This window comes from Pezoporus wallicus, unplaced genomic scaffold, assembly GCF_028554395.1.
Source record: "Pezoporus wallicus isolate ANWC-B61680 ecotype Strahan unplaced genomic scaffold, APGP_CSIRO_Pwel_v1 contig_7985, whole genome shotgun sequence".
NCBI classification, from domain to species: Eukaryota; Metazoa; Chordata; class Aves; order Psittaciformes; family Psittacidae; genus Pezoporus; species Pezoporus wallicus.
Window position 1 is genome coordinate 534825 of NW_026636538.1, and position 288358 is coordinate 823182.

General features: G+C 40.8%; 2 protein-coding genes across 3 annotated transcripts; both read left to right on the forward strand.

Annotated features, from left to right (window-relative positions):
* The first annotated feature begins 4629 nt into the window (after positions 1-4629).
* Positions 4630-65549, forward strand: SDC2 (syndecan 2). The gene is made up of 5 exons (XM_057400509.1): positions 4630-4982; positions 53836-53947; positions 60975-61108; positions 61867-62002; positions 63268-65549. Exons 1-5 carry the CDS (start codon positions 4923-4925, stop codon positions 63429-63431), a joined length of 606 nt encoding a protein of 201 aa, XP_057256492.1. The 5' UTR covers positions 4630-4922; the 3' UTR covers positions 63432-65549.
* A 480-nt stretch (positions 65550-66029) lies between these two features.
* Positions 66030-231669, forward strand: CPQ (carboxypeptidase Q). Of its 2 annotated transcripts, none has more exons than XM_057400512.1 (8): positions 66030-67658; positions 95219-95682; positions 114275-114482; positions 135524-135731; positions 175111-175222; positions 189995-190086; positions 199800-200001; positions 231168-231669. In XM_057400512.1, the coding sequence occupies exons 2-8, from the start codon at positions 95256-95258 to the stop codon at positions 231326-231328; spliced, it is 1410 nt and encodes a 469-aa protein (XP_057256495.1). In that variant the 5' UTR covers positions 66030-67658; positions 95219-95255; the 3' UTR covers positions 231329-231669. The 2 variants fall into 2 exon arrangements, with proteins under 2 accessions (XP_057256495.1, XP_057256494.1); XM_057400511.1 differs by lacking the exon at positions 66030-67658 and adding an exon at positions 91333-91416.
* Positions 231670-288358: the final 56689 nt, after the last annotated feature.

The following is a 288358-nucleotide window of genomic DNA, read 5'->3' on the forward strand; positions in this document are numbered from 1 at the left end:
CCCAACACTATAAACCACCTTATAAAGCACATACAGTCCAAAAGAGTGAAGCTGGCCATGTCACAGCAGACACAACAAGCACTGGCTGCTTTATGGTGCCCTTAGCTCCTGCCATGCTGTTTTAGCAATCAGGGAGCACTCAGTTCTGTGCAGACATAGTTTGTATTTCATATCAACCAAGATAAACAGATAGATTGATTAGAAAATAAATACCCTGCGTAAGTGTATGCTTCAGAAGCTGCACAGCAGGAGAGTTCTTTGAATCAAAGAAACAAAGATGTCCCAGGGTACTTTGGGGATGCTTAGAATAGGTACCCTTGGAACAAGAGCCTGTTGAGGAAGGATGCATGTTCATATAATTGCACTTCTAAAAACTGATGCAGAAAAGAACCATTCACTGACGTGTTACCAAAATTGCTGCAACCTCTCGTGTGGTTCAATAGTTCTACAAGCACCAGCCTACCACATTCCTAAATTCACATTATAATACAGAAATGAACACGACTGCACTGGAAATAATTAGTGAGACATTTTTGTAGAAAAGATGGGTAGTTCTATTATTCTTAAATTAGAAGCATAAAATTTGGGAGTTGGGGGATGTAGTAATAAATCTCATTCTGAAGTCTCTTACTGACATATTTTAGCAAATTTGTTTCAGATCATTTCCAACATGAGTTCAACCAGATTTAATATCAGCTGCTCTCTTCCTTTTCACAGATTCTGATCCTCTGTGAATAAGTTATTTGGGAAAATTTGCCACCTCTTATGACCTTTGAACATGATGCCAAGGCTATCCCATCATGGGAACAAATACAGCTACCAATCATTTATACAACAAACTTCAGCTCCAGCCAACGCCACCTCATCACCCACTTGGCTGCAGCACTAGGCTCAGAGTTTTGCTGTGTTGGCTGATGCTGTGGGCCAAGTGTTCTCAATCATGCCTTGTGCTATTGGCCAAATCTTAATGGAGAAATGGCATGATCAGAAGCTCTTCTCCCCATGTGGATCTCTTTCCTTAGCCCTGCTGGGTGCGCGAGTCACCTGGAGGGCTTGGCTATGCAGAAATGAATGCTTGGGAAGCACTCAGGAGGTTCAACTTATCTTTAACAGTGCCTTGGCAGCCACTGGCTTGAAATCTTTTTTCTAAGGTTTCCAAACTTGCTTTTTGCACAGCTTTTGTCTCTTTCTAACCATGACTCTTCCCTAAAATTCTGGTAACTCCATGGCTCATCCCACTAAAAGGGTCCTGCAAAACCCTGCCTGTGCTCTGTGGTACTCCTAACTTTAGAAATGTTTGCATTTGTGTGAAGTCATTCAGTGCTTTGACTGCATAGTACAAATGAGCCAGAGCTGGGAACACAGGCTCCAAACCCAGAAGGTTTGTTTTCCCTCAGGAGAGACCCACAGCTGAATTTTCAAATTTAGTGGCCATTTGGGTTATGGTTGGGTATTTTCGGTAGCTGAAAACCACATTGTACATGCTACACGTGAGCTCCTCTCACATCCTTCCAGCATACAACACAGTTTGTAAAAAAATGTCCTTTGGTAAAGTTTGTCCCTTAATCCCACCTTAATCCCACTGCAGCCTTGTGTGATTCAGCATCAGGGTTGTGGTCAGGTGGCCAGTGGCTGCTGGAGAGCTGGGGGTCTAGGGATGGCACAAAGGATGAGCAGTGATCGCTGCCGGACAGTCTGCATCAGAAATGCCCTGGCCTGCAACTTTCTCTTGGCAGCTCTGTCTCATTGCCTGGCTCTGATTACCCTCACATTGCAGTTCTTATTACATAATTCCTCTGAGTTAAAAACGTTTGGTTTCATGCTAGGCTTTCCACTTGCTTCTGTCACTATAAAATCAGGGTGACAAGAGGAGCAGGTACCAGAGCACTTGGCTGTGATGAGGCAAAACAGCTATCCTCCATGGGACCACGCATGGAAATGCCCCTACCTCAGTATGTTGCTCCTAGCCGGAGGGCTCAGGAGTGTGGGGAGGCAACAAGTAGGTCCCAAGACAATGTTTTGTTATTTCTGCAACCTGCAAGGGTTATTTCTTTTCTTTCCTCCTCATGCTCATTTCTAACCTTGCAAATAATTCATCTGGCTTCTGGTCTTCAGTTCTGCTCCTTCTAGAATTACAGCATATGCTTAACTTTGTGGTTGGCATCAGAAATCTCCTCCCCACCCCAGGTTTAAGAATGTGTGTAGGCATTTGGAGTTTTTCCAGGTCTTAGCCCTGCGTGCTCCATTGGCACTGCCCATATGGACACTTGTGGTCCATGAGAGGCCCCTTAGCTGCTGTTATCTTTGCCTGAGGAAGGCCTTCCCCTCCCTGATTGAAGATGATACTGGTCTTTGATAGATTCTACTGAGTACATAAATCATAGGATCACAGAATCACAGAACAGTTTGTATTGGAAGGGACCTTAAAGCTCATCCAGTTCCAACCTCCTGCCATGGGAAGGGACATCTTCCACTAGACCAGGTTTGCTCCAAGCCCCATCCAACCTGCCTTTGAGCACTGCCAGGGATGGGGCAGCCACAGCTTCTCTGGGCAACTTGTTCCAGTGTCCCCTCACACTAAAAATCCCCGATAATCATGGATTATAACATGAAAGAAAGGGTGAGCTTGCTTTATTTGTTAAAGACATGCCTGAAAGGTCTGAATGCTAAAAACACATGCTACTGTAGTAAATCACCTGCCCTTGCTATCTGGCAACCCTTAAGATGCTTCCGATACTCAGCTTCTCTGTCTTCACATTTGCTCTTTTATGTTATTTGCTTCTAATGTGGCATTCTGCTTTCCTGCTGTGAAGTATCCTGCCAGCACATGGAATGCTATTTCTGATTTCTGCTTTGACTTGGGGCGAGTTGCAACCTCTTTATCTCTCCCATCCCTGCAGATGGGGGTGCCTGTAAGACCCCGTGCCAATGTGAGGTCCTACAGATTCGGCCCAACTGGAGTCTTCCTCCCTTTTGTTCACTGCACTTCACTCACCCACATCAAACAGTGCTGAAATTGTTGCTTAGCTGGATAGCAGTCCTGCTGCCTACCAAGGAAGAGGATACACAGAATTGGGTCCTAAGTGTTTGCAAGATACTTTGAAGGAGAAGGATTACATTAAACAGTCTGTTTAATATAAGGAATATATTAAACAATCTGTGCGTGACTCTGGCGAGGAGCAGACCACTGAAAATCTGATAAGATTTCAGTGGGGAATGCAGCCTAAAAAATCAATGACACGGCATGTCCGGAAAGTGGATCTAGAAATAGCAAGTGTGGTAACTGTTGAGAGGTATCATGTTCCTGGGACTGGGTTGTGTGCAGCAAGAGCACTCCAGGCATGGCCACCTACCCTTCTGGGACAAGGGTTCTGCCTCTTCCCAGCAGACTGCACAGGCATCTCCAGGGATGCCTGTTTGCCTGTGAGAGGTTGGGAAAGTGATGAGTGGGGTGAGAGATTGCTTGTGCCAAATTAAATTCATTTTATTTTCTTACATGGTGTTCTAGTTTTGATAGGAAGGCAACCAGAGTGGGAACTAAAGGCAGTTGGGATCTCAACACCACCCATTAGCAACAGTACTCCACAAAGTGCAGGCAAGCAAGGTAAAGGGTGTGGAAAAACATCTGCCCAGGATAAACACCTGCCCAGACAATCTCCTTGGGCTCTTTTTGTCCTCTCCAGGGTAGGGGTCCTCTAAGAGGGAAAGGTTTTGCTAAAACAAGAGACCACTGAAGACCTTGTGACCATTTGATGCAGCTATAAAACGCTGCCTGTAGCCTTCTGAATTAAATCACAAGTGGTAGTTTGCAAGTGAGACTGATATATTTTGCTTTCCTGGTTATTGCTTCTTTCCCGTGTCCAATGACTGATGTAATATATGGACACACTCAGCGGTGGAAACATGCTGGCATAGGCAAATGGATCAGGCTGAGGCTCCTACCTCAATACCACCATTTTCCCCAGTTGAGAAATTCCACGGACTAGTCATAGCAAGACTTCTTGTTTTGGCTTCTGAAGCACACATTCTTGGTGTTGTCAATTCCTGAAATATTTATTTTGAACACACAGCTCCTGGATCCCTGTAACTGGGTGCAAATTGTAGCTGTCTCTTAAACCATCCCCTCCCCCCTAAAAGTGTCTGGGCTTCTTGTCGAGGGAGAAAAGTTAAAACCAAAAAGAATCTTGGGGCAGAAAGCCAAGTGGGGATCCACAATGGGCTGGCATTTTGGGATATCCCCCCTCCCCGTGATTTTTAACCCCTCCGTCCTGTTTTTTTCCGACACCAGAGCCTGCCGCCGGGGCTGATCGGGAGGGTGGCGCGGAGTAGCGATGCGAAATTCAACCCTGAAAACACGCGGCAGCCGCCAATATTTCACTCGAAAAGAGGGAGCTTTTCCACGGCCCCGCTTTTATACCGGGCCAGCCCTCGCTCGGTCGGCCCGCGGCGCTGCTCATGTTTTCCACTGGGGGGGGAGGACGAGAGAGGGGAGACCGGAGCGAAGGAGGAGGAGGGGTTGGGGGGGAAAGTTGCTTGAATTTGCGAGGGGCGAGAGCCGGCGGCAGCGGCGCGCCGCCTCCTTCCACTGGCTGGGGGAGCTGCCAATCTGTGTTGTAATCCTGCAGGAATTTCTGCGGGGTTTAACTGGGAGCCGCGCCGCCGCCGCCGCGCACTCGGGGCGGAGGGAAGGCACCAGAGCCGGCAGCGAGCAGCCTGCAAGCCGGGCGCCCTAGCGCCGTGCAACATCGGGCCCGCCGGGCAGCGCCGAAGCGGAGCGCGGAGTGGAACTGCAGGAGAGCGGTGGGCAAGAGGGCGCCAGCGGCCCTGCCCTGCGCCCCCCGGGCGCTGCTGTGCGCCGCCGCCCCCCGGTTTCTCCTTTGTGCCCGGCCCCAGGCGGCCGCCGCTTCGGCTCCGCGGGAATAATGCGGGGCGTGTGGCTAGCGCTCACCGTCAGCTTCGTGGCCTGCGCCTCCGGGCAGCCGGTGAGTGCCGGGGCGAAGGGGAGGAGGCGGCCCCGCGGGGCGCGGAGGGACGGGACAGGGACGAGGGCAGCCGCTTCGGCTCCGTCTCCGAGCGCGGGGCGCGCAGCCCCGGCTCTGCCTGCGGCATCGCGGACCTCCGGGCAGGGGGCTGATCCAGGGGGCATCTGTTGATAGCTGAGCGCTCTGCAAGCAGCAGACCCCCCTCCTCCAAAAGAAGAGATCCCCCGGACTGAAGCGGAGCGGAGCGCCCTGTCGCCCTCCAGCGAGCCTCAGCCCAAGTTTGCCGCAACGACCCGTCCTCCTGCCGGTCCCGGAGCCCCCCCGGTGATTCTTTCCCAGCCGCCCCGGAGCGAGGGGGATGAAGGGAGGGGGACTCAGAGGCCGTGGGGCAGCCAAGGGGCGACGGCGGCTCTGTGGGGTCGGGTCCCGAAGCCCTCGGGGAGCTGCGTCCCGCGGGGGCTCCGTGCCCAGCCCGGCGCTGGGAGCAGCAGCCTGAGGGCAGCGCGCCTTCCCCCTGCTCTGCGGGCGGCGGGGCGGGAGCGTCTCCTTGCAAAGTCAACTCTTCCCGCACGGCTTCTAATATGAGGGGGGGGGGAAAGCAGTAACGACCCTTGGTTGCGAGGCTCAAGACTCCCCAAAACCTTCGGGTGCGCAGCGCTGCTGCGCCTCTAGTTGCACAGGGGCGCAGCGCTGCGCGCCGCCCAGCTAGCCGCCTGTCTCGGCCGTCCGCCCCGCCAGCCCTTCCCCTGCGGGCTTGCTGCGAGATGCTCGGGATAATGCTGCTGTTTACACTTTTTCCGAGCCACAAGTGTATTTGCTAAGCGAGGCCCTGCGCTTAATGGAATTAACTCGGTTGCCGGGATTTGTGCCTCTGGAAGAGCCAACTCTCGGCTAAGCGCTCCCACACTTCCGCGGCAGGGAGCCGGTGACAGCCGGGCAGAGGGGTTTAGCTTTTTCCATCGGCGAAACTCAGATTGTCCTGAGGGAAAGGAGGCATGCGGATGACACTGTTGCAGTGCTTGGGCAAATATTAGGAAATAATAAATTGAGGTTTCACTATGAAATTAAAAAAACATGACAATTTAATCCAATTAAAATGAGCCGCTCCAGTGAACTAAATAATGTCACTAGCTTGGGCTAACTTTTGAAGTTGTCTAGTTGTATAAATTAGCCCAGTCACAGCCTTCATGAAATCTGGCTCATCATTAGGGATTTCTAAGGATACAATTGCAAAATGCATTTCTTAAGAACTAATTAAAAAAGGGCTGTGTAGAACAGCGAGTCCCTTTTCCGCGAAGTGTAACAGCGCTGCAGAAACACTCTTGGCTAATGAGGGACAATATACTTTAATTTTATAGAAATGTAGTTATTACGAAGCTCTCTAATGGTGCAGGAACTATTAAACTGCTACAGTAATTAGTAAAGTATTAAGTTTGATGGGGTTTTGCCTTAGGATGCACACGCTGCGGCGGCGTGAGACGGGTTGTCAGGAGGTTCGGGGGGCAGGGGGAGAGGGAGGTGGGGGGGGGGGGGGGGGCAGCTTGGCGGTGGTGCAGCGCCCTCCCTTCTGCCAGAAAGTTGTGGAGAGATTGGAAAAGCGAAGGGAGGTTGTTGTTTTTTTCTTTTTCTTCCCCTATCCTCCCCGCTTTTTTTCTCCTCTCACTATGTCTGGCAGCTGCTACATGGTCCCTTAAAGTAGGATTCTGTAGACTGATCTCTGGGAAAAGATACATACCAATTGAGTCGTCTCTGCAGAAGGTTGTCCTGGTTGTAAGATGAATTTTATTTGGATGCTTAAAAAGCCCTGCTAGCTCTCCGGAGCACTCTCAAGTGGTTTAGCTTTAAATTTCTTCCCCTTTGATTCTGCTATTTATTGTTGTTATTATCTAGGCAAAGCTGCAATGTAGAAATCTCATTTCTGATCAAGTAAATTATCCAGGAGCTTTTTAAGCAAGGGAGGGTAGGGCAGCAGGAGATTTTGTTTCCTAAAGCAGTGAGTTCCCTGTGTTTACTTCATGTAACCAACAAACCTCTTTACTGGGGTGGGCCATGTAGATGTCAGAGCTGTGTCAAAAATTACTGGACATGAGAACACCCCTGAACCTGGGAGTGGTTTGTCCATGCTGGATGCGTGCTCTGTGTGTTGCAAGGTGGGGGGGAGCACACAGATGCTCTCTGCTGTGCTATACCAGCTGCCCTGGGGGAGCCAGTGCTTGGGGACATGGCTGGGATAAAGAGGGTGAGTCCAACCTGCTCATGCCAACCTGCACATGATGGCAAGCATTGCCCACATCAAAGCTGGTGGATATCAGGGTGGTTTGCTGCCATCAACACACTGTGCAGTGAGACATCAGAGTGGGGTCCAGTAACCCTGTTGGGCCTGAAAGGACGTGAGGAAATCACCCAGGCTTGTCTGACTGTCAAAAAGTGTGCTTTTTAGCTACATTGAAAGTTTCCTGGTTTGCTTTTAGGAGAGGGAAAGAGAGTGATATGAAACCGCTGGAAAGAAAAGGCAAACTCTGTAAATGAGAGGCTTGATGTGCCTTTTAAAAGGTTGGGTCCAGTCCTGGAGGTGGTGGGAGTCAGCAGTTGCTGATTTTAGCACTAGAGAGCAGCGCCAAGTATCCAGCTGTACTTGTCAGCTCCCATTCGGAAGAGGCTGATAAACCTTTCTGTTTCATCCTGGTTTGCAGCAGTGAAATGAATGGTTTTCCAGAGCTTGTATGATGGTCTGATCCTTTCCGCAAGCCCAAGCGCATGTTGGGAAACTTTGCTGGCTGGCAGGTTGTGCTGCATACTGCAGTGCTGGAATGCTGCTCTCCTAACAGAAGGTTAATAGTGGCTCTCCTCGTGAGAGTTCTGGAGTCTGGAGACTTTGCTTCATGTCAGCAATACATGGTGGGGTGTTGTGTTTTAGGCTTTCAGTAGAATAGAGCACTGAGGCATCAACATCAACTGGGTGGTCTTTCTGTTTCTTCTGAAAGCGTCTGAGTGCTGATTTGTTGGCATAAATGTAGTTATTGAAGGATGATCCAAGGGCAATATTTGATATATTTTTCAAAAGTATTTAGTATTTTAGAAGCACAATGCTGTAATTTTCCTGTATTTGTTTTTAATGGTTATTTTGCTTTTCAAATTTGGAAAATTGATCATGTGTTGGAGAGGAGGAATGTTGGCTTCTTTGAAAAGGCAGCTAGACTTTGGAGATAGTTATTAAAGGAGAACAGAGAAGGTCTGAAGAGATAGGTGGCATTTCAGATTGATATGCCATGCATGTCTCTCCTAAGCATGTTAAAGTCTGCATTGCCAAGGAAGTTCCCAAGAAAGGTTGGAAGCTTTTTTCGTCTTGATTAATTTCCACCCTTCCCCAGCTCATGTGAGCTTTTTCTTCTCACTGTAGAATTAATAAATATCCATCCTTTGCTTTTTGTGGCTTGGCAGCACCTGGAATCAGGAAGCAGCATCTGCCATGACTGCTTCCTTTGCTCTGGCTGAACATCTGGATGCTCCAATCCAACAGCTGCCTGCACTGCTGTGCACTGGAAATTCGGGGGAGATGTGGGTTTTGCCACCAGTCTTGGGAATTACAATTCTGGTGCTGCAGTGAAGCCACTCTTTAGCTGGATGTTCTCAGGAGCCACTTTCTGGCAGTAGGCTTCCCTCCCAGGTTAGCTTATCTTATCTTTTACAAATTAAACAGCAGATGAGTCTTGACCCAAGATCAAACACTGAAACATTTTCTCTTTTTAATATCTTAGCCTAGAGGTCTGCCTTGGAACTGACTTAATATTCAGGCCTAAAGTGCAGAGATGTTTTCTCTGCATTTCTTTCCAGATCCTTATCAAGGAAGTAGATGAGAGCATCATCTTCAGGAACAAGTCAGGGCAAATGTCTCAGGGTTTGAAGTAAGGTACTGGGATTGTGGTTCTTGGGCAGATGATACCTCTGAGGCTATTGCTGCAGCTAATGGAATAAGGATGGTAGACTTTGGAGAATGAGACATAAGGCTTGGGTTTGCTTGAAGGTTTGATGGATCTAAGTCTCTATGGTCATAACCTTGAATGTAATTTCAGGATGACCATATTGAGGCTTAATTTCTTGACTAGCAGAGGTCAAAGCCTAATTTCTTGGCCAGCAAAGGTGTGAGTTCTGAAAAGTCCTGTGTCAAAGACTGAGCCATGATCAAATGCCTCCATGGAGGATGGTGAAGAGCTACCTGCTATCCTTGGTGAGGAATGTAACGTTTTGGCCGGGAGTCCTGAGTTTGGAGAAGAGCTCATTTCTCCCTGCAGCAGCTGAGCTCCCTGCAGAGCATCCGGTCATTTTCAGAGCTTTCCATTTGCCCTGCTTTTCATGGCCAATTGTCTCTGTAAAACAGAGGCATATGGATGGCATTTATTAATTACATTATCTCACCAAATTGACTTTTGCCATTGACCAGTTTAAACATTTTCTTTATGGTAGAGAATTACAGGCTTTAGTAAAGCCCAGCAGCTGAACAAAGGGCTCTTATCTTCTTATAGAGAAGTACTCTTTTGTCTTCTGAATAGATTTGACTGACTATGATTTTTAACAGAAATGTTGTGTTTGAGACTGGCAAGCTTATTTGAGGCCCATCTAAGACCCTGCTTGAATGCAAGTCATAAAGATGCCCTCTGTGCTGCTGCATTTGTGAGAGTGTGTGCAAGTCATGAGCAAGCAATTTGGTCCATATTCAAGTTGCTTTGCTCTCCATATTGTAGCAAGCATGAGAGAATTGCTATAGGCTGTTCTGCAAACAGCTTGTTTGGATATCATAGAGTCATAGAATAGTTTGGATTGTAAGGGACCTCAAAGCTCATCTAGTTCCAATCCCCTGCCATGGGCAGGGACACCTTCCACTAGACCAGGTTCCTCCAAGTCCTGTCCTGCCTGGCCTTGTACACTGCCAGGGATGGGGCAGCTACAGCTTCTCTGGGCAACCTGTGACAGTGTCTCACCATTCTCACAGTGAAGCATTTATTCCTTATATCCAGTCTAAATCTACCCCTTTAGACTCATTCCAAAAGGTCTATGTACTTAAGTTGGGGCCCCAGAGCTGGATGCAGTACATCAGGTGGGGTCCCATGAGACTGGAGCTGAGGGAGAGAATCAACTTTCTGGGCTGCACATGCACATTGCTGGCTTATGTTGAGCTTCTTGTCAACCAGGACCCCCAAGTCTTTCTCCTCAGGGCTGCTCTTCCATTCTCTGCCCAACCTGTAGTTGTGCTTGGAATTGCCCTGAACCAGGTGTAGGACTTTGCACTTGGCTTGGTTGAACTTCATGAGTTTTGCACTGACCCGCTTCTCCAGCATGTATACATTCGTCTGGAGGGCATCCCTTCCCTCCAGCATGTCAACCACATCACGCAGCTCGGTGTCATCAGCAAAGCTGCTGAGGACACACTTAATCCTAATTGTCTGTGTAGCTGACAAAGATATTAAACAGTGCTGCTCCCAGTACCGACCTCTGAATGCCACCACATCAAGCCATTGACCACAACTCTTTGAGTGTGACCATCCAGTCAATTCCTTACCTGCCAAGTGGTCCATCCATCAGATCCATGTCTCTCCAGTTTAGAGATCTAAACCATCTCTGTTGGTTGGCTCTTCAATCACTTGGAGAGAGAAGTTATCATTAATGCATTTCAGGAACCTCCTGGATTACTTGTGCCCTGCTGTGTTGTCCTTCTAACAGATATCAGGGTGGGTGAAGTCCCCCATGAGGACCAGGGATTGTGAATGAGGCTGCTCCTATTTGCCTATAGGGGGTCTTATCTGCCTGGTCTTCCTAGTTGGGTGGCCTGTAAACAGACCCCAATGGTAATGTTACCTGTCCCAGGCCTCCCTTTAATCCTGACCTATAAACTCTCTGTTGGCTCCTCATCCATCCCCAGGCAGAGCTCCATGTGCTCCATAGGGCCATTGACATCAAGGGCCACACCTCCTCTTCATCTCCCCTGCCTGTCCTCCTTTAAGAGGCTGTATCCTTCCTTTCTAACATTCCAGTCATAGAAGGTATCCCACCACCTCTCCACGATGCCAATCAGATTGTAGCCCTGCGTGTGTGCACGTCTCTAACTCCTCTTGTTTATTCCCCTTGCACCATGTGTTTGCATAGAGGCATTTAAGTTGGGCTTCAAGGAAGACAACTTCGTGGTTAGAGTAGCTGGAGTTCTTTTGTGCTGTTCTTCAGATGCTCTCCTGCTGACCTGTGATCCCTCTCCAGGCTTTGGGCATCTTCTGCTGGCATCTCCTCCTGCACCAAACTGGTAGAAATGGGATTGATTGAAGTTCCCTTCCTCTGGCAACTTTAGTTTAAAGCCCTCTTCACTAGCTTAGTTATCTTCAGTTCATGCTTACAAGACAACAACAAAATGCTATCTGCAATCTTTTTAGGACTAGTAATTTATTCATAGGTTACATGGCACTATTCAGTGATTTCGGAACAAGATTTCTCTTGCTTACATTGAAGTATAATTTGCAATCTCTTGAGTAAAGATTGCATTAGTGTTTGACCCTGTAATAACGACAGTTCTCTGTATGTATGTTGTTTTCTTGATTAGCTCAGCCCCGAGGGATGCTTTCAAAAGCGTACTAGATATTTAGGCAGAAATACAAAATATATGTAATCCTCAAAAGTATTGGAAAACTGATTGCAGTAGGAAAAAACATAGTGGTTAACAACCATTTGCAACAAGTACTTTTGCGCTGAACAAATTATTTTTGTTGACGTCTCAAGTAGAGGGTTCATTTAAAGTGAAATAATGACTAACAGGGTGGCATGAGTCTGCAGATCTTGGCCTTGTCTGTAGATTGGCTATTAGTGTGTCACGTAAGCTGTGCTTAACTAAAGCCTGAGCTGGATGCTCCATCTAAAATCACTATTTTTAGTTTATATATAAACAACTTCTTCAGAAATCTCCCTTCTAAGCTAAATTGTTGTGTTCCAAAGGTGAATTGATTTGGGAAAGTTCAAATAAAAACCTATTTGGCTGTGTTTGAGTTGTGAGCATGAAGATAAATACATACTTTGTACTTCTATTAATGGTAAGGAGACAGAGGGACTTTCAGAAGGTCAAACAGCTTGTGTTATACACAGGAACTGAATCAAAATGTGCAGAAACCAGCACTCTGCTCAACAACCAGAATGTATTGTCTGTAATTAGATATTATGTTGTCAGACATACTTTGCTCCTGCTTGATTAACCATAATAAAGCATAATTTTCTCTAGAGGTGCTTCCACACTAATGGAGGTCACTTGTCACCTTTCAGATCAGTGTGAAGTGGCCAATCCTTATGTTTTGAAGTGTATTTCAGACGTCTGACTGTAATGGTCTTGCAGATCTGTAGGAAACAGTGCTGCTAATGTAGCTTGGGAGATGAAGTACTTCTCAGGGAGCAGTTGGGTGCATGACTGATATAGCCTAAGAATGTTTTGAGAGAGAATTAAAAATGTAATCTATTTGCTGCCACATGAATGACCTTACTAGGTCTTCCATCTCCTACCTTCCCCAGGATCCTCTCTGGTATGTCTGCTCCTGTCCCTCCATTAGTTGTACAAGTAGAAGCAACCTTTCCTCTTTCTCTGGGCTGAGCTGCATTAATTCCAGCTGTGGTGACTCTGCAGTACCTTCAGGAACAGCTGGCTGGACACAGCAGCTGGAGAGCACAGCTGTGACCAGCCAAGTCCCATGGGCTTGATCTCTTTCTGGCTTTAAGAGCTGAATCTTGTTTGGTTTTTGCACTGGGGTCTTCAGGGGAAGGCTAATAATCGGTTTGAATACATGATGTTATCATGCAGGCTGCAGGAGAGATGTCCAGGAGACAGATTCTTCCTTTGCTGACTCGTTTATCTGTGTTCATACTGGATATGGAGATCCTAGAATTGATGTATCACTTAAACTGGCTACCAGGTGAAAGCCTTCACAAAGCCTTTCCTTTTGAATCCTTTTCCAGTGTTGTGCAGTTCCACATTCAAATATGCAGGCATGGAGGTGTGACATTGATGGTGTTCTTATTATTTAAAATGGAAACCTGCAAGGGAAGCAAAGCAGAAAGGTGAAGCTAGTCCAAAATAATGGAAATGGGACATCTGAAGATTGAGCTTCTGTTGAATATAAATTTATGGCATGTCATAAAGAAAAATAGGCATGGGTTAGTCCTACAAATAATAATAATGTATAAATCCTGCAGCAAGGATGTGCATAAAATAGTGTTGCTGAGAAGCAATATTCTGAGTTTTCCATGGAAGGGGGCTTGCAGAACTTCCAGGTCCTGTCCTAGCCATGGGACTGCATCTCCTTCCAGTCGAGAGCTCAGGGGCGCTTGGTACTTGCCACTGTTGGCAATGCAAGCCAGTGAATGGAAGTGGTTGTGCAGCAAGGAGAAGCATGAACAGGATGTGTGAAATTTGGTTAGGTGTTTAACTAGCTTGTGTTAAGTCTCATTGTGAGAAGGTGAAAAGTTCTCAAGAACTGCTGTGGCAGCATACAATGTTAGAAGATTAATGCTTTAGGATCATTAATGGCTTAAGCATCTGTAGCATATGGAACTCACAAATTTCTCCTGGTAGAACAAGAAAGATAACTAGTTCTGAAGGTAGATAGCAAAAGTTACTAATGTGACATATGTATCTTCTAAATTCTTGTCTTGGGTGGAGTTGCTTATCATTTTCCAGCCACGTGCTCCCTGATTATTTCTCATATGCGAAGGCTGATTTTTTTTAAATGTGACATCTAAAACGTCATGAAAATAAACTTCTTGGAGGGTGTTTGAAATTATATGTTCACAGAGACTGTCTTCTGCAGAGGATTGAGCACCGAGCTCTGCAACTGTTCTAGCTTGGAATGTATTTGAAACTGGGTTTGTGTGTGTGTATCTTATATAGATCTTCATTCTATAGAGATCTCTATTTCACATATATTTTTTAACATATTTTATATTCTTGTGTGTGTGTGTGTCTTTTACAAAAGGCAGTGTGTCTTTTAAGTGTCAGGAAAAGAAATGCCCCACAGAACATAAAAAGGACTTCCAGTTAACAAAAGTGTCTTAATATAATTCTCTTGGGCTAAATTAGGGTGGGAGGAGCAGCTTCTCTAACCTTACTTACCAGGAAAAAAAGCTTTAAATGAGGGTGGTCTTTACAAATGTTTTTCTTCTCGTTTCTTCACTTGTGGTTTAATATAAGTATGATTTGATCCTCTGTAGCTCCCACAGGTGCTTTTGATTTGATTCTCCACCACAGCCTTTCCTCTGTCCTCAAAGCTCCGGCAGGGCTCAGGCATAGCTGGCACTGTATAATGTGAATGAGTTGGAAACATTTTGCTCTAAAGAGAAAAACTGGGAATAGTGGGGAGCATACTGGTTTTCTCCAGTTGTGCTGTGTTTAGCCCAAGCAGCTCTGCCCTGTTGAAGAGCAGCGCTATGCTCTGAGAAGGAGGGAGGGAGTTTGCCTCTGGTGAGACTCAGTTTTTCTGCTGGGTGAGGAGACAGACGTGTGCCCATGCCAGTATTCTGGGGCTCACTGGATGGAGGGAACTTTTGAGTTCCTGATGATGCAAGAACATTGGGTCTAAAATGGTCTGAGACAGTACTCTTAATAGTGTTGCTGTGCTGAAAATGCCACTTCTCATCTGTTTTGTAACTGTAGGGCATTAGAAAGAGGAAATGACCTTTCTTTCCTTTTGTTCCTGTTCTTACTGTGATTCACAACCTGAAAAGCTTATTCTACCCTAGGCTGTTTTAGAGTTCTGTGCTTTCACTAATGCTGCTTTCTTGACTGTATCTCTCCCACTTAACCAAGAGCTGGTGACTTAGCATCTTGATGTAGGTCTCTTCTTACAGATACCTGTAATTGGTCTTCTGCCTGATGGCATAAATTGTCATATACCAAAAGCCAGATAAACTTAATTGTGATGAAGGCTTCCTGATACTTTTTTTTGAGAGCCACAAAACTTGTCTGTGGGTTAAAGAAACCTTCTGGGCTTGTGAATGTTTAGTGATGCTACTGAGGTCAGATGCCAATCATTTTTTTTGTTGTTGGATTTGGTTTTGATGCTTTTTGTTTGATTGTTTGTTTTTCCTTTCATAGCCTTCTCTCTATTTGCACTGGAAAAAATGGGCAGCTTTTGGTTATGACAAAAAAAATCTTAGTTTAGGAAAAAACTGTGGTGCTTCTATAGTATACCTGTAGGAGACTGATACATGACCATGTTACTTCTTGCTGTTTCACATAACATCCAAGTATCTTACTCTATTAAATGTATAAAGGCTGAGGAGAAATATCCTGGCAGATGCTGTCAGTCTCCAAAAAGGTAGGTGTCATGAAGATTGTGGCTATACAGACAGTCAGAGCTGACACAGTTCCCGTGTCGTACTATAGCTCACATGGCATTTCTGTATCTGTGATCAGAGATGAAGGGGTCCTAAGGGAGGATTAGCAAGAGTATTTTGGGGATTTCTCTGTGGCTTTCTAGAGATGCACAGAAAAAGCTAATCTCTCTCTCTCATTATTTAATTCAGCTAACCTAATTAGAAAGCCTCCTTAGCGCAGTCTCTGGCAGCTAGCTGCAAGAGCAGCAATTAGTAGTGTCACCTAATGGGAGAGCAAAACAAGGAGCGGTAGGAAACTGGAGGTGGATGTTTCTGTGTATCTTAACAGCCCTCCCAAGGGCCAGGCTTGCTGGGGTAAACTCAGCTGTGAATTTTAACAGCTTAAAAGAACAAAAAGGAAAAGTGAGTTTTGAAAGACTTAAAATTCTGAATGCTTTGATTTTCTTACTGCCAGTCTTGTTATGTTGTTAAGCTCCACAAAAAGGTGTACCTGACCCCAGAGTTACTGTTTTGGCTATATACCCCCCTCTTACTCCTTGAAGTAGTTTTGGGGGTTGGATGTTGTAGTTTATTTATGGATTAATTTATTAATGAAATTTTACACAAGCATGATTGGTTGGGGACTGGTGGGCTGTACTGCCCATACCTCAGGGTGTGAACAGTAAATCTGAACCGGGAAGAGGTAAGTAATTGACTACTTTATATATCTGGGGACAGTTCTTTGGCCTTTGTCCTGGAATGCACATATTCCTTTGTGTACTGGAATATGCTTTATTTGGGGATAGCCCTGAAGCCAATTAAAAGCAGGAGCTGGCATGGAGGGGAGAACCAGCCATGGGTTGACTGTGGTGAAGCAGGGTGGGAGGTGACAGAGCCACAGTGCTGCTCCTTGGCCACATCGTTCAGGGCTGTACATAGGCACCAGAGGGCAGAGACAGATCTGCATTTGAATCACCAACTTGGCACTTCACAGCTTCACATCGTTTATTACTGTGATGCTAATGTCATTTAGCCATACATGTATATTCTGGGAGCATTTAGTTAAGTGTGTGTGTGGGACAAGTAATTTCCCAATCCGTGCGGAGTTATGTGGTCATCATGTGTGAAATGTGTGACTTGTGGTTACACAGGATGGGTTTTGGAAGTGCTGTTAACTGAGTGGCATATGTCAGTGACTGGAAAATGTAAGCTATTTATAGTTATCCACAGGTGGAGAGCGAAGCAGCAATGCACAGCACCAGTAATAATTATCAGCAGTGCAGAAGTTCATCTCTTAAGCCACTGGGTCTAATGCACTCAAAAGTATTTGATCTGAAGTCTGGCACAGCCTTCAGATGGAGCTGTTCAAAGGCGTCCTGACCTAATTTTGCTGCGGAAGTGTGCAAGCCTTTCTCATTCCCCTAATTTCTTGCAGAAGGTTTCAATGATAAAGTCTTCATCCCCTACACGTGCATATATTTTACCACAGAGCATTTGAATAAAAGCAGCCATTGCAAGCCAGGTGGTAAATATAGCATACAGCTTAACAGAAAAGACCTTCAATTAAGCAGAGGCGGGCCCTTCTCCTATGCTATGCAGTTGTCAATTAGCTTTCCTTAAGCCTTTTTTTTTATTTGCTGGGTCTTTTCGTGACTAATTGCAAAGCCTGAAGCACAGTGCTGGCTCTGCATGTACAAGTAAAGACTTTGTGTTACACTGAATTCCTGTTTCAGTGAACACCTCTAAAACATGTAGCAGTTTATAAATAAAAGTTTGCTTTCTTTTCCAAGGAAATAAATCATTAAATTATAAAACATCGTCCATGGAGCTATGTCAGTTTATCAGTTATTGCATAAAGTGTAAGCATTTTGACTTTCCTTTGGATAAATCAAAGCAGATGTAACAACATTTTGCCTTGATAGGCTTTTGTATTCAAAAGAAAATGGGGCGTGGGGAAAGTCTATTTTTCAATGGTGGTATGATAGAGTGTACTGCAGGGATGGGTAGTGCTCTGTGTTATTGTCCATGTAGGTGCAGGCTGTTTCTATTAGAAGATAAAAACAAACAAAATGACCTGAACTGAGGTCTTCTAAATTCTAACCTGTCACTTGTATGTTTTCTCATGCCATTATTACTGCAGTGATGGTTTAAGACTGCCAGTTTCCTACCAGAAATGTCACTTTTTGACCTGTGCTACTGGTATTTTTGAGCAATACGGCACAGTACATGGTAACTGTAGTGCACTTTGTAATTGTAATTTGTACCTTAAGTTCTTTATTTGCTCTTTTTCTTTGCAATCTCCTGTGCTTCCAACCTCATTAGACTCATTTTTTCCCTCCCTGCTGCTTTTGTGCTGTCAGGCAAGCCAGGTAACTGTTAGCATTGGCACTGCTCTTCAGTCTCATGTTGCAGGTACTCGATCCAAGAGCAGAAGAAAAGGTGGATGAAAAACTGGGTCTGCTTTGGTGCTTTGCCCGCCCTCAGGAATCCTTCTGCTCACTCAGCTTACCGCAGTGAGAAAGAGGGAGTGGGGAGGAGGCGGCTGGAGTGACCAAAGTACTGGCAAAGCTGTTGGTGGGAAAGGGCTTCTGGGCTGCTGACATGTCTTGGTCAGACCATAACTCAAGGGAAAACCCGGAGGTGACTGGTCTGGGCTGGAAAAGAGTCACTGTGTCAGGGATACTAGCTCCATCTTTGACTCATCACCTGTGTCTGACAGCACTGGTGCATGTGAAACAAGTGTTAAAGCAGATGTGGATGACTTAAGCACTGCATCCCCCAACCCCTTTGCTTTGGGGAAAGTGAGTGTGTGGAGCCACTTTGCAGCTTGACATTTCTCTCTGCTCATCAGGCTTCCTTGGAAGCCTTTGCATTTTCCTTGTGGACTGGGGAAGGATGGGAATGGTAGGTGCAAGGTGCTGATGAAGCTGGTGCTCCTGCTCTGGCCTACGGCATCACTTCAAAACTTATTTTTGTCCAAGTCACCACCTGCCTGTTGAAGTGATCAGTAACTGTGTTTACTCAAGTGGAGGGGGAGCCGGCTGAAGTTAGGACTAGTTGGAGAAATATCAGGTTACTGAGGGCACTATAATCAAGGTGACAGCTGCTTTCCTTATGCTATCCTGAAACAAAATACCTCAAACCGCTTGACAGAGCCTCGCCAAATATGTTAACCTCAGTGCTTTTTACTGTTTCCACAAGTTGGTGGAATACTTAGCGCTGTTGGCTAATGAAGTATTGGAGTGCTAATCTCTTTCCGTGGATACCAGGGGGGAAAATGGTGAGTTTTACCCCAAAGTGTAAACCTATGTGTGCACTATTGAACACTTTCAAGGCAGGCGATGCAGGGAGGGAAGTGTTTTCTCCCTGGGGTGCTCATGTACCCTCTGTAGGTGCCGAGCATGGTGCAGGGGGAAGAGGAAGGGTGGGCTTCATCATGCCTGGGGGGATTATCTGCAGCTCAGGAGCTGCTGTCTGAATGCTTGTTTTGCCATACCCTGCATGGTGAGCAACCTGTTAATACAACCCTGTCTTCCTCCCACCCCTTCGAAGGTATTTACACTTGCCCTTAAGTAACCATTTCTTCCTTTGGCTACTTAAGCTGGCAGGCTTTTAGATACTCAGGAGTGAAAAATGGGAGGTGCTACTTGAAATAGCCTTGATGTGCTGCTCAGGAGAAGCCTGTTTGAGGAGCAAGCTATGAGAGTCCTCTCTGAGCAATATTTATACCTCCCTTCTAATAACACCATTTGATTTGATTTGATTTGATTTGGTTTGATTCAAAAGCTCCTGTGCTGGTCGTAGCCACAGGAAAAAAAAACCACAAAAATACCTTGCTGTGTTTTGGGTGCGGTTTGTTTCCAGTGATGAAGGACAAGCATGTGTGGCGAAGAGGCTGATGTGAAAAGAATAAGATAAATGAAGACCATGAGAAATAACTAGTCCTGGGCTTTACTGTGGGACTGTGACTAAAATGTTAGGAGTTGTCATCTGGTACAAAGCCTTTTGTTAATAGGCTCCTCTGCAGATAAAACTAGTTTTGGTCTTAGTCTTTGATTTGCTAGAAGCTTTTTCCCACAACAGTCAGAGGGCTGCAAGCCGTGTTTTCCTTCAAGGCAGAGGGACCTCTTCCCATGCCTCTGTGGAAAGGTCTGCTGCAACAGTCGGCATCAGGAAAAGGGAGGTTGGTCTGAGAAGCCTGAATCTGTAAAGACAGCAGGGATGTGAGACTTAATACTTGTGGGGAGGAAAGGCAAGGGTAGTCTTCTGATAGCTGAGCCTCACTGTGTGGGAAGTGTAGCTTTAGCTGTTACGTGCTGATTGCCACATCCCCTTTCTGGTTAGGAAAGGCAAGAACAAGGAGTGAAAGGACTCTGAGAAAATAATCTGGGTTAAACTTGATTCACACGGGTCTGATGAAATGCACCAGGAGTTCTGCTGAGTGTATTTTAAGAGTTTGCTGTAAAAGCCTGAGGCCGGTGGAACTGCTGCTGGAGGAAAGACAGGCAGTCTTCGGCTGCAGAGTTTGTGGGAGGCTCCTTTTCTGCCGTGAGCTCCCTCCGTGTAGCTCTCCTGTTCCACCAGCTGCCAGTGTGACCGGAAACCTCCCTTTCCCTGGCCATAGATCCTTCTCCAGCTGATGGAAAAGCGTGTCTGTATCACTTCATTTATGGTCAATGACGTGAAATGTCTCCAGAGTTGAGAGTACACTCTGAGTAGCGCTGATACTCCTGAAAGGGCAAAGAAACAGGGTGAGAGTTAAGATATTGGTAGAGCACGAACTGCGTATTTCCTGGCTTGCAGCTGCTTGATTATTTCAAGGCACCTACTTTATCCTTTTATCTTTTCTCAGTCTCACCTAACTTGGGCAAAGCCTGTGCTGTGCGGGGACTGTGTTGGAAGATGTGCATTTTGAAGTGGAGAAACTGCTTAGTAGTGAGGAAGTATTGAAGATCTGAGAAGCAGCTTTTGTACCTCATGGTTTTTACGCTCAAAAGCTCTGGAGCATTAGGTATGCCAATAACAAATCTTGTGTGAGCAGAAGATTAAGTGATGTAGGCCACAACAGCCAGGATTGCATCCAGGCTTCCACAGGGGAGCTAGTTAACCTGGATCCTTGCAGGGGGGTGGCCAGGGTGTGTCGTGTCCCCACTCATGCAGCAGAGGCCCTGCACACCTCTGTTTTCAAAATGATTGTGGTATTTTTCGTTAAAATGCAAGTAGAGGCTGCAGCTGTGAGGCTGACCTCTTGCATGAGGTAACAGTTTCTTCCAAGGGAGAAGGAGCAAACACCAAGGAAATTAAAGGGAAAGTTGTTCCAATAAGAATTTTGAGGGGCTATTTTGTTTTCTTTTTGCATGATTATTTTTAATCCTCCCCTGCTGGCAGCATAAGAGGCATCAGAAGAAAGCAGTGTGTTCATTAGGTGTGGTGCAGGACTTGTGAAGCCTGACCACAATGAATAGGCTTCACTGGATGGTCATTGAGCACATGCTCTGGAAATAACTCCTTAATTTTCTCTTGGGGTTTGGGAGATGAAGGGGCACTTTCTTTCAGGCCTCTTACTTATTTAAAATAACACGCTGGTGTGCCAAACAGAGCAGGATTTATTTTTTTGTAATGCTGGGAGAAGCAGCCCACGATTAAGAAATTCTGGTGGTTTGTGACACTTGGTTTGTTTTCTTGTATTTTTGATGCGTGTGTTTGTACGCTGAGGTGTTCATAAAAGCAGAAGAAAATGTATTTTGGGGAAAGCTGTGAATGGATGACATTTTTCTGCAAGGACAGTGTGTCTCTTCTGGCAGCATCATGGTCAAACAAGCAAATATGTATTTTGGTAAGGAGCCCAATTTTGAAAACATCTAGGGAGCTGCCCTGTAGTACCCTACTTACTGTGTTTGTAATTCCAGGCAGTCTTGGAAATGCTGTGGATGTCAAATCCAAGTGATATTGGTTATTGTTGATTGGTTGGGGTTGTTTGGTTTCTGGTGGTTTTGTTTTTGGTTGTTGGAGTTTTGGTTTTTTTTTTCATATTTAATGGATTTAAAATTACTTTTTAATTGTATGACAGTAGTCTAAATTACATTATAATTCCAGCATAATTAGCACAAGTTAGGATGAAGTAGTCTGTAGCCTGGAACACCAGCAGAGGTATCTCAGCACTTTCTGTGAAGAAAAAAAGTAGCTGAGTACCAACTTCTCTTTATTTTTTACCTCTCAGCTGAAACTGTTGCTGACACAGCTTATTTGGGCATTTGTATTTCTGATGTGGAGGGATCTGCCCTCAGCTAATGAAAAATGTCAAACTTTGCTGAGAATTTGGTAGAGGGGATGTAGTAAAGGTGTGCTGCTGCTGCTGCTGATCTCTTGTGGGTACAGAAGGCATCAAGAAAGTCAGATGTAGAGACGTGGGTAAAGAAGAGGGAAGAGCCACTGTGTGACTTTACATGCTGAAAATCATCCTGTGACTGCTCACAATCAACAAATGCCATTCCAGAAAATTGTGCATGCTTTGGAAGTGGCTGCAGCAATGGACATGAGAGTGGCAGCTTTCCCTGAAAAGGGGGAAAAACACTCAAGAAAACTCACTTGCTACAACTTTTGGTTGTTCTACTTTTGGTTTTGTTGGGTTTTAGTTTCCTTTTGTTTTGGAGGATGTGACTACAGTCAGTTCCTCCCTGTCCTCTCCCCAAGAGCCAAGTGAAGAAGCGCTGATGGAGAGTGAGCAGGCACCCAGGACAATCACTGCTGGCAGAGCTACCAGGAGGTGAAGGAGTTGCCTTATCTCACCAGTCCCTGAGCTGCTCACCTCCTCCAAACTGGTGCTTTGAGGGAATTAATAGTGTTACAAGTAATGTTGTAAGAAATGAGGGCAAAGGTAATGCTGGATTTATTTGTGGGACTCCAGAAAGATGATCCAGGGAAGTGAAGGTGCTCTTGTGTAGCTCTTGTAAAAGCAGAGGACTGCTTTCACTAGGAGAAGTGGGACAGAATAGCAGGCTGGAGCTGACTATTCTGATGGAAAAAAACCCAGATATCCCTCGTGGTATATTGCGTCTGAACTGATGTGCAAATGCACAAACCAATATGGCTCTTGCGTCAGTACTTCAGCATCACGTAAGACATTTCTAGCTCCTACTGCAACACCAGCAAATTAGTTACTGCTTTGTAACACTCATGCTAGAAGTAAAGTACCTATATTTTATCAGTTTTATCTTTGGAAACCTTTATGATTCAGCACTTAGAGCGTATGAATTAACCAAGTTAAAGATTATGCTTCACAGTACATATGGGTATAACATTCTTATAGGGTGAAAATTAGCTAGTATTTTAGATGAGCTATTAAACCTTATTTAGCTGTTACCTAATAAATATTTATTAGCTGCTAAATATCAGTCATTCACGCCTGATGAATGAGGTTCTCCAGGAGGCAGCTTCAGCTGGGAAGGCATCTCCCTCCTGCCTTCTCTGCACAGTTCTACATTAAGCGACGTTTTTCCCACCTGCTGCTTTTTGCCTGCGGTTGGAATGTCCCTTTTCAGTGCTTGTCAACGAGTCTGGATGGAGATGTGAGTATCTTGCACTTCCCAGAACTCAGAAAGGGGCCAGTTCTCCAGTACAAATCCTCTTAGAGATGTGAATCCTTTTGCTTGCAGGGAGGATCATCTACTCAAGTGATGCTGTGATTTCGTTTTGGGAATTTAGGTGGATATTATGCATGTCACACAGCTGAGTTTCTGAACACGTTTTTCATTTTAAAATTTGCTTTTAAATGTCAATATAGTCATCTCTGAAGCTTAAGCATCCAGAATTGACAGGTATTTTTTTTTAGGACTAGACAGCCTTTGTGAAGAGGCAAGTAGGAAGGCAGTTTTAAAATAAAGCGCTAGGTTATTTGGGATTGCTGGTTCAGCTTTAGTATCAGGGGATGATGAGTCTGGGTGCGCTATGGATGCCATTTTCCAGGACAAAGTGAGCCATGCAAATGCATGTGGAGTTCAAGGCGGGGGGGGGGGGGGGGGGGGGGGCGGCAAGATTTTCTACAGGACAGGAAAACAGCAATTAATCTGTATGCATTATGGTTGGTTGGTGGCAAGGGCAATCTCCATTTATATATGAAAGCATTGCAGTTACAAGGTGCCGGGGGGGGGGGGGAGAGGGGGTTGAAGGAGGGAAAGGGAGAGGGAAAGCAAGACAAGGAGGAGCTAAAAAGAATTGTTTACAATAGAATTGGTTTGTTTGTTAAGAAACAAAAGAACACATCCACCCCAAAGTCAAACTGATTTTGCCATGATCAGCAACAGCCTAACTGTCTAGCCTCTAACAACATCTTGGGATATGCTGCTGGGTCTTTTAAAAAGAAATGATTGGTAAGAGGTATTTTGCTGATGCATTAAGTGGCAGTTTGCTGCAGAATTGCCTTGGGGAATCAAAACAAGTTAGGGACTTTACTTTTTCAAATGTAAAGTTCCTGTCGCTTAGCCGTTCAGGGATTTCAGCACCAGCATGATCTGCCCGGTTACGGAGCCAGAATTAGTTATATGCTTTACCATCTAAAAAAGTCAACACTTCTAGCAATCCTGTGTAAGGAGCGCTAGGTACTGTGTTTCATTTTCGCTCAGTGTGTTCTGTGTGAGGTTTTATTTGTTTTTTTTTAAGAGTCCATAGCATATGAAACTTTGAGGATTAAAAGTAACTTTCAAGGATGTAATTACAATGTAGTTCTCGCTACATTATACTTGTTTTGTAAACTGTCCCTGTGCAGCCCAATTTATCCTTTGAGTGAAGTCTTGCGTACCACCAGAGTTAGCATTTAAACCAAACCACCAGCTTAAAATTGGCTGCCCATTACCCTAGTTCCATTAAATTAGAAACTCTGGCAACAAAGTGAAAAGGTTCTTGTTTTATAGCATAAGCCGCTTTCCCACCCTCAGGCAGCAAACTTAAGTCTCTTGCTCTGAAGAAAATAGAGTTCAGTCCTCCAGCTGCACATGGCCGTCTCGGCACCATGAAAATAGAAACTGATGCTATCCCAAACACATAATTCATCCTGTAGCTAGCAGGCGTTCAGGCAATAGAGCAAATGGCCATGGCTCCTTCGAGCGTGCGGTGGGTGAACAGCAGCACTGGGGCTCCAGTGCCTGCCCTTGTGTGCCCATTCCCAGCGCAGCCTCTTCCATCCTGTGCCCGGTGGGAAAGTTGCCCCGAGGACAACACTAGCAGCTTGGCAGGCTCAATGGGGTGTGCAGGGTCCCCTCTGCTTTTGGCGAAGTAAGGGCTGACTTTGCAGCCATGTAAGTTATGCAGAAGCTTAACCAAAGGTTAATGGTTGAATGCAAAGGAAAGAGTTGTAGAAATGAACAGACCTCAACCTGCTGGTATCCTTTGGATGTAAAAAAAATTTTCAAGGACATGATTACGTTCTGAATTTGTGTAGGAAAAAGCAGTTTTGTAACTGTATTACTGCTGTGTGGCATCTTTTTCTTCCTTCCCTCTTTCCCACAAACCAGTATTTGTTTCATTCCGTCCATCACCTCGGTGTCACTAGTTACTGCCATCAAAACCAGGGAGTTGGGATCAGGATGGTGTTCGCTGTTGAATGTTTGAGAAGCACAGCATAAAGTAGCTCATGTTAAGAGCATCCTCTTTCTTGACTGCTGCTGAGCAAAATTTTCTGCAGCATTTCTTAATTTCCATTAAGAAATTTGGGATACTCTTGGTTTTACTCTTGGTTGTACTTGAGCAAATGCCATTGACATGAGTGAAGGTTATGTTGTAGTATTTGGAGATCTTACTCCAAAAAAACCCCAGCAAACTGTAGCTTTACAGATGCTGAAGGATGGAATAATCTCAGGGAGAAAGGGGAATGCAGAAAGATGATGTTGTTTTTCTTACTACTTTTGATTTTTAGAGCAATGAGCTCTAAAAGAGCTCATGAGCTCAATGAGCAATGAGCTCACTGAGCAATGAAAATAAATATGGTATGTCAGAGAAAGGTAAATGTTTAGGTGGCTTCTCAGAAAAGTGAGGAAATGCTTTGAATTCTGTCCTGTACAGATGCAGAGCGACAACCACACAAAACTCTTCATTCATTATGATGCCTTTCAAAAGAGATTTTTTTTAAATAGGTTTCACCAAAATGATTCTTAAATAAGAAAAGTAGTTCCTTTCTTGCTCACAACTCTCTTCACCCCTCTTGCTAGGGGCCATGGCTTGGCTGTGCGGCCTCAGTAGCTGAAGCCAAACTAAATCGGGAGGTTTGAGGATTTCAGTCATCAAGGGAGAGAGGATGAGCTGGCAGCGATTCCTTGTTGCAGGAGTCTACATCTGTTACTGCACCTGCTTTGTTGGAGGATGGTATTTATTTTGCTGGGATTTAGGGCAGCCCCAGTCATTATGTTACTTATGACTAGATGATGCTGAAGAAAGTGTTTGGTTGTGTAACACTAAACAGTGGTTGATCCATCACCTCCCTTGGCTGTCTTCAGCTTTTGGTGATTGTCAACTGTTAAATAAGACTGTGCAACTGTGATAGGATTTCTGCTGTGACAGGTATAAGCTGGGCTCCAGCTGTGCCTCATGGGTTAGATATGTGCAGTAGATGCTATCTGGGGAGGCTGGTGATGAAGTTCAGGTTAGATGGATCCCACACATTGTTCTTCGTTACTCTTGCATCTCTCTCATTTTCTAGGACCTCTCAATTGTTAATGGTGCCATATGGAAATATCGTAGGGGTTTAAAGTACAAGCACATACTTGAATGGTGTCCTGAAGTATTTTAGAGTAGTAAATAAGCAAATTAAACAAAAAACAAAGAAAACTTGTATTTTCAGAGCAGTCCTTTACAACATGAATTAAACAAAAGAAGCAGCAAATGAGATGCAATTCTTGACTCAAGCATATGCTCTCAGTTAAGCACACTGAGCAAGCTAAAATGGAGTCCCTGATGGTGCCCATAAAGTGAAGCATGAATGGGAGCATCTGATGGAGGCCCAAGCTCAGAGTTGCAGATCATGGGCAAACAGTAATTCAAAAGTGGTTGCAGGGCACTGGGCCAAAATTGTCCGTGTGTTCCTTGGTGGGTTTGATGGCTCCACAAAAATGTTCCATGATGTGGTTTCATGGGTTTGGTCTGATGCAAGACGGGCCAGACCATGCTCTTTTCTGCTGGAGATGTCTTTATTTATTTATTACTTTACAAAATAACATAGTCAGTTTTAGTGCTCTGGGAGGAGAGAATGGTACAAAATTCAGTATAAGCCCTGAATGGCAGGAACACTTAGACGTCTAACACTGCACAGGTTGCTTTATTCAGTACTGTATCTCAGTGAAAAGATTGTGAGGGAAGCAAAACCCATCAAGTTTTGCTTTGGGAGGAACAGGCTGAGCAGGAGGAGCTGATGAACCCAGAGAAGAGGTAGCTGGCTGCCTTGCAAGTTTGTCCTAGGAACTGTTGCTTCTTTTAAAAAATAAAAATTGAATCAAATATAGACCAAAGGCAGTTTACATACTATGTTTGGCAATTACAGTTGGGAATGCAGCTGAGAGCAGGGATGCAGATCACTGCATACAAGCATGGAATTGTCTTATTGGAAAAGATGAATAACTCCAGAAGAGAGTCCTGTACAAGTGGCTAGCTTGTTTTTGTCAGCCTTTCAGAGAGGAAATTGAAATGACAGAAGTCTGTGAGACTTGACAAGTTTCCACCATGTTAACTGGAAGAAAGGATGTTTCTTCTGTGCCTCACGTGAAGGAAACCAGTGGTTGTCATTGCCTGTGTAATTCTGTTACCTGTAGTTGCTAAGTGTGACTGAAGCACAACACATGTACCCTACATTAAGTAATACTTTCCATCCCAAGTTCTTGTTGCAGACTTGTTTGTGAAGCAGTCTTGTTTTTCTTACTTGATAATCAGCAATTGCCTGCTGACCTCCACCCCAAACTCAGACTACTAAACTGTGCATGGATAAACCTATGGCATCTTGCCTGGCTGAAGCTGCAAGCCAAGCCTGGCTGAAGCCAAAGCTGTTGGATGGCACCACCTTGCTCTTGCTTGAGGATGCTCTGCACGCTACAAGCAGTGGACGTTTGCAAGGGTTGGAATCGCACAGCAGCTCCTGGGAATCTGGAGGTGTAGGCTTTGGTCTAGTGCTGAGCTGGCCAACTGATATCAGGTGTAGGTACTGGTCTAGCAGTGTGCGTACTATTACGCACACGAACCTCAGCGTCATTGCGGAGTTGGGTCCTCCAGAGTTGATGCCACATGTGGCATATGGGCTGAGGCCTTAATTCTTCTCTCATGTATTCACCATCCCTGGAAGTAATTTGTATTACTGATTCTGTTTTGTTTTCACCCAGAGAAGCTTTGGTGTCATGTCTCATACAAATCAGGTACAGATGAGGTGTAGTTTATTGGGGTGGAGTACTTTGCTTGAAACTGTGCTCACTCCTGAGTTCCTCCAAAGCTGGTTGCTCTGTCCCTGGACTGCAGAGCTGGCAGGATTTGTAGGCACCTACTCTGCAGTGAGTGCAGTATGGTCGTACCTTTGAAGGCCATAGTCAGTTCTGTTCTGTTCTGGAGGATTTGGCACAGCTCTGCTATTAGGCCTGGCAGATGAATGTGATTAAAAATAGATCTGGCTGCTAACTGTTTGAATTCCCAGGTGGCTGAATTTCCATGTAATAGGACTTTCATCATAATTTATCTGCTTGGGGTGTATTAGCGATGAAAAGCCGCCTTTCTGCAATCACAGTTTTATTCATCATGTTTTGTTTCTGCAGTTGCTCAACCATTATGTCACTCATCACTACTAGGTGGCTTTTGCCACTGTAAAATTTGAGATACTCTGTTGAAAAGAACCTATACAAGGAAATTACACCTTTATTACACCCTTGTATATCCTTTCCTTTCTTGCTCCATTGTTCTTATACCACTTCAGCCTTAGAGTTCAGGTGATGAGACCTCCTCTGCTCTCAGTGAGACCTTCTTTGCATTTGAAGAGCAGTCAGCAGGCAGCGATCTGCACCTTGATACACATGACATGGCAAACCCAGGCCCAGGTGTGCATGGTGCTCGCTGTGGTACCTGCTTCTCCTGTGGGCATGCCTGGTCGTGGTGATGGAGAGCTGTTGTCCTCCGAAGGCTGCCTTACCAGCAGCAAATGGAGGGCACTGGCTCGGAAAGTAGAAGTGTGTGAGCTACATGGCAAAGTTGCTTTTCTTTTCAGTAGCTCTGTTTTGACTGTAGATCCAGCAGCTGTACTTTGTGCGTGATTCTTGGAGAAGCGGGTTTCCAAATTGTATTGGTGAACTGGTGACTTGACTGGTGCCAGCAGTCGTTATGACCTGTATTTGTCCCTCAAGGTGTGTGACGTCTGCTTGTGTAATACTGATAATAGTAAAATACGAAGAGGAAATTTCTCCCTCTCCCGTTTTCCAAATGAAGCTTCATCTCTGGGCCCCTCTTCACTCAGTTACACCAAGGGAGTACACCTCAAAAAAGGAGGCTTGAAAGCACAGTATCATCTGCAGTGTGGGATTTGTGGTAGCATGTCACCTCACCATGTTTCACTGGCCTTTCAAAGAACCTGACAAGGGAAGTATGATTTATAGTTTATGAAATGTTTATATGGAAACAACAGTCTTTTATCACTGACATTTTTTTCACTCTCTTCCCATAATTCACCTTCAGCTGCTCAATTTTAGACAGTGTATGCATTATGTAGTTATTTTTTCCTGTTTTTATATCCTTTACATATATTCTGTGGGAAGTTTTTATGAAATAGACTTTTTTTTTACATCGTTATCTTCCTGTGCCATTTTCTTCAGTGTTGTATGATACTGAACAAGCATTCTTCCTGTTTCTTGAAGCCTCTTGCCTTTGTTAGTGTATAATGTTTCTGCAATTCATTAAACTTTATAAGAGTTTCTTCGTAGTGAATGAAAAGAATTGCAGGTATTTCAGGAATCTATGAATAGCTATTTCATAATAAAAGGCTAATAAGAGGGGAACATTTTTTCCTGTTAATCTGAGTTTCAAGAGAGGTGAGTACTAAGAGCTCAGTGTTAACGGCCTCCTTGCTATAACTTGATACTTTGGCTGTGTAAAAGAAATCTGTAGTCTTCGATGAGATTGCAGAGAGATAAAAATACAGATCAGTGCTGTGTCACAGTATTTCTTGCCACAGCACTGAGCAAGATCTCTTTATCTAAACCAGACGTGACAGCAGTGTTGCCTTCAGCATAGCCAAGAGCAAAGGTAGAAGGAGGGGGACTGGATAACAAGTCCTGTTAGAGTACCTGTGAAAAGTAAATAACTAAATTACTTGCAAATCCTATAGAATGCTGCAAGTCCATGTCTGGAAAGGAGCATTAAATAATTCTGATTTGGAAAGACATCTCGGGGTGACCACATTGCCTTTTAGAAAAGTAATTCTGCTAGATTTGCTTTGCTTCATACACTGAATTGTGGTAGCTGCTGTGAGAGCCCTTCAACCTTAATGCCTTCCTTTTAGGAAGTGGTATTGGTAATGGGAAGTTGTACAGATTAGGTTATATCAGTGCCTGGTTTCTATCAGACAGCTTGGCAGGAATTGCTGCATTCCCTGATAATAAATTCGGTCCTCTAATGGTGTATCTTTCTAAATGCAATCTCATTTGAGATGCTGTTATACAACTTGTCTTCCATGGCTCTACTTGAGAATATTGCCTTTAAATCTTGGAGGCTTATTGTGTTTCAGTTTACTTATGTTTAATTTTTAAGCAGGGATTCTCTTGAGCTAGGTACTCAGTTTTACTTAAGGCACATAATAAGTATCAGATGTGGATGATTGTTTAATGGCCATGGATTTTCACAGTGTAATTAAGGTTAATGTTTTCCTAAACTTATTTGGTTTTGCATCTTTTCAATTAGCGCCTAATATAGAAGATAGGTTTGTACACTACCTCTGCTCTATTTTTTTTTTTTTTTTTTAACTTATCTAATGTGATTTAATTATTTCTGAGGGGAAAAAACCTCTCTGGTTTGGCTTCAGTGTTTCAGCAGCCTACAGCCTTAGAGGAATACGCTAAAGCCTGAATTAGCTAAACTTTTCTTTTTCTTCTCCCATCAGTAATGATCAGGAACAGGTTTCCATACTTTAAGGATGTTTCTTTCAATGGCAGTTATATTACCTGCACTGTGGGTTCAACCCACACAAGGTGGGTTTCATTACAGATGCTGAATAAGGTACATCTGTCAGTCAGTATAAATGCTGTTGTCAGAAGCCGCTTTAGGATTTTGCTGTTGGGCAAAGTTGCCTCCAAATAAGTAAGTCTAAATTTATGCGCAGTGCTTATGCTATATCAATTTTGAAAATAATGCTCATTCTTTCCTAAAGTAAAAGGCATTTGATTTAACGCTGCTGGTTCAAATTCTGCTCATTCTTTCCTAAAGTAAAAGACATTTGATTTAATGCTGCTGGTTCAAATTCTGCTCATTCTTTCCTAAAGTAAAAGACATTTGATTTAATGCTGCTGCTTCAAATGCACAGACAAATTTTGCCTGCAGTAGAAACATTCAGATGATGTCTCGCTTCACACAGGAAAACTTTTAGGCTCAGATAATGGAGTTCATTGGGCAAGTCTGAACTTGGTACATGTTTTCTGCCTTAAAAGGACAACATACACAGAGCATGGAGCTTCGAGTTACCTGTGGCTGTTGGTAGTGCAGCAGCTATGCTCCATGTGAAAAAGCAGGACCTTCAGAAGTGTATGCAAGTTTTCTAAACCAGGTAAAGATTAAAAATCAAAATCCCTGCCCCACCCTGCCCGTGCTGTGGTCCTCAAGCTGTTGTGAGGAGCTTGTGTATTGTGTTCTGTTCCTCACAAGGCGTGCTTGTACCTAAAATAAATTAAAAGCCCCTGTGGGAATGCCTGTTCTGTAGGAAGCTGTCAAGGCTTTCTAGCTGTATATGCAGTAAAGCTCACATGTTACTTGCACAAAAGTTAATTACTCCTATGTTTAACTTGTTCACAGACCTTTAGCCTATAAAGGAATTAAAATCTGGGACTTATCTTTCCCTGGTGGTGGCTGGATTTTGTGAGTGATTTTTTTGTGTGTGTGTCTTATTTATAGAGCTTTATAATTTTTTTTTTCCCCAGAAATTGGCCTTTTATATCCTTTAGAATTATTGCAATAAGGATAAATGCCTATTTTTAATATAAGTGTGTGCAGTATGGAGTATAGTCATGAATGTATTTTTTTTTTGACTGCCTATACAAATTGCATTCTACATACCATGCCACAGTGTATTAGTAGGCAGTCTGATTTATGGTTGTAGAAAAATACCATTGCTAGTGTTTTTGAGAGCCTGGGAAGGAAGGAAATAGCCTTTCTGGTTAGCTTTCAGTGGAGTGCTCTGAAATGCTTGGCCTTCAGTCAAGAGAACAAAAGCCCTCTTGTTGGTTTATGAGGTTTTAGGGTGTGCCTACACCCTAAAAATGTTGTAGCAGCATTTATTTTGGAAGCCTTATTTGGAGCTTTCATCAACACCTTGATGAGGAGGGCAGAGCTACTATCAACTCCCCTGCCTGGCCAATTTCTGGCTTAATCCAGCCCAGAGGGAATCATCAGTAATAATGCATCAACCCTTGCAAATCCTGCCTGGACCTGTCTTTCCGGCCTTGAAGAAAGAATGAGATGTTCACCAAGGTTTTCTGCCAATCTTTCTATAAGTATGGCTGGTGATCTATACAATGAGAAACCTTGGAAGTAGAAGATCTACAGGTGTTTCAACACAGACAACTTGTAGTGCTTCACTTTGCTGTTTTCAGCTGCCTGTATAAGATAAGATCCAGTTCAGGATTGCAGTCTGCAAGTCCTTTTTAGTGTCCTTTGAAGACTTGCATTGGTTTTGCAAACGGACTGTGTGGCTGACAGCTCCTGAAAAGCTGTGTGTAAATCCCTGCAAATCACTTTGTAGCTGTGTGCACTGAAATGATAGTAAAGCTTGCCCCAAATCAGACTACTTTCTCCACCTCTTAATCTCTAGATGCAACTAATACAACATCTTCTAACCCCATGCCTGTGTCTACAGGCATTAGACTGAAAACGATTTTCTGTGTACTTGTGGAGCTCGGGGCTGGTGAAAATGCGGATCTCGCTGCAGAACCAGGATAACACAAACTTGGTGAGAAGGATGCCCTCCTCTTTCCCACCATGTTCTCACTAGCTTTTCCCTTTTATGGCAAAGGGAGGAGGATTGTTCAGCCTGCGCTCCCACAGCCAACATGTATGTACTGGGGGTGGCAGGGGATGAGGGGAATTTAGTAACCTGTAGGAGAGCTTAGCAGAGTACCGCACAGCTTAGACATGTTCCTTCACTGCTGCAGGAGCATCTATTGTTGGTTCTCAGGATCTTTCCCACAGCAGCAAAGGGAACCAGTTTAAGCAGCTCTAAGTTGTGGTGAGGAAGGCAGAGACTGGGACTTTCGGTTTTCTGGTTATTAGAAAAAATGTCTAATAGATTTGTGTTACAAAGATGTTAGTGTTCTTCCCACTTCTATAAGCAACAGGTTATTTAAATTGGCTTTGAAGGTTTGGAAGCTTTCTGTGTCTGTCCTTGGCATTTTTAGCTAAAAAAAAGGCAATCTGAGAGAAAAAAATGCTCGAGTGTAGTTCTTGTACCCTTTGTAATTGTCTTGCACACGTGGTATACAGAAGTCTCTGTTGATGTCTGTTGTGTGGGGAGCATTGCAGGTTTGGCCTAGACCTCGTCATCTGAGGAGTTTCTAGGTGGTACAAGTGGACTCTAAAAGATCTGTTGGGTAATGCCCTGGAGCATTCTCCAAAGCTTGTCCTGCTGTGCTGGAGCTGCTCTCACTGGAGCGTGATAAACCAGGCTTCACTCATGATATATTCAATACCTGTGGATAGGGAGCATGTATTAAGGTTACAAAGCTGAGCATTCCAGAAGTGCTTCCAACACTTGCACAACCTTCATTCAGGGTCCTTTGTCTTACATGCCACAGACCAGTCCAGATTCAGAGACAGCCTCCTCCTTCTGCCTGCAACACCTGCCCTCCCAGCTTAGACAGAAGAGAAATTATCTTAACTTTCTGTGCCATTTGAGATACCTTCTGGCACTGGGAGGTCTGCACAGTCCTGGAAGGTGTGACAGGACCTGCAGGAGGCACATGCCCATCTAGAGCAGGAGCTGGGGACAAGTCAGGGTGCCTGAGGGATCCCGAGCAGTGCTATGTGCTTGTGTTCAGGAAGCTCAACAGGGCTCCCCTGGCTGCAGTGACAAGATTTCCACTGATTAAAATGAGATTCCAGACTCTGAGCTCACGGCAAATTGTTGCCTAAAAGTAGATGCCTTTGGAGCTGAATCCCTTGCTTTAAGCCTGGCCCTCCTGGGGCTCTCCAGGAATGGGTTTTAAATTCTTCATGCCTGTTTGCGCTTTTTCTCTTTTCCTTTTCCCCTATCGCTGGCAAACAGCAATAGTACTTCAGTTCAGGGCCAGGAAGCACGCCGATATCCTGTAATTGCATCTTAGACATTAGCTGGGAAGTTGCTTTTGTATAATTGTCTTGTTTTGTTCTCAGTTTGTTTGTTCCCACAGCCTCCTATTACATTAGGACAGTATGTCCCTCTTGGAAGGTTTTCTACACCACTGTAAGGTAATTTCATCTTGCTGACCAGAACACCCTTGTCTGTAAGTGCATTATATGCAGTATCCTTAGGGGGTTTTCATAATGTGTGGGTATTTATCAATAGCCTGTCTCAAAAGAAAAGGAGGTGACTCAGGAATAGAACTGGAGTGCTGCTTTATGCTGGGGGAATAGGTCCTTATTGTCTGTAGGTAGAGTAGGTGTATAATTACCAGAAATTTCAAGCACTTTTTAACACAAGCGCATCTCACATTTACAGGTTGGCCTTAGGTCAAGTTTTCTGCTGTTCTGTAATTGATAGGTATACAGTGCTCTTTTACATGGAAAAGAACTGAATTTTGAACTGGTTTGTCTGGTTTCTGTCGCATTGCACGATAAATATGGGATGTTTAATTTTAAGCCTTAATAGATTACACTTCATTCTTATTGTGCATGAGAAAATAAAGTACAGTACACAGTCTGCTGGTTTTATAAACCATTATATCCTTCCGAGATAGCGCAAGTCTGAATAGTTGTGTATCTTGTGGACTTTGGTTACTGTATCGCAATGCAGCTACTCCTTTGTTTCCCATTCCTCAAAGTGGCACGTGGAAAGTCTTATTTCTAAAGCATTATGCTCAGCTCAGCATTATGCTTTCTACTGTACACACTGGTTGGCATTGAGAAAGGGTCTGATATATGTTACCATTCGTTTAATGACTGTACAGGGTAGAATTAACAATTGGAGGAGAGTCGCAGTGCTCCAAGCGTGCAACAATATAACCTTCATGCAGTCATCAAGTGACTATAAGCAGCATAAGAAGAGGTAAAAAGTTTACCTGGAAGAATTTTTTTTTTGGCACCATGTTAATTAGCAAGCAGAATTGATTTTCTATACAACTAGGTCTGTACATTTAGTTGCGTGACAGTGATGTCTGGGTGCTTGTATACTTCAGAGCTGAAATAACTGCTGATGTACATGACCAAAGAAATACATCTTCTTCTTACTGAAAGAACTCTACAGTTAGGAATTATGCTGTGGTTACTTTTTTTTCTTTCTTTATAAAGCATCCAGAGAAATGAGTACCCACTGTCTCAGTCCAGGCACGAGTCACTTATTTGGTTGGGTTATACTGTGACATTACAGATAAACAGAGATCTCTTACTGGAACTGTCAGCTGCAAAAGTTTGGGTCTGCAGCCTGAAGTCATGGGGCTTGGGGTTTATTTGAATGCATGTCATGGCAGCACTGAGATACTGAGTTTTCTTTCCGAGTCTCATAAATGTGCTGTTGTCACAGTAATTGTTCCCTTGGAAAATGTAGAAGATCTGCTGGCTTTGCAGTGTGCCTCTCTACTGTTTTATGCCAAAACTCATTCAGACCTACTGGAACCTGACGTTATAGGTACCATTTCAGTCAGAGTTTGACTCCCTTGCTTAACATGTGTTGGAAGGACTGTTCAGCTGTTAACTGAGGAGTCTGAATTCAGACCTAAAATCAAGACTGTGAACAGCCTTCTGGGGAAGTATACCTCTCTCCATTCACCTGTAGAAGGACCTTTTGGTCCTAAATTTAGCTACTCTGGATTGAACTAAAGTTAAGTGCCTGAAATACACAGTGACTTTCTGTCTCCCCATCTCCTAGTCTCATCTGAGAGTGCCACTGTATTAAAGCCCTGAAAAGGATAATCTAGTATGAGGCCAGTGGGTTCAAAATTACAAGTGAAGTCTGTTTGCAGTGATTATGCTGATTGCACTTAGACAGAGAGAAAGGAATGTGCATATGACTCTTTGGGGACTCACTTTGATCCTTTCCTCCCTATGCCAGGCAGAGGGACAGGAAGAGTAAGAGTAGGTGCAGATAATGTTGGAAAAATACTTTAGGTTTCATGCAAGGCTGGTGTGATCTTTTAGACTGTGGCAATTTTCATCAGGCTAGCTGAAACCTCCAGCCTATGAAGGAGGCGCCATCAAGGTTGGATAGCTGCAGCCAGCAGCAGAGCTGAGCACTGGCTCTGCAAGGAGCAATGTCTTTCTGCTGGGCTCCTTGTCTTGACCAGCTGTCATGTTGGGCACTTGCTACAAACTCAGAACTTATTGATGCATAAATACATGGGGCAGGAGCTGCCTTCAAACTAGTTGTCAGCTGAGAGGTGTGAAATCAGCAAGTGATATCCCTGTTACGGAGAACTGATTTAACTTTTGCCATGTCTGAATTGAATGATGTGACTTGTGCATTTGTGGGACAACCTGTCTGTCCGCTTCAGATAAAGTAAGGGGCTCTGCCACATGAAATTCTGGCTTTGTGGAGGTGATGAAGGGGTAAGTAGGTGATGGATGTTAGTTGTGTGCTTTATAAACCATGTCAGAGAGAAATGTGCAACAGCCTATGCAACAACAGAGTAAAGGAACACGAAAAGGTTCAGCATTAATCCACTCTGGAAGCCATCTCTTGTGTTAAGTGCCTGTTGACATCCAGCTGGGGAAGCAGGGTAATCCGGGTGTGACCTCATCACAAGGTGCACCAATCCTCTGGGAGCTACCTGTCTAGCTCTGGCATTGCTCTGAATCCCATGCCTTGGTCAGAGTGCCCACATCTCTTTCTTGGCCTTCTCCTGCTTAAACAGAAGCACCTTTCGTTTTCTTGAACAGGGATGTCAGCTGCTGGTGTGCATAGCTTTTGCTGGCAGGGTCTCTGTAGCTCTGAGAGCAAGGGACACTTAGATCTTAACCAAAACATGTCAACAAAGATTACACTGTTAAAAGAAGTAAGCCTTTGAATCCACAACACGATAGTTGTAATCCCACAGTCATTATAACATCAAGCAACAAGTCTGAAAAAGATGTCGCGCTCGACGCTGTTGCTCAGGATGTCTGCAAACTGAAGCAACCAAGCTCCATGGGTGGCACAGGACCACAGCTGCATCCTGTGCTCACTTCTGATGTGCTAAGGTTTCAGAAAGTGGAAAGATGACAGGTCTGGTGGGATACTTTGCTTTTGCAATCCCTCAGGGTATTTATTAAATAATGCATTAAGAGGGGAAGTAACATGGCAAATAGCTGCCATAACTGGAGGCTTTGTAGTAGCTTCTGTGCTTTGCTTTGAAAATACAAGCCTGAGACTTGACATGTGCCAGGATCACCATGAACGCAGACTGAATCTGTGTTTAATCCCTCTTTAGCGTTGGGGTATAAACAAGGAGTGTGTGCCCTGGAAATTCTTACAGCTGCTTGCAGAGAAACAGTGATGGAAGCCCAGCCCTGAGATTGATTGATTACTCACAGATTATAGAGCAGCAATTGCAGACAGTTTTACTGTTTAAACACTGCTTGGTATTAAACCACTTTTATAGCAGACTGGAAAGGCAGATGTCCATTTAATCTGTTTGGCTCCTTCAGCGCTGCATAATGTCACGAATGACAACCTTCTTCAGCAAAATGGAAAACTTCAGCTGTGTGATCCATTGGAATAGGCTTGGAAGTGAGAGAGAAGCTTGTTCCTTTTAGTGACTCCTTTGGTGAATGTGAGAATTAACTTTCAGATCATGTGGCTAATTAAAACTTGATAGGATATGATATATCCTGGGATATATAGGACATTATATATCCTTATTATAAAACAATAATAGGATATGATATATCCTGGGATATATAGGACATTATACATCCTTATTATAAAACAATAATAGGATATTAAGTTGATTTCCTAAGGTAGTATAAAGGGGAGCAGTGGTTTGAAGTATCCTAACCTAGCCCTTTATTTGAATCTCATGTGTTGGTTTAAAAAAAAACGAAGTATATGTAGTTAGGCTTTGTGGTCACATTGGAAGTGTCACTTTTATGCTTTGTTTCAGCAAGCACTGGGGGACTGCAGCTGGCTGTTACAAAGCCAAGCTTTCCATTTTGTGTTACCTCTGAATTGTGGCTGTATTGAGCCCAGAGAGGGGAACAGCACAACCCCCCTCCACGCTCACAGGATGATGGCTATAAAAACCGGGCCACGTTGGGTGGTCAGTGCTGGCTGGACTTGCTGCAAAGGTGGCACAAAGCAAGCTGGGACAAGTTCATGTCCAGCAGGCACGTGCCCAGGGGCAGCTTGCGGGAAAGCTTTCCTCAGTTTCTGATGACAAACCAAGGTTTTCCACTCTGAATGCAAATGGTGCACCACTTCAAACCAGCCCTGCCAGCAAAGAATGAAGGAAACGTCACAGGCAGGCTGTGGTCTACCAGGAGGGTTGCCTTTGGCTCCTGGCACCATTTGCTGCCTGCCTGAAGCCAGTGGCTGCTGAGCTGGTGCCTGTAAAGAGCGACAGTGTTCCTTGGGTTCTGTGGCTCCTGGTGGGGCATGGGACAGACCCTTCCCTCTCGTCCCTGCGTCATGTCCTGCTGTAGAAAGACGGAGTGACTGCCAAAGCAGATTTCAGTAATATAGACTTGCAGAGCGTAGCCTGGTCTTTCTTTTTGAAGTTGTGAACAGGCTCCTGAAGGACACAGTGTTTGAACAGACAGTGAAGAGGAGTCCTGGCTTTCTGGCAGGCTTTGTGGTGGGTGGGGCTGTTGGCAGAGCCTTCTGACTCTGCCCTCACCCTGGTACTTGAAAACTGAGGTGTTACCCCACAACTCTCTGCTGTGTTTTGGGGGTTTATGTCACTTCTTTCAGTGTCCTTCATAACCATTCGTTCTTCCCCCCTTCAAAATGATTTTAAAAGAATGAAACGGAGGCTTGTTAAACCTTTCAGTTGCATACAGTGCTGTATCTGTGCCATAAACCAGTAGTAATCTGCTTTCTCAGCCCATCAGAGGCTTCCCTGGGGTACTGCAACATGGGCCTATGTGTGTGCACACGTAATTAATGGAAGAAAGACAGCCCCTGCCACAAGCTGAGCCAGGGCTCCTGGTCTTCATAAGGGACCATGCTCTCTCAGGCTGTGAAGCGAGCGGTTCCAGCACGGCAAACTCTTGGGGTGCCAGTTCATCTTGATAAGCCAGTTTTTCTGCAAGTGAAGTGCAGCTATCTATTTCACTGGATGAGTATCTTCAGTTTTTGTGGGATGTGTCAAGTTATGGACTTATTTTTTTGAAGAAATGAACTGAACTGATGACTCTGCTTTATCAAAATGCCTGTAGTTGTTGCATTCTTCTGCCTAATGGTCTTTGTTTATTGTGTTGTGAAGTCAAATGAACTTCTCAGTGACTTTTAAGAAGAGGCGTCAGCTACTGACATGAATTGAGTTTTCAGTAGAAAAGATCTTCACCTTTTCAGTTCTCAATTGCTTCCTGGTCATGGTCTGCCTTCATTCAATTATTGAAAGTGGCATTTGAACATGTCTTTCTGATCTCTCCTATGTGGTCAAAGCGAGAAAACTGATGCTGCTTGCCATGGTGTAACATGCTGCAGTTGCCTCCTTAGAGCTGTCTTCCTTAGAATGCCATAAAAAGCTGCCTCCATTTGTATTATTTACAGAATTGTATTTATTAACAAGTTCTTGACCGAATTTGCTCATGTATATGTAAATCATGTATATGGTCATGTAAGTCGGAAAACCTGATTTACACACTTCGTGCTCTGCCCTGTGAAGAGAGGTTTATTCTCAACCAAAATGTCTAATTTGAGAATAACTAAAGTATAACGTTATTGTGTGACAGAAAATTCCTCTGCAATTTCTACTAATGCCACATTAGAGGCACATTCTTCTATCTATCTGTACAGATGCATTTGTTAAAATGTTGCTTTGCATTGCATTGCTGCCACTTGAAACACAGTCCTTGATTGCTCTATTTTCTTAGACATACATATGCAAGTGTACTAGTAATGTCCCAAAACATTTAATTCTGTGTTTTCTTGCTGTGACAATCTGAATGTCTTGCTCTATGGTCTCCCTAAGCAGAGCCTTTTCACCTCCCCTCTTTGTCCTCAGATTATTTTTTTTCAGGAGGTGAGGTCAGGTCTATTAAGAAGCCAATATCAGTAACAGGCTGATGAAACTCCTTTTTGCTTTTTCTGAGTGCCAAGTGACCCTTTTACTGGAGCAAACAGAAATGGAAGCTAATTGCTTGCAGAGAAAAACCTGTGGTTTGAACTAAACATTTGTTATTAATATGGGGATAGCCTTGTAAAGTGCGATTGCTTCGAACATATCTGCAATGGAAACTAAGAGAATTTTTCCATTTGATGGCTATATATGGAGCAGATTATGTGCTGCATTTTTGAAGCAGAACTGTCAGAAATAAGGTGCAGATAATTGGCATATATTCCCGCTTTATCTGAGAATAACTTAGGGTTAACAGGTTACCTATCCATTGTGTCTACTATTTTTGCCAGCACTTAACCGCATTAAGTAGCCTAAAGATGCCAGCACTGAATTAGTTGCTTTGGTAATGCATTGCTTAAAAGGTGTTTTTGTGATACCTGCTAACTTTACTGAACTTAGGAAACAGCTATTCTTCCCATTTACTCCACAAGGTACAGGTTTAACAAGGAAATAGGGAAGTTGATCCAACATACAGAAATAACATATCACTAGCAGAGATTTTGTAAACTCAATTTATATCAGTTTAAATCTCTTTCTTTTACTCTTCTTCCTGGACAGCTTCCTCTGTATGTCTTGGCTCTCAGGTGAGAGCCTGTTTGTTTGTCAAGTGTCGTACAGAAGTTGGTATCAAATCTAAATCTCTCTGTGCCTGTGAGGGCTGTCAGTTGAGTACATTTTATAGTGTGGCCTTGGATAAAAACAGGGTAGGTCTTAGCAATTCACGGGCCACACAAGCTTTCAAGATAATGAAACTTCAAAGTCAAAGGACAAGCAAGAGCTGCTTCTCCAAACAGGATCACTGTATACATATTTTTGGTAAGTAGGAGAGTAAAAGAAGCATGGATGTGGCTGCTCAACTGTGGCTATTCATAAGTTACAATTCAAGGAAGACTGCTGTGCTAGCACTGGCCTTCTCAGTTGATGCCTCCAAGCATAAGCCTACAGAAGACCATGAGATTGCTTTTGATGTTTGCTGATATGTGTCACATTGAGGTTTGCTTTTTCTACCATGCCACAGAAATATGGTCCTCAAGATGGGGACTTTTATCTGATAAGGGCTATAAGAATAAAGCAGAGTGTTTGGGGTTTGAGTTTAAAGCGTGAGAAATTTGCCTTTTTCTCTCCCCTTCCTTGCCTCCCAAGACAGGTGATATGTTTTCTTCTTCAGTAGGTAAACACACTTGCTAGCTTTTCTCTATGATATACATAAAGATAGCATAGAGACATGTGTATATATCTCTCTATGATATACATACTATAAAAGTGACAACAAGGCAAAAGAAAGTGTGCAAATTAAATAGCATGGTCTCAAAAATATGTGGATTTGGGCTGTTTTGTCTGCTGTGCATTCATATTTCCCCCTCTCAGGAGGTGGCTTAGGTGTGTAGCCAGATTCTGGGCAGCAGGGCAGTGGTCTGTAGAATATTAGAAGCATATCAGAGAAGTGGAGAAAATAAGGAAATAAAAAGGGAACTTGACAGACCCCTTTCCAGTTTCTTAGTACCTCCCTGCTTTGTGCTGTATTGTAAGCAGTGCTTTAGCAATAATACTGACAAAGCCTAACAAAGAGACGTGCTTGCTGGCAGAAAGTTGCTTAAAATAACTTACTGAGGATAAAGAGGCTGCCCAGGTCAATAATGCTGTGAAATCCTCAATGTGTAGCAGCTCCAGGATGTTTTGTAGGCGTATGGATTTTTAAAAGCTTTAGACCGTTGGTAAGGCTGTAAAGATTGCAGAGTGCTGCTAACCTTGTATTGATGGTGCTGGGACAGTTTTATGAAGATTTGGAGTTTGGCTATAGAAGTACTGAAGTCTTTGTTCCCTTCAGCAGAACTCTGATTTAAATTATGAATGTTAGAAAGAAAGTATTGTTCTTTATTAACAGATATTTAATGCTATTTAGAGTCTTTGTTGTATTTTATTCTTCAGTCAGATCTATCACTGTTAAAAATGCTGTCAAGCAACTTACTTGGCTTGCTTTCCTTTAAATCAAGGGAAGCTAATTTATGAACTACAGTGTAATTCATCCCTACCTTTTTTATGAATGTAATTCTTTTGGTTCCAGTTTTGTGTAGCATTATTTTTAAAACATCAGCTGAAGGTAATCAATGTGAAGCTTATTTCAGCCAGTTTTCGTTAATGGTAGCCACTCATGATAAGTGAGAGATAATGTTAGCAGTTCACTAATCCTTCAGTTAAAAGAGCAGCTTTCTTGACCATGCCTTAAACTGAAGAATTGTAACATGCCATTCGAAAGTGGTCCCTTATGTAATTTCAGTTGAAACTTTTATTTTGAGGAATTCCTATACATTCATCTTCAGAGTTGTTTGATCCATGTTCTGCCACATCCACATGCACAGTTATAGGGAAGGAGTAGCCCAGGGGAAAGGATCAGGAGCTGGGATTGTGGTGGGAAAGGGAACCTCTGCAGGACATCTGATATCAGTCTTTCCACTGCCCAAGGACTATTATTTTAGTGTACTTTATACTATGTAGTTTCAGCTTGATGTTTTCTGTGTATGTTTGTGGGGTTTTTTAAGAGCAAACAGATGGTTCTTCTGAATATGAATACATGTGATGGTGTGCAGAAGAGTCTTACGGCAGGTATGGAGGCTCACAGCAGACTGCCTCACTGATGCTCTGTCTTGTTTTCTCTTGCTGTGCTGTTGATATGGGATCAACCAGCTGCAAAACCATCCGGGGAAAAATTCCTAACAATATAGTCCAAATTCTCTTTTAGTGGTTCTGCTCAGTATGTCCATTTAAGTTCCAAATGTAACACTGGACTGTATTTGTCTTCAGAAGAAATTGTCCCCCTTGCTTCCCTTGCCCAGTCCAGTGCTGCACTACAAGCCCCAGGGAGCCACCAGGAGAGTCAAAAGCAGAGAGAGGGCAGGAGGGAAAATCTTTCCTTTTTGCCTTGGCCCCACCTGGCTAGGAAGTTGGCTGGGCTCCCCCAGCCCAACCTGTCTGTAATCTTTGGCTGGGGAGTCAGGCAGCCTTCTGCTGGTGATGCACCAGTTCATTCTCCCTGGTGAAGGAGGGGAGTCATGCCTGAAGGGCAGCCTACCAGACAGACATGGCTTCTGAAGCCATGCAGCCCGTACAAGCTGCTGTATCCCTGATTTCACTCAACTGCTGTTATAGTAGAAGTTATTAGAGTGATGGTTTATCCTGTCTGAAGTAAACTCATTTCTTATCTTTTTATGCATCAAAGAGCATATGAACACCAAGCCTTTGTAGCAAAAATTCAGTTAAGTAAGATGGGATCAGACTGCAGAATCCAACAACTTAATCTTGTAGACCAGTGAAGTGAGTAGGAGTTGGCACCTGGAAACAGCAATAAAGTCATCTTTGTTGTCTTACCATTTGGGGATCTGGAATATGAAGAGGTATCTCAGAAGGATGTACCTGGTCTCTCAGTGCTTTCTGTGTTTACTGTCTCTGTCTGAGAAGACTATACCAGTGGAAAGAATGATACCATTTATCTTTTTGGCCATGGAGATTATGGCCTCTGACCTAATTTAACCAAGTTTTGATGATTTGGGGCTTTTTGTTTGTTTCTTGTTTTTTTTTAAGGTATTTGTTCAAAGGGTGATTCTTTCCTCTCATGTTGAGTGCACAGCCTGCATATTGTGTTGTAATGAAACTAGAGTCCTGGTACAAAGGTGTGTTTCATTTAATCATGCTTAAATCTTATTTGAGTTCTACTTTCCTTAAATAAGAATCTAGCAAACCTGGGATATGAATGTGTTACCATCAACAGTCATCTCAGTTCTAGAGGATCTAGGATTCCTCTTCATTTAGAGCAATTTATGACCATCTTCTGAAATAGGTTGCACGTGTTTGTCGGGAGGGAGGGAAGTTACTTCACGTAATTGCTATGATGGCACACAATTTTAGAAATATCAGATTTTAGATCCACCAGTGGCTGGTTTTCCACCTGTGGGGAGCTTCGGTAGGATGTCACCAAAATCCTGCTGGATGCAGGTGGCAAGCAGAAGTGTCCATTGGGAGATCTGTAGACCTTGATGAATGAATCCCTACTGAATAATAGATTATGCATTCAAAAATTGGAAATCTCACTCCTTAAGCTGTGAAGCTGATTCCTGCTCGTCTTTGATAAACATCAGTTGCCCTACACAACCTTTGTTAGTAATATTTAGTTGATGCATAATGTAACTTTAATAATATAGTTGTTTTATTTGTAATTTCCCTCCTTATGGAAAATGAATGTAATTGATTGAGCAAGTTTATTGCCAGTTCTTGCTACTAATGGCAAAATATCTTAATTTCAATGATTTCACATTAGTTGATTCTGGGTTCCTCACATGGGGTTATTTTGTTGAAATCCATGGGCTGGAAAGGAATCAATATGGGGCTTTTGAAACTGGTGGAGGTTTGCAGTGCTCCCACTACGACTGATTACAGCTGCTTTTGTAGGGCTTTAAAAAGAACAATCTGTATTAAAAATATCATTCTTTGGTATGAGCTTGAACAGCTCCAAATAGGTTTCCATGGGGGCTGCCCTGCAATTTGACCACTTCAAGGGATTGCAATAATCACCAGTGGGCCAGGGCAGCAAGGCAGAGGAAAGGCTATTAGGTGGGGAGTTATTGGCATGCATGCCAAAGAGGTTACCCTGGCAGCTTTAATCATTCATCCATATTCTCAAGAGGAAGGAGGAAAATATAAGTGTTAGTTCTTCTGATTGATTAGCAAAAAAGGATCGGTAAGCATGAAAGGAGAGGGGAAAAGCAAGTGCACGTTAGATTTAAAATCACTGACTAGGGCAGGTACATGTAGTTATGACCTCTAAACCAAAAGCTACCTGCTTCCTCCATTGCTGTCACACTTGTGACTGCTGATTCAAAGACAGGCTAACCTCTTCATTTAGTATTTTCAAAGGAGTGTATTTAGCTTCTTGGTCACGCTGTGCCTTAAATTTAACCTGTCTGCACATGGACTGATGTGTCCTTAAAAAAAAATGATTAGCATTTTGAGCTGTGACAATGATTTGCATGGTGGTTTTGATCCTATTTTTGGCAAAACTGATGGGTACTTTTTTGGAAAACATGCAGAAAATTGCTATGCTAATTGAGAGAAATCAATCCGTGATGCACATTGCTGGCTACTGGCTTCCAATGCTGTTTCGCCTGCACACTGTCCTTTAATATTTCAGTCTGGAGTAGTTCTTTGGAAGCTGATTCAGCTGCAGACCTTCTAAAATAGTTTCCCTGTTGTATAGTGCCTACGTCAAAGGCAGAGTTGAGGAATAAACTGTTCTTTGCACAGATTGATAGCTTGGTGTGAGGGCTGAAAGGGCTTTGAATCTTTTAATTTTGGGATTCCCAGAGAAACTCTGGTATTAAACTTCTGCTTTTATGTGGGAAACAAGAACTGCTGTGTACTGCACCTTGACTGTTTAGCAGTCCTGAGATTTTCAAGGTAAAAGAGACAACTAAACTGCAGCGTTCAGTTCTAGGTTTCATGTACAAGAAAAGACCTGTTGGTAGAGTGTCAGGGAACGTGATATGATATTAAATCAAGGGGGTTCATGTAAACGGCATGTACTATTTGCTTGGGTTGGTGTATCAGATTTGCCCTCCTCCTCTATCAGTCCGAAGTAACTGTTTTTATGTTGTAGTAAGTTTATGTGGTCACTGAGGTAGGAAGGTCCCTTGGTCCTAACCTGTAGCCTCTGTGTAGGTGATTTGACCGTTTGGTCCTCTCTCAAGCATGGGCTTTCAGCATGAACTGCTGTAGAACCACAGGAAACTTCCATTGATGGAGAAACAAAATAAAATACTGCAGTTTCCTATCCTGTGATCCAGGTAGCTTTCACTTGCTGAGTTGTGGGATGAGGCTGTGGAGCATCTTCTGAGGAGACTCTGTCTACGTGGAGAACTGCTCTTCTTTGGGATGTAGCAGTGGCAGAGATCCACAGAGTTGTAAAGGTTTGTTGTTCCAGAAAATTGCACATACCTGAATGAAGATGTAGGCATCTTCTGCAGGGTAGACGATGAAGGCATCTTGTGAAGGGGCAGACCCAACTATGGTCTCACTCAGCTAGCAGTCCTTTAATACTACTTCACATGAGCTTGAGCCTAATTAGGTAGCCTGGGGAGGGCTGTTGTGTAACTGATGAGGATCTCTTTTTGTTCACTTACTAAATATCTATTGTAGCTGGAGAGCATGGAGCAAGTTGTTTGATCTGTCCTTCATCACAAATCATACTGTTGATACTCGTGTAAGGATAGAAAGCTCTGCCTGATCTTGCCAATGTGCTACCTCTCCTCTCTTCTGCACCTTCATACATACCTGTCCTACCCTGGGCAACACAGTTTCTGGATAAGGCATTATATTAACAGACTAAAGTTTAGTCTCTGTATGCATCTGGTAGATAAATGATGCACAATGGGAAATCGGACTCTGTGAAAAGAAGTGGAAAGGTAAAAGCTTTTTCATAGAGTCATAGAATAGTTAGGGTTGGAGAGGACCTTAAGATCATCAAGTTCCAGCCCTCTGCCATGGGCAGGGACACCTCACACTAAACCATGTCACCCAAGGCTCTGTCCAACCTGGCCTTGGACACTGCCAGGGGTGGAGCATTCACAGCTTCCTTGGGCAACCCATTCCAGTGCCTCACCACCCTAACAGGAAAGAATTTCCTCCTTATATACAATCTAAACTTCCCCTGTTTAAGTTTTAACCCGTTACCCCTTGTCCTGTCACTACAGTCCCTAGTGAAGAGTCCCTCTCCAGCATCCTTACAGGCCCCCTTCAGATACTGGAAGGCTGCTATGAGGCCTCCACGCAGCCTTCTCTTCTCCAGAGAAGGAGATTCCTTTTCCACTGAAATTTTCCTCAAACAGGTCAGAACTTAAGAGAGTGTTTATCTTTCTCCTCAAGGCAGGACAAGCTTCAGCTCCAAAGCTGTGAGCAGGCCAAAGATCCACTGTACAGATCTGTGACCCTTTATAATAGGAAGAAAAACATTTTCAATTAAACTTGAACAAGTTCTCCTGTTGCAGTTTTAAGTTCTATTATCACATAAGGTACCATACTGCATGTAATTACACATAAGGGAATATTACTAAATGCACAAATGACTGTTAGAAACTCGTGTGCCTGTTTTCTATGACTTTGTGAAGAGTATGAACACAAATCTATCAACTGCAGCACTGTGATTTCTTTGATGCATGGCTGCAAGTGAACAGTAACTGATGTAGTGGTGGCTTGTTGGTGTCTCCTTACCCCAGGGACTTTTTGCCTTGGAGTATTTTCCTGTGAGCACCATGTATGCAGTGTATTTTCTTTAGTGCAAGCTCTGACATAGACAGCTGAAATGCCTGACACGGGCAAGAGTTGTTTTATTAATGCCGTTCTTGTCAAACACGTCTCTGTTTTGGTAATTAGTCTGGCATAACAGACTGTGCGCATCTTAAAAGCCAGCATATTTTGACTCTTGGCTCTGACGTGAGGCAATCTCTGTAAATCAGCTCTTTTGGTAGACTCCTTTATTGTTGAACACAAGCAGTAGTAGAAGCAGTTTGCAGTACTTGTGTTTATTTTGGGCTCTCTGCCTTTCCTCAGCAGCCACGAGCGGTCAAACCCTTTCTTTGTCTGTCATTAGAGATTGGAGGCCTAAAGCTATAGTTTTGTGTGGCATCAGGAAGTTCTACATAAGGTACAAGGAGCGTGAATAATCTTTCTGGCATGTGCTCCAGCCATGGTAGCTGCTCTGCGCTGTACCAGACAGGGTCTCAGCCTGCTGCAGTGCTGCCAGCACCAGCGCCATCCCTATGGACAAACACCCAACTTACGACACTAGTAGGTACACCTGTGCAAAGTCAATTTATGAAGTGCAACAAATATCCTTTAAGATTCTAATAAGACCTTTGGAAATGAGCTCTCCAGAATGAGTCACTGCAATCAAAGCTTGTTATTTAACTGGCCAAAGCCAGCAGTGAGGGAGACAGTGGCTTTTTCAAATCCAGTCCAGGCAGTTGCCATCACAAGGCTGATTTTCACATTGGGTACGTGGATGAGCAGGAGAACTAGGCACGGAAAGGCAGCAGCCTTGGAGAGTGCTTGGAGGGTTTTGAGCAGTTCCAAGGTAAAACTGGGAAATGGTAACCATGTCAGAATGATTCAGAGGAAATGAGCAATGCAGATGTTGGCTTCTGTACGAAACCTTTGCTCTCAAACTTGGAAAATTCAATCTGGGGCCTGTTGTTATGGGAAGAATATTTTTTGCTGAGATCAGTTACACAGACTGCGGTGTAGGGCAGCCAGTACTCACTCCACTCACATCACCATTGTGCAGGCAGTACAGTTTCTCCAGGAAGAAAATGGGGAACCCTTTGTGTGTTGTGTTTAAATTACATCACTAATTATTAGTGGCTTGTTTCTCAAAAATTCCTGCAACTGCCCACCACCATGCCTCCCCCTGCCATCTGCTAAAGGCCCCACCACACTTGGCACAGTGCACCGAGGTGGGGTTTGCTCGGAAGAGTTTGGCCTTTGAGTCCTTAAAAGCAGCCACCACTTTGAATAGAAATAATGGGGACTACATCTCTTCTTTTCTTCGGTGCCCAGCTGTAGGGCATATCAGTGAAAGGAAAGAAAGATATCTGTATTAAGACAATTAGTGGTAAACATGCCTTGTAACATAAAATCCTCGTTCAAAATTACATGTTTGTAACAGGGTACATGTGGGCAGCATAGGAGCGTGCAGGCTGAAGGAGGTTGATGAGCACTGTCAGAGCTAGGTAAAGCTCATCTCTGAGAATCAATAACACCATGAGAAATGGAAGATGAATGCTCTTCCGGTCAGCATGTTTCTTTGTGAAAACCTAGTGCTTTGAGATGGAAAACTGATTCTCAGGTTTTGCACTGTAGAATTTCCTGGACAAGGTTAATGAACTCATAATGGGACAGTCCCAGTTGATGAAACAGCTTTTCTGCTGTGATCAGGGAAAGCAAAGAAATGGCAGACAATGATAGGAAGACACCTGCCTGCTTCAAGGTTGGCAATGCTGAGGCCTGTTAGGACTAACTACTGTTGGATGGCAGATCATAGTTCCTTTAGCAGGAAGCCTAGAGGGAAATACAGCTTCTCCTTCACACAAGTGCCTTTTTTTCAGTCTTCAATGGGAGTCTCTGCAATAGCCCTCGGGCTTTAAATGAATGCATTCAGGTAATTAGCTTTCAGAAAAAAAGTAGTGTATATGAAGAATACATCACTTCAGTGAACTCAGACTCACCAGCTGAGCATTCTTTTATACAAGCATGTATAGAGCAGCACTATATTATATAGTTATTATATGTTAATAGATGAGGAAAATCTGTTTCCTTTCTCCTTCTTACATACAAGATCTCTACCTAATCAACAGCTGTAATGCTTAAAAATTTTCAGAGCCTTCTGGCTTAGGTATCTGTGATATAACATCACTTTTAAAATACTAGTCTCTGTTTCTGCGCATACTGAGTGGGTTGCATCTGAAGGACTTCCATCTGGGGGAAAGAGGGAAGCAATGTACCATTAATAACGAGGCTGCAAACCTCAAATTCTCTGTCCCATACATATACCTAAAAAGGCAGAGAAGAGAAATTTGCATGCATCTGTAAGTAATAAAATACTTTCTTCCATACAGCAGTTACTCATTGCTCTTCCATCTGAGTTTCCAACAACCACAACAGCCGTGGTAGGCATTACTTCTTCACTGCTCCTCGCACCAGCTTTCTTGGCTTCATCTATATGGCATAAAAGTCTTTAGCGTCTTACTCCTAAATTATCCCCACACACTGAAAGGAATGACTGTATTGGCAGCACTGGAAAAGGGAATGGCTATGACAGAGCACTTTGTACTTTTTTGATGAGATGAAGAGTCAGTAAAGGCTTTTTTGTTTTGTTTACTCTCATTTAGTGTCAGGATGAGGCGTTTGGGATTTTTTTTATAATGTCCTGGATGATCTAAATTTATTAAATTAAAAATCATTTGGAATGTAAGCTTCATTAAAAAAAAAAAAGAGTTTGAGACTTCAAATTCAACATATTATTGATATGGGAATATCTTTTATCTAGTACTTGATGAGTACTAATCTACACTGAACCCATAAGGTTTCGATTTATGCCAGTGTAGTCAATAACCAGACAGGAATCAGTGATCATTGGCATGTAGCATGTGAAGTATTTAGGTCACAGGATTTTGCAGCATTATATTCTTGGAATAAAATGTAAGTGGGATAACGATGATGGACAAGAATGCAATCTCTGTCAAGAGGTAATGAGCAGTTTTTGTGGCTTCAGGGTCAGATTAAAGGACTGATAACAGAGACATTCTTTCCTGGTGTTCCTGCCGTTTTAATAGATCTGAAAATAAGGCTGTTACAGAAAAGTGTCATAAGGGCTCTCATTTCAATTGATAGCCATATCAAATGGCCTCTGAAATATTTGGCCTTCATGATAAGAAAAAATAAATGTATAGAATTGTAATTTGCAAACGTTTTTACTTTTCCTCCTGAGCATACTGAAGTGCTGGTACAGACCTTTCTCTGTCCAAGAGTACTGACAACAGACTTGTTTTTCCACCCTGGAAGTACTCCATAGGCCCCCGTGGATTCCCAGATGACAAGCAAGAAAACATTTCTAGAGCAAATGTTAAATCAAATTAATTTTTACATAGCATAAAATTGCAAAACATGGCTTCAGTGCTTGATACAGAAGGACCATGAATGAAGCATTCTTTTATTTTTATTAACAATCTAAGCTTAATCTTCACAGAATTATTTTGTGTTAACTGTTGGGCTTTTGATCTTATTCTAAACCTTAAGACAACTTTCATTCCAAGTGGCCTAAGGCAGTTTACATGCTTTTGAGCAGCTGGGAAAAGAAGTGCAGGCTGTGGGCGTAGGAGGAGGTGCCCCTACCCCATGTCACCTAGCCAGCTTGCAAAGAGGGTCTTTTTGGGGATAGTGCAATGCATTTATCTAGGCAATGCTTGCAGATTTTTAAGCTAGAGTATGCTTCTTTGTGCCTTTTGTTTGAGAGGGTGCTCGTTTCCTGCCCAAGTTTCACTAGATGAGAATCATTTGCACTAGAAATGGGCTGAAGAAAGGGGCTCTGGCCAGAGAAGCTGCAGAACATCTTCCTCAGATGAAGTGTGGTGTTTGATCTGAATTCGGTTGGAGTTCACTGTACTGTATATTACTCCCTATAGTAAATATTGTACTGATTCTGTAAGACTGGGGGGAATAGTTTTCTCATTCTGATGGAGAAAGAGAAGACCACCCACAATACTACATATTAAATAGTGTTTCATAAATAAAATATAGTGGATGCTCAAATACAAAAAAATACAACTGCTGCTGAAAACTACACTGACTTTCCTTCCGTTTCTCTGTTTTCAGCTGGTTTAAATCTTGAAAATATCTCAGCATAGCTAGAAATGAAAGCTTTTTGGCAGCTGAAAAGCCATAATTCATTGAAAGAAAGGGAGTGAATATGATGGTGGGGAGCCTGGCTGACCAGGCACTTGCAGCTTGGGCTGGGCTGGGCTAGCTGCTCAGCTGTCTTACAAAAACTGAATCTTTAGAAGAACTGTCAGCAATCATTTCCGTCTTCTCTAAGTCCTGTGAGGCTGGAAACAGCAAGAAAACAGGGGTTTTGCAGGAGGATGTTTTGGATTTTTTTTTGTTTTTTGAATTCCACTAAGTTTGCTTCTGATATAGACAGAAGTAGGAAATGGCCTAAGGAATAAATAGATTTGTAAGTTCATATCTTTATTGCACACTAAAAATTCTGGGCACAGAAGTGTGATGCTTCTGTTTTCATGCAGACTAGTTTTCAGTTACTAACATTTGCAAACTCAGGCAGTTTCTCATCTGTTGCCAAATGCTATTGGCTATTTCCATTGTTAGGAAATTTCTCCAGGTAGGTCTTCAATTTTTTTCCCAGCTTGGTGTTGGTTATCATTTACTGCTTTTGAATAGTGTATGCCTTTTCTGTACTCATGGTCAGCCACCTGTGTTTTCCTTTAAATATGTTTTGTTTTTTCCTGACTGGTATTGGAGAGTGGGCTATTTTGTACCACAATTGTAGCCGAAAGTAAAATGGGGTGAAGTGTCTTGGTCCATTGTGGCAGCCTCGTCAACAGCAGGATATTTGTCCCGTGACAGGGAGTTGTTTTCCTACACGGAAACAGTCTCAGCTGTTTCTTAATTACAATACCACCTATACAACTACCGAGGTACTTCAGGCCTTCCTTTGGAAACATATTTTAAAGGAATTAAGTAATTTGATGGTGACCAGACAGTGTCTTGAATTTCTGCTTTGGACTGCAGCCAGTTCTAGGCAGACCGTGTGAACTAGCAGCAGCAGATGAGAGTAGACCTTTTGTAAACCCGTTTTAAAAACGGGGCTTTTCTTCTCCCACACATCCCACAGGTAAAAGCTGCCATAGCAGGAGTAGACTTTGACCAAGTGTCATGTTGTTTTTCTTTTTCCTCTGTAGAAGAAAAACAGGGTAACACTGTTTTAGTTCAGAGCTTTTCAGTGAAGTTTTATAGGCACCCCCAGTGAAAAGGTCTTTTACGCTGAAATAATCTAATCAGGATGGCCTTTCTGCTTTCCATGTAGAATCATTTTTTCACTGTAGATCAAACTGAAAGCAGTTTTCTGCCATGAAAAAGGTTAGAACAGGAAACTGTTGCCAAACAGCTCCTAAAAAAAAATAAGTAACAGATGTCTTTGACAATATTTTTTAGATCTTTGGGGGAAAAAAATTACCTTGGAAAGTCTAATAGGAGTCCTTGCATTGAGGAGTTACCCCTTTCACAGTCTGGTACCCTTTCAGGAAAGCTACAGTGAATGCTGGGCAGAATAAACCAGGCAATGAATACCATACAGTAAAGAGGAAGATGGAAATGCTTGGTACTCAGAGCAGCAGGTTTGGGTGCTTATCTGAGATACAGAAAAGATGCACTTTGTACCATTTTCGTATTTGGCTTTTTGATTTAAAACTCCATTTGCAACTGTCGTACTTTTCTCAAAAGTTGTGGCAAATGGGTCTTCACAGAAATGGTCATAAAAGTAATAGTAGTAATAGCAGACGGTACCTTCCTAGTCATCAAAGATACATGGCTCCCATAAGGAAGTTCATGTTCTATCAAGTGCAAGCCGCTGTGGAAGAAAGGAATGCCTAGTCTTTCAAAGCCTCAATTGTCAGTCTAAAAGGATGACTGATACCTTGTTCTATTATCAGCTCATTTTAGCAGACTTTCTCTTTAGTGGGGAAATACTTGGGGACATAAATGTGGTGAAATTCACAAAATCCCAACTTTTTAGCCTCTTGAAGCTACAGCTAAATTTTAGGAGAGATGCATTGAGGTCGATATACCTGTGATATGAGTCTTGATACGTGCTCTTGTTGCTTCCCATTTGAGATCAAATGACAGTCTGCATGTGACAGCCTATATATGTCATATTTGAGATCCTGACAGAGGGCCTCACTTCCAGGATTTGCTTCTTTCTTGTTACAGAAGCTCTGCAGAATATATTGCAAATCCTGTTTATTCATTCATGCATTTAATGAAATGAAGTGTGATTTGAAGGGGGCTTGCTTCTTAAAGATTGGGTGGTTTCCTAGTCTTCGTTGTGCAGCCTTGGAAATTTTTTTATGCTGCAAGTTTTATGAATTTCTTTAACACCTTAGATGAATGTGTTGCATAAACTGAAATTATAAACTGTTCAGTGTGCCATCATCAGCTTCTGAAACAGGAGTAAAGATTAAGAGACTGCTGCATTGGAGAACTGTTATCTTTTTAACCATTCTCTCTTATCTGTTTTCCAGAGAACAGATTTGACCTCTGATAAAGACCTGTACCTTGACAACAGCTCTGTTGAAGAAGCATCAGGCGTCTATCCAATTGATGATGATGATTACTCTTCTGGGTCAGGTTCAGGTGAGACAACATGTCACAATTTGATTTTTAAAGGTGTAAGAGGTAATGCAATTGAAGAAAAGCTCTGTAGTTTTCCTTTATGAGCTGGAGTTAATACTTTCAGTGAGTGTCATGAGCGCTTGGCTCTTTATTTACAGAGCACTGAACATCCTTGCAGGCTCGGTTTTAAAAACTTAACTTTCTGCTCTTTTCACTTACGCCTTAGTTGCATCATTTCGCTGTGTTGTTTCCTCTGCTGTCTCTGCTTTCTCTCTGTTTTCTGTGTAGATCTCTCTGGAGTTTAGAAATATGGATTAGAGAAGGCTTAGTACTCCCATGACATAATGCTAATTTAGCAGTCTGTAGGAAAACACAGCAGCAGCAATCTTATTTTCTCTTGTATGCATTCAGGTTCCTGTAAACATAGTGTCCATGCCTTTTTGTTGTTCTTTTAAATTTAGAAGTATAGATGCTGCCAAAGACATGAGTTTTCTCTGAGGTAATTACATTCATAAAGTGAATTAAGTAATTCTTAAACATAACATACTGAGTTCTCAAACACTCATTAGAGGCATGTAACTAGCTCATCATTCTTCAAAAAACTGTCAGTGAAACCTCATTAATCATTTCTCTCAGAAGGTCTCTTTGTGGACTGCCTTCTAGACTGGCTGGGAGGCTCCAGCCGTTAAAAGTGAAGTGTGGGATTTTACGATATTTTTGGAAGAGGAATTTCCTTTTGCTTTGAGTATTTGCTAAGCTGTTGCAGGAATCCCATCTCTTTTCCAAGCGTGTGTTACTTCTTTCTTTGTTACGATACTTTTTGTAATCTGTCTCTTGATGGTTACACAGACTTCTGGATTTTTAAAGGATGAATCCTTCTTGAAGAACCTTGTGTCATACTTTTTATGTATGTTTTGTCTTTGTTACACAGCTGAGATTTTTCAGATGGCTTTTTGCCTTTTCTTTCTTTTGGTGATTCAAGGATATGTCAAAGTGAAGTCTGCAGATTGTGCTGCCAGGCAAATCCAGGCCCAAGGTCATTGGCACCTGGGTGATACCCTGTATCCTGGGAGTCCTTTGTGGTGGCAATTTGATGTTCCACTATGATCAAAGGCTTAATTGGACCTCCTTGCTATAGACTTCTTTGAGGGGAAATGTAATATTTCATTTGAAAATGAAAAAATACATTAAATTAAAAGTCCAGTGTTTCCATCCAGTTTCCAGGACTGTCTGAGGAAAAATCTGACCTCCAGTAAAATTCCACTTTTTCAGTAAGCTTCCCATTCTGTTTTCAGATGCCGGTGACTTCGTAAGATTCATGAAAGGAGATAGGTTAATAAATAGTGGTATGGAGAATGGTCTGGTTTTTTGGCTTTTTTTTTTTTTTTTTTATCCCTCTATGAAGTTTGGCTGTTTCTAATATGAATGATTCAAAATGCAGCCCTGCTTTTTAAGTGGAAAGTACTATACAAGAACTGGGTTGAGATTTTATTAACTCCTCTCAGTGGTAAAAGTGGGGCCAGAAGGACAGAATCTGCCTCTAGACTCACCAACAGTAACGCCAACAGGGAGCATTCTTGCTGCCTCTGGCGATCTTTGTTTCTTTCCTACAAGAAAACAGGAAAAGTCTCATTGTAGACTGAGACTAGCTGGATGCCTCTCCAAAGAGCTCATGTTACAGTACTAAAATCTAGTACTTTAAAGCAAAGTTAAAATAATCTTCTGGCCAACCTGTGGGCCCAGTTGTATTCACTTAACAAACAAATCTCAAGAAGGAGGCAGATTAGCATCCACTCCACTCTACCCATTCTATACTTACTGCTATCTATTTTATGAAGTAGAAAGTGTCCTGCAGATGTACCAATGATCAGTTTTCCTTATATTATGTTGAATGTTTGTCCCTTTACTTGATACTCAGTGATGTAGTGTTCCTCTAGCAGGAAGAACCTTCCCACTCAAGAATGGTTTTCTTGCCATGTAATTGCACTCCAGACAAACAGATCCAACATAACAACATGCTGACTCCTTTCTTTGGTATGAAAATTGTTAGATGCCACCAGGCCAATGGAGATAGACAGGAATTGTCAGCACTACCATTAAGGCCCTTGCAGGTCTGCAGCAGCATTAACAATGGATAAATGTCTCTGTAGACATTTCAAAATACAAATTGGCTGAGGGCTTTTTGTAAAGGAGAAAAAAAAATGTTGATGGTATTCTGCATTTTTTCTTTCCTTTCCTTTCATAGCTTCTTTAGTCTTCATGTACATTCAGCTACCGTTGTGCTTTTGCCAAAGTGTTCAGTCCAAATTCATCCTCTTGGTTAACAGTTTTGGAGGTAGCCATGTCTGTTTCCTCATTGCTCTGTATCAAGAACAGAAAGTTGTGAATTCATTAGTCCACTGTTTCCTTCTTCCAGCCTCCACCTCTGAGAAGATGCCTCAGTCTGTCATCACTGTGTTTAATGTTGGTGGTTTTATGCAGCATAATAATAGAAGAGTAAAAATAGTTTTCCTGCCTATACAACTTGAAATGCTTTTATAACTACTTTTTTCTCTGGCATAAAAAGTCTTAACTGAACCTTGGTCATGCAGATACCTGGAAGTAGCTGCTAACCAGCATGACTACCCTTATGTTAAGGAAAGGTACCACTTCTGTCAGATTTATCTACAAGCTCTTTGGAAAACTATCAGTTTGGTTCTTTTATCTTCTCTGAAGTTATTTGTGGTAGACAAGTCTCTGCAATATATTAATTGTATTATCATGCAGAGTTTTTCCTCCCTCTTATCTTTCCCAAATTAATATTTCTCAGTTAATAGCAGCTTGAGCTGAGAACGTTAGCTCAGGGTGAACTAGGTCAAGTCTGAGATTGTGTCTCGGGACTGTTCTTGGAGAAAAATTATGGTGGTGGGGTTGGAGCTTCTCCAAGAAACACAAGAGCAGGTCTGCTTTGGCTCTTGACCTAACAGGAAGGCAAAATTATGCTGCAAGGCCGGAAGGCAGTTTGAGTCCAGCGGTAGTGTGTGTGGTGTGCGGCTGGGTGATGGGTGGTGGGGTGGCTGGGGAAGAAGGGGGATGCTGGTTCTTGGGGGAGGCACTGGTGCTCTCCCAGGTCCTGAACAGGAGGCAACACGGGCCATGGCCACAGCCACTGCTGTCCTGGCAGACACTCCAGGTGAAGCAACACAGCCTCTGGTGTGCTTCCCCTCCCGTGGTGGAGGCAACACAGCAAGTATTCATTTTCCATTTCCTAAGGTCCCATTCGTGAATGCCTTTCAGACTGGCTTGGAGCAAGAGCTTCTTCTCTCCGTATGTCACACCAGCCCCAAGAATGCTCCATGTCATTGACTGCTTGGTTCTCCAGGTCTTTCAACATAAAATCCTACTGTGATACTGTTTGAAAGTGTGGGGGGTTTTGTGCTGGACAGAATCTTATACTTCAGTACAGTTAGGACTCTAACTTTTGTTCTTTCTTCAAGTTTTGTTGGGCTTCCTTTGCCCTCCTTAAGTGAGAATGATCAGAGATACAACATCCTTGCACTGTCCCCGTCAATTCAGCTGAAGATCTCTGACAGGGCACTAGTGTTATGTTTCCAGTATCATCTCTGGTTGCCTAACACTATGTTGATTAAGCGTTGTATTGGGGATTTTTCACATGAATGGGGGTGAGATAAGCCAGCTAAAAATGTGTCTTTCTGCTATGTGTGACGTTGATGATAGAGATAGAAGGTGTGAAAGGTATGATGGGTATGTGTATGCCCAGCTTATGACAAGTTTGCTTGTACTACCACCGTAGTACTCCCAGAGTGTGATGTGCAACAGCAAAAGTGATACGAAAAGATAGAGTGAAATTATTGGATTTGTTTGATAGGAAGAGTTAAACGCTGATTGCTTTGCAAGTAGGAGTGCTAAGTACCGTGGGCTTTTTGTAGGGTACAATAATTTAAGCTGGCACAGTCTTGATTTCTTGACAAGTTTCCTCAAGCACCAAGAGTGTGAAAGAGTATTTGTGTTCCTGTCATCTAAGAGGCAGCTACTAGACACATTGCTGAGGGCTATATTAGATATTTCCAATACTACAGCAAAATCTAGAGCTATTTTGACCACTTTGAAGACAGCAGCTAAGCATCCTGAAGAAGTTGTGGTGCATAGAAGATGGTGTGTGATAATGAAGAGGTTTCAACTCTTTACTACAGAGATGGCTATGGGTTTAATTATCACAGGGGTTTTGTGGTGCCCTCACTATCAGGGCAGTATCTATTTGTCAAGGAACTCAAGGCAGTTTATACCCAGCACTGTCACCCAAGCTGGCCAAATCCAGAAATTATCTAAAGAGACAGTGATATTTTCAAGAGGAAAAAGTAAGCTCGCTCTTATACTCCAGCCATATCACAGTATTCCTTTTAACACCCTAGCTGGAAGTTATTCTCATGTACACACCAGACACTCTGTAGTTTTTTTCTTTCCTATCCTTTTTGGATTCAGGAAGGGGGTTGGTTCTCTCTTTTTTGGTTTTTGGGTGTTTTTGTTTGGTTTTTTTTTTTCCTTTTAAGGATCATGATACTATGTAAAGTGCTATTGTGATGTTCTGGAGAGCTTTAGAGAGGGTTTTTTCCATCCCTTAGTTGTATTTATGGTCAATTCTGAGAAAACTACTGTCAGTTCAGCAAAGGAAATGCCTTCCCTTTGTTTAGTCCTACTCCATGCCAAGCAGACACCTGTCTAGATAAAGCTAATTAGAAAGCAGGAACCATGGGGATGTGTTTGAGAAAGTACCTAAGTCAGGCCTAAATGATAGGTGTCCCAATATTTTGGGGAATGTCAGGATTTCCTTAGGCCATACAGAAGAGGAGTTGGGTACCTTCACTGCAAATCTAGTGACTAGTCCAGGAGTTAGATTAGTTATCCATTTGTTGAAACCAGAGATCTGCATCCCCCGTAGCTAGAGAGGTTCGGACCTGTAATGCTCACAGTTTTATCTGGCAGACATGACTATTGCCTGAAGCAAAGGTGGCCTTTTAAGGATTTGGAGAAGCAGTTGTGATTAAAAGGGACTTCTTATTTCAGAAGAAGAAGAAAATAAAGTTCTGTACTCTCAGAGTGTGTTTTATCATCAGATCTCTAATCTGCTCATCAATTTTAATTTCCTTGACTCTGAAAATTGTGTGTAATTTGGAGGAACTTCGGAAGGTGAAGCAGCCTGAGCTGTACATTGGGCCCTTATTTCTCAAAGAAAACTCTTGAGGCAAAGCCATAAAAATTTTCCTGTTGGATGCCTTTCCTCACCTCTGTTTCGAAGAAGGATGCTGGTTTTTTGATCTTTGAGTAGCATTTCAGGAAAATATCTGATTCATGTTGTGAGGTCTTATTCTAGATGTTGCATTGTAATTTTGGTATCTCTGATCTGAGAGTTTTTCCAGTATTATTCTGTGCTAGTAGCTTTAATGTAGTACTTTTTTAAATGATTCTAAATTTTCTTTCCTACAGTACAGAAGTAGTTTTAATTATTGTCTTGTTAATGCCCTTCCCTTCAATGCCAAATGTATATATAATTCTTGATCATGAGTTCAAAACATCGTTATTGTGCTTGTATTTTCAGCCTTTCAGTCCCTTTTCTCTACAAAAATAAGATAAAAATTGAGTTTGGAATGAGTGAGTCATACTATTCTGTTGTAAGAGGATACGTTTTTATTTGCAAGGAATTTTCTTATGCACATTTGCTGGATTTATTACCCAATTGTTACTTGCGTGACTGGTGTCTGTAATGAGCAGAACACATTGAGATTCCTAAGGAGTGATCCAAGAACAGGCTGATTGTTTTCTTCTTTCAGGCCTTGCAATAATTTAGCTTCTTGTCTGTGTCTTCTTCCTTCCAGTATCACTAAAGTATATTTATTAGACATGTCCATTATCTTATTCTAAAGAAATCTTCATACTTCAGCAGGGCTTTGAATGTGGAGGAAATTAAATTTAAGGTCATCTTTAGGGAGTTTTCTGTCCTTTCACTCTTTATTTCAAAAGAAAAAGTCTTCTGAATTATAGAGTTTAAAAACATATGAATTTCTGATGACTGAAACATAAAGTAATCTTTCTGTACATACAAACTACTTGGGTTTTATGTTTGAGGGTTTAACAGATCTGCTGAAGAAAAAAGATTTTGTTGTTGAAGCACTGTGTTACAAACTGTTCAGTTCATATGGTTTAAGTCAAGTCAGGATAACAAAGTTTATTAATTGATTGATTTATGTAATTAGCTGGCAATCCTTGAACTACACTTATGGGCTTAATATCAGCAATACAAGCCACTTAAAAAGATGGTAACATGCAACTACAAATCTCCAACCTCCTTCTGTAACTGACCTGAGCATGTGCCACACGCACACAAAGATTTGTTCACACACACAAACACACCCTTGCAGGCCATGGGGTGTGCAAGCTCCCTTCATCGGGGTGTGCAGGACCCTCTGCCCCCACAACCCTGCTGTGGAGATGCAGGTGCCCCCAGCCCCATGTGATCGCAGGGCCCCACCGCCTCTTGGGGGTGACAGGAGGTGACACTGCATCCCCACAGTACAGCTTCCAGGCGTGCCTCCATGATGGCTAGAGCTAGAGGTGCTGCTGGGGACATCCAGGGGCTAGGGAGTGGCACTGTCGAGCCCCAGAAGAGCCCATGGTACCAAGGGGCCACGTCAGACAGGGTCACGCAGCCCTAGTAGCCGCTGCTTCCACTCCAGGGTTTCTCCCTGTTAACAAGTATTTATGCTTTTTTTCATAGTTCTTTTCAGGCTGGTTCCTACTATTGTAATTTCCTGGTTACTGCTTAATCTGGCTGACGGCCTCCATCCTCTTTCATGGGATCACTTGAGAAAAATATCTCCCTGGCAGTTTGGAGCACACTGTTCTTTCATCCTTATCTTAGCAGGCATTATCATCTAGGCCATTTGCCCAGGGTGAGCTGTGCAAGCACCCCTACCTTAGTGTCATAGTTAAAAATGTGATTAGTCTGGGAGGATTTCACCAGTCAATGCAGTGTCACCTTTTTTGTCTCCAGGTGCTGACGAAGATGAGGATACTACAGTGATAACAACATCCAGAACGCTTCCAAAATTACCGGCAACTAGTGATGCATCTAGGGCTGAGACCACCACAGTGAAAATGCAGACCAAGGTGCCTGCACAAACAAAGGTGCGTGGCTGGAGAGCAATGGTTAAAATGGTTCTGCTGTACACCTCTGATGGCTTCATGTTAACTTTGATTTATATGGATTAAAAAGCACACACACTTTTCTTAATGCTATTGCAGCCTGTTAAACGAATACAGAGCTGCTCAGTTTCATTTCTACTAGAAAGTCTGTATTTCACATGAAAGAAAAGAGAGACATGAAAAAGAATAACTTAGATACACACAACAGCTTTTCATGATACCTTTGAGTCTCAGCTGTACCTTTTTTACATCTCTGATATTGTTATTCAAAAAAATCTACATGAAACTTCCCTCCTCAAAGGAGACTGTTATGTGGTTTGGCTATAGTTTGAACACTTGCCAGGTTCCATTTAGCGTTTCAGTATTTCCTTCTAACACCTCAGGTAATATTGTCTGTTACCCTCAAAGGTGTCCTGAATATGGCATCTGATGTGTTAATTTCAGAATTCATTCAGAGGCCATTACTCTGATAAACACAGAAATATTTAAATACACTTTTGGGGGTTTTAAACTTGTGTGAGATGTTTTTCATTTCAACATCATGACAACAAATAGATCCATTTATGATGTCTAGCACAGCTTTCTGTGGTCAGAGAGCTTCCCATGTGTTGTGTTTATCGATATTGTGGAGAATGTGCATGGAGCCACAGCTTCGTGGCTGTCCATGACAGTCAGTGACTGTGCAGACTTGTGGTGCTCCCTGTCTGTAAGCAGTGCTCTGTTTGCCTTTTGTGCCACAGTCACCTGAAGAAATCGATAAAGAGGAAAGGACTGAGGTGGATGCCAAGAAAAAGAGTGATCAGCCAGGGGATGACACTGATGTGTACACTGAGAAGCATTCAGAAAACCTCTTCCAGAGAACAGAAGTTCTGGCAGGTGAGGCCACATTTGTCAAGGTCCAGCCCACCAGAAATACCCCACAAAACAGAAGGGATCCATATCACATAATGCAAACTCAACATTTGTGTTTTCCTGGTAGATCCTTAAATGCATTCATAGCAGGTAGCCAGAGGTTAATTTGATGATAATGAGATGGGCATCTTCTGGAGTTGCTTAATGGCAAAGTATGTTGCTAATTGATTTGATGCCCACAAGCTGAATACTGCCAGCTGAGTGTCTGGAACTTGCACAGCTCAGAGAGGGAGTTGGTATTTGGATTGATGCTTGCAGTGCAAAAATGTATTTCTCACCCACACTCCCAAGAGCACATTGCTGTCTGGTCCATCTGGGGCAGATAGACACTGCCCAAGAGGAGCTCATGGCAAGGGGTGGGTAGATAGGTGAATGAAGAGGGACAGATGAGTGCCCCCTGAGGATACAGAAGATCTATTTCCATGCGTAACACAGGGAGGCACAGGCTAACCACCAATGTTTTCACCACATGTGAAGGGTTTTTGGCATAAGAGCAGTGTCTACAGATACACTTTTCCCCACTTGTCCTCAGAGGAGGTGTTGGGAGCCATGAAAGTCACACAGGTTTGGACCACGTCTTCCCATGAGCATCAAAATGTGAAATAGCCTTAATATCCACATCAGTGGAAGCATGCGGGTTTGCTCTTGAAATTTAGTTGGAGTTGGTACTTTCTACACACTTGCAAATGCATAATGAATGTAATGCCTCTGTTCCTACAGCTCCATGAAATGTTCTCTCCTACTGCTCATCAATAGGAAATTAATTTCAGCCTTAAGTCAGAGTGAAAACTGATCTGGAAAAGGGAAAACCCGTTTCTTAGCCAGTGTAACAAAATAGTTTTTTTAAGGCTGAAAATATTAACTGTTGAAAAATGAATTTGAAAGAGACTTGAAAATTATTATTATAAATTAATAGAACTTTTGCTCTGGCAGTATTGGTGGCTCTCTTAATTGAGCTTTTAGGAAATTTTTAATAACCTTGTTAGAACTGTGGGTTGTTGCATTACTGACCTGTAGGCGGAATATCCTTTTAAATGGCTGCGTCCATGAACATTAACAGGCTTTCTGAGAATATATTTCAGGATACTAATAATCAAGACGGTTGCATAATGGGAGCCCTTTTCTGCAATTTGAAAATAATAGCACCCTTATTGTGTAAGATGAAAAAGAAACGTGGTGCTAAACTTGTTTTCCCAGCATATAGTGAATGTATTTTTCTTTGATTACAGCTGTTATTGCTGGTGGAGTTATCGGTTTTCTTTTCGCAATCTTCCTTATCCTGCTGCTGGTGTATCGCATGAGAAAGAAGGATGAAGGCAGTTACGACCTTGGCGAACGTAAACCATCCTGTGCTGCCTATCAAAAGGCACCTACTAAGGAGTTTTATGCATAAAATTCCTATTTAGTGTCTCTATTTATGAGATCACTGAACTTTTTTAAATAAAGCTTTTGCATAGAATAATGAAGATCCCTTTTTTTTTCTTTTTTCATTTTTTTTTTTTTTTTTTTTGGTCATTAAAGAGCCATTCCGGCACCTTTACAACAAGATCCCATTGTATTTAAAACTTTTCATGTATTCCTTTACAAATGTAAAATTAAAACTTAACATTTGCAGTGTTCTGTGAATAACAGTGGCAAAGCATTATTTTATAAAACCATTGATGTTCACTGAATCATTTTTAAAACTTTATGCATAAATATAAAATAATGAAAATTATTGTTTTATCCTATGGTTCAATGAAAGTTGTTTAATTTTTGTCAGCATGTGTCAGATTGACCTTACAAGTTAGTTTTTGTTTCATTAATTTATCTGTTTCCAAAAAAGGCCTTTTTGTAGTTGTCATGGTGCAATTTGTCTTCGGATAATTCAGATAACAGTAACTTTTAGTGTAAATGTAATTTTTCAGCTATGTAAACCTTAACCTCCACTTTGTATAAATTTAAGTGTCAGATTATCAATTTTACACTTTGCATTGTTTCTCAGCGTACCTGTAGCTTCAGTGAGATTTGTAACAGCAAATTAATGTGTAAAATTGGATTATTACAAACTGTATAGTCGTATTCTTACTAAACAAATCTCCTGTAAGGAAGATTTGGAGTAAGCTACTGACACACCTAAGCAAACCCAAAGACTCTAACAGTATTTTGAGAAGTTGCTGCAGATTTCTATGGCCACTGTATTTGTTAATTATTTGCAATTTGAAGGTACAAGTAGGGGTTTAAATTTTTGTTCTTTAAAAATGCATTTAAGTTGTAAACGTCTTTTAAAGCCTTTGAAGTGCCTATGATTATATGTGACTCGTCGCAGACTGGTGTTAATGAGTATATAACAGTAAAAGAAAATGTTGGTATTTTATAAGCACAGACAATTCTAATGGTAACTTTTGTAGTCTTACATGGATAGACATAATTGTAATTTGGGAACATAAACACTACTGAATAAATCATGTGGCCTAATACTGAGAATTCCATTGTGATATACTTTTGTACGCTTTTCATTTTATGTCTACTTGCTTATGTTTTAATGTCACAGAGTACACTTAGTAGATCTTAAAAATCCAGACCAAAAGAAAAAGGCTGTTGATCCAGGCTGATCTTTGGACTAGATTTATTGCTGAAGTGACAGAGAAAAACAGGAATGTTTAAGTCTTGCATCTGGTGCATGAGTCATTTGACCTTTGCATTATATTTAATGACAGTACTGACACAGACCTGTTTGTCCTGCAAATGTTGTTTTCCATACTCTAAAATTCAAAGGAGTACCTGGGTTCATTCATTGTGTATATTGGGTTTTGATTTGTTGTTAAGGATTGTTTTATTCCCTGGCCTTTGGATAATTCTGGTTTATTCTGCTCAGACTCCAGCAGAAGAGTTGAGACAAGTGGAATATCTTCATAAGAGAAGAAAGAAATTTTCCGAGTAGAAGAGAAAAGGTTCTGTTGCTTAGACTTCAGATAGGTGTTGGATAGAGGGACACATGGAGAAGATGATAGTCTGCCTCCTTATATTATGCTTTCTAACAGACAAATGGCTTCGTCTTCTGCTCTGTTAACCTCCTCACTTCTTATTTTTGAGATTTCCAAAATACAGATGATCAGGATGTCCAGCTGAAGTGCTTCTCAGAAATGGCAATGTAATGTAAATAAGTTCTGGTAGCTCTTTACGAAAGAGTTGCATAACTTGTATTTGTTGCTGTCCCAAGTTCAGTGGTCATTTAGGAACAAATGAATGCTATCCTGTGCTAAAATATTTAATATATTGCTTTTAAAATTACTTATACTTACTGGCAAGTTTTTCGAAGCCATACAAGTTCATCAAGTAAAAACAGGGTAAGAATTTAACAGGTATTTCTTATTGTGCAATATTTAGTGAAATTCAATTAGTAAAATAACTGCTTGAAATAACTGTGCCAAGAAAAGAGAATTTCTGGCAAATGCTGTGCCACTGCTGTAAAATAAAGCATTTGTTAAAGTGCCAAAATAAAGTCTACCATGCCTAAACTAATACTTTATTTGTATAGTCTGACATCCAGTTTTTTGAAGCCCACTTTGCTTGAGGTAGTAGATCTGAATTTTCTTTAAGGGTGTGATGAATATTGCTGTAAGTATAGCTATGAATATTAAGCACCAGATAAATTGTCTTCTCCTTCTTCATAAGCAAATTGATATTAAGAAGCTGTTTTCATTTTATTTATGTATGTTAGATTCCGCCTCTATTCCTAATGTGCAGAACACTTTATGCAGCATAGACCACTGTTGTAATTATGCAGGCTACCAAATATTATGCTTGTCTGATTCCTCCTGCCCCTGCTAACAAGCAGAAGCAATGATAAAGTTTCAGCTGTATTTCACCAGTTGCCTTTTTTTCCACTGCGTATACATTATCCACTCTGTTATGTGCAGATGTTTAATGCTTCAGCTATGTACAAGGACTTAAAGTATCGCAGTCCTCCCACCCTTCCTAACAAAACCCTGAAACTTCTTCAACATGCAGTAGGTGTGATAGTAGCATTTATCATCCTGTGATCTCTTTCCCTGTTTTCAGTGCCAAACCATAGTATTAGGGGAAAATTCTAACAGAGCTATCATCTCCATTGTAAACATCATTTCAGTTTTCATCAGTCTGAAAACCAGGCTGATGCAGACACCCAACTTCTAGCAACACTGCTCAGAAGAGATCAACAGCTGAATGTGCTTCTCTCATGCTGAGGCTTCCTAGCACAAGTTGGTCTTCAGTTCTGCTTCCCTTTTGTTCTCCCCTTCCTGGATGCGTTTCTAGCAATACTCTGGCTACTCATAGATGTTGCTGGGTAGCTGGAAGTCTTGGTGCCAGGCTGTGGATGCTACGCCACCTGCCCGCAGCTAGCAGTGGCATCTGTAGCTCTGGGATGGCTTTTCATAGAGACCCTTGGCTCTTCCCTGCTGGAACTGCTCTAGCAGCTCTGAAATTCCTCAGCAACCTGATATGGTGTCTCCTTGTGACCGATAGGCTGTAGTGTTTATCAGAATGCCATTTTGCTTTGATTTACCCTGGGTTATAAACGGTCACTTCCTCTTAGATTCTGTGCAAATGAAGCCCAATGCAAGTAACATAAAGTTTACATTAAGTCTCTTGTCTTTGCTTTATTCATGGAAAAGTAACTTCAGAAGTTGAGTTACTGGTTTCTCTGATTGGCAGCTTTACACAAGTGCATTGTAGCTCGTGTTTACAAGCTGCAGAGCTAGCTTTCCTTCACTTCGAGCATTGCGCTTCATTGAAATAGAATACATTAAACCCCAAAATGTCCTTTTGCACCACCTAACAAAGAGAAGAGCATATTTGTAACTTTGGCTAGTTGTTGCTCTTTTTTCTCTTTGAAGGTGTGTATTGAAATGATGGTGAAGTGCAGTCTGACATGATATATAACGATTTTTAAGCAACATACAGAATACTGGAAACTTTTGCAAGGAAAGAAGTATCCAGATAAACATTGAAGAAAAACTACTAGTGTGAAAGAGATTATCATAGCATGCTTATTATTTGCTCAAATAAGCAAAGAAGAAGGAAAAAGGAATGTGGGGGGTGAGAGAAGATCTCTAAGGAAACTATTATTCTTACAGATGGAAATAATATAGCAGTTTATTCTAAATTTGCAATCAGTTATATTTATTTAGGCTTGTTTAATCACACTGGCATAATTTCCTTTAAAGAATTTGCAATAGTGTCTTCCATTTTTAATGAACTTTAATATTAATTTTGTTACATTTAATCTTTTGCCCTTGTATCAGAGCTCTGAACCTTGGTGTGAAAACTCTGTGCTGTGAACTTTTAGAACATTCCCTTTCCAAAAAATTTCTTCAGGAAGCGTGACCTCGTTGTACTGTTTGTCTGAGAAAAGATACAGCAAGTATCCCCCTCCCTGGCATGACTTCTGGTCCTGTGATTGTTCGTGGCTGGAGGAGAAGAGCGGTTTTGCTAAGGAACTAGTTCAGGAGAGGGGGATGCTGATTTGTGTGTTTCATTTCCTCCTGACTCTTCAGCTGACCGGGCGCTGGGTTCAGCTGTGTGTGTGGGACAGGGGAGCTATAACCCAACCCTGACAGTGGAAAAGATGCTCTGCCGAGATTTCTTCCCCTGTAAAGTAAGTTGTATATTTTTTGCTTTGAAAACAAACAAATGATAGAACTTAAGCTCAGTAGAACTAGAAATGGAAATGTGGGCTCCTGCCCTGACCCCTATGATCCAATTTCACATGTGCATCGGACATGCAAAGTAGCTGCTCATGTGGGTGGAATACTGAAAATTGTTCTGTGTGTTTGCAGCATCTGAGCTCAGTTTCTAGTGGGAATTGGGAGGATGGAGGGGACATGGCTCATTAGTTCTCTAGAACTAACTACAGACATTAATTTGGGGTAAATGTAAAGAAGGCATGAAGAGAACTGTCCTGACATCCCACATTTTCCACTGTAAGTTACAAGGCATTCTGTTTTTTTGAGTTGTTGCTGTTGCCCTGAATTTGCTCTCAACAGAGAGAATCCATAGGCAGGTGAGTGGGAAGATGTTGGTGTCATACCCTGAGGGACACTCTTAGTTGCACACAGCTTCCCAGCACATTGGACATCGGTGCTACCTGTTGCAGATGTTGGCAGTGGCAGCTCTGACCCCCCATGCCTGCTGCTGCCCACAGGAGGTGCTGGGAGGGTGGCAGGAGGCAACAATCAGGATGCTGCATAGCACTTGCAAGGGTCTGGTTTGTGTTTGGTTCATGGGAGGTGGAAAGACATGGATGCAACGTGCAACCAGGGATTTGCTGCTGAGATGTACTGTTGTGCTTTGAAGCAGCTTTCCATTTCTTTTCCATGTTTAGGAGATGTCAAACTACCCTAACTCCTTCAGTATCAGATATGTTTATGGAACAGCCTGCACAGCTCTTGAGTTTTTTAATTCACATTACAGTGTAAAACAATGTGCTGTAGTTGGGTGGTGACTGAGGGCCGCTGTCCCTCATGGCTGAAGGTCAGGTCCAAAGAATTCCTCCAGCCTGGCAGTTCAGCCCTGGCCCGGAGTGACAGGAAATAGGAATGCCTGTGAAAAACTTCCAGAAAAATATTGCAAAACCTGTAATAGTTTGTTGAAAATAAACAGAACCCAAGTTCTCAGTAGGGGGTGACTAATTCATTTAGATTTTTTCTGGGGCATTATTGAATTCTTTTTCCCATGGATCTTTTGTTGATTTGTTGAATGTAGAGGAAGCTTCTGATTTTTTTCTATTTTTAATTCAAGCACTGACATATAAGGAACAATAATTCCACCAGACAAGCTACTTGAAACTTATCTAGTGGTGGGAAACTAAGTTCAGTGGAGGGAAAAGTTCTGTGTCCTAGTTACCCACCCACCTGGTATGGCCATATGTATTCCTAGAGTCTAAACAAAGTTCGGTGCCCATTTTCCCAAGCTCCTGTGGTGGGACAGGAGCTTTCTCTAAACACTGCAGCTCCCCAGAGGATACAACAAGTAATGGGAAGACTTACTTTTTGATGTTTTTGTGTCATAACCCATAATCCTAATACTCATCTCCTTCCTAGTCCCCTTCTAAATATAACGACGGGAGAAGTCACAACCATCACACTAAACAGTACTGAAAGAATGTAAAACAGTCCGAAGTTCAGTTTTCATCATTCATCCCTACATTTTTTGTTACCATAGAGCTAACAGAAGAGTCTCTTGTGAAAGGAAGTGGAGCATGTGCTTCCTCCTGAACCAGCCCACAGTGCCAGCTGAGTTAATGCTGACTTGGGGAAAAACCTCTTCTTAGGAAGGAGCAGCTTCTGGGGCCAAGTCTCAGATTGCTGAGATGGCAGCTTAACTCCTGCTTAGACCAAAAAGTTTGAATGAAGGACCCTGCCTTGACCTGGTGTCTCACTGCTGGGTCAGGGGCCATGCCACCTTCATGCTGGTGAGGCAAGGATTCAGGAACAGTTCTAGTAAACTTGCATTATCTGAGGGCCATCCCATAGGAACATCTTTCATGAGAATCACAGTCGGCTTAACTTACTGATTGCAGTCACAGCAGCAGCAGGAAACTTTTCTTTAAATCGTCAGCTTTCACCTCCTTTTGCATGTGCTCAGACATATTCCTAAAGAAAATTGGTTTTCATTGGCTGGTAAGCAAGATGACTTCTTAACTTGTAATTTAATTTAATATTTACAGTAAATATTGTACTTCTTTTTGCTCTGCAGGAGCAGACACTATTTACATATTTATGCCATTACAAAGCTAAACTTCCATATTCTATTTCTTCCATTCTGTTATGTTAAAGATAGTAAATAAATATTCATTTACCAGCTGATTCAGTTTATGGCTTTTATTTGCTTCAACTTGCTTTTCAATGGAAATTGAGATTTCATTAAGAATGCATAAAATTAGCATTTCTTATAAAGTAAAATATATTAAGCACATCAGAAGAAAGATTAGCAAAAAACAATTTGACTTTAAAGCATATGTAATTATTAGAAATATCTTACTTATTAGGGAACAGCAGTTTACTAGTTACTGAATTGAACTGAGTAATTCCAATCACAGTGTCTATTAAGACTTCAAAATCTGTAGGTCTCAATCTTCCTTCCTTTTTCCGATAGCATGGAAAAGAACAAGCTTTCCTGCTTTTTCAGCTTCTAAGTGGTTTTATAAAAAAAAAAAAAATCCTGAAAATAATAATAAAAAAGAGAATTTTATATCTACAGAAGAGCTGTCAAAGAGTCAGAAGTTTTCTTTTATCATCTCAAAAACTGGTTACAGGTGCTCAGCCACGTGACTTTTCCCAATCTATGGTTTGATTTTTGTAACAGCTCTGGCAGTAGAAATCATCAATTTTTCTCTGCCAGTCTGTGCTTTTTATAACACACATTCAGCCACTAAAAGGTAAGTGGAATTTTACTTCAGCCTTCCCCGATGGGACTTTAAATGAAGATTCTGAAACTCCACAGACTTGTTCAGCTCTGGCTCTTCTAGACTCTAAGAAATACTGTACCCATCCTCAACTAAGCAATATATTCTTTTACACAAGCTCTTACTATATTAGTTTTTCACTTTCCACCATGTGTGTCAAAGCTTTCAAACTGTGATCAGACAGACTGCAAATTTGAGTAAGAGTATGCCATCTTCTAAATATATACCATAGAGGATTCAAAGAGGACTCCAAAGCTTTAGTTAGTTTTGATAATAACAAGCTTACTCTTGCAGAATCACTTTAAGTGGTTCATGCTATATTATTTCTGCTCGAGCAGCCTGTTCAGATTCTTGTAGTTAAACGTAGAATGAGATGCTGATGAAGCTGGGTCTCAAGGCATGCATCCACACACTGAGTAGAGAGTTGCGTCTGTTTGCATTCAAAACCCCTCACACAATAAAACACCTCTCACTTTTGTGCCTGTTCATTTGATAACAAGTTATTTTGGCACTCAGATTCTGTCCATCTATCTAATATCTGCCACTTCAAGAACATTGCGCTTCCTGGTACAATGGCTGGCTGAAACATCATTAGCCAGAGAAGTCACACTCCTGCTTGGCCTCCCATCTGCCTTTGTTAGATGGATATTTTATTGGCTCATCCCGTATGAAGGCAGTCTCTTCCAAGTTCAACACAATTCAACCCATCCTAAGCTGTGACCAGGAGTAACTGTGCTTCCATGCAGGGTGGAGGGCTTGCACTAGGTGTCCTTTGAATTTGAAACTCATTGTAGATGTGTTATGAAACAAGGGCTGCTTTGGTACACAGCAGGGTATAGGACTCTCTTTAAGTCCATATATCCAGAAATAAAAGTTGTATTTTATCTGTGTTTTTAAAAGTGTCTATTGACTTAAACTTGCTTGGGACAAACACACGTTGAATAAGTTAAACTGGACTTTATCTTCACAAAAATATTGAGAAGAATGAAGGTACCTAGCTATAGTGGAGAGGGTTGATGATATTAATTAATTATAATTGAATTCCTTCATCATAAACAAAGTTATATAGAGCAGTATTTAATGCATTTTTAATGCAAATATATGATAATTGATGTTAGGCATCCAAAGGTCTTTTGCTTTGTAAACACAGGAGTGGATTGCTATGTGAAGACTGGAGATCCACAGGAATGCACAGAGTTACTTGTACCTCTGTTTTTACATCAGGTGCCCATGCTGTGCTATCTACAGCACACATCACATAGTTTACAAGGAGATTCCACTGGGAGCACTTTCCATCCATGCTTAATAAAAGTCTCTCTGTTGGATTGTAAGTAAACTTGTGGTAATCAGCAGAAGAAATTACACCGCCAGGCTATCTCTTGCTAGCGAGTTTTGCTGCCAAAACTTTTGTGGGGTCATGAGTTGCTGACATTTTTATGTCTTTGGAGCATGTGTGCTCATTACAGCTTTTTTGAGGTGCTGCATGTCCTTGCTGCAAGAAGCTGTAATGGCAGAGGGGCTGCTGCGCACTGGGTAAGGACCCCGGGCTTGCAGCTGCCAACATTGCTGTGTTCTTCGAGCACGTATACAGTGGTATTTTGCTAGTAGCTATGTGCTGGCTTGTGCTGTTTAGAGAAGAGATTTCACTTGGGCAGGAGAGGCTGAATTTTGTTGGCCTACATCAACATAGTATGAGAATGCACAGAAACTCAGGGCAAATAATGCTGACTTCTGACAGTAAACCTCAATAGCACTGGACAGCTTAGATTTGTCCCATGCAAGTATGCCCTACCAACCCATTGCTGGCAGATGTTCTGCTCTTAGCTGCTGCTGCTTTTGATAACTGAAAAAAACCAACTTCGACACAGAAGTGGAAAAGCTAGCAGAACTGTGTAGAAGAATACACGCCATGATATGCTTACTGTTTTTCTTTCACAGTGTCCCTACATTTTCCCTCATTCTATGTGCTATTAGAACATATTTATTTCCTGCCAGGCTGTTTAAATGGAAAGACAAACACATCAGGGTCAAGATTGGAATACTTCTTCCTAGAAAGAACTGAAAAAACAGCACTTCTTGGAAACTTAGGAATATTTATTCTCAGCTCCTTTAACTGAAAAAGAAGTGGAAATAAAAGCTGAAGGTTGCATTGATTAGCATTCCGTATTTACCTGCCTACAGCGCAAAGCAACAAAGAAAAACTTTAAATGAAGAAAATACCTTCTAGTGCTACTGAAATACAATGTGGACCTAGAGGAGACTTTTGTGAGATTAAGTAAAAAAAAAAAAAAAAAAAAAAATAGCTTGGTAAAGTAAATAAATGTCATAAAATGGAAATTATGAGCATGCTTCTAAAAAAGGGTAGCTGGTGTACTGGTAATTCTTTCAGGCTGTTACAGTGTGCTCTCACTTCAAACACCTTTTGTGTTTGGACCTGTGCTGGCAGCTTTTCAAAGGAATCTCATACTTTCTTTCCTCCCCCTCCCCGTTTTGCATAATAATTAGTATGTGAATATGCTTGTGATTTCTTCTTATTACTTTAATACCGTCACATTTTAGAGACTTCAATAAAATTCTGAGCTCCACCAAAACAGTCCTTGCTCCAAAAACCATGCAGACTAAAAGGACTGGAAAAACAAAGCACAGGGAAATAGCATCTCCGTGCAGGGAGAAGCATGGTGCCAAGCAACTCTCCTATCAGAGGAGATCCAGGATCCATTCAGGCAGTATCCTGTGCCTAACAGCACACTCTACTAGTTGCTTCATATATGGTATTATAGAGGGTGAAAAAAAAAAAAAAATCCTGCAGTAAGAAGTGTCATCTGTCCTCACATTAGATTTATTTCCCCTTTCCAGAAGTCAGATATCAGCTTATTCCCCAAAGCACCAAGTTACAATCAGATAATTATGATTATTTTTGACATTCATATATATCCGATCCCTTACTTGAGTATTAAGTTCTAGACTCTGACACTGTTCCTACCAGTGTAATCACGGCAATCTTGTAAAGATACATCCATATGAAGACCTTCAATCAACTGAATAGTCTTAATGAGTTCAGAAGTATGTGAGATGGATCACACATATGATTTCTGGATGAGGGGAGGGGCTAGAATTTTGCTCACCATAGTAGCTTTTAAAGTCTGGGAAACAGCACAGTTCTCCTCAGCTCCAGCCTCTCCCTGATTTACAATTAAAATTCCAAGGATGGAAGAACAGCAATCCAGAAGTCTGAAACCTGCAAATTAAAGGAGAAAAAACCTATGCATTTAGAGAATAATGCAAAATATAAGAAAATAATGTAAGAGATGGGTGTGATGGAAATACCCTTCCCAAGGCTAAGTGAGTATTGATAAGTTTCAAACCTGTGAACAGATCTGTGTACGTTGCTGGCTAATGAGGCTTGAGGGGTGGAGCTCTAGGTTTTACTTGTTCTTATTTATTGCTTCTCAGCCAGGACAACGTAAAACATGAGTAGTGTGTTATTTTCCATCTGACCTGGGATTAGTGATAGCCATGCCAAGATTTCTCCATCCTTCTGGCTACTTGATGATGGGGGAAAAAGATGGCTTATTATCACTCATCCTTACTCCTTGGCTGTGGAAGGATTAATAAAGGAACATAATTCAGGGGAAAATGAGAAACCAGTTTTTGAAAGTGATTTAATTGCAAAGGGAGCAAATGAAGAAAGAAGGAACCACTCTCAGGAATCAGCCCAAATCCTAAATTCAAATAATGCATGTACAGTTTTACATGACACTGTTTTCATGTCCCATACTCTCTCTCTAGTTGGAAGCAAAAAGAAAAGCTGTTAAGTTCAAGAGGTTGTGGGTGCAATAGCCAGTCATTGAGAATGGAAAATTTTCTTGCATGACTTACAGCAACACATATATAATTATTTAATCATTGTGTGTAATCTCTTTCCAGAGTACAGTCCTAGACACAGCTTATAAGACATGGTATGTGAAGGATATACAGAATGTACAGGAAAGAGACAGGTAAACAGGCAGATCTCTGACAGCAATTTCCTTGTGTAACATTTTTATTCAAACAGTTATTTTGTTACCCTCAATGTAAGAGGGCTCTCAAGGACAGCCTCAGTTTGAGAACACCATACTGCTGCATCCCACCAGCATGCTTCCTGATCTGTGTAACAGAGGGCACAGCTCCAGCTGCAAAAATGTACCATAGAGATTGTGCACTGAAAAATACAAGTACAAAAATACAACTGGGCCACCTCAAACAAATGGGTGGAGCAGTCAGGTTGGCAGGGACAGCCATTACATCATAGTAACATGCATTTCAACTCCCTTCTCAAGGTACATGCCTAATAAAGGACATCTTTTCACTTAGGCATAAAGTTCATGAATATAGGAGTACTGTGCTACATATTAGAGCAAAATTCTTCACTGTCTTCCTTCTACAGCATCTTTTTGGAAATGCATCAAGGGCTTTGATTCTAACGATGCTTACCTGCAAGCACCTGGGTACTCCCATTGACGTAAATAAAACAAATCAAGAGGTTAAATTCAAGTGTTTGAAGATTAAGACCCATGTTCATATTTTAAGATTTTATCTACAGAAGAAATAGCACTCATTTACATAAGTGTTTGTAAAAGTCGCACCTTTATTTAAATAAGCATAATGTTACTTGTGCAGGAAGCCGCCACCTGAGGAGCAGAGGTCCTATGTCAGTTCCCAGCAGTGTGAAGGCAGCAATGGCTCTCAGACAACTGGAAACCATCACTGGCTGATATTGTATTGCCATGGTCTGAATTCCCCAGTGAAAAGGCCACTGCGACCATGCAGGGAGCCAGAATACCTCATCCTGCTTCACCTGTTTCATAGAAGCACAGAATGATTTGGGTTGGAAGAGAGCTTAAAGGTCATCTAATTCCAACCGCCCTTCCATGACAAGGAACCCCTTCCACTAAACCAGGCTCCTCAAAGCCCCATCCAGCCTGGCCTTGCCGTTTGCTGTAGGTCCTTGCACCATTAACACGTCCACTCTACAAAAGCTCAATCCAGCGCAGCAAGCAGCCCCACACCGAGGAGGTTTCTCTCCGGGATGGGCTGGTGATGGTGCATGAACAGTTTTTTGGCCTCCTCCCCGGGAAGCAGGGTCGGGTGGGAGCGTCCTTGCCGAGCCTGCCTGACCTCAAAGGAGCCTACGAGGCGCCACACATGGCCTCAAAGGAGCCCGACCCGCCAGCAAGTGGGGCTCGCCCGGCCCCGTCTGCAATGGAGAACCGGCCAGACCCGGGATGGTTGCAGGCCTCCAGACGGGTTCCACTCGGCTTCAGGCGGCCTCGGGGCGACCCGCCCCTTCCAGCCCCTCGGCGGCTCCTCCTTTCTTCGGCCCCAGACAGCCGGCCGGGCTGAGGAGGGGGCTGTGCTGCCGCCGCCGCCGCCGGGTCCGCGCAGGGAAGGTGCGTGTTTGCTCTTTCCCCTCTTCATCCGTCTCTCCTCCTCCTCCTCCTCCTCTTCACAGCGGGCCGGCAGCGCGGAGCACTCCCCCGGGCTGCCCGCGCTTCTCCCCGGACTGGAGGCACGGAGAGCACGCAGGCCCCCATCTCCAGCGCCCCGGCGGGGCTCAACTCCTGCTCCTCTTGCCGATGCCCTGCTTTGAAGCCCTGTCAGGATGTGCTGGAGTCCCGTACAGTCCTCACCTCCCCCCCCCCCCTCCGGAACGGGGCCTTCAGCCGCTGAGCCGCAGCCTCGGGTGCTGCCGGCCTAGCTCTGCCTGGGGCCGACGGGCTGGAACCCTCCTGGGCCCACCTCACGCCGACCTCCCGCCCTTCTCTGAGGCGGACAGCTTGGTCGCCTTTCGGGAACACGGAGGCTCAATCGCATGACAAGAAACGCCTGCTTATCGTCATATTCCTTTTAATTTTAAATCAAATAGCGACATGAAGTTGTAGTTGGCAGTCGCATTTGTGAGTAGGGGACACACGGTCGGTGTTAGGTGAGGCATGGTGGTCAGCCGTGGTCAGCCGTGGGAGTTGACAGCAGTCACTGACTGGTAACTGTGCTGCTGCAAACGGATAAACCCGTAAATAGCAGATGGGTGCATTAGATACTTAATTCCAGTTTACAGCACACTTCATTATGAAGAGGTCCCAGAATGTAAAGCGGTTTAGCGCTTCTGGGTAAGAAATTGTAGTAACTGGTGCCCATTAGATTTATTTTGACAGAACTTTATTCTTCAAAGACTACCTTTTTCAAATTGATGCAAAAGGGAAAAGAGTGTAAGAAGAGAGGCATTTTTGTATATATTCAATTTTTATATCTTTGTATATGCATATACATATTTTATAGATGTATTAAAATATATACGAGAGAGAGAAAAGTGAGATGTAAAAAAAAAACCCAAAAGTGACATGTAAAAAAAAGTAAGCTTTGCAAGCTGAATGAGATTTTGCTAAGGAAGCATTCGATATGGAGGAGTGTTTTGTATCTGGCGGTGATGTCTTACAAGGCTCAAGTCTGCTCAAAACTGAAGAGAAAATTTGAAATACAAGCAGTGTACTTCTGTTTGCTTGTTGATAACTTTCATTCTTCAAACTGCAGAATCTGTGGGACCTGTATGAGCATCCAAAGCGCCTGCTCAGAGAGGGCCATACACATTCAACACCTGAAGTCCAGGTTTCTTGTTTTGTAAGCCTTAGTTTTCAAAATTCTGCCTGTGTTTTTCACTCTCTTAAAAATTAGATTAATTTTAACTATTTTTACACACTCTTTTGTAGTAAAAGACTGCAAGAGTGTTGTAATCTGTCAATGAAAGGGGAACATGTGGGTGTTTCTTCTTATGAAGCAATACTTGGTGTTACTGTACAACAAATTCCTAATGGGGGAATGGAAGAATTGCTTACATCAACATCTATCTAGAATGTATCTCTCTATTTTAGCTTGGGAAATTAATAAGATTGAAGCTAGAGTGACCAAAGTTGGCGTTGAGTTTGCTCTGGTTATTTTTCTGTGAGGATGAAAGCTTTTATTAAAAGTCATTCTCATGCTTACCTACTATCACTTCTTAAAATCACCTTCCAGTCTCGCCTGGTGCTCTCTCTGTTATATTGTATTTTTTTTAATAAAACCTCAAACACTTCTTTCCCCAGAGAAACCTTTCAAAGCCTGCTATATCCATGAGAGTTCTTGTGTCTCTTGTTTCCTTGTAAGTTTTGCCTCATTTCTTTAGACATATCCACTCTGTTTTGGATAGCATCTCTCAGTTGTGCCTTGCCATCAGTTTTCTTTTTACCCAAACTTCAAGCTTTCAGATGAAGTCTGTGCAGATAAGCTTGGATCAGGGCCACCACAGCTTTAGGGATTCATACAAAGCCTTTGTCTTGGTGTTTAAAATATATATAATTCTTTTGAACAGCAGAACAATAAGACACCAAATCAGATAAAAGCAGATTGCAAATCTGGGCTGGGGAAGAACAACCTGGCATTGACCCTTGTTAGGAGACATCTGTCAGTAAAAGCTCATATAAATTCTTATTTGTTTTATAGCATGTTTTTCCAAATGCCTGCATGTCTTTAATACCAAATCAGGAAAGGAAGCAACTTACAGAGTCTCTTATTGTTGATACAATTGCACAAACTCATAATGCACATGGGATTCTTTTATCGATTCCTGTTATAGTGTATAAAACTTTCTTGCTTTAAGATTGAAAACTTTGTCTTTTCATTTCATCCTTCCTTCCCAGTTGTGGGAGGATGAAGATGAAGGATGGCAGTACATGTAAGAGATAGCAGCTGCAGGGTGAAATATTTTGCTTAGAAAAGTACTTTGTGCGTAGAAATGTACAAAATGATTACGATCTTGAAGCTTTATAGTTCTTTCTGTTCTGTCTCAACAGGAAATATTATCTGTCAAAAACTGCATTGCAGTAATCTTTCATGTTTTTGTTACAAATGTCTGCAATAATCTCAAAAGTAGTGAAATAAATGTTCTTTCTTCAGTTGACCCTCAGTCACTTATATTTTCACTGCGATGGCAATAGTGAATTTTTAGCTGTGATTTGAAATCCCCTAAATGCCAATTGCTTGATTAATTCGGTATTTCTGAGTGAATCTGTGGAGTATGCTCTGCTCTTTTTCATTTTGGTTTTACAGTAGAAGAAAAAATTGTATGTCAGTTTTAGAAAAATGTTAACCTTGTTAGCCTGTAGTCTTAAAAAAAAACGATAATTTGGGTGCCTTGATCTTGCAAGAGGCTTGTTTTCTGTTTGTGAGACAGAGAGAATCGATCAGTGATAGTGGTAGGGGGAGTGACATGTATTATCTATCTATCTATCTATCTATCTATCTATCTATCTATCTATCTATCTATCTATCTAATCTTTTTTAAATGGAGAACATTCAGTCATCCAGTATCCAAATATCCAATAAAAAATGATATCCAGTATCATTAGGATTTTTTTTCTTGTCTTGCTATTAATAATAGCAATATTTTCTCAGTCTTTTAAATCTAATTAAGATAGATCTGTTTGATGAATTTTCTCTGCAGTGGGTTAGAGACAAATGCAAAAATCCCTTTGGTGCTGTTGCTGCCAAGAGGGATTTGATAGAAGTGTCTAATGAACAGATGTTCAGATTAAAATGCATCTCTAAGAAGTTATTTATGTATGTTGGCAAAATGTTTCTTTGTACTACCCACTGCAATCAGAGGTATGGCAAGAGACCTGTGGTCTTAAAATCCAATTTTTAAAGTAACTAATGCTGTTTCAGAAGAGAAAAAATCCAGTCAAATTTATCTCAATTCTATAAAATGAATTTTAAATCAGTTATCTTTATGTTTATAGTGAGAGGAGGTTAATCTAAGGTTAATCCCTTCCAATCCAAACCATTCTATGATTCTGTGTTTCTTACAGGAAATATAAAAAAATCGGATTTATTTTAAACTTGAGTGAATATCCTGTATTCAGTACAACAGTGACAACCTCTACCAGCTCAGGATTTGCCAAAACCTGTTTTGTGACTCCACAGATGTAGCATCCATGCAACTGAGAATTGTCATCACCCTTGTGCCACCTGTTTTAGTACTGATGTGAGAAAACAGTGCTGGTTTTAAGTATACCTGTGTCGGTTTATTTTTTCCCTTCTTTTTCTCCAGTTGCTGGTTATGGTGTCTGATCTTCTACTTAAATGTTATGATAGTATATTTCCTGCTAGAACACTGTGTATAAAAGGGAATGAGATCACTCTTCCACCCTCCCCCAGTTTTTCTAGCTTTCTTCTGCTACGTGTATTTTGATGTCCTGTGCCTTTTAATTTTTTTTCAGAGGAGGCACTTGACTGTGAATTTACATAAGCCCCACAAAAGGGGCTCATGCAATATTATGCATGTGCAATATTATGCATGTGCAATATTATGCATGTGCCAATAGACATTTGAGAAAGAAATCTGCTTTTTTTTGAGGTCTTAAAATGACATCTGAGCCAATAGACTCCATTGGGAAAGCATCCACTTTTTTATCTGTATCTTTTGAAGACCAAAGCATAAATCTGATATATCTATAATGGCTTCCCCTTCTACTTTCCACAGGTTTTGAGATTAGCATTTCTGATCTTGTTGATTTTTACTGTACTGAATCACAGGGCTCTCTCTGGTCATGTTCTCCCATGCAAAACACAAGTGCTCTTCTTGGCAGACTGTGAAAACACTTCTTGGGAGTTTTAGTTTAATGAAATTCTTTATTGCTTTGGAAGCAGAAAGAATTGGAAGTTAGTAATTTCTTTAAGATTGATCATATACTGCAGTAGGCTATTAATATTTTCTGTTATGACAACTAGATAAGGCAGAAAAGTACATTACTAGTCTCGGGTAATGTATTCAGTGCTGCCAAGAAAATACACAGAGCAGACAATTTCTACCTCAGTGATGCACTGTGAGATACCCTAGAAGGAAAACAAAGTCAACTTGATCTTAATTACTTGTTCAATTTGGTTGTCTTGAAATAGTTGTTGGCAAAAAATCTCTAGAGGGTTTTCAGAAGCAAAATATCTCAGGAATAGGCTTGGAAAATTCTGTGCTGGCTCTGAGTCACTGCCCTTGTCTAATATACCTGCAGCTGCTGCAGAGGTTTCTACCCCAGCCCCTGCCTGTCCCTTGGTCAGTGATTCTCTACTACCCAGATAGCAGAGCTGTCTGCTCATCAGGCTGCAGGGATTGCTGCAGTCCAGTCATCCTTTCCCATTTTGCCTTTGTCAGTAACCTACTGGTAGTCATGCTTGGGATTAATTTCTGCAAACAAAGGATAAATATTTTTCACTCACTGGATTAGTTCCAAGAACCAGCTGGCTGTCTGACCAGTTGGGTAAGTTTCTGGTGCAAGTGAATGGCAATTTGGAGGGTAGAGCCACTGTAGCTGAGATCTAGGTGGACTTAAGCAGTGACTGATCCAAATCTTCTGTTGCCCAGTCCATAGGCTAATAAAATACACCTACATTGATTTTAAAATACGTTAGTGCTGCAGCTGTGGTCTGTGATACATGCTTCATTTTGAACTTAACATCTTATGGCTGAAGAGAAAATTTGCAAAAAAGGGTGGTAATGAACAGGAATATCTCTGTGGTTGCCCTTCAAAGAGAATGAGAACAGATGTTCTTATTTCCAGCAACCAAGATGGAAACTTGTTTCCTTTGCTGCCCAAGTCAGCAGGTACATCTTGCTTTACAGTGCTCACTGCTGTATACTACAGTCATGATTATTAAAAAGACCCGGCTTAGCAAAGCCATCATTATATCCATTATGGATGGATCATACTGGACTTACTGGTCTGATTTTTGACTGTTCTAGCATGTCTGGTGATGAGAGAGGAGAAAGTGGTTCAATTGGAAGAAACTTGGAGAGAATAGCTGATGCTAAATGTCAAAACATCTCTCAAAAGTTTGCTGTGCTCATAGCAGGTGACAGCGCTGTCTCCATCCTCACATCTAATTTTGACTGGAACAATAAATTTTTTGTTTCATTGGAAAAACAGATGGTCAGAATAGTATGATAATATTTCCCTGTTTAGATCTGGTAGCAGGTGAGCTGCAAACTCATTTGCAAGACTTTTTTTCCTAGAGGAAAAGGAATTTCCCCATGCCAAGTGGTGTTTCTGCTAGTAGTCCTCTCATTGCTCAAAGTAGGTCTGATGTTTTGTTCCAGAATATTGGCTTTGAATAAAGATAATCCTTTTGACACAAGAGTGTAAGTTAATTTGTGTTTGTAACCAAACAAGACTTTGTGCTTTCTCCAGTATGGGAATTTTGGCATGGCTAGAAATGATTTTTTTTTTTTTCCCCTCACTTCACACTCTTGCACCCAATGTTATCTGTGAAACAAATTTGTGAAAATTCCTTTATGGTTTAAGCTTTTAGGCTGGCAGAAGTCAATGCATGTTGTAAGCTTTATTTGAGGAGCTATCATTATCAATAATATGTTTCTTTGATCCGTATTATACGCAAGTTTTATTTGCAATAGAACAGAAAAAAACCTTGTACAAAGTGAATTCTGTTTTGCTGACCCTGACTTTAAGTCAGGAGACGAACCTAGTAGTTAAAAACTGCATGATATATGTGTCTATAATGCATATTTGATGTTTGTATGCTTGGGATTGGTTGTTTTTTTTTTCTTTTTTCTTTTAATCAGTGCCATTTTCTTGTGATTATGGTGCAGCCCCCTCGGCTATCTCATCATTGTGTTACACACCACACTCTCCTAAGTCCCACTGTACAGGTCTCAGGGGTTTACCAGAGTCAGAACAGTTATGTTTTGGGGGAGTGTTGGTCACATTTTCTATTTTGTTTTTCCTCTCATTTCACATGTTTCTTTATCTTATTTGGTTTCTCCTCATTGTTATAATTCTGGAGGATATGGCACTTCTCTGTTGCTACTGTTCTCAATGCATTGGTGTTGAAATGTATTCAGATGAGAAAATTGCAGTTGTTCAGCCTGGAGAAGAGAAGGCCCCAAGAAGACTTTATTGAGGCCTTTCAGTACTTAAAGAGGGCTTATCAGAAAGATGGAAAGGGGCTTTTTACAAGGGCCTGTCACGGTAGGGCAAGAGGTAATGATTTTAAACTAAAAGAAGGGAGATTTAGACTAGGTATAAGGAAGAAATTTTTTACAAAAAGGGTGATGAAACTCTGGAACAGATTGCCCAGAGAGATGGTAGATGCCCCATCCTTGGAAACATTCAAGGTCAGGTTGTACGGGGCTCTGAGCAACCTGATCTAGTTGAAGATGTCCCTGCTCACTGCAGGAGGGTTGGATTAGACAACCTTTAAAGGTCCCTTCCAACCCAAACTGGTTTGTGATTTTTTGATGACTCTTCTGAAAAATCAGAACACACAGCCCAGCTGAGCAGCATGCAGACAGGAATGAAAGCATGGGAAAGTTCCTTTCAAGAAGGTCTTATAAAAATACCTGTTGGGAGCTTATCAGTATGTGAACTGCATATAAAAAAACTAGATGCACATTGGATAAATGCAACCTCCCAAAATTACCAGAATGAAACATGCAGTCTAACATCTGTTCCTACAGACAAGTGGCATGGGAAGGATTTGAAAGTCAGATAATACTAGCTTTTTTCTGGAAAACATTTTCAGCTTTGGTGAGGTGACAGCTGGACGGGTGGCTGCAAGCATTGCTGCAACTGCGGGTGGTGGTCTGTACAAGCTCAGCTGTTCTTCTGAAAGCAGGTAACTTTGCTGCAGAAAAAGCCTTAATCTAGGAATTAAATGGGATAGTAAGCTTAAGAAAAGTAGGCTTTTTGCTGACCTTGCCTGCTGTCTAGGTGTTTAAGTACTTTGTACTCAACAAGTAGGGCTTGTTGGTAAGCATGGAGTAAGGAGTGTAGGATTAGCGTTGCCATCCGATCTGTTCCAGTGGATAACTGGGAAATCATCATTGAGGAGCAGGACTGATATGTAATTCATTGCCCAGTGCACTGATTATGTCCCAGCCTGGCTTCCAAATGATTTGAAAAAAGAGCTTTCTGAGGAGTGACCTTAATATGGAAATCATGGAAGTGTGGGCACATGTGGTAAGACCATCATCTTTGATGTCCATCCAGGATTGGCACTTCATTGAGAAGTCACAGATGACTTTTTGGCTGCTTCTGAATGAAGGGACAGTTGTAACTTTATGTGAACTCTACCTCGTCAATTGGCCCTGCTTGCAGGCTGATGTATATGATGAAGTTGAAGCCAAGTTTAAGTGATCCTTCAATACCAGTTTAATTTTAACTTGGAATTGCATTTAATTAATGAAGGGACTGACATTTGCAACATCTGGATTCACTGAAGTAGGCAGAGGCTTCATTTTTTTTCCTCATACTAGTGACACCGGAGCCCCAAATATCAAATAGTCTCTACTCGTGCTGCAGATAAAGCCCTCTGAATTTTATGCAGCTATGACAGTGCAAATGTGTGGTTTTGAAAATTACCATTTATAGCTAAATCAAAGTAAAGTGCTCTAAGTGGGTCGTTTCTGCAAGCTTTTGTCTGCTTAATGATTGGTCTTGGACTAGAAACACTTAAAAGGTGTCATTCCCAAAGCTGTGCTTTCAGAGGGCTATTTAAGAGGTAGGCTAAAAGCCAGAGGTGTCCCAATAACCCTGCTCCCTGACCAGTTTGATAACACTATATCTAAATAGCAATTTTAAAGAGTGTTTAAATAGCTTTACCTTTTATTGTGTTCCAGGCATAACTCCTTTAGCAAACCCAGAAGGAGCTTGTGGTTGTCACTTGCAATAGCAAAAGGACAGGGGTCTAGAAATGGAGCTGTGGGCTCTCAGGGCTCTGCTTGGCTGAAGTCACAGTGTGCTTCCTGAGCTCAGGTGCAGTCACTCGCAGGGTTTGGTGTGTGCTCGGCAGCAGCAGCAAGCTGCTTTTCTCAAAGACGGTCAATGTAAAAACTTGGGATCTAGGTGCTGGCACCTGTGTGTCAGCTTTGCCTCATACAACCTCAACTGTGCTGAAGTGTTTAATAACTAGGACAAAAATTCTGACTGGTTTGTTTCCTCCTGTACTTTCTTGGCATAATTTAATCTCTGAGTATTACTGCTCACGTGCAGTGTCAGAATCATGTCAGTTTCAAAGTCAGGGAGGGAGATGTCTTGACACAGTATTTGCAGAGAGATGATTGTTTGCATTCTGTCTTCAACAGTGTTGCAGATGATGTAAAATGTATGCCAGAATATGATATATGTGTATACCTAGTCAGCTTATGTTTGCCAAAGTCAGTCTTCCCTTAACATGACACTCAAGTACCCTATCAGCTTTTGTATTGTCACATTGGAGACCCTGCTAAGCATCTGTATCAACCAAATGGTACAATGGATAGTTTGTCAGCTGGAACAAAGAACCTGTAAGGATTTTACAGGATAGATCTCTATTTGTTTTTCTAATACCATGAGATTCAAACCATAATTGTGTTGAGAAAGAGTTTCATAGTTTGTTAACTAGTTTCTTCCCACAAATATTTTTTTTTGCCATTTTGGAAGGCTGTCTCCAGTGTAGCTGCTGAGTATGTTTTGGCAGTGGTACTTTTTTCATTTGTTCTGGAGCTGCTGTTGGTATCGGAGCACGTTTGTTCTGTGGTATCTCTGCAGGTACAGTTGTGTGAGAATAAGGCATTAATTTTTTCTTTGACAAGTACATTATCTAATATCTGTTTACTCCCCTCCCTTCTCTTTCCCTTCTCTCCTCTTCATTTTCTAAAGACTTTCCCTAATGAAAAACATAATCTTCCCAATTTTCTGGAAACTGTTGCTTTCAGGTCACTTAAAAAATGCTGATCAAGGCCAATGGCTAATATTTCTAAACCTGAAAACTGCACTGTGGGCATATTCTATGCTTAGCTTTATTGATAAATCAGTGTGTAAGCATCTCACTAAATAGAAAATGTAGCTTGTAACACCATTAGTCCAATGCTACTAGACCCAATTAAACATTTTAATTTGAGTACAAGAATGGGATTTGAACATATAAATTGATAATACAGCTACTTTTCCTGATGATAATTCTGTGTACTGAGAAATCAACATAGTCCTTTAAAAGGTGTTTTGCACTCTTGATTCCACTTTTTTTTTCTTCAGAGAGCAGAATTTTCTTCAGAGAGTAGAATTTTCTTACCAGACTTACTGATGTCAGCATTTGTCACTGTGCTCTCTATATAACTGGTGTGTTTACTCTTTAGTATGTTCTTGAGGCTTTTTTTGGTTGTTGTTTTGGGTTTTTTCCCACTTTGATTTACAGTTGACTTTTTGTAATATGACCGTTTGCTTCACTGCAGCAAACATTTGACCACTCCTTTTCGTAGTGTCAGAAGAAAGGAGTTGAGTGGTCATGCTAATTGAAATGTCTTTCATGTGGCAACTGAATCACATGGAGATGTCACATCTGGGTCCCTCCTCTTCCACTTGTTTGTCCGTTGTCTCTCTGTAGTTATAAGGCTCTAAAGGCATGTTCCTCTCTGTGCATCTGTGCAGTGGGCAGTACTGTGGACCCTGATCTTAACTGGGACTGTTAAATGCCATTTCACAAATACAGGTTGGGTGGAGAAGAGATTCAGAGCAGCCCTGCAGAGAAGGACTTGGGGTTGTTGGTCGACGAGAAACTGAACATGAGCCGGCAGTGTGCGCTCCAGCCCAGAAAGCCAACTGTATCCTGGGCTGCATCAAAAGGAGCATGACCAGCAGGTCGAAGGAGGTGATCCTGCCCCTCTATTCTGCTCTTCTGAGACCTCACTTGGAGTACTGTGTGCAATTCTGGTGTCCTCAATATAAAAAGGACATGGAGCTGTTGGAACAAGTCCAGAGGAGGGCCACAAGGATGATCAGGGAGCTGGAGCACCTCCTATATGAAGATAGGCTGAGAAAGTTGGGGCTGTTCAGCCTGGAGAAGAGAAGGCTGCGTGGAGACCTCATAGCAGCCTTCCAGTATCTGAAGGGGGCCTATAGGGATGCTGGGGAGGGACTCTTCATTAGTGACTGTAGTGATAGGGCAAGGGGTAATGGGTTAAAACTTAAACAGAGGAAGTTTAGATTGGATATAAGGAAGAAATTCTTTACTGCGAGGCTGGTGAGGCACTGGAATGGGTTGCCCAGTGAAGTTCTGAATGCTCCATGCCTGGCAGCGTTCAAGGCCAGGTTGGACAGAGCCTTAGGTGACATGGTTTAGTGTGAGGTGTCCCTGCCCATGGCAGGGGGGTTGGAACTAGATGATCTTAAGGTCCTTTCCAACCCTAACTATTCTATGATTCTGTGATTTGAAATATATAAAAATAATGCCTGATTATTTTGTCCTGCAATAGCAAAATTACTTGATAATATTTTGTCTCTTAAATGGCAGGTGAAAACTAACTAAAAGTTAATACAGAATCAGAACCACATTATGCATGGTAGTTGTAGTGCCCCATGATGTGTGCAGCACTGGGAAATAGCTTTGAAGAAGAAATGATGTTGGAGCTTTCTTCAACATCAGAAAGAGGTCTGGTTTTGGTAATTTATTTCTCAAAATTGGCTGAAACCCAGTTTCCTATCAATGTCTTTAAGGAAAGTGTATTAATTTTGTTTACAGTATGTCTCTTGCCTTGGTTCTTTACATTTAAACTTTTTAAGCTTGCTTTTATTTCTATGTTGCAGTGTAGTCTTCGGTGGGATGACGGCCCCAACTGTACATTGCCACTGAACTGTATCAATTTGGTTTTGATGTTGATATATTGGAATGCAGTATGATATTTGAGTACCAGTATTATGCTCCAGTGAATATGATGAAATCGTAAATGACATACTTCATACCTCATGGAAATTAATATCCTTTCCCACCCTTAATATAAGTAATGTGCATCACAAAGATCATTTTTCTGTCAATCATAATAAGAAATTCTTGATGCTGTGCCTTCTTCATATAGTTGTATTTACAAATTAATCCTTTATTGCTCTGGGAAAGCTCAGTGGGCATATCCTACGGTAAGGAAGCAAAAGACTAGAATATCGATTTTCTTAACAAGTGTAGCAATATGTTCACCAGATTTCTCAGCTTCACAAAACCACTTGAATATTATTGCTATAGCACTATGAGAAACATACCTTTTCTTGTGACTGTATGGGAAGACTATGAGAAAAACCTAACAATTAAAAAGGATGTTCAGAAAAGTTAGTTTAGTCAGGAAATTTTATTAATATTTTTATATACCTCATCATATTCAGTAATGCTGGATAATTACTGACTTAATTTGGAATTGTGGTGCTATTTATAGTCTTTAAAATGAGATTGTAGGTGTAAAATAGTTGGATAGTTTTGAAAACATCAATCTTGCCTTTTTTGTTTTTTTTTTATTTAATGTGTTTAATAATGTGCATAACTATTCTCTGGATTTGACTTAAAGTGAAAATTTATTCCATATACAAAACAAAAAAAAGCTCTGTGGGCATGTGATCATAGAGGAATTTTATTCTTGTCATTTGTAGAAATTCTAGGAATTTAATGTAAGGCTTTATAATTCTAGAGTTGTATATAATGTATATAGGTGAGGTTATCATCTGGCTTAGTTTTTGTTAAGGCCGTAGAGGTAATTTCATCAGAAAACTTGGCCTATTGCTCTCCATTACATAATTAGTAATGAAAGTTCCTTATTTTGGTGATTCATTTTGGCAAATGTCCTGAATCTTAGTAGTGTATAGTCACCTTTGAAACCGAGATTTAATTGTTGGAAAGAGACACTCAAAGTATTTGTATTTTCAGGCCAAAATCTGGGGCAACATAAAGTATACATGTGTTCTTTAGGACTGAACAGCCTGTTGCTGGAATGCTGCTTGGAGGAGCACCAAGAAGTGACTGTGAGTGCTACATACTTAGTGAATTGATTCCTTTTGGCTTTCATAGAGGTGGCAGACCAACTTGTGACAGTAACAGCGCTGCACTGATTATTGTTAATGAAACTTGGTTTGCTCCTGTTACAATGCCCATCCATCAACTTCAGCAGCTTTTTCCATCTAGAGATATGGGTTGATCATTTGGTTATAGCTCGTACTTCCTGCTTTAGTTTCATCCTTTGCCTGGATGCAGTTTGCTAGTTTTTCGATAAAAGCTCAGAAAGAAAATATTTAGCATCAGAATTGTGGGAATAATTTATCTAAATACAGGATATAAGATTCTTTGTTGAAGGTGTTTTCAAAAAGAAACTTAGTTTAGAATTTTACATGATAGATGTGTAAGTATGGGATCTTGCTGGCAATTCTTGTGTTTGGTGCCCCTTATTTTGTGGCCTCTTGTTTCTCTCTTGAGTACTTCATTCTTTTCCATAGGCTAATTCATCTCCTCAGGTAAGAAAATAGAGGAAATATACATGAGGTTGTAAGAAAAGATTTCTGTGGTTATACTACCTCAATGAAAAGGGAGTGCCTTTCTCCTGTAAGAAAGGCTGAGAGAAAAATACGCGTTTCTGAACAGTTTGTGTCTCAATTATATGTGAATTTTTTGTGAAAACATATAAGATATGTGTCTGTCCTAAGGGCCACGTGAGTGAGAGTCCCCATATGTTTTGTCTCAGAATGGGTGTGTTTGAATATATTTATTTTTTCATAAGCCAGTCTTTCAAAGTCTGAAGGCAACCTGTCTTGTTTTTCACACTAGAACAATAGTTGCAGACTTGAAGGAGGTGTCACTGAAGTTGAGCATCAAAATACCATGATAATTGCAGCCTTATTCTGTTGTGTTTTGGTTTAATTGTCCAAAATAATCTTTGCTACCTTCCCCCCAATTATCTTTCAATGCCATCAGCTGGCATTAGCTATGTACTTTGGCATTCATTGTAATATGAACAGCATTGTGAATTCTGGTGCCTTGATTTCCTAACTGCCTTCCTTTCATTAAATATTTCTGTTCTATTCAGTTGTTCTTATCTAAAAATATTGCTGAATTCCTATCTTTTGTCTCTGAAAATACAATGTATTCCCCTTTGAGAGCTGTTTGTATTTTGAATGCTCATTAATAATAATATCAGCTGCTAAGTGGCTGAGTAGTAATTGTTCAGTAGTAATGTCTTTTATTTTTAACTTAGTTTTTGTCTTAGCTGTCACTGTTTCTTAGGGAGGTAACAGACTGATTGTTTCTGTAGCTTTGCTGATACAGTACTCTGCACATGGATTATGGTGTGATTCTTCAGGCTTACTGCCATCTGTTTTAGCAGCAGCTACTGAGTAAGATTATATCATGGTAGCCTGTTACTATCGTGAGGCTTGCAGGTGAAGAGGTAAATGGGGTTCTTTTTACTGCTTCCTTCCTATGTTAAGCTGTACTACTTTCACCATACACTGTATAAATAGGGTATGAATTTTTTCTTTTGCCAAATGGGGAGCTATGACTGCAGTATCTCTGGGCACATTTGGACTTTCTCTTTTTCAATCGTTAGCTTTCTTAGAGCATTTAACTTCCAATTCTCCCCACATAAGTCAGTATCACTACTGATCATATGTGGTCATACACTACTAGATCACACTATTCAAAGATTTCAGGGCATGTCTTCAGTTGTAGTGAATCAAGACAGTTCTGAAGTTGGTAAAACAGCTCAGGTGTTTCCTTTAGGGTTTTAGACTTCTTTGATCCAAGTAGTAAGATTTCATATTCTTTTTCAAAGTCTTGTATCCATATTGTGTTGTACTCTTCCTTTCCTTAGCTTTAGATATAAAGTCCTTAAAATGAGCCTTTTTATAATGTAAGCGATAACTTTGGCTGTGTTCCCAAAGCCAAGGTTTTCCAACTGATTAAATGTTCTCCCAGATGAGGAAAAGCAGTCTTTGAGAAATGTCTGCTTTTCTGTTTCACTCTTCATGATCATAAAGCTTTCTCCCCCCCCCCCCCCCCCCCCCCCCCAATCTTTCTAAGTGATGGAAGAACTCCATGACTTTATTTTTAGGCAGAAATCTCCTCCTCATTTTGCAAGTCCACCTAGCCTTCCAGCCATCCTACTCCACAGCTGTCACAACAAACTTTCTCTCAAATGCAATTAAATGTATCAGACATCACTCCACAGCATGTGAATTTGTTACCCTGGGGCTTTTCAGTCTATTCTCATGTTATCAAAAACCACTGTGTGATTTCAAGGTTTCCTACATTCCTTGGAGGAAAATCAAATGGTACCTGGTTAGGAAACCATAGATAGGAAACTGCAGATTTAGCAGACCTCTAGCAATTAAGTGGTTAATAGCCTCAATTTATTGTTTTCTTTCCCCATTTCCCATAACCATGACTCTTGTGAACTCTCTAGATCCTTTGTCTGTATTTTCAACTGGGATTTTGGGAAAACTTTGCCACACTGGAGAAGAGGCATTGCTCTATCTTTGTTTATCCTATTTCTGTTCCCTCTGCTCATCTTTCAGTTATCTGATTGCTGTAGACAGTGTTCTCATCTGAGAGGTTTTTTTTATCCTTTTTCTCTCATTTTTTTTTCCATCTGCTACATTTAAGTAATTTTTATTGTAATGATTTTAATGGTGGCAACACCCATTAGCCTGGTTACAGATTGGGTGTGCTAAAGATCTGTTATGTAAGTATCATAAAAGATGAAGATCCCAATGATCTTGCCCTTTAGCATCAAAGACAGTAGTTAGCTACAGACAATAGGTGAAAGCATCCTTAAAGTAGCTGCTTAGTTGCTATTAAAAGTCTTCTGACACCATCTGCACTGCACTACCATTGTGCTGTATCTTTCATTCTCTTTCATACTAATTGGATCTGGAAAAGAGTTACTTTCTGCCTTTAATTTCTGTTTTTCTTCTGCATACCTAAACCCTTTCACCCTTGATTTATTTGTTTATTTTTTTTTTAAATTCTTTCAGCTTATGTTTATGGCTTCCTTCTGTATTCTGAATCACAGATTTAGGCTGGAAGACATCTTGTGAGCTCATCTAGTCCAAACTCCTTGTTTAAGCAGGGTCAGCTGCAGCAGGTAAAAAAGTGCATTCTTACGTTCAGATGGATCCAGGTATTGTCATGGATGGGTGCCCTCTGTCCACTTTACCTGAAGCTAAAAGATCTGGAACTGTTGTACATTACTGTGTTTTAGCTTTGTTCTCATTTTGGAGAACAGAGTTTCCATGGTTCCTAAGTGTAATCTTTCATCCTGGAAAGCTGAGAGCCTATGCAACCCTTTAAACTAGAGATAATTAAACCTTGAGCTCTGCTGAAGTTTCTGAAGAGACCAAATTCATCTGTCATAAACAGGCAATGTTTAATATGTCAGTGGCTTTCAGTTCTGCTCAAAATGGGAAGAGGATCAGTAGCGGCTCCCACTTTTTGTTTATGTCAGTTATTAGAAGTCCCTTTGAAGAAGTGAAAGATAGGAGTTGTCATTTTATATAGTCTCGAGAGCTTAATTTTTTTAAGAATATACCATAAATATGAGTCTTCAGGCAAGGCTGGAATGGGGCTATTCTGTGTCCTTTTGGTGCATGCAAGTTTTACATGATCAGAAAAATAAAGTGGAGGGGTTGTAACTCTGTAAAGAGCATTCTTGCTTCCTGGAAAGGCAAGGAGGGGAACCTCATATTATTATCCCTAGTTTAGAAAATGGGTATTTTGTACTAAAGAACCATGGAACGAGACGCATTGATAGGTCTGGAAAAAACACTTCCTAAAAGTGTGTTTTCTTCCACTCTCATTTTGCTCTAAACTTCTATTGAAGAAATTCAGTTAATAATTAAAATGCATTGAACAATTGTGACTGTCCTATTACTTTTTTTTTCGTTAATTTGGCTGACACTGTGATGTTCATTTGCTGAGTTGTAACTAGTGAGATGTACAAAAATCAGTAGTCTCTTTTCCCTGATGGTTCACTGAGATGATAAACTTAATGTTGCAGAGTCTGGGACAACAGATGTGCTTTTCTTTCCCTGAATTAGCAGTGTAGTGATGCCTGTATTACAGTCCAAGTGAGTATGATGTTATTTTACCTAGCAGGGAATTATTTCTCAGCTCTGCTAGCCGTTGGACAGGTTATTCCAGACTAGTCAAGGAAAGCACAATAAATTATATTCCCATTCTTGTATCATTGCACAGGTTTTGAATTCAGTTATGCTCCTCTTACAGTGCAATGGTAGGCAGTGAAATGCTGTGCATGGCAGGAGTGTGTTACATCTAGAAAAGCTGTGGAAACACATGGGAAATTCCTGGAAAAAGTGTGGCTTTTAAATGCAGCTCCTCTGGGGCAGCCTTTGGAGAGAAGTTGCTGCTGGTTTTGAATGAGTCCAGGAAAAGCAAAGGAAGCATTTTTTAGTTAAGGGAAATATGATAACTGTGGTTTCATTTCTCCATTGAAGGAATGCATGAAGTTAGTAGCAGGGGACTCTTTGAGGTAGCCAATGCCAATTAAAAAATCCCCCTGTGTTTTCTGTTTAACAACTAAACGTATCAGCTTTGTATGGTAGACTTTGCAAACCCTAAAACAAACCAAACCCCACACTTGAAGCTTTTGAAGCTAACTCTACAATGTTGTTGTCTTACTCCACTCAGTAAGAATTTGTCTTATGGCAGAAATCAGATTATCTTGCTTGCTTCTTCGTGGATGATGAGCTTGGCAAAAATCAGAGAACAAGCATGGTCATTCTGAGAAAATTACTGGTATCTCTAGCAGAGGATGTCTACAGGCATGTAATTAACTGGTCCAAAGGGAAAGAACATGGGGAAAGTATACAGTGTAGCAATAAAAATACACCAGTAACCTCTGAGCAGTATAATCACAAATAAACAGTAACTCAAACTATAAAAGTCATTTAACAGTTCTCTGTCAGTGTCCTGAGATAACCCAAGTCTTCTGTTCCTGCTTGTGTAAGACCTTTGCCCTGTCTGTCTTGCAGAGACAGAGAGGAAATCTTTGTGATAGATTTGTCATTCACAGATAAATTCACAGATTATTTTTGTTGTTCTTTTGGCAAAGTGACATTTCACTGTGAAGAATTTGTTGCTGCCTCGATCTCAAGTTTAGGGGACATTTGAACAGTTAAGGAGAACAGCGCAATATTCTTATATTGCTAAAGCTATTGTTTAACTTACTGTTTATGAGAAGACCCATAAAGGCCTATGAAAGGCTGGAAATTTGCACTGGTTATCATATGGGCAAGGCTTGGTGACTCTAAAACATTTGTGTGTATTTTTTGTTTGGTGGTTGTTGTTGTTTTTCTTCTGGTGGTTTATGGATCCTAGAAATGTGGTTTAATTCTTTCAGTCATTCTGTATGAGGTGGATTGGAAACAGGCTCAAAGGCTGAGCTGAGAGTGTTGTGATCATTGGCACAAAACCCAGTCGGTGGCCAGTAACTAAAGGTGTCCCCCAGGAGGCAATGCTTTGTCTAGTACTCTTCAGTGTTTTCTTTAGTGGTCTGGATGCTTGAACAGAGGGCACCCTCAGCATGTTTGCAGATAATACAAAGTTAGGCGAAGTGACTAGTACAGTAGATGGTTGTGCTGACATTCCAAGGGACCTTGGTACTAAATAAATACAAATGGAAGGTATATTAAGTCAGTGAACTAGTCCTTTGACTTTTGTAGAACAGCTGTTTCCTAGTAAAACATATTTTGTAGAGGCTAACATTTGCCTTTAGTGTAACTGTTTTTTGAGGCAAGTTGCATTCTTTTTCAAAAATACTGGTATTCCCATGAAAGTCTGTGAAAATGGTAAAAGTGCTGAATCTGAATATTTTGGGGCTAGCAGTAATTGTCAGTTCACTTGGCTGTAACTAATTACTTTTGTTTTAAAGTCTTATAATAGCTGCAGCTATACAGCTGATTTAAAGGCCTTATTTCTTATTGCTAATTTTTATCATTCACATTGCAGCCTGATTAAAATTCAAAGGAAAATAAACCAATTACATTTCTTTTGTGTATATCAATAAAGACCTTTATATTTTGGACTTAGATAGTCGTATTTCCTATGTTATAAAAGAGCTTTGCAACTACTATTCCAGAGGGTTTATATCAGTTCAATTAATAGTATAGAACAAACTATTGCTTTGTAAGATCTTAAAAAATGAGAACTTTAAACAATAAGATGGATAAACTATTAAGCGTTAAGAAAGGTAACTCTTGGTATTCAACTCAGGATCAGTACCTCTGGCACTGCATCTCTCTACAATGCTGATGAAGTCAGTCCTTAAGAGATACACCAGTTAATAAGAAACTGTTTTTCTGATAGTCGCAGATTTCTACAATGAAGAAATTAGTATTTTCTTCCTGAGCGCATTGGATCTAAGTTGCTCTGTCATCTTTTTAGTCCAATAGAAACTGCTTTCCTGATTATGAAGATAGAGATTAAGAAGCACTTTTATTCCTGAATGGTTCAAGAAATGGTTTTGTCCAGATGTTTTGTGTGAAGACATTTGATTTGGCACTTCTGGCAAATTCTGCTGCTAACAGAAAGGAGATGCAGAGCTCCTCCTGGATGGGAGCAGCCCTGGATTTTGATTTAGTAAAGGATGTGATTATTTAAAGAGGTGCAGCATTCCAAGGATGTTTCTAAAGACCACAACAAAGATTGTGCCCAGTGGTCTAAGTATCTTTTTCATTTGCTTTCAATAACTGTGTCTCTAAGTTGAGTTTTCTTTCCTGCCAGTTCTGATCAAAGCATTTTCATGATAAACTGATTTCTTTTCATTTTGTTCTGTCTGCCAATCTAGTAACAAAGAGTGCTGCTGATAGCTGTATGAGGGAGTTTTATATCCTTTTTATTTTTTTTTTTTCTTTTTGTCTTTCTAACAGGCCATCTGTGGAAAAGAACAAAAAAAGAAAAGAAAAAATGAAGTGTGTATTCTTAATATTTTTCATGAATTTATTATCACTGTATGCTGGGAAGTCTTTGAGAAGAGGTAGCAGTTGCCCAAAGACATATGAAGACATTAAAAATGAGATAGCTGGCTATACTGATATTGCTAAAGCTATTATTGATCTTGCTGTTCATGGAAAAGCTCAGAATAGATCCTATGAAAGATTAGCAGTTTTTGCTGATGCCATAGGACCTAGACTAAGTGGTATGAAAAATCTAGATGCAGCCATCAAGTATATGTTCAGTGCCTTGCGGGAAGACGGGCTGGAAAATGTACATCTGGAGCCTGTGAAAGTACCACACTGGGAAAGAGGAGAAGAGTTTGCAATGATGTTGGAACCAAGGAATCACAGCATTGCTATTTTGGGTCTTGGGAACAGTGTTGGAACTCCTCCAGAAGGTAACTCTTCCTTTTGGAATTAAGTATCATTTGCTTTTTAATGTCAAACTGTACAATATATCTAACTACTTCCCTCAGTGGTGAAACTGAAGTATTCTTCATGCTGTAGTTCTGCAAGACAAGATGCTATTTTTCTGGGACTTCTCTGTGTGACATGGTTGTGAATGATGCAGTTTGGTTTAACTTAGTTTGGTTGAACCAGCCTGTAAAATCAGAATTGACTCCTGAACTCTCCATTAAATCTATACCCTTTTGTTTAACACTCCTTAACCTCTTGCAACGATACTGCTTGCAGTGATTCTGCTCTTCATTGAAGCTAGTGGGAAATATTCTTTTAATCTGGGATTTTCCAGCCCTTCTTTTCCATGTTGGCCAGAGAATTTCTCCATGGGGCACTGAGTTGATCCATGATTTCTGTTCCTTTTGCTGTGCCCTATCCTGCCAGGCACAGCACTTCACTCTGGCAAAAAACACAACAGCAGGATGAGGAGACTTTCATACTGAGGTTGGAAATGCCAGCTCCTCAGCATGGCAATTGGCGTCTGTGTGTCCTTTTGTTCCCTTGTCTCATGCAAGCCTTGGAAAAGTCTCAGGCTAAGCTTGGAAAAGTCTTTGGTACTCAGCTGTTACTGAGCTGTATGTTGCCTTGTAGTGGATCATGTGTGATACATTACTTTGGGAATAAGAACGATCTTTCGCTGGGCTCAGCAAAATTAAGGTGTTTTGAGCCCCAAAATATTAGCTTGCTTGCTTGCAAATGGAATTATTTATAAGATTTTCTTTTTGTATATATTGATGTGGGGCTTTCCATGTAAAGGCTGGAAGACAACCTTCTGTGACTGCTCTTTGTAAGTAACCATAGGCTTATTCCTAGACCACTTAAAAGCGTTGTTATTTCTTTATGAGAAAATATATTTCGTTTAGGAAATAGAAGATAACATGATAGTAATAATTATTTTTATGAATTGTAAATTTTTGTGATAGCTTTCTGTCTGAAATGAAACAAATAATATATAAAAGCTGTTTTGTTTAGAAAAATTATATAGCCATTCAAAATTTGCATTTGGAGAAGGCTGAGGTTCTTAATGACTTCTTTGCCTCAGTCTTCACTGGCAAATGCTCTGACCACACCACCCAAGTCTTGGAAGGCAGACGCAGGGACTGCGAGAATGAAGACCCTAGGCCCACTGTAGGAGGGGATCTGATTCAAGACCATCTTAAGAACCTGAACATGCACAAGTCCATGGGACCTGATTAAGTCCATCCGCAGGTCCTGAAGGAGCTGGAGAATGAAGTTGCTAACCCACTGTCCATCATATTTGAAAAATCACGGGAGTCAGGTGAAGATCCCAATGACTGGAAAAAGGGAAATATAACCCCCATTTTCAAGAAGGGGAAAATGGATGACCCAGGGAATTACACACCCGTCAGTCTCACCTCTGTGCCAGGCAAAATCTTGGAGCAGATTCTCCTGGAAGGCATGCTAAGGCACATGAGAAACAACAAGGTGCTTGATGGTAGCCAGCATGGTTTCACTAAGGGGAAATCCTGCTTGACCAATTTGGTGGCCTTCTATGATGGGGCTACAGAACTGATGGACAGGGGTAGAGCAGTTGATGTCATCTACCTGGACTTGTGTAAAGCATTCAGCACTGTTCCACATGACATCTTTGTCTCTAAATTGGCGAGACATCGATTTGACGGGTGGACCACTCGGTGGATAAAGAACTGGCTGGATGGCCGCACACAAAGAGTTGTGTGAGGGTCAATGTCTGGCTGGAGACCAGTAACGAGTGGTGTCACTCAGGGATTGGTGTTGGGACCGGTCTTGTTTAACATCTTTGTTGGTGACATGGACAGTGGGATTGAGTGCGCCCTCAGCAAGTTTGCCGATGACACCAAGCTGTGAGGTTCGGTTGATACCCTGGAGGGAAGGAATGCCATCCAGAGGGACCTTGACACACTTGTAAGGTGGCCTGATGCCAACCTTATGAAGTTTAACCATGCCAAGTGCGAGGTCCTACACCTGGGTCGGAGCAATCCCAGGCACAGCTGCAGGCTGGCCAGAGAAGAGATTCAGAGCAGCCCTGTGGAGAAGGACTTGGGGGTGTTGGTTGATGAGAAAATGAACATGGGCCGGCAGTGTGTGCTTGCAGCCCAGAAAGCCAACCGTATCCTGGTCTGCATCAAAAGGAGCGTGACCAGCAGGTCAAAGGAGGTGATCCTGCCCCTCTGCTCTGCTCTGCTCTCGTGAGACCTCACCTGGAGTACTGTGTGCAGTTCTGATGTCCTCAACATAAAAAGGACATGTAACTGTCCAGAGAAGGGCCACGAGGATGATCAGGGGACTCAGCACCTCCCGTATGAAGATAGGCTGAGAAAGTTGGGGCTGTTCAGCCTGGAGAAGAGAAGGCTGCCTGGAGGGTTGGAAAGGACCTTAAGATCATCTAGTTCCAACCCTCTGCCATAGGCAGGGACGCCTCACACTAAACCATGTCACCCAAGGCTCTGTCCAACCTGGCCTTCCACTCTGCCAGGCATGGATCATTCAAACTTCCCTGGGCAACCCATTCCAGTGTCTCACCACCCTTACAGTAAAGAACTTCTTCCTTATATCCTATCTAAACTTCCCCTGTTTAAGTTTTAACCCATTACCCTTTGCGCTATCACTATAGTCCCTAAGGAAGAGTCCCTCCCCAGCATCCTTATAGGCCCCCTTCAGGTACTGGAAGGCTGCTATGAGGTCTCCATGCCAACACTGAGCCATTGACCACAACTCTTTGCATGCAGTCATCCAGCCAGTTCTTTATCCACCGAGTGGTCCATCCATCAAATTGATGTCTCTCCAATTTAGAGACAAGGATGTCATGTGGGACAGTGTCGAACGCTTTGCACAAGTCCAGGTAGATGATGACAACTGCTCTACCGCTGTCCATCAGTTCCACAGCCCCATCATAGAAGGCCACCAAATTGGTCAGGCACGATTTCACCTTAGTGAAGCCATGCTGGCTGCCATCAAGCACCTTGTTGTTTCTCATGTGCCTTAGCATGCCTTCCAGGAGAATCTGCTCCAAGATTTTGCCAGGCACTGAGGTGAGACTGACGGGTGTGTAATTCCCCAGGTCATCCGTTTTCCCCTTCTTGAAAATGGGGGTTATATTTCCCTTTTTCCAGTCATTGGGAACTTCACCTGACTGCCATGATTTTTCAAATATGATGGACAGTGGCTTAGCAACTTCATTCTCCAGCTCCTTCAGGACCTGTGTTCTTCATAATCATTTACTTTCTTCTGAAAAGGTGTATGTGTTTCTTCTGAAGAGGTGTATGTGTTGGTGCTAGAAGACTGCATGGCAGTGAGATCTCTCACAGAAGGGCAGGCAGTTTTTTACACATGGTTATAATTTTGATTAAATTGCCTTCTGATTTTAAATGTATTCAACTATTCATGGCTGTTAAGATTTCTGCTGGTTTCATCGTGCTCTGTGACACGTTGTCCTTCTTGAGGCAGGTTATGGGGTGTAGCTGCTCCCTAGTGAACTCTTGGCTATCATTCTTCTGCTCGCTGGACCAGCTGCCTGGCTGACAGAAGTGTCTTGTGAGAGCCACTTGTCACCAGCCTCTGTGGGCAAGAGAATTGCAAGGTGTGCTGCTCAGAAAAGTGGTGTCCTAAACCCCACACTTATCCCAAGCACAGAAAAAAAATTGTGGTTAGACTGTTAAAGCCACTGCCTCATCACTTCTGAGGAACTCATTTCTAGGTCTGCTCCCTCTGCTCTAAACAGCAATTGTCACCAAGCCCTATTTCTGAGAAAAAAGGGATAGGCAATTGGTCTAGATCACATCAGAAATATTTGAACAATTTCCCTCAGCAAGGGAATATCGTCTGTTCTGTTTTGTCTTGTTTTAGCCAAAAAGCTGTGGGAGCGTGAGTCATCCTGTAATCAAAATAATGCAAATCAGTATGAGATGCTTGATGCTGATTCTCCTGGCATTGTGCTGCTGTTGTTGCACGGGATCAACCAGGGACATTGACTGCTGCCATGTTTTGCTTTGCCAGAGGGATGTGTTAAAGGCTGAGGACTGGCTTTCAGTTATTTGCTCCATGATCTGGCCATTGATGAGCCACCAATGGCCATCGCTTTTAGAGACACCCTCAGAGCTGCTTCTAAAGTGGACTGTGCAGGTGATCTCTGAAGGTGTTTGGTATTAGCTTGATAATTATTGTATGTTTTAAATCAGAGTATGTTTTGGACCCCTTAGTTAACAAACCTCTGTCTCTGTAGAGCCCAAACAGATCCCTTCCTCTATATTATTGATGCCTACTTAGATCCAGAGGACAGCACTGGCTGGACTTATGATCTTTTAAAGTCTGAGGATGGGGTTAAGATGAGAGGAGGGTGACTCGCCATTCCCAGCAGGATGTACAGGAGACCATTTCTTGCATTCTCATCCTCTCAGTTGTGTCCTGTGTTCCCCCCTTTCCATTATGTGTCCCCAGGCTTGACACCATATGAGCCAAGAAAATAGGAAACAGTGGCAGATACTTAAAACATTGCTTCTCTTTGGATGTGCTTATTGCTACATGCTGGACTTGGTGAACCCCTGGTGCCCTCAGAGCAACTCCTGGAACTTGGATACCTGAGCTAGTGCTCTGAAGGTCTCTTTATTAACATGGGAATAACCTAACAGCAGTTAGAAACCTGTCTTTGAATGCTGGAAGTTCAGGGTTTATTTTCCCTTCTGTCCGTGGAAATTCAGACCAGTGTTTCCTAAGAGTGACCCAATGGCCAGAGCACATGCTGAAGCTGCTCACTTTCCATTTCATCATGCATCACATCATGCAGGTGTGGAAAAAAAATCCCTGATCCTTTGGGACAGGAGCAGGAAGCCCTAAATAACAGCAATGTTTTATCCATGGAGCCTGAGCCAGCATTGACTCCAGGATACAAGGAAGGTCTCTTGTAGTTCTTCTATCTCACCCATGCCTATGGGGTTGAAAGTCTTATGGGACGTGGACAAAGCTTTGCCTGTTTATTGGATTTGCTGGGATTTGCCTACTTTGGTTCAGATATGAGTTTGGCATAGAGCTAGTTGGCTCACTCAAGGCTGGAACATTTCTGATGATGTGCAGGAGGCATTTCAGTACTTTGTGATCTTACATATAAAATCTACATTTCCCTATTTTCTTCTTCAGGACTATGCAGCATGCCAGGATGTCAAGTTTCCAGATTCAGTCTGATTTATGCAGTAAAAAGGGGCAGCACAGAAGAGGTTAGGGTTAGGTTTTCTTATTGAAGATGAAATTTTTTCAGTATCCTGAGGTTTGAAGGTGCTGGGTCAAAGAGGAAGTTTTCACTTCTTTTCATCTCCTTACAAGGACGGAGTAACTTTCATGCCTCTCTTAGTGACAGGGAAAGGAAAAAACCTGAAATGCAGAGTGATCTGGATTACCAGAAGTCAGCAGAGATTTAAAATGGTCACCACTTTGAAGAAATGGATTTCTAGGTAACAGACAGGATTGAATGTTGTAAAGTGCTTAGTTGAGGGAGCTGGCAAACTGGAGTTTTACCATATTTAGTCAATGCCCTTGTCTCGTTTCCCGTGTTTCAACATTGGCAAAACATACATATATATAGAGAGAGACTGTGTTGATTTCTGGTGGTACTGATTATATCCCCCAAATTCTGAGGAAAATGGATATAATTGTTGCTTTGAGGATCGCATAATTGAAGAAGAGTAGTAGTTTAGCAGATGTTTAACCATAAAGCAGCAAAAATTTGCTGGTTTTGTATGTGTTTTAAAATATACCTTTTATTTTTTATTTTTTATCCCTGGGTGACCCTGCCCTTTCAGTTTGAAGAAATCCTGAGAAGTAGAACCAGCCCCAGAATGCAGCCTGTCTGAAATGTCTCCTCGAGAAAGGAACAGTCTCTGGTTTCTATGTACTGTTTTCTGCAGCAAAACTGAAATAATATGAATATGAAGATGATGTATTGGCAGACTTCTTCCTAGTTTTTGTGTTTGAGTCATGGAGTTTTGTTGTTTAACTGTCAACAACATTTGGTCCATTCTTGCTCTTATAGAAGTTAGTGGGAGTTTTGCCACTTAGACAATATAAAAATAGTTCCAGCCTATTATTTATAAAATGGGATTATTATGTATCTCAATGCTGTTGAAGGTAGGTACTGTTGCTGTAGGCTTACAGTCCTTTTAAGCTAAGGCTACTGCTGAAAGAAGTGGTCTGGCCCCAGTCCTGGCTGATGTGTTTTTCCCTGGTGCTGACCCTCCTTTTTAGTTTCTCAGTGGTGAAGTGGATTAGGGAATTCAGATAGATCTACGAAAGCTCCCCTCAATTAATTTGAATATGTATCAGGGGAATTGCCCTTGAGTTGGATGACAGCTGACCTACTGGGAGAAGAGGGCATCCTTCTGGAGATTTGGGTACCCCTTTTGATGAGGGCTTCAGTGCTGAGAACGGGGGTTTGAGGGAACCATAGGCATGAGAACACAGTGCATGGGAAAGCCCTCCTTCTGTCTTCACTGAATCCCTCTTTTTCTATGTGTAAGGAGATACTGACTCACATCTTGAGACCATGAGCCTCAGTATTGTTTATTTTAGAGCAGTGCTGCTTGTGGTACGATAACTGTGCTACTGTTTTTCTTGGAACATAAAAGAGACATCCATGAAGGACCTCGGATATTGTGATGTTCAGTGGCCCAGTGTCTGGGCCAAAAGTTAGTCCAATGGCATTTCAAAGATTTAGAGAGTAGGAGTAGCTATTTGGCATTGAGGTGGACATACTGTCTGGGAAAGACACGGGTTCCAGTCACTGCTTTAGTGAATGTTCAGATGAACTGTACAGATTGGAAACAGCAAAAACCTGAATTTTCAGGTCTTGGCCCATTTCAGTGTTACTGAGTTAAGGGTGGTTACTTCAGGGATGGTAAGCCCAGGCTGAAGCTTCTGCCTGACACTAACGGCAGGATTGGAACATGATTTTCTGCATGTGTGGACAATGCATGCACAGCTGGGTGGCATTGGCACTTTCCCTCTCAGGCGATTGTCTGCAGTGACTGGCATCTTGACTCAATAAGGAGGGTATGGCTGCCCTTGGTTCTTCCTTTGGGCACCTGTGTGCTCCAAAACTAGCTTTTCTGGATCCTGTTCTTGGGTGCCTGCTTCTCCCCAGACATGGGGCAAGCCTGTGCCCCATGCAGGTCTGCTCCTGGTAGAACCAGACCTGTTACCCTGCTCGTTTGGCATATAAGGCTTTATGCTGGGGGTCAGGTCCATCCCCCTTGCTATTAGGATTTAGTGCTGCACAGTAAGCTACACGTTATTGAAACCAAACTGTTCTACTGAGATTCAGTATTTGTTGAAAATTGGAAGTCATATGTGTTGAAAATGTGACTATTACACAATGTTTATTTTTCTCTGTGTTCTTAAAGAACAGAGTAATAGATTTAGCCTCTGTGCTATGCATCAGAGCTGAATAGTTTTGGATAACTCTCCTATGTAATTTTAGGTTCATGAAGTAGTCCTCTTTTGCTGTTCCACAGAGTAGGTGAGGTCACATTTTCCAGAAGTATATTCAGATCTTACAAAATCTTTCTTCCTGATAAAAGCCCTCTTCTTTGTTTCAGAGTTCCCCCCTAAAATATTACATCTTTTCTCTGTATTTTAATTCTTACGTAGTACATATTGATATGTGTTAACAGAGCAAATGCGTTTCTTGGGTACATTTCTTAAAGTATTTTAAATTTTTAGCATATGCTAATAATTTTTGAGGAGGAAAAAAAAAAGTGATGATATGAATCTGTCGTGATTTAAACCCAGCCAGACAGCTCGTTCACTCACACCCCCCCCCTTTTTCTCCCTCTTTCCTTCCTTCCCTCCCCCCCGCCCTTCCCCGCTCCTGGAGGGATGGGGAGAATCGAAAGAATGCAACTCCCACGGGTTGAGACAAGAACAGTCCAGCAACCAATGTACAACACAAATCACCACCGCTACCACCAATGACAACAATGATAAGAGAAAATAACAAGGGAAGAGAATACGATACCACCTGCCGAAAAACGAGTCCGACCCAGAAGACCCCGTGTCCTTCCGGGTAACTCCCAGTTACCCCCCACCCTGGGCGTGACATGCTGTGGTATGGAATACCTCTCTGACTAGCTTGGGTCAGGTGTCCTGTGTCTGCTTCCCCTCCTCCCTGGCAGAGCATGAGACTCACAAAGTCCTTGGTCAGGGTAAACATTACTTAGCAACAACTAAAAACATCGGTGTTATCAGCACTGTTCCCAGGCTGAAAGTCAAAACACAGCACTGCACTAGCTATCAAGAAAGAGAAAAATTGACTGCTACTGCTAAACCCAGGACAGAATCTTTAGTTTGCTTCAGCCTGACACCAAGCCTTACTTTGATGGGTTCATTATGGACCCAGAGTTTGGGTTTGCTTTTCTGAAAATTTTGTTGAATTATGTGGGACACTGAGGGAAAAGCGGAGCCAATTCCTGCAGAGGGCTGAAAAGTAGCATGTTTAAAAGAGGTAAGGTAGAAGTTGAGAGGAAAAATGTTTTCTGGCTGATTTTTGAGGATTCCGAACTTAAATGGGAGATAATGCCAGGTCCCTAATCTGGGATTTCAAGAATATATATTTCCTTTTCTCTCTACTCCTCAAACCTTTATTTTCTTCGACCTGTCCTAACAACTACTTTTCTTCCCTATCTCCAGACATCTATATCTTTTTCCCTGTTGTATGTTTCATATTCTTACGTCTTTATCCAAGACTATTGATCCTGGCATGTGTTCCGGTTCTGTGCAGGGTGATGTGGCATCCAGGGTCCAAGACTGCCAGTTTTACAGCATAACTGCACATCCTGCCTGATACATTACAATTTTTGTTCCCCTCTTTCCTGTGGCCCATGCAAAAATATTTCTAGGTTTCCTGTACCTCTATAAAAGAAGCTACCTTGGAAATAGTACCCAGACAGTGCATGTAGGCCGTTTCTGGAAGTATCAGAGGTGTGATACTTTTATACTGGGGAGATGGGCAAGTCTGAAGGACAACTGGATTAGCCAGGCTAAGGTCAGAAAAGTCTGGGGCTACCACCTGCATGTTCTTAGGGTTATCATGGAATACAGTATACCTTGACGTGGCAGCTTCTGGGCTAACTTAACTGTGTGGGAGAGCTGAGGTGAAAACTGAGAAACCTGACAAGCGGCAGACATCCAGTAAACAAGAAACAAGGGCAGTCTGACGTTTCCGGTCTGCAAGGCAGAGCTGTGGTCATCAAGTGGCTTCCTGCCCTGCTCTTGTGGTGTGTTGCTGCTCCTACTCTTTCTTTTAGAATCATAGAATAATTAGGGTTGGAAAGCCCTTAAGATCATCTAGCTCCAACTCCCCCTGCTGTGGGCAGGGACACCTTACATGAAATCGTATCACCTAAGTCCTCGTCCAACCTGGTCTTGAACACTGCCAGGGATGGAGCATTCACAGCCTCCCTGGGCAATCTATTCCAGTGCCTCACCACCCTAACAGGAAAGAATTTCCTCCTTATATCCAGTCTAAACTTCCCCTGTTTAAGTTTTAACCCGTTACCCCTTGTCCTATCACTACAGTCTCTAATGAAGAGTCCCTCTCCAGCATCCCTATAGGCCCCCTTCAGATACTGGAAGGCTGCTATGAGGTCTCCAAGAAGCCTTCTCTTCTCCAGGCTGAACAGCCCCAACTTCCTCATCCTGTCTTCATACGGGAGGTGCTCCAGTCCCCTGATCGTCCTCGTGGCCCTCCTCTGGACTTGTTTCAACAGTTCCATGTCCTTTTTATGTTGAGGACATCAGAACTGCACACAATACTCCAGGTGAGGTCTCACGAGAGCAGAGCAGAGGGGCAGGATCACCTCCTTTGACCTGCTGGTCACACTCCTTTTGATGCAGACCAGGATACGGTTGGCTTTCTGGGCTGCAAGCACACACTGCCGGCCCATGTTCATTTTCTCATCAACCAACACCCCCAAGTCCTTCTCCACAGGGCTGCTCTGAATCTCTTCTCTGGCCAGCCTGCAGCTGTGCCTGGGATTGTTCTGACCCAGGTGTAGGACCTCGCACTTGGCATGGTTACACTTCATGAGGTTGGCATCAGCCCACCTTACAAGTGTGTCAAGGTCCCTCTGGATGGCATTCCTTCCCTCCAGCGTATCAACCGAACCACACAGCTTGGTGTCATCGGCAAACTTGCTGAGGGCGCACTCAATCCCACTGTCCATGTCACCAACAAAGATGTTAAACAAGACCGGTCCCAACACCAATACCTGAGGGATGCCACTCGATACTGGTCTGCAGCTGGACATTGACCCATTGGCCACAACTCTTTGTGTGCGGCCATCCAGCCAGTTCTTTATCCACCGAGTGGTCCATCCATCAAATTGATGTCTCTCCAATTTAGAGACAAGGATGTCGTGTGGGACAGTGTTGAACACTTTACACAAGTCCAGGTAGATGACATCAACTGCTCTACCGCTGTCCATCAGTTCTGTAGCCCCATCATAGAGGGCCACCAAATTGGTCAGGCAGGATTTCACCTTAGTGAAGCCATGCTGGCTGTCACCAAGCACCTTGTTGATTTTCATGTGCCTTAGCATGCCATCCAGGAGAATCTGCTCCAAGATTTTGCCAGGCACAGAGGTGAGACTGTGTTGTGGTTTAAACCCAGTCAGGTAACTCATTCACTCACTCCCCCCCTTCTTTCCCTACCCCTACTCCCAGAGGGACGGAGAGGAGAATCAAAAAGAATGCAGCTCCCACCGGTTGAGATAAAAAAAGTTTAGTAACTAAGGTATAACACAAATCACTACTGCTACTACCAGTAATAACAATGATAAAGGAAATAACAAGGGAAGAGAATACATCACCTCACCATCAACCAACCGATAACTCGGCCCCCCAGCCCGACCAAGCACCGACCCATACCTCCTCCAACCCTGCAGTCCCCCAGCCCTTCCGGCTCACTCCCAGTTACATCCTGGGCATGACGTGCTGTGGTATGGAATACCTCTTTGGTCAGTTTGGGTCAGGTGTCCTGTCTCTCGTTCCTCCCGTCTTCCCCTCCTCCCTGGCAGAGCATGAGGCTCACAAAGTCCTTGGCCAAACCAAAACATTGCTATCAGCTGTGTTCCCAGGCCGAAAGTCAAAACACTGCACTGCACCAGCTACCAAGAAGGAGAAACATGACTGCTACTGCTGAACCCAGGATAGACTGACGGGTGTGTAATTCCCCAGGTCATCCATTTTTCCCTTCTTGAAAATGGGGGTTATATTTCCCTTTTTCCAGTAATCGGGAACTTCACCTGACTGCCATGATTTCTCAAATACAATGGCCAGAGGCTTAGCAACTTCATTTGACAGCTCCTTCAGGACCCACGGATGGATCTCATCAGGACCCATGGACTTGTGCACGTTCAGATTTTTAAGATGGTCTCGAACCAGTTCCTCTCCTACAGTGGGCGCAAGGTCTTCATTCTCACAGTCCCTGCGTCTGCCTTCCAAGACTTGGGTGGTTTGGTCAGAGCCTTTCCCAGTGAAAACCGAGGCAAAGAAGTCATTCAGAACCTCAGCCTTCTCCAAATCCTGTGTAGCCAGTTCTCCTGAGAGCTTCCTGAGGGGGCCTACATTCTCCCTAGTCTGTTTTTTATTTGCTACATACTTGTAAAATCCCTTCCTGTTATCTTTAATACCCCTAGCTAAGTTTAATTCTAACTGGGCCTTAGCTTTTCTAACCTGGTCCCTAGCTTCCTGGACAACATCTCTGTATTCTTCCCATGCCAGCTGTCCTTGCTTCCACTTGTTATAAGCCTCTTTTTTCATTTGAATTTTCCTCAGCAGCTTCTTATCCATCCAAGGAGGTCTCCTGGCCCTCCTGCTGCACTTCCTTCTAGTTGGGGTGCAACACTCCTGAGCTTGTAACAGGTGATCCTTGAATATCAACCAAGAGTCTTGGGCCTCCCTGCCCTCTAGGGCTATATCCCATGGAACCTTACTAAGCAGGTTTCTGAAGAGGCCAAAGTCTGCTCTTTTGAAGTCCAGGGCACTGAGCTTGCTGCACACTCTTATCACTGTCCTGAGGATCTCAAATTCAACCATCTCATGATCACTGCATCCAAGGCTGCCCTGGAGAGTCACATTTCCAGCAAGCCCTTCCCTGTTGGTGAACACGAGGTCAAGCATGGCACCTCTCCTTGTCAGCTCCTCTATTACATGCAGAAGGAAGTTGTCTTATACACAATCAAGGAACCTCCTGGATTGCTTGTGCTGGGCCGTACCGTCCTTCCAACAGATGTCAGGGTGGTTGAAGTCACCCATGAGAACATGGGCCTGCGATCATGAGGCTTTTCTTATCTGTCTATGGAGTGCTTCATCCACAGGTTCTCCTTGATCAGGTGGTCTGTAACAGATCCCCACAGTAATGTCTCCCATAGCTATATTCCCTTTAACCCTGACCCACAAACTCTCTGTGGACTGCTCACCTGTCCCCAAACAGAGTTCCATACTCTCCAGCCTATCCCTAACATAAAGGGCAACTCCCCCTCCCCACCTGCCAGGCCTGTCTTTTCTAAAGAGTCTGTAACCTTCCATTCCAACACTCCAGTCATAGGAGCCCCCCCACCATGTTTCTGTGATGCCTATTATATCATACCCCTGTAGATATGCACACATCTCTAATTCCTCTTTTGTTCCCCATGCTACGGGCATTTGTATAGAGGCATCTGAGCCGAGCTCTAACTGAAGCCGGCTCATTGGCTGGAGTGGCTGGGATAACTCTATATTGCTCCAAGCATTTATTATAGGTGCTGGCAACTGACTGGGTGTGTTGGGATGGAATGATGTCCCCCTCCCCAACACATCTAGTTTAAAGCCTCCTTGACCAGTCTGGCAAGCCTCCTACCGAAACTGCTCTTTCCCTTCTTTATTGGACCAGCTCCACCAGCCCCCACTAGACCTGGCCTACAAACTCGGGTCCTGTGTTCAAGACACCCAAACCCCTGACTATGACACCACCCTTTTAACCATTTATTAACCTGGCTAATCCTCCTAGCGTTTTTTAGGTCCTCCCCTGTATCCTGGAGAATTGACGAAAAGACTATCTGAGCTCCAGAGCCCCTAACCACCTCCCCCAGGGCTCTGTAGTCATTTATGTTCTCCAGGCTACTGCTGTCTATATCCCTATCACCCACATGTGTCACCAGAAGTGGGTAATAGGCCGTGGGACTTACTAGAGCAGGCAGCCTCTCTGCCACATCCCTGATCCGTGCCCCTTTTAGGCAACACACCTCCCTTGAGACGGGGTCAGGCCGGCAGACGAGTGCTTCTGTCCCTTTCAGTGTAGAGTCCCCTACTACTACGACCCGCCGCTTTTTCCTGGCAGCACCAGTAGAAATCTTCTTTACCAGTGCATCAGCCGGCTGTTTCTGACGCGAGTGCGTTTCCTCATTAGCCCCCTGCAGGACAGGAAAGCGGTTCTGCGTGGGGTCAACAGATTTAGGAGGAAGCCCCTTGCTTTTAATTGTCCTTTTCCTCCTTTTTTTGTTGGTTTTATTTGTCACTAATTCCCAGCTTCCCGGGTTAACGGCCTCCTTCTTTCCTTTCCCCTCACCAGACCAGTGCAGGCACTCTCTACACCCCGAGCTCTGCACTGCAGCCTCCCCTCTCATCGGCTCTGTCTGGGTGCCTACACCGGCCAATGCCGGGGCAGCCAGAGCAGAGCTCCCGGACCGGGCCCTGCTCATACGACGAGTGCTCGCCATCCCGCTCGCCTGCCCGCGCAAACTGCCTCCACCCGCTCTGGTGGCTCACGCCCCTGGTTCATTGCTCGCGCTCCCTGGGGCAGGTTTTTACCCGGTCAGGGCTGGTGCCGCTCCTCCTGGCTCCGCCCGCTGTGAGTCAGCTGCTCGCTCTCGTCAGCTGAGCTGCCGGCTCCTGGGCAGGTCCTGTCGAGGACTTGAGGCTCCCTCGGTGGCTCTTGCTGCTCTGAGTTGAGGCTCTTCGACGCTGATCTCCCCCCCCAGCTCCGGTGTTGAAGGCATCCTCTCTCGAGCTACGCACCTCAGCAGTTGTCTTCTTCCTACCATAAGTGTCTTCATTTCCTGGTCCTGGTGTCCTGATGCCTGGTTCTGATGAATGGGGACGTAACAGTCTTATTTCTTTCTTGCTCTCATAACTGCAGAGGCTAGGACATGTTTCAGATACATTCTTCCCCAGTTTCAAAGTCTAGAGATTTTGAACAGTACCAGAACAATTCGATGTGTTCCTGATTTTCTGTGTTGGTATTTTATGCTTAGGATGCAAAAATTTTAAAATATGTAACACACAGGGAAGTTTAGTGGAGACTTGGTCGATGTTTGTTAAGACCTAAAAATGCCATATTTTTATTGTTTTAAGCAAAAATTGCCTTGCCCATCAGATTATTTATTTGACAGTGGCAGCTTCAGTACATGTGGATCAGCAGCATTGCTGTTCCATAGTGTGATTTGTAAGAGAAATCATAATTCTTACATCAACACAGTGTGAAGTAAATGAAGTTTGGAGGTACATAGGGGTGTGTTGTTCACATGCTGTTATTGGAAAAAAATGATTGTCATATTAATGATGGCTGCATTTGGCTTTGGAATTACATCTCCAAGGGGCTGTTCCTGTCAACAGAAATAAGACTGGGGAGAAATCAAGAACAGCAACAATATTCTGTGAGAAGATTCCTTGATGTTTTAATAGAAATTAATCAGTTTTTAAAATCTGATAATAGGGTGCATTTTTTTTTTTTCTTACTCTTCTCTGAAACCTGTTAGTAACACAGACAGATGCATAGCTCCAGATACTAAAATGGCTTAAGTATTCATTGCATTTAATCCTGGGGAGAGTAAGTTCCCTCATGAGGAATTCCCTTTGAACTAATCTATTTCTGGCATGACTGTTAGCAGGTAAACATGTGCTAGGAGGTGACTCTCCAGACAGAATTGTTCATGCCAAGGATCAAACTTTTGATGTACAGCAGTGTTGCAGACAGCTGATTTACAGGTTCTTTTTCATGTGCACACATATATATAATTGGACTTTCTGTAGCTAGTAAAGAATAACTGTAATCAGTCACGAAGACAGGCTGAGGAAGTTGGAGCTGTTCAGCCTGGAGAAGAGAAGGCTGCATAGAGACCTGGAGAGGGACTCTTCATTAGAGACTGTAGTAACAGGACAAGGGGTAACGGGTTAAAACTTAAACAAGGGAAGTTTAAGTTGGATATAAGAAGGAAATTCTTTCCTGTTAGTGTGGTGAGGCACTGGAATGGGTTGCCCAGGGAGGTTGTGAATGCTCCATCCCTGGCAGTGTTCAAGACCAGGTTGGATGAGGCCTTGGGTGATATGATTTAGCGTAGGGTGTCCCACGGCAGCCCACAGCAGGGGGTTGGAACTAGATGATCTTAAGGTCCTTTCCAACCCTAACGATTCTGTGATTCTATGATTCTATGCCTTTATCCTTCCTGGGACAGCTTTAGACTTTGCAAATGTGGACAATGCCATTTTAATTTCAGCTGGCAGTGTGATCATCAAAGTTGTGGCAAAGTGTTAGAAACATACATTTCTGTGTACAGAGGACTTTGTAATACATAATTCTGTTGGTAATTAAAAATTGCCTGCTTGTTCCCACCATCAACACCATTTCTGTACCTTAATTCTCAGAAATGACAGGGTGCAATTTACTGTTTAATATGAGAAATGAGAGGAAACCCATAGTACTACATAGATACTATTGTTTACTCATCCAGCCCAACAATATGTATAATATTTCACATGGTGAGAACAAATGAGTCTTCAGCTTCATACAGTCAGCCAAGTTTATCATGTTTATAATTCTGTCTTCAACACTTCATGCCCTTCACTTAGCTAATTCCCCAAATGCTCCGTATTCGTCTTTTGGTCTGTGTGGGTTATAATCTTTAGATTTTGTTTAAGCAAGCAGGCAATCTGCCTCCCTCCTTATATGAGTTTTCTGAAGACTTCTGTTCAATAACACACAGTCAAGCTCTGCATCAGATAATCGTAAGAGTAAGAAAGATACAGAACAGCTTTCAGTATGGGGACCAGAGCCGTGAGGCATTTAATTGTTAGGAGATGCTGGGGGTAAAGTTTTGTTATTTGTTTGAAGGCTCAATAAGGTGACATATTACCCATTTTTGAAAGGAATAACTTATTCTCCTTACATCGATAAACTGCTGGGGGTTTTGCTTCATTTTTCCCTTTTCCGAGGAAGTCTTTGGGAGATCTGTGCATGCATGTCCACATATTTATTTAAAATGAACATTGCTCTTGTCACTTCAATAGATAAGAACATGGCTAAGATGCAGATTAGTCCTTGAATTTTTCAGAAGTTACAAGAGTAAAGTTTGTGATGCTTTATGTATATGGTGCTGCCATTAAGTTAAACTAGCAGAGAGAACTTTCATTTTGTTTTGTCAAAGAATGGCTTTATTTAGCTTCCTTGGGAACATTCAGAAGTAGAGATGCTGGGCTGGAGTTTGCAGCTCTGCATTCTTTCCCTTAGCTTTAAATCCCACAAAGCTCACTGTACAAATGTCTGATGCCTGTCACCTAGGGAGAGCATGTACTTCTCCATGAAATTTCTTGGGGATTATTGATAGCTGTCTGCGGAATTCTTTAAAAAAAATAGTGTTTGTTCATTAATGCAGTAAAGTAATGCCAAGAAGAGTTACTATTCACTTCCTTTGATGCACAGTCACTGATACGACATGTGCCCTTTCAGTGCCTTCTGCACAATCCAAGTGGAGCACTGGGAGAGCTAATATGAAGTACTGGTTGCAGTATCAACCTACTAAGATCATGGCTTTCCTTGTGGAAAATGAAATTTTGTGGATACCTGCCTTTATTTCCAGTGGCATGGTTCCATACCTAAAATGATCCTATTGCTGGGATGCTCCTTAGGTAGGCAGCTGAACCTGCAGCTCATTAGAAGCAGCTGGGGTCTGTTAGCATGCTCACCTACCTGCCAACAACAACTAGTAATATTTGAAGGTGATTCCCTGGTTTGGTTCTCTGTGCCTCTTTCTGTAAGGCTAAGGATCTGAATAATTATTCAGTGAAAATTTTCTACACCTCACATGCTAGGATAGTTCTGTAGCTAAAACCCACAGGCTTTTGAAGTAGCAGATGTCTCTTGCCCTCTTAGTGGTGTACTCTTAAGAAACCAAACCTGTGTGAAATAGTTTCTTTAAGGTTTTGAAGTGTACTGTAGTTTCATCTTAAAGAAGCCATGAGCCTGGATACACTGATGCTGGGAGAGATGATTTTCTATTTTTCTATCAGTTCTTCTCATGTATTACAGTCTCAAAAAGAGGACTTTCAGGGGAAATATTTTCTTTTTAAAAATATGATAGTTTCAACTTCTTCAAAAAAGCCTTGCTAGGCATTTGTTATTAGTTTTAGTTTTCACGTACTTTGTGATTAGTTTTACTTTGTTATTAGTTTTACATTTTCACGTACTTTGTGGCATTTAGGTGAAATGTACAACACTAAAATTTCAGGCATCCATTACTACTTCTAAATTTAGAAAAAAAGAACCAGCCCACATCGTTAAGCAGTTTCTACTTACCTCTGTAACCAATCAGCAGAATTGGATTTTAAACATAGTGGTTGTTTTAATAAATTACTTCTTCAGTGCTGTGAAATACAGTTCTTCAATGAATGTTCTAAGAAGTTAGAAGAATTCTCTGGCTTTGGGAAAAATGGCTTATCTCTAAAATCCTTTGTTTCTTCAAGCAGGATAATTTAGCAATTTAAAACTATTCCAACTATGAAAAAAAAAGGAGCTGAATGGGATCTTACTTACCATGTGTGAATAGTTCTGCAGAAGTACATGCTTGCAGAAGTACATAGTTCTGCAGAAGTACACCTTGGAAAGATGGGTTCCTGGGAAAACTCAGAATGAGATCCTGTAGAACTGTGGTATTGTTCTGAATTAAATATGAAGGGTTTTGTTTTGTTTTGGTTTTGGTTTTTTTTTTATTATAAGCATACAACAAGATTTGTTGAAACTGCAGAGCTTTAATTTAATTTAATTTATTTATAAGTATTTCAGTCTAAAAATATGCGCTTCCAGTTGTTTTATATTAAGCTAAGTTGTTTAGCAACATATCAAAACAATTCCATGAAAAGAGCACTGTATTTTTTTATTAATCCCATAGGCATCTTTTGCAAATGTTTTTGTGCTATAAATGATTGCAGTGAGGCATTAAAGCACATGCATAGCACAGAATTCTCCCTGTATATCCTTCTTACCCTTCAAGTTAGGTTTTAATACCAACCTGATAGCAGGGTTTACAGAATTGTGTGTACTTGGTCCAGGGTGCTATTACAGATATTTAGTACCAATCCCTGCTGAAGCATTTCACATAGTCTTCTTTCTCCAGTAATAATTTAAATCTGTTTTAAATCTGTGTTCTGCACATCCCATGCTTTTCTGTCTGTTAAAACTGGCTGTAAAAGAGTTACAGGGAAGCAGTGTTAAAGCCACTGTAATATTTCTTTCAGGAATTACAGCGGAAGTTATAGTGGTAGCTTCTTTTGATGAACTTCACAAAAGAGCTCAGGAGGCCAAGGGGAAGATTGTTGTCTACAACGAACCTTTCATCAGTTATGGTGAAACTGTGCGATACAGATCACAAGGAGCAGTTGAGGCTGCTAAAGTCGGAGCAGTCGCATCACTCATTAGATCCATTGCATCTTTTTCTATTCATAGGTAAGTATTTTTCTTGTTTCTCCCTGTGACTCATGTTTCAGCCTTTAGTTCACGTGTGGTTTCTGGGCAGGCAGTTCTGTTCTCTGAGACTTAAATGTTGCCAGTTAGGAGTGGGTGTTCGGTTGTGAAACTGTTGGCTGCACAGTAATTTTTTCCCCTGTGCTTTGTCATTCTTTCAAAATGTTTTCATTTTTTGTTGCTGATTCAAATTTTATGTATTTATTTTAAAGAACTTCCTGCTTTCTCAAGGCTGCCATAAATATTCTGAGATCAACCACAATCGAATGTCTTTGGTGACGCCATGTACTAGACTTTGAGTGATGATGTGAACTGGTCATTCTGTATATTTAACTAGAATGTAAGTGCACAGGTTTTATTGTATTGGTCATTTTTCTAGTATGAGTTCAACTTGTACTAGATGAAGGAGTAGTCTGCTTTGAACATAATAATTTAGAACAGTTTAGCAGTAAGGATTGTAATTCTCACAATTCTTTTGAAGTGAGGTATAATGATTTTTATTTATTTCTTTTTTTAATTCAAGTATTTTTAGGTGTCTTAGTACATTATTTTATTTGTCCTATATAATGTTACATTCCTTTTTTAGTTTTCTGGTTGGTAACAGAATTCTGTATTTTATCTGGAGTTTTTTTTTCCAACTCTGATCGTTTACACTTAAAATGCTCATCCATTGTGAGGAAGACAAGCTGAGGCATAGAGAGGAAATGAAAAAGAGTTCAGGTATAAAGGTACAGGCTGTTTGTTCCTCCCCTTGCTGCCTAATTCCCTGCCCACGGAAGAGTCATCGGCAGCAACCACGGTGTCCCTGAATGTGAGCTACACCATAAACTGAAATTGTTTTCTATTTAGATAACAACATGATTTCTTTTTGATCTCTGCTCCTAGGTTTTCTTTCTACAGAAGTCTAGGCTGGTAGGTGGGAAAAGCTGGAATAGTTTTGGATCTTTCTTGAGGATGAGACTGGGAAGCGGCTTGGACAGGCACTTGGAAGCATGCTTGATGCCACCATTTCAGACAGAACATAAGTATTCGTATCTCAGAAGTAGAAGTGTGCAAACATCACTATTTCTGATCTTTCAGAAAGACTGAGAAATGCAGTAATGCTAACTAACTGTATTGTGTCATGCGCAGAGGACAGCTTTACTGCCAGTGTAGTTGATAGTGATGTAGCTGGTGTTCCATATTCCCCTAAAGAAGCCAACATTACCTGTTTAAAATGCTTTCTCAAAAATAAAATATTTTGAATTCAGATACTATCCAAACTATACTAGCCTATTTCTTAATGCCCAACAAATGTGCTATTTACGATATATTTTCTAATACTTAAAATTTTATAATAAAGTTCACAATAATGAACAGATAGAGTAGGTTTCAAAAATAATTTTATGAAAAATGATATGTTTTCAAAATAGTCTTATAAGTATCATCTGTTGATTATCTGAAACCCAGAAAATTATTTATCCCGTCTTTAGCTCTGGTGCCCTGCAGAGGTGTTCATTTGAAAGCAACACTTTGTTATCATCTTCTGCTTGCTTGACTATTTATGGAAGTACATTTTAACATGTAATGGAAAATTTAGAGATGAGGAACAGAGGTGGAGACTGAAGGTAATAAAGCCTGTTTATTACGTCTGGGTACTGGCATTACAGCTATTTCAGAATTGAATGAAAAGAGAGGAGAAACAGATGCCAAATGTGTGTTTGTTTAGAAGTATTGAATCCCTAATTGAGGCTGGGAGCTGAGGTGTCATTCCCAAAAGCAATTTCAAATTCAGATGCTGCCAGGAAGCGTTTTTTCGTTAAATGTACTTTCTGTTCTTTCTTCGTTTACATTCAATTAGGGTTTTTTGGGGGTCTTTGAGGGACTGGTTAATCTATTTTTTCCTATAATAAGGGAGGTGTTCAGGTCCAGTCTGTTATTTCTGCCACTCCATAATGCCTAGATCCATTTGTCTTGTTTCTAACAGAAAATAGGTATTGCTGTAGGCAGGGTGGATTTTCTTATCTCCATGCCTTCTCCTGTGTTTTCTCTTAATCACCAGCTCTGTGGCTTCCTGTCTGTCCTACCAGTGTGCTGTGCTGGATGGGGTGTTTCCTGTCAGTCAGTGTCTGCAGCACTGTTCAAGACACTTGCATTTTTGATTGACTGATGGAAAATACTGTTGCTGCAGGGAGTAGTGTGTTAGAAGGGCAAGAGATGAAAGGTAAAAAGCTGGTAAAAGACTTCTAAAAGTTGTGAAAGAAAGTCTTAAATTCTTACAATTTTTATACTACTGCTTTGTTGACCAGAACCTTTACTTCTCGGGCCTGTGTGTTTACATGTGCACCCATAACATGCATAACTGGTAATGGGATTGTAGCAGTTTCCCAAAACTTCCTGGAAACATCTTAGAAGAAAGTATGCTCCTGATAGTGCACTATCCCACTTTCATCAGGTGAACAGAGTGGAAATTCACAGTTTTGTCTAAACTGCATCAGCTTCAGTGTTGAGTGTGTTGATTGTGGGTTTTGGTTTTGTTTGTTTTTTTTAAGATTTCAACCTTTTGGACAGAGGGTTGCTTATTGTTATTTACTTACTCTATTTACAATAAATTAAGCTGGCTGGAACAATGGAAGCCACATTGTGGTGTGATTTCTAGGTGATCTTGCAATTTGAACAATATTAATAGGTTAAAGCTAGGTACTATAGTCGATAAACATCTTAGGCTTATTAGGGCTGATTATTAAAGCTTACTGACAATACAGAATATGTAAAATCGCAAAGTGAATTAAATCAGTGTTCTCTTGCTGGTGCTCAGAGACTGCTTAGTGATTGGACAGCTGAGGATTTTGGGATGTTCACTTCAAAAGCTCATTCTTTATTCAAACAAGAAGGCTAATATGGACATAGCATGTGAGACCTTTAAGAAAGTCACATTATCTGGGCAATAATTTAAACTGTTTATGGTGTAATTTCTATTGTAGTGGCCAGAGATGTGTCCCCTGTGATACAGAGATTCGTGTCATCAGCACAAGTTGTGGCTCTCAATTATCAAATGGCAATTCCAAGGTGGAGCGCAGGGACATAAATGAGGCTTTCTGTAAGTCAGGGAAGACAAACTCAGGGATATTCACTGCATTTCAGTCAAGTAGGTTGCCTTGATGCTGATACATACATAAAATCAAATGTTGTTGTTATTATTGAAGATAGAAATGGCTAAACCAGATTGCCTTTTTGTCAAAACAAAAAAGGCACCAGGAAAGATTTGGTTTGAAGGGAAAAAGTTACTGGATTAAGGTTCTAGAAATAATGTTTTCCAAAGGATGTCTGGGGCACAGGACATTTTTCTGAGTGTAGAAGTAAAGCATTTCTGCATTCCTTGAGTAGAATAACGTCCTACAGTATGGGGTTTTTTCTTTTTTTTTTTTTTTCCATTTCATGTGACAGTGCTAAGCTGGTGTCTGAAATTTTCATTGATTGCTATGTTCTTTTGTCCTGGTGCATGCTATTATGAGCAGTGCCACCACTCCTTCTTCCAGAGAAGTACTTCTTGTTGGAGGTACTGAAAATAGTTTGCCTGTATTATGTGTGCATCTGATGCCTTCATTTATTACTTGAGAAACCTTTGGTCATTACCATCTTCCGGTGACAGAGTACCTGTTATTATTATTGTCTTGTTTTTTAAGTGCTTTTTTTTTCTCCCTAGCATGTGAGTTTTATGCACACAGGGTGAAGTGGTAAATATATGTGTTGAGGATTTATTTCCTTTCAGTGGGGAGGAGAATGCAGTTATGGTGAAGGTAGTTTAGAACTGATCTCTGACGGACTTGGAAAAGTGATAAACCTAATTCTCCCTTGCTTGATATTCTGCATGCTCTGTTTTGACACTGCAAAATTGTTATAATCCTGAGCAGGCAGCATCTTCTGTCTGCTTTGCATAGGCTTGGGAAATGCATGAAGCATAAAGGCAGCAGGAAGCTGGATGATAATTGTAGAGATGCAACAGTAATGCTGTAGCATGACAGAAAAAAATCAGGAAGAACCACTGGTTATTTATGAACGCTTTTCACTTATGGGATTAGTATATTGGCAAGAAATGTTCATAGGAAGCATCTCAACAAGAGTCTGTCCTAAGGCAGTATCCTGTGGCAATAGGATGCAGCCATACTGTTTTCTGTTCTACTAAGGGACAAAGAAACAATGATAAAACCCTTTTTTATGGTGTGAGAAGCAGAAATAAGAGCAGACCATGTTTTATAAATCTCTGGTGAGCTTGTGGAAGATCCTAGTTATGTTTCATAGTGTTGTGCATGTTGCCTTGCTGCCCTTAGAGATATGAATGTGTGTTCTGAGGGATTTATTTTCTTGCCCTGCACTTAGGGGCTTTCCCTCCAGGATGTCTGTTTATGTTGTTGACTGACAATTCATTATTTTTTACTTTGTTTCTTCTGTTCCCTGAAGGCCAACATGCCAGACTGCATTCTAGAGTGCAGTTTTTATGCTCACTTTTGGGCAAATCCTGGCTGTCAGCAAGAGAACTTGGATGTCCTTAGAAGAAACGGAGCCTGTGCTTTAGGAGATAATCATATTGTACAGTGGGTTTTTGCTATCTGATCAGTGATTACAGAAGTCAAATTTCAGATAACTTCATAATAGTGAGAAATCTGTAGATAATGTTTCTTAACTCCTAATCTTTCTTTGGCTTTTACCAAACCTTTTACCTCTTTTTGCTTTGAACTGCATGAATCTGTTATTTTCCAGTAGACAGGACTTGGTGTTACAAGTGAAACCTCTGGGTAATTTGAGACACCCACATATTGTTTGCTTACAAAGTCAGTAAAATGCTGATAAGACTAACAAAGGCTTTCTCTTCTACCTTCTGCTTTTGACTACTCCCTGTATATATGTTCATGTAACTGAAAAGTTTCCTCCATTTAATATCGAATAATATATGGAGTGTTCTGTAACTCTCTTAGCAGCAGGTAAAGGGCTAGTAAAATCTTTGTCAATAGACTGTTATCCAGAAAGATGCTGTGAGAATAATGGTACTTTTGAAATCCTCATTTCCTCACTCATAGCTTCCGAAGGCACTTTTATCAATGTAGTATTCAAGTTTTGGTGTTTTTTAGTTCTCTTATGGCCCACCCCCTCACCTGACATTACTGACTCACCCATGTTGTTGGTGGCTACATGGCCACCCATATCGTGAGTAACATGCTAACTCTGATCTTATTTGGGTACCATGAGGACCCATTGATTAGATTCAGTAATATTCTGGAGTTAGTAAGATTTAAAGGAACAGTTTTATTCTGCCTTTGTGTTACTGGTTCACGTATATAAAGATGTTGAGCATATAAAACTGCCAAGTCTTGTGTTTCTTGTACAGATCTTTAAGGAGTTACAGCTGTGCTTGCTGTGGGTTGAGCACCAGGAACTTTAACAGTTTTCTGTGATTTCCTGTTTCTCCCTAATCAGCTCCAGCTTTCTTCAGTGTTGCCAGCCTGTTCTGAATCTGTACAAGATGCTGTACCTACAAAAGCCCTGTTAGCAAGTTCAGAACCATCTGACATGATTGTAATGTCTTGATCCATCAATTGCAGGTTCTGTTTTAATGTTCTTGCATTATTCAGTTTTCTTGATGACACTGGCAAGTGTCTCGGTAGTATATGGCAACTGTAAATGTGGTGAATTGAAGGAAAACCTGACAATAAAAATGCAGATAAAGATTGCAGGGAGCAATCTGAGTAATACAATGTCAATGAATTATTTTCACAATGGCTGTATTTATTTTCAGCTGCTGATTAGATCTGAGAAGTCTGTGACTGTCATTTCATTTCTGTGTAATTCCCCATGGTTTTTCTGTCTAAGTGCAGCACTGAGGACTTTATCTGGAGTGTTTATCTCCAGAGCACATAAGCATATGGCTCTGGACAGCTGGAAGAGATTAAATAGTACCAGAACGGTTGTGCCAGAATGGTACAGAATTGGTGTTTGGGGTATCCTAGCTTAATACTCCTTTTTTTTTTTTTTTTATTAAAAAAAAAAAAAAAAAAAAAGAAAAAGAAAAAGAAAAAGAAGAGTAAAGCCTCTATTTCTTGATGTATTCTAGGGCTGACTTCAGTAATTTCAAGTTACACAGCAACTCACTTTTTGATTTTGGTCCAGGCAATGCTGAAACAGCATGTACAGAAGTCTGCTGTATAGAATCACCTCTCTATCCAATTTTATTATTTTCATGACTTGTAAGTGGTTTTAAAGTATTGTTTCTACTTCCTGTATTACTCAAGATTATTTTTCAGAACCTATTTGATATTGTTCTTAATCTGATGGTGTTACACGATATTATCTACATACTACAGAAAAGTTTTAGAATGTATATGTGGAGACCTCATAGCAGCCTTCCAGTACCTGAAGGGGGCCTATAAGATTGCTGGGGAGGGACTCTTCATTAGGGACTGTAGTGACAGGACAAGGGGTAACGGGTTAAAACCTAAACAGGGAAAGTTTAGATTGGATATAAGGAAGAAGTTCTTTACTGTAAGGGTGGTGAGGCACTGGAATGGGTTGCCTAGGGAAGTTTGAATGCTCCATGCCTGGCGGTGTTGAAGGCCAGGTTGGACAGAGCCTTGGGTGACATGGTTTAGTGTGAGGTGTCCCTGCCAATGGAAGGGGGGGTTGGAACTTGATGATCTTGAGGTCCTTTCCAACCCTAATTATTCTATAATTCTATGATTCTGTGTTATAGTTTTATTTATGAAACACATTGTATCTGATGTAAAAAATCTGAAGTATTCTTTTCCAGGTTTACTGCTGATTTCCAAAGCAAACACAGCTTTTTATAGGAACTCTTGCTGAATTTGTGTGTTTCAGAATTTGTCTTATGTGTACAACAAAATGTTTTATTTTGATATATAACCTTTTACTTATGTAAAACAAACAGGCTGACAAAGGTGCCATTTGTGAAATATACTTAATGTGCTAGTCAGCTGTTAATATCCACAGTCTCTCTGGTTTATACCGCAGGCAAGCAGAGGATTTGGAAATGCTAATTCCTCATTTTGTTTTGCCTTGTTTGCTTAAACATGTGAGCAAAGGTGTATGGTTTGCTCCAACATGTTATGATTTCTCTTTAGAAGAATGCTTGCATCGTTTTTCAGGGAGTAGGGGGCCTCTCATTTTTGCTGGTTCTTCCAGTTCCCACAGTCTTGCTTGTGGTTTCTCCATATGGTAGGGTATTTCTATGTTACTTCATTAAATGTTGTCTTCACATAGGATAGCCTCACCCTGCTGTGTTAGCTTGACTATGATGCATGTCAGGCATTTAAGTACAACCTGTTTGTATGGCGAAACCCCTTATTTATAACACACAAATTTTGACTTGTGTCTTAGGAAGTCCAAGACAATGATTCCACAGTTGTTTAGAATTGTTTTCTAAAGGTAGCTTGATGTTGATGGCCAACAGTAATAATGGGCTCTTCCCAGCAGAAGTAATGTCTTGGGCCTTGTAAGTGTAACCATTTAAATTACTTTAATCTTTTTCTCCAGCTTTGTTTTCCCCTTCAAACCCAGTCAGTCACCTGAGCCCCTCTTATTGTGTCCATCTTGTTGCATCAAATACTAATCCTTTGGTTTTGCTTGCAGGGAAAGGCTAAATAGTGAAAATCTTTCTCCATCCGCTTTATTAAATGAGAGGTGCCAACTCCTGTCTCTGCTTTGCCAGCGATGCCAGCTTTGATTACTTGCATGTTGTCTTTCCTTCAGGCACCTTATACTTCCTCTCATTTTGTTTCTATGTTTAGGAGGATGGTGCAAGCCTAAAGCCATAAGTTTGTTCTCTTCCAATTTTCCTTTTCAAATTTGACCTTTGGTTTGGTATTTATAGACCGTTGCCGTATGTCATTAGCTGGGTAAGTGGCGAGGGTATGTGACTACTGCTAAACTGTTTCACCATTACCTTGCTTTATTATTGCAAATACTCTGTGAATCAGAGGTGTTGTCTTTGACGTGTTTCTATTTGTTATTGTTAAGCAGGGTTGACTGCAATTCCTGGATTTTTAATTTATTGTGATCACAAAAGAAGAATATTTTTTTCTAAGGATAAGTAACAGAAAGAAGCTACATAATTTCTGATTTACTTATTTCTATTTGTATTTAATCTCATTAGTAACAAAAAAATATACCTTTACAATAGTTATTGAAACTATTGTGCTCTTTAGCTCTGGAAAATCCAGATTGATTCTAGGCATTTGTGCACAGGACAACAAAAGATACTTCTGTCGCATTAGAGAGAATAATCATGTGAATTAACTAAAGCCAGGGATGCTGAAGTTCCATTCATCACCCTGCCTTGTGCCCCTGTGGGATCTTGAGTAGCTCATAATAATTTTTCTCTTTCCCTGTTTGCAAGCAGCATTAATATATTTTTGAATGTTAATGTAGTGTAGCATTTGTACATTGTTTACTGTGAAGAAAGCAACATTAGAATCAACTCCTCTAAACTGTGATTAGGTTGTCAAGAGTTTTGGCACAGGCAAAGTATTGCAGAATCTACTCTTGTAGAGAGATGGTTATATTATTAGATAATAGTGAGTGACTTCTGCTGATAAATAATCCATAAAATAACCACGGGTTTGTATTTATAAAATAGAAAGTATGGTGTTTCATTGTCAACTTCTGCTAGATGAACATTGCAGGTTGACCTAACAGAGATCTGTGGGAAGGCCTTGGCAGGAGGTAAATGACAGAGAATGCAGGTCATTACCTTGGAATACTGTATTTTCAAATGGAAATATTTAAAAGCAATTGGTTGACTGCAGTTCAGAGGATTTGGATTTTGAGTTAAATTCAGTATCATTCACTGTGAGAGTTGAAGCTGCTGGAATGAGCAGACAGGACCTGGAATTTCATAAAAGTACAAGGGGTTTTCTTAGTAACAGCTCTTTATTGTCAAGAACAACATGAACTTTAGGAATCAGGTCCTGGGATTCAAATGTGATTTTGCCTAAAGTCAGAGTTTTGGAAAGGGTGATCTCACAGGCAGGACACAAGAGAGGTTGTAGCTGTTCTTCTATAATCTGTGTATGGCTTGCACCTTTTTAGGGAGTAGACTGTGGTCCTTCTTTGAGAAGAGTCTGCATCTCCCTCTGAGTATCTCTCACTGAAGTCTCCAAAGAAGGGAACGACAATCTTCAGGGCTCCCAGTTTCAGGCTCTGGGGCTGCTGGGGGAATATGGAAGATCCAGAAAGGGCTGTGAAGGGACCAGGCAACTTGAGTACATGCTCTGTATCTCCAGAAAAGGCATTAGAGGGATCTGTGTTTGTGCTCAAAGGCCAAAGAACTTGAGCAGGGATTCAACATTATCCAGATGCAGTCAGCACCTGGAGTCCCAAATCCTGGGCTGCAAGTTCATCCGAGAGTCCATCCAAGGCTTTAACTCCACAAAACTCTGTGTTTTTCTCCTTCTTCTGCAGTTTATTTAGGAACTCTTTACTTAGTTTATAATGCTGACAATCTAGGAAAACAGATATACCATGCTGCAGCATCTGAGAGAATTCTAACATTTCAGGGTTGCCAGAAATATGATGTGAGTAGGCATACTCATGAGAAAACTTTAGCAGAGATACTTAGAATTATAAGTGCAGCTGCAGTTTATGATTTTAGGAGCGTAACTGTTTTTCAGTGCCTAAAATTAGGTTTCAGTCATGTAAATCTTTGTATGGTATTTCTCGGGGACAATCAGTGATGGATTCTTTTAATCCTTTCCCGTGTAGAGCAGTACTTTTTATTCCTTGGCTATTTCAGTGATAGATAGAGGAATAACTTCAGTTAGTGAAAAGATGGCAGAATCCATGCAAGTGCGAAAAGATGTTGAGGAATTGGAGAACACATCAGGCTTCCAGGTAATGCTTCTCCATGGAGGTTTCCTGAGAAAGGAAAGGAGAATGTCATTTGTGCCTGTGAGGATCTCCTACAACTAAGGTGTTTAAATTGAAACAGGTAGTGTAATTGGTCATGCTTTTAATACATTCTTTTTAAAAGAACAATTTTAAATGCTTAGATCAGTGTCAGCTCATCATGCAATGCACTTGTCTGTGTATCTGTGTAAACAGAAGATGTTTTATTAGCATTTTTGCAGCCAGGTCACTCAATAGTTTTATAGTTCTGTCAGCAAGAAGTGATGGTGTGTGATTTGCAGTGTACCATGGGTCATGTCAACCATCTACTGTTATTGCAGGTGAGCAGTTCAGTGATTAAGTTGTAGATCAAGCACTGGCCTGTTAAACCATGAGTTTTGTTAATGTTGATATTAATCAGTATAAAGGTTACATCACAAGATTCACCACAGGTCAGCGAACCTTTATCTTCATGTAGATGAAACTATTAAAATCCCACTTCGAGGGCTGTCTTTGCAAGCTGCACTTACAGAGCAACTGCTTTAAACTACATAATAAATAGTTATGAACTGCATGTATTTAGAGTTGTTCTGTTTCTGTTTATAGAAAAGTTAGATTTGAAACAAGTACAATTTCCAGTGAATAATTTAAGTAACTCCACTGTGCTTACACAAAATTGTGGTACAGAATATTTTAGCTTGACAGCTGCAAGTTAATTCAGCCTGTGCATATTAGCCTGTAAAACACAGTTCTGTTTCTAAAATTATATAATACACTTCTTTCTAAGTAGATAGAGGTTTTTTAACAGATTTTCTATTTATATTATTTATGAAGTTATATATGTGGTTTCAGTATTAACGTTAATCATTTACAGTCAGTAAGATAATTTTCCTGCATAGTGTTCTTCAGGGATCAAAAGACATTCCTAGTTAGCATTTGAACACTGGGAGAAAATTCCCACTTTTAATTCTGTTACTGTCTTGTAGCATTGCACTAGGTGGGCTTCAGTGTGTTCATATCTTGAGGTCTAAGGATGTGGTGTGTTCACAAATCTGTGAATGCAGGCAACTTGCTGCATGTCCTTCATTGTGGAGGCTTTCTGAACAGAAGAGTGACACCCAGGACAGACAGGTGAGGAGGAAGTGGGGAAACTCATGGTTGGCCCACTGACAGTCCTCATCTGGAGCTACCAGAGGTTTGCTCAGAGAGCTGCAGAATTCCCATGGCAGTCAGTTTTCAGGTAGTCTGAAATCTTAGCATGTCCCTAAATCCAGGTCTCCACCCCCACAGCTCATCTGATCTGACTGGTTGTGTGCCCCTGTGTCTTGGTAAAGATCCAAAAAGCATTTGTGTATTTAAATTTATGTACAGACTATGAAAGTCATGGTCATTATTGCACATTCCAGCAAAAGCCTCCAGCCTGCTACTTTTTCCCAACATTTTTGTCACCAACATGTATCAACTAATGAAAATTAAATAAAATTGTATTGTTTTAGCCTGTCTTCCAGCAGAGACTCTCCTAGGTGTTCATTATTAGATATTAAAGGAATGTATAAAATATAAGAGTGGGATTGAGAATAATCTTTTCTCTCCCCTTCAGAAGATGATGAAGGAATCGGTGTATGTTCAGGGTTGAATAGAAAGAGCACAAACCTTTAAACAGTAAGCAAAATAATATGAGTATGCAGTGTGTATTGAACAGCACAAAGAAAGAATGTAGTATGTATTAAAAACACTTGATCTCTCAAAAAAAACCTCAAACCACCAGTGAAAAAGTACTGCCATTTGACAGTGATTTCTATTTTCCTTTTGAGGAAGGAAAATGACTTGAATTCTCAAGACTTACTGTTTTCTTGGGAAACCCCTGCATTCATTTCATCATGGCAGCTGCTATGTACTGTGTGTTCTTCCTGCATGCTCCCAAAGAAACCAGCAGCATGGGAAGATACCCAGAATTGATGCAGTCATTCTGCAAACCATGGCTTGCACTTGAAAGATACTTTGTTTCAGTCTGACATTCTTCTGTTCCTAGATGCAACAGTAATTGCCAGGAAAGGAGCTTTTCAGAGGAAATACATACCTAGTGGGATATTTTGTATTTCATCTGATGTAGATTATGAAGCTTTGGGGATAATCTGCCATAGTCAACAAATGCAGGTGGGGAGCAAATGCTCACTCTTGGCATGACATTTTGTTGTGCTGCTCAATATTTAGTTCTAGTTCACAGGAGTTACAATATTATAATAAGCTTTAAAAATATATTCTGTTGCTAAAAGGCACTTTTCTGTTTGCACTGGATTTCAAGCTTGAGACTAAAAAATTCAGGGTGTATCTGACTTGGAGCAACATACAAGACTTAGCTGAGTTTTGAAACTAAAACTATACCATTTTATTGGAGAATGAGTTCATCAGATCAGTGTGATACGCTGTTAGATAAAGTATTCTTATCACTTAAGCTTTTACATTGTATTTTACATTCATAGAATTATAGAATCATAGAATTGTTAGGGTTGGAAAGGACCTTAAGATCATCTAGTTCCAACCCCCCTGCTGTGGGCAGGGACACCTTATGCTAAATCATATCACCCAAGGCCTCGTCCAACCCGGTCTTGAACACTGCCAGGGATGGAGCATTCACAACCTCCCTGGGCAACCCATTCCAGTGCCTCACCACCCTAACAGGAAAGAATTTCCTTCTTATATCCAACCTAAACTTCCCCTGTTTAAGTTTTAACCCATTACCCCTTGTCCTGTCACTACAGTCTCTAATGAAGAGTCCCTCCCCAGCATCCCTATAGGCCACCTTCAGATACTGCAAGGCTGCTATGAGGTCTCCACGCAGCCTTCTCTTCTCCAGGCTGAACATTCCCAACTTCCTCAGCCTGTCTTCATACAGGAGGTGCTTTGTGTGTGTGTTGTATAATATGTGAACAAGATAGGCAAATATAATGATCAGGTGATGTTAAAATAATCCCTTTCATGTGGCAAATCTCTCATTTGAGGGAAAAATAAGTTGTACGCTCACCGTATTGTTTTTACTAACGTATTTTTTATTCCCTTGACTGAAGTTATCTTTTTTTACTTGAACAGAAAAAGTGTTAGATTGTGTAATAGAACATCAAAAAAGGAGTTTAATATTCTATAGAAATTAGTTCTGTGGGAGTAAAAAAAGGATTTAGGCAGTAAAGATGTTTCAGAGTTTCAGTTTTCTTCAGAAAGTGTAGGGGCTCACCCTGACAAGTGTCTTGCAGTGGCTTTTTGTTTGCTCACTGCTGAGCAAACTCACTCACTGAGACTGAATCCAGTCAGGACCTTGACTGTTTCTTCAAATATCCAGCCAGTTTTCAAAGCCTTTCACCCTCCACCCACTTCTGTTGAAGTTAATGGAAGATTTGCCACTGTTTTTCAGTGTAAACACAGTTATACTCACAAACAGCAGAAAAGTTTGTTAGATTTCTCCATTTCCTCTCTCCTGTTCCACTCCTGGGATTTACATCCATGCTATATATGGTGATAATACCTAAGTTATTTTACTGACTAGTTTTTTGCTTTTAAAAGCTTTCCACTTTTATCCATCTATGTAGTTGTCTTTGTTGCTAACATACTGTTCTCCTGCTGTCTTCAGAGACTTGTTTCTCTGCTGTCATTCTTATTCTACCTTGTGGTTTGATTATTTTCTTTTTGTCTAGACTGTCCTCATATTCCTGTTGATCCTTAAGTCTTACTTTTCACACTTTAAAAGTGTTTCTCCGTAAGGCTTTGTTTTCATTGCGCCAATCTATTTAGGGAAAAGTTATTCCTAAATGTTTGAGTTTGATAGGTTTATATTTCATTTTTAAATGGAGACAGTGTCCAAGGTGTGTACAGCTCTGAATGGTGTGTGGCATGGAGAAGGAAGGGAAGAAGAAAAGCTCCATACATGTCTTCTTCTGTGAGTTTGAAACTTCCCCTTCTTCCTTTCAGACCTTGATTCCCTTATTTACCTCTAGGTCGCTGATAAAAAGGAAGACCTTTTACGGTGGGTAAGACCAGTATCCTTCCCCTCTTCCTTCAGCTCACTGAAAGTGTTGCCTGCATGTTACCCTTTATCATGACCATCTTTTGAAAGGAGGCTTACTCCTTGTACTGTCTCATAATGGATTGTATTCAGTGCCAGGGGAGACTCAAGTTTAATATATATGGGAGACCTTGACCTTCCTCACTACTTAGCATCTGCAATAAAAAAGGGGCTTGGAAGCACTGATATGATGATCGATCTTAGCCGTAAAGCTGTGATGCCTCTTCACCCCTGTTTGTGTGTGATAATTTAAATGTAAGGACTTACTATGAATAAGTACAACCATCACTACATGAAGGAAGTATGAAGGCCAGATCAGTTAATTTTAGACATCTAGCTGTTATCTAGTTTGCTTATGTATTGCTATCCCTGTGGTGCCTCTTTGTCTGATTTTCTGCTTTCAAAATAGAGAAAATTATTTTTCTTGGTGGTGTTTTTTTGTTTGGTTGGTTTTTGGTTTGTTTGTTTTTTTTTTTTTTTTTTGATTTATTTATATCCTTCCTATAAGTACAAAATACAACATCTGTTTCCAGTGAGGCTGAGTTTTCATTTGTCCTGTGTGATCGCTAGTCTCTGGTGATGGAGGGGTCACTGAAGATATAAATATGGCTCCTGCTCAAACCTGAGGAGGCAAGAGTTCAACAAAAAATAAAAAGAAGCCCCATGAAGCCAGAAGCCTGCAGCTGCTGGCAATTAGGATTGTTACTGGGGTTCCCTCCAAGAGCCCACTGCTAACATGCCTATGGTAGTGTGCAGCCGGCAGCTGTGTTCTCACAAGGTGGGGATGTAAACGCAGGAGAGGGAACTTGCTTGTTCATATTGAGCAGGAGGAGGCCAAACAGGTGTATGACTTCAGTGGTTCCCTCAAGGTATTGTCAGGTGCTGGAGAGTCATCCTCAGGTCTTTAAGATGCAGAAGGTTTCTTTTTCAGCTGAAGAGCAGCTGATGCAAGACTCTGCTTCTTACAGGCATTTGAAAAGGATTGTGCAGACTTTTCTACTTTCCCAGCAGTTGGATAGTCCCAAGGTGGAATTCATTGGACTTGCTTCATTTGATCATTTTACCATTCACGGTTGCGTTCTGCTTTGTGTTTGAAAAATCGTATCTAATCTATGCTATTTTTCAAAAACTTCTGTGCTTATCACAGAATTCCCTTGGTGCATGTAGTACTGAAAATTATAGCAAAATACATATACATGTTAGTTGCATTCTGTAACCTAGCACATATGTAATTACGTCAAAGCTATTATGCTTGTTTGGTAAAGCCTTATTTTAATGAGTGCCTAGCGCTGATTAGATGCAGTATTCTAAATGTTAATTTAAATGGAGTCCATGTGGTAGCAGAGTCATGCTGTACTATTTTTTCAAAAGGAGTTTTCATTGGTAAGGCCGATAGTTTCTGGAGTCTCTTACACTTCATTACATCTGTGCATATGCTACATCTATTAAAGGTTGGTACAAAGTAATCTGGAAGAGACTGTGTGACTAGACTCCAAATATTCTATCCTTGATAACAGACTGCTGTATTATTTAATTCCATATTTGTGCCACATTGTATTCTTGCTCCTTAGTTTCTTGAAATTTTCTGTGCATACTCAAATTTTGTTTCAAACTTAGCAGTCTTGATATTATTTCAACCTACTGTAAACCAACAAATCAAATCCTACAAAGCCAAAAAGAAGCAAACAAAGCAAGAGAATCTTGGGATAAATGATGACAGAAACATAAAATTAGGCTGAATTTATTTCTTTCATATTTTACCAAGTGGATGTAAATGGGGAATAGTCTTGATTTTATTTTTAAAGACCTAATTCTTCTGAAAAGATTAACAGTACTTTTGACATTTTGACTAATTCTGTTACAGTTTGGCCTCTCTATCCAGATAATGGTGAGAATCTTGAAAGAACGTGAACAGTCTGAGTGAGCACAAGGACAAGTTTTGTTTTGTAAGGACCTGATGGTGCTGGAAAAAGGGATTTAGTTTAATGGAGTTCAGCCCTTCCTGTACTGCTTTTGATGAAGAGAAGGATACAGGAGTGAGGCTCTTATGAGTAGCTATTCTCTGTAGCTAAATGTGAGATCAAGATGTACAGTTTTCCTTCTGTTTTGCTACAGAATGTTCCATCATTCCTTCAAAGTGTAAAGCTTTGTATATGAGGAGGTTTTCTGTGATATGTAGAACATACAAGTGAAAAAACAGAATCGAAGTATGAGGGGGATGTGAGCCTATTACTGAGAGTTAAAGCTGTGATCTTGTTATGGGTATAGCTAGAGATGAATTTAGTCATGGTTCCATTCTGGAATTTATTTTAAGCTTTAAGTCAACAATAACAAACTAGCTGACCTGATATGAATGTTGAGATTACATGTGGCTGGTAAAGTGGCTGTGGTATGAGTCCTGTGGAAAACAGGCAGCTCTGTATGCAATTAGTCTCACAATGTGTTTGTATGAGTGAGTAAACTAAAGAAACTTAAGAGAACATTCATTTTGTATTTCCCAACCCTAGATTGCTTTATGAGATAGATGTGAAGAATTGTGCATTGGGGTGTGTATATTCAGCCACACATTGTGGCTGAAGTAGGTCTTTGTAAGCTTTCATATAATTAAATTTTGTTTTGTTTTGCTTTCTTGTAGTCATATTAGAGTTTTTGTAATGTCACGCTTACTTCTTCCTTTAGGATATTGCCGTCTTTGCCTGAGGCTTCAACTTGAGATATGTTTTCCATCAGAGCATCCAGTTTAGCTTGAAGCATTGGCTCTTACACAGTTCATTTGCCCTTGGGCATTTTGCTTTATCTTAGAGATAAGGTAGGTAGTAGTCCAGGATCAAAGTAACGAAGCATGCAAGCTCAGCTACCACAGTAACAAGAGCTAGAACTGACCTGATACCAGAAGCACATATTTTCATCCATGCATTTTAATGTCTCCACATTTGATTATGTTACTCAGAAGAGAAACTAACTAGCTGCCTCTTGACTTCTTTACCCTTCCTTTACACTTTTCTGTAAGATGGAAGCCACATCTGTCATCTGATGTGCACTTCTAAAAGAGAAAACTTTCCAAGATGTGAAATCCACAGGTTCATCAAAACCAAAACCCAACCATTTTGTTTATCTGAGTCTTGTCAGCTGTTGAGCGGGAATATCAAGCCCAAATGATTATCAGTTTTTATTAATATTAGTAAGTTCATAAAGGAGAAATCTAGTGAGATGTGTTCAAATTTTTAAGTAGTTTAACTAGGGAGATGAGGTGATCCAGTAGATACAAAATCAGAAGAACCACGTACCCTCTCCTCTATTGAACATCAAACTATGGCATTGGAGTATGGGTGTGTTAGGTACTGAATGGGTTAATTACCCTGAAAGTTTTGCAAAATGAATTCAGGCTTTGCTGCATGACAAAATCTTTTGGAGTGAGTGTGGGCTTCAAGCAGCCGAAGCTGACATCATTCCTGGGTGTCAGGAAACACCAGAGGTGCACCTTGCTTGCCTGTAGCTACCAATGTTGCAAAGATAAATGTTGATTCTGAGTCAGGGTTGCTTTGTGATCTCCCTAGCTGGTTTTACATGATGCTTTTCTTTCTTTTCTTTTTTTTTAAGGGGCAGGGAATGGCAAATACAAGTCACATTTAATTTTTTCTTCTCTTTTTTTTTGTAAATATTTTTTTTAATAAAGAATAGCTACAAATCCATGTTTGTTCAGACTCAGTGAAAATAAAACTCTTCCTTACCCACCAATACCAAAATTCCAAAATTTCTTCTCCTAAACTACATCTTCTCCACCCTGTTTTGAGTTGAACTCAGGACTGCTTCTCTCCATTTTCATCTGCTGCACACAGAGTCTGCTAGTAATTTCTTTTCTGTGTTGTTCAGTTAATTCTTGCTCAGGTCTTGTCATATGGTCAGCAGCCTTTCTGGTTTTTGGTTATCTCTGCATAAAAGTGGCTTAATTACTTAGATTATTTTTTTTTTCATGTAGTCTTTGACACTTTATTAAGCGATTTACTATGTAGATATACTTAACATATGGTGTGTTTTGCACGCATGTAAACTTTGATCGGGTATATCCTAGGATGTTTAGTGTCTGCCACAAATATTCTCTATGCGATTTCATCTTGCAGTATTAAGAATGCACAGTACAGAGATATTGCCTTGAGCCTTTGCACTGGTAATGCTTAGAGTCCATTTCCCTTTTTGTAGCAATTGTTTTTTTCACAGTTATCCGTTCCCTTCATGTCCTAGTATCAGCTGAACAGTTGTTGGCTCTGCCTGCCTGTGCCAAAATGTGTTAATTTGGATTGTTGGGTTTAGCTTTATAATCTTGTCAAAATAGCAGTTTGAGCATAAAAATGGCACAACTACCAGGTGACTTCAAGGTTTATTTTTCGGGCTAGCTGGGTTATATATTGTACCTTAAAGCGTTCATTCATTTGAGGTGTGTAAGAACGTGTGTATCTCAGTGGCCTGTCAGAAGCTTTATTCACAGTTGTGGTGAAGCCTTGGGATTGAGCATTCGAAACAAATGTAATTGCTACTTATACTGCAGAAACAAATACAGGTTTAGGGGGTTCTTTTGTTGAGCATCTGGGAAATAACCAGGAGAGTGAAATCAATGATACAACTTGACTTACTGCAGTTCAGCATACATGGCATGTTAGTACTAAGACAGAATCTTGAGGGTGAGGGTGAAAGGGACATTTTTTTCTTCTTTCTTTATTACAAGGACAAAGGGAATTAAAAAACCCTCAGCTTACTTATCTACATGAGTTTATCATGCTCAGAGGATTATGTGGCACAAGAAATGCTGAGTACCAGGGTAACTGTTATTTACGAAGGCAGCCATGGGTCACCCAGCCTGCAAAGCTGATGAGGAGAAGGCACCACCCTTCCTATGAGGTTCAGCTGTAAACAACTGGAAGCAGTAATGTCCTGAACTGTTGCCACCTAATAAACAGATCTGTCTACGCTCTGAAGCAGCTCCCCTAAGACCTCTGTCTTATGTCTCTGTATTTTATTTACAGATATATGTTTTTACACATCTACTGTGTTGGTTATGTTATTGATTACAACACGATGCTATTGTTGATAAGGATTTATTCTTCTAAATAAATAGAATTGAATAATCTCTCACATTTTACCTAATCTATATCCTTACAAAGTGGACTTCTCCCTTCCTCCTCACCACATCTTCAGGCAGTAAGCATGGGTTTTTTTTCCCAGTTTTGAAGACTTAAAAGGGTGTTTGGACCAGATGACGTCCAGAGTTCCCTGACAACCTCAGCTGTTCTGCAATTCTGTTATCAATATATGGATAAATAGCATTAAAATTTCTAACAGCTGATGTGAAGAATGTCTGTAATCTGCTTTGAAAGCTTCAACTGTAGCTCTTCTTCATAGGGTAACATGTAGGTAAAGATATGATTTAGCTTTAGAGATTTCCTTTGGAGACGTAATTCATGGCATTTCACTGATGAAGTCAGAATTTTGTAACAGACAAATAGAGAAATAGCATATTCACAAGAATATTAAAGAAGCCTCTAGGTGTCTGAATATCTTATGTGTTTTGAAAACAACGCTGTAGTAGTGACTGAAATGTGAGAATTACAAAGTAGACCTGAAATAAAAAGTTGCAGATATATTATTTCAGCTTACAGATCTATTGCAGAGGATGGCTAATACTGGAAAGCTGCTTGCTTAGAGTTTTACCCTAATATTTCAATGCACATTTCTAAGCTTATTTTAGGATTTAGGACAAGTAATTATATACCAGTCAATTTCTGATCATTATTGCAATATCAGAATTGTTCTCAAGTGTCCATTGAGTCTGTCATTGTGAAACAAAGAGTGGTTTTGTTCCCTTTTTTCCCCTGTTTCTGAAACAGAGTATTCTTATTCCCACTTTACAAGTGGGAAATGAAGGCAAGGAATGATTTCATATTGGGAGTATTTGCAAATTTGGGCATACATCTAGAACCTAATGTCTCTTTTCCCACACATTTTTTTTCCACTGTATCTGGCTTTATATACAACTTCACTTTAAAAGCATTGACTTCAGCTGCAGCTGTAATGCTCAGTGCTCCTGCAAGTCAAATCCAAAGATTGTAACAGGCGACCAGAAAATGAGGAATATTAAATAATGACCAAATGTGAAATAACACTGAAGGAACCTATTAGCAGTCCTGTGATGTCAGATGTGGAATCACTCACTCCAGTTAGCTAGGCATGCAACGGTGGTAGAAGGAGCCTCTGGAAGGGAAATAAGTTTTAAATAAGGGAAATAAGCTTTGAATAGTCATGAAAATGTTTGTAGCTTTCTTAGAGGAAAGAAGTAATCACTCCATATTGCACACTGAATGTCAGAGGAACTTTGGGATTATATTTGTCTTACTTTGTTTCCCTTTTTTCAGATTTTCATAAGGCATAGCTATTCCTAAATGGAAAACACTGAAGCCTTACACCTGGTGGTGTATATTTTGCTGCTTCTTCGCATTATTTGTGTAAAATTAATTGGGAGTTTGGGATGTTGTTTTTGTTTGTTTGTTTAGTTCTCTTATGTCTACAGGTAGTGGTGAAATCTCAAGTGTACTGAGACCAAATAACTGCTTTTTATTTTTATAGTCTTATTGTCTTATTTTTCCTGAAGTCCCTCATATTAGTGCTCTTCAAAATAAACCTCCAGTCTGATGTCAAAATAATTGAAGTAGTGACTTTTAATTTCAATACGTGTCACAGGCAAAAAAATGCACTTCTTATGAACAGTTCACTTTTCATTGCTTTTCTTCCTGATAAAGCAGTGAAGTAAGTGTGGTATCAGAGTATTTAGTACTGTTATGTCAAAGCATGACAATGACCACAATAGAGCTGACACAGAATAGCTTTCTAGACAGAGAGAATGGGGTACAATCAGATATTCTGATTAGTATAAGAACACTTGATTTGAAGAACACCTCAAGGTTTATTAATATAAATATATCCTTTTTTGAGAGTCTGCTGGGGATGGTACCGAAAGTTTTCTTTTTAATAATCCTATGATAATGATAATAACTCACAGAGATAAGTTGTTGTCACTGTCATTTGATTTTTATTCTCACAGCCCACATACTGGGTGGCAGTATTACCAGCCTGGTGTGCCCCAGATTCCCACTGCCTGCATCTCTGTGGAAGATGCTGAAATGATGTCACGAATGTCTCTCCGGGGCATTAAGATCATTGTGCACCTGAAGATGGGGGCTAAGACCTATCCAGATGCTCCTTCCTTCAACACTGTGGCAGAGATAGTTGGAAGCAAGTACCCAGAGCAGGTGAGTGAGATTATATCAAAAGAAATTTATTTTGCTCTTTAAAAATATGAAAAAAAAAAACCCTCAAAGAACAGCCTGTCCTAAGAAATCCCCCAAACTGGTAACTTCTATTCACCTACTCTTCTACATCTCAGACATCTTCAGCTCTTCAGTCTTTTTCAGGTAGCAGGTTTGAAACAAACATGCTCAGTTCTAACATACCAAGATACATCTTAGAAAACTGTTAGAATTACTGTGATCTAAGAACAGGAAATTCAACTAAACTGTACACAATTCAGCCTCCTCCTTTTTGTTTCACTGGCTTAAAGTTCATTTTAAATAGTACCATCTGCATAATCATGCAAAGAAGCGTGTATGTAAGCAGCAGTGAAATCCCAGCACTGTAATGAATACAGTTACTGCTTTAATTAACAAGTAGTAAGTTAAGGTTGCCATAATGATTTGTGCTTGGGGTTGCCTATTCTGTTAATAATCTTCAGGTGTTTTTTGACCAGGCAAATAAGCAAGGTTCTGTGGTCCAGAAACAAAATTGTTTGTCTGAGTTTTTCCTCTAATGTAAAAGTGAATGCAGGATGTCAGTTTAACTTTTCTGAAGACGGTTTTTCTTGTGCAAATCATTGCTGTGTTTAGCAGGAGTAGTATGTGTGTTAGTTTGGAGGAATAAACCATCTCTGATCTGCTCTAAAAAGTGTCTGCAAATTCTGTTTGAATACTAGGTAAGCCTAAATTGTTGGTTTCCATTTTAAGACTTTTCTTCTTGCTTTCTCTTTTCTCACAACTTCTTAGCCAAAAATCATACAAACTAAATTCATGGTGCTGAAGGATTTGTGCCTGGTATGAGGTCTTCTGTGTCAGCTTACAACATGGAATGATTTTTCTGGCAGTATAGTTTATTGTGAAACTGTTGATGCCACTTCAGTTACAGCAGCACTGGAACTGTTGCTAGAGTACATCTACTGAGCCACAATTCTTTCTAAAACACTGTGGTTTTCTAACTTTAATGGAAAATAAGAGTGACTGTCTCTGTCCTTTAAACCAGGCATAGCTCTTAACTACCATCTCAGAAAAGACGATAAATCTCTTCTGTAGCTCTGGCTTGTGATGTCTGGAGAACCTCAGTGTTCACGTACATTTACAGTTTCGGAAGCATTATCACTGGCCAGAGGAAAAGTAGATACCCTTATGGTTGGTGATTTATGTACTATCAGCTATGAGTCTAGCATCATGAAACATATATTTACCAAGTTGAAGATGATGCTCAAACTTCTAAATTAAGGTACAATTAATTTAATTTTATATCATCTGAATTTTTATCCATGCTTCTAACCAGGTAATAGGCTACCTTTCCTGAATTATGTTTGGTATATTTCAGAATATGATATTTCAGTTCAGGTTATGAAGCGTCCAGATGCAACCTTCGGAGATGTCTTAAGGTGCTTGCCTGCATTTGATTTTCTCTTTACTGGCCTGCTCTGTTTCTTTAAGTAATGAAATGGGTTGGGATCTCTTTGCTTCTTCAGAGAAACTCAGTTTTTTGAAACACTGGGTAAAGACTTATTTACAAGCCCCCTGCTGATGTTAATGGGAGTAGTAGTGGACACACTTTGAAAATGTAACCAAGAAACAGAAAAATAAAACAAGTGAATGTTTAGGTTTTTTATCACTCAGTTTCTCTCAGAGCCTTAATAGGTTCTTCATCACACTCATTCCACTGCGTTACTCTGGTAAAAACGGGAACCATCTAGCTATTTAGGCAATAAAATACATTGCGGACCCAAACTCTTACAATGCCTTTTATGCCAAAGTGTTTCAAAATGCTGTACAAATCCAGGGGAATAGAAAGGTGCCATTTCCATGGGCCAAAATTCCAATGAAAGTTTTGAATTGGAAACAAAAGCAAATTTGGATCTCTGAACTCTGGGTGAGAAATCAGCAGCGGGTGGTATCACTCTTAGAAAGGTCGAAAGCGAAACAGCTTGAAATTAGGCTGAAGCCTGGGAAATGTAACTGGTCACAGGTATTACAGCAAATTATACCTTAAAAAAATGGAACTTAATTGAAAACGAGGGTCACTGTAGGATACTGAGGAAGTCTGGTGAGAAGTGATACGGTTTTAGATGTAACTTCATAGATGTAACTGCATTTTCTGCATGTTTGTGTTCATCTATATATTGACCAGAATTTAATATCCTGCTTGGTTGATAAATAATTCATTAATTCCTCCTGTAAGATTTTAGCATGTTTATCAAATATTATCACCAAGAACTGAAATAATATTTCTTTGATTTTTTCCTATTGTAATCAATGTTGAATATTATCATTAAAATCCTTAAAAGAAGAAAACAATTTGTTGATTTTTCTTACCTGTTTGGGTTTGTTGGTTTGTTGGTTGGGGTTTTTTTTTGCTTTATTTGACCACTCTTGTAGTATGTCCGGTTCAGTTCCACCTTTCTAAGTAATTTTTCGAAGAGTTTTGTGTGGATTCTTGCACATAGCAATGGAAAGAAAAAAATAAAACCAAACCAAGCTAAAGAAATGTTAAAGCAAACAGAAAAAAAAAGTAGTTTGCATACTTCTGAGATGTTTTCCTAAACATTTGCTCTATTGCAGGCTTAGTGTTCATAAACTCTTATAATATTTGCTTGGTTTTGGTCTTGCAAGAGATGTTTGATATCATCAAAATTTATATTCAGAATTGTCAAACTTTCAAACTTTTGATTAGGCACCTGTGCTTAACTTCAAGACATTTGCATTTCCGAATAACTTTAAGCAGTAGAAGAAAAGTCATTACTGCTTTGTGAAGCATCAAGCCCTCAGGGATATCAGGGATGTATCCATCTAGCAATGATGTGACATGGGTGCAGATGTTGTGTTGCTGTTTGAGGCAACTCTGTACTCAAGGCATGCAGGTGCTTTTGAAAAGTTAATCCACTGATACTTCAGGTTTCTGTTCTGCTTTTTATCCTTCTCTTTGGCCAGGCAGTATCAGTAAGCCAGTCCTTTAGCATGAATAGCTTCAACTAAGAAAAATGCACTTTGAAAACTACTCTAAGTTGCAACTTTGCAATCCCAAGTATTCAGATGGCGTAGAAAGCATTTGAACTAAAAAAGGAAATGGATTTTGTCGTGCTGTCAGTAAAGTTCAGTCTCACCAATGTCACTGTTATGTTTATCTTTTTATTATTCCTACTAAGTTAGGGAGGGCTGTTCTCTCCAGACAGAACTCTTGCTAATGTCAGAGCAGGCATGACTGCATCTTCTAAGGAGAGACATCCACCATACTGTCAGTCCCAAAGTCCTCACTTAGTGCCTGCTGAGGCCTGAATACCTGTAGGTATCCAAATGAGGAGAGCCTGTGCCTATAAGATAATGAGTTCATGATCAAGCTTTTCTTCATATAAACACATAGAAAGCAGTGGGACCAAACATGCTATGACTTGATACCCTGGCAGCCTCTCTGAGCCTGGGATCCCATTCTCATGGTGTTTATGACAGCAGCAAGAGTGGAAAACCTGTGGGTTGTGGGACTTAACATATTTAAGCCTGTATGATTGCTGACAGTTGAGCCAAAGGGTGATTCCAGCATTTCCCTAGGCAGCCTATTCCAATACCTGATCACCCTCTTGGTGAAGACATTTTTCCTAATATCCAGTGTAAATCTCCCCTGGGGCAGCTTGAGACCATTTCCTCTTGTCCTATCACTTGTTACTTAGAATCACAGAATCATAGAATAATTAGGGTTGGAAAGGACCTCAAGATCATCTAGTTCCAACCCCCCTGCCATAGGCAGGGACACCTCCCACTAAACCGTGTCATCCAAGGCTTCGTCCAACCTGATCTTGAACACTGCCAGGGATGGAGCATTCACAACCTCCCTGAGCAACCCATTCCAGTGCCTCACCACCCTAACAGGAAAGAACTTCTCCCTTATATTCAATCTAAACTTCCCCTGTTTAAGTTTTAACCCATTACCCCTTGTCCTATCACTACAGTCCCTAATGAAGAGTCCCTCCCCAGCATCCCTATAGGCCCCCTTCAGATACTGGAAGGCTGCTATGAGGTCTCCACACAGCCTTCTCTTCTCCAGGCTGAACAGCCCCAACTTTCTTAGCCTGTTTTCACACGGGAGGTGCTCCAGTCCCCTGATCATCCTCGTGGCCCTACTTGGGGAAAGAGACCAGCCATCTCCTCATGCCACCCTCCTTTTGTGTAGTTGTAGAGAGTGATAAGGTCCTCCACGAACCTGCTCTTCTCCAGGCTAAAGAACCCTAGTTCCCTCAAAAGGGGAACTGTTTCTCCTAAGGCTTGTGCTCCAGGCCCTTCACCAGATTCATTGCCCTTCTCTGGACCCACTTCAGTGGGTCCACTGTGCTGGTGAGATGTTTTATTTAAACTATGTAAGTTGACACTGGAGACTGACTGACTGAGAAATTTACAAGTTAACTAATGTGGTTTTCATTTGAAATTCAGGCAGAGCTGGCAGTAAGACATGTTTGTCTTCTCATTTTAATACAGATGTAACATGGTTGGGTCTTAAAGTGCAGAAGCAACTGTTCCCATCTCGGGGGAAATGCTGTAAACAGCAGCTGCTTGTTGTTATTTCCGCTTCAATGCACCTAATGTGCCAAACACAGAACCACAAAATACCTGAATAACTGAAAAGGTATCAAAGTGGATAAAGATATTACTCTCCTATATCCTGACTTTCAGCGTCTTTCTGTACCTTGTATTTCTTGGTGTGCAGTGTTGTTTTACTTATCTTACAGCTACTAAATGATGGGAAAACTGTTTTCTAAGTTCCCTACAAAGCACACAAATTTAATGGTTGCTCATTATTCTGTGATCTAGCATAAATACTGTAGAATGGAAACAGAGGCGCTCCTAAGTGGCTTTTTTGGAATCCTGAAGAGCTGTTTCACTCTACACAGCTGATTTGCCTCCTGTTTTTATGGAGTGCCATATCTACAAAATGTACTATTTGAAAAGTGACTCTATTTTGAACACCACAGGCATAAAAGACCATTGAAGAATATACTGTAGCTCTGAGCCAAGTTTGGACAGGACTTTGAAAGTAGCATTCCTAGGGGTGACCTGAGAAACAGAGATGCTAAGGTAATAAACTGTGAAGTTCTTCACCAGTCCATGATTGATGTAACAGAATCTGTGCTACAAAGGAAATAGCAGCTTATTTACTTTTTTGTTCTTCTTCCTTTCCCTATTTCAAAAATCAGCCCTCTCTTGGAATTTGTGATACTGGGCAAGGCTCCAGGGAACAAGAGAACACGAAAATTGTCCAGGCTTCTGAGTCTGTGAGGCATTCATGCACATAAGGGAAGAAATAATTTGTAGACCAAAAAAAATCCCCAACCCCAGGGAAAAAAAGAAAGAAAGAAAAAAAAGGCCTTCTCTGAAGATGTGTAATACTCAGTACAATGTTGTTTTATGGCCTGGCACCAGTTCTACATATGTTAACAAAATGTCTATCCATTAGCCCTTTGATGTGGCTTCCAGATATCCCTCTGCTCAAACTAAATCATGCATACAATAGAGCTTTGAGTAGAAATGTTTTAAGAGCCTGGTGCCATCACGTTATGGCTCCATTATCGCATTTTCTCCATGTGGATTGTTTTGCTATTCATTCCAAGATGTTGAAGGTTTTGTAAGTGCATTCTCTGAGCCCCTCTCCTGTGACTGTAAGCTGATCTTAGAGTTTAAGAGATGATTATGGAGATTGGGTTTTGAGAGTGCAAGCCCATTAGTTCACGATAGTGAACTGATGGGAAAGAAGAAGAAAGAGAAATTATGAAGAAGGAACATTGGCACTGTTAGGAAATGTATTTTCTTTCAAGTTTTTGTATCAGTATTTGCTGAAAGAAGTGGTACCCTCTGTGTGTGTGTTTTATTAGTAATGGGACTTTGTACTATTAATTGGGGGTGAGATTTTTAGGGTGTGCCTTGTGGGAGTGGAAATACTTGCCATCGTTTGTTCTTAAGCAGAGGTCGTGATGAAAACAGTCAAATTAATATGAAACTGATATAGAGGAAAATTTTTCTTTGTAACTTGACCATTTTAAAAACTTTTTTTTTTTTAACTGCCAGAAGGCCTAACAAATTTTAAGACTGAAGTACATGCTAAATTTTATGGTGTAAAGCTTGGCAAATATAAAACTTGAACTGCCAATTTAAAACCCAAGAGCTGACTGAAAGCATTTAATTCTGCTAGGGAGAACTTGGCAATAGTTTGCCTTCTGAATCTGAATGACGGATGCACCCTGAATTAGGCAGGTTTTTTTGGAAACCTCAGTATCTGGGTGTGCACAAATACATCTTGAAGGTCATTTGTACATAGGTGGTTGATGTCAGAAAGGGGCAGCAGTTAAAAAGCATTGCGGTACTTAGAAGGTGTGTCTGAAATGTTGGTGGAACCAGTTAATGTGTGTACGTGGAAGAAAGATTCAAACCAAATTAGATCTTTTAAAAAATTATTTTCCTGATACTGCCTGGAAGGCATCAGTCAGGTTCACCAGTGTAATGTGACCTTGCTAATGTTCAGACATTTCCAGGATGACTAGACCGTATCTATGAATGGGCATCCGAGAGTGGAGGAGAGGGCCAGGGTGATAGCAGGCTCTGCTGATGTTGGAGGCACCTGAAGTTGCTGTGTGTCTCAGCTTGGTGATGCCAGAGCAGAACCCAAAGTGTGCTTCACTGGGTGCAGGCAAGACAACAGCTCTTTGAAAGGGTCCTCCTCTTGCCAGCTGAGGCACAGTAGCTGTCACTGCATATGTGAGCTATTGCAGTATGAAGGAAAAATGTATTAGCTTTGATTGCCATTGGTGTCTGGTCAGAGGGAGCAGGACCTTCTTAGAGTGCTAACTCAACTCACGGCATGCAATTGTAACCAGTGATATCCTACATTATTGCAGCACCAGGGTGACAGTGACAAGGGATGAGGACATGTAGGTGGCCTTTCTCACTACAGCCAAGTGAAGTTTGGAGGAATTCAGTGCTGCTGTCACCCTGCTATACACTTTCCATTTGGATTCTCTTGATGCAAGCTCAGTGTGCTTTTTGCCTCCCCCCTAAGCTGGGACACAGGTATTATCATATACATGACAAGCTGCATGCCTATCCCAACCCCTTGTGTTTTCTGAATCCAGACTGGGATCTGCCCAGAGCTACTTGCTAGACTTTTGCTCTGTGCATTACTCTTGAGAGCATTTGCTTGAGTTTTAAATCCTCTACTTCATAAACTGCAATCAACTAAATTGTGAGACTAGAAATTGAAAAGTAACATCTAGGGTGCTTGTTCTGTTGGACAGCAAATTTATCTGGGCACACGGTTTTGTAGTGCTTTTGATGATGTAAGTGTAAGGAGATACACTGTAATACTTTTTCTTCCCACCCATTCTTTTGTCTCTACTCCCACACAACACTTTAAAGAATTACTGGGGGATTTTATTTCAGTAATAATTTACAAATACACATAGGGTTTACAGAACGGTTGTAAAAGCTTTTTTTTTCCCTCCAGGTTGAAAAAGTTATCCTCTAAAATTACACCGCACCCTTCTTACATTCTGATACGCAAGAGTATCTAAAGGGTAGTCCTAAACTTGGCAGATGCGATAGTCGCCTGAGGCATGAAGAAACTGCAGTATTGAGGAGGAGGAAGGAAACGATATCGTACTTCTCATTATGAATAAGTAGATGCCAGAAGTGCTAGTGCGAAGCATCAAGGATTAGCTTAAAAACAACACTTCACTACAGAAGTAGTCAAATAGCACAGTAATATGTTTGTATTTGTTGGGTGCATACTTTATGCTTGACCTTGTACAACAGAAGGAGTATGACCAAGATAGTTCTTGTCCTAGTGATGAGTACAGTGCTAAAACAGTTACATGTCTAATGGAAAACTGCATGTCTAAGAGTGGGTGGGTTGGATGAAGAGGGCTGTTTGACGCAGGTTCAGAGGTTCCCACACAAAGGACTAATATAGAGGAAGATCTGACAATGAGATTTTAAGTGGTGGATGGAACTAACTTTGGTAATGGAGTGAAAATGCTAAAAGCAGTGAAATAGGCAGGTTGGGGCTGAGATGAAAGGGGGAAAGAACTTGGTCTGCCCAGTCACACTGAGATCCTGACAGTAGAGGTGTTATTCCAAGAAATGTGTGGTTGCAGCAACTGAGAGAGATAGTTACTCAAGGATGTAGAAGAGCATCTAGCAGAGTTCATATTTTTGGTGAGCAGAGACACATTATTCTTGAGAAACACTGAATCAGCTGTAAAACTGTGGGTCAACTTGTTGGGGTTTCACACATCGTGTTGCTGCTTTGTGAGAACAAGGAATGGGGAGAGATGGTGAAAACGATAATCTGACCACAGTTGGAATAGTCGTTAAGAACTAATCTCAAGAGCTTGGTTTTTTTTCATAATTCAAAATGTTGATAGAATTTGTTGCTTGTTTTTTTTAATACCATTGCATATAGTTTTTTATAGAGTTTCATCAGCATGAGAGAACCCTAGGCTTCTGAGACCTTAAAAGCCTTGCACGTTGCCACTACAGCTTTATTGTAAAAGTAGTCACAATAATGCAAAAGTATTTATTATGGTTTGGCAAAGCAAAATACACTGTAGTGCACATTCTACAAGTACAATTTTCCAAAATGATTGTTAATAAAATGTTAAAGATCTTATGAGGCTTGCAGGCATAAGTCTTAATTAAATCAAAGAATGAGAGAGTTTCTCCAGTATTTATCAGTACTTATATGAACAATATATTATGATGTAATATGTAAGTTATCTAGAATTTCATTGTGCACAAATACAATTCTAATTCATTGTAACAGGTAAATGTAAATTTTGGACAAATTCCTGGTTTACATGTTGACTCTTTTTAATAGTACTTGTCAGAAAAGTAAACTGGTTTGTGTGTTTAGGACTGAGATCCCATTTCTTCTTTATTAAAGTTGCAAAGAAAAAAAAAAGGGCATATTTCAGGATGTTTAACAGAATATGTATTTTGTTCTATACGTTCCTTAGGTTTGCTGAAGGCTGTGCATGCATGCTGAAATGTACGCACAGCCTGCATTTGCTTTTCACACTAGTTTTTATGCTGTCATTTATTCCATAGACCATTTTATAAATTTGAACAAAAATCAACTAAAATGCATCTTCTGGTATTACATAGTCTGTTGACATCTGATTTTTATCACAGTGTTTGAATTTACAGCTATCATTGTGAAATGTTAGTCTCAAGAACAATGTACAATGGTATAAATTCCTCAGAAAAAAAATACATCCCATTTCATCTAGTCATGCGTACATTATCACATACAGGGTGAATGGAATAATAGAATGATGTAAGATGAAATAGTCTATAAATCATACTGCTTCAGAAATTCTACCAAATCAGTGTGTTTTTTCCTAGAGTGCATATAAGCAAATAGGAGTAGGATTTTCCTTGTATTTTAAATATTTTGCCTCATCAGAGAAGGATATTAATGCTGTCTCAGTACTTCTGTATCACTTAAAATTCTGAGCTTTTTAATTGTATGCCTAGTCTAATGTTCATTGTGTTTAGTTTCTGCATTCATTGATGTCAACTGGACAAAGATTTTTCTCATCCTCTCCATGTCCCGAGTTTAATGTGTTGCTTCTGGGAGAAGGTATTTCTTGAAATAATATTCCTCCACTGTAATGGAATTTGTTGGTGTAAGCTATATATATATAAGTATATATGCATATGATAGTTTTAGGACACTACCTTCAATGGCATACTTCTCTGCAGAGTAGAGCATGTTCTGCCATTCCAAATGGGAAATGTCTGTCATCCAGCTTCTTCCCAGGAGAATGATTACTGAGCTATAAAACACGATGTTGTCTATTCTCTTCTTTCCGCTTTCAAATAATCAGGAAGCGGACCTGAGGTCACATTATTCTTTGTGAAGGAAAAGGAAAACAAGATCTTGAACTGTTGATAAGTATGTTCTTCTCTGTCTTCTCTTACAAGCAGATACTACAGGCTCATGGTCTGTTCTGCTTGTATGATTTTGTTTCTTGGCATTGTAAACCTGAAATCTTGGATTTCCAAGTTCTCCACTTCTGCTTGAAGTCCAATGACCTCAATTTATATGCTAAAGTGCTTCAGGGATCTATTCACTTAGTTGGAATTAATGTTCAGATGATACTTATTTGACTGTCTCTTAACACGTTCTGCAAGTTGTTCTGCAAGTCTTTCTGGAAGGCTGCAGCTGTGCATATAAATAGGTTATAGTTAAAAAGCCTATTTATAGCAAGCCCAAGTCTGACAATTTTTTCTCATTCATTATAGTTTCTAACCTTCAAATAAGCTTGACAAAATAATTGGATTGCACCCTTACCCACTAAGTATAGTGCATTTACTTTTTCATTGATTAATTTGGTAGTTTAATTTAAAATTGCCTAGACAAATTTAAATGCTGAGCTCTCATGAAGGAGATACAGCTAAGTATAAAGAAATATAAATAAGATGGCTTTGGTAGGTTGGTTAAATTTCAACAAAATTGGTAATGATAATATTATAGATTATATAAAAATATATAAGCTTTATATTTTTTAATTTGTGGACTTTGCTATGCACACAATTTCCTGCTAGAGCCCTCACTGCCCCAGCAAAATACCCAGCAAGCCTTTCAGAATGCTTTAGATTATTTGTTGCACTGAGTCTGCAATGGCTAACACAAATTACTTCCATTTTCATTTATCTGTAACAGGTTTTTTCTGTGAATTAAGTAGAACTCAGGGGATGTTCTCAGTTGCACTTCAGTGTGACCTTCTGAATCTGGTGATGGCTGGACCAGAGTGAGGGAATGAAGAATGTGATTGCAAGTGTTGCCAGGGTGGCAAGGATAGAAGTACTAAATACTATGAAGGAGAGAACAGCAATTCAGAATAATTTTGGCAAATTCATAGGTACCATCAATGTTCATCTGGGTGAAATGGGATCTGCTTTCTTTAGGAAGCAGAAATTGAATGTACACTATGTCCCTGGCATACACAGTTGTCAGGTACTTAGGAACACAAATTGTGGGATAAAAGTAATGAGATGACATCCAGCTTTTCCTTGGAAAAGCTGTCCTGCCCTGTGAGGAAGCATGTTTTAGGCAGATCCACAAGTTGGGGAGCTGAAGGGTGATGCTTCAAGAACATGTTTGTACAAAGAAAGATGGTAAAAATACAGTTTTAGTGGTTTGAAAGAATCTTTGTCTATAATTGCACTTTCATTTAAATGTGTATCTTAGGAGATAAAGGTTTCTTCTCTCAGGGTAGTGCAAAAATATATTAACATATTTTCAATAAATGCATTTGGCTTCTTTAAGTGCTTTAAAATCTCTGTTGAATCTTTGAAGCAGAGAATTGATCTTTTTGTTTGTTTGGTTTTTTCTTTTCCCTTATCTGAAACCACATATTTAATTGTAATGTGGATGATAATTGCTAGTACCAATTTTAAACTGGGATGTTGAACCCAGCAGAACAAGAGATCAAGGGATTATCCGCACCATGTTGAGTATATACGGCATGTTGCTGCATGGATGCACCACGGACCTGAGATGTGAGTGACAGTAGGTAATACGGTGGCTTTCCCATCATGAGACTGAAAGCATCCATCTTCTGTGGTACAGAATAAGACATCTTTGCCCTCTTCTTCCTTGGTAAACCAGCGGCAGTTATAAACTCTGTGAGATGATAATTCACAGAAATGTTTTATCTGAAGCAATTAGCATAACGCTGTGCAATTGCTGTAAAGCTGATCCACTGAATTAGTCAGTAAGAAACCTTAGTTTATCCAATGTTCTCTAGACAGTCCTGGGAAGAACTTCCGTTTTTTTCAGAGCTCCCTTCATTTTCTCTGCAGTGTCTCAGGTTTAATTAAACCTTCGCTTCCAGAAGAAAATAAGATTGTTTTCTGGTACTGGTTTAACAAGCATACATCTCTAACGATTTTGTTCTGCAGGTGAAATTGGAATTGGGTGGATATGTGTATCAGTATATAAGATCAATAGTTTAAAAAGTGATAAATCTAAAATGTTTATCACAATCTTTGAACCTTGGAAAAGGGATCTGAGAGTAACTAGCCTTTTTTCCCTGAGTTTTTTACACACTCTGTTTTAACACTTTTTGGAAAGAATAAAAAGGAAGGAAGAATGGTAGCATAGATAGCAACATTTATTCAAACTGTGAGTAAAGGAATGAGATAATCCTGCGTCACTTTTTCACAGGTGTAATAAATGGCACAAATATATTTAATTGTGATAAACAAAAACACTCTGTAGGTAACCTACCTATCATAAATTTACAAAAACACAGCAAATATGAATTCAAGATACCATGATGTGACCTTTTGTTTTAGTCTTGGACCTGGAGGTACTGCCTTCACCCCTGGAACACAACCCACCCAACAGATAATGCACTGCAGTGCTAAGTTTGCATTGGTGGGGATGCCAAAGTTCTAGCTCCCTTCCCCTCACGTCCTATAAACCAGCAGCCTTCCCCCAGACACAGTCCACACCATCTGGCTTAATGCAGTCCCTTTTTGAAGTGGTGTTGGATAGTCTTTTCTTTCCTCCTTCTCCCATTTGTTTGAAATTAAGTGCAGGAAGAATTGTTTTTCTGTGTGCTACAGCCAGATTCCTGCATTATGGCTTGCAGAGTACCAAATGATGGAAACCTTTTTGATGGTTGACAAAATGAGTCAGCTGGTGGGCAGGCTGCAGTTTTGGGAAGAGGAAAGAAGTGCTCTGCAGCTCTCAAGATTGTGACCTCTGTGGGTCTTTGGTGCAGCCATGAACGGGCTATCATTTTGTGGGCCAGGAGCATATTTTTGCATGAAGAGCTGTACTGAAATACCCATTCTGTTTCTTGCTGTCAGCCTGATTTGGTTTTATGATGCTTTAACTGTGTGCCTGCTTTGCCATTCCCCAGCTGAGTGCCTGCACACATGGTGAATGCACCTTTCCCAGGGTTGTTGGTTTGGGCTGGGGAGTTCTGACTCTGTAAGGGCAAGTCCTAGGGAAAACTGAATGTAGTTGGAGGTCAGGGTTTGTCACCAATTGCTTCTAAAGAGATTTTTCCTGTTCAGTTGACCTTTGATGTAATCCATGCAGTGCTAGTCATATGAGGCAGGTTTATTTCAATTATAGATTTGAAGTAACTGCTTTTGAGTTCAGGGTGACCTACAGCAGGTTGCCTCTTTTACTCAGTATTGTTAACCTCATTTTTGATTTACTTGTTGAAAGGAAATGGGAAAGAGAAGTATTCAGAGAGTAGTTTCTCCTTCAGGTATTTATGCATTAAAGCAACTCCAAAGAAACTGAATGTGCAAGCTGCAGTTATGTCCCAACCTCTCATTCCCATGTGAAGCCACAGAGGGACTACTCAAAGGCTACTATAAGCATATCTGACAGAATTTAACCTTCTAGAATTGGCATGGTTGGTGTCTAGTCTAGAAGATCAACATGTTGTGATGTTAATGGTTAAAAGAGAAACAATATTTATGGCTTCCTGAGTTCTCTGATAAAATGCTCTGAGTACTTCCTGAAGTGGTCCCCATAAGTGATGAAATTCCTGTCTTTCAGTTCTCTCCTCCTGCTTTTCAACAACCTCAGAGAATTGTGGGGTGAACTGTTAAGATAACATGGACTCAAGCACTAATAACATGTGATGTCTGCATATTCTTTCTTCCTTACCACATATTTCTGTAGTAATGCGACAAGATTATATTGATCTTGTGCTTAGGTGAGATCAGTTAATGAATGAAGAACAGCTAGATGAAGGTTAACTTGACAGGAGAGTTCTGGTGGGACAAAAAGTTGTTGTGAAGAACCCATAAACCTAGTACTTCTCTCTCTACCGAAGACATGTACTTAGGGTCTTCTATTGACCTTCTGTTCCAGAGAAAGGCAGTTTCCTTTGACTAACTTTCTCTGCTGTAGACATACAGCACCATGTACATCTGTAAGCACTGTTTCTCCAGAAAAAAAACCCCAACCAAACAAGGTTTTTAGAAGACATTCCAATGTGTGTTTTAATCCCCTTGTAATAGGTTAAGGGACAAACATAGATAATCATCCTGCAGAATGATACACTGCCAGTGGTTTTTTAACATGTACTTGTTGTAAAGTTTAACAGATATTCTATGGTTGATTCTATAGCCAGGGCTACTCTGATACTACAGGTGTAAATAACAAATTTTTTATCTATCTAATTTTGATTTAAAAAAAAGAAGACAGCTAAGGACGGATCTGGTATTAGATTTTAGCTCCTTGATGTTTTAAATGGCAGGAAAAGATCAGGCTTTGGGAGTAGCAGATTTTACCTGATAAAGGGGCACTAACTTCATGAATCCCTGAACATTTAGGCATTCCCCCCCATAGATAGGCTGGTAGGTGAACTCAGGTTGAGAAGAATGAAAATGATATCTAGCTGAAGTTTTCTGTTTGTATCTGGGCTGCAGAAGCATTTGAGGAGACATTGTCTTCTTCCTGCCACTAACATCTGGACTGATCAAAGACTTGGAAATAAAAATCACTGGGGAGGAGTCTGACATTTGTATTTCCCCATGCAGAGAAACGTATGTCCATGGTGATACACACCCCGGAAGAGCTCTATCAGTGAGGGTTTGTACATGGTTTACTCATTAAGTAAAAGAAACCCCAGTCTTCAGTCCAAGCGTGCAAGCTCTGCTCTCAAACGAAGTCATTCCTTTGCCTGGGGATCCTCTTGGATTTCATAGTCCTTGTGGGTGCTTGAATATTCATGATGCTAGTAAACAGTGGTTTAAGCTTAGTTTGCCAAAAGATGCAGTAGGCCAGATCCATGACTCATGATGGGCTGTAGCTTTTTTTTTTCTTTATTTCTTTTGCTAGAAATTAAGCAGCTTTTCAAAGACTCAGCAAATACTGAACAGCGGCAGCCTGAGTGCTGAGCTCCCATCCCAGGGTTCTGCTGACTGCAGTAGTTTTCTGATGAATCCAGAATCAAGAACTGATGTTAGTACCTTAATTTCAATGCTCTACATGAATCCACTGTCCATTTTCAGATGTACTCTTCAAAATCTCTACAGTTTGCTTGTCTGCCAGTGGACAAGTAGGAGACAACTGCCAGAGGAAATGAATACAGATGAAGAAGTGGATTCTCCCAAAGGAAAAAAACCCACCAGATTTCATATCTAGCAATTAGGATTTTGAATTTCCCTTCTGCTTGCATCTTCCTTGTCTCAACCAAGCATGTCTCTGAGTGAATAAGGTTATTTTTTTCACTTACAGTTTCAAGGAGGAGTGCTGGGAGGAAGAGATTTCTCTTTTTCATTTTATGGGAATGTGTTGGTACAAAGATGAGGGGGATCTTAAGTACCAAGGAAAAGTTAGTCTATATTTTTAATAAATAAATAATAATAAAGAAAAAGCTGTATATGCTGAATCCTGGTTTTGATTGCTGAAAGTTTTGTGTTATACAGCCTGGCTTGCATACTTTTCAGGAAAAATCTTTGGCTGGAAATGCATGTTTTGTACTGAAATAGGAATCTTTGTTCACTTAAACCTGCTCATTCCAAGAAATGTTGGAAAACTTCGGGAGAAATTTTTGCTGCGTAAGGTGCTTTGTTTCTGGGTGTGACAGTGCAGAAATAATGTATATCTGACATACTTGGGTATGGAGTTACATTGTTCTTGGCAATCTAATCAGGAAGATATTCAGTGTATGTTGTCAGAGCTGGGAATGGACCAGAGCACGTATTTATAAAACAGTAACTTCAGAGCAACTAATTTTTCCTTGAAATTGTAATCTGAGTTTCTTAGTAGAGATTTTAATTTAAATTATGTCTAATAACCAAAATTATATCTGCAAACTCCATTTTTGATTAAGGTTTATACAACTATTTATTCCAGAGGCTGTGTGGAGAAAAAGATGCAGTAACTAAATCAAAGAGATTCACTTGCTGTTTGTTGCAGCCTATGTTTTTTCCCTTAGCTCTTCCACTGGTAACCCATGCAGTTTATTTTCTGCATTATTTTAGATTAACTGAACATGGTCTCAATATTCAACTATATATAGAGGCGTCTTTTGAAACCAGTGACACTACTTTTGGCTTTTTGCCGTGTCTTCTAAGAATGAAAAATGCTACAACTGAAGGTAGATTTGGTACTTTCAATTTACTGTCTTGTTCAGAAGTGTATGTAAAAGAGGCTTTCAGTGATGCTACACTCAGGAACTGTAACTCCTCTAAAGAGAAAAGAAATTGTTATAATCCTTTCACTAGCTAATTTCTGCATGCTGTAAATGGATTGCTGTGTATCCAGGGAAAATTGCTCAAGGGTAAAAGTTTGTGGCTTTTATTTAGTGCAGTTTGTGCAGCATTTACTAGGCTGGACAGAATGATTAATAAATTACTGGTTTAGTAACTTGTCACAAATCACTTTAGCTGTAACTGAATTACTAAAAACTCATGCAAAACCAAGAAAAGGTTTTAACAGCAAAATTAAATATTTTGAACTGTGCTTTCTCTACTTGACAAGCTAATGTACTCTTTTATATGGAATAAGAGATTTTACTGTGGCTTAGGAGGGGGAGACTTGGGATATCAAATAAAATTTGAACATTGTGGAGCACTAGATTTATTAAGATGCCACAGGTGATGGTGTGGAGAAATGCATCCCTTCTTTTTATTCACACACTTTTAGTACTGGAACTGCCTTAGTGTGCTCTTGCCCACCCTGCCATGCTGTGACAGCAAGTCTGCAGGATCAGCTCATAACACTGAACCTGTACTCTGTGAAATTGAGCAGTAGGGGGAACAAGGCCAAGTAGAGATACATCAAGACCCAGATGCAGCAGCATAATTATACCCAGTCTGCTCCAATTTTAGTTCATGGAAGCCCACAGCACTGGCAGTGTCTTCACGAAGCAGGGAGAACTGAAGTAGATGCTGAGGAAGCAGTACTTATGTTACTCCATGACAGTCTTATACCTGGACCATCAGACTGGATTTAAAGAGTCTTTTGATCCTTATCTATATTTCCTCTCAGAAAAAAAAGTGTATTCTCTGTGTATTATAAATAAACTGTTCTCTCTGGCAGGGATATAGGTGAAGTGTTTCAAGATTCCTACTAAGTGCCTAATCTACAATGGTCCTTCTGCCTGCATTTTTCCAGGCAAAACAACCAGAGGTGTTCTGGGTTTTAATTTACTGACTTGGTTTGTGTCCTTTGTGCTGATCATGTGTCCTCTTAAGCTTTTAGCAATCTCAGCTACGTTCTTTTGTATGTGCAGAATACCGAACATTTGTCCATGCTTCTTGTTTAAGGGGTTTTTGAGCACATTTTTGTCAGTAAAAAGCAGACTTAATCATGAGCTGTGCTTTTTGTGGTACTTCTAGTGAGCAAACAGGGCTCATACAGTTTACTTCTGTGTTCAGCAGCTCCGGCAGAGAAACCAAACAGCCGTATCTGTTTAGACTGCCTCCACTCTGCTGAGTCTTTGTAGCCCTGCCAAAGTTCTCCACATCACTGAGCCTCCCCGTGAAAACCAGAGACCACTTCACTTTGTTCACAGGGCTGAAAAGCCGCTCGCAGTGTGGGATTTGGGGAGAGAAATTCTTTAAAGAATGAATTACACTCAACCAGTTAGAGTCGTCAGAAGAGTAAATCAAAGGGATTGTTTGTTTTGACTGGTGCCTGGTTTGTTTTTGCCAATGTTATGCTCAGTCAGAAAATTAAAAAAAGCCCCTTAATTAAGTGTGATATTTTTGTAAGCAAAAAACAGGCAGAAGAATCTGGCTTAGCTTTCACTGTGTCATCCATGCAGGAACTTTATCATCTGAACTGTACTGGCTTCTTTCTATGATGTCTTGCAATGGACAACAATCATGCTTTAAAAATTGGGTGAGAGGATTGCAGTTTGTATAATATAAGGCTTAAGCAGGGGGAAAAGATTGTACCTATATCTAAAAATCTGATCATGGGAACTCCTCTGTTTCTGTAAATTGTTTATAAAGAATTAAAAACAAAGTGACAGAAATGCAGATGCCATGATACGAAGCGGGCGAAGCAGAATGATTTTAGGAGGGGAAAAGCCCTTTCTTTTGTTGTTCAGTTTTCTGTGCATTTGAAGGGAACTGTGATGGAATAAAGCTTTAGACTGCAGAATTATTAGCAAATATCCTTACAAATAACCACTTAGGAGATTCTTACTCCAAAATTATTTTCAGTAGCTTGTGCTTGTAAAACTATTTAGGAGACTTAAGGAAAGAGGAGAGAATAGAAATGAACTGTTGCTTTCAACATTGTTAGAAGTATGTTAGAAACTGTGCTGAAGTAGTCTGTTATTAACCCAGAATTCTTATTGCTGAGCTACAAAAGTCACTAATTCTTCCATTATGAACTTGATAAAGGTTCAATGAAACTATTTAAATAGGCTATATAATTGCAAGTGAAATTTATGAGGAACCGATACTATGCAACCTCGGGTAAAGAGATTTCAGGAGATAAAACAGGTAATGTCTTTAACATGAGATAAAACAGGCAATGTCTTTAACATTAATACTGGATCAGTTGTGCATGCAGCGAACTTGTAAGGAAACATATCTAATCAATATTAATGAATAGCATTTTGACACTATTCAGTTAAATTGTAGTGTTTTTACTTGGAAAATATTACTACCACGAATCCTGTAGGTTTCACAATAGGTTCAAATGCTTAACACATTTTCATTAGATGGGATAAAATGTTCTTGAGAATCCATTTTAAAGTTTGATATTTACCCAACATCAGGGCTGAAGAAGGGGATAGGAAAATTGGCAACTTTAAAAACATGATGGATGCCACCTCAAAATCTAGGCATAAGATATAACTGTATCTATGTGAAATTTCCATATTCATTCATTCCAAATTGTGTCTTTTGGAAATCCACTTGACAACGAGTATTTTTTACCTTATGCAAATTTCCATTGGAACAGAAAATGAACGGTACTAGTAGATAATGTTTAGAGCTGTATTATTTGCCTATTCATTATGATAAATATTTATAGTGTTAATTGCAGTAGATAATAATAAAAAGCTTTGTACTCTTTGCTACTTCAGAATCAAATGTGGGGACCAAAATTGCTTTGCATTTGCTCTATCAGGCACTTAAGGCTTTTTTTGAGAGAAAGTATTTTTTCTGAAAGTGGTCCTGTTAACTTGGACTACTTTCAGTCTCATTGAAGGGGTTACTGACATTTTAACCTGTACGATGTAAATGTTCTACCATGCTGAATGTTGGTGGTGGCAAAACCTGCGACCTCAATTGTTCTGTTGTCCCATGTGCTACACCAACTGTGACTGTGCCACAGCACTGCCTGCCAGCTTTGTGTCATCCTTGATGTTTTTTAGGTTCAGGTCACTCAGCATCTTGCACTAACGACTGGTAGCGTGAAGCTGAGTAGGTGTTCTACAGGAATGAATGAAATGGATTTATTACTTTGGCTTTAGTTCATTTGCTGAAAAGGTACCATCTGTGCTGGTAGAGGGGTGGAATTTTGCAGGCACTGAAAACTCTGGGGTGAGGTGTCCAGCTCTGGCAACCCAGATAGTTATCCACATGCAGTTACCGTCTGTGGGAATATTTGGTACCTGCAAAATTTATAGTCCAATAATAGGAAAAGGAGATTGAATGGTGTTCTCAGCTAGAACAAATAGTATGATTACCCTTCTAATTCTGCGATGTTCAGGTAGCTGTATTTGTGTCCATAGTATCCCAGGTTTTCAGGGCACTTAAACAGAATAACAGGGTAGTTGCACTCCCAGAGATTTTACAGCTGAAACGTAGGGATTAAAGAAGGGTTAAGTGGATGACACATAGGGAGCAATTAAAATACTGCTTTGTAACAAGTTTGGAAGTAGAGATTTTGAAATAAAAGTTCCAGAAGTTCAGAGCAAGTACAGAAAACTGTTTGAAAGAAGTGGGGGAAGCTGAGGGATTAAACACACTGAGAGGATTTTGGGGCATGGGGAGTGACATGGTTGGGCAGTAGAAAGATAAATCCTTTTACTCTGACATGTTTAACTGAGGAATTAGGAATATCAGAGGAAAGGAAAATACAAAGAGGAGGTAACGAAAAAGGGTGGTGAGAGGTGTGAATCATGGTGTGTGCTCTAGAAATTAAAACAAGAATGACTTCAGAGGACAGTGAGAGAGAAGAGACCCAAGTTTTCAAATTCCTGACAGGGAATGAGAAACAAGTAATAGATTTGAATCTCTGTAACTATTCAGCTCTTCTGAAACCAAAGTCAGTTCTTTCCCTGCATTTCTTGCAGGCTCATGTTGGTCCTAGAGGTGTCTGCCAGTTGGCCTTCTTGTGCTCTCGCAAACTCTCCTCTTCAGATACGTTGTTCTTGATGGTTGTATTTAGCTTTAAATTTTCTTTATATAGTATTTGTACATCCCTTTCTATGACTAATATTCTCAAGAACATGTAATTCCTTTTAATGTTGGTTTTTTTTTCCTATGTTAATAAACAGATTTTCAGGAATAAAATTTCCTAGAGCTACCGCAACACCACATAATGCAGTGGCAAGGAATTGTTGAAATTTAGGTCTATTAGGTGGGACTTTATATTGAAGTCCGTATATAGCTTTCAGTTTTCAGTCCTGCAAAGGAATAGTATTAAATTCAGTGGAAAGAACACGAAGTGTAGGCACAGAATGGGGAATGACAGGGGAGAATGACTGTAGAATAATTTGTATTTCTGAAGTGAGTGGGTTGGTGGGGGAGGAGGACAAAATGTCTGCACATAGTGTGAATAATTGCTTGAGATAAACTAAGTAGGGAATATTTAGATGGAGTATCTTGAAAAGCTTCATGGGAGAGACATTTAGCTGCCTACAGAATGCCTGATCACTTAGCTCCCTGAGTTACCTTGGTTTGTGTTCGAAATGATTCAAATGCTGCAAAAATACTGACAAGGAGGAAAGTTTGATGTCATATTTCACTGACTCTCTGCCTCAAGTTTTTCGTCTGTTTTTGTTAGATCCACTGTCTCATTAAACAAGCCTCTACTTAAAAAGGCAGAACAAATTCCAGTGTATGAATATTGGCAGCACAGGCTGTGCTGTACATCAAGACCTGGACAGGCTAGAGAGCTGGGCAGAGAGGAACCTAATGAAGTTCAGCCAAGTGTAGGGTCCTACACCTAGGAAGGAATAATCTCACACACCAGTACAGGTTAGGGGCTGATCTGCTGGAAAGCTGATGCACAGAGAAGGACCTGGGAGTCCTGGTGGACAACAAGTTGTCCATGATCCAGCAATTGCATACAGAAATCTTAAGGGCAGGTGTCAAGAGGATAGGGCCAAACCTTTTCAGTGAACATGACAGAAGCATGTCAGAGCTAGTGAGGGAGGTTTTCACTTACTTAATGTGGGTTTGTTTCTGTGACCTGGGAAGCTGGGGAGAAAAGCACAAAGGAGAAAGAAAGTAGTTTCTAAAATATCTGCATGTGCAACCTGCAAGAGAGTGATGATTTTCAGTTGATAATGGCCCATTCAGGTAGTAGATAGTGAACAAGCCAAAGGTGGCAGTGACAGAAATTACATGGCTGCTGGCAGAAAACTCCATTGCAGTTGTCTTTTCAAGGCACTGCTGGAACTGACTGAACTTTTGTTGGCCTTGCACTCACAGCCTTGTACATCTTTGGTGCTCCTTGGTATTCATAACGTATAGTTGGTATGTTTTCCTCTTGCTCATCCAATCCTTTGATCTCTTCTGTTTTGATGGAAATTGAAACTAGCCTGGACTCTTTTCAGCAGCTTTCTGGAGATTATGTGTTCCACCTTCTGAAATCATCCATCTTCTTCCAGTATTCATTTTGGTGACCAGTGTTTAAGGCTCCTTCAGGTGTTCCGTGATGTTGTAAAATCCGACTCTCAAGGCAAGGTGTTCTGCATTTCAGGGTGATGTTAACAGTGACTTGTCCAAACTGGATGCACTTTGCTGAGTTTTGTGAAAGCTGCAATGAAATTCTTTTAAAGACAGTTTGTAGCTGTATTTACATCTACATGTCTCATGGAAAAGAGAGATGAATTGACTATCTGCTGTCTAAAAAGGATCATGAGGATACTGGAAATTTGAGGGCATTTGCTGGACATTGTTCCTAATTGCTGGCTATTTACATGGAAAGTTAATGCATGAAGCATGTTGTATAAACAAAAAGAAATAATAAATACTGTAACCATTGCTTGGCTTACATGGATGCAGCCAGACTAATCAAAACCATGTTTAATGTGTGTTAACTGTAAGTGTTTAGACAAGATCCAACAAATTATTTCTTGGCTGCTGCAGAGAAGGCTTATATCCATCTTCAAAGTCTTTTATACAGGGTCAGAGTTTCCTTATGGCTTCCATAAAAGCCATGAGAAAAAAGCTGTGTCCTTCTCTGCTTTCCCTCTCTGTTGATATGAATGTTACTTGCACTGATGTCCTGAATGTATTATTCACTAGTTGTCTTTTGCATCCTCTTTCATAAAAATGAAGGGGCTCCCACCCTCACCCACTCTAGTCCTGAGAAAAATGGTTTAGGTTCTTGTACATGTTTATTTTGTAATCTGTACTCAAATGTTTATTTTGTAATCTGTTAGCACTGTCCCCTTTGTGCTGTTCCCTTTGTGCTTTTGCTTATTTTTCTATATCTGTCAAAATTTACATATTCTTACTTTGGTGTAGATGTTATTCAAGGTGCCATCTATTACACAATTTAGGTATGTGGCTAATGTTCAGTTGCTCTGAATACTGTATGAGACGCATCCTTCCAGCAAACATAGGGGTGGAGAAATGTCAAACCAAACTACCAGGCATACACAATGTCTTCTTTGTGTCTGTGATGAACTTATTCCAACTAATCAACTCAACTTATTCCAACTAATCAACTTTCACATATGAAGGGCGCAGGTTGCACTGCCAAAGCCCTTTACACTGAAAACTGGTTTGGTTTCTTTTTCAGTAAATATATACAAGCAATTAAAAAAAATATTGCAACTTAATTAGTAATATATGACCCTTGCAGAAAAAAGGCATCAGACCATGTTCCTCGTTTACTAACCTGCCGCCCACAGAATAGTGCTTGGAGACATTCTCTGTAGACACTCATGCTTCTCTGGCAAAACTTGCAGTCTGTCATAATAAGCATCTTCATTTTGAGAGAAATGAGCATATTGTCTGTCTATATTGTCTCCAGCTTTCTTGGGAATCAGTCAAACCCCGTACTGCACCAAATCCAGTCATTGTCCCCTGCAGATATAAAGCACACATCTCTTACATTGCTTAAAATCAGTGTAACATGTGCAAAGAGTGCTTTTTAATCAACAAGTGATTTCCCACTGTGACAGGGAGAGGGAGAGTACGTACAGGGGTGCTGTATCATCACTAAGCCCCATGGAAGTTTTTCAGATGTGGTGGTGACATCTGGGAAACTCTGTCCTCAGTTGCAGGTTCAATTAGTGAAAAGAACAAAAACAACCACCCCCCCCCCCCCCCCCCCCCAAACTCTGCAGTCCAGACCCTGCAGATTATGTGGGAAGGAAAATTGGGGGTAACATATTTTTAGCTGACATTAATGTCTTTGAATGTCGCTGATATCATGTGTTGTCTGGATTAAAAACATGTTCAAAAGGTGTTTTGCCTCCTGTATCTAAACAAAATGCAGGTATATGTTCACAGGAATTTCAACTACTGGTCATATGATCACTATTAAGTATTCCTAACATAACAGTAATATACTTAGTAATTTCACTTCAATTGAGAGCCTTGGAAAACATTATTCTTGCTGTAGCTGATTGGCATAAAGAAAATGCTTTAAAAAATATATAATGGTAGTCTGGAGTCAAGAAATATGATTTCATATCTAGTAAATTGTGGCTTATGGAAAATCATGGGCTTATGAAAAAGGTCCTGGATTTAGCAGGAAGGAAAACACTTGGCAAAAACAAATGCAGAAGCATGGAGGGTATATTCTTTGTTTTACTTTAATATGTTGTTATAACTGGCCTTGATAATCTCACCATCAGTATTTCCCCTTGAGTATAAAAAAATGTACTTCTCTGGTTTTGGTATAATTCTGGGTTCTGCAGTGTTACTTCAGAAAAGGAATTTGCTACAAATGTCATGCTAAATGAACTTTAATCTTGTAACACTCTATTGTATTTTGTATATGCATGCACTTTCTCGTATTTAAAAACATGTGCATCTCATTTTGTATATAAACTGTTGTTGATTTAGGTCTTTGATGATCTGAGATTAGATTCTGGAAACTAAAAGTTTAATAACTTGTGGGACATTTAAAGGTGCTTGAACTGTTACATATTCTGGCCAGAATGCATGCATACGTTATATCTGAAGATGTATGGCCCATTATGGAGTTCTGAGGATGGATGGTGCTTTATGAAGTGTTTTCTTGTTTTCTTCTCCCTGTCCTCCTCTGCAGTGGTCAACCTGTCAATAAGTAGGCTCTCAGGGCTGAATAAATTGAGAGGAGATTAGAGTTGAATATTGGAGAGGCAGAAGAAAAGACTAAAATTGGATGACAGAGTAGCTTTCCAGGAATGTGATAAAGTCTATGCATGTCTCATTTTCACTGGTTGCTGAATGAAGGTTGCCCTCTCCCCTCCATCCTATGAGTATAATTTTTCCTGTCTTTCAGATAAATTTGCTCTGATTTGTCCTGATCTGGGCAGTGGGAGAGGAGAGAAACATCTTGAGGAGAGAAATGCTCTCTCTTTTGATTTGCCTGGTAGCCACTGTCAACCCACTGAAGGTGGCTGACCCTTCGCACCTGTGAGGGGAACCCTGTCAGTTGCGCTGGGATCCAGATCCCACCCTGAACTTCAAAAAGTGGGAATGGGGAGGATGGGAGGAAGATTTAAATTACAACCCGATACTTATGCTTTTCATGCTCATGAAAACCAGTGTGGATATATGGGTACAACTGCTGATCAAGATAGCCTGGAGAGTGAGCAAAGAAAGGTCTCCAGACACTACAGTGAAGGTAGTGTGTGTGGATGCCAAGACAACCCTGTGATGGAAGATCACTGGCATCTCTAACACAACTGTTTTTATTACATAAGACACCTGTTTAAAGCCCATCCTTTGCCAGTGCAGTTCCTGCTCAATGTACCTTGAGCTTTTATTGTGCTTTGTTGTTTTTTTCCAGAGGAAACTCAGGTGTCTCATAAACCACTTTAAATCTTTTCTGCAGTACATTTACCACCTGGTTTTGAGTCCTGGTTTTGTTTCTCAGTGTTTCCTTGGGGCAATTTGGAGAGATTGTGTCCTTAGTACAAGAATCTGCTGTAGCTTGAGAGGCAGAGATAACTGTTGAGGCAAGAGAGCACTTAGTATGTGTTTGTGTGTCTTTTCTGAACTTCTGGTACTCAATTGTGCTTTGCTGGTGACATGCTCAGAACATAGGACATGTTGCAACAGCACCAGCTAGTATCTGTTCCCAGGCAGCAGTTCAAATAAATTTCTTCCTCTCAAACCTATGCTGATTTGATGATACTGTCAACAAGTCATCAGCATACTTAAATTGGAGTCAACCCTTCTTCTTTACCATTTCTACTAACTTATTTCCTCGTGTCTTTTTTTAAGAAATAAAACATTAGCTAGCTTTGTCTTGAAAGGCATGTTTACTGGCAAGTGTAGAATAACTCTGAATCAGTTGTGGAATGGAAACTAAGGTTGCTGATTAGATTGCAAAGTTTGTAGGCTAAGTCCTAGAAATATTTTAGTTCTGTGTCTTTCTGCCTTATGTGTGCCTCAGTTACAATTATAATGGTGTAATTATGGTAGCAGTGTAAGTGTTAAGCGTTCTGCAGCTGAGTAAATGTTAATTATTAGTGAGATCTGCAACTGCACTCTGGGCTACATGAGTGTAGGTGGTTTCAGAAATGAGCATGCAGCTTACTTGTTTTAGGGGCATATGCACTGCAGAGGACCTGTTCTTTGGAGCGCCTTTTCCCAAGAGGGTGTCTGACAGCTGCTGTTCAAGTAAGTTACCCTACCAAGCTGAGGGATTTCTATATGGCAGGACTAGCATTTGCCTTTTCTTTCTCTTGGTAATAGACCGAGTGAATTTGAATTTTGTTTCATTTGTAACATGCAAAATCCAGGTAAACACTTTTGCTTACAGTTGGTCAGGAAGACCAGTCGAATAAATGTTCATTTCCTGCTTATCTTGGCCTTATTTAGCAATCAGCGTTTTTCAAAGACATAATTAAAATGCCTTCTAATGTTACTACCTTTCAATCAACCAGTGGCTCACATTCATTTTGGTCTGTCCCTTTCTTACGTGGATAAAAAGGGAACTGTATGCATAAAGGCTGCAGTCTCTTGAGAAGAATGTAATGGACATAAGAATGCTGGCCAACCTTGGAGCATCTTATTTTCTTTCAACAGGAATGAAGCATCCAAGAATGGCTTGGAAAGTCAGTAGTAAATTTTAAAAGACATCAGTGGGAAGAGAAGAGTTTAGAGAAAACTACAGATTCCTATCAGTTATTCTGAAATTGTTGTGTTATTAAATCCAGTAACATGAGAATAAGAATTGCTGAATGCATTCAAATGATTAACATATGAACCAGATTTTTTGGGCAGCTACATCTGACAAAAGGGACTGGAGTGGATGCATTAGGAGAGTCTTGTTCCTCAGGTCCCTAATTCTCTGTGTGCAATCTTGTCAGGAGGTTATTTAAAGGCTAGGATAAGTTTCTTTTAACATGCAGCCATTAAAATAATTAAGCAGCTACAGCCCTGATAGATTCTTGACTAAATATGCTATTCAGGCTTATTAATCCTGGACATATAATCAGTTTTGTGTACTACTGTGATAACCATTGTGTTTAATTTTGAAAGTTAAAGGCACAAACCCTAATAAAATTAGAATAGGAGCCTCTGAGAACAATGCCTGAAGGAGAAATTAAATTTATTTAAACACAAACAGATATGAAATGAAGTACAAAATAGAACAGCAGTAATAACTTTACTATGACACAAGATTTCATTAAACTGTTATTGCATGTGGTGTCAGGGTTGTGGGGGCTGAATGAATATAGGGTCTTTTTAATGCATATTTTGGAGGTGATTGAAGACTGATGTCTAATAGCAGTCGGTGCTTGCCAGCTGGTTAGCCAGTGCTGTATAGATACCAGGATTTCTATGAGCATACATTCCTCTGTCATGTGTGAAATTGAGGGGTGCAGGGATAATTAAGTAAGCAAGTTATTTCAACTTGCAGCTGCAGGAAGAGAAAGTAGAGGGAGGTGGCATTGGCAGTAAGACACACAACCTTTCAGATGAAGGTCAGGGATTCAAATCTAAGGTGAAGTGACAGGGAGTATTAGTTAACACTGACAGATTTGAGTGGCCTAAGGACATAAATTTGATGTCAAGTCCAAGTAGGCAGAAACCCACATCAGACAAACCCATCTGTATAGCCTGGACCTAGCTGGCATTTCTGGTGTTCTTTCTGATTTCCTTTCTGTAGCTGGACATGGGGGAAAAAAATCCTGCCGTGAACATTTTCACAAGCTCATAAAATTTCCTGTGCTATGGAAGACATAAAGAAATCTGTGCTTGTGAAAATGTCAGAGATGATAAAACCTGCACCCAATCTATAGGTGCTTTAGAGAGAGGAGATGGAGACCTATGTGCAAAAAGCATGGCTCAGCTTGATTCCAGAGTGTAGCTGTAAGGACACCTCTCCCACTTCTGGGATGAGTGCTGTAATCACTCTGTGTGTCCCTTCCAGTGTAAAGTCAGATGTTTCTGACACACTGGACCAGTTCCAAATGAGGTCACTTCTATTTTCTGGTACCCTGCCTATGGTAATCACACAATGGTTTTGGAAAGAGGCTGGACAAGGGATTTGTGTATCTCCTCCCTTCCTCTTACTGCAGTTGACTTGATTTTTGTCTTTCTCCAGGGTTTGTCCAGAGTTATGAGCTATCCATCTGCTGTCTGTTCCATGCAAGGGAAGTACTGGTTTATGCTTGGCCTAGAATCATAGAATTGTTTAGGTTGGAAAGACCTTCAAGATCATTAGGTCCAACCATTAACCCAACACTGCCAAGTCCACCACTAAGACGTGTCCCTAAGCACCACATTTACACATCTTTTAAATACCTCCAGAGGACTCCACCACTTCCCTGGGCAGCCTGTTCCAGTGTTTGACAACCCTTTCAGTGAAGAAATTTTTCCTAACACCCAATCTAAACTAACCCTGGCACACCTTGAGGCTATTTCCTCTTGTTCTAGCACTTGTTTCTTGGGGGAAAAGATCAAAACACCCACCTCGCTCGATCCTCCTTTCGGGTAGTTGTAGAGAGCAATAACGTCCCCCTTAAGCCTCCTTTTCTCCAGGCTAAGCAGCCCCAGTTCCCTCAGCCATTCCTCATCAGACTTGTGCTCTAGGACCTTTACCAGTTTTGTTGCCCTCCTTTGTGCACGCTTACCCTTTGGACATTCATGTGTATGTATTAAAAGATGGCAACAGGCAGTAGCCACAGTGTGCTCAAACAACTCGTACACTTGAACCAGTTTCCAGGCCTGTGATATGGTAATCACCTTGAAGAATGTGATGCCACTGTATTGTCTTACTTCACAACAGCTGTGCTTTGCACCAGGTTTTCTGAAGTCCCCTGCACTCCAAATGAATTCCAAAGTCCTTGTGTTACTGGTTCTAACAGACATAATCTCTTTTGACTTTAAGCAGAAATTCCACCCTGGCAATCATCCTGACAGCAGTTGTCTCATCTGTTCTTTAACAGAAATTGTCTGAGTTTGAAAAATCAGTCTCTTCTCCATCTTGGCAAAAACTTGCGTCAAACACTCTTAAGTTTCACAATAGTCTATAAACAGAGAAATTGAGAACAGATAAACATGAAGGGTGAGCTATCACTTTGTATGAAAACTCTGGGGTTTTGAGATACACTAATGGGAATTGAGGAGGTAAATCTGTCAGGGTTACTTGTAAGTACTTAGCTGTGTCTCTGTGAATACGACTCCAGTTTCTGTGGGGCTGTAGGCAGGTACTAGAAGTTGTGGACTGAAATTTTGTTTGCATAAGGAGATACAGCTCCAGTAATATCAACATAAGGCAGAGGCTTTGAGTCTCCACTTCTCAGTATTTTCCATGAATGCTGTCATAAAATATAGCAATAAGTGTTAATCATCAATGGTTTCCTACATAATAAACAGTGTTCAGTCCCATTTTATTGATAAAAAGATAAATACAATATAATTAACTAATTTAAATTTAACAATAAGAAATTAAGTTTTCTGAGTCCACTTTCAAAGCCTCAAGAGAAACACTGAATTATCAGAAACTAAAATAAATGGAAGAGACTATAATTGGTGAAAGAAAACTTGTAATCTGAAAACGATATTGAGACTTTTGAGGCATGTCTCATACAATATATAAAACAATACTTTTAGGGTCAGTGTAAGACAAAGACTTTTTTTTCATGTTGCAAGCCAAGAACTGCCCTAATTCTGTGGGTTCTTGCATCAGTTCATAAAAGTAAGAAAGACAAAAATTGCAAATGATTCCATAAAATGGATTTCATATATTTTTTTAATTTTTAATTTTTACCATGATTTTGACTGCCCTACATAGGTCTTTTCTCTTGTGCCAGTAAAATACTATATTGAAGATTGAAGTTTTACTAGCTGTCTGGATCTGGAAAGACATACTTGGGTTTGGTAGAGTTGATTTCCAAGTTGTGTGCTACTTTTTGTGTCTCTTTACTGAAATTTTCAGAACCAAAAGAAATGTGCATTATTTCTAAACCCAGAAGAAAATATGGATTATTTTTTTCTGTAATCAGTGTCATAATTATAAAAAGACATCTCTGCAGATTGTGTAGTCCACCCCTGTGCTCACAGCCAGGTCAACTTGAGCAGGTAGTGTAGGGCATGGGTTTTGAATATGTCCAAGGATGGAGACCCCACAGCTTTTCTGAGTAGCAGTTCCAGTGTTCTACAACTCTTGTAGTAAAAACATTTCTTTCTTATTTTTAAATACAATTTCTTCTGTTTCAGTTTTTACCTATTGCCTCTTGTTCTGTCAGTGAACAGTAATTTGGGTTTTTTTACTTCCCCCATCATCAAGTATTTATGCACATTGATGAGATTCCCTAAGTCTTCCAGTCCCAGCTCTGTCAGACATTTAAGTCTCTTCATCCTCTCTGTGGTTCTTGGTTGGATTTATTCCAACATATTTGTGCCTTTCTTGATCTGGGTAGCTCAGAGCTGGACACAGTACCCAGATGTGCACCTCCAGTGCTCAGTGGAAGGGAAGGATCACTTCCCTTGACCTTCCTGCAACTCTCTGCCTGGTGTAACTCTGGTACTGTTGGCTTTGTTTATGGCACAGGCACATAGCTGGCTCACAGTCAACTAGTTGTCCACCACAACCCAAGATCCTTTTCCTTCAAGCTGCTTTTCAGCTGGTCAGCCCCAGCATAGTCCTTGAAAATCAGCCAGCTCTCCTGGGCCCTTTTTCTCTCCAGTTCTGTCTCTCATAGGATTCTTACAGGCAGGTTCTTGAACAGGCTAAAATCTACTTTCCTGAATTCCAGGGCTAAAATCCTGAAATTTGCCTCGCTCCCTCCTCTTGGGATTCTGAACTCTACCATCTTATGTTCACTGCAGACCTTTGCATGCCCAATCAGTTCTTCCTTGTTTGTAAGTATGAGGTCGAGCAGAGAATCTTCCTCATAGGTTCCTTGGTCACCTCTGTGACCACATCATCATTAGTGCACTCCAGAGACCTCCTTCATTCCTTGTACCCTGCTGTGAGCAGGATATGGAAGTCAGTGAGCACCCAGAGGTCCTTTCTGACCTCAAGTATTCTCTGGTGCTTTGTGTTTGGCACTGGGACCTGTTATGTTTTGATGCCTCCTTTCTTGTAGTCCTTGTAGTTATTACAGCCATCTAAGGGTTTTTTGACTTACTTCCATCAGCAATCTTCTTGGATAATTTGTAAAATGAAGTCTACTTACTAGAGGACAGTTCAGAGGTGGCTACTCAGAATGCAAGATGGTGCTAGTGGGGCATGGGTCTGACTTCAGGGGTTCTCGAGTGTGCTCAAGAGGAAACAATAGTTTTGTAATTTTCTTGAGGAAATACCTACAGATTTTACAGTTTTGGGGTGCTTGCCAGTAGTGCATAGTATCACAGAGTGGAAGAAATAGGACAGTTTAAACAATTCAGTGAGAAAGGTAACAATAGCTATTAGTGTTTATTTAGCTGAGATTAGTTTTGATTCCTGATGAAAGAAATTTCAAAGATAAAATATCTGTGAATGTTGCTAGATCTGTAATAATGTGGAATCATTTATACCCCTAAAGTGGAAAACATATAAATACAAGAACTCTATGTCATAAAATAATCCCTTTCTTCATACACAAATCATCTGCCACATGTGTAAGGGAAGTCTTTCTTTGATAAATGTAGAAAGAAGATTGTTTCTCTCTGCACATCAGGTTGGATGCTGTTTTGGCTTTCATATAGGGGTGTTGCAGAGATTCTTTGTTAATCTTTGGACAAGAAAACCAGCAGCTACAATATTGTCTATCATCTTTATGCAAGGGTAAGTGATATTTCAGTGATACCTGGTCTTGTTTAGCCGTAGTTATTGTTATGACTTTTCCTCTTAAAATGTCTAGAGCTGGACTGAAATATATAATTTAAAATCTTTAGTCTTGAAATACGGTATTATAGAGTACTATTATTTCTGAAATGCTACAGCTCAGGAAATAGGAAATAGAAGATGCTAGGGAATGTAAATATGGAAATGCAAAGTCTTAAAAGCCAACATTTAACACAAAAATGGTAGTAATTCCAACACTTGGTTGTCTGTTGAATGCTCATGGAGTTTCTATATCTCGTTTCCTTTACTAAAATTCCATTATCAGTATTAATTTATTTCCAGACTAATTTTCTCCTTCACTGTTCTGTATGCCCCAAATGGTATCAGCCCATGCTATTTAACTACTCAGTGGTTTCGAGATTCACTTCAGAGAGGTTTGGTTGCAATACTTTCCAAGAACACTTTATTTTCAATCACTTTTATGAAGTAGAGATTCAGCTCTAAAGAGTTTACTGTGTATTGTGACACAGGGGCTCTTTGAAGGTTAATGAGCTTTTTAGCAATAACAGGGTTGGATTCTTGTGTGACCAAGTGAGTTACTTTTGTTTCATGTGCAGATCTATCATTTAATCGGAAGCCTGGAAGTTAAGACTTACTACCCTACATAGTAAATGGAAACGACAGTTGTTGTTTTAATCATTTTTTTCTTTCTGAACTTCACTCTATCTTTAGGACTGTGAATTAGTTGAAACAGCCAGACTGATTATTTAAGAACCATTCCTAATGTGTGTGAAATCTAATAAAAGGAGTTGTAGTGAAGTCATATCATTTGGACACCAAAACTAAAAACTAATATGAAGAAATATTCTTATATATATGAAATAAAATCCACTAAATGTGATAATGTTCCTGATTTACATTTAGGGCATGATTTAATCCAATTGCAGTTTAACTGGAGGCAGTTAGAGTTTTCTTGGAGGCAAGTACAGAAACTCACAGGTCTTCTTCACGTACTTGTAGCCTAAAACAAATATTTGGGGAGCGGTCAGGGTAGACTTTCACTAAGAGTTTCTATGAAGCAAGCATTTTCTTTTTACAATTGAATCTGTCTGATATAGCTCTGTGTTTGAATTTTGGTGTTGAATTTGATGGAATCACACACAACAGAGTAGACCTGTTTAAAAATAATAGGACAAAGTTGTTTGTTTTTTTTTCCAGTAGGAATGAACAGCACATTTTTAAATACAGGAGAGTTTCTATTCAAATACATATGTATTATATGTATATATCTAACCTTGCATGTAAATCTAATTCTAATCCCATGCCATATAGTGCTGTGCTGCTGATGGGTCCTCAACTTTGTAAGTTTTGCCTTCCCCCATGTTGAGAAGCTGAGCTTGAGGTAATGGTAGTATAGATGCAAAACACAGTATCCCTGCAAAAACTTTTTAAATAGTTATCTTTATTATGCAGTGCTTGAGAAGTTTCTTTTGAGTCACTGCCCTGCTGCTGGAAGAGCTGGGTTGGATTCCAGAAAGGAAGATGATGTGTAACGTGTTTGCTGCAGTCTGTGTGCTGCTACAGCATGTAGGATTACAAGTTCTGATTGCTTAGATTTTGGAAGGCCTTTGGTGGAAAAGCCAAGGGAGTGATTTACAGAATATACAAATAAATAGCTCTGTAAATATGTTAAAACTTAAGGAATGTTGGGTTTTGTACAGCAATGTGAGTATGCCTGAACATGAAGTATGAAGTAGGAAGAATTGATAACTCTTAATTTGCTATCTGTTTTGCTGTGGGAGTTGAAGAGAGAAAGGTTTGGGGTGGAGTAACAAAGAGAATGGGTCAGGGCAAAAAAACTAATTGCACACCAACATTTTATTCCACTGAGATGACAGAACATTTTCCTTGAAAGGGAGAAACAGAATACAGTCTGCAAACTAAGAATTACTATTAAAGAGGAAGGTTGCTGTGAACATTAGTGTCAGCTGTGCTATGTGGATAAGCAATAGAAAAGCATATTGCTTGGTGTTGCCATTTTCCAGAATGTATTTACAAGCACTACTGTGGATGATGCTAATACATCCTAAAACTACTGTGTCAGATTTGCTACTCTTAATTTGCAAATTTGTGTATATGAAGACGTTATTTAATCATAGCTGTGAAGGCAAGTTAAGCATGATGGGCTTAAATTTAGTCCTGCCAGCTGTTTTATTTGTTAGGTGCATGATATCCTGTCTTTCTCTCTTCCCTTGTTCTCATGCTGTTAACAGAGTGAAATGAAAAAAATCTTTATATCCTGATAAACTGAAGCCATCTGGCAGTTCATATTTGTCATGCTATTCAAATGGGTAAATTAACCAAAATGTACTCCCTATGCTTAGGAGCACAGACCTGAATTTGGTGCTGGGTTTCTTTGTGAAGCTGGGATTCATTTTTTTAGTCATGGTTTAGTTAGCTTCAGAAACTTTATTTGGGACTGGGGAAAATAGCAAATTGTGAGGTGAGAAAGTGTTTCTGTGGTAAAAAGAGTAGTAAGTGTTTGCAGAAGGAGAGAATAATCACAGGCATTTTTTGGATTGAATTGGGTATCGATCTATCAGTTTGGATTGATTGGCTTAAATAGGGGATCCTAATTCTTATCTGACTTCTGTTTTCTTCTAATTTCAGTTCAAACACGAATCAAACCACAATATGTGGTGTTCATATGTGTCAGTTAAGTACTGTACAAACATTCCATGAGCTGGGAGGGGATTCATGCAGAATAAATATCCAGTCAAATAATGTAAGACCTTGTACCTAGCACATAAGATGGACATATTTAGATGCAAACTGGAGAAAAAGGAATTACACAAATCTGAATAGAAGTGCCTTTTGTGAGTTTCCATGTAATTGGGAAATGGGCTGGAACACTGTGGACCTGTTTTTCCTGAGCAAATGACTAACTTCTGGCAGTAGTTGGCTGAAAATATGGATGAGCAGTTGAAAAGAACTCAAGTTACAGTCTAGAGCACTCACTGTTTTAGCTTGAAGTTTTGGCATACAGATACTTGGAGTTTGAATATGTCTTCACTAAAGATACTTGATCTGGTTCTAATACCCTGTTTAGTTCTTGGACATCCCATTCTCCATATGTGGTCTGTGCAAGTTAAGGTGCTCCTTATCTTCCCTATTTGCTGGAGGAAGATGTAAGGAAAAATGCTTTTCAGTGGTTTGGGTAATGAAAGTTATTACTAAGCTTTTCTAAGAGTTTGTGTTGGTAGTCAGATTCCATCCTACTTTGTGGACCCTAACCTTCATCCATGAAATCCAAGAAGTCTTCGTCATCCATGAAGGGCAAAGATGAATGACTGTTTTCTTACTGTTTCATTACCCTCTACCTCAGTGACATGAAATAACTTTGAAAGCTGGTTTTCACAACTTTATACAAATGTTATTCTAGATTAAATTCTGTTGAAAATGTTCTTAGAATTCTTTTGTAATGATGTTTGTTGTATATAATCCCTAATGTTGCATAGAAAGAAGCCTTTGCCTTGTACCCCTATAGAAGCAAATGAGATTGTGAAGACTAACTAAAAGTAGAATAAACTTTTCTTAAAATTCCCCCTAACCAAGCAGAAGGCAGCTCACCTACATTTTATGAAGTTTTTGCATGACAAATGCAATAGGCATGTCTGACTACACAGGGAATGGGAGATTATTTTTTACTGGCAAAACCCATCCTGCTTAGAAAAGGATAACTCCATGACATATGCAAATGTATGTGAGTGGGTAGTTCCTGTTCTTAATCTTCTTGGGTTTAAAATATAAAATATGAAAATACATATTCACATAAATATGTAAGATATCATCTAAATTTCACATTATTTCAGTATGCTTGATTGAAATGCTGGGCATTACTTAAAGGCATCCCAATAAAGGCAATAGAGGTGATAATGCTGGTGCAGAAGGAAATACAATAATTCATCTTCTATTTGAAATGCTTCTCAAAGTTCCACTTCTGTGGTACTGTCTCAGGACTATGTCTAGAATAGCATTTCTTAGCTGTGTCACTGCAGAAAAGATGAGTTTTAAGTTGTCATGTTGCATGCAAGCTGTCTTATCCTAAATTTATTTTGTGTCAGTTTGGCAAATTTGTATTGCTCTATAAATACAACAGTATATTGTCCTATACTGTTCCTTGAGTTTTCTCTGTATATTTAAAACGAATACTTACATGTACTTGCTTCCATTGCTTTGCAGTGCTTACATTCTCTTGGCATGTACTGACATTTCTATAGGGATGTTTTGTACAAATGTGATTAGTCTGTTTGTAAATTTAGACCTGAGAACCACGTAACAGATTTAAAAGCAATGTGGAAAATTGAATAATCAAACATCCTTGATAGCTTTAAATGCCTTTGTTGTTAGCCCACCTGTACAGAGAATTCTAATAATATTATTTTATAATATTATTTTAAGTAATACAGTGGCTCAGAGTGAATCTCAGAAATATTTCCATTCATTGCCCAGACACATTATAGCTACTTAAAGACTGAGATAAACAGTGATTATGTTATTTTATGACTGTGTCTTACTTTAAGAATGTCTATGGCTAGCTGTAAGCAGGATCACTGAAACTTTCATTTTAGCAGCTGCTACAAAAGCTAAGTTTAAAAAAACAACTGTTCTAAAAAAGCTTTCACATAAAAGTACATTGGTTGTATTTATGTAATTGATGTTGGCATCAGCTGAAGTAAATTTAAGTGAAAGTTCATCCATAAAATTATCTGACTTTCTGAATCCGCTTGAACCTTGATCTGTTTTGGTGTAATGTTTGGGAGTTGGTAAGGATGCTTTATGATTGGAGTCTGTAACCCCAAATGAGATTACACCACCTTCTTCTGATTCAGAATTTCCTTCTTAGTTGCAGTATGTGTTGTTTCACAGAAATGAGGAGTAATTCTTTCTCAAATGCTCATGTTGGGATTGCTGCCAGGGAACAGCATTAGTGAGGTATTCTTTCACTGCTAAAGACAAGGCGTTGCTTCTATTGTAAGCTTGGTTCTCTCTAAATGAGTTTACAAACTTATTCTAAATAATTCACTTCAGCTTGAAGCCCTCTTTCCCAGGAGAGTGAATAGTTGTCTTCTTAAAGCCAATTTTTGATTTAAGAACCAACAGACCACATGGATGGTGATTTTGAAGTTGTGGAATGTCCCTCCTTTGTACGGCAGACAGCTGTGCATTCACTCAGAGCCCTTCCTGCTCTTTAAAAAATAAATAAATATTATTATTTGAAAATTCCTTATTGAGTAGACAGTAATGAGTCTGCATCAGTTGGCTGCAAAGTGCGGTGGTGTTTCAGCTCAGTCCTCTATATGCAGCTTGCAGTGGTGGTGCACGTGCCTGAATGAACTCTATGCAGCATTCATTCCAGTGTTGCCCTCATCACCTACAAGCATGTGTGCGTGTATGCTTCATCCTCCCATACTGATGGCTCAGCTTCACGGGCGAAGCTTTGGGAAAGGCTTTAACCATGCTTACTACAAGCATGATGACCAAGAGCATGAGGGATATGTGAATCTGGTTGGAAAAAAAGGCTGCTTGGGCAATCAGGAAGTGTCCGAAACCCAAGGAGTACCACAGAAGTGCTCAGCACTTCTTTTCTGCTCTCGTTTCAGAAAGGTTTCTACCTCCAAAGCTGGCATGGCTTTTCTTACATTTCAAGCTATGTTGGTATTATAGCAGAGGGCTTCAGTACATCAAGTACATCTACTGTAGGGCAGCGTCCCTGGAAAACTTGCCATTTGCAGTCTTTCATGCTGGGCCTCGAGGATCATGACATTAAATTGCAGGAATAGCTCCTGAGTAAATCTAAGACTCTTACAGAGGAGCCTGCTGTCCAAATTTAAGCACTTTTGATGGAGGGGAGGGTTTGGAATAAAGGCTGCAGCAAGTCTGTTTACTACCAAGAAAACCAGTCTGTGCTGGAAAGCAAACACATGTTGAGTTAAGGCTGGACAAGCAGAAAAGAGCGTTGAAACAGCTGAGAGGGAAGGAGCAAGCTGCTCTTGAGATTTTGATCACAAGCTTTTCCAGCTTCTAAGACATGACACTTCTCGGTTTTATAATATACACATTTATAAATATTTCATAGTGTATTTTCTGAATTTAGAGGTGTTTGTTGCATTCTGGTTGGACATATGATCCGTACAATGGATATGGCTAGTAATTTACCATGGCCTTTGTTTAATACAAAGGGGCCTTTTAGTTGTGTTACCTGAATTTGTATTTGGTTGGATGAAACAACACATTTGTTTGAACACTTCATGCATTTTACCTTGCTGTGATCTGTTTGTCCAATATTTTTAATAACCAGTGAAAACGTACTAAGATTTCTCACTTGTGAAGAGAAAAACAGAGATTTTTATGCTTGGGCCCCAAGTTCCTTGTGATGCTAGCTGCACACTTGAGAGCACAGGGTCTTACCCTCCAGGGGTGATAATAGGGAAGACTTGCTATGTTCTCATTTTCAGTGGTAGAGTAATTGTCATGTGATGAATGAAAGCTGAGAGGATATGCCAGGAGTTTCTCCTCCCTTAGGAAGAAGAATGTGGCAGGAAGAATGAGTACTTTTTAACCTTTTTCTAGATCCCACAACTGTTTGACAACAACTGACCAGGGAGTGGGAAGCATCCCCTCATGTATGGCCAGCTCTGGGCAGGGCACAGGCAGATACTCCAGGGTCTCCTTCAGTTTTTCCTCAGTGCTGAGCTGTCATAGGTTGGATACTTCCACTTCCACCCTATCCCAAGGGCACTCTTTACTGGTATCAATTCTTCAAAGATTCCTGGTGCATTGCAACAGCTGCCTGCTCTTGTTTTTGTGCTATTTCATCATTTTACCACAGTGCCTGAGAGTTTTTGTCGTTCCTTGACCTTACCACTGCAATCACAGATCCACCAGCATTTCAGTTTCAGGTCCAGTTAGGGAACTGTCCCACTTCTGGTATTGGTCTGATGCTGCTTGTCAACATTTGAAGTGATTTGAAGAGTTCAGATCTGAAAGTTGGTGTTTCCGGAGATATATATTACTACTATACTCTGCTGTAGCCACAAAACTTTCTTTGCAGAAAACCCCTCTGGGACTTGCTACCATGTCATTTTTAATTTAAAATATTCTTATGACTAATGGAACTATAAAATACCTTGTCATTGTTGTAGCACATAGGGGATTCAGTAATAAATTAGAGGTCCCCTGTGACAGGAACCATAGATATATAGTAAAACAACAACCTCTGTCTGAGAACACTTAGTCTGAGTTTGTATTTCTTCCCTACGCACCCACATATAAGGTTAATCAAATTTCATGCCTAGAGGCCTAAACAGCTAAAATATAGAAGACGTTTTCACCATTCTACAATGTAGTAGACCTTTATCTCTGGAAAGTACTCACTTTGTTACTGTGCAAGACAAAATCTTTCATTTAAACAAACATTTCTCACAGCATATCTAGTTTGATTTGGACATTGGTTTGAAGAAGTAGGATGCATTTGATCATTCCAGATTTATATGCAGTGACTACAGAAAAATGTTTTAGTTTTATTTGAAATGTTTCCTTCCTGCTGTTCTAAATTAAAAAAGCCAGATTTATGACAAAATCATGAAAATGCTTAAATACTCAACTGACTTTTCTGATTCAGGGTTTTCATGTTGATACATTTTCTTGTAATTGCTTTTCCAGATTGTATTGGTGAGTGGACATCTGGACAGCTGGGACGTTGGGCAGGGAGCTATGGATGACGGTGGTGGAGCGTTTATATCATGGGAAGCATTATCACTCATTAAGGATCTGGGTAAATATTTTATTTTAAAATCTTTCTAAGGTATTATATTTCCAGGACATTTTGGATATTGTCTAAACTGAATTTTCTATTTTATCCATTTGTCTGAGCACATATGTTCATATTTTGTATAAATATTTTGCAAGTTTGTCTGTTAACTCCTTCTTTCCTCCAAAAGCAACACATCAGCCAATGATCTAGAAAGTGCCACGACCCTTCATGATCACCATCATCACAGAATGAAACTTCAGTGTAAGATATAATATCTAGATACCTTAGAAGGAAGTCACTCCTTTTCATTTTGTCTCAATGAGTTCCTCCCTATTCAATGAAGATGAAGCTTTGTGAAGTCGCAGATAGCCTTCTGATACTTTTGTTTGCCTTTTAAGCAAACATTGCCACTTGATGCATTCTTAATCTTTCACTGTCCTATATGCTGCTTTACAGTGGCTACTCAATTTAATTCCCAACCCCTTGTTCTTGATAAGTTCTCAAGACAATTTCATCTAATTCTCTCTCAAGAGCATCTAACTAGGACTGGATCCAGACAATGGTCCTTCCTCTGGTCTTTCCTCTTTCATCTACATGTAAATATAGTAAGAAAAAAAAAAATTCATCTATAACATCAAACCAGTGCATTCTCAGATTTGTACTTGATTATGCTGCTTTTATGTTGCTGTGTGCTTGGTCTCTGCTTTGGACTGTGACAGCTGATTTCCTTGGCAAAGCTAATCCCGGTCAGAGAAAGCACACACTTGAATGTCATCATTACCAGGATATACTTCTGTCAAATCTGGCTTAACCATGGTGACCTGTCAAATGCTTTGGGCTCATATATCTCACCAAGCAACATTTGACATTGATGCCTTGCATACTGTAGTGTCCTCCTGCAATAGATTTGTGGGATACAAAGCAACATTGTGCTTCCAGGGATCACTTCTTTGAATCTTTCTTGGTAATCGGTAGGGTGAGCTCTTGGTGGGGTTTTGGAATTTGGTCTGTACATCAGTTGGATGTAGATGAAGTTGATATTCTAACACACAGGCTGTCAACCCTGTACTTGCTGGTCTCCCTCCTCCACAATTTCTGCTCAGCAGGAGTATGAGTTGAACTAAACCCCCATGCTGTCAATGCTAAATGTAGCTAAAGAAGGAAAGAAATAGGAAGAGGTAGCTTCATGCCTGGATATGTGTGTTCCAGTAGTGCTATTGATAAAATAACAGTGTGGACTTGCTCATCCTACTGCCTCCTGGATTGCATAGGCCCCCCATGTGTGGGATCTGAAAGGCCAGTTTTTTCTTCTCATGTGCTTCATCTGACTTTGTGGGCTGCAGGGAGTATGTTATTGTAGGAGAGTATTGTCTGCATATGCCTACACAGGGTGTGTTTGGTGGGAGAAGGGGTCCACAAGGCAAGATGAGGTAGGGCCAGTGTATGTGCAGGGGGGAACTAGTTGCACAGTCATCTGCCTGTGTTTTTCAGACATCAAGCTTCCCAAAGTTTGGTCTGGTGTCCTGCTGCGCCCAGTCTGCCGTGGCCAGTCTGATTTCTGGTCTCCAAGCTGCAAATTTCAGTCTTCATCTGTAGTTTTTTGCTAATTTTACTTCCATATGGGCTTCTGTCACTATATGACTCAAAACCAGTTCAAAACAGACTTCTTAGATTGTCAAGTTGATATCCAAGGATGCTTTTTCCCCTTCATCACATGGAATCTATTTTTACTCATTATTCCTTTTTCCAGAGCTTGTGGTCAAGAGGAATGCACCGCATATTCATTAAAAAATAAAATCAGCTGCTGCTCCTGCTCTTAGCTCTGGCAAAGTTTAAATTATAAACCAGCTTCCCCTGCTTCTGATCACAAAGACTTGTGTACTTGAAAGATCTCAGTGTTTCTTGAAGAGCTCTTTGTAGAGAAGCTCTGTTATGCGATTAACAATTCTCATACTGCAGTGGTGAACATCAGACGTCCCCGTGAATTCTTGTTCTTTTATTTTGCATTATTTGAACCTCTTATCTCTCACTTTCCCAGCCTTGGAATGATTGGAATATCATTTTGTAACTGAAAACAAAGTGGTTTGTTGTTGTTTTTTTTTGTCTTGTAAAAGTAAACTAGAGAGGATTGTTCTACAGAAGAGTCCAGACCTACTCCTTTTAGGGTTTTTAATCTTTCTTTTATGATTCTTGGAAAATTGTCTGTGCTCCCTTCACCTGCAGGAGAAAAAAAATAGTTATGCTTCTGTGTTTGCTGATTCTATGCCATTCAGAGTAAACTGCTTTGTGTCACTTAAGGGCAAGTTCCTGGTGGCATTGTATAATTCTTATTCACTGAGTTTCCCTTCATGCATGACTGAAATGCATCATTCTGCTTGTTCAAATATTTGATTTCCTCTGGTAGTAGCCTGTGTGTTTGCTGTACAACCTGTAGTGAAATGCTGTTTTCTCAGCTGGGAAATGCCAGAGCCTTTGCTGATGCCCTCTGTTCTCGGCAGCTGTTGTTCTCAGCTCTTCTTGTTATACCAGTGTTCTGCAGGACTGTAAAGCTGGGAGAGGGCTTCTGGGTCATCACATCTAACCTGTAGATAACTATGGGGGATAGGGCATTTTATAAATTGTCTTCCATAACAGATTGATTAATGCAGATTTTGTATCTAATGATGCACAAAGAATCTGACAAAAAGGACAACAAAATAACAGATGTGCAGGTTGTGTGAGAAATGAGTTAATGAGTTTTATGTAAAATGAATTTCATGTTTGTTTCATGTTTTGGGTAAGCATTATATTTTGAACTGTGGAGAATTAGTTTAATATCCTTTTGGACCCTGATAGATTTAGTCTCAGGCTAGCCCACTAAACACATTTGACATGGGGATAAGCCAACTCAATTGGCTTGTCTCTATGAACATGTAGAATTTTTTTACAGTGTACTGGGAGTCTTAAAGTCATGGTGCGTTGTGTAGCCATAAAAACTGTGTCAGAGTTTACCAAAGCCTAAGTGCCTGTGGCAGGAGGGTTGAAACTACGTTATCTTTAAGGTCCCTTCCAACCCTAACCATTCTATGATTCTGTGATTGTGTGATCTTACAGCTGTGGTGATATGATCTTCAAGCTGAAGCAAGAATTCTGAAATATGAATTCTAGAATATGAAGTCTTTATCATGTAGTGAGAAATGCTGGCACTACTTCTGCCATGATCCATTGGTTCCACGAAGGCAAGATTTTGCTACACTATTTAAATAGTTTTTTTCAGTGATGGTTTAATAGCACTTTATCGTGATATCACTGTGACCCTTGGACATGGCTGGTGGACTCAAGTTATACCTGTTAATTAGAATTTTGATAATTCCATATGTACTTGAAGAACGATTACAGTTTAAATACCATTCCATACTTTCAACATAACCTCCCCTACAAGCCATTTAATAGCTATTGGCTTGGGACCAAATATATTTAAATTCATTGAAAAGTCATTAAAATTGTGGTTATAGAATTTATATTTTATTTTAAGAAGTGCAGTTTTTTTCTTGCCTCAAGTAAGATTTTTTAACAGTTTTTGCTTTTATTTCTAAGTAAATCAGTGTTAGCCTTTGTATTTCCTGAATCTTCACTGTTAGCTTTTATTTTCTTAATTGAATGGGCAGTTTATGTACTATATTGATCTATTTTTTGTCCTTCTGGTGTTTTTGTAGATTTTCAGACACTGCAATAGTTCCGGGTTCCCTACAAGGGCACACAACAGTAGCACAGTCTGAGGTAGTTTTACAGTCTTTAAAACTTCAGCCTTTTGGTATAAGATTTTTTTTTTCTTTTCACTTTCTGACTTCAGATGGATGTTGACCCTTTTTGAAAGCAAGGGAACTACATGAAGGCCAGGCTGAACTGACATAATTTTGTATTATATCACCAGAGTGTGGAATAAAAATATTTAATTCATGTAAAGCCTTGTGTACATTTCAGAAGAGTAGGACTTTAAAAACCGGGCCAGGCTGTGAGCTACTGTAGTTCTTAAATACATTTAGAGCTATAACAGTACAGTTAGCTAAAAAGTGGGAAGTTTCAAGTTTGTCTGAATATTTTGCTTCTCAAAGCTGTAATGTCTCTCTGTCCAACTTCCACACTGGGGTGACAGGAAGGGGGCTCTTATGGAGGTGTCATTCCCTCTCCTCCTTCTACAGGGAGGAAACCAGGCACCAAATTCAGACCAAACACTGACTTTTAGATGGCTACATTTCAGCAGGGTGAATCTTGCTCTAAATGGCTTTATCCACAGCCACCCTGTGCAGAAGACTAAACCCTATCTCTTCTGTGCAGCTGCAGCTTCAATCTTGAAACATCTCTTTGAGCAATGTATAGCCAAATGGCAGCACTGGCCTGTGCACCTGCTGGTACCAGAACATGGCTGTAGGCATCTCTGGACTGGAGTGTTTTCTTCCCTTAGTGCACCCGTATCAAGTTCTCTATATGAACTATACTCTCACAGTTGCTTGATCTGCCAGTAGCTAATCCCAAAAAAACCTCACCAAGTAGCGGCTGTATTGACTAATGTTATCCAAAGGGGTATTTTCTCCCAATTAATGCTGAAGTTTAACGAAGCACAAAGGAAATAAAAACAGACTTGTTTTTCCCTGGAACCCTTGAAGCTTATACACACCATTGATTGGCAAGTTCTGTGGTGAGCTGCTGCATGGTTTATGTGCTTAAAAACTGGAGAACTGGAAGGGTTTCCACAGAAGTTGTTTATGTGAATGAAGATGAAAGTTTCAGCCTGTTATTGCTCTTGATTCCTTTTTCTGGCAATAAAGACATCTTTAGAGGCGCTGAGGCAGTCTATGAGCTGGTCCGAACTGGTAAACTCCGTTTCCATCACTGGAGCTAGGGCTGTTGGGATTATCTGAGGCTTTCTGATGCTTAAGAAATTACCCTTCAGAACTGCAGCAGGGTGTTGGAGGCAGTAAGCTTGTGCAATGCACAGTTTGCCTGCAGCTGTGTCTGGCAGCTGCTGCCCTCCCCAGCCCTCTGCAGCTTTTAACCTTTTGATTGATTTTAACTAAATTTGATAGAGGCACAGAAATACTTAGAATATGAAGCTGTGATGTATTCTTTGCAAATGGGTGATTGAGGAGAGATGGATGAGCACATTTGTGCCCCAGCTGAGGGAGAGGCAGGAAGAAACTTCACTTTTATGCCTTCGCTGTCAGGATGAACTCCTGGTTAATCAGCACCCTTGGTGTAAGCACCAAGGCCTCTTTTTTCTTAATCTGTTTGCAAACTCTGTGTGATAGGTAGTAAATATTGCTACGGCAGCAGTGAGGTTGTTGTTTGGGGTAGTTTAGAGGTGATGGGAAGGCTCTGGGGGTGTTCTAGGGAAGAAGGGCTGAGGGGTTCCCATCTTCAAGCCAAGGGAATCCACAGGGTGTTGCATGAACTCTGATGTGGTGTGAGGGCATCTGGAAGCTGTAGGAGAGGCAGCACTCGAGCAAAAGGGTGTTTTCCAGTTTTGTAGAACAACAGCTGTGTTGCTAATTACAGTCTAGAAATCTCAAACCCAACTTGTTTTCAGGTTGCATTTCTAATTCCCAAGTTTTACATTTGTTAGTTTGTGTGCAAAAAGAGGCATCTCTGGAGATGGCCAATGACATTTCCTGCAGCATTTTTACTTTGGATTGGTTAATGCTCTGGTGTCATTTGAAACACAGTTTCTCTTGTTCCTGAGCCACATGATGTTTACAAAAGAAGCTGCCTTTCCAGGTGAGGTGACAGACTAGTTAAGCCGCTACTCATAAAAAGTCAGCATAAAATTACCCCAGATTTATTTTGGTGCTGTTATTTTGCCTTTAGTTGTCTATACAGGTTGGACAGGCAGCCTGTGGGACTTGATACTGCTCTAGATGTTGGTTGGCAGTTTCTATGAAAGGGGTATTTGTGTTCTCCCACCTTTTCAAACCTGTGGCTACAACTGTGCTGGTCTTGCTCAGGACTAATACAACTACAATACAACATATCTGAGCAAGAAGCAGGCAGTTTGTATTGATGATTTGAGAGCTTTAACCAGTGCTGCCTCTTTGCTCCTGATCTGGCTGTGTTCCTGTGTCACTTGGCTGAGGGGCATTTCCCATCTGAGGTCAAAGTGCTGTGCCCTGCTCCCACCCTGGGGAGCACCACCAAAGCCACCTTGTGCTACAGAGCTACAAATGGGAGGCTTTTATCCCTAATTGGAGCTTGAGGGAACTGAGTAACAATAGAGAAATGTCTTCAGAAAGTGATCATATGGCAGCGTTAGCTTTACAATCATAATATTCTAAGCTTCCTAACTGCTGTAGGGAGCCCAATTTTGGTGGATGAATTTCACTGCTTGCTTCTGAAAAACTTCAGACATGATAACTGTTGTGTCTCTTTTAAAATAGAACAGCTGGAACCTTTTTTCCAACCTGTTAAGAAGAGAAACTGATGAGGTCTGCTACTTGACAATACAGTCTAGTTTATTTTCAGTCTCATCTCTGCTAGCACAGGAGGAATCAGTCAGTCACCAGGTCCTTTGTTCACATCCCAGATTTTTTTTCAGCAACATTTACCCACAGGCTCTCTCTCCTTGTTCAGAAACGTGTTTTCTACCTTTCCCTGGCTGTGTTTGGGTCTTGCTTGCTCCACTGCTAGTCTAGTCTTGGTGCCCTGCCAAATCCAGAGGTGCACGTGTCCACCAGCTACTGCTGGTATGTGTTTATGGGGTGCATCTTTGGAAGAAGCCCAATGGCTGTGCTGTGAATTTGCCAGATTACAACCTTATCCTCTTTCCCTTCAATCACTTGAACTGCAGCAGTGTAAGACATCACCAGTTATTGCTAAATGAACTCCTGCCTGTGTTGAGGTAATCAGTGTAGACTTCAGGAAGGGCTGCACTCCAAAGACCACTATAGTGATGGATTGTGGTACAGAGTAAACATTTCCCTGTGTTTGCTGTTGTCCCATGCACTGAGCTCATGTTCAGTCATGTCTGTGTGCCACATTAGACCAGGAAGTCTTCTGCTCAGACCGTGCCTCCAAGTGCTTCTGGGAATCCTGGTTCTACCATGTAAAAAATATTTGCTATGGGGAGCTGCCAGAGCCAGTGAATACCAGGAGTCAAGTAGATGAACAGGGCACATTTTCCTCTTCTGCACCTCGGGCAGGATGCCTGATGCCATTGCCACTAGAGCAGCCTGATGAGGGAAGGATGATTGTTGACAAAGTCTAATCCCAGCCATCACACCTTTTACAGGCTTTCCTACATTCCTAGACAATGAGCTATTCACACATAAGAAGGGGAGAAATGTGTGGCGATAGGTGCTATGTGTAGCTCCCCTCTTCCTCTCTCAGCCAGCATTATGGGCAGTTTCATGAGTCAACTTTCCCATAGATGTGGACATGGATCTGGCATGACCAAATTTCTGTTTCACAGGAGAAAGGCACAGAAAAAACACAGAAATGTTTTTAAAACAAAGCATGTGAAAATTGTAAGATATTACCTGAATTACGTTTTATGCAACCCATAAGGAGTTGTTTAGGTGTTTTTTTCCCTTTAAAACTAATTTAGAATTGGAATTGTAGCTCTCATCAGAATTATACCCGTGACTAATGTGACTGGAAAACCGTGAGACAGATTTTTATGCACTTCACTGTAGTCTTTGTATGAAGTTACATTCCTTGAGTCCAAATTCACTGGCTAATATATGAGGACTAAAGATATGTTTTATTAAAGAAATGATCACTGGAGTCATTCCTTTTCTGCTAGTTTAATTGAAGTCATATAACTGCAGCTATAACCTACTTGCCAAAAATTTTGTTAAACATTTTTTCTAAATTTCCTGTAGCTGTGGTGGTGTAGTTGTTTTCTGTCTAGCAGATACATTGTGAAACATGATTAAATGTCTGCTTTTACTGTAGGTTTTGTTGTTTTTTTTTAATTAAATATGCCTGATACTAACTCCTTGTTCTTACATTCTTTCCACTTTCCCAAAGTAGCATATTTTATTCTGACCTTCACCTTTTGCAAATCTATTCAATTTACTTGGTATGAAATATCTGCATAGGCTGTTACACTGTATCTGCATTTATTCCTTCATTTCAACCTTTGGTTGAATGCATATTTAGCAAATACTTGAATCTTCAGTTTCCCTACTGGGTTGGCATAGCAGAGGAGTGACTGCAGACAAAGTTGTTAATCTGGTGGTAAATTTAGGCATACAGCCCTCCATAACAATATTGCCCTGTGTCCTGTGGAGTCCTGCTTCTCTGCAAGCTTTCATTTATCCAAGAACCTCAAGATAAAATGAGTTCTTTGTTGATCTGTAAAATCTTAAAAACCTGGGCACAGAGTCTGTTGTGATTTTTTTTCCTATCTGCACAATGGCTGACACGATGAAAGGCTGAAATCCTTCACAGATAAAGTCAGGGGCATCTTGTTCTTATTGTCAGGGTTTTTTTTTAAGGCATAGATTTTCAATATGGAGAGTCAAGCATGGCTGGTGCACTTTCTGACTCATCTGCCCTGAGGACAGTCTAACAGATTTGGGGTTTTTTGATCCAAAAAGCAGGGCAGCAAAGCCAGCACTAAGTAAGATCAAACCATGATGATGGCTGATGTTTATAATCCCAGAGACTGTGGGAGAGAGGCCTTGCATTACGTTTTCTGGTCCACAATGTGATGAGTTCTCCAAACACCTTTAAGGTATTCCTTTAAGGAAGGAGGTGTCCCTAGAAAGGAATGAAGTGTGTTTTAAAGGTGAACAGTGTCCTCTTACTTTTGTGGGAGTTGGAGAACATGGCAACAGGATCAGGGCAGGGCAGGGGATAGAGGAGTCCTCTGCTCGATGCTTTGCTATTTTACACAGGCAAGTAGCATGTTTCCTTTTATTTTTTTAGGATACATTACTTGGGTTGACTTCATGGCACTACACCAAGCAGTTCTTTGTTCAAGGGAACATGTGCAGAAGAGTGTGTTTGTCAGCACTTCTTGTCTGAACGCTCCCTGCCTGAGCTGCTGTGTAGCAAGGAGGTTGCCCCCATGGAAACCCTCGCTCTGGAAGTGTTGCTGCCTGGCTCAATTTCAGCCCATCACACTGGGCTTTGGGCTTGGCTTGCCTCTTCTCTCCCCATCTCCCCAGTCAAAGGATTAATCCATGCTATTTTTAGTTGCTAGACTTGCAAATCTTTCACAGCTTTCCCTTCCAGTCTTGTATACCCAGCTCCTTCCTTGACATTTCCTCTTGGATATTCCATCGCTTTCTTAAAATAGTTCTACCTAAAAACTCTTGCCTTTCCCACCTCCACTCTTCTTTAAAACTACCCATCCTATTCCATTGTAAACTCATTAGCCTCCCTCAAAACAAGTTAAAAAATGTCGTGGATTAATCTCAGTGTTGCTATACTACCATCAGTGCTGCTGGCCCACCACTGGAGCCCTGCAGGGCCCAGTCATTCCCTAGCCTGGCTGACCTCAGGCCTTGCTGTCTCCCTGCACCCTCTTTGCAGGGGCCTTTCTAAAAAGCTGCTCCTGCTCTGCAGCTATGGTAGAGTTGTGTCCTGTTATCCTGCACAACGTGGCTCTGGGCATGCTGTCAGCCTCAGGCAAGATTAAGCTGCAGTGTCCAGATGGCTTCTGCCTGCACTTTCATTTGACACTTTTCAGTCCCTGACCTGCCTGTTTTCTCCTTTCTGTGATGCCATGTCTCTTCTCCAGAAGACCTCATTTCTCTTTACTCCAGACCTTCAGACTCAAAGGTTTACTCACTTTGCAGTGCTATTCTGTGGAGCACTTCATCCTTAATGCTGCAAACAAACCCCTATTAACAGAGAAAAATCAAGGAGATTGCATTGCATTAGACCATTTTAAGAAGAAAACGAAGATAGTTTCCCAAGCAAAAAGCTTTCCCATATCTAATTTCAGCTTCACTAGAGAATTAAAAATATATCATAATCAGGGCTTAAGTAATACTCTTAAAGATGGGGGTTTTTTTGAGGCGTGGTTTGCCTTATTTTTTGAAGCTTATAACTTGAATAGCCTTCAATTTTGTCTGTTTGCTTGTGGGTGATCCCAGTGCCTTGGCTTGCAAGGGACAAAGCCTTTTTTCATGAAGGTGGAATGGCTTTTATATTTTCAAGAGATGATCATTCTTACAACAACACAGTGGCTTCTCTTGATGGAGTCTAATTAGCCATCTATATGCTGTCTTCTTAGAAAACACACCGCATCAGTCAATATTTATGTTTATAAAGTGATAAAATATTTACTGAAGGAAATTTAGTATGTACACTACTGATCTCCGTTTTGATTTAAGAAAAGACATGATTCAAGTTGTCCCTCCAGGCGCATGTGCTATCTTGAGGTTGAAGCAAGTTTATTTTTTCACATTACATGTGACAGATGAGCATAATTCATGCTTGTACCAACCATAGATTTCAATTTCGCTGTGTGGGAATGTTTCAGTTCTATCAAGCATGACCAAGGTATATAGGACATAAAACTCAGGTCTTGTACTGCATTCTGGGAAGTATCTTATCACAAGGAGATCATCCACTTATGTAAGAACATGTGTGGATTTGGTAAACACTGTCATGTTTAGTAAATATCTGTGTTATTTTTAAAATGAACATAAAATGTGTGTATGTAAATATATAACATCTCCATGATACTTGCTGACAGTTATCTTTTATGTAAGTTATGAAAAATTTTTGGCAAATTACTTCATTGTTGTTGAGGCTGAAGTCAAACTGATTAGTTAATACCACTTAGTCACTTTTTTTCTCAAGCATTTGGTATTTTGGCTAATCCTGGCTAGCTGCTGATACCTGCAAGTGTGAGTACTCTATAAGAATCTAAAAGAAACATAAAGGTCAATAAGAGCTTCATCTTAATATGACAGAAATGTCTGTGGTACTTGAGGACAGCAAGGTGGCTAGCAACCACTCCAGCACAGAGGAGGTATAATATAGCAAGGATCCTGCTGTACTCATTACACACATTTCCTTAGTCATACATCGACCATATCAATGTTTTTATTTCATTCTTTGACTTAGAAGACCAGGTGCCCTAAAGTATTCTTTATGCTTTGGATAAACCATAAGAATGTAGAGCTTGATCAGCACAATGCACTTCTGTGGTAAACCATGAATAATATTTCCTGGTTAAGGGTAAGGTAGAGGTGAAAAAAAAAAAAAAAGCTACTTAATTTTTCTAAACCACTGGAGATTTGTAACTCAGCCTGTAGCTGGATGAGGATCTATAGTTGTTTTGGTTTTGGTTTTAGTTATGTAAGCTTAGAAAGAACAATTTATTTGAGTACCGGCTATCACCTTGTCAATGTTATCCTCCTGTAAACCCCTGCTATTCTTTTTATTGAAATGCAGCAGTAGGATGGAAACTGGGATTGCAGTGCTTCTGAGCAGGTGCTGAGGCCAGGAACTTTCATTTGATTTCATTTGAGTTACACAGCCTCAGATCCTAGTGACACCGGGGAGACATGGCAGAATCCATGCACTGAGGCATCAATGAATGCTGTTATAACTTTACGATTTTTTTTTCTTTTGATATCTTCTTTTTTTTTGTTTTGTTTTATGTTCTTTATTGTTGGTTTTGCTTGGTTTTTAAGACCACATAATATGTCATTTGTATAGATAAGAAGGGCAGAGGCACTATTTTACTTGTGAAACAGTTTTCCCTCCTTTTAAAATTTGCTACCTACCCCTCTGCGCAGGGCACCCATTGTGGAACATAGTTTTCTAGTCCAAGTGCTATTTTATCGTGCCTTTTCAACACATAGCTTGGCTTTGGTATGAAAGACTTTTTGTTTAGTGGAGATGATACCTTGCTTGGGAGCCAGTAGTTTCTACAAAGCACGCCAAACAGTTAAACTTCATTTAAAAATATAAATAAGTATAGTACTTCATATTTTTTAATAAAAATGTGCATTGAGAATATTCTTTGCAATTTTACTTGTGAATATTGGATTTGTTTGATGTTCTTTGGTCACAATAGCTGTGCTTTTAATAATAGGTTGATAAGATAATGAGGAAATTAAGTTTTCCTCTGTAGACTTTGTTTTGTATTTAAAATAGCTGCCCCAAAAGTCTATTTATTTATTTATTAACTTGCCCATTTAATTTCAGTAGAACACAGAAGTGAATGTGCTAACTGAAACAGGTGATGTTGGAAGAGCTGATACACCATCTCTGGGACTAGAAAGATGGAAGCTTAACAGGGCTTTTTTGTTTCTGCAGCTTTAATTGACAGATGCAGTGACAGGTTGGGAGGGGGCCATAAGAATCTCAAACTTTTTCTCAAGGAGCTGAGACCTTCTCAAGCTTCTGTAGAGGATGGAGCAGGAGATGGGTTTACAAAGAGGATGTCCTTGGTCATGGACTTAATTTCCCCTTAGGGTACCAGAGGCAGAGTAATTCATCTTGACTTTTGCCTGGGAGGAGGCAGGAGATGGTGCTCCCCTTCTCAGGCATCTCCAGCCTCGGTGCTGTGGGCTGGAGACTGGGCTTCACTGCTTTGTATTTTGTGATACAACACATACACCTCTATTTTCCGCTTAAACTGCAGTGCCATTGGAACCATGCTACAGGAGCAACCCCTCTATGCTTTGCACGCAGTATCTTGTCTTCTTTAGAGCCACCTCTTCTAACCAGGCTGCTACACGTTTGTGGTTATTTTGACTCTAAAATCTTTCTAACTTCAATCTAATCACTATTTGATTATCTTAACAGATCAACATTTAGGAAACACAGCTTTAAACCCCTTGTTTGCACTCCCTTCATAGAATCATAGAATCATAGAACAGTTAGGGTTGGAAAGGAACTTAAGATCATCTAGTTCCAATGCCCCTGCCATGGGCAGGAACACCTCACACTAAACCATGTCACCCAAGGCTCTGTCCAACATGGCTTTGAACACCACTAGGGATGGAGCATTCACAGCTTCACTGGGCAACCCATTCCAGTGCCTCACCACCCTCACAGTAAAGAATTCCTTCCTTATATCCAATCTAAACTTCCCCTGTTTAGGTTTTAACCCATTACCCCTTGTCCTATCACTACAGTCCCTAATGAAGAGTCCCTCCTCAGCACCCCTATAGCCCCCCTTCAGATACTGCAAGGCTGCTATGAGGTCTCCACGCAGCCTTCTCTTCTCCAGGCTGAACAGCCCCAACTTTCTCAGCCTGTCTTCATACGGGAGGTGTTCCAGCCCCTGATCATCCTCGTGGCCCTTCTCTGGACTTGTTCCAACAGTTCCATGTCCTTTTTATGTTGAGGACACCAGAACTGCACACAATACTCCAGGGGAGGTCTCACAAGAGCAGAGTAGAGGGGCAGGATCACCTCCTTCGACCTGCTGGTCATGCTCCTTTTGATGCAGCCCAGGATACGGTTGGCTTTCTGGGCCGCCGGCGCACACTGCAGCTGGCTCATGTTCATTTTCTCATCAACCAACACCCCCAAGTCCTTCTCTGCAGGGCTGCTCTGAATCTCTTCTCTGCCCAACCTATAGCTGTACCTGGGATTGCTCTGATCCATTTTCATTATGAAATATTGAAAAATCCAAAGTGTTTTCTTCACATTTTGAGCGTTCCTTTTATACACTGCCTTCAGCTATAAGGATTGCTAATGTGTAGTTTCAAGAAAGAAATCTTCAGTTGATTTTTATTGTGTCGAGACTAAAAAAAACCAGTGAAGGTCAGGTCTATTTGTAAACTTCATCCAGTTCAGCTAGGAAATAAAATAAGCTTTTACAGTGATACTGATAATATTTCTCCTCAGAGCAGAAGTGTATGTGGTGATTTACGCTTTGTCATTTTTGATAGTCTCCTTACTGTTGTTGGGGTTTTTGGTTTGGGGTTTTTTAATAGTTTTGTGGGCTTTCTTTTTGCTCAAATATAATTAGCTTCATGTTGAACAGAGAACACTATTTATTCTTGATCAGTTTGCTCTTCCATGCTCTCAGATTTGATGTCTCAAATGTATTTGGTTATGAATAGAATCAATCAAATAAATAAAGGGCAACAACTTCTATCTGTTCAGTTCTGTCATGGCACAGATGGTTTCAAAATTTATCTGAGAACTTATCTTTCTTATTGAGCTACCATAATAAAATAGAGAATGGCTTTGTTTTTGCCCTGTTTTAAAAAGCCAGGAATACATTCAGCAGCTGATTGTATTTCAGATTCCAAATTCTAGATTTTTGCTTTTCATTTCTCTGATAAAAAGCAAAATAATATTGCAGAGCCATACAGTTCTTGAAATGGGTAAACATTTCCCATAAAAACCAGCTCATTTTCAATTAATTGTAATAAATTAACCATGCAAAGCAATGGTAATTCTCATGAAAATTTGATTTGGATCTGCTAGAAGCAGACACGCATTACTTGCTACGGACCACCACCACAATGAGCGCAGCATCTGTCTCAGAAATTATCAAGTTATGTTATGGTTTTCAAACACCTACAGTATGTCTCCAAAGTGTGCTTCTCTTGTACTACTGTCCCTCTTCTGGTCCTACCTGTAGCAGCGCCACAACAGCCCGCTTTTCCTAGTGCCTTCTTGCTGGCTACACCCTAGTCCTTCCCCCCAAAACAAGCAAAAAGTATTCTTAAAACCAAACCCCACTGTTTGAAGTAGGTTGTGTTTAGTGAAGGTAGAGATGACTGAATGAAAACCCAGGCTTTTCATTCATGGTATGGTGGAGACCAGTGCAAAAAATGCTCAAATGTATGGATATTTACTACTAAAACTGTATTTCGAAATATGTTGTAGGACTTCACCCCAAAAGGACTCTCCGTTTGGTGCTATGGACGGGAGAAGAGCAGGGAGGAATAGGTGCTGAACAATATTATCAGTTGCACAAGGTAAATCATGTCTTCGGTTTATTTGCTTGGCAGCACTTTTCTCCCTAGTCTTGTGAATTCCATATTATTTTTGTTTAAAAGTTCAGCTTTCTAGCCTAAAGTACTGATTCCAGTTCTGCCTGAAAGTGTATTTTCTGGTTTTAATTATAAATGTAAACTTCATTTTACATTTAACAAAAAGTGATGTGGCCACACATATACATGTTCTGCTTGACCCAAGATACTCTGTCATGAAACAGTTCTGAAACAGATATTTCATGATGATATCTGCCGCAGCTGTCAAACGTAGCTAACTTCCTGAGAATGAATGGCAAATGGTCCACATCTGTTGGCAATATAAATAAATTTTGTTTGCATTATCTAGTTCTGCTTCATTGCATTTCCCTGTTAATATTTTACGTTTTAAAACAGAAGATAATACAAAGAAAAATCTTTGTTATCTTATCTTAATAATGTGTAATATAAAGAACTCTTTGCCATTTATTAGTTTTATGGGATCTGGAACATTTTAAATGGCTGATTTCAGGTAATGCAAGGAACACATGAACTCTGTGACTGGTTATCAGGATAAAAATGTTGTGTATTGTCTCATCTATTTCTCCTGCCAACAACCGCCTTTTCAAAGTACACCATGACATAAGGGGCAGCTGCGTAAAACCAGTTTGGAGATAAATCATTGGAATATGTGTGGATTTTTATTTTTTCCCCCAGAAAAGTTATGCTGTACCTGTATGACTAAGATAAAGTAGTTAGCTTTTATTGTTTTCCCTGATTTGCACTCTCAGTGACAGCTAATATTTCCAAGGCAGAGACAAGATGAATGCAGATGTGTTTAGGAAGTCACCTGCTGTACTTCCTACTGTATGAAAGCAGACTTACAAGCAATTCCTAAGAGTATGTTTTTAATGGTAAGCAACCTACCAGAACAAATAAATGGAAATTTCACTTTGAACCAAATTTATTGTGATGAATTAAACTCAGTCAATTTGCATCTGCAATAGAGTTGTCAGAGATAGCCTTACAGTGGTTATGGTTTTCTTGCTAAATGATGAACAGTCAATTATTTCCCACTAACTTGTTTACCATTATGAAGAAGTGTATTTAACTGCCCATATATAATGTAGTTCCTCCTTGTATCACCAAATTATAGGAATAGCTTAGCTATCTCAATTAGAAGAGAGCTTTGTTTCTCATTTTCTGAGAGGTAACAGGCTACAGTTTAGCATGTATTAAGGACTCTGGATTTACCAGTGGTATTCTGGTGTTCAGCAGGGTTAAGCTAGAATTGAATGTTCTGGAATATGTAGCACAGGGAAGATACGGTTCTGATAAACAGAAGTGCAGTTTGGAGAAGCTGGAGGGATGCTCTGTGCCTAGTGCACACTGTTCCTGAGAAATGCATCACCACCCTTTAGATTTCCATGTTGGACAATAAGCACCATCCTACCATGGTGGTGTCAGCAACACATGGAATTGTCTCATGCACATCTCATCTTTTGCCAAAATGCCTGCATTTTGCTATTGTCTCTAGAATTTATATTCAGAAGTAATGTCAAAAAGCAGGCTTAAGGATTAAATAGGGAAATATAAACCAGGCTGGGTGTTGTTTGCAAGGTATTTGGTTACCTTTAAAAATTTGAGATAAAGGTGTGTCTCAATTTTTGCTCTGTTGATGAGATTCCATCTGGATTTTGTGCTCTGTGAAGAAAACCCAGTCTAACTTAACGAGAGTTTATAATTTACACGGAGAATTTAAGCAGAAATGACATCCGTCTGTTGTTTGTTGTTCTTGTTTGCCCCCCTGCCATGTGGTCGGGCATAATTATAAATTGATATGACTATAGGACATCACATTACTCATAATAACAAAATAAAGCAGATTAACACTGTACATTATATTTAGCATGAAAAATAACTTAACCTTTTATTGATTTACTTCTGCAACTTTCTGGCAATTAGGGTAGTATGGCACAAACATTGCTTGCTGATGGTAATGAGTACAAGGTAAATAAGAATGGTATTTAAAGATGTCTTGTTAAATGAAAGATGCCCTGTATGACTCATCTACATAGCTGGTCTTATTATGACATTAGTTTGCTACAAACAAGTAGAAATATGAATGCAGTAATTCAGCACAGACAGACATGGATTTCCTTGAGATTTTAAATTACTTTGTCATACCAGTGGAAATGTGCAAGGGAGAAGAAATGAAGACAATATAGTACTGGCCAAGTACAAATACTCTTGTATATTTATTATTTCTTTCAATTTAATTTCAGGTCTTTCTTCCTCATCCTTCAGTGTAGGTTGCCACTGCTAGAAAGTAGATATGTTACTGCAGAAATAACTGAGATAACAGAAGCATAGTGGTTTTACTGTAGTGCAAATAATTAACTCATATCCCTTCATCATAGCGTTATTTATGTGACCCATGTATTTCTGTACAGCCCAGTATTATCGTTTCTGATTATTAAAACTATCAATAGTGTGTGTATATTGGATGTTCAGAGCTCATCTGAGAATGTAAGAGCTGCCATATTGGCTTCACCAAAAGCTCAGTCTAGTGCTGTCTGCTGATTCTGATAGCATCCAGTAAGTAGGTTCTTAGGAGTGGTGTATTTGACTAACTGGAATCAGAATAAACTCAGACAGGTAGATTACTCACACAACCAGGCTTTCATGTTATCAAATATTTTTCAGGAGAGTATCTCATGGTCCTCATATATTGTTTTCTTTGTATGATCTTCCTAAGACATGTCCAAGAGTTGAAAGCCAAGTATTGTCCAGCAGTTTCAGTGCCTCCATTAGTGCAGGGGTAACTGCCTTTCACCAATTACAGAGCGCCTGCTCAGTTTGTGGTGAAAACATCCTGGAGGAATGACCAGCACATGTACTCCCAAAGCAGATATCCTCTGAAGTGCTCACTGCTTTTAACTTTTAGCCAATAATTACATTTAATCCTAGACTGAAAAAGGGCTTAATTTTTTCTTTACAGTAAAGATTCCTTACATTGATAAAAGGTAATGAAATTAAAGGATCTAAGCATAAATCGGGCTCCAGATCTTGGGGTTTGACGCTACCCCTCATGTCTTTGCCCAGTCCTTAGTGTTGTGTGACCCAGTTGGTAAGTAGGACTCTTAAGACAATGCAGTAAATAGCTTTGAATATGTGAAACATTGCAACTGCTGCTTTCCTTTCCAAGTTGAATGGAAGAAGCAGGAGGAATACGGTTTAGTAATTCCAGGGGTCATATTGTGGCTATTCAGTACAGATTCTCTTACAACCTTTAACAACAGTACCTGAGAGCTGTCCAGTAGGGTATTTAAGTTTTTTGTGTATTTACTCTTACGCTGTCTTCGTGAGGGGAGAAAGAAGTGTATGTGTCTGGCCTCTTTTCTGTTCCTTGGACTAGTTTCAGTGAAAGATCTGTATACCGTGAAGACAAGGTTATCCAGCTGAATTATAGGACTATGAATGGCTGATAATATTTATTTTGGAATAGAAGTATTGCATACAATCTCCTGGAAAACCAAATATATTTTGTAATTAGAAGACTTAAGAGATCCCAGGCCACATTCAAATTTACTTTAGTAACTCTGTTGAGATCATTGGAGGCATTAATGTAATATAGTTCAAATTTGCATCAGGGAAAGCATTCTTTAAATATTTCTGCATGCTTTTATTCCTGCCTTAATGATTATTAGAGTACTTACCTACATTTCTGGTGCAAATGCCGTACACTGTTTTAACTTTTTAGTAAAGATTTACCTTTATGAAAAATATCAGTCACTAGCATTTGCTATGGTTTCATTTATTTTTTTTATTACCCAGGAGATTTCATATTTTGCCTAAACTGGGTCTGCATGAAAACAGGGCTTCTGAAATGCTGGTGTCTCGTTGCTAATTTAAAAACTCTTTGTTGATGCTCACATGAGGTTTCTGCTGTGATTTACTGATAAGTTACTTTCTCTAAGAAGCAAATATCAAAAAAATTTCTTGTTGCTTTCAGGTGATTCTTCCCCAGAAAATAGTGGCTCCTCAAAAGCAGAGTTTTCAGAAATTTCATGGATTTTAACATCCCGTTTATTTCCCAAGGTACCAAGTACTCTGGTGCAATGTGAGACATGGATTTGAACCAAATGCACCAAGAACTTCAATGTGTATTCCTTTATCCCAGCAAAATACGTTGACTGACAGTCTATTGACTGTCCTGAAATATTCTCTGTAATCAAAAGTTTGAAAGGTTAAAGTTACTGCTGGTTGTTTTGCCCACTGCTGTTCTGTTGATCCCTTTCATTGAGAAATTAAAGAATTGCATCAAGAGAGTTACAAAACTACAAGAATAAAATAATTGCATTCTATTCTCCACAGTCACAGTTAACAACCAGTAGTACCTTTGATTGTATTAAGCACAGTAAAGCTCTGGTTCTAGGTCAGTAAGAGTTCATAACTCTTAATATTGAAGTGTCACATTTGCAGGTTTTTCTAAAACCATGTTGATTCCTCACCAGCTTCAGAGCTGCCATCTGAAACATGTGAACTCATGGAGACATTTTCTGAGCTGCTCTGTTTTCATTCTCCAGGCAGATGTACCCAGCCACAGGTCCTTGGTACTTTGGGATGTGCTGCTGTAAGAAAGCTAGGCTCCTTCTATTCAAACTACTTGCAGCTGTGCAAGGCAGAAAATTGTTGCCTCTTGTTGACTCACAATGAACTTTCTCCTCACTGACTTCTTTTCATTTTAACATTTCACCTCTACTTAGATGAGAACCTGAAACTGTTCTGCATAAACCTAGGAAATATTACCAATGTATGTGCTGTGATAATTTCTAAGGTGTTGCCAATTTATTTTCATCTATCTGTTATTAAATGTTACAAAAGTACTCATTCTTTTTACTGAAAAAGTAAAAATCATCTTTGACTGAAAGATGTAAACCACAATTTTGGCATTGTTGCCTATTCCCAAATTAAGCTAAAACCTTTTCAAAAAGGACAGCAGTGGTTCAGTCATTCAGAGTCATAGACAGTGTTTTGATCCTCTTGTATTCAAAAAAGGGCTCAAGTTATGGAACATTTTTCGGGAAAAGCACTTCTCTTTGATACACTGTTTGTCAAAGAAAAGACTTCCCAAGACAAGGCTTTAGGTAATCTGATGAATACCTACCTTAGCCTTCTGCTGTCTTCATTCAGAGCTGTCTGCTGCTTCTTGTCTATCGTTCCAGAGAACTTTCATTACTGAATGGTCATCTCTGTGAGTGCTGGCAAGTGGTTGCAGAGGAAACAGTAGCAGGATTGTACATGGCAAGACATGCTAGTAGTATGTTTTTACTAAGTGAAATGCTAATCAGTACATGACCAAATCCTGCTCCAGGGCTGTTGAAATTATTAGGACTGTTGTCATCAGCTTCTCGGAGGTCAGAACTCTGTAACTTTGATAGAGAACAAGCCATAAAATCTGTGGACTTTTTTACAAACTGCTTTCCCACAAAATGTGGCAGAATATTTCGTCTTTTAACCAAAGTAGGAGCCTTATTCATACCTTGTCATCTATAAAAAAATCTGTTAAACTTCAGCTTCATAGCAGCTTTCCCCCATATAATGCTGGGGTAATTTAAAAAAAAATTGTAACTTACGGTGTTCCTGATTTTCCCTGTCTTCATTCAAAAAGAGTGTGAGTGGGATGATCACACTTGTGGTTGGTGGTTATTATGCCTTGATGCTGGCACATCTCTGCTTCCTAACAGCTGTTTTGATGTTTTTTCTCTAGTTTCCATTTATGCTGGTTTTCTTCATTAAGTAATCTTGATCCTAAACAGCAACTCAAAATTACACTGCACCCTGTTTATTTAGTATTAAATACTTAGAGGATATTATTTATTTTGGTTTTTCCTTTTCCAGCAGTCACATGCTCTTATGTGTTTCCTGTGTTTTCTCTTGTCTTTCCTGTAGTCTTAGTTGCCAGCCCAACAAAACTGGGTGTTGATTTAAACACACTTTTGGTACTGCAAGTGGGATAACTGTCATTCACCACAAGTTCTGCAACACTATAGCCATGCTATAACTAACTGCTCTGACTCAAATACTGGAATACAAGAGTACAAGTGTTGGTATTTCTTAAAGTTAAGTGTAAATCAATAACAGAAAGCTGAAAATGTGCTCTTGGATTAACTGATGTCCGTTATCACTGGAACAAATTAACTGCTAGTCAAGGACAGTGCTTTGCAATTATAGGCTTTAGTATTTTCCCTGTAAAGTGGTGATTCTTCCCAGTGGAATGAAAAAGAAAAGCAGCAAATGAGCTATTGGACAAGTAATAACATCCCATTTTAAATAGTCCCAATTACTGAAGGTTTTTAGGACAGCTGTTTCCTCCCTTATGCTATCAGGTATCTCACTGCTTTAGCTGGGTAAGAGGAATTGCTGTCAGTGACTCAGTAGATTAATCATGAGATGCTGGAGTCTAGTTCAACATTTTCTAAGAATTAATGATTGGGATTTTGACTGAATAAGTAGCTAACTGTAGGATATATCTGCTTGGGATTGCCAGTACCTACTTACACTGGATGGGATATGTTTCTTATGAATAGAAGTAGCAGTATGACAAGGGTTTAATTTCTTAATTGAAAAGATTTGATTAGAATTTCATGTTTTCAAGTTTTTGCCTTAAGATGAGAAGCACTTATATTTTTAGTTTTGCTTAACAGAGATAAAAATGGATTATTTATAGAGAAAACAGACATACAAGGAATTAATATAAAAAAAAATAAAAATAGGAGAAGTATTGGCAAAGATTATGCCTATTTGTGTATTCAATGAAATCAGCAAGCTATTGAAAACCAATTTTCCCTTGCAATATATATTGTAAAGTTTCATTTTAAAATGCAGTCAAAGAGCTAAACACTAAGATAAAGAGAGGTGATATCTTCTGTAATGAAGGATGATAAAGGATAAAAGTCTATTTTGATGTTCAGAGAATTAGGCAGCAGGTTACAGCAACAAGTTTTAATTTTCTGGTATGTGCTAAGAGAAGTGGCACAGTATCAAGATGCAGCAAATGGGATTACTTTTCAAAAAAAGAATTGCATACTGAGTTTAAAAGGCTTCTTTAAATGGTACATTAACTACGAGGGAACAGCTGAGCCTGCAGTTGTTTTTATAAAATCTTACTGGTTTGTTTTGCTGTTCCCTTGAGTTACTCAAGGGAGCAATGAATGGTCTCACCCCACTTTGCTAAGTGGCAAAGGACAAAAGAGCATCTTCCCTATAGCATATTTTCCAGCGTGCGTTTCTTTCTGTGCAGGTAGAAACACCAATATATACAAAAATGGGTATGGTGAAACCCACCTAACCCCCCTTTTATTTTAATGCAACTTTCTTACTTGATAGTGAAGAGGCTTATAATTCATCCCATTATCTAGATGATGAAACAGGGAAAAAGCTTTCTCAAGGACACATGGTACTTCAAATAGTCATGTCCAATTTCTTTTTTGCCCCTCAATGAGTCTAGTTTCTCTCCCAAGGGTGTCCTGGTTTTGTGCCACTCTTGCATATTCTGAGAACTGAACAGCTTTCTAACAGAGCAAGAATATGGTGTAATGTATTGTGGGTGGTTTGTTTTCTCAGTTTCATATTAAAAACACATGCAAATATTTACATGAGAAAACACAGCTGAAGTAATGCTCCTACACTAGCAGTTTAAGAAGTTTTGGAACTTGGGAATTCTGTTCTTTGGAGCGGTAAGTGAGATTTCTTCTCTGTGCTGCTCCTATTCACACTCTTTTCACCTTGCTACCCTAAATAGCCCCTTCCACTTGCCTTATTGCTCCTACTCACTGCAGCGTCTCTAAAAATAACCAGAAATCCTGCTTCAAAGACTCAGACAAAGAGGCCATTTCCAAATGATTTCTATCCTGGTATTCATGTAGGGCTCACTATAATTAAGTTAGCTTTCATTGGCAATTCACCAGAACACCAAAATGTGTATTGTCTTCCGTAAGTCTTGCTCCCTGGGCTTGTGTTGTAAAGATTAACATTTTGAGATATTCTTTCTGCTTTACCTCTGACATTGGAGCATTATGGGTCCCTCTTACCAAGCAGTGTGCTTTTCTTAGCCTGCTTCTCTCCCACGATGTTCAGAGGATCTGTGAATCACAGTATCAGGTTGAGGCTCACAACCTCTAATACTGCATTTGATGAAAGGCCTCGACATGACATATATCCTAATTCTTTACATTGCATCTTTTACAAACTGAAGATTTTTTTCATTTTATAAAAATAGTAATTGCTAATTTGGCAACAGTGTTGTTTCCACCTTGATTTCTGGTAGCTGGGTGGGTGAATAGGTAGATTGGTTATTTTATATTATAAAATATTTATAGTTACTTCATCATATGCAAAGATTTTTTAACTTCTGGATATATTTCCAGGTTTGAAGTGAATACCTCTGCTATGTTGGAACTTGGTTCGCTTGCAAGATGAAAGTTTTGGGAAAGTAGAGTGTAAAACAAAGTTTTTGGCAAATTCTACACAGAACTTCTGAGAACTCATGTGAATATCATGTTCATGGCTACCTGCAGTTCATGTTTGATTTTATATTCAGAAAAACGTGAAAGAATTCTTTACTGTATCTCAGCTTTATGTAAGCTGTTGATGACATCGATCTGATACTCACTGCTATCACGTGTGTCTTGTAATGATTTTCATGTGATAACCCATGACAGCCATAAAATTCTGGAATGAGATCTGGGCATAGGAGTAATACCTGCAGTAAGTTTGCTTAGTCACGTTTGAGATAGTCTGAAGTGTAGCTTTTTTCTGCCCGACCTGGCCATAAACTGTTTTATTTTGCAAAAAAATATAAATGTTATGTTCCTCTCAAAAAGAGTGAGAACTTCCTTCAGGTAAAGTCCCTAAATATTATATGCCAATTAAAGCTTTGTGACTGGACTTCTGAGTACATGGGAAGCAAGTAAATGACCCTAAATGATAATTTTTCTTCTTTTAGCAAAAAAGAATCTTCTAAGTACACACTGAAAGCAAATGTTATTATGCTGTTTGTACACAGAATCTTAACATTTTACATTTCCTATAGGGACTTATGTTGAAAGCACAAACTTCCTTTAAAACTCATGTTATTCCTTCAGATCAGAAGGAACCTTGGCATTTCAGTCCTCCAACTGAAGTCAGAGCTGACTCCATGGGATATTGAAAATAATGTTTCCAAAGAGGCGGCAGCTGTTTGTTTGTCTGTTTGTTTTTAAATGGGATGTCTTTCACAGTCTAAGCAAGCTTTGAATGCATCTGATTTTAAAGCCCACCAGACTGCGTACCTTCCATCCTGCAACAGAATTTCTGAGTTTCAGGTCTAAGAAGGAAGCAAGAGCTACAAGTCAAAAATGAAATATGGTGGTAATGCCTTACCTTTCTAGGTGATACTTCAGAAATCTTCAAGTATCTGCGGGCAGCAGGCCTGTCCTGTTGTGGCTCCAACAGAATATCAGTGGCTCAGAACTGAATTGGAACTGTTTCAGCTTTTTCACACAGAAAGATTATGTCCCTTAATTTATACTTACATACACAGGATCACAGGAAGCATTTCTCTGCTTGTTAGACAAATTTGTTATGGTATACTCACACAGACATCTAGAATCTAGCATATGATGCCAGTTCAAATAGAAGTCACAAACCAATGTCTTCTTTCCTTGCACGTTTAGGAAAATATCTCCAACTTTGATATCGTCATGGAGTCTGATGAGGGCACCTTCCAGCCATCTGGACTGGGTTTTACTGGCAGTGCTAAAGCTCGGGAGATCATGAAAGAGATCATGACTCTGCTGCAGCCCATCAATGTTACAGATGTTTATGACAACGCAGATGGAACAGACATTGATTACTGGATGAGAGACGGGGTGCCCGGTGAGTGAAACCGTGCCTCCCATGCAGTGGCACATGCGATAGGTGGTCTGGTGTTTTGAAAACAGTAAGAAATGCTTTCTCTTGAGGAGTAAAATTTGCTGTAGGTAAAATACAGAAATGTTAAAAGATGACCAACAGAAATAGGACATAAAGTGAGTTTGAGCTGCAGTTTAATAATGGTATATAGATTACGTGTAGCATAACATGCCTAAAATCTTCTTTTCAGCTTTAAGGATTTATAATAATTAATCCCAGACTGGTGGTTTATAAATAGTAAACTAAGGCAGAGGGGAATTCTCCAATGAAGAACAAATAATTATTTTATTATTATTATTTTGACTTTGAAATACAGGGCTTTTTCCCCTTGATTTATATGCTGAAGGAGAAATGTTTTTTGAGATGTGACATTTAAAAGGTCATGGGGCATTAAGGTGTGCTAAAGGGGTAAAATTCTGCAACGTCTGAAGTGATCTAGGGGTTTGTTTGGAGGATTGTATCTGGCTCCCAGTGAGGAGCGGCTTGTTGGCAAAAAGGCTTGCAAGCTGTGAGAGATCCACCGCTGGCAGACCCTCCTGTGCAGGAGACCGACCCCACACTAGCATGGGAGCTTGCAGAGCACAAGAGTCTCAATTAGAGGCCAGCCTGGGTGAAATGTTAGTGAATTTCCATTGTGGTTTCCACAGCTGAGTAACAGTAAAAAGAAAAGTTTCATAACACTGGTATTAAAAAATTATGATAAGTTTTAAAATTTTAGGGTTCTTTTTTTTTTTAAGACTGAAGTACACTGGTGCATTTCTAATGCTAGTTTTACTAGTAGTTACTATATGTTTAGAGTCTCCTAGTATTTTATTAATTGCTGTGTGTTTTACCTGGTCTTGTGTAAGACCCACTGGGTTATGGAGTATATGCTGCTCATTTATGGTCAGAACCCTTTGCTTCTCACTCACATGGGGTGTACAAAGATACCATAAAGTTGACTGCCTCTATAAATATGTGGATGTCTAATTTTCAAAGCTAAGTATCTGTGCTGTGCAAGAAATATGAATGAATGGGTATTGTTTAACAGCTAGGGTTGAATCTTTATCTGGCGTGCTGCTTTCCAAGTGAGGTGGAAGCTTTTCAATGCAGTGTCATACGACTGTGACATTGGTGTCCGCTCAAGTTCCTAGGCTCTGTGGGTGCATCTTACGTGAGTGTTAGCACCATATGCTGAGTTGAGCTGAGACTGGAAGCACTGCTGAGAGGCTGTAGCCTCCTTGTTGTCCGGGCCCGGAAGTGCTTGTGCCAAGATGTCTGGTCCAGAGCTTCAACCAGCATGTCTGTGTAGCTGGAATATGCCAACTCACCACTCAGTTTGTGCTTAGAAAATACAAGTGTATTAGGATTATTTCCTAGGTAAGGTGTTGGGAGATGGGAGTACTTTGGGACTTCTATTGTGCTTCCCATCCGAGTGTGACAAATTGTGGAAGAAGGGAGAAAAAATTTACATTCAGATACCTGGTTTTCAGTTGATAATGTAAGTGTTGTTGTGATGGGAGTATGTATTGAGCTTTTGTATACCACTTTTCATCCGCTGAGGTGCACGTAGAGCGCAAACAGCTAAGCTTGCTATGGTAGTCTCTATTAGTGACCTGAGCTACATGTGTAAAGTGCACTCAGTAGGAGCAGGGCAGAAACAGGAGCTCTCTCAGGTAGTAATCCATACTCCTCAGAAAGCAAAAACTATGAAAAATATCATACTGCTATAAGTTTAACCTTGGGAAAATATAAATATACCAGACCCAAGACCTCAGTTTTTAAATACAAAAATTTGGCACCTAAACTGATGGTCATTTTTTTTGCTGACTGAAGCTTTGGTTCATTTAACTTCCCATTAAGCAAGTTACAAAGTGTTCTTGCAGCATAAAGGAACAGTGATTCTTTTTTTGCCTGTTGAGCGATGGTGGGAAGCTTTTAGCTCCACTAAAAGAATTTTGGTTGCTTTAGATTGTATTTCATACTGTAGGAGGGAGAAGTCTAAGACATCTTGTAATCTTCACGCCTTGTCTGCAGTATTCTCACTGCTCGAATGAGCCCTTATGGTATATAATAACATAGGAACAAACTGAACACACTGTAACAGCTTTTATAATTTTGTCCAATTTAAACAAGTAGTCAAGTGTTGACATTTTATCAGTTTTATTTAAATATTTTCTTGAAAATACACTTGATGGCTTTGTTTCTGCAACAGTGAGAGAAAAACGTGATGAACTACTGGAAAAACAAGGCAGGTTTCCAACATAGTTTCTTTAGATTATTTCTTCTTTTCCGTGTTAAATAGATTCTGTGATTCACCTTTTTAGATGCTATTAAAATTCTGCTTCTCCTGCTTCTTTTGGTCTGAAGATCCACAAAGGGCAAGTTTGTTTTTCAGAGCTGTTCATAGCTGCTCCTGAGACAGGCAAAATGACTCTGGCTCCTTACTCTCTGCTGTTTATTTTTAATTGGCGTGCAATGAAATGTTATTTGTAATGTTACTTAAACATATTTGCAGGAAAACAGCAGTGTCTATTTTGAGATTTTAGGATGAGAGAGGCCAGGAGAGTTCAGGGAGTTTTGCAAACCAAAAGCTGAAGCTTAACTAATACCTCTGGAGCCCAAGCAAGGTGGTGTACCAAACACAGCAGTTTAATGCTTTGTGATTGCAGAGTATTAGAAATATTTCAGTCAGTGGCCTTTACATTGGATTATTTTGAGAACAGTTCAGGCCAGCAATGAGGAATGCCTGTAGCTGTGTTTTTCTAGTGATAGCCAGTTTTCAGCTACTGAAAATACCTGTATAACATTTGTTTTGCTTTTTCATGAAGCATAAATCAAATGAAATAACAGTTTTGTGGTGCCATATTTTACACTGTGGTTTTGCAGTTTGAGGTGATCAATGATCCTATTTCTTTATTAATTATGCAATTGTCTTCCTCATCTTTCTTTTTAAGTCTTCAATTATATATTTGTTTTTAGTTAGTGATACATCTAAACTGTGGCACATAAAGCTGGTCCTTTCCAGCAACAAATCCTACTCAAGTTTGGTCAGAATTTGCAAGTGTAAGTACTGAGACAGGTTTGTTGAGTTTATTAGGTTTCTTTGCATTCTTTTTCACAACAAGCTTCTTCAGTCTCTAAAAAGGTTAAAAAAACATCAAAAAAGCCCTGCTACACAAGCACTCAGGTATTTTTGTTGAAAAAGCAAGGTATCTGATGTTCACGAGGATGCTTTGAATGTGGTTTAGAATGTAAAATGTAAATGAACGCATTAGAATGAATGTAAAAGCACAGGGGCTGAATCATCCTTCCCAGAAACTGAGAAGGGTGAATGGTGTGATGACATCTGTGCTGTGGTACTCAGTGAGCATTAGTTTGGCTCCAGGTGTTAGGGGAAAGGAAAGTGGGTGCTCTCCTGTTTTTGCAGAGCGAAGGTTGTTGTGAGACAGTATTTCCAAGAAAGCTGGTTTAAGGATGCTCCTTTCTGCCAGGCTCATCAGAGAGGTTATCTGTTATTGCAGTGCTTATGATGGGAACACTTGTTTATTAGGAACTGAGCTGTATTTGAGATCGAGCTGACCCAGGACATCAAACAACATGGCAAAAGGCACGTGGCAACTCCTCTATTTAAAATTCAACCAGTGACCTAAAGGTGAAACTCCTTTTTACAATGTCACTCTGAACCTCGATGGTTGGTCATGTCTCTGTCTCCACAGTGACCGTGTCTTGCTTTTCTGTTACATTACACAAGAGGAGGAATTATTCTTCCAGAAACTAATAAACCAGTAATTCATCAAACTTTAATGTTTCTTCAGAAATCAAAAATTCATTGCTAACCCAATCAATTAGTCATTTGCTCAGAGGTGGCAAAGAAATACTACTATGTATCCTTTCTCTCATTTTTGTGTTTTCATAGTGCTTTATTACCTTCATCTAAAATAAGATGTATTTCGGCCTTAGACACCAGACTTCAACATGCATGATTTGCTTTCTCCTTACATAGGAGGTTTCACTTCCACCCCTTTTCCAGAGCATGCTGCCCCCTTGTCCCTCTGTCCCAGTCATCCCTTGTAGCACCAAACTCCAGTGGAAGCCTGCCAGCATGCTTGAGCCAAGTCTGCTCCTCTGCTTGGTGTCAGCCAGGGGAAGTTTGAGAAAGTGGAGTTATGGGGAAGCTCCCTGGCTTAAGTTTGCCAGCTGGGCATGAAGAACTGGGTAAACTATTTCCAAAATTATAAGTGGATAACCTCTGTTCACACTTGCCTGTATCACTGGAAGTGAGACTCCACTGCGATACATGAAACATTGCCCCTCAGTGTACCTGTCCTCAGACTTGGGCAGACTCTTTGGATCCATTTTCTAGGCTTATTTTCATTGCCAAAAGAATAAAAACTGTAAAGAATAAAGAGGAAAAAATCAGATTCACATAATCTAGGAATTGACAGGCCAATGCTGAAAAGGCTTTGGCTTGATTGTTCACACATAATGGATTATGCTTAACGAAGACTTCCTAGAAGATGAGGGAAAGAGAAAAAGGTTTCCTTAAAAACAGACATTAAGCTTAACTTCCTCACTTTAATACATAGTGCTTGTGTGATTTGTGATCTGCATTGTTTAGTGTAGGGTATCACATGGAGAGCTCCAGTTATTTGACCAAGTGACTAACAGAAGTGAAATGCTCCTCATGGAGCAAAACACTGAACATGAATGCTACTCACAGAACTAGTTTTGTGCATAGCATTATAAGTACTTAGATAAATGTACCTCCACAGGTGCTACATTTTTTGTACTTGTCAAGTTCCCACTTCTCTGGACATGTTGAAACACAGAGACAACACCAGCCACTATGGACCTGATTTTTTTTTTTTGTGGAAATGAGAAGCAAGGGACTTATGATGTGCACCTATGTCCTGCCTGAGACTTCATCTCAATAAGTCTGAGATATACCAGCACTGTGGTACAATAATTAGCAATATTCTATTACTTTTTTGAAGTCATTCCTTTCCTTTTAAATATCTTATTTTATTATTCTGAAAGGAAATATGGTGAATAAGTGTGTTCCACTGCAGAAGTCAAATTTTCTGCAACTTGGGAGGTATTAAATTAATCCAATATGCTAAGAGAACAATTATAATTGCTTGGCACTTAAAAAGCCTACTATAAGTGCTAAACTATTAGAACCATATAAAATCTTGATTGCAGCTAGAACTGTGTGTATTAATCTGTAAAATAATTCATCTATGCTCTAATTTATCATTGTTCCATAAAAATAGACGTTTGAAATTAGAAATTACTCTAGAGTAATTAATAAATTTAATATGCTGCAACTTTTTATGAAGGTGGATGCCTTAAAAAGCTCATAGTTATCTCAGTTATATTAGCCTTTCATATGACCTTTTCTGCTTTTAATACAGTTAATAAGGTCTTTGAGAATAATCATTTAATGAAAGGACTAGTCTGTAAATTATGGTATGTTTTCCTATTAGTTGTGCTGTTTGATTTGACCGTAGAGTTCTTTCCACCTTTGTTCTGCTTGGGCTATAATCTTGTTTTGCGATATTGGAATATTAGACTACTTCTAATGATTAACAGAAAGGATTTCTGTTAACTATTAGAAAACGTTGCAGAATTGCAATGGTTTTTTGTTTTATGTAGACTAGGCACAAACCATGCAAGTAATTGAGCTGGGGTATTACTGTTGGAGAGAGGGATCGAGTTGGGTGATTAGGCACACTGCCTGCAATAAAATTTTACTAATAGTTTAAAGGTGGATTCTGTAATATACTTCTCATTAGAGTATGCACATTTCTAATGCAAGAAAGTCCTGTCAAGTCAAAAAACAATTTGTCATCTTTGGGGCAAAATAGTTCATGATTGTAGCAAATACTTGAAAACTATTAATTCACACTTATTTTGACAAAATCCAAGACTACTTCTGAATGAACTTGCTGAAGTCTACCTTATCTATGAACTCCCACTGTTCAGTAATGTATTTTTAAAGTAATTTATAAGAGACTGATAGAAATACTAGGAAGTCAAAGGCTGACCCAATCAAGGGTGAATTGCTAGCAGATAGTACTAAGTGATTTAAATTCACTCAATATTAGTGACATTTTAATGAGAGGATAATTAGAAAAGAACTGAAGGAAGACTTGAAAGCCTAGAAATCATACCTTATAGCGAAAAGCCAGAGAAATTAAATTTCTCTCTGTTTATGCAAAACTATGTTAAGCGATGTCTCAACTACAGCATACGTATTAAACTGGGAAGTGTTTTGTCAAATTACAACACCTTTCTCCCTTGTTTAAAAAAAATAGTACATTAGAAATTCATTCTATCTAAGTTTAACCAAATTCTAAGCGGAAGAAAGAAAACACCTTCTTCCAATAAGGTCAGTGAGCTACAGAAGCACCTTGCAGACTTGGTGAATTCTCCATCATTTTGAATGTGTAAACCGAGACTTGGATGTCCTTCAAAAAGTAAAGGGTAATTCAAGCAAGAGGTATGGGCTTAATGCAGTAGATACAATGAGAGGTTCTTTGCTTGTGTTATTCAGAAGGTGTGCTTATATGACAGTGGGTCTTGCTGGCCTTAAAAAATCTGTGAATCTGCCAGTAAATCTTATAAGCATTTTCCATAATGAAATACCTCATTCCCCATTTAAGCCTAATCCAGTTCAAACAGACTAGCTTTTTGAATATCAAAAGCTCTTGTCTTTGATTTGTGTAATGTTTAGATAATCCTAATTGCAATTTTAAAAGTAGAAGCATTGTTAACTTGCTGATCCTAGAGGAAATTTGAACTGTGAAAACAGAAATATTTGCAAAACTCTGTCATACACTGCTGAACATATTGAACTTTTTTACTTTATTTTTAGTTGTTCTCTTCAGTATCTGTGAAGCAGTTTTGACAAAGTTTTCTTGATGATCACAAGATAAGAATTAGAGCACATGGATTAAGCAGCTGATATTACAGAGCATTTAAATTAATCTCATAAAAGCTGAGGAAAGGCAGCTTTAAAATGATCGTGTATGGAAATTGCAATAAATCAGTTTGAAACACTAGCATTCTAATTGGCTTTTAGAATCGTAGGAGTAATATTGTTCCAATGCATTCAACACTGTGCAAACACTAAATAAGCTCATTAATCTAGTAATGAAAACTTAAATGAAGGTGTTTCAAATAAATTCTAATGGTTCTTGCACTTTTTGGCTAGTGGACTTCTTTCTCTTGAAGACATTTTGTTACTGTTCCCTCTGTGAGTATCTGGAAAGTTTTTCCCATTTCTAGATGCTTACTCTTAAAAAAAAAGTCATGAGGCAGATTGGTGTAAAAGACACTGATGTTATTAAATCTGTTCCCTCTGTAAGTACACAAAACTCCTAAACATTTCAAAGATCGACAGTAAATTTGTTCCTGCTGCTCACCTTTGTAGGAGAATATGCACTGTCTTAGGAAAGAAACACTGAAAATATCTAACTCAGAATCCCATTTGGATTTGGGGTGTGGTTGTTTTTATTCTGGCTGTGCCTCTGAGAGGCATATTCATTCTCTATTGTTTGCTGTGTAGGAAAACTGAATTCTGTTTCTGTGGGTGGGGATATTTGTTTTCATATGCCATTTGTTGATCCCAAAAAAACCCAACCCAAATGTCCTACATCAACACACAGAGCTCAGTGTTAACATGTTAAATACAAAGTTTGGAAGTACAAGTTAGTTAAGACTTATTCCTAGAATTGTCCGACTTCACTGACGCTCATGCAAATAATGGAGCTCTCTAAGGAAGTTGGAGGTGTTTGCCAATGGAAAAGTGTGAAAGTTAAATATGATTCTTTCCAGTTTCATTTTCATATTTTACCTTTTTGGAATTTGACTGTGTAAAAAATAAGACAGATTTATAGTGCGAAAATGCTCACCAAAATGGTAATGATCCACAATGGCTGTTAGGAGCAACAGCAGAAATATCTGTGAATTCATGGATTTCATTCCTGGAAAACAAGCTGTAATGGCTTCAGTATTAAAAAATGAATGAAAAGTAAACTGTTCAGTAGCTTTCCAGGAAGACCGTGCATAAGCTGCTCTTGATGGGAGGAACACAGTTTAAATGGATTAAGCAGCTCTCCAAGTAGTTCCCTATATGAAGTCATATGATGAGTGTTTCTACTAGCATTCTTCAGTACTTTGTACATCCTTTACTATACAGAGTTTCCATTAGTGGTTTGGAATCAAGTTTAAAATTACAGCAAAGCAGAGCTGATGTAAGTGCAATTAGAATGATAAAGAATGATGAGCACAAACTGATCATCTGGCCAGGGTGATTCTGTTAGTGTGAGTCCACTTTGTTCACAGCTTTCTTGTACTGAAGTCCCAAAAAGAAGTGGCAATATTTAGAAAAAATCACTTCCTTGGACCCATTGGCTACTCTATTGCTAATGTAAGCCCATATATTACCTTCATTGCCATAAGGTCTCACTGGTGCACCTTTCCCAGCGGGGCCTGAGGTCCCATTCTGCAGAGCTGCTATTATGCTGCTGCACCACCAGCTCGTACTGCTTCAGTGAGGTGTCCTGTTCTGGTACAGGACTTTGGTTTAGTCTTTGCTGAATATTGAGGTCCACTCAGTCAGGCCACTTCTGTATTCAGAGCTCCCTGAACATAAGCTCTGCCTTCCAGCATCCACAGCTGCTCCTCCTGAGAATTTAATGAAGACAAGGGCCACCCCTGTTGTCTGGGTCATTGCTGAAGATACAGAGAGTACTAGCCCGACATTACCCCTGAGGGTCATACCACTCATAACAGCCACCAGTTAGACTTCAAACTGTTGATGGCTACCCTTTGAGTCCAGTGGTACAGTCATTTTTCTATGCACTTCTATTGCATTTCTCCAGTCTGAGATTAAGGAGACTGAGGTTAGTTTCTCTATCTTACAGTTCTCTGGATCCTACTGCTTTTTATTTTACAGCAGGCATAAAATTTGCCCCTCCTCTGTCTTGGAGACTTTGCCTGATTGCCACAACTTTTCCAAGATGATAGAAAGCAACCTCTCAGTGGTACTGGTGAGCTCTTTCATGCAGCCCACCTAGTACCATAAATTTGTATTTGCCCCATTTACTTATACAACCCCTAATTTTGTTTTCCTATACCATGAGTAGTGCCTTTTCCCTCTTCTCCCCAGCTTTGCTGCCAGGCAGAGACCTGGGAGTTACTTTATATTTTAAACCCCAGCAATTACTTTCTTACTATTCTTTCATTGCTCATTATAGCTAATATAGCAAATAATATAGCACTTCCACAGCACTTTTTCTCAAACAATGTAAAAGTTTTACATGGAAAGGAGACTGAAAAAAAACGTCTTGACTGACTGCAGGGCACATTGGAGTTTTGAACCAAGTGTGGTTTTGATCCAGGATCAGAAAGCTCTTTAGTGACAGAGCTTCAGATATTACTCAGAAAATTCATCCCTTCCTTATGCAGCAAGCACATCACACTTTCCACTTTCATTTGCAGGTGACATTTTAGATGTAAATTCTGAGGAATGCTTTTGATAGTAGACATAGCTGAACAAATACAAAGCTCAGAAATCATTTATAGAGACAACTTCCTCAAAGGACCAAGCCCAAAATTGTGTCAGTGGCAGTTTCTCCAGGACATCGTTAACATTTGCAAACTTTGGAATGCAACCATTCTAACTGCCTTCAAAACTGATTCTACAGATCTTGTCTACAGTGCTGCTGAATTTCTGAAGAGCAGAATTTATTGAACACCATTTTTTCCCCCAGATATCTCTCTTTACTGTAACATTATATGTCTTTTCATGAAATAATTCCAGTCAATTCAGCCATGGACTAGACCACAGAAGCACACTTAAGTGTGAAAAAAACTAAATATACATTTGTATTTTATAGTGTCAAATTCTCAAGAAAGGATCATGGGCTACATAAGAGTGCAAGAGAGAAGGTACAGGGTTACTGTTATGGCTCTGAGATCAGCTGCCATCATCACTGAACAATTTATGCTTCCTCAGTTCCCCTAATGACAGCAGTTATTTAAGGGATGCTGAGAAGCTACTTTTTATCTGAAAAGTGCAATAAAGAAGAATGAGTCTTCAGTACCCTCCTAAATAAGCTAGTCCATCTTCTGCTGCAATCATCAAACCTTGCATTTATTTAGCACAAGGGCAGATTTACCTCATCAAATGTTGTGGATGCACATAAAGAAAATGGAAGCTTATGTGGAAAGTTCTTCCTACAAAAAATGTATTTTATTTAATACATTTTTGTTAACAAATCTGTCTGCAAGGACAAAGCATACACTTCAACATGAGCAGCAGTCTGTTCTCCATAGAAAGAGCCAGAGAACCAAAACTCAAAGACAGAAAGGAATTCTGCTGAGGGTGGAAGCAAGGACAGGTAGCCTGGGAGGAATACAAAGAAATTTCTTGAGCAGCCAGGGGTCAGCTTAGGAAAGGTAAAGCCCTGAGAGAATTAAATCTGGCCAGCAATGTCAAGGGCCGCAAGAAAAGCTTCTATAGGTACACTGATGATAAAAGGAAGACAAGGGAAAATGGGGATCCTCTCCATAAGGTAACTGGAGACCTGGTTAACCATTCTATGATTCTGTGATTCTGATTTTGATTCATCAGGACCAGTCTGTCCACAGATCTCCACTGTTTGCAGTGCCTGTGATGGAACGCTGTCTCTGTCACCATATAGTTCATGAAAATTCACCAGTGAAAATGTGCACTTTTCCTGTTGCTTATCTGGCTAAACGATTTTAAACCAGTTCAGTTCTATTAACTATATTAAACCTGAGCAGTGACCTTCTGGGAAGCAGAAATTTTGTAGTTGTTGCTGCTATTTTTAAAGAAAACAAACGTAAAGAAATAACTGAAAGCTAGAATTTTCAGACTCTGGTGTTCAGACTCTTTAGGATTGTGTATTACTCCTAAAAATGTACAACTTTGGCTGCCACTAAGTGTTGTCTGGATTGCCTGCCCGCTTCCCGAATCCAAACCGACAGCAACAACAACCAAGACACAGTGGGAAGCGCTGGGAGCGGGCTGAGAAACATCCGTGCTCAGTTGTCCATTGCTGAGCAAACAGATGCAAAGACAGAAAAAACAAACTTAACACTGGTGAAATCACAGAAGTGATTTTCAAAAGATTTTATGCCTTGTACTCCCTAAAGGGGAAACTTCTAAAGGACTTTTAGCAGTATTTTCCACGCACACATTCATTGCAGCTCATGTGAAATATTTAGGAGCAGAACATCGTTCTGATCTAAAATTCTTATTTCTAGACTTTGTAAAATGTAGAGAGGTTGCTTCAGAACTTTGATGCCTAGTTTAATACTGCATGCAAGGTTCACTTGGAATAGTGATCCTTAATTTCCCTCTGCCTTGCAGGCCAATCTTGACTATAGCCATGGGTCAAGTAAAGCGCCAGAGAAAGATCTGTAGTCTGTTAAGGAGCTATTTCAGAAATGCATACAAACAGAAGAGATTTCAAAAAGCCACAGAGCTGGCAAGAAAGTCTCTGGAGAGCCTCTAAACATCCTCCGTTCCAGCATGATCTCGCCAATGCCTGTGTCCTTTCTTTCATGTTTGTTTATGCTGCTCTTGAAGACTTACTATAACGGAAAAATAGACCAGCTGGTTTGCCCCAGTGCTTAGTTCTTAGGAAGGTTTTTCTAGTATCTATCCTAAGTCATTCCTGCTGCAATTTAAGTGCATTACCTCTCTTTTCTTTCCATTATGAACCCAGAAACATGTTAATTTCCTCTTGCAGCAGTTTTTCATGTAAAGTTCATTCTTTTCTTTCTTTGTGTAATAGTTCATATTTGCCCCTACTGATAATCATCCTGGGTGGTTTTATTTTCCAAGTATCTTGTTAGTGAAGATCACTTCACAAACTCTCATCATGCTTATAAACAGATGATCAGAACGTCAACACTTAAGGCTTAAGGCTTAAGACAAAAAGACACACTTCTCTGGACAATAGATAGTTGAATCCAGGAAATCAATACAAGATGTTTTGGAGACCAGTATCAAACATAAATTTAAAAAGGATGACCTACCACATGTGAGGAAGGTCCAGCGAAGGCTGTCCAACACAGTACTATGAATGCATGTTCCTGCTCAGAAAGTCCTCAATCTGTTGATGGCTGGATAGGTATACTGAAGGGACTCTGTTTCTCCTGTTGTTCTTCTCACAACATTAGCTGTTACCAGAGAGTATCACACTAGCTCAACCTTTGGATTTTTCACAGTTCTTTTTATGCCTACATACCGTCTAAATAGTGCTAAATAAACCAGGTAAGCAGGCTCACAGTGCTCTTTAGCATCAGTGGCCTTTTAGATGCAGTAATGTTTGCATTTTATTTAAAGTGTTAGATATAAATTATGATGCAGTCTTTCCTTTGAGCCTTTGTCTCTGTATAATATAAATCCAAGACCCTCGAATTGGCTAGAGCTGAAAGACAGTGTAATGCAGATGAGAAGGGAAATGGGAGAGGGAAGGTGAAGTGATTGGGGTGGAGCTGTGTGGGGTCTTAGGCTTTCAGCTTTTTAGGCTAACTATTCTCAAATGAAAGCATCTTTCAGTAAGTTTCCAGATTTAGGCCAGAGATAAGCAGGAAATATTAATGATACTAATGATTATTATTGGCTCTTTGCATCTTACTTCCATGCTTTAAAAATGCTAACCGAATCTATAAGCAGACAAGACGCTGCAGCAGCAGCCTTTCACTTCCAAATTACAGAGGTTTTGAAATAAGCTGAATGGATTATAAACTTAAAAAAATAAATTCTTAAATGTCTTTTCATTTGCATTTCAGAGCAGAATTAAGGCCTCACGTATGTGCTACATGTCACCAAAAGAAGTCTTCAGAAAAATACTAAGAAGGCTGGGCAGTTGCTATTTCTCTTACACTCAGGTTTTAACTGGTGCCATCTCACAAAGTGACCTCAGCCCTCGAATTAACAGCAGCCCCTGGAGAAACAGGCAGCAGTTTTCTATGCAGCAGTTTGCCCCTACACTGTCTATACTAGTTTCAAATAAACTGCAGTGCATTCTCATTTTGAAGTCTCTGTTCCCTGCCTATATGCAGAAAGCTGTAGAAATAGATGGCTGCTAGTTTTGGCAAAACCTAGGTTAATTCTTGGGCTGGGTTGGTTTGGGTTTTTTTTTCCCATGCAAATGGGCTAAGGAAGTTCCTAAGCTGTTTACACAGAAGAGCCGCTGCCAGCTTTGAAAGTTATTATTAGGTCTCCAGCCATCATTAGTCTTGAGCTTGTAACCGCCAGCAGCATGAAGGAGATGGGGTCTGACAGGATAGCTGTTGCTCTCTTGCTGTGCTGGAGTGTGAGAACCACAGGCTGAACGTGTCAGAGCTTCAGCACTCCAATGCAGCAGCTTGTTTTCTTGGTCTGAACAATTTTAACCCTTGTAACTTCTAAGAAACAGATTTCATTGTGCAGCTGAAACTGATTGACAAGTTTTAGACATTTATAATCTTGAAAACATCCCAAATTATACACATCTTTAATTTTAAATCCTCAAGCTGTGCTAAATGGGAAGCACTGGAGAAAGTTGATTAGTCTGCCTCCCCTCTTCCTTTAGTTCCTAATTTCTGTGGGTACTTTTCTTGTCCACCAAAACCCGATGGCTGCATTTTAGGGCAGATGCTCGTGTGCAGAATCATAGAATCATAGAATCATAGAGTCACAGAATGGTTTGGGTCGGAAGGCAACTTAAACATTGTCAAGTACCAACCCCCTGCCATGGGTAGGGACTAGACCAGGTTGTTCAAAACTCCATCCAACCTGGCCTTGAACACTGCCAGGGATGGGGCATCCACAACTCCTCTGAGCAACCTCAAATGTGCATCTGGAGTAACCAGGTCTCCCAGTACCTTCTGGAGAGGGCCCGCATTTTCCCTCGTCTTATCACCAATGCAACTATAGAAGCTTCTCTTGTTGCTCTTGACATCCCTAGACAGATTTAATTCTATCGGGGCTTTGATTTTCCTAACTTGACCCTAGGCTGCTTGGACAATTTCTCTGCATTCCTCCCAGCCTACCTATCCTTGCTTCCACCCTCTGTAGAATTTCTTTTCATCTATAAGTTTGTCCTGGAGATCCTTGTTTGCCCGTGCAGGCCTCCTGGCATTTTTGCCTGATTTCTTTGTTGGGATGCATTGCTCCCAAGCTTGGAGGAGGTGATCCTTGAATATTAACCAACTTCCCTGGGCTCTTCTTCCTCCAGGGCTCTATCCCATGGTAGTCTACCAAGCACAACCCTAAAGTGGCGAAAGCCTGCTCTCCTGAACTCTAGGGTAGCAAGGTTGCTGTGTGCCCTCCGTGCTGCCCAAGATCTCAAACTCCACCATTTCATGATCACTGCAGCAAGGCTGCCCTTGAGCTTCACATTCCCCACCAGCCCCTCCTTTTTGATGAGAACAAAGTCCAGCCTAGTACCTCTCATTGTTGACTCCTCTATCACTTGGAGACGGAAGTTATCACCAGTGCATTCCGGGAATCTCTTGGATTGCTTATCCCTTGCTGTGTTTTCCCTCTGACAGATACCAGAGTAGGTGAAGTCCCCCATGAGGACCAGGGTTTGTGAATGTGAGGCCACTCCTATCTATCTATAGAGGGTCTCATCTGCTTGGCCTTCCTTGTCAGGTGGCCTGTAGCAGACCCCCACTATAATGTCACCTGTCGCAGGCCTCCCTTTAATCCTGACCCATAAGCTTTCTGTTGGCTCTTCATCCATCCCCAGGCAGAGCTCCATGCACTCCAGATGGTCATTGATACAGAGGGTGCACCCCTTCTCATCTCCCCTGCCTGTCCTTCCTGAAGAGCCTGTATCCTTCCATTCCAATACTCCAGTCATATTTTATGTCTTATTTCAGGATGCTTGGGGGGAAGAAGGGATCATCACACAGTTTAAAATGTCATTTGCTTTTTTTCTTCTTTTCAGTCAGAAAAGTGGCTGCCAGGAAATCTACTAAAAGTAAAATGATTTTGAGACATACTGCAGTGGTTTTGATGGAATTATCTTGATACCTTTAAAAACTTTTTCTCTCAATATACTCAACCTAATGACAATTTAATTTCACTGTCCCTTGGCCCAAGTAATGACTTCCAGTTTCTAATTAGAGAGCAAGAGAGAAGAGACTGCGCGTTGTCCCTGGGGCCTGAGCTAACAGAGTGCTGAGAAACACTGCTGTAATAATTTAATAGGCATGAATGCTCCTCCTCTCGAGCCAGCTCTGCTGCCTCTATGGAAAGGGCAGGATTGCTGCTTCACCCATGTGTCGGTCCTCTCCAACCAGCCATGCCTTGGCTTCACTTCCCCAGGCTGTGCAAGTCGTGATTTGAGCCACTCTCTCAGCCCTCCTTACAGCTTACCTGGGCAAAAACATCTGCCTCCATGTTTTACGTGTAAAGCATCCTTTCTGCAGCAAAAAACCTGGGTAGTTTGAATACATATCCTCACTGTGTATAGCACTATTCTATGCCTTTTGCTACTTTTCTCCGATCATGCTTTTATGTCTTTTTGATTTGCAGTGCAGTTTAAATTCATTGAGACAGGAAAAAGTGTGGTTGCTCTTCCACTGTTTCAAGAAGATATTTGGCTGCTCCATTCACTAAAATAGGTAGCTTTAAAGGCACTCTGGGTGCCTCGTCTAATTCCACATAAGCCTTGGACTCTTGGTGTGCAACACAAGACAGAATCTAATTATTGAAATAATTATTATTGTCTTCTCTGCTACAGTGTCTTTTTCCAAACCCAGAGCCACCATTGGAGCCACAGCTGTGGACCCTGCTGGCAGTGCTAGGACGTGATGGCAGTCTGTCAGCCTGGGAGCAATTTGACTGTACTTACCTGGAATGAGTTACTCATTTAAAAACTCACTTGTCTATTTTTTGACCCTGAAAAGAATATGTGACAGGGAAATTTTCCCTTCTTTATTCAATGCATTCTGATTTCAATGGCTGCATTTCTGAAAAGGTAGTGCTTTCTTTTTTCACCTCTTCTGAGGAATCTGACACTAGCTAAGGCTAAGGTTGAGCTACGCAGGACTAATGAGACCTGCCAGATTTTATTCTTCTGTCATTCCTTGTAGGAGTGGGAAATGGAAACTATTCAACCAATAATCATGCAAGACTATTGTACAATGATGGAGCTTAAAGAGAGAAAAATCCTCCTCTTTTCCTTTTTTTTTTTCTTTTACTATCAAATGCCTGTCAGTTTTAAAGTGGGAATGAAAAAGTAAAATAAATATTGGCTAGAGTGTAAAACTTTTTCATTCAAATGATACTTATAGGTTAGACTTTTAATTCCAGTTTGACTGAGTAGTCATTGCAGTCCTTTGACCTTACAGCGTTTGTGCACCTTTGGCTCCTGGAAGGTTTTAAATTATGTGGGGGTTGGTATAGGTATATGTTTGCTGTGTAAAAAAAGTCTTCAATTTATGTATTTGAAAAGAACCCAGTGGTCATATCTACTCTTTTCCAATGAAACCTGTGTGGTTTGGACTTTTTCATAGACTATAAGGTTTATCTATATTCTCAGGCTTCCCTTGATGATGAGCATAGTGTAGGAAACATTTCAATTGATTAAAGAAGTGTGTATTAGTACAGTAATGAAAAGGAAGGCAAGTTGGTGAGGAGAGAGATCTAAATCCATCTAATCTGAGTCTAATGCCCCGAGTGCCTGTCAAATGGGATTCTGGTTATGAAAACTTACATCTGGGGAGCATGTTGTTCTCCTATAAAAGGCAAACATAGCAGCATGGAGATTAAGATTTTTTAAGGAATGTATTAAATTCTAGATTCTCTCTATTAATATAATTGTAATTATTCAGTAATAATCTTGCTCTAGGCTGCTAACTGTCATCATCACTGCTTGTTTTTCCCCTTTGCATTAGTCTATAGGTGGTTTGAATGTAGCACCATAAACAGCTTTACAAGATGGTGCTTGCACTTGAGTTGAGAATTAAACATGAGCTTGAATTAAGTTGAGCTAGAATTAAACTTGGCTAGGGATGTTAAGGATAACAGGGAGGGATTCTGTAGGTACATAATGAATAAAAGACAGACCAGGGACAATGTAGGCCCTCTCCGAAAGCTATTGGGAGAACTGGCTAACCTCGATTTGGAGAAGGCTGAGGTTCTGAATGACTTCTTTGCCTCTGTCTTCCCTGGCAAATGCTCTGACCACAGCACCCAAGTCTTGGAAAGCAGTCGCAGGGACTGTGAGAATGAAGACCTTGGGCCCACTGCAGGAGAGGAACTGGTTCAAGATCATCTTAAGAACCTGAACATGCACAAGTCCATGGGTCCTGATGAAATCCATCTGTAGGTCCTGAAGGAGCTGGTGAATGAAGTTGCTAAGCCACTGTCCATCATATTTGAAAAATCGTGGCAGTCAGGTGAAGTTCCCGATGACTGGAAAAGGGAAATATAACCCCCATTTTCAAGAAGGGGAAAGTGGATGACCTGGGGAATTACACACCTGTCAGTCTCCCCTCTGTGCCTGGCAACATCTTGGAGCAGATTCTCCTGGAAGGCATGCTAAGGCACATGAAAAACAACAAGGTGCTTGGTGACAGCCAGCAAGGCTTCACTAAGGGGAAATCCTGCCTGACCAATTTAGTGGCCTTCTATGATGGGGCTACAGAACTGATGGAGAAGGGTAGAGCAGTTGATGTCATCTACCTGGAATTGTGCAAAGAGTTTGACACTGTCCCACACAACATCCTTGTCTCTAAATTGGAGAGACATCAATTTGATGGATGGACCACTTGGTGGATAAAGAACTGGCTGGATGGCTGCATGCAAAGAGTTGTGGTCAACGTCTCTGTGTCTAGCTGGAAGCCAGTAGTAAGTGGTGTCCCTCAGGGATCGGTGTTGGGACCAGTCTTGTTCAACATCTTTGTTGGTGACATGGGCAGTGGGATTGAGTGCGCCCTCAGCAAGTTTGCTGATGACACCAAGCTGTATGGTTCAGTTGATACGCTGGAGGGAAGGAATGCCATCCAGAGGGACCTTGACACACTTGTGAGGTGGGCTGGTGCCAACCTCATGAAGTTTAACCATGCCAAGTGCAAGGTCCTACACCTGACTTGGAGCAATCCCAGGCACTGCTACAGGTTGGGCAGAGATGAGATTCAGAGCAGCCCTGTGGAGAAGGACTTGGGGGTGTTGGTTGATGAGAAAATGAACATGAGCCGGCTGCAGTGTGCGCTCGCAGCCCAGAAAGCCAACCGTATCCTGGGCTGCATCAAAAGGAGCATGACCAGCAGGTCGAAGGAGGTGATCCTGCCCCTCTACTCTGCTCTCGTGAGACCTCCCCTGGAGTATTGTGTGCAGTTCTGGTGTCCTCAACATAAAAAGGACATGGAACTGTTGGAACAAGTCCAGAGAAGGGCCACGAGGATGATCAGGGGACTGGAGCACCTCCCGTATGAAGACAGGCTGAGAAAGTTGGGGCTGTTCAGCATGGAGAAGAGAAGGCTGCATGGGGACCTCATAGCAGCCTTCCAGTATCTGAAGGGGGCCTATAAGGATGTTAGGGATGGACTCTTCATTAGGGACTGTAGTGATAGGACATGGGGTAACGGGTTAAAACTTAAACAGGGGAAGTTTAGATTGGCTATAAGCAGGAAATTCTTTCCTGTTAGGGTGGTGAGGCACTGGAATGGGTCACCCAGGGAGGCTGTGAATGCTCCATCCCTGGCAGTGTTCAAGGCCAGGTTGGATGAAGCCTTGGGTGACGTGGTTTAGTGTTAGGTGTCCCTGCCCATGGCAGGGGATTGAAACTAGATGATCTTAAATCCTTTCCAACCCTAACTATTCTATGATTCTATGAGTTCTTTGACTATATCCAACATGAAATTGCTTCAATTTATACAGCTTTAAGCACCGCTTTAAGTTTTTGCATGAGCTACTAGAAAGGTGGTGGGGGGTATTTATACTAATAGAGGGTTGCTTGCTTTGTATTCATGGAGTCTGGTCACTGTTACCAAATTGTCCATGTTTGTTGTTTCATATGTAAAAGGTGTCGTTTGGATCTGCTCATGAAATCTGTGCAAAAGCTGCACTGAGCAACATAAGCATATCTTTTAAAATCAGGCATTGAACATTTTTATTCCCAAATGGTGAAAAAAGATGTATTGATCCTTGATTTGTGCAACAACTGTGATGGAAATGATCAAATGGCATCTGGGGAAGGATTTTCAAAGCTACGCTCACAGCTCGGCACCTGGGCCAGCTGAACACACTGATGCCTTGTTCTACTTCTGTAAAGTTTCGCCCAACCAGTCTTTGCTTTCTGTATTTTAAATGGAGCCTTTAACCATGTAGGTTTAATTTGAATGAAAACAAACAAAACAAAAACTCAAACCAAACACTCGAATTTATAAAAAAACAGCATGTTCTGTGAATGGTAATACAGCAAATGCAATAAACCTATCTTTAAAGCAAATGCTATTTGTATTTACTGGTAGGACTAAGGCTCTGTCTCTGGAAGTGTGCAGATTAACCTTTCAATCTAAAATTAATTGTCAGCTTCTCTTAGTGTCCCTTCCAAGCTTGTATGATTTCTGTTTCACTCTTAACTTATTTGCATTTTGACAAGTCACTCACTGTGTTTGCACTGTGGCAAAATAGCTATCACAGCAACTCAAATTTATGGGTTGGAAGAATCATGCCAGTTAGGGACATTGCTTTATTTACTCTGTCTTCTTTTAGAATTAGTTCTGCTGTGTGGATTAGCCAAAGCCCACATACAGTTAGGGATACGCTGTAGAGTCAGAGCAGGTGTGACAAATTTCTGTCCTTCCCTCCCTTAAAGGACAGAAATCCTTTAATTTCCCCTTTTCTTTTCCAAAGGGGGCTCATGTAATTTCCTGATACACTAAAACCAGAAAGATTCTGAGACTGGGGACAATAGTGTTGCAGCAGGTGTCTTCACTGTACCTTAATCCCTTTTTTGTTCTTGTTGTTAAAGTATGTTGTTTCTTCACAGCTTTGCTGACAAAAATATGCAATTCATTGCTTAAGAACAGTGAATCATTAGAATTGTTTATTTTCCTATTGCTACTTTGATTTCACAGCCTGTGGGACAACATGGTCTGTAGACTAGAATGGAAAGGATTACTACAGCTTTGTTTCAGAAATGACTCAAAACTCCCGGATCTGAACAGCCCTGAAACTTGCAGTAAGATCAGGGCTAAACTTTGTTTCAAGTACCTCTCTGTTTTTCTATTAATAATGAACTAGCTAAATATACACTGGCTCGTAGATCAAATGGAAGACATATTTCATCACCAATATCTGGAGCATCTAACATTTATTAGGAAATAACATATTGGTTTAAAACTCAAGTATGCATTAACCAAAGTAACCACTGATATTTTGAAAGGTATCTTACTGTTGTAGCCATTGTATTCTTCCAGCCTTGTCTGGTGATCCTACACCTAAAATCCATCATGATCTTGAAAAGTTTGATAGTCTCAGTGGGTTAGGACAGTAAAAAACATTGCTCATTCTATTGGTGTAGTTGTATAAATGCAGTTGCTGTTCATGTGATACAAAATAGAACAGACTTGTAGTGTGTTTAGGATGTCTTTTACTTAGAGTAGGGTGACCATTTCTGTTTTCATAACTAGTTAAGGACCACAATGGTTGTAAAGAGGCTTTGTTCATCATGTGGGCAGAAGAGAGCTCTGCTTAGTTGGGTCCTATGAATACTGGCATTTCTAGGAGTCAGTTACTTGTTGGCAAGGGCCCTAGAGGAACTTTGTGATTAAACATCCAGTTGTGATCATATCCAAGATCTTATCTGTAGCCTACAGGGAACTTCAATGGAAACCTGCATGTTTCCTCTCAGTCTCCAGCATCCTCTGGGGAAGCAGGCCTCAAGGCTTGCATTAAATTGGATTGTGAGTTTGGGTTAGGAAATAACTCTGTTGATTGTAAAATACAAAGAAGCTACTCCAACAGATTGAAATTGTAAATGGATGCAAGCAGTTACTACAAACAGAAATGCTCTCAAAACCATGATACAGGGTCATTTACAAGTTCCTGCTCCTCACATCTGACCCTCCAAATGTCCAGGGGCTGCCTGTTGCCACCAGATTTCTGGGGTGGTTTGGAAGCTGTTGGAACAGGGCAGAGCAAGGGTTTGCCCTGTGTGTTAGCAGGAAATTCTTTGGCTAGCAGAGGATGTCGAAGAAAGCACTTCAATACTTTGGGTTTCAAATTTATACCATCAGCTACATGATGCAGTTACACAGAGAGTTTAGACATACAGAAATGCATTTGGTTGGGAAAGATGGTTTACATGGGTCCCAGTCTTCACTTGACCCTCGTGTGTGATATTTGAAGCTTAATGGCATTAAAATAAATCACATGCTCAAACTTTAACTGCTTTGCTGAGCTGAGGCACAAACAAACACATGAAAAAGAATTCTAAATCAGAGAAAATGCTGATTTCACAGTGACTTTCATCCCTTTTACACAGTGCTTAAAAGAGAATGCAAAATGTAAAGGATTTATAAATCTGACAACCAATTTTAAAAGTATCAACTTTGTTACCTAGTGTCTGCATAATATATATATCCATATATCTCATTTGAAAGAAAGCAGAAATGAAATAAACTATATTAAAATATCCAGAACACATACATGCATCCATGTAGACATCTAACAGAGGTAGATAAACCTTCTAAATTGAAGTGCTTAAGTTGAGAATCCCCTAAATAGAGGTCTGTGAATCACTGAACTAGGATAATCACAGAGCCAGGAGAAGGGCTGGAAAGACCAAAATCACAAAAGTAATGGAAGAACCATGCAGCTTTTGAAGAAAGAAGTCATGCATCACCAACCTAGCAGGACTTTTTCAGATGAGTTTATAACCATATTTGTAGCTGGATCTGGTCAGCAAAGTACAGTTGAGTCTTCAAAAGCTCCTGGATCAAAGACCTTTAGAAAAATAAGCTACCGTAAGATAAGAGGTATTTACCTCTTGCAGGATAATACCTGATGAAAAGAAAGTAAAAATGAATTGTCAGTCTCTATAATGGAGAAAGCATCAGCCAGGAAGACTCACCCGTTGATTTTCTTTTCATAACTGATTTCAGCCTAACTGACTTGCAGGTGCTGGTTGATGAGAAAATAACATGAGCTGGCTTCAGTGTGCGCTCACAGCCCAGAAAGCCAACCGTATCCTGGGCTGCATTAAAAGGAGTGTGACCAGAAGGTTGAAGGAGGTGATCCTGCCCCTCTACTCTGCTCTCGTGAGACCTCCCCTGGAGTATTGTGTGCAGTTCTGGTGTCCTCAACATAAAAAGGACATGGAACTGTTGGAACAAGTCCAGAGGAGGCCATGAGGATGATCAGGGGACTGGAGCACCTTCTGTATGAAGACAGGATGAGAAGGTTGGGGCTGTTCAGCCTGGAGAAGAGAAGGCTGTGTGGAGACCTCATAGCAGCCTTCCAGTATCTGAAGGGGGGCTATAGGGGTGCTGGAGAGGGACTCTTCATTAGGGACTGTAGTGATAGGAGATAAGGGTAATGTTTAAAACTTAAACAGGGGAAGTTTAGATTGGATATAAGGAAGAAGTTCTTTCCTGTTAGGGTGGTGAGGCACTGGAATGGGTTGCCCAAGGAAGTTGTGAATGCTCCATCCCTGGCAGTGTTCAAGGCCAGATTGGATGATGGTGTCATGGTTTAGTATGAAGTGTCCTTACCCATGGCAGGGGGGTTGGAACTAGATGATCTTAAAGTCCTTTCCAACCCTAACTATTCTGATTCTACGATTCTACGATTTAAGATAGAATGTGGAGGAATGGAGGAAGAGCTTCCAAGTGCCTTTTACTATTGAATTGTCATCTGCTTTTGTTTGGGCTATTGTGGTTTCTTTTTTTCCAGTCAAGGGCTGTTTAGGATATTATTTTGGAGTCTGGTCTACCTGTGCTTCATAGAGTAGAACTGCTTCCTTCTGTGAGACCTCATTTCACAGGATTTCATGCAAGTTTAGATTGAATCCTCAGCTGTCACCAGTCCTCTGCCACAAGTGAAAGGTTAATGTGTTGCAAAAGCAACTGTGATAATCCAGAGCTGCAATTTCGTCTGTTTAATGTATCCAGAGGAAATGCATTAAGCAAAACAAGAAATACTGCACTCTTCATATTGTCTCCCTTCCACTGTAGTCTCATTTAATTAGCCACTGAAACGACCAACTGAAAGCTTTCCCTCTGCCTTGTTTGAATCATGAATTTTAAAGACTTGTGAGAGAATGACTCAGGAGGTGAAACAGCAGGGCTTCTGGTGTTATTTAGAAGCTCTTACTGGAAACTCTTTCAGTGTCTGTAGCCATATAACTCAAACAACTTAGCCTGTAATTTCATCATTTGAGACTAAATGACAGGAGAACTAATGCTGTCAGCGCCCCACTAAACAGCATTAGCATTATCCATTATCCATTGCCTCTGCCCACTTGAAAAATGGATAATGAAATAATTGGCATTAAAGCCAGCTATCAACTACAGGTTATCCCACGAAAGAATAGGTTAATATGAGCACCAAAATACATGTCTGAAATAATTGGATTTTCATTACAGTAATAGTTCTGAAGACTGCTATTAAGTGAGGGAAGCTCACAAAACATCTGTGCAACACATAGCACAAGCAGCCAAGCACTCCATGGGGCTTGCAGCAATGGGGATATGTACCGCGGGAGGAGCCTTCCAGCCAGCCCATCCCAAACAGAGCTACTGGTGCAACAGTTTTACTCCCTGACCACTTAAGAGTTGTGACTTTGCCAGGTTTTAGGAAAGGACAAACTTAAAATAAAGAATAGAATGAGAAATTATGTTCCTGTTAATCTCTTTTTTCTTTTTGTTTTGGTACCTCTTTGACGCATGTCCTGTGAAGGAGAAATCGTTTTCTCCCCACCTCTGCCCTGCGGTTTTGACCTTTGAAAATGTCTGGAGCATGCATGCTCCAGCTATGAGAAGTGAGAGGTTATTGACGTGTGTATACCTCTACACTCCCATTTCATAGGGTGTGTAAGAGCACAAAGCTGAGTTAGCATTCTGGTGTGAGGAAGAGAATGTTCTTCAGTATTTATGATTTCCTAGTACATACTAGTTTTTAACTGCATAGAAGATTGTGATGTGCCCCTTTGCCTCTTTTTCCCTATTTCTAAGTACTCAGTGTAAAGGAAAAGGAGATACGTATTTCACCAGATCTTGCTTTATTTCCAAGGCATTATAGTTTTTCAGTACATTCCTGAGGGATGTCTGTGGCATTTAAAAAGTCCAAGATTGGAATAAACTTCATAATGAAGTAAAGTTTTCTAGTTTCTTCAGGAAAAAGCAATCTTTAATAGATGGGAAAAAAATAAAAATCTGTCTTTTGTAGCCAGGAAAAGGTTTCAGATTAGGTGTTTGTGTTAACATCTTTCTACAAGCAGGACCTTTGATAGTATGCAGATCCATCTTGACAAGGAGAAAAAGCTCAAACACATAGGCACTTGGAAGATGCAAGAGATACACACATCACCTTGAAAAGCCTTTCTTTTCCTTTCATATTATTTTGGAAACATTGAGGAAAATATCCTTTGTTAAGGCATTTCCAGCTTTTCTGTTAGGACATAGTAAGCTTGCTCAGTAAGACACTGGCCTATGCTCAGATGTCTGTCATCTATTCCTTTCTCAGCTGCTGTAAGAAAATGAATGTGCCATTTCATCTCTGCATGCATCTCTCTCATCCTACAGTCCCTCTTGTCTGTTTAGAGAGTGTGTTCTTCTAAGCTGGAGTCTTTTATATTTGGAGAGGTATATATACTGTGTAAAATAGCAGAGTGACAATTCTGTCAGCTCTTCTGGGGACTACAGTAAAATGAAACCTAAAAAAGTTATACACTGTTGTAATTCATTACCATATTAACTTCACTATATATGGCAATCTACATGTAGCGATCAGTATCCCAAAGATCTAGCTGTAATACTGAAGACCCAGCACACCCAGGAGAAGTTATAAAAACAATGGGGAATTTTGCATCATATTTGAAAGATTCATGGAATAGTTGTGTTGTGAAGTTTACTTAAAAGCAATGACAACTGGGACAGTACAGCAAATATGTATTGACTTCAATACTCACATTTGGCTTCCTCTGTCAATTCAATAATATTTGGGATATAAAAAAGAAAAAAATGTAGTGAGGAATGTAATCTAAAATGTTTTACAGTGCAAAAATACTCCATATGCTTTCCACCCTCGAAGATATCGTGTTTTATGGAAACTGCCTTTGTAAACATTCTGGTAATCAATAACTGATTTTCCAGTCATTGTTTGCACAAATTATGATAATTGTAATGCTTAAATATCTGTCAACAGAGTTTAATTCTAACTTATCACAGCAGTGCATATGAAAGCAGTAGCGCCTGACAGTGATTGACAAGAAGTAGTGGTCATCATTGACACACTCACCATTCATTTTGTGGTTCATTCATCCTTCTACCTCAATAGCAGCATCACATATTCTTAAGTTGGCAAGAAAAAAAATGTGCCAGACAGTTCATTAATGTGTGAAGAATTGGTGTTTAATGTGGACATGTTGTAAGGAAGGTAAATATTCTGGTCATCAGCTAATTAATATTCACATTGTGCATTTCATGCTGAGATCAGAAGCTAGGAGGGATGGGTCTTTCAGTATTCTTCAACGCACGTGTGTGTGGATTTTCATCAAGATACTCTTACACAGCTGATTACTGAAAATGCATTCTCAGTATCAATTACCACAAGGCTTTTACCTGCCTTGTGCAGTGCACCAAATCATGTGTGAAACAGCTGATTATTCAGAGACTCATGAAATGAGTTCAAGACAGGAATGAGTCGAAGAATTTGTTTATGGTGTGTCAGTTAGAAGAGATGTCTGAATGAGCCAAGGAAATAGCACCATGATGTTAAAAAGTACTACAGAATGGCTGAGGTTGGCAGGCACCTCTTGAGCTGATCTAGTCCAACACCTCTACTCAAAAAGTCCTCTCTTCTTCAAGGTCCCTCTTCTTCAAGCTCCCTCTTCTTCATTCCCTTCCATCTGGTATTTATCTCTTTTCCAGGCTGAGCAGCCCAGCTGTCTCAGCCTTTCTTCATAGGAAAGATACTCCTTAGTGACCTTGTGCAAAACTCCAGTAAAGAGCTCCAGGTGGGTAGGTGGAAAGATGCCATTTCTAGAGGTGGTGCCCTCATTGCAGTGGCACAGGAGGTGGCATATCTTACTCTCCTCCATGAGGTAGCTGCCATGTAGGGCTAGGAAACAAGGTCCTGATGGTATGTTTGTGACAGTACCTCAGGCAAATCACAAAAAGGGCAAATGGAGTGGGTGAAAGGGCTGGCAACAGTAGCATCAAAAGGTTGAAAGACAAACAGTTGTTATACTATTATGTATTACATTGTGTTATGTGTAATTCACGTTACTAAAACAAAAAGCAATGGAATGCTTTGGTGCAGTTTTACACCACTGGCTTATTTTTCTCACAACTGCGTGAAAGTGGATCAGTTCATGAGCAAACACTTGTGCTTGGTGGCAAAGCTTGGAAGATGGCAAGTCTTAATGTGCAGCACTTAGGGAAGGAAGACAGGGTGAATAGCATTTATGTTTGAGGGCCTGGCTAAGCTGTGTGTGGCAGACCTGTGATACCTAGGATCAGTACATTTCCTGGAAGCTGGATTTGATCACAGGTGCTAAGGGTACCTCTGTGATTAATAATTTTGCCAGCTCAGATGACACCAGTATCACCCCAAGCCCCCCAGTGCAATTTGGGTTTTCAGCAGGAATGTGATCAGCACAAGAGCATATGCTGGTTGTGCATGTTTTTAAAATTACTACATTTATGGAGTGATTTGAGCTGTTTGGCAAGTGCTGCCCTGCACTTATCCTGAGGACAAAATCGGTTTCATCTGCACCCTGCTCAGCGTGCAGACTCACTAGGAGGTCAGGTATAAGGAAACGAGTGCCAGAGGAGTCAAAAGCAGAAAACCAAGACAAAATAAAACTCTGCAGCCTCCACAACAAAGAAACCAAAAAGCCCAACCTGATAAGTTAAAGGCATTACTGAGTGCTTCCCTCTGGACCCTACTTAATGCAACTATTTCCCACAGAGGGCAAGTAAGGTGGTGCTTCACTGTAAGAAGAAGAGCCCTGTTTTAAGTGCCCAAAACACACGCATCATGCTACTAAATAGTGGACTGCTTGGTCCCAGCAGCTGCTCCAAACATGAGATGTAACTCTTCTAGTGCCTCCATCAGACCCATGTGAATGTGTCTCACCAAGCAGCTGAGGGATCATAAGTGGCTCTAGGTAGCTGCCATTGGATAACTGCGCTGCACCACTCTAATGGAGAGAGCTTCCTTCCACTTTGTAATGGAACTATGAATTATCAGTTATTATTATCTCATTGGAGCTGCAAATCATTAATTATTCCCAGTTTTTAGCTATCAGTATTTTTGATGCATTCAAGTAATAAGAACAGCATTTTTGGCAGCGACTTTTAACATTTGCTGTTTTCATGCCACAACACCTACTACATCCAGCTAGAAGCAGTTTGTCACCAGTTTCCTTATTGGCCAGCGGTATTCCTTATGTGATTTGCATTACTGTAAATGTGAACAGACTTAAAAAGGACGATTAAAGAGGGTTGTTTGGCAAACATTCCCTTTCTCTTTACGGGTGCTCTGCAAACACAGGAAAGGAGCAAAGTGCATAAAATGTGACAGTGGTGGACTCAGTCCATCTCTTATTTTTCTGTTTGAGTAGTGGTTCCACCTGGAAATCATAATTAAATATGTGATATACCTGTACAACACCTCCCATCTAAGCTTAGACTTTTAAGTACTTAATTAGACCTTTCAGACTCCTGTAAGGCTGTATGTTCTCCCCTTTCTGGGTGGCTAAGATGGAGATGGGTGAATAATTTATAGGTCTGAGACATGGCTTGTCATCTGTTTTACTTGACTGCTAGCTTATGTAGCTGGCAAGAATAAACCTCCATTTATTACTTGCTGTTGTTCCTGAGGGAAATGTTACATAATCACAAAAAAAAAAAAAAAAAAGAAACAAACTCAAAACCAAACAAACCTTAGATCCATTTTAGGTGAAAGAACAAAATTATTAGCTATTGGAGCTTTAAAATTTGTATCTAAGAGAATTTTTCCGGTTTCTTTCAAGCTTCTGGAAGTGGTGTGTTTGGCTTTGAAGCAGATTTTGTTTGAGAAGGGTTAATAATTCAGTGGCTATTGAGGATACAATACAATCAGCCAGCTGATGTGCTTTGAAACCTCACTGTTTGAAGTGTGATGCAGAATTTGTCTCTCCCAGCCTTTTGTAGGATGGCTGATTGTGCTCATACCATTGCTTCTTCTGTTAGGTTTTTAGAAAAGGGGATCCCATGGGCTTTGTTTAGGTAACCCAAGATGACTACAGTTCTCAGTCCTGGATGCATTCACAGGCAAAAGGGGCATTATTCAGTGTCTTGCCACAGCCTGATGACCTCTGGAAGCCATATCTCTGGGCAGCTAACATCAACAAGGAGGAGTCTCAAGTTTGGAACAGGAGACATGAAAACTGCTTGCAGTCATATCTGTCCGCCAGGGTGTATCATGTCTAAAGGCCTGTGTGAGGCCCTTGGTTTGTAAACCATTCTTGTGCTCAAAGCCAAGAACATGGATTTTCACTTTTGTTTCTAATTACGTAGGATAAAACTGCTTTCTTAGGGTCTTTTCCTTAGTCTCACAAGATGTTTACAGGTCACTGACTTCACTGCTAACCCAACACATGAAAGAGAGAGCACAACCAGTTTAGGAACTCTTCAATATTCTCTCTACTCACATACTCTGATATTTCATGCACGGTAATTCTTTGATGACAAAGTCAGAACATTTTCTGATTTTTAAAATCACTTTAGAGAAACAAATCTGTTTCAGCATTTCAGGGAGTTAAACATTACAATGCAAAGGGTGTTTATCCTTGTCCGTTCACAGAGATAATACACAACTTTGTAAATCCATAGTTACTGTGATTAGTGAAACGTCTACAACAAAATCCAAGCAAACAATTTTTGTCATGAGTCTTACAAAAGGATTCAAAAATTGTAAAGGATTTGCCTCAGTGGCTTGTAATTTGCCCGTAGAGCAGAAGTCCCTCAGTTAAATAATTTATCATTGTTCAATGCTTTTATGGTTGTACATATTGAAAAGAATTCAGAATGAAATTTTAAAAATAAATAGGAGTTGACATAAATTCAGTGCTAAAATTATTGGAACATAATTCAGCATCAGAGTGTAACCTATCCAGTGACTTTGGTGCAATTACATTGCTTAAAGTCAGTAACAAACAAGTCTGTTAAGGGCAAGAAGAGCCTCTTACAATAAACTTAATCCCAATGCTGTATAGCCATGTGTTATAACATTTGATCTTCCTGTGTATCATCTCTCTTATGAAGGGATCTAGGGATCTTCATCTTGGATGGAATTATAAAATGCGTTACCTTTCTATTTCTTCTCTCTAAAGCAGCAGTGAATCAAGCAGTCCCAGCCAGTCCCCATTACAGCAGTAGAAACATACCTATCAACCACAGTGAGAGCCGGACTCTCTCCTGAATAACTGTATGAGCGATCAAAAGATACATATTATAGCAATGTACAGTTACACTGTGAGGAATTTTGCTTTCATTCCCTTCAAAGGCTTCAGGCATCTCAGGGAAACCAAGAAAAATCATGACTAACTCTTATGAGCATGCCTGAGTTTATCAAAGACCTCATCATCTGATACTGATTTCCGCTGCATATAAATAAATATATGAATAATTTATTTACTTCGTCTTTATAATCAAACAGTCCTGGGTTTTCTTCTGTCTTATTTGGCATAGTAGGAGTAGCCTCAGTCTGTGTTTCCGCCTGGGGCAAATAGCTCTTAATTGTGAATTCACATTAGTGCTTGTTCTCTGGGTTTGATGAATATGCAAGAAGGGGGTCCTGTTGTGCTAGGTAGGTCCTAGCCAGGGAGCTGTGCAACTCCTAGCCCTGATCAGCAGGCAGGCCAAGAGAATCAATGCAAAAGAATTGAAAGCAGTGAATTAGTGTGCTGAGGAAAAATATAATATTTACTCATTTTCAAAATTTGGGGTGGGATTCCATTAATGATGGAAGACTTGATAAAGCTGAGATAAAAACAAAGCACAGGGAGGCTGATAAAACCAGAGAAGAGGCAGAGGTAATGAACTGGGAGAGAAGAAATTGCAAGGAACAGAGGGTTAGAAAGGTCAGTGGGAACTGGACGAAGAAAATGGTGAAAATCTCCCACTGGCATCCCTGCTGCTGTGCCTAGTGAAGCAGCAGCTTCCCCTGCTCTGCTTGGCTTTGGTCTGCCTTAGGACAGTGGGTGATGCCTTACTAGCATTATTTGCGCTCCCTGAGACCACCTGGCTTGGGTAAGAGTAGTCCTTCTCCTGTCCGTGTATCGCAAAAGGGAGTCAGTTCCTGAACGGGAAGAACTGCTGTTTCACCTAAGTTGCTTCTGTCCCAGTTGATGAGGACTCCTCTGTGAGGGTGCTGTAGTCCTGGGTTATCTGTGTTACCTCAGGCTATTTGGAAAGTGCTCTGAAACAGCACATCCTTGTGATGAACAGAGGGTCAAAAGCAGAAGCAAATTCCAAAGCATTCCCCAACACAAATAACAACGAGGATCCGTAGCTCAGTTGTAACTCATTAGCAGAGCAATGGGATGAAGAACAGAGGAAGCATCACCGTGTGTGGTGTTTCTGTAGGGATCTTCCTGCTTGGACTCTGGTAGTCTTAGAGGAAAATGAGTGTATACTGTTGCTGAGGAAACAAGTCTCCCAGGGGAAGGTTGGCTTTTCCTGTGTGAGTTATTGCTGCCTCATGCTCACTCAAGTCAATTAACCTAAAACCTACAAACTGCACATGCCACGGCTCTGTGCAGTTATTATTAGGAACTTTATACAGTTGCATGTGGATTTAATCATAAACAACCCAGGAATGGATTCAAGTTTATATTCCTCTTTAAATATTTGTATTCCTATAATGGAATATTCCCCATTTTTCTCTGTAGGTGCCAGCTTGCGTGATGACCTCAGTAAATACTTCTGGTTTCATCATTCTCAAGGGGACACAATGACAGTTCAGGATCCAAACCAGATGAATCTCTGTGCTGCTGTTTGGACTGTTGTCTCCTATGTAATTGCTGACATGGAGGAGATGTTGCCAAGGTAATAAAACAGCAAGAAAGAAGATTTCTGTTCTTCAGTAAAGATTGCAAGTCCATTAATGCATGTGGTCTACAGCTGTGGGAAATTCTGTTTTTCACCCTGGTTTTGTCTGTTATTATGTCTTTTTTCCTCAAAGCACATGCTCTTTTACACATTCCTGTTTCTTTTTGCTGTTTTGATGTCTTCCATTTGCGATTTTCACTTAAAATGTCTTCTTTTAGGTACTTTTAAATTTCTGGGGAAGGTATAACTCTTTGACAGTGATATAATAACTATATATATGCAAAGTGATCTTATGCAGCAGGAAAAATATACCAAATAAATTTGTTGCATCAGAATAATTAATGTATTGAGTTAGTATACACATTTGTGGTTTTGTTTTATTTCACTCTATGCATAAGAATGATGTAGTATTAATAAAAGTGGCCTTTCTTTTTACTCTCTTAAGATAATACTACAGTTTCTACACAGTTTCAGGTTATAAGAAAACTTAATCCTGGCTGTTTTAATGGTGATGTATGATAAAATGCTAAAATAATAGAGCTTTTAATAGTTCATTCAGCTCACGCTGTTAGATCTTACTAAAGGTTTCTTCATGTGAGACTCAGATAAACCAGGACATTGAGGACAGGAAGCCAACCTCAGGACTCCCAGATCTCCTGTGTTTCTTTGGGGACCTCCCTGTGGAAGGCTGTGCATGTCCTTTTCTTTCTAATGGAAGACTTGCCATTGTGACATGCAGAGAATCTCATATGACAGATTTTCTCTGAAATGCCATGATGTTTCAGAAACGGCATCACAGCTTTGATTTGTGACCTTCACTACCTGCCAGCTAACATCCGAACGCAGTGTGAAAGCAGATTTTGATTCAGGCTCCTGAAGCTATTCCCAGCTGCCCTTCTCTTGTGGGGATGCTTTCCCCTGCTAGAAGCCAGTTAGTCTGGGAACTTGATTCTTGTATACTTTGTTGGGTTTTGGGTTTTTTTCCTGCTCAAATATTATGAACATTCAGATGGGTTTCAGGGGTATCTGTAGAGAAGATGTAAGTGGCATTGGGGAATATTTAAAGTGTATGATTTCATACAAACATAGAATAGTTAGGGTTAGAAAGGACTTTAAGATCATCTAGTTTCAATCCCCTGCCATGGGCAGGGACACCTCACACTAAACTGTACCATCCAAGGCTTCGTCCAACCTGGCCTTGAACACTGCCAGGGATGGAGCATTCACAGCCTCCATGGGCAACCCATTCCAGTGCCTCACCACCCTAACAGGAAAGAATTTCTTCCTTATAGCCAATCTAAACTTCCCCTGTTTAAGTTTTAGCCTTTTACCCCTTGTCCTGTCACTACAGTCCCTAATGAAGAGTCCCTCCCCAGCATCCCTATAGGCCCCCTTCAGATACTGGAAGGCTGCTATGAGGTCTCCATGCAACTTTCTCTTCTCCATGCTGAAGAGCCCCAACTTTCTCAGCCTATCTTCATACAGGAGGTGCTCCAGTCCCCTGATCATCCTCGTGGCCCTCCTCTGGATTTGTTTCAACAGTTCCATGTCCTTTTTATGTTGAGGACATCAGAACTGCACACAATACTCCAGGTGAGGTCTCACAAGAGCAGAGTAGAGGGGCAGGATCACCTCCTTCGACCTGCTGGTCATGCTCCTTTTGATGCAGCCCAGGATACGGTTGGCTTTCTGGGCTGTGAGCACACACTGAAGCTGGCTCATGTTCATTTTCTCATCAACCAGCACCCCCAAGTCCTTCTCCTCAGGGCTGCTCTGAATCTCATCTCTGCCCAACCTGTAGCTGTGCCTGGGATTGCTCCGACCCAGGTGTAGGACCTTGCACTTGGCATGGTTAAACTTCATGAGGTTGGCACCAGCCCACCTCACAAGTGTGTCAAGGTCCCTCTGGATGGCATTCCTTCCCTCCAGGGTATCAACCGAACCACACAGCTTGGTGTCATCTGCAAACTTGCTGAGGGCGCACTCAATCCCACGGTCCACGTCAGCGACGAAGATGTTAAACAAGACCGATCCCAACACCTATCCCTGAGGGACACCACTCATTACTGGTCTCCAGCTGGACATTGAGCCATTGACCACAACTGTTTGCATGCAGCCATCCAGCCAGTTCTTTATCCACTGAGTGGTTCACCTATCAAATTGATGTCTCTTCTCATTCCTTTGTGATGTGATCCTTGTTTGTGCTTTTAAATTTTACAGCAAGTAAACTTACTGATGTGAATAACTGCTGCACTATAATCAACACCAAACAACTATTGTAACAAACAACATGGAGTATTAAACCAAATGGCAGGCAGTCCCTGGTGCTGTTAATCAGTTCTGTAGCTGAGAAATAGCTGAGTGCCAAGCCATTCAGAAAATTAATGACCATGATATCTGTTTACCATGATAATAGCAGTTTTACATCTTATTTATTAAAAATTTCCATTTTCTCACCAAATCCTTTCAGGAACAGAAAAGCTGCCTGGCGATTCTCTGCACTTTCTTCTGAAACAAACAGTATTGAAATAAAGTTAGCAAAAATTTCCTCTGTTTTCAAGGCATTGTACCTATGCTTCTTTCTTGTGATTTGCTTGAAAAGAGCATTGCTGGTGGTGCTTACCACTGACAGATCCTCAGCTGTCTCTAAAGCCTTTGGACCTTCAGAGAATATTACTGACTTTTTCCTGAATGCAGTTCTCCTGCATAGGAGAAGAATGCTGCAGTATGCACACAGTGCCCCAGCACATCCTAATATGTGCTTGTAGGCTCCCAGACTACATCAGACATGTTGCAAAAATTAAGACCATGGTGCCCCTGAAAAAAATTTAACCTTCATGTCAACTTCAGATACACAACTCTAGAGAGAAACTTTGCAGCGTGGATTTTCAAAAAAACTGTTCAAAAATCAAAGTTGCCATCTTATTTTTATAAAATAGTGAAATTAAAATTATTTTAATTCTCAAATTGAAAAACAGGTATTTTTTTACACATAAAAATATTTCATTAAAATAAGACATTGTCTTTCTTATTCACCTGTTCTTTTTGTCTGATCTGTAATAGTTCTCATACCTACACGTTCAGCTGTTCACTGTGCTGTCCTGATAACCTGCCTATTCAGATGTACCTCTCTCCAAAATTTCCATAAATGAAGAGATGCTAATAAGCTTCTTTCCTTTCCCAGAGGAATTATGTACCTTCTGTGCGATAGTTCATCTTTATCCCTGCTCAGTGTAGCAATTATGCTGTTTCAATTGGTGGCAATTAAGCATATATCAGTTGCTCGATATTCAATGGAAGAGCACTTCTGAAGTGATCCAGGTAAGCCAATATAACTTTACTTTCTACTGGTATGCCACCTTTGAACTTTGAGAATACTCTCAACTTCAGTTCAGAAAGTAATAGCTGAGGATGTTATTTATATTACTCTTACTGTTAAGATCAGCTGCCATAAATCTGTGCTTTTCAGAAGTATTTTGATGACATTCTATGATAAAGAGACCATGTGTACATTTCCCTCTGATAAAATAACACACTGTCAGCTCTGGAGTAGATTGCTTTTTACCTGCAAATATCTCTGAGCTGAGAGTTGAAAAAACAGCGGTAGTATTTAAATATATGTCAAAAATTTAAATTTCAAATAAATACTTTCCACAAGATATTACAAATCTCTTGCATCTGCTGAGAAGGGAGGCCCCTGGGTAGCCTTCCTTTCTGCTGCAACTCAAAGCTTTCAGACATAGTTACAGAGGGATGAGGCCAATACATAATTCATTTACCTGACTAGACTATAGCACAAATGCTAAAGAAAAGTCTCTTTTCAGAACTGCATAAAGTAACAGGTGATTTTGCAAGTAATAAAAAAATTGCAGGATAGGAAACTGAGGTAGTGCTTTTGTCCTTTGTATATCAAGGCATCACTGGAATTTCACTGCCTGTTTGAACGGTTCGGTTCTATGTGGTCCAGTGAGATTTTTACTTCCCTTAAAGTAATTAAAAACGAGGAATGAGAGCTATTTCCAGGAACGAGAGATGAAATGGTTCTTCTTGCTGCTGCACTGCAAACAGCCTTGGCTGTATATTTAGTTAGTATGCTTCCCCCATAACGATTTGAGACACTTCCATTTACCATAAGTAAATATCAAACTGATCTTGATGTCTGTATCTGTCTCATGAAATATACATACCATCTAAATGTGCCCGAATGATTAATTTACTGCTGTGTAATGATTAGCATAAAAATCTCATCACTGCACAGGATAGAAATGTTACCACTAATTACTGGTTGAAGTGAACAATGTTTTCTGCATAGAAATTAATGATGCATGCATCACAGCCCTTGAATGGCAAAAATCAAGACTTTCTGGAAGAGAGGCATCTTTATTCTTTTTCTTCTCTTTTCTGCTAAGTGATAGGAGTGCCTGATCATATATAATAGAAAGGAATACTCTGTGCACAGACCATTTTATCTTTGCACCATACTTACAGAAATGTTTTCACTTATGCCTTTTGTAAACTTCTGTCTACAGCAAATGTATGGAAGCACTGTCTGTAGAAACACTGGAGTATTTCATGGCCATTATTGTGATTTGTAGTTACAATTGTTTGCATTGTGCTAGCACCTGATAAAGGCCTTTAAGTGCCTTTCTTTTTGGTAATCCCCTGTCGTTGGAAGAGGGACCTCAATGACAACTTTATATCTAGCTGTGGGTTTAGCTTTCAGTTTGATTTCACTTCTGGATTCATCAACCTCCTTTAGTCTTTCTGCTTTCTGGTCTTTTTTCAGACTTTCACTGTCTTTCTCAGCATCTGTACTGTTATATGAACATTAGGAATGACTAACTGACTGAAAAATAATCTGTTTATTTTGTGCCCTGGGGCTCTGGAACTGCAAGACACAATAGAGATGACTCTGAATAGCAACATGGCAGGAGCTCCACCAGGGCCACCACTTGCCATTGTCACTAGCCTGTGCCACTGGCAGACAGAGCTTTGTGATCAGTGCAGTGAGTTTTCATCACCAGTAATAGTTTTTTATATAACTACATGAAAATCAAGCTTATGGAAACCAAAGAGGGAAGCTCTGGAGGAGGCATCAGAAAAATAAGAGCAAGGTAACACTGAGGGAGGGGCCGTGTCTTCAAGTACCAATGTTTTACTCTGCTTTGCTGGGCGAGTTGGGGATCTCTACCTAAACCTACCTCTGTTTCACTGTTAAATGCTGGTAGTGGTGTTTGTTTGGTGTTTGTGTTTGGTGTAGCCGGATTTAACAACACTGTGTTAAAATACATGATGCACGTAAAATTTAAGTCCCTAGCAGAGGTGAGGTTCAATTGGAGGAGAGGAAGAAGAAGTTAATGCTGCATGAGAAGTCTTCACTAAAATGTGTACTTTAGCAATTACTGTTTGCATTTATATTAACTGCCTTATTTGAATTTGCATTACTATTTGCGTTTACTATTTGTCATGACAAACAAAAAGAAATATTCCTGCTCCAGATACTGCCATTTTGCCATTACAGAATAGAGTTTGGACATTAGGCATATCCATTTGAAACTAATGGTACTTTGTATCCAGGAGTGATGTGGGATATTCATGTATGTGAAATGGTCACACAAAATGCAATCTACATATATCATTTCACAGCTTTGGACTGTCATACCCATACTAAGTCTCTTTCACAAAATCAGTAGCCATACAGTGGGGCAGTCTGGGAAAAGACAACAGGTCAAATGGTTTTCCAAAAGCCATGCAGCCAGTCAGTCCTAAAGTTCAGTTTAGGATGCCAGCCATATATATGCTGGACTGCATCAAAAGGAGTATGGCCAGCAGGTGGAGGGAGGTGGTACTCCCCCTCTACTCCAGTCTCATGAGACCCCCTCCTGAAGTACAGTGTTCAGCTCTGGGTCCCCAGTGTAAAAAGGATGTGGACCTGTAGGAACAAGTGCAGAGGAGGTCACAAAGATGATCAGAGAGCTGGAGCACCTCTCCTATGAGGACAGGCTGAGAGAGGACAGGCTTGTTCAGCCTGGAGAAGAGAAGGCTCTAGGAACATTATAGTAGCCTTACAGTACCTAAAGGGGGCCTACAAGAAAACTGGAGAAGGATTATTTTTTTTTTACAAGGGCATGTAGTGACAGGACAAGGGAGAATGGCTTTGAACAGAAAGAGGGGAGGTTTAGATTAGTTGTAAGGGAGAAAGTCTCTACCATAAGGATGGTGAGACACTGGCAGAAGTTGCACAGAGAAGTTGCGGATGCCCCATCTCTGGAAGTGTTCAAGGCCAGGTTGGACAGGGCTTTGAGCAACCTGGTCTAGTGGAAGATGTCCCTGCCCATGACAGGGAGATTGCAGCTAGGTGACCTTTAAGGTCCCTTCCAACCCAAACCAGTCTGTGATGTGGGTTTTTTTGACTGAGCATATGCAACTCACTGGACTACAAATTCAGGAGAGAGAAATGAGAAAATAATTCTTATGTTTTTTTCTCAGTTGACCAAGTTTAATTTCTGGAAGGAAACCAAGAAGGCTTACACTATTTATATTAACCTTAAAAAAATATTAATACCTACCTACAAACATTTCCCACTCTAAGCATAATACAGAAAACCTTTCTTATCATGAAGATTGCTTCATTTCTGCTTTTTATCAAAGCATGTATGTTATAAGCAGAAATTGACAAAAAATAAACCTGGATTTACAGGGTAGCAAATATATTCTTTAGTCTTAGTAGGACTTGAGAGAATAGTTGTTACATGTATCTTTACAAAACTTATGATGTCCAGTGCGAGGTCTGAATCTTTGGGAAAGTCTTCAAAACTGTGATTTCACTGAGGTTCTTTGTTACTTGTTTTATAATCTCTGGAATATTTTGACTTCACCTTTGTGAATGTGATTATTCAATATGTTACCTATCCTAAATCGTCCATATCTTTTGCTTTTTCCAGGTATATTATGTCAGTAATAAAGCTTCAGAGAAATCATATCACTGCCTGTACTTAAAAGAAACATCCCTGTTCTTTTACACTTCATGTCATCATTTTTATTTTGCTTTGAATTTCTATCACTGTGACAGAAAGGTATCACAGCTTTTAATATGACTCACAATGTAGAGGCTAATGATTGTTCAAAGGCAGATAACAAAATGTCCACATTTTTCAATAAAACTGCTGTGCTGTTCATTCTGTGGGTATTATCAAGCTTCAGCTCACTGTAAGATGAGTTTAATAAAAGGAATTACTAGAAAGTGAGTCATGAGACATTTAATCATGGAAAGTTTAACAAGCATAAATCATGGCATAGTTTCTGAATGGAAATAAAATTCTGACAGCTTTACCCCTCCAAATTGCTCATTGTAGAGGCAGAGAAAGCTATAAATATCCACCAACAGATGCATACTTCTCTTCAGCAGTGCTGAGTTCTGTGTAGTAGATATTTTAAGACTTTATAATGTAGCTTGAACCTTTAACATGAAATGTCAAGAAGCAAATACACGCTAGTTGTTGTGAATTCCTACAGGCCTTTTTTGCAACGGTAAACAGGATACAGCTGTATTGGGAACTTGGCCTAGCTTTAGTATTGCTTTCCCTCCAAGCAGGAGTCCCTTCTGGCTATATGGCAAGCTTCTTGGAAGGGTTAGTATAGCAGTAGAATAAATTACTCAAAAAACTGGTCTTGTTAGATCTCCATAAAATGATGAAAGAATTGGTTTTTTTTGTTTTTTTTTCTTAATGCACAAATACCTGTAGCTTGCTCAATGGCTGAACTTAAGTTTTGGCATGTGCAGTTTTTAAAACCTTTTCAATCCTCTAAGAAACAGTACTGTCTCCACAGGTATGAGAAGATAGTAAACGAAATAATTCGATAAACTCTGCGTAAGTACTACATGTATTCTGTGTACCACCCGTGTACAACTACCCCACAAGTGGGTCAGTATAAGATTTCATGCCTGGTGACTGCTTGGAAGTGAATATGTTTTTTACACTCCAAATGCTGGAAGTTCAGTAAGAGCTCCAGGTCACAAGCTCTTTTTTTCCTTCCAAATAGCCTGAATTATAGTTCAAACAGCAGTATTTGTATGTCTTTCAGACTTGGATTTGCAATGGATTTGTAATATATAACATTGTCATCACACTATGAAATCACTGAAGTCTGATACTTTTCATGTTTCATATCTCTGCATTTCAGAGCTCTGTCTAAACAAGCAGGAACAGTAATGGCTGTCAGCAGAGCGCTTGACAATATCTTCAAAGCAGAAGAACTGAGTAAACATTTGCTGTGTGTGCTCTATTAGGTGTCAACGAAAATTTTATCCATCCCTCTCTCATCTGTGAAGTGATGGATGGGGAAAACATTACTGCTCTGTGTTTCTGCAGCCGTTAGTCTTAGAGTTGCTGCTGCAATACTTCTAAATTGGTTTGAGGTGTAAGATTATATGAAACATCAGGAATTGGCAAGCTTCGGAGGAGTTGCAAATGGAGTAGTGTTGTTTATTGCACAGTGTTTATTCACACAGCAGTGGATGATCCTTTAAAACAGAAGTTTTGCGGTATTTGCAGAAATATTTTGCTGACCAGCTAAAGCTTTGAAAGACTTTGGTTACTTTATTGGTGTAAGCTAGCAAAGTGAAATTAATGCCTATCTGTTTTTTTTAACTTACCACTTTTAGATTCCTCTATGTGGGAAAAACTCAGCCCATTTTAAAGTAACTGTAGTAAAAGCTCCCAGAGTTCCTTTGATTTACACTGGCTTCGAATATGAAGAAACAAAGACTGCAACTTCAGATAAGCATTAAGCAAGTCAGTATGAATTCCTTTAAAAACATTTGTAAATGTGGGCAGATGGTGTTGGGTGTTCTGCACTGTAGCACTTTGAGCAGTTCAGTAGACTCCAGAAGTTATCCTGATTTTTACAAAAATCCTCCTGTTACCATTAATATCCAGCATTCTAACCAGCTCTAAATTTACTACCATGCTATAAAAGTTTACTTTCTGGACACTTTTTCCCCTCCTCCCTTAGAATAAGCTCAGTCTAGTGGTTTTAACTTAAGACAATAAACCAGGAACTCCCAAGTTCTAATTCTGACTCGGTAACTCTCTTGCTGGGTGGTCTTGGCACACCCAAAAGGTATGCCTTCTGTGCAGATTTAATTTGTCAAAAACTAAAAAGAAAAGCTTTATTTCCTAGCCTCAATGTGGATAGAGGTGTGGGACACTGTTCTAATGAGGTATCTTTTATCCTTGGTCATAATTTGAAAGCAGCTGAGGTTTGGGCATCTCCTAGTTAACACTTCATAGATGAATGAGCTTTGCAGCTGAATAATACTCCAGCTTGCTGGAATCTGAAAACTGTTGCAGCCCATTTTCACTGTGGCTAATTCACAGTTTGGAATGGAAAAGACAGAATTTGGTGGGGTTTTTGACCTTAAAACAAATGAAATGTTGGAGTTATGGAGTATTTTTTGTTGGTTAAAAAAAAAACAACAACATGGACTCTGCAAGTGAAATTGTAGACATTTCTCTTCAAAGTTCTGTACAAAGACTTCCAGAAAATAATATTGAGGGGAAAAAATAGAAATGGTTAGTACAAAAATCTTCCTGCATAGTAATACCATGAGCTGGGAAACAGGGAATATGTTCAAAATTTGAACTGTTGGGTTTGGCTTTTCTTGAGAATAAGACTTAGGATACTAAAACTGCAAAGTGTAATAAAAGTCTGTTATTCTTTACCCAAAGCCATTTTCTTATGTCTGCAGGAAATAAGCCCTACTGGAGCCAATTCAGAGAAATTTCAGCAAAGAGAAATAGAGCTCAACCTTCTTCATTATCCTGAACAGAAATCTACACGGATCTCACATATCTTGCTTCTGTTCTTGGTGCTTACTGAGCCTTTAGTACAAATAATTAGGAGTCATCCCTCATAAAGCACTTACAAGTTAGTGAAAAGTCAGAGGATTTCCCTCTGTGTTTGGTTTTATTACAAATTCATCTAGTATCCTCTCAATTTTCTTAGTGGATACAATTAATGACACTGAAGACTTCTCAGGGTATAAGTTAAAATTTGCAGCAATGCTAGTGGCTGAAGAAGACAGTTTACAGATAACTCAGTCTTCAAACTCCCCAATACATCAATTACTCCCTTTTCCACCTGCCAACCCTGGCTCCAGATTTGATACATGGTATTAACTGAATCTCTTTGCTAAAGGAAATTGCAACAGAACTTACTTGTATGAAACTGTTCTTCTTTGTACTTTAAAGTGAAACAAAAGCTGTCTTTAAGATACTCATTGCCCTGAAGTATTTTTCCAAATATTATTTTAAAAGTCAATTTCTGTCACTAGTAATAGGCATATTCACGATTCACACAGCCAAAAGAAGCAGCATGGGGAGGACTTACTCTTCTTGCAGGCACTACTGTAATCAAAAAGTAGTGGTTAAAAATGTAGAACCAGCAATTACATACAATAAGATTCTGCCTTTTGTGGAATGAAAAATATGCTCTTGCCTTGTATTATGTTGGGAGAAAACATCTTTAGGGAAATGGGATGTATAAGGTAAAATATCATGAAGTGCAAAGGGGAAGATGAGAAGTTCTTTTTGTGCCCAAGTAAAGGTAATGTAGAGCCAAGATACCTGAAGCACTCAGCTATTCTGGTTGTTAAAAAAAAAAAAAAAAAAAAAAAAAAGAAAGTGAAGGACAAAATTCCTGTTTTCAGTACAATGGTATAAAAAGTAAGGAATTTATAATCCAGGAAACACTGCAATTGCCTCAGATGTTGTTACAAGACCAAGAGCTGGGCCAGGCTGTTGGCAGGCTTGGCAGTTTAGAGCAGCAACCCTTAGCCAGCTCTATGGAAGAAAAGTGTAACTTATGGGTTCATTATCCTTCATCACCCAAGTAGATGAACATTGGCTGATCTCAGTGCACTTACATTAGAATTGTGGCTCAGGAGAAATTTGGAACAACAATCCCTGATGCCAAAAGAATTGCTGTGTGAAGCTGTGGTTGGAAACTGCAGCATGTAACACTGCTGTAGCAGGGCTTTTCATCTTTCTTTCCCTTTTGCCGAGGATTGTTTCATACAGTCAGTGTTGTGTCTTTTGTCAAGGTTTAGTTTAAAGTTTGAAATTGATGGGCTTCCCACAGTTTCCCTTGAGCAAGTTTTCTTTGCAATGAATCTTCTCTACAAACTTCTTTGGACCTTGTAACTTACCAGTGGGATAACATTGGCATAAAATGCGCTTGCACAATTTTTAGGCACAGAAAAACTGCCCTTTAACTTGTCTTCTAGGAGAAAACAATGTTCTTGTGACTGCAGATGTCGATGATGCAATAATTCCTAGTTGAAGAAAGAAAGCAAGCAAAACCCACTGTTTCACTGCTTCGCCAGCCTTTTGAGGACAGCACCTTTGTGGAACCTCTGCAGCAGACTGTGAATAACAGGTGAAAAGAAAACTGCCCCATGGAGAGCGTAGGCAGGGCTTGCTGGCCATCCAGCTGGTGTGCTATTTGCCTTCAGTATGTCACTACACATTCAATATTTCAACACCACATTCAGAGAAAGCTTACAGAATCCAAAGGGCATTTATGCCTCACCTTTCTCTATAAAGGGTGTTCTAAAATGTCCAGACTTTCCTCCCTTCCCCATAAAGGGTTTTATGTAAGGTTGCCATATAATATTATAGGTTGTTGTCTAAAACATTAATGTAAACAACAGGAATAAAAGTCTACCAAAGATTTTTTTTCTACATTTTAGAAAAAAACTATTACGTATTTTTTTACATGATTGAAGCAAAAGATACTGCACAGATAAGTGAGATATTTCCCGGCAGGAGGAAGGTGTAGTTCTGTGAGATAAAAGGACGGTGTATTTTTTCTCACTACTCAATTTGTCTGGAGATACATCTTATAACAAATCTCCCCTTAATGTTGTGAGTATCCATAAATTCAGGTCAAATTAAATAGCCAGCCAATCTGCATTTTAAATGGCGGTGTGGTTAATAAAAAGAAAAAAAAGATCAGACAGCTATGATGTAGCAAGTCCTCTGAAAGTCTCTTAATGGCAGTTAATAAAGAGAACTTCAAAATCAATACATTACTTTCCTGGAAGCCAATGTAAAGTCATTAAATTGGGTGTAATATAATGTAAGCTTCTGTGCCTGCAAGAATTCAAGCATTCGTGTCCTGGGCACTTTGTGTCTGGGGAAAAAGATGATCAAAACTTCCGTGAAGCAAAGCAATGTGTTACAACACTTTAATTTCTGCAAAACAAGAGCTTTCACAAGAAATTGAAAATCATTCCCTCAAAGTAACTGTATCTTTGGCACCATTTCACAGAAAGTTGCATTCTCTCCCTGACTGGCTGCAGAGGGACAGACCATTTCATTTGGTCTTGAGAAAAAGTCACTACTGTCTTTCCTTTGTAATATGTGAAATGAAAGGACTGTGCCTGGCACAAAGGCAAACCTCCTGTGAATGCTACAGATTGTTTTCCATTCTATTGTTAAAAGTCTTTTATTTCCAACCTTTTCCCATTTCCTAGACCTGGCTACTAAAGCCCAACAAGACCTCAAACCAAACAAACATTTAACACAAAACCAACAACAAAAGCCCAACTGTATATTAAGGCTTTGAAATATTTTTCTTTCCTGCTTCAAACAGCTATCTATCTATTTACTTTCAAACACAGGCAGTCTCTGTGGTTCAAGATGTTTATATCAAGACTCCTCTCCATTTCCACCTTCCATAAAACCCTCTGAACATATGATATGAACTGTAATGTATTTATGCATCTTTAAGGTGTTTTGTTCTGGTGCAGCATGGCATAGTTTCACTAGCAACTGTCAAAGCGCTTGGAGATTCCTTTTACAGAGGGGTTTTGCAAATTTCTCTGCTCCATGTTTATTCCTTTGGGTTTGAATGGTGACAGCTTGCAAATACCCCTTTAATCCTGACTGTGAACTAGGGGAAAAGAATTAAACATGAAAATTAAAAATAAAAAACAAACCCAGAGAAGAGCCTGTCCCTGGAGATGTCCCTACAGATGACTGTGCTGTTTTTCTTGGCTTCATGGAGAAGATATGGTGGAAAAAGTAAGTTCCTCAGTGAATGTAGGTTGTTGCTATATATAGATCTAATTTCATGTAAAGACCTAAGAAGCTTAGGATAATGAAATATATGTTAAGGCACAAAGCCAGTTGCATTCAATGCAATTTCAGGTTTCATTGAGAAGACCCTATAGTGTATTTTATGGAGTGCATAAAGCTGATGATGTAATAAAATCAGACATGAATCTTCAATGCACACAGGTAGGCTAGTTCCACTTGTTCCCAAGTTCAAATATGCACCACATTAGGTCTTCTCCACACAAGATCTTGCACCAGTGTGGTGTAACACTCAAGATTACACTGACTTACAGAAAGTGGTGCAAAATCATGCTAATGTCTCTGAAATTGAAACCTGAGTGAGTTGTATCAGCTTACACCACTGAAAGCAGCCACCCATGATAGGTATTAGTGTTTACCCGAGATTTTGCACTTATTTGCAAAGCAAATTCTTGGTTAGTGGTGCAACTTTCTGTTGCTGATAAGATCTAAGGCTACTCACTGCCGGTGCATGCGTGGTTGGTGGCACTGGCTGCCCATTCATGGGTGGGTGTGCTTGTGTTTGATCTGCATACACTGTTTTATAAGGTTGAAACAGCTATACTATGGGCAAAAAGCAATCTGAAACTGTCCCTGGCAGTGCTGAGAAATAACCAGCGGTGTGGGTGCCTGTGGCCTTGGTTGTTCCTGAAATAAGAAAAGTTGATTCCAACATTGTTTCTTCACCCAATTCATCTAACCTCTGTCCCAACAAATAAAGTAAAGGTGGACAAAAGCGGATCATTTCCAAGTGTGTCATCTAGGCATCCTGGACATCAGCAGCATCTGAGTGACTTGTTGGATATTCTGGTAAAGCAGGGCCTCAGCTTGTGCTCTCCTGACTGCAGTGCCTGGGCAGCGCTGAAAATAGGAACTTTCTGAAGAACCTACAGAGTGCAAATGCTATTTGTCACCATGGGCCGACTGCCATAATGCACAAGGGCTGCTGCATATGAGTTTGCAGGCTTCTGGCCAAGGGACTCGCTTTCCAGCAGGCGAGCTGCTGCTGCTGCTTTGGCTCTGCACGAGAGTGTAGTAACAGCAGTCAATCTTTACCCTAGTCCCAAGATAACCTGTGCCATCACTGTGACAGATCAGCTGGTAAAGAGTTAGTGTAAAGTGCACTTGTGAGAGACCACCCTGACCTACCCGTCTGTAATCTGAAAACTATTCCTTGGCATGGTTTCTTCCCCAGCACTGGTAAGCGACTCTGCCCTGTGCAGTTTTGTATGCACAAAATGGAAGTGAGTCAAAATGGTTACTTCAGGTTAATCTTGTTTACTGCTTTGCTTTTTTAATAGAAGAACAGTTGTGCATGGTCTTCAGGAATGACTCTCATTATATTAAAGCAAATAAATCTTCTCTGCCACCAGATTAGAAAGTGCTGGATGTAAAAGTGTTTTGAAGGTTATACCAGGCTGGGAGAAGAGCCAGTCACTGAGAGCTGTGAAATGGAAGCCTATTTAGCTCTGCTACATCAGTGCTAATGAAGTATATAACAAAGTATAAAAGTACTCTGTAAGATAATGTTGTAAGATGTGGCTTTGTTGTATCAGACATATTAAATGGAAAACACAGATCTTGCTTATAATGTTACAAAGATGATCATGTTTTTGATCCTGTGATAAAAGTTATTAGATGTACAAAGAAGATATCTAGGGGCACACTCTTGATGTACAGTTACTGGTGCATGTATGGAGGGGATGTGAAGAACAAAAATCACATCACACCATTCTAGAAATTCCTAATTGCACGATTTTCTTTAATTTAAAAGCATTCAAAAAGTCTTTTTTTTAATTTTTTTTTTAGTGTATAGGAAGGACGTAGTTGAAGGCATGTAGTAGCTGTTTTAATCGAGTTAGTAAACTTTTTTCCATATGTAAAAGGCAATGTGGAAAACACAGAGAAACATTCTTGGAAGAAGCAGACTGGTGGAGACAAGCATTGTGAAAAGGAGTCTAAGCAGGGGGAGAGAACTGAATTTCCAGTTCTAGTTCTTCTAGTTCCCCCAAGCTACAGACTCCTGGTTTGGGGTAAATAGAGCTGTGCTTTAGGAGCTTTTCTGTCTCTGTTGTTCCCAGTGTGAGCTGGAAAGAGCTACAGAGCATGGCAGAGCCTTCAGCAGCATCCCTGTGTTCAGCTGGGCCAGCGCCATGTTTGGGTGGTTTTCCACATACAAATGAGAAGGAGAAAAATTCCCTTCCACCTTCTGTGTTTGTCTTTTTCTTAGATCAAAGTCATTAATAGACATGTAAGTATCAGCTTGAAGGACACTTGGTCACTGCTGGCAAAAAGCGACAAAACAGGCTGCAATGAGTACTGATCACTGCATTCATTCTCATTGTACTTGCTCCTAAAAATTGCTGTGAAAATTGCAGGATTTCTACTTCTTTCAGTTTCTTCTACAGCACTTCAGAGAAGGAACAGAGCAGATACCTCCATGCAGCTTTGCTGCCTTTCACTGAGAGAGGCCAAAATCTCACCGTGTCAAAGAGAATTACCACATTGTCAGCAACTATTAGTGATTCTCAAGTGAAGTATCTTTCCTTAATGCAATCTGCTAGAATTCAGGTTGCCTCGATATCCAAAATTTTGATTGCCTACACATTTTAAAACAACTCCAAGGTTTTAATTTTTTTCAGAAGTAATTGAAAATACAACAAGACTTTTCTTGACCTGTGTAGTTGTTGAAAATACAGGCAGATCTTATTGGAGATGTAAGATGTGATGTTTTACATGTGCACCCAAATCTAAGCAGTAACCTCCAAATTAATATTTTTTTAGAGAAGGAACAAGCAGTATTAATTATGGTTAAGTAATAGCCTGGAATATGTTAATAATGCAGAATGTTAAAAATCATCTGGAATCTGGTGTACAAAGTGCATAATTTTGGTTGACTGGCTGTGGCTTATTTCACAGTTGAGAATGCCAAGTGGCTGACCTGGTAAATGTTTCTTTCCCCATTCACCCTTTTGAACTTCTGACAATATTGTTTGTTTGTTTGTTTTTCGCAGATCTAGCACATTAATTTCATTAGGGATGGTATTAAAACTCTTGGCAGAATTAACCCAGTCTTTTCTTTTCATACCACTCCTGCCAAAATGCAGTGAAAGTTAATGTAATTTGAAAGAGCAACCTTTCATCTCCTTCCCACACCTGCACTCAAAATTAGAGTAGATCTGCAGGTCCTAATTATTGTAATAAGCTGTAATTCATGTAGACCTGTGAGCCACCAGTAAAACTTTGAGTTCTCTAGTACAGTTCTCTGGTCTGTGTATGTATGTGTGTATAAATGGCATGCAGAAAAAGCATCACTAGCAGCATTAAAGTTGTGAAAGCAAGAAAACACACTTTCAACTCAAATAACCATCCTGGACCTCTGCTTTGCGTGTTTGCTGTATGAGGCAACCTACTGTCCCCTGTCCAAACAGGATTGCATATACTATTGGCCATACCTGTAAATAAGCGGAAGTGATATAAGCTAAGCTCCCAGTTTGCACCTGGCCTCCAGGAGCTAGCCCTGGGTTTTTCACTTAGCCAAATATTCCATTAAATTTAGTGGGATCTCAGCCCAACCTTAGCATCAGGCCTTGGGTTTTGGAACTGAAACTTCATAATTAAACACATAGTTAAACATCCACTATTTATTTTTGCTTTTAGCAAACACACAAAGAATACTGATTAGAAATTTCAAATGCCATCGATATGAACACTGTTTTAGGAGTGATGAGTGAACAAAAATCGCAGTGCAAGCTTCACACTGTGTACTTCCTGACTTACAGAGCATATGCCTATAAAGAGAAATTGCTGTGGAATGACTTTCCTGCAAAATAGCTCCATTTTCGTGCATTGTAGGGGTTCATCATCTCCTCTTCCTGGGCTGTGTTACTTTCCACCCATATGAATGCTTTTCAATTTGTAATTTCAGCAGGATCTCCATAACCAGTTCTAGTTTTATTTGTCAAGATATTCCTTTTTTTCTTCCTTTTTTTTTCCTTTTTTTTTTTAATGGACTCAATGAAATATCCCTACAAGATGATGTAAAATAAATTCAGCTCATGTTCTTGTATGTGAAAGGCTAAGTTCAAGGCTGCATACTCTATATGACATAAATATCCATAAAAGGATGTAAGAATGCAGTTTGATTACATACCACTTCAAATAGCAAAGATGTTCCAACTGGACCCAGTGGAAATTTTCATATGAATCATTTTCTTTTTCTTTTTTCCACAAAGAAGGAGTGACATTCATGAAAAGAATTCATTTCCTTCTACAGCTTGGGAGGGAAGGGGAATCCCCCAAAAGAGACATTTAGGTATTTCCAAATTTGAGACTTAAATGGGTTTTATTCTTTCCTTTTTTTTTCCATATATTTCATTTGTCATTGGATATGACAGAGTAAATCTTTGGACTATGAGATTCTGTTCTCTTTTATTTTCTTCTCACTAACTTTTCAAACAATGAGAAAGTAGAAGAGAAAGTTGAAAGGTAAAAGCTCCTCTGATATTATCTATTCTAATGTGACCAAGAGATAACTCACGTTTTCAAACTTTTATTTTACATATTGGTGTGTAGTGTTTTCTTTTTAGATGTTTGAAATTTTCCACTGTATTGTTTCTTCCTTTATTCATCTCAGCCTTTTGACAGTGTCTTGGAATACTGAAAAATAGCCTCCCATTAAATTGCATTATTGAAAAATTACAAATATAGTACAGCACATTACCAGTCCATTTAGAGTTACAGCAAATCTCTGAATTTTAAACTACATCTCAATCATACTTACAGCTGTGATTTGAGTTGTTTCCCTGTTTGTCATCCTGCGCTGCTTGTTTGCAGGCTGTACTTGCAAGGTATGTTACTGTCTTCCTCGCTGAGCTGTGGGGTGGATCTGAGTGCAGTGCAGTGGGAGCTGATAGCTGGTTCTCTCAATCCTGAGCAGCCACAAATTTCAAGCTATTCCTGTTAACTTTGCTAGGTATCCAATTAATCATCTATCATGTCTGGATGAAAAACACCTAAAACCACTGTCAAACCTTCTGCACACCTCTCCTCACTGCTTGGATTCCACCCCTGTGCAACCACTAGGGGACAGCCCTAGTGCACTAGGGTGCACCCTCCTGCACTGCGCGGGCATTGAACACCTGCACGCTCAGGTCACACCAGATCTTTGCTGGCACAAACCATTTGAAGGATGGGTGTTTTTGAAGAGTCTGTGCCCTTTACACAGGGTATTTCCATAGATCTCCATTGCATCTTATTGACATCTGGTGTAAGTGTAGCCTCAGTTTATAACATTTTTCAGTTTAACTCGGGGGAACAACCCACAGTAAAGACTGGATAAAGTCCTTCAGAATACCAGTGGATCAAATGAAAAGCCACAGTATTAATTTATCCTATGAGAGAAATGGGGAAGGGACGTAAGCTGTTTTCCCATCCTCCACGGAAGTGCTGGGCACTACCTCTGTCTCCGAAGGGATGGTCTTACCACCAGTGCCACCAGCAGGGAGAGACAAAGCCTTCACCCAGGGCTGCTCTGGGATGTGGACACCTTGTATATAACTACTAGAGCAAGCTGAGGAAGAAATTTATGAGCAAGGATCGTGCCTGGAGGACTGAGCTAGGTCACACCCAAGTGGGGCTGTGCAGTGTCCACACTTCTGGGTACCACCAAGCCCCCAACCTTCCTGCAAAGCCCTACTCCTCAGTGCTTCCCTTCCAGAGTCTCTCTTGGCACAGGCAGTGGGAAGCAGGACCTCAGCAACACCCCCCTCTACCTGGACCTTAAATGTGGTTGTTAGTCCTGTCTCAGGCAACAGCTTCTGCACTCCTCTCCCCATTGCTGTTTGCACTCTTGTGTTCCTGCAGGTTTGCAAACGTCTGCACGATACAAAACACCCTGGTGCTCCTCCTGTGTAAAGGAAAGGCACTCACACCAGCCCTGTGAGAGCAGCATCCAGACAAGGGTGAGAGCTGGGCCACCAGAAGGTCCCAAGGTCCTCAGGGCCACCATGCTCCCCCTTTGGGGACTTCTGGGTCAGTTTCCAAGTACATGAATTCCCAACCAATAAGGACACCCCCCAAAAAGCACATCCAAAGCACCTTAGAGCTTGCAGGGAAGTCCCTTGCCTCTGCCTGTATCCCAAAATGTTTCCATTCCTTGGGCTCCTGGGATCTTATGACAGTTTTCGGCTGAGGTTGGCCTTATGGGTGGTCCAAGGCAGGGCCTGAGGGGCTCAGTCATCACTAAGACCTTCTGTTTCCACTGACTGACCAAAGACAATGCTCAAGGCTGTAGCCCTCACTCTTCTCCAGCCAGCAGCAGGCCAAGAGGAGAAGGGAGAAGCCATTCTCTCACAGCATGATGGCTCCACCATTGCTCAGTCTCAGGAGTGCCAGAAAAGGAGACCTGTAGAGCTAGGGCATGCCAAATGTCCAAAATCTTCCACCCACAGAGGCCATTTTGTCCACCAGAGAGGAGCAAGTGTGGCATTCTGAGATGAGACCACCTGTTCTGGACTGGGTTTCTAACATGTACTGAAGACCAGGCTAACCAGTGCCTGGTTTTGAGATAAGACAGCACTTCCTGTTTGTTTTATGGGACCATATACCTACACACCACTGCAGTTTATCAGCATTTGAGTCCTTCAGAGGAATGTGAAGGGGAGGCCAGGATGAATCGACAGGAGACAGAGAAAACAGTACAGGCTGAAGAATGGTCCATCTGCAAACCTACCTGCTCCAACTTCTACATGCTGTCTTCTGGTTAATCAAGATCAACACTAAGGGATGGTGGGCAATCTTGCAGAGCTGTCCAGTTCCAGCATTTTCTGGTTTGTGGACTGAGGAGGCTCAAACATCGCTTCTGTGGATCAAGCATCACCTGAGCCTCCTGTGCAGTGGTCGAGGGGGAACTTTTCTTGCAGGCAGTAGGCAAAGAAGAACCCAAAAGGGCAGACTCCGTCATGGCACCCCAAGGAGTGTGGTGAAGACTTTGAGTTGGGTTTGGCCTCCAGGACATTGCAGGGGCACTCACAGCACAGCCACAGAAAAGCTGGGTCAGGGTGTGGGATGCGGCTTTGGGGTATGGGGGCAAACACTTGAAATGATGGGTGGAACACATCACAGTTGTACAAACAAGGAAAGAGAGATATGTCTTTTTAGGACTGTCACAAGTGCTGCAGGGTGTGAGCTCCTTTGAAAGTCATCTTCCACTAAAATGCTGATGAAGTATTCCAGAAGCAAGCTAAGCCAAAAACTGCTGGTAACCAGGAGATCCTTATGGACAAGCTACATTTTCATTTCACTGACTAGTTTAGTACCCTGGTACCTCATATTTCCTTGACGGGTAAGTAGTGGGATATGGACAAGCCACTGGACATTAACCACCAGCAGTGTTTATGAGAGATTTACACCTTTGAGAACAGTTGAGCATTAAATAAATCATAATTTATCCTCCTAGTTCTTCTTTGGTATAATATGTAGTTGTTGGCTGTTGTTTAAAGATTTCTTTCAGTAAAATTATTGGTGCAGTGGATTGAGCTTGAAACATAGCCAGTTGCTGTGAGGGAAAGCCATGAAGGGGAAAGCCAGTGATTTGCCAGTCATGCCAGCACTGTCCTTAGAAGGCAGCTTGAGAGAGAAGGTCCCCTTTCTCCATCACAGCCTCATGAGGTAGGAGGTCTTCTCGTATCAGACCTTTACTTCTGCCTTTCTGGAGACATTTCAGCCTTTGCCACAAAGCTCATGCTGGGGCTATTGTTAGCAACATAGCAATTAATCCTCTTTCATAGAAGGGAATAGACACCTGGGTGAGGCCCAGAGGCTACAAAATGCTTCTGAGCATCTTCAAGACAGAAAAGCAGTGGCTGTTACCTGCTGGTGACTGGTCAGAGGACAGAGAGGGAACATAAAACAGGGAAGGCAGGGAAAAATTACACCGGAGTCAGCTGCAAACGCATGAGGAAATAGGTGCAATGTTATTAAAAGACATATGCACCAGGGAGTCCAAAGCCTAAAAATCCCTTCATTATCTAGCTAAAGGCTCCAAGAAGCTGAGGCTAAAATGTGAGATATCAGCCTAGCAGGTCTGTTTATACAGACTTCTCTAAACAGTTCTCCAGTCAGATCTTTTGCTTCTGCAAAATCTTTCTTTTTCCCTTGTGCTTTGATTCCTTTCATCTTAAAGGACACCCTGCCATTTCCCAATCTGTAAATAAAACTCACTGTGATAAAGGTCACGAGCTCAGTCTCTGGGAAGAATTACCCCACAGTGAAAGGAAAAGCCAATTTGGGGCCTGCTAGTACTGCCCTTTACCTCCACTTCTGCCAAGGCCTAACAAACATTGCCCAGCTCCTTGTACCTATTCAGCTTGGATGAATATCACACCTCCCCCTAGCAATTATCCTGTGCCACAAAAACAGGATCTCTGGAGATTTACTAAAGGGTCAGGAGAGAGCATCATCGGCCGAGCTGAACAGTGCCATCAAACCTAAGCTTTGGCTGCCATGGCGGAAAGGTTCCTTCACAGGCTGGGAGTGGGTTTTGCTCACTGTGTGTATACTTGGCTCATGTGTGTATACTTGAATGCCTCAGTCCCTCTGCTCGAAAGCCAGCTCTGCTGGCAACTCCTGCCTGAATTCCATGGGAAGATATTTGGCAAATCACATGCTGACATGTTTATCTTGTTAACTGTCAGGATGAGTAAGTGCACACACTGAAAGCTATCATTCAGCTTGAATGGAGCAATAGCTACCACTCATGAAATCTGACAAAATAATATATTTTCAAACATTGTTTTTGTCAGACTCATGTTAATCCTTTGTTCAGTTCCTGTGACCTTAAATAGATCTGTGCTCACTGGCAACCCCAAACTCCAGCTTAGGGCTCATGTGGTGACTCTACTCAATTTGGAGATGACAAAGTGACACTGTTGCCTGCTCATTAACGATGGATTGAGTTAGCTTCTGCCCTGGCACATATGCATTTACATGTCTTCTAACATCTAATTACACTGAAGAATCCCACAGAAAGCTCATATTTGGGCTTTTAATGCTAATCCAGTAAAAAACAGTGCAACCATCTCAAGGTAGTTTTGGCATCAGCAGCTGCCTGCCTACTTTCAGGCAGGCATTCATGGGAACCCCTTGTGGGTGTTCAAACAGTGTGAGAAAACAGCGAGTGCACTGAATCTCATTTCTATGGCACAAATATTTCAGTGTATTAGAGTATCTCAGAGCTAAGAAATCTCTGAAACATCAACATGTGGTTTCCTGCTTGATCTAAGCTGGCCTTGCCTGAGGCAGGAGTTGATAACATACTGCTCCGTTGTTTGCAGAATTAAGAATAGCAGAGCTTGTCTGATCAGCTCCCTCTCCAGTAATATTGAAGCGCCTCATTCACATTAAAAAGCATCAAGCTTTGGCCCATTTCCCTTCTGATATTGACAGAAGTGTGAGTAGGAAGGGGAAACGATAGATTAAATGTTTCCTCTTCCCTGGTTTGTTCTGCTCTTTGCTTCAGCTTGCCTGAGAGGTGCAAGCGTATGCTGGGCCACAGGGGGAGTTTGTAAAGGGATGGCTGGAACAGTTCAGTGCAAAGCTTGCTCATGAAGGAATGAGGCATTTAAACCCTGACCAGTCTTTTACGGCTGCCAGTACTGAGCAGGCAAGGACAGGATTAAGTCAGCGGTCTATGCAGTAGGATTAGATATGGAAATGAGCACAAGCTCTGGGAAGAGAGAGTGGAGTCACACAGCTTGGAAAGAAAAATGTGGCACATGAATGTGAAATGGCAGAGTGATGAAATCAGGGCTTTTAGCAGCACTATGCGCTATGTTACAGGTGACAAAGACACACCAGAGGGAACTTTTTTTTCAGAACCAACCACATTTCACATTCGGGGCACTTTAAGGGTGCAATACAGGCACCTGAAGAGAGGAAATGACAGAAGATGGTACCAGGACCTGCAACTCCTTCTCTTCCACACCTATATTACTGCCACAACCACAGACTACCTCTCCTCTGGATCCCTGCCTCCTTTCCTGCACAGGGTGAACAAAGCTGCCTGAAAGAGCAGCTGCTCAGTATTTACTTTCATCTGCAGAGTTCAGTGTGTAGCCTTGACAGGCTGTACCACAGAGTGCTGGAGCTCTGCACCCTCCCAGCTCCTGCCGCAAATGCAGAAGGGGGGCAGCAGCTCCCTTTGCACATTGTGCCTCAGCTCGTGCTGCGTACTGAAGGCGGTGGAAGGGAAGGACATCCGTCCTCTTCATTTAAAGACCTTGCCCTTTTGAAATATCGTTCGATGAGGGGAGAGGCATTTGTTTTGGGAGCTTTGCTAGTTGTGTTTGGAGTGATTTTGTACTGAGTGTTGTGTCATGAGAAAGGGAAAGCTCCTCTCTGCTGTCCAAAGGAGATCATCCACATGAAACAGGGTGTTACAGGAAGCTCTGAGAGTCTTTCCATGCTCACCCACTTCAGTAAATCAAAAACGGCACTGTCCCTCACATCACTGTGATTTAAATTAGGGTAAAGCCCTGTGTAACATTACTGCAGTAGATGACGCCACATTTACCTCCTGTCCCCTTCTTCTCTCTGTTCTCAGTAAAAGGCAGTAAAGTTATTCAGCTTAGCTTATGAATTGCAGGGCCAAGCAGCACCTGTAATTTCACATCATTCAAACCGCTTTTATCCCTCTTGACACAAATGCCAGACCCCTGTGTGACACTGAATGAGCTGCAGGCAAGAAACTCTGTCCGAGTGAGTTACACCAGTAATCCTGAAGTCTGTCATCCAGCATGGGCTTCTAAGGAAAGAGCAGGTTATGCTGGGATAGGAGGGAAAATCTGAACTGAAAATCTATTTATCAAGCTGAAGGGGCATTGGTTAATGTGGTTCCCTGAGCCCAGGTCAATTTTCAGTCCGGATTCAAGGTCTTACATGAAATAAACCAGAAAGCAATAAAGTCTGCTGTTTCACAAAGGACTTCTATGACTAACACGTTCTTTCTCCTCTTCCAGTGGAATGACCTACATTTGCTTTTGATATAAATTTTTTCCTAGGGAAAAACTTCCCTTTCAGTTGTGTTTTACTTGCATCCGTCACGTGTTTTACTGTCAGAAAAGTCTTTCTTTAAAAGTGCACCTTTCCTCTTTCTGTCTGTTCTCATTATTCATTCAGAAAGATCAGAAAATCTTTCTAGAAATACAGTCAGCTTACTGGCATTTGGAGAATGAGCATCTTCCCAAGCAATGTAACATCTACATCCGTTTGTAATTTAAGCCAGAAAAAACAATCACTATCTTAAAATCCATCTCCACGTGCTGTTTTACTGTTCCATGGCCCAGCGAGTCTTGCATCTATGTACCACAGTTCAATGGAACAACAGCAGAGGGACCAGGTCCCCATGCAGGCTGGTCCTCAGAGCACACCAGGAGAGGACAGTTGCTTTCTGATCATTTCAGCACATACCTGGAGATGTGGCCAGGCGGCCATCACTTCTCTGGAGTGACTTCAAGTTCTTCCAGCTTGAAGGGAGGGTGCAGGGGAAATCCCAACTCATTCAACAGTTACTTTCCTATTTTATTCAGGCTCTGCAGATGCATGGCTCAGAATTTAGCTCAGAGGCAGGTATATATTTTTATTTCTTGTTCATAAATATTGACAGCTAAAGGACTACATAACTTCAGTACAGAAAGGGGAAGAAAGATGTTCTGCTGGTGGGGAAAAGCCCCACCTCTTCTATCATCCTTTTAATGATATTGAGCTGGTCTCTTCAGCTGTCCCTTCCTACCTGTGCACAGACACAGGAGGTTTCTGAAGGACGGAGAGCTTATCTGGGAGAGCTAAGGCAGGTCTGATATGACAGGGCTGTCTGCCTTCCGAACAGGTGAGAGCTTTGCTCTCTGCAAGGGAGTAATCGAAATCCAGGCCTCCTGCCCCACATTCTCCAAGCATCTCCAAGCGTCTCCAAGCTTTGACTCTCTTGTGCTCAAAATGCAGTTTGTCTCTAAAAGAAACAAATCTTTGGGCCAGCAGAATGAATGCACCCAGTGGGGTAAGGGCTGGGCTTCTCCATTTGTGCTTATAGTGTAATTAGTGGTAGCCTCAACTGTGGTCTCTGACAACATCCTAGCAAGCAGGAGGGTTAAAATGTCATCTTTATATTCTGAGTAGTTTCTCTAACCAAAAGAAAGAGCTTCTGAAGCTTGTCAGCCCTTTCAGGAAAAATGTAGCCATGCTGAGCAGAGCTTTTGGAGACACAGAAGGAAGGCTTGCAAGCTGGAGCAGCCAAGCATTGTCATTAATATCCTCAGACATCCGTGGCTTCGGAGTCACCTCCCACTTCACTGTACTCTTTTACTCGTGCTGAAGTTGCATCTGCCCAGGATGATAAACTGTGCAGCCCTGACCTAGCTGTGGGGTCCAGTAAACTTCAGAGAGAAGCCATTGTCACACTCTGTCACATTAATCTTGGCTAGCAGGTCAGTGCTAATGCCAAAAGTCCTTGTAAAATGTACTTGAATTAGGCAATTTTGCAAAGCTTACGAATAGTATGGGGAGGGGTGTGCTTAAGAAAACCTGTTAGATTATGATGTCTCCTAACAGGGTAGCTATGGTTTAGTGTTACAGTCTTGCTTAGTTTGCTGAATCTGGCCTTTAAATTAACCTGCGCAACCTGAAATATGTGGGATATTTTCATAGAAAATCCCAAGCAAGGGAAAATTATCAGTACATTGGTGCTCCCCAAACTGACCACTTGTTTGCACAAGTGGCCTCTGGTGTGAAGTGCCAAGGCTTGTACAAACATGCTTTTGTACAAATCTAAGGAGAGCCAAGGCACCAAACCCAAGTAGCTGAGCTCAGCCAAGGCCCTCAGAGGTTCCCCTGCCAGCTCTTCCACAAAAGAGGCTCAATAACATGTGTCCTGCTGCCATGACCATCAACAACATTGTGCAGGCACATCTGTAGTGCTTAGCCACTGTGGAGATCTTAACGAGGCTCTTGATGTTGTCATTGTTTATATGAGCTTCTGTTTTTCTTCTAATTCTTTCTAATTGTTCTCTTTCTTTCTTTTTTTATATTTTTCTTTCTCTTTTTTATTTTTTTGTCTTTTTCTTTTTACTTTTTTAAATTATTATTATTTCTTTTTTTTCTTCTTTCTTGCATTCCAGCACAGCAGGCAACTCCTCACTCAGATTCCTCTTACTGCATAAGTATGGCAGGACCATTGGCTGTCATTGTTGCCATCCCTACTCACCTACATTTTCCTTGCATAAGGCATAAGTGGCATGTTAGATTTGAGGCTTGGTAATGCTGTTAGGACATCCTTTCAGAAACAAACAGAAAAAAAGGAAACATCATGGTCCCATCCATCCTAAATCTGTGATGGTTTTCTGGACAATGGTAAGGGCAGTTAGTGTGGGGCAAGGCTTTGAAATGACAGCTCACCTCTTAAAAGACAGCTACCACCACTGGTGCTCAAGTGGAAACTTACTAAAGTCAATACCAAAAGAAAGAAATCTCTCTCTTCCACACGAGGGGATAGTTGGTGCTTTACTCACTGAACCATTGGGTCCTTTGAGCATTGAGAAACCTCTGATGTTTTTGGGGGAACCACCATGACAGAAGCTCATGGAGATGTGCTTGAGATCACTTTTGGCCCTGTGCCGCCTTGGGTGCCAGAAGCAAAGCCACCACACAAAGGGAGATGGAACCTGCAACCTGCTTGCACTTGCAGGTCCACAGAGCTGCCAGGCACTCCCAGAGCACTTCTTGGAGCTGTGAAGTAACAAAACTTGGGGTTTGAGCTTTTCTTCTGCTTGTTTTTAGTAGTTTGCTGAAGTCAGTGTAATCTGAAACAAGTATCCCACTCCTTGCCCACACCGGATTCTCACCCACAGCAATGGGCTGGAATCCTGCCGTGCCTGTCACGTGTCACCAAAATGCTTGCAGAAACTGCAGCCCAGCCCATTTGTCACTGACATGGCTTTCAAACAAGTGCAGCACCAACGTGTTCAGTGGAATAAATCTTGACCCAATCTCAGTGTGAGGGAAAGATGTTCACTGAGCTGCTGTGAGTGCAGCATAATTGTGCTTGCTTTTCTTACCCATCTTCTCATAAGAATTACCCAGTGTTTGTTTATCCTCGTCTACATCTGCCTTGTGACCTCCCTGCTATCCCAGCACTGCTTGGGTTAGGTTTGGTGGTGGAATAGACGGTTCTGCAAAGGGAGAACTGGAGGCAGTTCTGGCATGGCTCTGGGATTTCTCATAGCAGCCCAGTGCCCACAGCCATCCATAACTCTTTATCACCACAGCATGGATGGATTTGCTAAGCTATTTCCTGTCTCCTTGTTCCCTTCTGTAAAACTGCAAAATTATTAGCATGTTAATCATTTTGTGAATTGGCAAGGATGTTTTAATTGAATTTGCTCTCCAAGTAGATATGGAAAAGGAGAGCAGCATTAGAGCAGTTAGTAATGAAAGAGTCTGTTAGATCTGGCTTCTCCCTCTGGGATACTTGCTAATATAAAATTGGATTCCACTTGCTGGTAGATTGGTGGCCATAGAGAAGACAGCAATTTGTGTTTTCAGTTGTCACTGAAAGGCCACTAATTTCATTTCAATGGAGACCTCAGACACCCACTGAATAAACTGGAGGAGAGTCAGCAGTCAGTGAAATAAAATGATCTCCATAGATGATGGTCCTGGAGCCTCCTGTTTAGGAGCTGCTGGCCTTGTGCCCTTGGTCCTTCCTATAATCAATGGGGGTCTCTTGGTGGTCTCCCAGCTGTGTCAGTGAGGTTTGAGTCTGAATTAGGTCTGAACTGAAGATCGGGTCTCAGCTGCAGTTGCCCTTAGCACTGCAGCTACAGGCCTTGGTGCAAGGCTGGGCATGGGCTCCCTGCACCATGACCTGACAGCCACCCTGTCCCCACAGCCTCTCTGTGTGTCTGGCCTGAGCACTACATTGGTGGGAAGGAGCTGTCAGATTTCTTTATTATTTCCATGAGCAACTATTAATCACCCTATTCCTCTTAATTCTGTTATTTTCAGAGGCTCAAAAGGAACGTTAAACAAATAATAAACTTCTTGTGACTAAGGAGGATTAGAGTCAAATGCTCAAAGAAAGGACAGCAGGGATTTTAGGAAAATTGCATTTTGCATTTGTCTTTCTCCCACACCAAACCCCAGGGCAACAATCTCAGACAGCACATTTTGCAACTTTAAAGGAGTCTCAGCAGTTTGATTTCATCTCAAGCCTGGTACAAGGAAAACTTGTGAAGATGGACCCTGACAAAGCCATTGAAGTTTACTTCAATCACGTGCTTTGGAGGAAAGCTGTGCGCTACAAAAGGAAACATTTTCAAAATCACCTAAAAACTGATGTGGGAGCCCAACACCATGCTGGGGACCTGTCCTTTAGAGCCACTTTGCTGCTTTTTGTAAATGTTAACTATAAAATTTTCTGTGCATATTTCTCCATCACTCAAGACTAAGAGATATTAAAAGAAAAGTGAGATTATTGCCCTCACAAAGCTTCTCTGAAGACAGACTCAGCATCAGAGTGAGCATGAGGGAAGCAGGAGGCAGCAAAGGAAATGTCTTTTCCCCTAGGGAGGGACAACGTCTCACCTGAAACTGAAGACTCCAGACTGCCACAAACATGCTCTTTCTGCAAAACTCAGCATGCGCCTTATTCTCAATGGAATCCAGCTGGTACCGGACATGCCACATGTCAGCCCAGGAGAGATATTCTCAAATAAATACAAATTTTAGTAACTTCAGCTTCAGAGGTTTACTGGTGGTGGATTAATGCATTTTTATGCCACCGTAGCTGTTATCACACATACGTCGACAGAAAGAGTAACGACTATGAATTCTACATGACGGGGGGTGAATGGAGGATGAGCTGGGATAACGATGAGTTGACAAAATGAGGGTACTATGGAGGAGTTTTGAAATGGCGTTCACACAACTTTGTTTACTGCTGCAAGGTCTGTTTGTTGCTATTCCTTACCCTGCCCCAAGTCCTTTTCTTGCATGATCCTGCACAGTCAAGAGAAGGCCAAAGGCAATTGCTTACTGGCATGGACGTGGAAGAAGTAGAGAGTTTGAATATGTATGATCCTGCCAAAAGGACCTGCTGTGTTCTGGTAGAAGAGATGCAGCATCACCAGCAAAAGAAAGAAATGGGGGGATGCATTCCTCACCCTTTTGGCACTCAGGTTGCCTCAGAGCTTTCCTCCCTGCCTTCACATAATGGCACCGGAAGCATGTAATGTATTTATTGCTGTTGGAAATGAGGAGCCTGAACATGAGAGATGTGTGGGACAATGGAGATACTATGGAGCAGAAGCTGTGAATGCTGACACCAAGTGAGTTGTCAAAGCTTGTCATGAATAATGTAAGAATAGCTCCAGTCCTTTTCCTGCCCATGCAGGGAGGTTTGAATGAATTCGGTGCTAATGTGCTCTCTGGGAAAGTACGCTGCCAACTGTATTTTCATGGGGTAGAGTGGGAAAACTTAAAATCAGCCATCAAAGTTTAACTGCTTCCCATTTCTCTGTAAGAGGGTTACTGCTGAGCATAAATATGCATAGGACAAGAATGTCCCTTTTTCTGGGTAGAATGACTGCAGGTAACTTACAATTAGTGTTGGATGCTGATACTGCAGTGAGAACTTTCTCTACATCCCCCCTGCTGGCACAGCTCAATAGACACAGTATTCAAACCCACTGCTGCAAACAAACGGCTGTAGCTCGGTGAGCAGCACTTCTGCTGGTGCCCACTGAGGGCTGCGTGGCGTACCCACAGCTCTGCTGCAGCACACCAACTGTTGCACTTTACCCTGCTTCACTAGAGGGGCAAAAAGTGGAAAATGACACAAAATGGAGAAACCAAGGAAGGCTGAGGAAAGTAGCCACCATTGGTGACTTTGGCAGAGCAGTGTTTGGATTAATTGCTGCAAAGACAATCGGCCAAATGCTCCCAGACTGCGCGACCCACCTTCTGGCTAAAAAACGTTTTAATCGTATTCATGCAGTGAAACCCTGCAATACTGCCTTCAATGCTGCAATGCTGCAACGGCTCATATAGGGAGGATTAAGACAAGAGGAAAAAGGTGGTGTCTTCCTCAGGATCCCAAGGATGCATTAGAAACACTTATTTCTCAGTATTCACCAGTCAAGTTATCCAGACAAATTGAGAAGGATTTTACATTGTTTCTTTTACTGACTAAACCGTTTAGCAAACCCCCATCAGTTCACATAGTTTAAGCCAAATCAGGGTTGGAGTGGTGTATTGATTTATTAATGATATGGAATGAACTGGCAATCATTGAACAGCGTAGTCAGGATCAATACCAGCCATACAACAGATAACCACAATCACAAGTGGTAGCAAATCACCTTCTGTAATTGATCCCAACATGTGCCACATGTACACACACTTGTGTGTGCATGTATCTTCCTCCCCCCCAGGCTATGGGGGTCGCACACACCCGTCCTCATCTGGATGTGCAGAACCCTTGCCTGCACCCCTGCTACAGAAGGTGGGGGTGCCCCAGCTCTGTGCAATCCTGCTCTGTCCCACACCCCTGACACCCCAGCTGCGGGTGAGTACCCCACCCTGGGAAGTACGAGAAGGGTGTAGGCTCCTGTAGTGCACCCATTCTGGAGGAGACACTTCAAGATCCCCAGGACACCTCCTCTGCCAACATCCATTTTGCAGTGTGGATCTGTGATGGTGGAGGTAAGATCACCCTTTTGCATGACATCAGGAAAAATGATTTCCTAATTAGCACAGCTACATAACCACAAGCCCAGAACCACTTTGGATTCAGGCTCCTGAGCAGCAGGTTTTACCTGGTGGAAGTGTTTACCAAATGATTTGCTGAGGAATAACTCCAAGGACTGCTTTGTGCCCGTGCAACAGCCTCTCTCAGCCTTAGAAGGAAAGACTTCTCCTCACTGTCTAGTCTTTTTGGGTTTTTTCTTTAGTTTTGGTCCTAGCCTCAAAGTAGTCTCTCTTTCCATAAGACACGTTACACAAACTTACTGCTAGTGTAATATGTCTCTGTCTGCCTGAACTTCAAATCCTGTTATTGCAATATGACAGGTTGGAAGGAGTTTGCTTATCAAGAGCATTGTGTAGGGCAATAGATAGTTGTGTATCAGCATGTGTCGTGACTGTTTTGCTGTGTGTTGGTATAATGGGCTTCTGTGAAAAGTCATGTTTTTAAAGCTCTGTAAAAGTCTTAAGAAAGTATTAGTCTTACTCTGAGGGGGTAAAGAAGAGCCCTCACCTACCCAGGGAGGTGAGAAAATTGTGGTTTGAAAGACTGTGAATGGATCTGACCCATATAAATAAACTACCTTTCATTGTCTGTCACATTTATGGATCCCTCCTTTCTGCTAAGTGTGTTTTCAGATCCTGATGATCAGCTTTTAAGCTCTGAAACCAAGATACATTTAAAAAAGGTTTTAAGCTATGATATCAGATTCCTCAGTGGGCCCAAAAAGTCAAACAAGCAGGAGCACAGCCCTTTCTGCAAAGACCTTGGGTTGTGGTTAATAGAAACAGCAGAGCTTGCAGTACATGTTGTTATATGTTGTTAAAGTCAGTGGTGATGGGGAAGATACCATCTGATCTCTAGAAAGGTTCAGCTCTTCTTCAGGGTGTTTTTAGAAACAGTTGCACAAGTCAGCTGAGCACTCTGTAGTATCAAGGTCTTCAAGTTATTACCTGAATAAAGAGTAAGAAGATAGTGAATTTTGGAGCAAAACTTAATTTTACAGCATGACAATTCATGTTGGAGTAACAGCTTGAATAAATACTCCCTATTTCATGAGCCTTGGGAGTCTGGGAAACAACTGCTCTGCTTTTTTTCTGAAGGGAGGTCAGTGAAGACTGATGCCTACTTCTGTGTGCAAACTGCATTTTACAAAAAAAAAATGGTAATTAATTTAATTTAAAATTTAATCTTAAATTTCTTTTTAAATTTGTAATTCATTAAATCCTGGGTTTGATCCCAAGAAGGCAGGGAATTAAAAGCTCACTTTGTTTGCCTCTTTTATTTCAGCTTCTGTAGGCTAATTGCATTGGAGAGTCTGAAGTAATTTAAGTAGTACAAGAAGCACAGTGGGTGAAGAGCAGCATATTTCACAGGCAAGAAGGAAGAAATTCACTGTAAGTGGAGCCTTCAGGATGGAAAACCAGGAGAAACGCACAGCAGCCGCAACATCCTGACTCATTTCTGTACGGTGATAGATGTTACAGCTTTTACAAACAAATGCTATAGGTGAAAATCCCTTTCTTTTGTCTAGAAGAGACTCCTTTTGTTTAGAAGATACTAGTTCTCTAATTCAAATGAACTAAAGCAAACAAAATGAAAAGCTAAATCAGCAATGCTATTAAACCATTTGAGATTTGTATGTAGTCCTCATCTGGGATTTATGTGAATAATGTGGTCCAAAGCAGCTGTTAATCTGAAATCATAGTGTGTATAGGCTTTACTTTTTAAGGAAAAGATGCTATATTGGAAAAGATTTGTTGACTTTTATCTGAATGCTTTTGTAAAGTTTTTGTAAAGGCTGAAAGTGGCTATTCAAGAAGGACATATAGTGTCCTAGTATTAGGCGGTGCTAGATTTGTAATAAAACCATGGTATAGTAGTGTATAGAAAATACAAAGAATAAAATTTAAAGCATAGCCCTTGTTTTTAAAGTATTGCTGCTTTCTTTTTATTCCACTGGGAGTAGAAAAAAAAAAACATTAAATATACTCATTGCTTGGAAGCCAGTATTTCTAACTGCCTTTAAAGTTAATCCAATGTGATTTAAAATCCCACACCCTGTTTCTGCACAAATATTTGTCTAACTGTACTTGGTTAAGATTTCTGCCATCTCAATGCGTAAATGAATGCCTAAGAAGAAACACTTTACAAAAGAGCTTTGGTACAAATTTCAGATTACCTTTTGGGTCTCCCATGCAATAAATACAGACACTTTCTGGTGATATTAGATACACATCATTGAACCTAATTTTGCTGGGCAAGTAGCAAAAGCTTTTGAGTTTCTGTCTGTATTGAATGTGATTTATGTGACATCTTTAGAATGAAGCAGGTCCTGACCCCAGACATGATCTGAGCATCTCTGACATCTTTACTTCAGGCTTAAGCTTCTTCTAGGTCCTCCTCATAGGTCTTGCTGGGACAGCTAACATCTGTCTGTATTAGTCCTATACATTTTCTATACACTGAAATGCCACCAAGCAAGAAAAATAACTTTGTGCTTTATCGCTTGCACTTCTTTTCACTATAAGGTCCTTGAGTGACGCTTGGCTTTTGGGTATGGTTGAAAAGAAAGGAGTTCCAAACAAGTTTGTGAGGCACCTGAAGAGGTGTTCTTGTGAATTCTCAGTCTGCTGACATTAATCTTGGACAGCTTGCTACACTAACGTCATGAACCCTCAAAACTGTGGGGCTGCTATTCGTCCCAAAATTCAAACTGGATTTTTTAGTAAAAGGATTTCTAGGGTGGACCCACGTCTAAATTAAAGTGAACAGACTGGTAATTGTAAATAGTCTAATGGCACATGGCTGATAAATGACCAAGCAAGCATACTGTGGTCTTTTTATTTATAAAGTAAACTCAGTACTCTACCTTCTGATTACACAGAGCAGCCCTATCTCTCAGCATCATATTACTTGATCATACACTTAACTGAAGGAACGAGCTCATAGAAGTCCTCATCTCTCAAAGATCCAAATATCCTATTTCTCAAATGCTCCAAATACTTTCCTTCCTCCAGGGCTTCAGTAATACTGGCATTTATTTGCAAACAGAATCCTAGTAATAAGCCTTACCACCAAATGCTATTTGCAGGAAAGCAAATATCTGTAATAAAATGTAGAGAACTAACCAAATTCTAAAAGGCAATAAAATTTATTTCAGAAGTTAAAAATAGCTACTTTATTGAGTTCAGATTTATTTAGTGATGTAAATCAATATAATTTAATAGGATTATGTGGCAGAAATATAGCCTAATACTTCTAGGCTTACTAAATCATGATACTTATCAAAGAACTAATCTTTTGTTAATTTTCCTTATCTGTATTAACGAATTCTGTATTTTTACAACCTTTTGCTGATGCACTTTTTATGTAGTATACCGCGTAATTAAAACCTCAACCTTTCTCTTAAGCTAGCTACTTATTTATTTCTGATGATGGAACAGTAGAACACCAGGAGCAATATAGATAGATGGTGACATATTTCTCTAAAGAATGAAAATCAAAGTGTATCATTCACAAAAAAAGAAAAGCCTTTGTTTATGGCCTTTCCTTACTAAAACCAAATACATGTGTGTGCTTTATTGATGTTTTCCTGAGAGAGAGAGCTGTTTGAAAGGGCATGTCTTGAGAGCTGAGTGATGTTCAGGGACAGCAGGTACTCAAGCGATCTCCAGCAAAGGAGCGATGCTGGAATCATCTTTCTGCCCAATTCCACCGCTTTGCTACAAAGCCTAAGTGGTGTTTCCAGAAACTAAGAATCGCATGTGTCAGCCTGAGAGTTCATGTCCACATCAGTGATTAAGGGCTAGCTGCATGTGCCAGGAAATGGAAATCTTTGTTTATCCATCTCAGCTGAAGAAGTTGTTTTGGTGTCTGTTAAAAAGAATCAGTGAGCTCTGCCCAGAAACATAGTTTACAAAGTGGCTGGATATGGTGGCTGAGCAGGAGGAGGAGTAACATTCTTCCCCAAAAGGATGTGAGCACCACGGTAACCCATATAGAAAGCTGTAACATGATTTCAGGAAAGTGATGATTGTTTTGATTAAGAGCCAAATCTGAGAGTTATGAGACTGGAGAGAGATTGAATAGACATGATTTTTGTCTGTTCTAGTTCGGAGAAACAATCTAATGTCGTGGGTAAAGCTGACAGGGATCCAGGACTCCTGCAGTTATAAATCCGACTCAATCTTTGACATGGTCAAGTCAGGTAGCTTTTTGACTCTGCCAGATAATATTAAGATTGAAGTAGAAACAGCAGTATAGACAAGGCTTGGACAAATGTATTCATAATGATTAAATAGCTCATCATTTGTGGTCTCTTGGCTGTCCTTTGACAGATATTCACTCTGGAGTCTGACAGCCAAGCTGAATTCCCCCGATGAGACCCATCAATGGCTTCCAGTTGCTATCTGTAATGGTGGATACCTACCCACAACAGGTTGTAGAGCACTCAGGGAGACAGTAGTGGACCCCAGTGGTGCAATTCTTCAGGTTGGTGTGCAGCCTGCTAGGTTCTCTCATTCCTTTCCCCTACCCATGAGCAGAGTGAAACTTGCAAGTTTCAACTTGCAAGATGAAGCCCATAGGAAGGTCCTCTCCTTTTGCACCAGGAAGGGATCTTGGGGTACATCCAGGGGCAGAGCTGCCTTTGAGACACTATATAGGAGAAGGCACTCTCCTGTTGGGTCTGACCACTCTGAGGTGTTCTATCAGTCCTAAATAGCAGTGTGGACGGACTTAAATGCTGACTCCACCTGCCAAACTGAGCAGCCCCGCCTACCCCCCTGGAGCTGGCTGTGAGACTAGCAAAAGGTGGGGTAGCCTGGCTCAGCAGACAGAAAGGTGGTTGTTATCTAACAGTGCTGCAAGTAGGCACTTGCCCCTTACAAGGGATGTGACAGCTTTCCACCATGCTTGCAGAACGCCAGTGGGATGGTGCATCAGATCTGCTTTCCCTGGCTTTTTGCCAGTGGGATGGTGCATCAGATCTGCTTTCCCTGGCTTTTTGCTTCAGTGTCACTTGGGATTGTGGGATCACTCAATAGCTGCATTGCAGCCTTCACCCTACTCATTTGGTCTTAAAAGGATGATGCCTTCTAGGTGGTTAGATACTGGCTGACATGTTGCCCTGTATGACTTGGTTAGGTTTTTATTTTGTAGTGATATGGGCAATAATCAGCGGTACAGCTGCTTTGCAGCTTTAATGTTTCTCCGCTTCGCTTCTCCCAGCAAAACAACATGCACACCTTTGCCCAACAGATTTCCCCAGACTTGTCTGAGAGCCTTATCTGTGTTAAGTCAATACATAACAGTATGAAAATTTAAACAGAAAGCCACTTTCTTTGCTATTTAATTTGAGGAAGGGGAAAGGAGGGTTAATAGGTAATTTACAGGACCCATGTTGGAAGGCAAATCAATTCTTGATATAACTCCGCGGTTCAGCAGTCATGGATGAATACTACCTGGTGACAGGCAAAAATGTTGATAGAGCTGAAAAGCCAGCAGGAGGGTAGTGATAAGTGTCAAGGTGTGAGGAGAAATCACTGTACAGTTGCTAGGTGATACGTGTCTAGCAGACCACTTTTCTGAAAAGATGAATGTGGTTTTCTTTTGTTTTAGCAAATATGATTACATCTGGCAAACCACATACACTCACGTACACACAATTCTTTCTCTTCTTGTGCTTCTCCTGACTGATGGATTGATTTTTCTTTTTATAACCCATGCTTCTCTTTCTGCACTATTGTCTGCAGTAATGAAATCTAAGCAGGAACCTAAGTGTGGGGTTTCATGTGAGCTGTGGAGACTAGACCGCAAAACAAGCCATATTCGTCACATTGAGCCAGGCTCTGAAGAAGCCAAAATTAGCTTCTCTTCTATTCTCTCTCAAGATGCAGGAATGCCTGATACTAGTAGTTTGTTTGCAGCTGGAGCTTAATAAGTGTTATTCTTGTTGTTGGAAATCACAGCCATTCTTCAGCACTATATATATATATATATATATATATTTACACTTCATATATATGTACTTCTACTTCCCTCACTTGCAGGTAGGACTGAACATCAGTCCTGAGTTATTTGAGCTGCTACAAATAATGGGTTAAACCCCATATTATTTCATTCAGTAGCCATTTAACTGTTTCAGAGTCCTAAATCTATTAATTTGATCATTTATTAAGTAATGTCTTAACTTGGGGATGTTCAATATTGACTTTATTAGCATTGTTGGAATAATTCAAAACTTCTGAAAGGGAGAAAGGAGCATGAACAAAACCAAGGCATATGTTCTAGTTTCTTACCAGCATGCTTGGCTTCCTCCATGTGGTCCCGGGACACAGTGCACTGTATCTGCCTCTTCCCAAGGGTATGCTTTGGGAGATAATGTCTGTAAGAGCTGCTTTTGGCAGAAAACTCCAGACGTCTCCTGGATTTGCCTGGGAATTAACCCAGAAGTGGAATGAGTCTGGACAATTCCTGAAAAGGAGCTGTCTTCCTCTCTCAGATGGTTATTTGTCATTTCAGGCTTCCTAGTTGGGTGATGCTTATTATAATTTAAGCTTCACTAACAAGGTCTGGCTAGGTCCTACAATCCCCACTAATCTAGCTTAAAATTCAGCCATCAAGTGTGTTAGGTGTGCTGTGTGGCCTGGCTCTGTGAAGAGCAGGGCAGCGGCAGTTTGGGAGACACAGGTGCTCACAGGCACAGTACAGCCACCAGAGGACTGCATAAAGCCACATGACACTTTGCTGCCTTTTGCTCATGTTGAATTATGTGCTCTCCCAATGCCCTAAGCGGTATCAACAGTGTCCGTTTTCCCAATTCTGTTTTTCCTGTGATTCTGTCAGTTTTAACTCCTTAAGGAATGAGATACAGAACCCTTTCTAAAAATGTAGTCTACAGCAAAATTTCAGACTGTGATGTGTTTGTGTCCAGCAACTCATATGATTTTCCACCCAGGTCAGGCAACTATGTTTTCGTCAGAGCTTCTGTGATACCTCTGTGAGATTTAATCCAAAAGCAGTATTTGACTTTTTAAAATACCAAACCTTTATTATCTCAGGTATTTTTCCCTGTGCAGATTCATAGTTTAATGTGGAAAATGTAGCATGACAAAGAGCAGCAATATGCTGAGACACCTCCTTACGACAGAATATGGCTTAAAATACCTTTTATGTTCTTTGAAATACACGTATGCCTTGATATTGCTATGATATTGAACCTACCTCTGATTTTTTGTTCCAGAGCTCATCACCGCAAATAGCCTCCTTCTCTTTCAGGCTAAGGTTCACAACATCACTGGAAGCAGCCCACTAATAAGGTAGAGCACTACCAATCAGAGCTGAAAAGTGTTGTGTCACTTCTCATCCAGCAGCTGCTGCAAACTGCCTTAATGATGTGCATGGCTGCAGAGAATATGCAAACACCCATGCAGCGTGGCCTGCTGACCCACCTTAAAATGGTTGGTTGTTCTCTGGAGTTTGAGTCAGAAGCTCAGATAGCTGTAGCGCATGTGGTTTTTACCCACTCTAGTGGGGGGCAGTGGGGTGGGCTAAAGGTCTATGCATGAAGGAGGCAGATGGACCCTCTCCTCATGCTGCACCCTTGCTCTAATCCCTTCCTTAGCAGCAGGACCAAAATCACTTTGCAATTGTACGTAAGACTATTGCTGTGTGTGCTTCTTCCATCACATGCACCACCCTCTGCTTCACCATCAGCTTCATACTATTTTGGCCTGGGTCTTGCTCCTCTCCTAGCACTGCCCCAGCTCTCTCTACAGGTCACCAGCTGCTTTAATGACTCCAGCACTGCAATAAGGCAAAATCACACCCAAATAAGGGACACAGCTGACACCTTAGGAGGGACAAAGGGACAGATGATGCAGCTATTCTCTGTTTGGAATGTATTTGCTAACATCCAAGGCTTACAGTGCAGTGTTTTTTAAGAAGCTTTCATTTTTGCTGTCATAACCATGTGTACAGGACAGCCATCATCATTCCCAGCCTCCACCATATATCCTGTGCTCCTGCCCCCCGCTGCACTGGGCAGAAAGGTCCTAGAAGTGCTCCAGAGCTGTATACAGGTCTCAGACACTGCACATACTGCCATAAACCAGCCCAGCATTCCACATCCAGCAAGGTGGATGCACAGCCTGGGTCACATTTGCTTACCCATGCTCCAGAGGATCAACAGGAAAGCAAGTATGTTAGAGGCTTAAGGGAGAATTTTGATCAAAGTCAGCTCATCTAAATAGTGCTCCTCCAGGAAACCTATAGGTCATTACTGTGTAATTTCAACATCCCATCATGTGTGATAGCATCTTTCCTCCCTGCAGTCCTCAGGCAGGTAGGCTACGTCTGTCCTGAACAGAGCCATCTGGATACATTCAGTAGCCCTGCAGCCAGGCAGCAGGGCACTGCTTGTTAGCACGAATGAGCTCTATGCCCTCCAACCCATGACAGGGACCTTTTGGCAGTGGTTCTTGGCATGCAATATCCCCTGAGTCATGACTGGGCAGCAGCCAGCAAAGTTCTTGTTGGTTGGCATGGTTAAAACCAGCGCTGGGGAACATGTCAAGAGTTAAAGAGTATAGACAGCTATATGGGAAAGTGCCCTCTGCAAGCCCAGCCCAAGTTCTCCATGACAACATCAGTTTTTATTATTTTCCACTGAAAGATGCTAATTCAGGTGAAAACATTTAGATTTTCTATCAACACTTTTGAAAACAGTAGCTTAATTTTGAGTTTCTTCCCAGCTCAGGAAGAAAAAAAAATAAAAGAATGCCCTATAGTTGAAATATTTCTCCCCATTTGAAGTCATTCTTAATTTCCTGAAGAAAAAGGAGATGCTTCATTTGACATTTTTCACTTTACATTTCCACTGAGGAAACCTCGGTTTTCCAAATAGCTTTGTTTTTTGTTCTGAGAAATTGTCAGATGTAACTTACAACTTACATTAAACCCTCATCTTTAAGAGACGTGATATAAGCTCCTTTAGCTGTGAAAGAGGAATTGGTTTTGCCTGAATTGTAAATATATTAAAAACAATTCTGTCTTGATTTTGAATCTGGCACTTTGTTTCTTATTCAGGAAAAAAATATCCTGCTCACATAACAGAAGCAGGGCTGGCATAATAACATCATTATTTAGACTTGAGATCACCCAGAAGGATCAATTTTAAGTAATCAATGTCCAGAACTGATAACTATTGAAAGTACTTCTAACAACTTACAAATTCAGAATATTTATTGCTTTTCATACAAAAAGTATGCATGTGGCTATTTTTCAGCTCTTAGACTTCTTTCCCTGAATGTCCTTCTTGTTGCAAAACCAACAGACCTTTAGTATGAACACTGTGTGCCTTAGGTCACCCTGTGCTGCTGATGAATATAGCCAAGTACTATGACTTTGCTTCATTTACAATAGAGATTCTGAGTACCCACTGTTCTCTTTCCACTCCAGCTGAAGCTATAATCAGCAGTTGCGGAAACCAAGACTTTTATTAGTGTAAATTAGATTGATGTACTGCTCTGCTTTTTTCTTGTCAAGGGATTGACAAACTTTTCCTCAATTCCCTTTTCCACTAATGAGCTCAGAACAACAGGAAAACAAAGCTAAAGGCATGGAGACCAGCCACACTCCTGGGACTATTGCTTCCATGCAGATATTCTGGGATCTAGGAATGCCAATCTTATCAACACCAGGAATGTTTTAACCATCTAACGTGCTGGAAACAATTTCAGTCTCCTGTAATTCCTTGCTTAAGCAGAATTAATCCAGAGGTAAATGTGGCTCTTGATGCTATGTGCAAAACCAGCTGACTGGGTTCTAATGTGTACAGACTCTGGAAAAAATAATAAAGAAAAATATCTTAGAGGAAGATGACGTATATTGTGGCAGCTACTCTGGCTCAGGAAAAATACCCTAATTTATCAAAATTAATGAATTTATTTAAGATTACTGTATCTGAAAATAAGAATTACCTAAGAATTTTTTAAAATGACAAGGCCGCTCATTTATGGAAACGTTCCTTTGTCCTGTAGATTCCAGTTCCTTCCTGGAAGGAGAGAGGATGTAGATGTAAGGCCAACATGTGTAATTAAAAAGTAAGAAATCCAGCAACACAAAAAACATGCCTTCAGTAGGGGAAGGAGTGCTTCTGAGGATGGGATGTTTGCAAGATAAGCAATAAAAGGAAATAAAGTCTATCTCAGCAGAGGCACTGCTCTTCTGCTTGCCCAAGAGGAAATGCCAGGTTTCCTGAGATAGGTTTGTCTTTAGACAACAAACAAGCTGAAAGGGACCCCGTGAGCAGTCTCTGGTCTCCTAGGTCATCCTCCCCTCCTGGAAATGCACCTCTGCTGGCAGCTCCCAAGGGCAGTTCTCCCTGAGGGAGCAGGCAGTCCTGACATGCCACAGGGTGTGTGAAAAGGCAGTGGCTTTGTCTTGAAGCCTGGGTTTGGCAGAATAGCTGGTGGGGCTTTTAAAGCCACCCCCCTTCCCCTGTGTTGCTGTGGAAGGGGTTGTCCTCCAAGGATGGCAATTACACAGGCCCCTCAGTGAGCAGGGGGCATTCAGGGATATGTTCCTGGAAGAGTGAGAATTAAGGACACCTTCAACCCACCACAGAAACAGTTCAAACCCAGCCCATCTGCAGGCAGATTTTCCACTGTTGAGGATCTTATGATAGCTTATGCCTGCAGCACTACATCACTGAGCTGAATCCGGCCTGGGGCCAAAGAACTCATGGTTTAATGTAATGAAACATTACCCTTTTGGCTACGGCAGAGCGATGACCTTGAATGATGGCAGGAGCACTAATCTGCAGAGCATTTATGTGCAGTTCTAAATCAGATTAACATTTTCCATGTATTCAGTTGCTTGGTAATGGTCTATCATTTCACTTTCCAAAAGGGAGCAGCAATGGCCAGGGTGATTTTCTAAAGAGCGAGCAATGTATTAAACGCAGAGATGGTGCAGGTTACTTGCAGAGAACCTGCTGTCCCTGAAACACTGCTCTTTCGTGTCAAATCCCTTATCACCTGGGTTTTGGAAGCAGGCTTCAAAATTTTGTCAGATATATCATGAAGACAGTGAACTCAGTCCACTATAGATACCACTCACAGCGTAACATATTTGGTCAGTCTGCTATCAGTAATAACTGACAACTCGGTTGTGAACAGCAGTGGTTGTGATTGATGGTTTAGGTACAAAACCTTCAGCTTGACTCTTGTCTCTTGTGATTTTTTTTTCTTTTAAATAAAATCCACTTGGTGATTCTCTGGCCGTAGCTGCAGGATTGCCTTTCCAATGGCCAAAACAAGAGCCTGTCTGACCTGCAAGTTTCACGGAGCACTGCTCAGTTCTCAAGACTTAAAAGCCCAATTGTGTTTTGCTACTTAGAATGTGATGTTCTATACCACTGTATGCAGCAATATGTCAGAGTGAAAGGACATCCAAATAACTTGTGTCCATTAACAGTAAAAGGCCATGTATAGCAATCCCATAAGTGATACATTTCCCACAGGAATTGAGTAGGCAGTTTGATAAGCTGCTCTGCAAAGCATCCTAAAGCTTTCTGACAACAGGGAAAGATCATGTTTAATTTCTGCAGTAATTTTATGATCTCAGGAAGTGATAGTCTTGGTGAACTGAGGTGATGAGGAGCTTTAATCTCACTGCTGTGTAAACAGTTCAGGGAGGTGTTGTTAGGAGCGATGATGGTCATCGCCACTGCCTGGAGTGGCATCATGATGCCCCAGCTTGGAAGTAATGACACCACATTTGAATTACAGGTGCAGTGGATACCTCTGGAAGGTGATATGTGGGCCTCTTCCAGTTGATGCTGGAGCATTGTATGAGATGTTGGCTGCCTGAAAATATCACCTTCTCACAGGAAAACATGAAGAGACTCATTCATTGTTTGAGTGCTTCAATTAGATTGGTTGCAAGCTTTCTACTTTGTATTTATTTATACAGTAGGAAATGTGCAACACTTGGAAAAGATCAGCCTGAGCCTGTAGCTGGAACTACATAATCCTCCATGCTCTCTGCTTCTCACAGCTAGGAAGATGCCTTTTTTTTCCCTTGAAAAGTTACCCTCTGCTATCTCTGCCATTCCTACTCTTTGCTCTTTGCCACTGGACAACCATAGCACCCTGGCTCCCAGCTTGCTAGAGATGACACCACTTGTCTGATATGGAGCAAGCTCCTGGGGGACAATGGGAACTGCTCTGCCCAGCTTCCAGGTCTGCTGAGCAGAAGCATCTGGATTTGCCTCTCTGTGCCTCTTGAGTTAGGCACTTTACAATATGTTTTCATACCAAAATTGCTTATCAAGAGTTTTGTGAAAAGAAGATCTGAAGATGAAAACTCTCACTGAATTCTAAATTCTATAACTATTTCCTATGAAGTTTTTAATCATCCCCTAGCAGCTCTTAACAGAACTACTTCAGTTCCTGTTGCATATCTTGTTGCCTAAATGAATGGTAAACAGATCACAGGAAAGGGAATGACCTGAGAAAGACGGATTTCTGTGTTGCAGAAAGGACATATACGTACCCTTCCTTCACTCGCATGCTCTCAATAGAATGTGATGGACATGGAGATAGGGACAGATCTGGGAGGTAGTCTCACTCTCATCATTAGCTTAGAGAAAACAGTGCTGCCAACCCTTTTTCCTGCATTTATCCCTTCTGTTTCCACACAAGATTCCTTAATTATTATTTTTTTAAATCTTTCCTACCTGGTCTCCTAACTCATTTTTAAAGGGGAAATATCCACATCTTACTAGCTCTAAAATATAAATAACAGGCAGAATGCAGGACAACGTAGCTACAGTGGTAGAAAAACCCTTCTGTTTCTGGGTGACTTAACATTTACATGATCAGACTCAAACCAGGTAACATACTGCTTTCACTGAGCACTTTGTTTCTCCCTTGTTGCCTTAAATGCCTTTAGACTCTTGCGCTTTTCACATGCAACTCTGACTCTATTTCTTAAAACAAATGCTTACACCTGCTTCAACAAAAGTATCTCTTGGGCTGTATAAAGACTGAAAGCTTGGTAACCCTAAAGAAATGGCAGATTCTTGGCTTGAAAGCAGTGCAGATGTAAGCCAAAGACCCCAGTCGTTTCCAAGGTGCTGCAGTTTATCTTTCCACATTTCTATTGTACTAGAGTCTTGCAGTTTTGATTTTGGAGCATGCTGGCTTTTCCCCTCGTGCTTCATATTTTGAAACAAAACCAGAGGTTTGTTGGTACAATATGACAGCAATAGGGATATTTTTCTCAGGCATAAAAAGTCCTCCTGCTGGCGCCTTCCCGAGCAGGGAAATTCAGGGGCAAATTTAAAATATCTTTCTCAGTTTATTCTGAGGTCTGTGACCATTTTTGAGGGTCTTTAGGAGGATGCATGAGCTTTTGTGAGCTTTTCAGAGAGTGCTCAACATCTCACAGCCACTCGGGTTGGCTTCTTTTGGGCTTAAGTGCCTTTACGGCTCTGTTTACAAAAGAGCAAAATCCCCGGTTTCCAATTTGAATGCCACTAGTCATTTGTAACCTTAGAAAACACAGTGTAGCCAAACATGAAATTTGCTTCTTTTTCATTTCCACTCCCTCCCCCTCCCCTTTGAACTGCTCTCACTGCTTGCCAGTGTAGTACAGCCTGTTAACTGGCTGCCACTCTGATTTTTCACAAGTTTGCCACGTTGCAGTGACAAGGCCATGTCGGGGCCCAGATGCTTCAGAGTAAATAAATAGCACATCCGGGATTTGGAAATGGGCCGTCTCTATATTATGGAAAAAGCTTGTGTGGAAACACATCCAAAGAATACACAGCTGGAAACTGTTAACTCTGGAAGGAAAGGAGAAAAAAAAAAAAAAAAAAAAAGAAAATAAAAAGGGGCAAAATCTCAGGAATTACTACTGCTTGAGATTTTGTGCATTATAATTGTTGAGGGACAGAAACTCAGTTTACACAGCAGTTAAATTAATGGCATTCCTGAAAAATTGATAGTTTATAATAATTGACCTCAAGCAACATAAAGGCAGTATAGGGTGGGAGGCTCGACTCCTCGCTGTCTGGCTTTCTTGGATGTGTTTGGTAACATCCCAGCTATTTGAATTCGCAGGCGAGCTGGTGGGAGGATGTCGGTGGTAGAGCGATGAGACTGCCCTTGTGGAGCAAGGCTGCTGAGAACCGCCGCGGTTCCCAGGCCCCCGAGCATGCTGTGTCACTCGGGGTGTGCCGGCCCCAGGAGCGCGCAGTGGAAGGAGACCAAAATGGAGGCGGCAGTGCTCATTGCATCACTCCCGACCCCAGAGGAGCAGCCCCCCTGGTAGATGATTCAGGAGGTGAATCAGCAGCAGCTCTTGAGGGGACTGCTCCCACCCACTCCCTGAGCCAAAGCCGTGCGCTGCTGCCACCGAGGGCAGGGGAGTTTCGGCAAGGTAAAACCAGGACAGGGGAGGCAAGGAGGAACCTAAAACAGAATGAAATTGTACCTTTGGACCTTTGTTGTTTCTGGACAAGGATCACAACATTTTAAAAAGCAAAACCGAGCCAAAGCAACAAAGCCCTCAGACAGTGAAATGACTGAGCAATTATTTTATGCAGTGTGCCAAGGGAGGCATGCATCATGCAGAAAAGCTCCTACTTTTCATATGGGCACCAGTCGTAGTGTAGAGCTACATGGAGCACCCGACACTGCCACAGTCCCCATGCTCAGAGACAGTCTCTCCTTCCAGACTCCAGTAACTCTTTAATAGATCTGAATGATCCTGCTTTTCCTGGATGAGATAACGTTGATTGCAGCTAACAGCCGGGAAACAAAGGCACCAAATATCCTTCCTCCAACGATAATGCCGCAGCCTGTGCTTCTACAATAGGTTCATCGCACACCAGAGAGGGGAAAACTTCTTTCACTTACTTTTTCCTCTCTTGTTTGCCAGACTTCTTTTCTCTGGAACACATTAATTTGGATTTGTCACTGCATAACAAGAAAATGTGGTAGTGGAGCAAACCCAGATTTCTAGATCAAATACCAGATCAAAATATACCCGCTTGGCTAGCTTTGGGTTTGTTGCTTCTGTGCAAAATGGAACTAATCAGCAGTGGAGGTAGGTGATGCTACAGATGCTTTACTATAGTCTTGTATGTTTCAAAGCCCTTTATTGGGCCCAAGTATTTCTTAACATTTATATTATTTACCCTAACAACACTCTATTTCCATTTTATGGTTAAGTAATAGGATACTTTTGCAAAAGCCTTGAAAGACTTTAAGCAGAAGAACCTAAGGACTGTCTTTGAAAGCTTCCTGAGCTGCAGACATAGGGGTGTGGAGTAAAGAGACCTATGTTTTTTGCTCTGTTTACATGGATCATAGGAGGGACAGGCAGTTCCAGAGCCAGGAAAAGCAAGTGTGATTTTTTGCCTTCTAGCTGGGGAAGACCAAACCAATTCTTCTGTCTCTCAGGAGTTCCCCTTCCCACTCAGACTGTCGTGCCGGCTGAGGAGGCAGCCTCCTTGCACCCCCCCACCTGCATTTCTGCTATGCCCTCATTTGCCCCTTATTTCACCCTATAGCCTTATAACCTTAATTCAGGTTAGGCTGAAGGCAAGTGTTCCGTTGTGTGCTTGGAGAAGAAACTTAAAAGACTGAGGCTAAGAGTGATATTTTGGGAGAGTCAGAGTTAGATCAGGCAAACTGTGTTGAGAGTGCCCATATCAGCAGACCAGGAGTGTTTGCTTGCCCTGCCACAGGGTGCTTTCTGCGTGTGCAGTACTAACAGCGCCAGCAACAGTTACAGCTTTTACTACAGTCACTTCTTGAAGCCCCATGAAGGAGTGGGCATTAGCTGCTCTACAGACACAGTGGGTTATACATCGGGTTATTGGGTTCAGTTGTGTTATTAAGAATGAACTGAAAGAAATCGTATGGCCTGGGCAATGCAGGAAATGCATACCATAAAACAAAACAAACTGCAGGAATTCCTGAAGCTGTGTTAATCCAAACAAAACAAAATATCCCACAGAAGGCTGGAGGCAACTCCTGGCTTCACAACCACTCAGCTCTCTCCTCCCAGGAGCTGTTTCAAAAGCAACACTGATTACTTTCTCAAAGAAAGGGGTACCCACCCTCATGAGAGGATGCAGGGGGAAAGTCTGGAGTTGAGAAGATATCTCCGTGCGGTGCTATGCCCATTTGATCTTGTGGTTTCTACTGACTCAGCACCACAGTTTTTATGGATCCCCTTCAGGATCCTTCATTCATGCTGGGATTAAGACTTTGTGGAAGCTCTGAAAAAAGAGCAAGGAGTTACCGAAGATCTAGGTAGTGCCTTTGATCATCTGGTTATGTGGCTGGTCATCTTATCCGTGAATGCTTTATGGAGATCAACAAGGGTCTGAAAGACGTCAGAGGTGATATAGCCGTATAAGTCATGTGGACATAATATGGGGATGTGAATCCTGTCAGTGTCACCACTTCCTAGCAAAGGAATTGTTTCTGATCCCCTCAGGGTTTAGTATGGCAGCTGTGTGAGGAACCTGCAAGGTGGCTTCACTGTCTACTGCCCCATAGCAAATCATTTGTCCAAAATGGTTGGGGGCTGCTGAGTTGAAAGAGTCATGAACACCTCCCACTTGATGGACAGAGGTGGCCAGAAGGCAGCATGCTGGCTCTGTATGGCAGGTTACACTTTGAACTCAGTCACTCGCCAGGTGCTTAGCTGCTGGTCTGCTGAGCCCAAGCTCTGCTCTCAGAAAAGCAGAGCTTGTCCACACTGTGTCCTGGTCCAGTGCCAAAAACCTCAGACACTGTCTTTGTCCTACAGATCCTGCAGCAGAATCTCCTCCAGAATGAGATCAGCTTACAAGATGTCCTCTCCACAGCCCAGAGGAGGAGGTTGGCTGGTGATGGGCACCATGGGAGCCAGGGGACAGGCAGCAGCAGCAGCAAGGGCATGATGGAAGGGGGCACATTGTCACAGTGACCTGTATGGAAAATGCATGGGGCTGATGAGAGCTAGAAATACCCATGGTTGCAAAAGGTTGCAGAGGAGATGTTGCACACAATGTGCTTTGTGCAGCACTGGAGTACCTGCCCTGTGCCAGGGGGTCCTAATCTTGACTGTTATGTACACAGGCGGGATTCAGTGCTGTCATCACAAAAGCCAAAGTGGTTTTGATTTGCCAAGCAATTAATTTTAGAGAGTAGAAATTCCTCTTCAGTCAAATCCTAAATATTTCTTTTCTGTAAACTACTCTTAGACAATAACAGACTCGATTATTTTTTGCTCTGTGAATCCCCACATAGTGACAATAAAAATAGTTTTGTTCAGTACAGCTAAGTATAAACAAATTAATAAAAGTCCAACTACAAAAATCTGTGACTTTGATAGTGCTAGAGTTCAGCTAGAAATTCCAGGGCTGGTTTAACATTGGTGATGCTTTTCCCAGTTGCTGACTCTTTGCAGAGGTGGTCCACATTGCCTGGGTCTGCTTTTGTTTCACAAGCTGAACCATGGCTTTCTCATGAAAACTTGGGGTTTGGAGCACAGTTTGTTGCTAATAAATTATTGAAGAACAAAAAGCTGAAGTCACTGAGCAATGGGCCAGTGTCTCAGTCTAAATTTGCTTGTGCTTATTTGAAAATAGCCTTCAGCCCATCTGGATTTGAAAGTTTGTTTGTTTGCTTGCTTCTTGGATTTTTCTTGTTGTTGTTGCAGCCCACTTGTTGCTTTTTAAGGACAATGTGGCTTTAGAATTAGTACATAATGGAAAATATTATGTCAATAATTTCATTGTGCTTTCAGTTTAATCTATTAAAGATGATTTACTGATACACTGATTGTTTTTATTAAAAAGGGAGAGGCCCTATTTCTAAATTTCTCTAGAATTCTGCTCTGTTTATTTACGAAGCCCAGTACAATGATGCTGGCTGAACAGTCTTTTAAAGTATCACTTTTATTTTAGTGTGATTTTGGGGGCTTGGGCTTGTGAGGACTTGGGCTATGTGAGACAGGGACAACTGTCCTGGTTTCAACTGGGATAGAGTTTGTTTTCTTCCTAGTAGCTGGAGCAGTGCTGTGTTTTGGCTTTAGTCTGGGAACAATGCTGATAGCACACGGATGGTTTCATTGTTTCTCAGTAACACCCTGGTCAAGGACTTTCCAGTCTCATCCTCTGCTAGTGAGCAGGGGCACAAGAAGGCAGGAGGAAGGAGAGTCAGGACACCTGACCCAAACTAGCCAAAGGGGTATTCCATAACACAGCATGTCATGCCCAGTGTATAAACTGGGGGGAGTTACCCCAAAGGGATAGATCAGGCTGAGTATCGGTCGGTGGGTGGTGAACAATTGTATTGTGCATCACTTGGGTTTATTGTTATTGTTCATCGTCAGGTTTTTTTTTCTTTTCTTCTTGAGGTTTTATATTCTCTCCCCTTGTTATTTCCCTTAATATTATTATTAGTAGTAGCAGTAGTAGTATATTGTACTTTAGTTATTAAACTGTTCTGATCTCAACCCATGGGTCTTACATTTGTTTTATTCTCCTCCTAATCCCACCTGAGGAGGGAGGAGGAGGAGGGAGTGAGCAAGTGGCTACATGGTATTTAGCGGCTACAGGCCACCTGATTTTAAACAACAGCAACCTAATTTTGGATAACAAACCCCAGGTTTTCTTGAGACTCATTTCCCTCCTACCCTCTCAAGACTGTCAGCACAAAGACTGTCCAATCCCATGTACTTAGCTGTGGAGAGAGCATGTGGCAGTGTTAGGTTTACAGTTGGACTCAATGATCTTAAGGGTCTTTCCCAGTCTAAAGGGTTCTAGGATTCTGTTGCCTCTGAACAGGCAGATGGCGGAAAACTTGGAAGAGAGGTCAGTAGCGGGCTGGGATCATCACCTGTGCTCCTCTCCAGAGGCTGCTGAGGGAAAGCCATGGCTGGCACAGGACACTGGTGGTACTCCACAGCCTGAGAGCATCCTGCAGAAATGCAGACTTGAATGAGAGTGCCTGTCAGAAGCACTGAGCATTTTAGGCCCACAGCTTGGGGCAGATTTCACATGACCGTTTCGAGAGGTCATGTCAATCCATCTCTGGCATGCTCAAACAACTGGGACTGTGTCTGTTCCTAGAGGCTGACCAAACGCTTTCTTGGCCAAATAAAATGATCACCCTTGCCAGGTTTTGGGTATATCATGTGGCTGTATTATTCCCATTTACAGTCACCTATTCAGTAGCATATGCTGAGTGCCATTGCTAATTGTTTTCTCCTCCCATGCTTGTGCGGTAGGAGAGCTCATTGCTGGCTGTCTGGTGGTCTGCAGCTCTTCTCTGGATTTCTATCAAGGCCTTTTTTGGTTTTCAGGAAAGTACATTTCCCAGAGAGGATCTGTTAGCTTCTTGGGAAGGCTTGCAAGGTTGTGTAGGTCAGGATAGTACATGACTTTCCTCAGCTGGGTAATTAATTTCTGGTTTTAGGATTAATCCTTTCTCTTGCTGCTCTCATGTTCTTTTTTCTTGCATTAGACATCTGAAAGTGTCTTGGATCAACGTAAAGTCTTTTACTAGCATTGCATGTAAATTCACAGTGATATATCTGAACCTGGATCTTAGTTAAAATGGAATGAACTGTGTTTAATTTTCAACTTGTCTTTTGTAGATTTTGATGTACATTTTCCCTCTGTTGATAGCCTGGCCCTGCTACTGAGCCCCTTTATGATAGTGATCCAGCTTTGCAGTGAAGTAGCAATTTCACAGACATGCAGTTCTTAGAGATTATATTCACTGGCTCTTTTTCTTCAAGTTACATATTAAAAAACCTAGCAGGGATGTTCAGCTAAAGCTATATGATTTTCTATTATTCTTATTTCCTTATTTATTTATTCTTGTGCTCAAAATATGAAACAGAAAACAAGACAAATAGTGTACTTGAGTTGAAACAGTGGTTTGGGTGACAACTGGTGAAACTAACAGAAATATTTGCTTATGTTACCAAATCTTCTAATTTTTCTTAATCTTTTAATTTAGGTTTATCTCTTTTCATATTTCATAATGCAAGCTGAAAAGTTTCATTAGGCAAACAGCTGTGCGAATCATTATAGCAGCTCCAAAAGTAAACATGTTGTGTCTGAATACTTCTGCATTGACAGCTTTATTTCCTTCTCAAGACTTGGATTAAAAACCTTTCACTAAACTAACTCAACCCAAAATCAGAATCACTGCGAGTTTGACTGATGTTCAGTTTGGTATATTCACTACTAAGATTTTATATATCACCTCTGATATATATTAGTGCAGAAAGTCTTTTCCTGTACTACATTTGCTAGCATTAATTCCTTCATAGGTGTTAAAAACCTTTCTTCCTGTGCTGAAATTTTGCACTGAGCCCATGTTGCTCTCCCCAGAAATATCCAGTATACTCCACTGTGTGGTGAGCATCACTTTTCATATACATTTCCCCAGAGTGTTAATCAAAACAAATGGAGACACTAGACAAAACCACTGCCATCAAGGAACAGAAAATTCTGCTTCTATGTCTCGCCCATTCTGCACAAGAGCAAAGTCCTGTTTAAGTGGCAACTGGTAACAGGTGCACCAGGCACCTCTCAATCACCACCTCACTTCTGTGACCGCGGTACCAGACATGTTTTGACCACTAATTCCATGTCTTCTGATGCTCCTTTTCAAAGGGAATACTTGCCTCTGGGCATCTTATTTTATTTACTGTGTCTTAACTGTCTTCTTGTCAATGTTTATTGGTCCATGCTCGCTTTATTTTATTCTTCAAAAAAAATCCTCTGTGATCTTCTGGGCTTTTTTGTAGTCAGATATTCATATCTGAACTGGAATGGACAACCCTATGCAGCTGTATATTGGTGGTTCACTCTCTCTGCAATCTACAGACGGCAAAGCAGTTAAGAAAATATTACTGGAGGCTACATGATTCCTTTCAACAGGAAAAGAATCCTTTTTTCTTTATAAAATTAAAGAAGAAAATAGAAAAAGCCAAGAAGAAAGAAAGAAAAATATGTTCTTTCTTGCTAAGTTATATATATATATATATATATATATATATATATATATATATATATATATGTAGGACATTTTTTAAGGATTTCTATGCTCACGGAAAAAAGTCTTACAAAAAGTGTTTCCAAAGTTAGTGTCCTTTCAGGATGTACTGAATAGTTTGTGTTGTAGCTCCCCTTTTGAAGGGCAAACTAGCAATGTGTTGAGATGCAAACTCAGTCACCAGGCTCTCATTTCCATATCTGGCAGTGATAATACCTTATTTTCCTTTCCCTGATACACTGATAAATAGTCAAGATAAACAGAATTATATTCTGGAGAGTCATTCCTTAACAAAACCCACAGTGTTTTGGAGCCCAAACCACTCCCTACTTAAATCCTTTCTCCCCTTTCAATTTGTCTATATCCTCAAGCCCTGAAAATTTAATTAAAAGAGCTCAGTACTCTAAGCCTTTCACGGGTCTTTCTGTACCACTGAAGGGGATGTTGGACATTTAAAGAAACACTGTTCTAACTGAACCATGTATAGTAATGCTAATAGGAAATAATATACTACTTGTTGAAAATCGTGCTTTTTATTTTTCTGTTGATAATATTAGTATCTTCACCTCTGGACACCATAGAAAAAATACAGTATAATATGTTGTAGGGACACTGCTAGCAGCAGGAGTATAACTGAAAACCTCTCAAAGACAGTTCTGGTCTCCTCTTTTAAAACATGGACAAAACACCACACTCAAACCCAGTTTGAAATGCAGGAGAGTTTCTCCCACTGGTTTTCTTGATTCCCAGCCCAGAGCTAGGTAGAACTCAGCAGTTCAGTGAATGCCAGGCAGAAACCATGTCTCCATCCACAGTTTTACAGTTCACTAGGAAATCTCTTTCTCAATGTGCATATGCCCCAAACCAAGTTACTGGTCCCAAACAATGCCTTGGACCATTCTGCTCCAAGAAAAAAAAACACATCTGAAAAAGTACTGATGCTGGGCAAAGTGCCACACTCCATGAGGATGCTAAAACAATAACTTCAAGACTTGAGAACTGCCATGAGTGTGTCACAGGACATTAGCCCGAAACTATCACTGAGACTGCAACACGTATCTTGTTGAAAAAGGAAAACACAGTGAGAGGCAAAATCTAATATAACAAAAGAATTTCAATGAGTTGTTGTTCTGAGCTGATTAAATATCTTCATAGCTAAGGCACTGAAAGCTGTGGTTTCTGTAGCTGGCTTTGCTGAAACCAGTGAAACGCACACTCCTGCTGACACGTCCAGGTACAACCTTGTATTTTTTGCTATATGCTGCATCTTTTTGCAGCATTGTGAGATAAATATGAAAAAAAAAAAGAAAAGAAAAGAAAGAATGAGTAAAAACCCATTCCCAAATCACTCCTTGTCACTCATGAAGTTATTTGTCCACTTTCAGCCATGAAAGAAGCAACACCTCACTCCGCCAGCTCAAAAAGTCTAGAGCTGTCAAAGTAATGGAAGATGGGAATTGACATATCGGACATCTGATTTCCCACCCCTAAAACACTACTGCTTTTATTAAAGGGTGTTCTGAACATTGAAATACAGGGTTTTGATGTGGTTAGTTTCTCCCATAGCTTTCTGCCTTTCAGGAAATGGAAGCATAAGCAGACTTAATCTACATTTATTCTAAAGGAAAGTATTTCTTCTTGTCAGAAAAATCAGAGAAAAGAAGACCTGAAGAATTATTAGACTTGTAAAAAGATTTGATCAACTGGAATGAGATAAACTGCTCAGTCTGATGAGAAGTCTGCAAAAACAAGAGACACAGTCTAAAAACTAGGAAATTAAGAGTGAAAGGGGAATTCAGGAACAGCTATTTCAATCAAAAAGTAATAAGCATGTGGTATAAATTATTGCTAGGTGAAACTATTGAAGCAAGTTACAGGACTGAATTTGAAAGACAGCTAGACATCTTTATGGAGAAAGCATAACCTTCACATTTTCCTACTAATGTACTTTGGGTTAGGTCCAGTGAAGGACTTACTTAGTGTCTAAAAAAGGATTTAGGAGGACTTCAACTACTTAAACCCAGAAATACATCCAGAAAATCCCAGCTGACTACTGCAGATGTGGGAAGAAGCACCTGGGTTACACAGAGCCAAGTATGTTGAGACCTAGAAGAGGGTCTCCATGATATCAAGGGCTGTGTTGGTCCCAGCAGCATGGTGCTGCCTCCCAACCCACTCCAGATTTGAGCCAGTGTCCCCCAGGGGCCTGATGCAAAACTAAACATGAAGCATACCCAATACAAGGTAGAGGGCAAGGTCCCACACAAAATACGGTAGCAGCCACCACTTAACTTTATGAGAGGGGTAGTGCTAGTCTGTGCCAACTTTGATATAGTGCTTTGGTGATAACACCATGGCACGTAGAGGACCCTGATGCTTTTCTGGTGGGTGGCATTGAAATCTGAATGTCCCACGTGCCAGGGAACGTCCCATGTGAATCCCCTTTCTTGAAGGAGGCTGTTGATGCAGAAAGGCATTTCAGACTCACTAAATCAGAGGAAAAAGTGACAAGTTGAATGAGTACATTCTACTAGGTGGGCAGACAGAGAAAATTCCAATAGCCGGTTACTTTTGTGTCACAAAGTCTTTTTATTGTTTCTGAATAGCAGTGATGGGTACAAAATTTTTATTATCATTCTGAAAATACTCTACCATGGCTGATAAAAGACTTTTATTGGACCTAGAAGGTTTTGAAAATACTCATTACAGTATCTGTTGAGCAGTCTGAAGTTGTCAGTGCATGGTAACTTCATCCTATGGGAAGACTGAGCAGTAGCTGTGGTTCACTATCTGGAAGACATGGGTTAACTGGGCAATGTAAGCCTCAGATCATAAATACATGCTGAGATCTGACTAACATTTACAAGAGCTAAAAAGAGGCTGTGGGCTCAATTTCAGAAACTTCTAGGATATTTCAAGCTGTCTGCAAGATGTCCCCTTCTCTCCCCATGGCTTCCCACCCACCCAAATTACAATCACATGTTATCAGGGTGACTCTGAACCGGCTATGACAAAGAAACATCTTGTTTTTCATTTAGGCTGAGTCATGCACTGCTGAGCTGTTGAGATAGATTTTCCTGTGGATGATGGGTTTGTATGCACTGTGCATTTGAAGTGGAGCTGGAGGCAGATGGAGGAAAGCAGGAAGGGCTGTGTGCAGCAGTCTGCCCAGGCAGGACCCAGGGTCCCAAGGACACCCTCCCACTGGCAGCCCCAGGGAGGCAGCACCATGCCAGGTCTGGGGTTCTTAAGGACTTTCTGTACTCAAATTGCACTGTGCAGTATCTGCAAACCCACACGCTTGAAGATCAATGTGCAACTGGGGATATGTTGCAATGAGAGAGTTAATGCTCTCTAAGCTTTACACTGATTTACAACCCCGTTGCTCTGGTGCTAATAGAAAAACACAATCCACCTTGACAAGATTTGTACTGATAAGAAAGTATCCTGTTAAATCTGTACTGATAAGCACACTGTGCCAGCTTTCTGAATTAGTTCTCTGCATGACCCAAACAAAACGTGCTTAGCGATAGAACTATATTGTGCTTGGATGTCTCTGATAAGACTTTCTTCTTTACATCTAGTTCAAGGGCCAAATAAACACACTCAGTGCTGGGGAAAACAGGGCAGGGGTAATGTTTGAATCAGGCTGGCATCTGGCTAGGAAGGTGACTGGGTCGTCATCTGGAAGTAGGTTTGGGGATGGCATGACTGCAGAAAAAGGCAGAGGCTGTTGAGAAACAAAGCACCTCCACTTGCAAAGCAGGTGGGCAAGCATTCTTGCCAAACTGCAAAACACAGTGGGCTGCTATTTTTAAAGCACAGAGGGTAGTTATAATTTGAAGGAAAGGTGAGAAAGTACTTCTGAAACATCCAACTTTCCCCACCTCCTCCCCTTAAAGAATTTGTTATGCTTCTATACCTGAATTTCCATAACAGTACAGCAAGTGATTGTTGGTATGAAGGTCATGGGTTAACTAGGGAACGCAGAGGCAAAATCTGTTCATATCTAATCCTGGCTTTGAGACTGATTCAAGCTTTGACCTTGAGCACATCACTTAACCTCAAAGGAAAAACTTGAGGATTCATTAGCTGGTCCTTGTGGAGTGCTTTGAAGATGAAAAGGGCTTTATAAGTGGCAAATATCATTATGTGTTCTGGGACCTGGAAATTTTCAATGTTTGTATATATAATCATTTTTACAGAGGATTTGCTAGATAAAAGAAACCGTAAATTTTGCTGGAAATTGCTGGAGTGCAGATAAGAGCTGCCTTTTCCAACCAAAAGGATTTTTCATTGAAATTTGTCTCTTCCTTTCCTTAAAACCTTTACAACATGAGCCAGGAACGACTGTTTTGCTCAGCTCCTTGTCTGTGGGCTTCTTTTAAAGGTAGCAGTTGCATTGCTCGGGTGAGGGACAGATGCTCCTGAGCTACATACGCAGTGTAGCAGTCCATAGTGTGGGCTCGTGTCCAGCCAGGAGGTCAGACAGGTTGTGTGAGGTGTATTCCACAGAGACGCTGTGCAAGAGGAAGGCAGATTGATAGTCACCAAAGCTTCAGTGCCCTGTTGATGGCAGATATTTAAGTGAGCAAGAGCATGGAAGTACTGACTATAAGGAGGTGGTTGGTTCCATAGGCTTCAAAGGAAGATTATGCGTTAGCATCATTTTAGGATTTCCCCTTTGGGTCAGTTTTCAAAGAGGAAGGCAGCTTCACAGAGCTGTCCAGTGCTGTATATTATAAAACGGATTTTGATACATTTATGAACAGAATTAGGTGACACAATGCTTTCAACAAAATGAGACTGAATTCAGGTGTCTCACCTTCATAGAGCCTGCTTTTCCCCAAATCATTCACATTTGTGATAGTGCTATTGACAGCAGCAGTGTTAAGTTCATGTGATGATAAAAGGGAAGATTTGTCACGAAAAAGCTGCTTACTTAGGGGTATCCTAACCCAGCAGTGAGGTGGGAGAGAGCATGGTATCGATTACCTGGCTGAGCTTGCATCCTG

Coding starts and splice junctions, on each gene's coding strand:
- SDC2 (XM_057400509.1), top strand. CDS start 4,923: ATGCGGGGCGTGTGGCTAGCGCTCACCGTCAGCTTCGTGGCCTGCGCC. Junction 53,948..60,974: donor CTCTTCTGGGTCAGGTTCAG/GTGAGACAACAT, acceptor TTTTGTCTCCAG/GTGCTGACGAAGATGAGGAT. Junction 61,109..61,866: donor AGGTGCCTGCACAAACAAAG/GTGCGTGGCTGG, acceptor TTTGTGCCACAG/TCACCTGAAGAAATCGATAA.
- CPQ (XM_057400512.1), top strand. CDS start 95,256: ATGAAGTGTGTATTCTTAATATTTTTCATGAATTTATTATCACTGTAT. Junction 114,483..135,523: donor GCATCTTTTTCTATTCATAG/GTAAGTATTTTT, acceptor TTATTCTCACAG/CCCACATACTGGGTGGCAGT. Junction 190,087..199,799: donor AATATTATCAGTTGCACAAG/GTAAATCATGTC, acceptor TTGCACGTTTAG/GAAAATATCTCCAACTTTGA.